Raw genomic sequence first — 243793 nt, forward strand, 5'->3', positions numbered from 1 at the left:
CTAAGAGATGACACTTGGGACACTGATGCAGCAGTTAAATACACCTTGGCCTAATTGCAATAGGAGTCCATAGGAGGCTGGGGGTGAGGGGACTCAGGGACAGGGATGCCTCAGGGAGGAAGTACAGTTCACCTTACAGAAAAGATTTGTTTTCCCAGAGTTCTCCGGTGCTAGGGTTCTTCAGGTAAGTGTGCAGTCAACACTAGGGGTCCGAGCAGGTGCGTGGTTCAGACTTGAACATGAGTCGAGGCTGAAATGGGAAGTCTCTTGCAGGACTACATCGAGCTTAGATACTATCCTAATCAGTTATCAATTGCTATAGATTACTCAAAACCAGATGATTCATAAGGAAAGAAATTTTATTTATCATGCATTTCTGGATATTGGGAGTCTAAGATGATGCCTTGGGCAGCATTATAACATTATAACTGAAAAAGCAAGAGGGCAAACAGGTGTGGTGTGTGTGAAAGAGACAAAACCCGACGGGCAGCCTCACTTTCATGCACACACAATCTACTGAGTCTTAGTGGTTTTTATTTTTTCTGTGTAGATGTGTTTAGGGCTGACCACTTGGAATTTGATAGCTTGTCAGGGAGCTTGTCCTTGAAGAAAAGCAATTCTCACTTTTCTCTGTCTATCCCCTGCTCCCTGTAGCTATTGATTGCCTGGAGCCCTTCATCTAGAGGGTAAGACCATGCTGGCATGTTGACTGGTCAGGTCTTGTTTATGCAACACTATGGTTGAGCATTCATGGCTGCAGTATCCCTGTCATGACTAGAAGGCACTATCTGGTCTTGCATCAGGCATCCTGGTCCTCTAGTTCCTATAGTTTTTCTTTGCCCTTTCTTTAATTTCCCCTAAACTTTAGGTGTAGGGGTTGCAATGTAGATGTATCATTTGGGCCTGGGCACCCTGTGATCACATATTCTCTGCACTTTGAGCAGTTACAGTTGTCTGAAACAGCTTGTCTGCTCCAAAAGCTGCTCTTGCCTCTTGTCAAAGAAGCCTCTTTTTGCAACAGATGAAGACTGTATGCTGTTTATTGTTAGGCTTTTATTCTTAGCAAAATATTTGCAAGATTCACCCATGCTTCACTAATACACTTGATACAGTCAATTTCACTTCATTGCTACATACTATTTAATGACGTGAATGTACCACAACTCACTGATGGACGTCCATTTCAATTGTTCCTAATTTGGGACAAACATAAATAACAGTTGCATAATCTTTCTCATTCTCAGTATAGTTTAAAAATCAGTCTACACTGAGAGGTCTCAGATTAGGGCTATTGCCTTCCCAAAGTAGAAAGCAGCATTCAGTTATCCACATCCTCAGTGGCACTGGTGTGTGGTTGAGACCCTTCCTTTCCATGTCTGCTGATGATGTCACACTGAGGGAAACCTCACAGGAAGCAGTTGAGAAGAATGGTAGAGAGTGGCCAGGGGACCCGTGCTTCCAGGGGCAGAATGGCAATGGTAGTATCCAGATGCCATTTCCAATCTGTCCTGGAAGTCCCACCACACTACTTCTGACTCCATGCTCAGACTTCAAAACGGATTCTCTTACCTTCACCATGGTTCTTGCAGAGTACTTATTCGGTTTCTAGTCTGCTTGAAGACCCTGGAATGGGGCTGTTACTCCTGAAGAGAAGGAACCATGAGAATAAGTCTAGACAAGCCTGATTTGGTGGTATGGAAACAGCAGATGCGGTGCCTCCGTTGGAAGTGTGGGCAGTTATTACTATTCACACTGTGTTTGAGAGCATGGCTTCTAGAGCCAGGCTGCCTGGGTTCAGATTCTGGCCCCATGGCTTGGGAATGTTGGCGAACCACTCATCCTTCTGTGCTCTGTCTCTTCAGTGTACAGTAGTCGTGGTGAGAGGCCATGCCTAGTTAATCTACGAAAAAGGTGCAGTCCAGCATCTGGCTCACAGGAGGCAGGTGTGGTGTGTGTTGCTGCTCTTGTCATGGTTTCATTGGTGACACTTTCAGGGCCTGGACTTCTTCAAATGAAAGCAGTCAGCAAGACCTGTCAGCCAGACCTCAGGGACTGGGCCGGGTAGCCCAAAGCTTTTGCAGAACAAGCATCTTCAGTGTGTTTAGAGGGAATGAAAAGGGAGAACAGGTGTCCTTGGTACCTGCCTGGCCCTCACCCAAAGCTGAAGGTTCACCCTGGTCCTCACTGCTTCTCTTTCCTCCAGGCCTTCTCCAATGCTAGTACCTGTCTTCTGTATCTGAAATCAAGGGTGGGTCCAGTGTGACCGACAGGCTCAGAGCTTTGCATTACAACCTAGGATTGGATACTTTTCATTGAGGACTCTAGTTTTTGGTGATTTCTAAACACCAGGACCCAACAGAGCCAGGAGTCCTGGCTCTTTTGTGAGGCAGAGATGCCATTTATTTTGAGGCTGGCAGCCCGAGAAGCCAGAGAACCATCAGAGAGTGTTTGTTGCTGCTGCTCTGCTTCTCTTGAAAAGAGGAGAAACCAAAACCGATGAAAGCCACTCCCACAAAGATGCACGTTTCTGTGGGGAGCTACATGCATTTTATAAATGCCCAGGGATTGCCAGGTGGAGGTGGCACACATCTTTAATCTCAGCACTCCAGAGGCAGAGGCAGGCAGATCTCTGTGAGTTCGAGGCCAGCTTGGGCTACAGAGTGAGTTCCGGGAAAGGCACCAAAGATACACAGAGAAACCTTGTCTCAAAAAAAAAAAAAAAAAAAAAAAAAAGAAGGCCCAGGGACCATAGCACTGATGCGAGTGACCCTTGCTGGTGGCAGAGTCACTTTCTCAGTGTGCTTCTCAGGCCTGTGCTGCCCTCACTTCCTGCCCTTCCTATTTCTATTCTCTGTGAAGAATGAACCTTGCACATGCTAGACTAGTGCTCCACCAGTGAGCCACACACCCTGTCCCTGCCACGCCCAGATTTTTTTAAAATTGAAAATAAATTGTTTTCATACAACGTATTCTAACCATGGTTCCCCTCCCCCAACACCTCCCAGGTTCTCCCCAACTAAACATCTCCATCCCTTCCTTGTTTTTTTCTCTTTAGAAATAAAATAGATAACACAAGAGCAAACAAGCCAGAAAAAAAGAAGAAATAGAAAAAGCACACACACACACACACACACACACACACACACACACACACACACACACAACCATAAAAACACAAAATTGGAAACCATGATATACAAGTAAACAGTGCCCACACAAAACAACATGAGACAAAACAATCTACAGAAATACCACTGAGTTCATTTTATTGGCCATCTACTGCCGGGCATGGGGCCTGCCCTTAAGTGTGATTTGTATACCCAGTGAGATTCTATCAGAGAAAACTAATTTTTTCTTTGCAAGTGGTTGTCAGTTGGAGATAGCTTCTTGGCTAGGGGTAGAAACTCCTGTCCACTTCCCTGTCTAGACTGGGATCCTGTATGGCTTGATCTTGCGGATGCTGCCACAGTCTCTGTGAGTTCATATATTTGTCCTGTTGTGTTTCCTTGGTATCTTCCATCTCTTCTGGCTCTCATAATCCTTCTGCCTCCTCTTCCATATGGCTCCCTTAACCCTGAGAGGAGAGGTTTGATGAAGACATCCCATTTAGGACGGAGTTCCCAAAAGTCTCGAACTCTTGGCACATACTCCCAGACTTAGTGTGGGGCAGTGGACACTGCTCTGTGCCACCGCTGGCTCACCTCAGTGTGTTCTGGTCTAGATTTCTATCCTTGGCTCCAGATGGGCTTGATGGTGGGGTGTGGATGGAGCACCGAGCACTGGATAATCAAGTCAGGGACTTAGTTATGTTTCTGTTGATGTGAAGAGACACAGTGACCAAGGCAACTTATAGAAGAAAGAATTTATTGGAGGCCTATAGTTCCAGAGGGTGAGCCCATGGCCATCATGGCAAGGAACATGGCAGCAGGCAGGCATGGCGCTGGAGCAGTAGCTGAGAACTTACATCTTATCCACAAGCAGGAGGCAGAGAGAGCTAACTGGGAATGATGTGGGCTTTTGAAACCTCTAAGCTCATTCCCAGTAATCCCTCCTCAAAGGCCACACCATTTAATCTTTCCCAAGTAGTTTTACTAACTGTGGGCCACGTATTCAAATAAAACATATGAGCCCATGGGAGCTGTCCTCATTCACACTACAAAGATACATGATTTTTTTTCAACTATAAAATGCACATATGGGCCTGGAGCAATGGCTCAGTGGTAAAAAGTACTGGCTGCTCTTCCAGAGGACCTGGGTTCAATCCCCAGCACCCACATGGCAGCTCCCAACTGTAACTCCAGTCTCAGGAGATCTGACACCCTCTTATGGCCTCCAGGGGTACCACATGCATATGGTACATAGACATATATACAGCCACCCAGCCACTCATAAAATGAAATAAAAAATTAAAAGCACACACACATATTATACCTAATTCCCTCTCTGTCTCTGTCTCTCTCCCTCCCTTCCCCCCACCCCTACATTTTAATGGTATCTTCTAACACTGCTTGAGAACTAACACAATGATAGGATCTCATTATTTGCCACAGGCAAACATATGCTACTGCGTGTATGTGTGCAACTCTGACATATTTACTGTCTCAGAGCGTGAGAAGTTTACTACCTAAAATAAACTATGACAATTTAAAGGCATACGATTGGGTAATAAGCTCAGAGTGGTAGATCTCAGGGCATCGGGGAACCTGATGGCTCTGGCCGGGAGTAGTCACCTCTCCAGTGTGCTGGAAAACAGCTCTTAGGAACCTAGAAGCTGTGCGTGGACACCCAGGGTGCGGCACTCTGCCATCACATTTGTTGACGAGCAAGAGGGTGTCAGATATCCAGCTAAAGTGGGGAACGCCCTGGCTGCCTGGTACAAGGTGGTCACTGTATGAAGACCAGCTGGCAAAGTGGACAAATTCTACTCTCATGGATCAGGCACGGCTTCACCAGGTTGCCATCTAGGAGGAAAGCAGCTCTCCCACTCACTGGCTGTGCACTTTTGACACCCAGAGGAAAGCGGATCTCTGAATGACCATTATGGTTGGCACCAGAATCAAATATCTAAACTTAGACCAATCACCTCTGCCATGGAGGCAGGACCTATAAAAAGATGGTGGCCCTCCTGTGTATCAGATCATCTGAAGGGAAGAGACATGGCCCGGGGGGGAATAATGTAGACAGCAACACCAAGTCGTGATACGTTGACACTCAGAAACCCGCAGTGCCGTACTAGCTACTCAGTTTAGCTATCGTGGGCCAATTGATTCAATTGACGTCCATGACACCTTTGTTTCTCACCACGGACCCCCACCACACTTCATTCTCTCCTCCCACAGGAAAATGCACTCTCCCTGCCCAGTGGGCCCTGTAGTCTTCTGTTCCTGATCATCTGCTCCCACTGTTTCCACCACTCAAGATTCTCTTTGCCATCTTTGCCCATTTACCACTTAAACTGCCATTCTTCGGGATTTAGGACACACACTCTTTTGTTTGGGGAAGATGCCTCCCTGCATTAGAAAGTCACACCCTTGTCTGTGGCTGGACCCCACCAGAGTTCCTCAAAGATACCTGTAGCTGAAGTTTTCCTGTGTCCCACCTGGCCCATGATCAGGACAAATCTCTCTCACCTACCAGTCCTGCAGCCGTTTGGACTCAAGTAAACACACAGAGGCTTATATTAATTAAAACTGCTCAGCCATTAGCTCAGGCCTACCACTGACTAGCTTTTACATTTAAACTAAGCCATAATTTGTATCTATGTTTGGCCATGTGGTTTGGTACCTTTTCTCAGTTTTGCCTTCACATCTTGCTTCCTCTGTGTCTGGCTAGCGACTCCTGACTCAGCCTTCCTCTTCCCAGAATTCTCCTCTCTGCTTATCCTGCCTATACTATACTTCTTGCCTGGCTATTGGCCAATTAGCATTTTATTTATCAACCAAATCAGAGCAACACACATTCACAGCATACAGAAAGACATCCCCAGCAGATACCTGAGACAGAATGAGAGCAACCTCATCCATGTGGACCAGTCATTAGTGCAGGTGAGGGCATTGGGATGCTCATGGGATGTCTCTGTTCAGCTGAGGGTCCTTTCCACAGAGGACTGACTGTAGGTAGGACTTCCAACAGTAAAGCTTAGGATGTTGGGGGAGGAGGAGGTAGGGAGAAAGAATAAGATGATCTGCCTGAAAGGAAGACTTAGCACTTCAAAGGTCTCCGTTACGCTCTGGAGTCATGGCAAATCTGATGAAACTTCTCAGTCCCTCCAGAGGTTAACTTGGGGTGAGTAGAAATGGCAAAGTTCAATGAGGAACAGGGATAGAAGAAAGCCATGGAGTGGGAGAGCGTAAGAGCCAGTCTCAGAAGGAACTGCCTGAGAGAAAATGCTTGAGGTAGGAGAGAAACTTCTGCAATGGACAGGAAGTGAGTACCATTCATTCCCGATGCCGAGTCAACAGTTAACCATGGACTCTTACCATGAGTCAGGGTGTTCTAGATGCTGTGAGAGAAGTGAGGGTGAGGCTGGGCAGCAAGGGAGGGAACATTCACTTCAGGTCAGCTGGTTCTTGAAGTGACACTGTAATGAGATCTGAAAGAAGTGACTGGTCGCCAAGAAGTGGGGAGAGACTCCAGCTTGGGGAAGGGCCAGTGCACAGGCCTGGCCTTAGGTGCAGGCAGGTGAAGGAGGCAAGGGGCGGAGCTTGTGCAGCTGTGGGGTGATTAGGAAGCTGTTGAAAGGGGGTACCCAGAGCGGAGGCAGAAGAACAGCTGGTGTTTTAAGGTTGCTGACGGGCTGTGGAACGGAGAACAGACGGCAAAAGACTAAGAAGGTTAGTCACGGGATGGAACGGGCTTGATGAGAGAGGGGGTAGCAGTGAGGGCTGGAAGACGCCGTCACCGGACGCAGGATAGTCCTCAAAAGTGGAGTCCGCTTGCTGGTGAGAGGGTGAATGGACTCCAAGTCGTGGTTTCGGAAGAGGAGGCATGGAGTTGCCTGAGAGAAGAAAGCCATCTGAGTAATAGTGGACTGTTGCAGGAGTGTTTTGACTGTGCTGAGCCCGAGATACTGCTGGAGAAAGGAGAAGAGATGTTGAGTGGGCGGACACAAAAAGGATTTGGAGAGACTCATCTAGAGCTATGGAGCCCGGCCGGGGTGAAGAGGTAGAACACTTGCCTTACACGTGCAGGTCCCCAGCACTACAAGCAAACAAACAAGGGATTGCAATAGATTTTTCTAAATGCAGATAAAAAGCAAACAGTCCAGAAGGCTGGAGGGCATACTACTGTTTGAAGGTCAGGAAGGGAAGGAGGGCAGCTAGGAAGGGGAGGGGGATGGCGACTTTGGAGTGTGCAGAAGCTGAGAGGGAGGGTATTGGAGGAGATAGAAAGGGCCAGCTACTCTATCATGTGCTATTTTGACGTCAGGTCAGGTAGAGCTGGCCTCGGAGCCTTGCGCTGTGGGGTTGTGGGTGACTGTGGTTTCTGTGGGTATGAGAAGTTGGAACGGAGTACTTCAGGGAAAGATGGGGAGGAAGTCCAGCCAGTGCACAGAAGCAGTTTTCTCTCATGGAATTTGAGTATAAAGGAAAGGGGGGCTTTTGCTCAAGTCACTGAATCACAAGCATTAACTGAGTCTGTAGGAGGTCACGGTACATCACCACTCACTTTTCCATTCCCGTTACTGATGGCTAGGGTGTTTCGACTTTTTTCTATTATTATTACTACCGTCGAATTGAACGTTATGGTGTTAGAAAGCTGTGATGCTTTTCCTTACCTACCACAAATGCAAAATAACTTCTCAGATTTGCAAACTCATGCTTGTACTTTACAAGTTTGCTTTTTGTTTGCTGTTTTTTGTTTTGTTTTGTTTTGTTTTTACTTTGAGACAGAGTCTCTCTATGTAGCTCTCTGGTTGTCCTAGAACTCACTCTGTAGACCAGGCTGTCCTTGAAGTCACAGAGAACTGCCTGCCTCTGCCTCCTGCGTGCTGGGATTAAAGGTGTGTGCCACTACCACCGGATTGGTTTTGTTTTGTTTTTTAAAGTATAAAATCTAATCTCCATGTTTCTCTGAGATCAGTGTTGGTTTGTGGCACTAATACAGACATTCAGGAAGTGCACTGTCTACACGGCCCTTCAAAGGGAAGTGTACAGTGTGGGACACCAAGTTCAGTTGTTTAAGTTGCTCACTGCATAGAGTCGTAGTCATTTACAGAAAGGCATGCATCTTATTCAAACAAAGGTGCTATCTTCTTACCGGTTCTCAAGGCTGTATGCAATAAAGGGGGCCTTTTCTTAATCTAATCTCCAAGAGGGCAGGGTTTGTTTTAGCTTGCATGAAAGAGTAGAGGAGAATGAGAGCTCTGATTGAACTCCTAGAACAGGATCTTTTTTTTTTTTTTGGTTTTTCAAGACAGGGTTTCTCTGTGTAGCTTTGCTCCTTTCCTGGAACTCACTTGGCAGTCCAGGCTGGCCTCGAACTCACAGAGATCCACCTGCCTCTGCCTCCCAAGTGCTGGGATTAAAGGCGTGAGCCACCACCGCCCGGCTAGAACAGGATCTTAAATGACACTTCCTACATGACTTGGTCCTGGAAACCCGAAAATGGAGAAACAACAGATACACACACACACACAAGCTGGGATTGGGTGGACCGTGCTCATTCTAATGGAGGGCACCAACTCTGTGACACAGAGACTAGGCACAGGCACAAGGAGGATGGCTTAGCTCATCTCCCTGGGAGGTTTCCATAGTGAGCAGTCTTGGGTTGCAGTCTTTGGTGAGGAGGGAGCTGAAGTTGCTAGCCTTACACACTGGTCAGTCATTTGTTAACACTCTAGTTGGACCAGAGGAAGGCTTCGTCATGTTCATGGGTTTGAAGCATTGGGGTCCTTAACATTGCTGTGTGCATGTCAATACCATACATTCTCTCAGGACTTCATCTACTCCTCACACTTAAATAATCAAGAATATGCAAAATCATCAACATGTTTCAGTGCAGGTGCATAATGTATTTATGTTTAGTGTTTGAAGGACATTTGTTATTGGGAACACTAAGTTAGGCAAAACATCAGAAAGAAATTATTTTTATCTCCTCTAAATAACATAGTTTGGTATTCTGTACCCTCTCCCCAAATTTGATAAATAAGGAACGCTGTTCGACCAAAAGATCATTGGGGGTCAGGGAAGGATAACCCCTTTAAGCTTTGTGTAGAGCTTTATTGAGCATCAGGAGGGAAGCTAGAAGTGCTTCTGTGCAGGAGATGGGCACCCTGTACCCTTCAGCATCAGCACTCATTCTTACTGAATCTCTACTAGTTTCCATATCTACAAGCCAGCAAAATGACAATTCCCAAAATAATCTTCTGTAGGGCCAAGAAAAGGATCTTGGCAATGATCTGCTTTGTTTGACAATGCTGGAACTCACAGAGTGACATCTCCCCGAATATGGCATTTTCCCCCTGCTGCAGAATTTGATCAAAAGGAAATGAAAATGCCTTAAGAGCAAGCTCAGCCTTGCGGGGCTCTTCCTGGAATTTCCTCATCTGCAGTGACTGAGTAGATTGAAAAGGAACACAAGTGTTTCCCTCTCCATCCTGAGCCTCCCTGTCTATCTGGATCCAGTCAGTTGGAGAGTTTCCCCACTCCCAGACAGACTTTCCTAATAAGATACTGTTTGTTCTTTGGGCTCCCTCAAATTCCAGTGACTGTCTCTAGGACCAGTTGTTTGGCTGGTCATCATGCAGGCCCCTTAAACTTGTCTACAACTCTCCTTTCCCTCTCTACTACAGAAAAGGGCCAATGAAGTTTCTGGATCACTTTGGACTTGTGGGTAATTACACTGTGTGACTGTTTTCTCCAATTTGTTTGTCTTGCCACTTCAGTCCAGTTGACCTTCAGAGAGTGACGGAAGCGTTTCTTTACCCCTACAGCAAGGCATGCCCCCAAGCCCCCAGTGCTGAGCCATTTCTAAATGACAGGAATCACAGGGGAAGGTCACTTATAGAAACTTAAGGAGTCCATTCAGATTTCCACAGACAACAGCATTTAGGGAAAGGTGTAATGAATGAAAACCCCCTTCTGTGCCCAAGAGATAAGACCTGAGTTTGGGATCCCGAAATCCTGAAGCTCAGGCTGAATTCTTCCCACTAACCAACTAAAGCATTCTGGACAGCTCAGATAAAATTTCTCCTTCCTCTTTTCCCCTCTCTCTCTCTCCCTCTCTCCTTCCCTCACTCTTTCCCTTCCCCTTCCCTCCCCTCCCCCTCTCTCTCCCCTCCCCCTCTCTTCTTATCTTCTCTGACCCTCTGGCCTCCTCATCCTTCTCTCCTCCTTCCTCATGATTTTTGTGAACTTAACCTAAATTGTACCTCTTCCTGGGAATAGTAATCAGAGTTTCTAGATATGGCAGCTCAATGCTGGGGTTTTTTTTCCCCTTAATTTGTCTGGAAATGGGCAAATAGAATGTTCTCAGAATTATCAGTGAGAAACACTTTTTGATCTCAAAGAACCACCATGAGTTGACCCTCTCAGGAAAAAAATTCCTGAAATGCAAGAAGGAAAGCATGGATGAGCCTGTCCCCATCTACATGGAGCAGAACCCCTTGCTAAATCTGTGAGATCTTTTGGAAAGCACCCTCAACTCCGTAACTCCCTGGCCCTTTCAGGAAGACACAGTCCAGGGATGCAGTTTCCAGTGGATGGAGGACCTGAGGGCCCACAGAGGTTGATGCACACTACTGGCTATGGCTTCCTAGTCATTTTCACCCCTTACAGTCTTGCAGAAAGATCTAAATTTGAGATGTTGGTGTTGTCTCTAACAATTCAATAACCCGTGGATAAATTAATCTAGAAATATTTATGGATCACTTAGTCGCTTACTGCATATAAACTCTCCCTGTAGACACTGTATTTATTAAGGAGCTAGCTTTGTTACTCAGAACCATGGTTCCTAACCATGAAACCCTCCTCTGGATTGAGCATATTGATAGCATGAGGCACACCATTCCATACCACTCCAGAATAGTACTGAGGACATAAACTTCTGGCCAATAACTGTTGCAGTGAATTTCCATAATCAAAATCCACTATAGGGACTGGAGAGATGGCTCTGTAGAGCAAAACACTTACCATGCACGTGTGAAGACATGAATTAGGGTCTCTAGAACCCACATAAAAGCCAGACAAGGTATTGTGCATCTGCAATCGCCACTCTGCTCTGGTGAAATGGAAGGTAGAAATTGGCGTATGTGGTGGGGAAGAAAAAGAGAACCTGACTCAGACAAGGTTGAGGACCAACAACTAAGGTTGTCTTAACCTCTACATGTATACCCACACCCACATACAGGCATGCATAACACATTCACTTGCATACACTCAGGCACACACACACACACACACACACACACACACACACACACACACACACACAATGTATTTGCATTTTACTGTCAGGGAAAACTTCACTATTGAGGTCCATGTAACAAGGAAATTGCCCTTTTGAAATGACTGTGGGACAACAGTCGCCATCCTTTTACATACCTTCGTGTAGCTGAAGGGCAGTGTCCTGTTGAGCTGGGTTTAGCCCAGCTGAGAGCTTGCACTGTTATTTAGATTTGGGGCCTCTGTGGACCCTCAGCTCTTACATCCACTGGAAACTGCATCCCTGGACTGTGTCTTCCTGAAGGGGCCAGGGAGTTATGGAGTTCGGGGATCTTTTCCACCAGATCTCACAGGTTAGATGAGAGATATATGAGAACTATAACAATAACTATGTTACAGTCATCAACCAAAACATGGAGGAAAACAGAGCTTTTCTTCTTTCATTTTCCCAGGCAAATGAGGCCCACAGCACTTCACAGAGTAGAAGGTGAGATCAGTCAAGGGTTAAAATGAATACTCCTAGCACTTTGCTTCTTCCTATTCTCATGTGGTCTTCATTTACCATGGTCTCCTATTCCTTGTTCTCCCTCTCTGTTGTTGATCCAGCTGGGATCTCCCGCTCCCCTAAGCTCTCTTTCCCTCGACCCTTGCCCTTCATTACCCCACTCATGTCCAGGCTGTTCATGTAGATCTCATTCCATTTCTCCGTCATTGGGCGATCCCCGTGTCTTTCTTGGGGTCCTGTTTTCCAGGTAGCCTCCCTGGTGATGTGAGTAGCAGTCCAGTCATCCCTGTTCCACATCTAGTATCCTCCTATGAGTGAGTACATACCAGGCAGTGGGACCGGGTCCTGTGCTCAGTGCATGAGTTGGCTGTTTGAAACCTGGGGCCTATGCAGGATTGCTTGGCTCGGTCTGGGAGGAGGCGACTGGACCTACCTGAACTGAGTCTACCAGGTTGATCTCAGTCTGCAGGAGAGGCTTTGCCCTGGAGGAGGTGGGAATGGGGGGTGGGCTGGGGGGAAGGTGAGGGGGGTGGGAGGGGAGAGAACAAGGGAATCTGTGGCTGATATGTAGAACTGAATTGTATTGCAAAATAAAAATAAAAATTAAAAAAAAATGAATACTCCTGGGGCTCAAGTAAGGACATTTCTATAGACAGAGGAGACATTGGAGAATAGTTGGATGTCAGAGACAGCACTTACTGAAGAAAGGAGTCATTCACATCTGAGGGAACACAAGAGGTCAGCAGGTACGAACACTCAGGACAGAAATTGTCGTATTTTGTTCTGATGTGAGACCCGTTCTGGCCTCTGCTTGAAGCTGGAGTGTTCTGACTGCTCCGTTATCCTCTGGTTTCCTCTTCTGAGAGCTGCATGCAGCTGGAAGGAAGGCCCCAGAGGTGCTCATCCTCTCCCTGCTTCTAGAACTGGGTGGACTGCAACCTAACTGTTTTTCTCTAAATAACAGTGCAAGCTCTCAGCTGGGCTGAGCCCAGCTCCACAGGACACTGCCCTTCAGCTACATGCAGGTATGCAAAAGGATGGCTACTGTTGTCCCACAGTCATTTCAAAAGCGCAATTTCCCTGTTACATGGACGTCAATAGTGAAGCTTCCCCTGGCAGTAAAATGCAAACCACTCAGCTGTTTGAGGCAGAGTTAAAATATTCCGCGAAGATAGCCCTTTCAGAGCAGGCAGGACCCTGCGGAGATCAATTTGTGAGCACATAACCACAGGACAAGACAGGTGTATTACCACCAATTCACCGCCCTGAAAGGAGTATTTTACTATTCTGTTTCCTTCCACAATACTCTTTTGGCCACTCATTTTAATACATGGCTGTGGGGAATAAAAGAATGTGAGGCAGAATCCAAGAGGGCACTGTGGGATTTCACCAGTTTTCTATCGAAGCATCTGGAACATCACTTCTTTTGCGCTTGTATTTTGCTTGAGCAGAATATCTTGGTTTTCCAGCGGTAGCTGTAAGGTTTGTTAATCAAATGAATCCCAGTCTTAGCAGGGGACTCTGCTCAGCCTGTGACAGCTTGGCCTCTGGGGACAGTTTCTGCCCCTGCTAGCAAAGTCTCCCTCGTAGTGTTATCCCCCCACCCCCTTATTTAAAACTCCATACGTAACATTTGGTTTCTTTAGTCTTAATCCCGTGAACTAACAGGTGTTCAAAACGAATTGACACATCTGCTTTCTGGGAACACTGGACTTCTCCTATCAACATCCACTGCTGGTTTTAAACTCGACAGTTCGGGAACAAGCTGGAAAGCCAGCATTGTGGTTTATGCAAAGCCGCCTTGTGACTCCACCTGCTGCTACTGAACCTATTTGTGAGTGTGAGTGCATGCTCACTCATGGGGTGGGCTGCAAAAATGTGTGGCTCTAAGTGCCTACATATCTGTCCATTTTCTGTCTGTAAGAGCTTGTATCTGATGAGTGGGTTTAGGAGGGCATGTATTTATTTGCATATGTTTATGATTCTTTGTGTGTGTGTGTGTGTGTGATGTTTCTGTGAATGTGCATATGATTATAAGTGTATATACATACACTGGGTACAATAACTATGAATGTGTTTGAGATAGCACCAAGGTATGCACATATATGTAGCGGCCTGTGTAAGTACAAATTCATGGGTTTGGATTTTGGAGAAGCACATACAGTGAGTGTATTTTTGTAGTTGTGAATGTGTATCTGTGTGCATCGGGGTGTGTTATTCGAGACTGTATGTTATACTTGTATGTGTATGACCGTGAACATTGGGTAAAAGGGTATTTGCTAATTTATGTTGTGAGTGCACACTCGCTTGTGCGCGTGTGCCTATTGTATTTGTGTGCATGTGTGCTTTCGTGTATGAATATGAACGTTGTGTGTTTGTGTGCGGGTCTGGTCTCTTCAGTATGCGTTTGCCTGTGTGTATGTGGGGACACATTTGCGCGAGTTTCTGCTGTGAGCGGCTGGGTGTCACCACGCTCCTGCCCCTCCTGGGCGATCTGCCCCATCGGGGGTTGGCCTGGGCAGAGGCGGAGGCCAGGGTCCTGGCAGGCGAGTGAAGGATGCGCGCTGGGGAGAGCAGGCAGCGCCTCCGCGGCCGCCACCGCGCCGACTTTACCCTTTAAATCGGTCTCCAAGCCGATTACAGCTGATCTCCCACGTGACGTTTTACCTTCTGTCTCCCGGAGCGCGTTGCCCGAGGACAGTCCTCCGGCTGCCGCGCGCCTCACTGCGCAGCCCGCCGCTGGGGGCTCGGCTCCCGCAACTTCGGGTGGAGCGGCGCGGGTGCGGGTGCCCTCGGAGGGCCGCTCGGTACCGGGCTTCCGGGGATCGGGGAGCGTCGGGGGCCCGAGAGGGCGCGGTCGGGGAGGAGACGATGCCCCAGCCTGGATCAGCGGCGCACTAGGTCTGGGCGGCGGGCCGGGTGCCCTGTGGCAGGCGGGCTGGGGTGCGTCCTCCCGGGAGAGCACTCCGTGATGGCCCCGCCGCGGGGCTGAGGCTGCGACCCCAACACCCCCTCGCGCCCTCGCCATGCAGAAAAGCGTGCGCTACAACGAGGGGCACGCCCTGTACCTGGCCTTCCTGGCGCGCAAGGAGGGCACCAAGCGCGGCTTCCTGAGCAAGAAGGCGGCCGAGGCGAGCCGCTGGCACGAGAAGTGGTTCGCTCTCTACCAGAATGTGCTCTTTTACTTCGAGGGCGAGCAGAGCGGCCGCCCGGCGGGCATGTACCTCCTGGAGGGCTGCAGCTGCGAGCGGACGCCCGCACCACCCAGGACCAGCGCGGGACCTGCAGGCGCCCGGGACGCGCTGGACAAGCAGGTACCGCGCACCCTCCTTTCCCTGGCTCCCAGCCCCAGGCGACTCTGTCCGCTTTACTGTGGTGCTGCGTGGACAGCGCAGGGGCAGTGCCCTGAGCCCCTAGGGCAACGCATGTCCTCGGTGAGCGAGCAGATTCCCCCATCTCCACTCCTTGACCCCGCCGCCGCCTAGGGATCAGCTGGGTTAGGGACCAGGCTGGTTTTGTTTTTGTTTTTCAAATCCTCTTAGAGGTCGGATTCTTTCAGTTTCTTCGCTAACCGCTCCATGCTGCTCTAGATCACATTCAGAAAGATGTGTGGCTGTGACGACGTGTGTTGACACCTGTTGCATGTAGATTGGCGAGACCGAACTAGCTTATTTGGAAAGTTTGGTTTCTTTTTTTTTTTTTTTAAAAAAAAAAAAAAAAAAAAAACTCGTTTGAGACGGACAGAGTTCTTGACCTACAGGTGATGGCTCACTGGTGGTGCTGGGAACCAATCAGGCCACCAAGAAAGGCGCTTCTGTTGGTCCTTGTCAATCATGCTTTACAGTTTAGGTCACTTTACCTTGTAAACATTTGACCACTGAGGTCAGTCAAAAGACACAAGTGTACCTGTTTCCTGAGGATTAGTATTTGTCCCTGAGTTCTTGCTATGTTTAAAAAACGTGGGCATTTTAAAAAAGAACACTCTGTACTTTAAAGTAAATGCGACCTTTTAGTAGCAGGTCGTAATTTTAATGGGTTTTGTTGTATGCTCAAGGCGTGAGGGAGGCACTAGGTTAACCTCTGAATCCTCATTCCTGCAAATAAGAAACATATTGATTCCAAATGCCATTCATTTATTAAGGATTTTACTCAGCCAGAATGTTCTCGATTTGCTTCTATATCCCCTACCTTGGAAGAAGGAGAAGCTGTGTGTGGGGTGGGGGATGGGGGGGGCTGATTGCTTTTGTAGTTGCAGAAAATTTTTCTAGGCTGAATTTTCCGTGCAAGTTAGACCAGATTGAATCTACTGCAAAGCCCCGAGGCTGCGGCAGACATCAGAGTGGTGCCTCGGATGGCCGCCCAATTTTTCTGCTCTCTTAAAACCAAACTTAGAACTCAGAGCTCTGAGTTGAAACGACACCAGGCACAAGATTGGTTTTTATTTTCACTGTAAATCATTAACTTCGGTAAATGATAAGTGATTAAACACATTAGAAGAGCTAGGAATTCGAAATGAAAAGGATGCCCTTGACTTTTGAAGGCGCGTTCAGTCATTTGGGAAACTAGTTTCTAAGTTGGCAGATACAGGTATTAGAAATGGGGAAAATCCAAGTTGGGCAGTCTGGAATCTAAGAAGAGTTTTGAGGAAACCGATTTTTTTTTAAAGTGTGTGTGTGTGTGTGTGTGTGTGTGTGTGTGTGTGTGTGTGTGTGTGTTTGAATAGTAAGTGTTAGAAGACCCACAAGAATCTCCCCAAACGGATTTTAAGTGCTATTATGTCTGAAATCAAAGAGGGTCTTTTAAAATAGTTTGAACACACATCACTGACTTGACTCCAAACCATTTTTTCCCTTTGTATTTATTCTTAAGTTCACAAGTCACCCACCACTTCTTGGTTACTCAGGAGCAGAGTTCAGAGAACTCTTAAAGCGTTTGTAGCTCAATCCCGCTAACATTGTATGTAAAGCGTTGTTTCTGTGCTGGAGAAGGTCTGAAGGTCATCTTCAGGACAGTTGTCTTTAAGCCGGACTCTAACAGAGAATTGAAAGGCCTGAGTAGCTGGAGTTCTAGACAGGTCGTCATATGCAAGATTTTTCTCTTTACCATCACATGAGTTATAGGTGCTCGTCATCTTATGCAAATCTGGGAGGCTGGGAATTGGGACCTTCGGGGTTTGTAGATAAAACTGAGATGTGATGACGCAAGCATTCCAGAAAGGATTTGAAGATGGTCTTGGAGAATTTTGAAATTTTGCTGTATGCTAGGAACACTGTTTGACTCTGGTTAGCCTAAGTGAGCAATGCTTTTCTGGAACACTGCTACCTAGAGGTGACTGAAGAATTAAGAAGAGACACTATGGGATAAGAGAAAAGGAGAAACCTCCCATCTGAGTGCCTAGTATGTGCAACTGGGAATAAGAAACAAGGAGAAACATCCCATTTAAGGGTATAGTATGTGCAGCTGACCTCCCTCCAGCTAATTCTATCCCTTCCCAATGCTGTTGATCATCTGTTTCTAAGGCTATAAAAACAGTGCAACATTTTTGCCACGTAGAGAACGTGAACCGCAAATACACAGTAATAAACATTGCATTTGAAAAGCTAAGGACGAAGATGATGGAAATGGGCATTCTGAGACTCAGGTCAGCAGCCGCACAAACCTCTCAGGAACGCTCTCGGCTGAGCCAGCGGCATGGCGGTTCTCACTCACAGAGGTGGAATCCGGTGTCTTTGGTTGATACAGCAGTGATCCTATTCTTGCTGTTAAACCACCTCTAATTGTTGAGTTCTCTTTCTTATTCAAATCACTTTAAACTTCTAGCTAAGTGTCTTTATAGCTAAGCCATAAGAAGAAATGCCCTTGGTTTTCGTTATCCAAATAATATTTCAAATTAAGTGCATTGACAGAAAAAAAAAAAGAGAGAGAAAAGAAAAAATTCAGAAAATGGACCAAAACATAAACCTTGAATTTTTCTTTTATTTTTGTCAATAAGCTTATTTTCCAAATATGCCCAGGCTGAAGGAATATTTGTGCTGCTCCGTTGAGTTCATGGTGTTCTAGGATTTTTCTCTGGTATGTTCCTGGGATATTGCTAGACTGTCTTACCAACATTCCCACGGTGGCTATTTCTTTAGAACAGTAAAGATGATATAATCAAATGAATTTGTTTAAAAATGCTTAAAGTGATTCATTGCCTTCAAAAGAATGTTTCTTTTTTCAAATATGTATCTGGTTGTACTTCGTCCTCAGTAAGCCCCATTTAGGGCAAGTGAGAAACTTCCCTCTTTAGCGAGCGCGTTCTGTGCGCTCTGCTCTGACATGGGACCGTCCACCATCTTGTCTAACTCGGCATTCTCTTTAGCTCCTGGAGACGTCCTCCTCTTTGTTGGTCTCTTTACTTTCATTTTAACCTGTGCTAACTCAGGCTTCTAGAGAGCCAAAGTCCACCTCGAGAAATGAAGACTAACCATGCTGAAGAGTGCTTTGCTGGGGAGGCTGTATTTAAATCCACTGAGCTCAAATTAAAAAACAAACAAACCAAGACAAAAATCTGCATGAGCTAGGAGTTGGGGGTATAATGTGTGAATCACTAGTTCATTCTTATTTAAAAACTAGTCAAATGATTATTGCTGAGTCTTGAGAAACACAACCACAGGCCATCAAACACTCATAGAAAAGTGACATTTTATGTGACATTTTTATGTGACATTCCTTCACTTCAGTGGAGAGAGCTTTGTGAGTGTTTGCACTTAGGGTCAGAGTACACAGCCCAGCTACTCTGGTCTACTTAAGTAGCCATATTCATCTTGCCTGAAGCAGGAGAGATGTATAGTAATGAGACTGTCTTTCTTCTTCGTCATCTGCCCTTGTATTCAGCCTAGATTCCCTTTCTTGGAGCAGCCTTAGAGGCATAAAGAATTATACATGCTTGTCATATTTGTGCTGATTTAATCTTAAAGGGATTACAGGTTCTGGGATAGCACTGTCACCTCATTACTAGACAGACATTTTAACCTTCCTAACTTGACCACAAGGCAGGGATTTCTCAGCATTTTATTGAATTAGGTAGAAGTGTGTGCAAACTCTGAACTATTTGTAGAGTGCAGAGACTGTGGAGGGGATTTTCATTCTAGATCATGCTATTGAACAGAGGTATAACAGTCAACTCCATAGTTTCTTTTCCATTTTTGCTTACTGAACACAAACAAAGGGAAAATGCAAAAAAGGCATTTGCTAACTCATAAAATGTTCAAAAATACAATCAGGGGGACAGAGATGATTTCTTACCTGAACTTTCAAAATATTGTTTTCCATTAAAGTTAAATAAAGAAAAGGAACTTGTAGATTCGCAGAAGTTAGTTATTTAATTCTGGCTACTTTAGTATTTAGATTATTGTGATTAGTGTTGAAGATACAACACAGGAAAACTCATCTTTGGGGTGTTAGCTGTGTGTAAAAGGCCTTTGTCCTGGAGCTGCATTGGCCTGTGGGTTTTAGTCAGTGATGTATTCACACCATGGGAAGGTGGAAAGGAAGCATTTGTAGTGTGACAGTGTTTTCTCTTTATATTTGGTTCCAAGGGATGAAGTTAACAACGACTGTCTTGCCTGTCTAACACAGACTACATTTTCCAGTTGATTTTTGTCCCTCTTGACCAAAACTGCTTAAATATTCATACCATAGTAAATGTAATTTTAAATATTATAGAATAGAAAAAGTTAGTTTTTAAAAGACATTTTGTGATGAAATAAATCGGATTATCAAGTTGTATTTACTCAGATCTTAAATCCTAATTTTCACAGTTTTATGCCTGTTTATTTCTCCTTTAAGAAAGGGATGTATACACGTTTATATTTGTTTCTGTTGACCATTGAATATTAATTGTTTGTTATACATATATATGTATATTTTCATTTGTAACAGTGACACTTACAGATGTGAATTAGAGAGCCAGCCTATAATCCCAGCACTTGGGAGACTGAGGCAGGAGGACTGCGGTGAGCTCAAAGCCAGTCTTGATTATAGAGCAAGCCTCTGTTTCAAAAAGTTAAAAATATGAGAGTTACAGATCCACTCTGCCTGAGTGTGGGAAGCGTTATTTTCTATGTGGTAAGTGAAAATCACAGAAGAAACTCTTCTCTGAAACCAAGTTACCTAAACTCAAGCCTGTAAATAGCAGTGCATTGCATTATGACCTTTCCATCAGCGACCGGCTGCCTCTGTGGCAGGACTATGTCCAGAGCCTTGGTGTGTGGTGGACCACACCGTCTCAGTTCCAGTGAGCACACTGGGCAGTGTTCACACAATGACAAAAATCTCCTCATGATTCATTTCTCAGAATGTACCCCTGGCTTGATGTGGTGTGGGATGGGAGAGTGAAATCACAGCCAGTATTTAAGTGAAAGCCGAGACGGTGTAAATATGAACATGGCACTGTGTGGAATGTTTGCCTGTTAGAACACTTGGCTCCTGATTAAACATGGCATTCTTTCAGATCAGTTGTTACATTTTTCACTGGTGTAAGTTATGAATTTTAGCTGATTGAGAAGTTAAAAGTACATCAGTTGGTTTCACCATTTTCCCCAGGAATTAAAATACGATTGCATGCATATTTAGGAACAATGTAGTATGTAGTGTGTTCTCCCTTGTTCCACAGAGAACATTGGTGCCACAGGTGGGTCAGAGATGCAGACAGATCTTGATCATATGATTTTCCTTTTTCTAGAAAACACATGAGCCAATGAAAAATAAAGACTCAAACCATTTTCCTTAAACCTCACAATGGCTTCAAAATGCTCCAGATACACTTTTAGGGAAAAGACAGAAAAAAAATTTATCACATTTGAGTTGATTGTCTCTCTGCAACTTGTTTCTTCTTGAACTCTGGTGGGAGACAGGATGCAGAAGTTTGGGAGATCCACCGAGAACAGTTACAGCATCAGGGCAGGCCAATGAGAGGCAGACTTCTTGATGACTTGGGAAGACACAACTAAAATGATGCAAGACAAGCTATCTTTAAAAATGAATGTGTGGAGCCCCACATCATGCTTTTACTTACGAACGTGGGCCAGGCTTACAAAAAGGCCTTGCCAAGACTGAGGATCAGTACGGAGGGAGGGACTCTGGGTACTGGTACTTTGTATGGCTGCTGGGTTCCAGCAATGCTTTATTTTGTTTGGGGTGATTAGTTTAGACAATGCCTGATTCACTTCCTGAACTGTATCTGAGACGGTGCCGTTTGTGTGACTAATGTAAACAATGGGGCTAGTCTCCCCACTCCTATCAGAGCAGCTATTTAAAAGCCACAAGCTCTCTTTTGGCTAGCAATGTGGGAACTGAAAGGTATAGCTTGATCTAAGGCTCATTTTATGGTGTTATAACTCAATACAGAAGTTAGATGAGACCATGTCAGTGATGCACAGGAGTCAAGAGGGTACTTGTAAAACAAAACTTGTAAGAATTTCAGGAAGAATGTCACCAGGTGAGGGGGAGGAATTGGGTATGGTTCACTTCAAGGGTAAAACAGTGTGGGTTTAGATCTTGGCTCTGCTGCATACAACACCTATGATCTTGAGTCATCTCTCTGAGCTTAGAATGCCAAGATGGGCTGGGAAAGTGCCTAGGAGAAGGGGTTCATGAGTACCCCCATCATGGGCTTCATGGGTAGTCAAGTCCACCCAAGCTTTTAACATAGAGCCAAACAGCAAATTTGTCAGCTGCTACTACATCCCTTCCTTCGACTTTTTGTTTTTCTTTTTGTTTTCATTACTAGAGTCATTTGGGAGAGGTTTTCCTCCTTTCTTAAGGAAAAACAAATTGACATGCATAGAATACAAGAATTCATGGAATACCATCATTTAGTTTAGACAATCTTTCATATGTTTTTTGTTGTGCTTCTCTCCGTGTGTGTGTGTGTGTGTGTGTGTGTGTGTGTGTGTGTGTGTGTGTGTGTGTGTGTGTGTTTGTGGCAGGGTAGGGGCTAGGGGAGCTTATTTTAAAGCCAGTCTCATTGCATTGTTTCACTTGCACATAGAAAAGTGTTTCCTCTTTGGTTTAGTTCTTGTTTGCCACTGGAGACTGCAGTAGATGTAGTTCTAAAAAGACCTGTCTTGGAAGTAGCTGATGATTCACTCTGTGACAATGTGTATCGTTTTAATGGCAGGCATCTTTCTGTTTCTTTGATGCTATAATAAAGGAAAAACTGAAGACAGTTGTTATGAAGATGTGAAAGTTATGGAAATAGCTTTTAGATGAACTCCAACCAATTTCACATGGAGAATAGAAAGTTTGCACTCAGTCGTTTACCTGTGATCGGGGCATGAAGGGATGGCCACGACTGGCCCCTATACAAGGGAACATTTAAGTTACCAACTGCTCTTTCATTGGAGGATTTTCCCTCGACTGAGGTGCATTTACCAAGTGCCTCTGGTTTTGCACCCATCTTACTTAGAATCAAGCACAAACGTTGCCCCCAATGCATCTCCACATCCACGTCTTTGTAGTTTTACAACACCAAGGGCACCATCCATCAGCCAGTGTTTCCTCCATCTTTCAAAATCATCACCCAAGAGTTGATACTATTTTAAGGCAGCTGTTAAGACCTCATTAATCACATGTGAGAACTGCCGGTCTTTTCTAGGGTTAATAGGGTTCTGTCCCATGGCTGATTGTTTTATGCCTTTTTGATTGCAAGGGAGAATTGTGAACTCAAGTTGTCCTAAATAATGGTCATAGATGAGTGCTAGGAACAGTGCAAATACCATAAGGCCATACAAGACAGAGGACCTCTCTGTCTGTATTAGGACCTAGCTATTCTGTGAATAATGTTTTTAGCCAATCACTTTACAGTGTGTTGCCATTAACTTCTAGTTACCATACCCATAAGTTTTACCAACTTATTTGGTTTTCTAAAACAAACTCTCATATAATAGTTCAGGCTGGCCTGAAATTTACTAAAAAGCCCAGGCAAGTCTTGGACTCCAAGAAATCCCTGTGCTTTAGGCTCCCACACCTGTACTGGGATTACCAGTGTGAGTGAGCATGCCTAGCATTGTCGTCTTTTTGCAATGCTTGAATTTTCACTGTGGCATCTCTCATCCACTCCTGAATTCAGGCTTTGATTCTGTTGCAAACGAATCTGATCGTCTCACTTCATATTTGGTTTTAAACAAAAATCACAGGTTTCTCACTGGTCTGTGAGTTAATTGTAAAACAGCAAGGCGATACCCCAGGGAAGTTCATAGAAAATTTAGTGGGTGTGACGTACATCATTATTGATGTATAGGGTGCATTCATCGAGCTAGTTAATACTATGTTGCGAATGCTAATATTATGCAGCATGAAAAGCCACAGTGTCTCCCTTCAGTAGCAATTTTGCATCCTCACGTTATCACCAAGATCTCTGTAAAAATACAATTTGCTTTCTCTTCTCTTGTTCTGCTCCCTGAACTGCTTGGGTGCATGTTCATAATTACTCATTACTTTCTAATATTTTAAGAATTATTTAAATGTTCTTTAACTAATAAATTTAAACCAAACCCAGTTTTCAAAATCTAGCTGACACGGAGAAAATGCATAAGCTTAAGTGAGCTACTTTTTGAATTTTCAAAAGATAGACGAATTTTTGCGACTAAAACACAGGCCAAGTGACTGACATGATCAGCCCTCCAGAAACCAGCTTCATGCCAGCGCATCTTTATTGCCCACCACGGAAGCTACCACGGAAGCCACCATCCTTCCTCATCACAGTATTGATTGCTGTGGCTTGCTTTTGAGTTTCACATTCTCACACTCATGCCGCAGGGTTCTGTGGCAGGCTTCTTTCCCCAAGCGTCTTACTGGACAGATCCCACCATGTTTCTGGATGCATGAATTTTCTCCCTACTCTGCACGCCACTGGGTGTGTGACCAACAGCTTCTTTATCCATCCTACTGTAAATGAGCATGGGGGATATGCTCCCGAGTTGGAGCTATTATGAGTAATGCTATGCAAATCCATATGCAGGTTTTTGAAACATACACATGTATGTGTGCATTTCTGTTGGGTAGACATGCACAGGAATAAAAGTGTTGGCTTATAGAGCATATGAATGTTTAGCTTTAGTATTACTGTTCAACTTCCAGTACAGCTGTTTGTATTGCTATGCTCCAACCAGCTGTACATAGGTTTATATACATTCCGTGGCCTTTGGTCTCCATCTGTCAATGGGTAAACATATAGTAATGCCTTATTTTCATTAAATTTACCTGATAAATAATGAGGCTGAAGCTGGCACAGTGGCTTGTGCTTGTAATCTCAACACACTGAGGCAGGATCCCCATGTTTGAGGCCAGTGTGGGTTACGTGGAGAGGCATTGTCCCAAAAAACAACAAGGTTGAGAATCCTTTGGGTAATTACTGCCTGCTCAGTCTTTACTCAATTTTTATTGAGTTGATTTGTAAGCATCTAACTATCTGTTAAGCATCCAATCTGCCATTTCTATACACGACAATGTTGACTATCAGAAATACACATTGTTTATCCTATCATCTATGAAGATATGAATTCACTGTCAGCTATGTGTATGAAAACAGTGTCTCCTTCTATGTCTTAACTTTCTATTCTCTCAATGGTATCTTTAGGTGAACAAAAGTTATAAACTTCAACGTAGTCCAAGTTCGGTGTATTTTTTTAGTGGCAGTTTGTCTGTCCATGATCTAAATTTAAGTGTAAGACCATATCTGGACTTGCCTTGAATAGAAGTTGCAAGACTGGACCCTTCTCTGCTGCTGTATTGTGTCAAATTGTGGCAAAGGCATCAGGTAAATCTCAGAAGCCACAATAATAAGTGGCGTGTGCCTGTGGTGGTTGGAAGTTGCCATGATAGGATGTTCCCCATTTGTAGGAAGGGCCTGAGTGTGATTCTGCAAAATGAGACAATTCTAATGTTCTCTCCTTCACCCTCCTGGGGTCGAAGGTATTGCCTCCCTGGAAGCTGGGTTGGTGCTCTTTCTCCATCTACACAAAACCAGGTCGTTCATCCCACCAACTCTGACTTCACCCTCTGCTCAGCCATCCTCTGTCTATGCCCACCTTTCATGTGGAAGGGCCCACACAGGATGTACAAGGGCAGTTTATGAAAGGGAACCAGAATTAAGCTTTACAGCCTAAGACCCCCCTTCACGATGCAGCCAGTCAGACTGATGCTGCTGCAGAAAGGTAAAGCATGGGGTCTGACCATGTGGAGGCAGAATCCTTGGTTTTCAACCTGGGTCTATGCTGTGCTCTGTAGCATCCTAAAATCATTTTCTCCACCTCACTTGTTTTGATTGTTACCTAGCAAGTGGCCAAGAAGGATGATTCCTTTCTATACTAAATCTGGTGGTCAAGCTGCTTTCCAATGGATGAGGAGAGGGGAATAAAAATACCCATCAGTCTGTTGTTGGGCACATAGCTTAGTTCACGGACCACAGTAGTAAGGTTGGAAACAGCTGACCCAAGGAACTATTGGTGGTGATGAGAGCACCATTAGTCCCAAGAGAAGTTTAAAGGTTCAGTGTCACACACCTATCACAAGCAGGAGAGACCATGCTTCTTACGATGGGGCCCATCCCTTTGAGAAACAGATGGGTCAGTGTTTGTTGGGAGTCCCAAGTGTACATGAATTGTTAGCCTTGGTTTCATAAATGGTGAGACTTGACCTGCAGGTTGGGGCCAGGTGGTCCCCCTGGAGAACCAGTCTTGACGGGGGTGGAGGGGGTGGGGGGGTGGGGGGGCATCTACGTCCGTGCTCTAGGTAGTTCGGTTAGCAGCGTGATGTGTTTCCAGGTTTATATTGCCAAGATGGGATCTCTATGGTGTGCCAGTCTGTCATTTTGCACGTGGAAGGCTGAGCCATGATGCCACTGGCATAGTCTGGAAATGTGAGTGCCACCTCTAGCCTGCAGTAACCACAAAAATGTTGGCTGCTGACAGCTGACGTACCCCAGCAGGTCATACTGCTCTCAGCTAACCTGGACTACCAGACTTTGGGGGAGTCAGACTCTGTGTCACGAGTCTCACTGAGCTTTGGGTAGTAGAGTGAGAGGTTCAAGTCTCTACAGGCCACTTGTTGCTCTTGTTTTGTTTGTGTTTTGCATCTGGGCCTTGCTACAGTTTTAGGCTGGCTTTAGACTTGTGATCTTCCTGCCTCAGCCTCCCAATAGTTGGGGTTATAGACACTTGACCATGACCAGTCTCAGCCTCCCAATAGTTGGGGTTACAGACACTTGTTACCGTGCCCAGCTTACTACTTCAGACCAGGCACATCCCTGGATATATACTGTCCATCCTCCCGTCCTCTTCCCTGAGCCTTCCGGTGGCTGTCCTAAAACAGCAGTCTCAGCTCAGAGAGGCACAGGGTCCCTGTGGTCAGTTTTAAGAAGACACAGGGGCAAAGTTGCCTGTATGCCTGGTAATGTCGGTTGAATGCTGGACATTGGGGATGAGAAACAGAAGTCATTTGAGGCCCCCGATGGTGTTATTTTCTTTCTGAGGGGATTTACTTTTGCTTCCTTGCAGGAATTAGTGTCAGGGCATTGTATTAATCCATTCTGGGACTGAGCTGGCCAGCCGGGTTTCAGGCTTTGTGAGGGCTTTACTCCCAGTTTGCCCCAGTTTCTGAAGTACAGCACCTGCATCGTCCTCTTCAGAATCCAAGGGCGTTTATACAACTCTTCCTCCTTAGCCTCCTCTGCCCCCAAAGAGGGCCGCGATGTCTGCTTCCGGCTCTGCTTCTCAACCTCTTGGCTCACTGTGTTTGAGTCCTGGAGAATACTGGGAGGGGAGAAACTTCCCAGACCCCAGACTCACTACTCCCCTACTTTGGGGCATCTGTTCCTTACGCGTAGGCTGTCTTGTTAGCTCAGTGATACTTCCAAACACATGCTTCACTTGTATTGTTTTCAGTTTGTAAACTATTATCAGTGTGCGAGCAGGGGAGGGCTGTCTGCAATAAGCTATTGGACACTATCTCTGAGCAATCATTTTTTTTCTTTTCTAAATTATTATTTAAAAACTTTTTATATAGTGTACTTTTGATCATTTTATTTCCCCTTCCCAACTCCTCCTAGAAGCTGGACACCTCTCTCCCCACCGAATTTTATGCTTTTTCTCTCTCTCAACACCACTCCCACAAAACCCAATCAAAACAAACAAAACAAAAAACACCAAACCAAAACATAAAGCGTACAAAATACATGGGATCTGTTTTTGTGCTGGTCAGCTCCTCCTGGGCATGGGGCTTGACCTGGAGTTTGGTAGCTGTGCCCAGTACCACTCACTCCACTGGAGGAAGCTCATTTTCCCTTTCTCAGCAGATATCAATTCCAAATGGAGGTGAGACTTTGTGTCCGCTTCACCCTCTCTGTGCAGGGCTTTTGTGTGGTTTGGACCTGTGGAGGTCCTGTGTATGCGTCACAGGCTCTCTAAGTGCCTGTGTCCACAACTCTTGTGTCTGGAAGACACTGTTTCCTTCATGTCACCCAGCACTTGTCTGACTCTGACAAGTCCTCGGTTTATGGTGGTCCAAACATGTGTGGAACTCCTTGTCGAAGGGTGGAGAAGTTATCTTATTTTTTTCTCCTTCTCAAAACAAACCTGTTTATTACTTACAGCTCAATAATTATAAACAAGTAAGAAGCCAAATTAAAACTGATCTTTATCATTCTGACTCTGAGTATCTTTGAACCTTATATATTTGCACAAAATAAAATAGAAAGATCATTCTGCAGTTACAATATCATCTTTTATAGGTATTTACCTTTACAATTTTCATGGGCCATGAGGTATATATTTTGAAGGTCCATGGTATGACCCTTATCTATTCCCCCCATAATGAATTTATACTTTAAAAAAAGTTTTCTTATATCTGGATATCTGGAGAGCTGTCTATTTGCCATCTACATTAGTCAATGAGCATTTAATTTAAAACATTTATCTTTCTGTAGGTCTAAGTCAATCCTTTTCTTCTTAGGAAGTAAAATAAAGCAATAATTTGATTTAGAATACTAACTTCTCAGTTTTCACGTGAACATTGTTTTGCATTACACTATATTCTAAGAATTAGTTAATTGGTTAATTAATTATGGGTATGTGTTCATGTGCATGTATATGAGGGTACATGTACATATGCCAACACCAGAGATTGATGTCAGGTAGTGTCTTGGTCAGGGTTCCTATTGCTGTGATGAAACACCACGACCAAAGCAACTTGGGGAGGAAAGGGTTTACTTGGATTACACTTCCATAGCGCTGTTTATCATTGAAGGAAGTCAGGGCAGGAACTCAAACAAGGCAGGAACCTGGAGGCAGAAGCTGATGCAGAGGCCATGGAGGGGTGCGGCTTACTGGCTTGCTCCTCATGGCTTCCTCAGCCTGCTCTCTTATAGAACCAGGACCACTAGCCCAGGAATGGCACCATCCACAATGGGCTGGGCCCTTCCCTATCAATCACTAATAAAGAAAATACCCTACAGGTTTGCCTATAGCTCGATCTTATGGAGGTTTCCTCTTCTCCAATGACCCTAGCTTGTATCAAGTTGGCATAAAACCAGCCAGCACAGGTATCTTCCTCAATTGCTCTCCACCTTATTTTCTGAGACAGGTTCTCTTACTGAACCTGGAGCTGGACAATATGGCTAGCTTGGGTGGCCAGTGAGCTCCAGGGATCCACCAGTCTCTGCCCTTCCACTACTGGGATGATGGGTGCCCAGCGTTTTGCCTGGGTGCTGGGAATCTAAACTCAGGTCCTCTTGCTTGCACAGCACGTGCTGTATCTGCTGAGCTACCTCCCTAGTCCAACTACTGTTAACTTCATGCTAATGCAGGTTAACAATGATCCAAGCACTGTAAATATTACCTCCTTCAGTCTTTAGAGCTTTGAGATGATTGTCCCATTTACTTTGCAGATTAGGATGCTGAGCTCAGAGATCAGTTCAGTGATTCACCCAGGACAGACTTTTACTAAATAGCAAGCCTGGTGTCTAGGACCCAGGCTTCTGCCAGTATTTGCTGAGCTTGAAAAAATCTATGGTGCGGAGGAAAAGTTTTTGTCTCCAGTCTTATTCTTCGTAGTCTGAAACAGGGCATGTTTGCAGTAAGAATAGAACATTGCTTAGTCTGTCCTGGCCCCTTTCATTAAACCCATTGTATAGGCTGCTGTTTCTGCCCTAGATTCCTAAAAGCACACCAGTCAAGCAAAGCTGTCTGTGGTCTTCTATTCAGCCTTAAGCTACTTCACAGACATCTACAATCTTTGTGCTGGGACAAGGCCCTGAGAGCTAGGGCACTGAGGGAATGGGGGCTGGCTGCCAGTCTCAGGGGAACCCCACTGTCTAGACTTGTAGTTCAGGCTTCCTGCATGGTGCTTGCCCAGCACCCTGAGGTGCTTGCCACCAAAGATGCAGAAATCAGCACCCTCTGTCATCTCAGAAGACTCTGAACAGAAGATTTCCTGTCTGTCTGTCTATCTATCTATCTATCTATCTATCTATCTATCTATCTATCTATCTATCTAATCTTATCTATCATATAACTATTTGTCTCTACCATCTATTATCTATGTATCATCTTTCTGTCCATCATCTATCTATCTATCTATCTATCTATCTATCTATCTATCTATCTATCATATAACTATTTGTCTCTACCATTTATTTATTATCTATCTATGTATCATCTATCTGTACATTTATCTATCTATCTATCAATCAATTATCTATCTATCTATCTATCTATCTATCTATCTATCTATCTATCCATCACTCATCTATCTATGTATCATCTATCTATTTTCTGGACATCTTTGAAGCTTTGTTGGGAATGTGTAATTGACAGTGAACTTCTCAATAAGATGTTGAAAGAAGAGGACTTATTCTTTCTATTCTTCTCTCATAGATTACAGGGAAGAGTACTTTTATGAACTGCAGGATCATTTACCTTAAAGCCAGGCCAGCAAGGAGTTGATCTTGGTTGTATGAATTCTTTCTGGTGTATAGACATTCCTGACTGTGATGAACATATTATATGTACTAAAGTAAGACTTAACATTTTATTTAAACAAGTAGATAAATTTGTATTTGTGTTTCAAAAGTAGAATTTATTTTTCCTGAGAATGTCAACACTGTACACGGACAGAGAAAATGATGTGCATCCACACAACGTCTATACTTTTCTTTCATTTGGGATGGAATACCGTCCTAGCAGAACATTTTAAAAACCAATTTTCCATTTATAAAGCAGCATTTATTTGGGAAAACTTGAAAATCACAGAGAGTTATGGAGGAAATAGTTAAATCTCCTGAAATTCCATTCTTTGGAAAAAACTATGTATTGAGTTATAGGAGTTTCCCTCAGAGGTGTTATTCTGCATGTGTATAAAATACATAGAAATTTGAAAAGGGGTCATAATTTGAATTGCATTTTGTGCAGAAATTGTCTACTGCTTTTTTTCTCATATACTGATTTTATCCTGAACATTATATTGTGAGCATACAGTAACTATCTCTTGAATACAGTTTGTGATGACGTTATAGCATAATTTCTACCATGCAGATATATAATAAGCACTCGTCCATAGACAGACATATAGTTTGCTTTCATACTGTAATATTTTGCCTTATTGTGCACAATACTTCAAGGAGCATTCGGAGGATATTTGTGAGTAATTGGTGAGTTTGGTAGAGCCATGTAAACAAATGAACAAGGGAAACCGTGAGAAGTGAGAGTCTCCTGTTTATTCGTGGGTTCTGGGAATGAAACCCAAGGCTGTCACTGCTGAGCATGCACTCCTTTTAGGAGCCCTGTCCCAGCTAGTCTCCTCTTTCACCATCTTCTTGAAGCTTAAGAGCTGTTGTTTTATTTAATATTTGCTTTCCTTGAATTCCATGATAGTTTCTATTTTGTTTGGTGGTTCAAACTCACAGCTTTGCCTGAGCAAATGCCACATCCCCATAGTCTAACAAAGGCAGTTTTGGCCATTGGTTGAATACCCAACGTAAAACACATTTTTTTTTTTTCAAAGTTAGCATACAGGAATAGATATGACCAAATATAACCATCTAATTCCTTCTGTTGATGTTTGTTAAGATTTGGATGCACAGGGTAGAAATGTCCAAAGTTACCATACTGCCAACAACACCTGTGTTTTAATATTTCAAGTTCTGTTTTAACCACTGTGTTTTATTGAAAAAATAATCAAAAAAAAATTTGATTGTTTTAGTATTACCCTAAACGTTTCTACTAACTTTGGATGCACATCATTGTATCATCCTAGAAACAAATGTGCAGCTCTAAGACAAGAGTTAGTTGGCATTTATTTGTTTTCAAGTAACTTTTCTACTTATGTGTTTGGCAGGACACACAGTAGAAGTATGCCTGTGTTGTGGCCTAGGCTACAAACTTTGACCTTTTCCCAAGTAAATCTAAAGACAAGGAATATCACAGTCACATGAAAAAGAAGAAAATCCAATGCTTGGCGCTGCTGTGCTCTCTCTAAGAGCTGACGTGGAAAGATGGCAGACTTTCCTACCAGCCCACCCTGACCCACGGTTGCCTTTATCCCTTTCTGTAGCTCTTCTGGGCACAGATCTGCTCAGCGGAACTCAGGCACTGTGGCTGGTTCTTTACGTAACGCCATTGTTTACTCTCTTGGGGGTGCATTTTCCTTTTCTCAGATTTTCCCACTGTGGTTAAAGAGTGATAAACTTGACAGGTGGGTTTTCTAGTTAGCCCATCCTTAAATTCGATTATACCACCTTTGCGATTCTAGAAGAGCAGAACAATGGAAGTTGCCTGGGTCGGAAGGCTCAGACTTTCTTTCCTCTCATGCTGGAAACAGCTGCCCTGCCCCTTAGATTTGTGATCCTTTCCACCCAGGTCGGGGAACCCAGCCCCATCTGTGGTCCCCTTCACAGCTTTCCATGTGGCTGGTGATGAAGGCAATCTTAGTCACAGGCAGGACTCTTAAAGGAATACCACCGAATTTCCTCCGTTGCCCTTGCCCATCTCTATTTTAAAACTTACGCACCACTGTGAATTAGAATAAAGGTGCTTTCTAAAGATGATGCTCAGACAAACTGTTTTGTCTGGCAGTGGTTCAGGGGCTTGTGTGGAGTGGAGGTGCGGGCTGTCTTCTCTACCTTTCTGCAGAGAAGTGGGATTTTCCAGAGCTTCCCACCACTCTACCTGGGAGCCCATCTCCAAACTCCTTAGGGTCCAGGGAACTGAGGACGTCACAGTAAAGTTCAGGCAAGTGTTTTCTAGACACCTTGTGATTGCCTTGCCACACTTATCTAACAGTCCTTTAGTTTTGAAGCTGTGTATATGCTGACCCTGTTACCGTAGCCCAAATAAGTCAATACGAGTTACTTTCATGGTTGCTGTAGAGAAGTGAAAAACCTTCCATTTTAGAGTTTAGACTTTTGTAGTTATTATTGTTAATCGTATTGGGTGTTTTCTTGCTTAATGGATAGCACAACATGAATTCTATTTTTAGGAGAGTGTTGCTTGAAACATTGACTCCTGTAGTCCTGTGAAAATGCTTTGGAATTCTCATGGTATGCTTTGACATTTATAGTACCTACATCCCCTCATAGCTTTAGGAACACATGCGGATGCATCCTTAGAATCTCGAATGGTGTTCTCAGCTGAACATCCGGCACCACTGACAGGAAAAGAGGCTCTCTTATGACAAGGGCTGTTGATTGTTGCTGCTGCTGCTGCTGCTGTGTGTCCATGTGCATGCATGTGCTTGCATTTGCATGTGTGCCCAAACACAGCAGCGTTTTGGTAACCAAAGCTGAGGTATTCCAGACATTTCCTTTTGCATATAAAAAGTGATTTTTTTAAAAAAAAGCAAAGAGTCTATGTAGCTTCAGTGGGAAAAAATAAAAGACACTACATTTTCATTTAAAGAAAGTGTAAAGGATAAAGTATATCATAAAAGGAAGTAGAACTTTGGCCATAGATTTCATCTCTTGCAGTGGAGTGCTACAGAGATGTGGCTCTTGCCCTAAAATGATAAAGGAGGATAAGTATTGATGGGGTTTATCTGTCTTTGTAGGGTTAAAAGTGTATTTTCACCTCTGGCAGCTTTTAGGAAGTCTACTGTGCTCACAAACTGGGCCTACCTTCATGAGAACCTGGATCCATCATTCCATTTTTTTCACTTAGCAGATTCTGAGCATTTCTGAATATTATTGAGGTTTGTGCAAGAATTTCAAGGTCTTATCCCTGGTGTCTGGTTGCCCCTGACGACAGAGGAGATAGATAATGTATTATAAGACATCCTCCAATGGTCCAGGAGCCTGAGTAAGGACTGTCCACATTCTAGGAGGGAAAGGCTTTTCTGCTTTGTGCTCACTGAGGGCTCCAGGAGTACCTGCAGTAATCCTTGATAGAGGAACCAAGTTCAACTCACAAGAGAAAGACAAGGCGAGGCTCAGTTTGCCTCACATGGGGCCACTTAAGTTCAACTTGAAAAATAATGTTTGGGTGAGATACAGGTGGGGTAGAGCATGGCTCCATCATTAGTAAGGATTGTTGTAGGGAACATTTCCTGATATCAAACCAGGTGCTACCAAGTTTGCGGGGTCTTAGAGTAACGCCTCTGAAAGTGTGTCATATATTAAGGAATATCTACCTCTGTACTTGGGTGCTACTGGCTAGATGACTGCTAAAAATATGAGGGAGGGAAGAGAGCTGGGATACACAAGCGAGTGGGTTTTTTTAACCACGATATTCATCAGAGTCTTGACTATTAAAATGTATTTTTTAACTGTCCCTTTCTTGGTGGTCCATTTCCAGAGCTGGGTCTGCCCTTTGGTGACAGGTGATCAGCAGTCACTGGGAACAACAGACACCAAGCCGGCATGGAGACATTTTGCTCCTGTTCCCCATGCTCCCTGGGCCCAACTCTTCATCCAGTGGTCTTGATTTGCTTCTGTCCTCAGTGGGTCTGTGGAGGTTTTTGCTATGGCATCTGCAGGGTGCTAGGTTGTGCGGTCTCCAGCAGAGTTACACTTTCTGGCCGCTCTCCTAAGTTGCGATGACTTGGGCTTCCAAGGAAAGAGACGAGGACATTGGGATCCAGGTACAAGTGAGGACATCAGTCCTGCCTGTCCTTAAGACAGTCACTCTTCATCCTAGGTCTGTCTCTAGCTGGAAACCTGGGTACAAAGCAGTCCCTGGTGCAAAGTTACTCAGCGCCTCATCCACCCCATAAAAACAGTTCATTTAATTACTTAATAACATCCTCAAGTTTTCTTTAGGGGCTATAGTCTAGAATATTTTTCATTTTCCCCTTTACATAAAAAATTGCCAACCTCTGCCTTGTAAACGCCCTGCTCTTTGTAGTACCCATCAGCCAGCTATGAGCTTGTGCACTTAAAATGTGATTGGTCCAAAATGAGATGTGTCTATATATACTTGAGCATGCTGGGGTGAAGGTTGGTACAAGAAATAAATAAATAAGGACACAAATATGTAAGTAAGTAAGTAAATAAGATCCTGTGAGATCTTAGCAATTGTCAAGTTTGATTTCATGTTGGAAGAGAATTTGGACACATTAGTGGAAATAAGATACATTATTAAAGTTTATTTCACCTGTCTCTCTTTTCTACCTGTGATTACATGTAAATTTAAAATTACATGTGTAGCTTGCCTTTGTGGTGTATATTCTATTTCTCTTGTCCAGTGCTGAACTATAAGGCAGAATTCTAGTTCATTGCCCATTGAGTTTTCTTTTTCTAAGGAGCCTCCTGAATAAGTCTGGGTGTTTCTCTGGAGGTACAAGCTTGGCAATCATCACAGAATCTTAAGCATATTTTAGTGGGGAGTTGGTGTTTTGTTGATGGCTAGGTTACAATTTAATAGTTGTAAACTTTTATCTTTAAATAACGATAATGCTTTCCTTCGTGTTTGTTGTCTCAAGTGTGAATATATTTGTTATCTATCTCATGTGTTATTTTATTTAGGTGTGCAGTGCTGGATCTTGCACAGTGTCTCACACACAGTAAGCGTGTGCTGAGCCACCAAGTTGATACTATTAATCTGCTTTGTCTCAAACTAGCCATTCCTTTATTATTCTGCTGACAGGTATGTTTGAAAGAAATCATGAGCTACACATTTCCCGTAATGTAAAAGCCATGACTTCGATACACTGTGTTTAACCAGTAGCTCTAATTCTAGGATTCTACCCTAGGGAAACAATGGGATGAGTGTACCCAGAAGTACCTATGAGGATGCAGTATTGTACCAGTGCCATTTGGAACGAACACTGGATACAACCTCAATGCCTGCTATAGTTTGGATGTCTACCCCTCCCCACCTTTTAAAGGCTTGGCTGCCTTCTCTTCCTCCTTCTCCTTCTTCTCCTCCTCCTCCTCCTCTTTCTTATTCTTCCTCTTCTCCTTCTCCTCCTTCTTCTGGCTTGTGATATGAACAGATTTGACTTCCATATAGGTTCCCTGTCATTGTTACTCAGTGCCCGACCAGGGACACAACTACATCACATCCAGCCAACCCTTGGCTGGAATGCTAGCGCTATAAACTTTTACCTCTATACATGAACTATCTCAAATGTTTGTGGTAATAAACTAACACAATGCCCAGTGCTAAAGGTTGGTTACTTCAAACATGAGATCTTTATCTAGTTATAGTGAAAATATAGATGGCAACAGATGGTCACCAAAGGATATTTGTATATCCATATTTAAGGAGAGATATATGCATTTTTGTTTTTAGAAATTCCCTTAGAAACTACTTCTGATTGTTCATATTGACTATCTCTATTGAGTGGGAAGGTTTTTTTTCTACTTTAATTGTCCATGCTTATTTCTACATCTAAGTTTCTATAATAGAATATATTTACATAACCAATTGAATGATTACTTAGCCGACCACTCACCTACTCATGAAGCAGCTGCAAAAAATTTCACAATTCAAATGAGGATAATTTTGTGGCATGTAGATGCATAAAAAATAAATTTTATTGTGACCTAATTTGGGGCCATTAGGTAAAGAGTATTTTCTACCAAATAAGTCACACACTGCACAGATCTCTTTTGGTGACTCAGAAGTCACAGCTAAGAAGTGAAGGTTTAGTAGTTAAAAGGCACAGCTTTAATTTAAAAGTTGTGTGAACCCTACCCTGGGTTCTCCGTCTCAGTACATCTGTGATGGCCAATGATTCTTCCATTAAGATAATTTCCTGAATTTTTGGAGTTATTTTTAAGTGACCCAGTACAGGAAGGATGTGGAGGGGTGGGGTACTGTGGGAACTTTGGCCGGTTGATGGAAAAATTGTTTGAAAGTGACCTAAGGCCACAGAAAGTAGTGTGACGTGTGGTCAGCTCAAAGCGGAGGTCCTTGTGGTGGTGGGTAAACAGAGTCACATGCTGACTCCAGCAGGTCTTGGGTTTTATTTTTTTTGCCATTTTATTTATTCCATGCAAAGGATTTGCTTAACAGTTGAATGTTGAGAAGGTAAGACAATTACTGTCATCCTAGCAGCTGGCAGATGAGCACCAACCCGCAGGCTGAGGTCCACGACGAGCTTTACCTTTAATATGCACATCATCACTCGGGATTTCATCCCAGGCTCTAGAATTGAAATGATAGGTGATAATCCATGTAAGTTCCACCCAAATGAATGAAAAGGTCACATATAAGTGTGTGTGCGTGCACATGCAGGCACACAGGTGATAGGTCTTTTAGATTAATAACACTTTCAGATTTCAATGTGGCCATTGCAGCCACCCAGCCTGGCACTCACTCACCTCTGTGTACCCACTTCTGCACCCGCACCTTCTGCAACACGGAACTGTGGTGCGCTCGGCATCTGAGCTTCTGTTTGTCTTCTCCTGTTTTCCACCCCTCCCCCTTCCCTGATGATCATAATGTTGCCGCCGTGCTTGTGTGTTAGTATCTTTATAACAAGCCGCACTGGAAGAAGGCAAGTAGGAAAGGCATGTTCAAACGCGCCTGGTGCTTTGGGAGACACATGGAAACCCAGTATCACCAACCTGGGGGAATTCAAACCTTGGTGTCTAAGAGAAATCTGCTGGGGGCTGAGCATCCCTGATCTGAACATCCAAAGCTGAAACGTGAGCCCCACTTGACACCATAGACAGAAAACACCACACAAGATGAAACGTAGCTTTACTGACAAAACAGTTTGAAACATTTTAGGAAATTCTCTGCAGGCTGTGTGCACAATGAATCTCAGGTTTTCACTTGGGTTTCATCTGTGAAATGACTCTTCATGCATACACTGATATTTCAAGACCCCCAAAGTTCTGAAATCTGGAGCAGTTCCGGTTTGACACTTGACTGGTCTTGGGACTTGATAAAGCCTGCCCTTGTCTCTCACTCTCCACTCCTGAGTGCAAATCCGCTTTGAATGAAAAAAAGAAAGAAAGAAAGAAAAAAAAAAGAAAGACTTGACTGCTTCTAGTTCTGGTGGAGGTGAAGTTTTATCGTAGCTATGAGGGAGAGAATTACCAGAGGCATCTGGAAGGGTCCAGAGTGAACATGACCCTGAGCCGGGCTGTGTGAGGAGAGGAGAGAAAGGACAGGGGAAAGCCAGGAGAGTAAAGGGTAGACAAAAGGGTGGGTAACCAAAATGGCTGGGTTTTATAGGGAAGGGCATCCCAGCCTCTGGGCTGGAGAAGCTTGGGGTAGGGGGCAGGGTATGCCAGCCAAAAGGACCCTGTAAAGGTAGGGACCTAGGAATGCTGGGAGAACCAAGTGGCCAGGTCTGCTTTGATATGTTAAACAGGCACCTCAGTTAGCCATTTGTCCTGGGTTTTAGACCTAACACTCTTCTTATTGCTTGAACTTCTAAGTGGCCTCTGCGCCTCCCTCCTGCCCTTCCTCCATATCGCCATCACACTGCTTCCACGTTGGTTCCCTCACAATCGTTTCCTGCTCAGTGCCTACTGTTGGCTCCCGGCAATGGCCATGTCCTTTGCTCTGTTTGCAGGACATTGGCACTTTCAATGGTCAGGCCCATTTGCTACACCGTTCCCACGTCTGGGCCCCAGTAACACCATGCAGAACGGGTCATCATTCTCTACAAAATGCTTGACTGTTTTCTCTGATTAAAGTGATGCCCAGTTTCCCACAGCTGCTAAAATTTCCTTTTCTATATGACAGTGGCCTCTGGTCTCCAGAGCGTGCCATGTCCTTCCAGTGGTCCATGCCCAGTGCTTTCCAACCAGCTCTTCGATTTACAGTGACCTCATCATTGTCCTTTGCCTTAAGCTTATGCATTGTCCAGTCCCCTCATTGCTCAGCTACAAGAAATGGAAGCTCACAAATGACGAATACTGGTCACGTGCTGTGCCCTGGTGGTAGGTTTGACTCTCATTGGTATAAGAAGTCTTTGTAGGCAGAAACCATGGCTCACCCTGGGCTGAACATCAGATTTGGTGAGGCCTCTCAATAAAACAAGTGAGTGGAGTGGAGATCTTTACAATGTTGATTTAAAATTGTAAAGTGGACTAAGTCATTTGAATTTGAAACTCATAGACTCATTTTGTTATCAGGAAAAGACAGATTTTGGTAGCAAGTGGTGGTTGGTTTGTGATGACGTCATACACTTACTCTTCTAGCTCTGTTTGTTTTTTGTTTTTGTTTTTTTTTTTTTGTTTTTTGTTATTGCAAGCTAGGGGAGGGCAGGTCAGGCAGGGAGGAGAATCCTTCCCCGAGCTCTGAGAAGGCTGTACAAGAACAGAGACAAAAGGGAGCCAAGGAGACAGAAGAATGCAAAAGAGATTCTTGGTTAAAAGACAACCTCTGCAAAACAACCCATCACAGCTTCATAGGAACTGAAATGTTTTGTGAAATGCATTATATTTTCCAATTTCCAGCACCTCTGAGAGAGACTTTCACCTCTCTTTCTGTTTAAAAAATCACGATGAGCCGGGCGGTGGTGGCGCACGCCTTTAATCCCAGCACTCGGGAGGCAGAGCCAGGCGGATCTCTGTGAGTTCGAGGCCAGCCTGGGCTACCACGTGAGTCCCAGGAAAGGCGCAAAGCTACACAGAGAAACCCTGTCTCAAAAAACCAAAAAAAAAAAAAAAAAAAAAAAAAAAAATCACGATGAAGTTTCACAGTGAAATTCTTTCTTCTCATTATTCTGCCGATCAGATTGGAGAGACGGCTCTGAGGTTAAAAGTACCAACTGCTCTTCCAAAGGATCCGGGTTCAATTCCCAGCACCCACATGGCTCCTCACAACTATCTGTACCTCAAGTTCCAGGGGACCTGACACCCTCACACATACATGCAGGCAAAGCACTAATGTTTATAAATTAAAAATGAATAAAATTAAAAGAATAAAAAAAGAAACTACCTTAGGGACCACCTCTATGACACTTCCTAGATTCCTGTCATCCATCTCTTTATTTCAGTTATGTGACATTATATTTTTTTCTTATACGTGTCTTCAAGAATCAATGTTTTATGTATGTGTTTTGTTTATGTATTTTATGCTTGTTTATTCAATTAGCCTGTGAAGTCTTTGTAGCCAGAGACGATGTCTTAGCTCTTCTTCTAGTTCCTGTTGTGTTCTCAGAAGCAGCCCGTACAGATTGGTAGGAAATATTGGAGCCTTCCTGAATTAAGTCATTGCTAATTGTTGAGGTATATAGTCCGAGCTATGATGGCTTTTTGCACTGTTTAGTAGCAACGGAAAGAGAAACAGATGGCAAGGCCTCAGGGCTGACTTTGGTACATATTAGCATTCAATCCTTTAGCGACAGTTATTCTGGGGTGGATACGGAGATAACAAGTGTATTAGTTTGCTTTCCTGATTCTGTGTTAAAAAAGCATGGGCAGAAATAGCTCAAGGGAGGGAAGGGTTTCCTTGGCTTACGGGTTTCAGGCCAGTAACTCAGGGGTGCAAAGGCAGGGACCTGGAGGCAGGAACTGAAGCAGAGACTACAGAGGAACAGGCTTTCTTTTTTCATCTTGCTTCCTTATACAACCCAGACCTACTTACCCAGGGATGGCACTGTCCACAGTGGGCTGGGCTCTCTTGCATCAATTAGCAGTTAAGAAAACGCCCACAGGCCAATCTGATGGAGGAAATTCCACAACTGAAGTTTCCCTCTTCCCAGGTGATTCTACTTCATGTGATGTTGACAAAAACTGACCAGCACACTATGATCAAGAAAAAGCACATGCAAAATGAGCAATGTTTAGTGCTAACACATGCTTGGTAAAAGACACGTGGTTTGTGCATAAAAATATAGAAAAGGAAAATAAAGCAAAATATGCATAGTTTCCATGTATATGACTTACTCTAATGAATTTAAAATTTACTTACTAGATTGAAGCGAGTAAAAATGAAGGTGACGGTGATTGTGAATGAGGAAGTTGAGCATTATGACCTTGTGAGAAGAGGAACAGGGTGCTGGGAATTGAATCCAGCTCCACCCTCAGCTTGACTGTTAGTTTTATGGTCTGTTTTCGGGTGTGAGGTATGATCTCACGGTCCAGACTGACCTAGAACTTACCATGTATGTAAGGGTGACTTCAAATGTACGACCCTCCTGCTTCCACATTCTAATTGCTGTGACTACAGGTGTGTGTCACCGTGCCCTGTTCATGCAGTGTCAGGGATGGTACCTGATCCTTGGGCACGCAAGGCAAGCACTCTACCAGCTGATCTCTACCCCCACCCCAGAGGAGGCCTTTTTGTTTTTATGAGACGAAGCCTTGCTGTGTAGCCCAGGCTGGCTTCAAACTCGTGGTCCCGCTGCCAAGGTGTGCATTGTGTCTCCCTCTCACTGTTTTCTCTTCCAGTAAAGAACTCCTTCATTGTGTATTTGATATTTTAAATCATATCATGTCTGCTGTATGAATGCTACCCAAAAGATACTGGGTGCCAAAAGAATTGAGCAAAAACATTCTTATGGAAATGTTGCTCGTGATTGTGGCAATATCTGTACAGCCATTTTTAGTGTAGATATTGCCCTGTAATGGGAGTTGCTTAAAGACTCCTCTGTGGGAAATTCTGCATCCAAGCAACCTTTATCACAGAACAGCTAATAATGTTGTTGCAGCCTTTGGCATGGTGCTGTAGGGTGGTGGAAAAATGTTTTCATAAAGTGCCACATCCTGTTAGCAAGTGCGATCAGGAAGGTGGAAATAGACCTTAAGCGGGCGTTTTCCTCCTCTCTTTCACATGCTAAAGTAAACAGTCCCCTCTCTGGAGCACGGCCAGTGCAACACAGCATGGCTATACTGTCGTTAATCAGACCATCTGTCAATTTATAATGTAATACAATCATTTTGTGGCACAATACCATTAGAGTGAATTATAATGAGGTGCAAAGGACAGGTGAGCCTTTGTGGAGTCGTTGCCTCCCCCTAGCATATTGTTCTATCTGGGATTCCGATGCTTTGTGCCCCCCCCCTTCCTCTCCTCTCCCACCTACCTCAGAGGCTGCCCAGTGGGAGAGCTGTTGGCTTTGTGCATGTTTGCACTAGGTGACCACTGGAAACCATGTTCCCTGGAGAATGTAGGAAGATTTCTAGCCCACAGGAGCCTTCTGTTTGGTTGGCTCAGCCTCTGTCACCCCAACAGAAAAGCTTGCTATCAATTTGACTGCTGGTTGGATTTTTTTCAGTCAAGAGGGAACTTCTCCCCAATTCTCCCCAAAATCTGAACCTAAACAAATAAAACATTTAGCATTATTTTCTAAATTGCACCAAAGCTCAGTGTAATAGAATACATTGCCTGTTACCAGCTGGGCCTCCAGGTTCTGCAGGAAGTAGGTGAGCTCCCTCAAGGAGACAGCTTCATGACATACCAAGAGAGGGTCCTCGGAGCTCTGAGAACCCTCCAAGCACATTTGAAAGGAGTCAAGAGGGATGAGCTCCAGGCAAAAGTCCTTTCCCTGTTGCTGGTCCAAAGAAGTTCTGGAGAGGATGTTTCTCGTCTGAGGTGGCATTTTTGTTTCTTTGGCTGGGTGGCACCAGGACCGCTTAGGGCAATAGCCTTCTTTCATTGAGTAGATCTGTCAGGCCACACCTTTGCTGTGGACACCTGTCGTGCCCCACAGTCCAAGCCCTGCGCTGGATGCTCTGGCTCCTGTTTGGAACCATCCCTCCATCCTTCCCAGGTGGACTTCTTCCTTCCACGGTTAGAATCTGTGGGAATTCCTTAGTGTGAATCTGAGAAAGAAGAAAGAGAAGAAGACTGAATCCAGATTTTCCCATGTTAGAGGTGGAAACTTAATCCATGAAGGCTCACAAGCCACGAGCCCAGTGGGCCTGGTTAGTCGTTGTGCTTTTTCAAACCGTTGGAGTTTGTGGATCTGTGAAGCATGGGGGTTTGTAAAGTAGACCAGAGCGGGGTGCTTATTAGTATTAAGAAACTGGGGAAACCTCCATTCTCACTGTCTAGGGTCCTTCTTTCTATTATCCTCCACTAATATATGGACACTGACAGATGACCTGAACTTCAAGTATGTTAGAGTGAGACCTTTTGAACATTACCTAGGTCTACTGTCACCTGAACCCTTTGAAATGCAGATGTGGCTACGACCTGGGATTCTGTATCCTACCAAGGCTCTTTGTTAGCTGGTTCTTCTTGTTCTTAAATAAGATCTTGACTTTAAAAAAAATCTTTATCCAAATTTACTTTAGTGTCCCTCCCATAATACTCATCTTTATCTTGTTTTATTTTCTTCTGTTTACCAATAAGTCTATTTTTGGGGTAGCTCACTGATACCAGAAAAGTGTACATTGACAGCAGCAATCTTTTTTTTTTTTTTTTTTTAACAAACTTATAAACTACTGATTGTGTTTACAGGATGATATCTACCCCTCTCCCCGCTCCCTCTCCCTGGAACTAGTTCCTTTTATTTTTAAAATGTTTTCCCTCTATAAGTTGTATAAACACATTCAAAATCTATGGAAACATTTTGAGCACCTGCAGTTGGTGTAGGTCTCTTGCCTGGAAAAATGACTTTGAAAAAAGATAAAACAATGAACGTGCACTGTGTGAGGCATACGGCTCTTAGACAAATGGGTGCTGCTGTGGCAGGCAACCCAAGGAATAGCATTGTCTGTGAGATATCCTGGGCAAACATTCCCAGGGTAGTCATAATGTGCCTGGTTTCCCAAATCAGCACCTGCTCTCACTGTTCCCGGCTTTCACTGTGCCCCGCTCTCACTGTGCCCTGCTCTCACTGTGCCCCGCTCTCACTGTGTCCCGCTCTCCCTGTGCCCTGCTCTCCCTGTGCCCTGCTCTCACTGTGCCCTGCTCTCCCTGTGCCCCGCTCTCCCTGTGCCCCGCTCTCCCTGTGCCCCGCTCTCCCTGTGCCCCGCTCTCACTGTGCCCCGCTCTCCCTGTGCCCCGCTCTTATTGTGCCCCGCTCTCCCTGTGCCCCCTCTCCCTGTGCCCCACTCTTACTGTGCCCCGCTCTTACTGTGCCCTGCTCTCCCTGTGCCCCGCTCTTACTGTGCCCCGCTCTCACTGTGCCCCGCTCTTACTGTGCCCCACTCTCACTGTGCCCCGCTCTCCCTGTGCCCCCTCTCCCTGTGCCCTGCTCTCCCTGTGCCCCGCTCTCCCTGTGCCCCGCTCTCCCTGTGCCCCCTCTCCCTGTGCCCCCTCTCCCTGTGCCCCACTCTTACTGTGCCCCGCTCTCCCTGTGCCCTGCTCTCCCTGTGCCCTGCTCTCCCTGTGCCCCGCTCTCCCTGTGCCCCGCTCTCCCTGTGCCCCCTCTCCCTGTGCCCCCTCTCCCTGTGCCCCCTCTCCCTGTGCCCCGCTCCCTGTGCCCCGCTCTCCCTGTGCCCCGCTCTCACTGTGCCCCGCTCTCCCTGTGCCCCGCTCTTATTGTGCCCCGCTCTCCCTGTGCCCCCTCTCCCTGTGCCCCACTCTTACTGTGCCCCGCTCTTACTGTGCCCTGCTCTCCCTGTGCCCCGCTCTTACTGTGCCCCGCTCTCACTGTGCCCCGCTCTTACTGTGCCCCACTCTCACTGTGCCCCGCTCTCCCTGTGCCCCCTCTCCCTGTGCCCTGCTCTCCCTGTGCCCCGCTCTCCCTGTGCCCCGCTCTCCCTGTGCCCCCTCTCCCTGTGCCCCCTCTCCCTGTGCCCCACTCTTACTGTGCCCCGCTCTCCCTGTGCCCTGCTCTCCCTGTGCCCTGCTCTCCCTGTGCCCCGCTCTCCCTGTGCCCCGCTCTCCCTGTGCCCCCTCTCCCTGTGCCCCCTCTCCCTGTGCCCCCTCTCCCTGTGCCCCGCTCCCTGTGCCCCGCTCTCCCTGTGCCCCCTCTCCCTGTGCCCCGCTCCCTGTGCCCCGCTCTCCCTGTGCCCCCTCTCCCTGTGCCCCGCTCTCCCTGTGCCCTGCTCTCCCTGTGCCCCGCTCTCCCTGTGCCCTGCTCTCCCTGTGCCCCGCTCTCCCTGTGCCTTGCTCTCCCTGTGCCCTGCTCTTACTGTGCCTGCTCTCCCTGTGCCCCGCTCTCCCTGTGCCCCGCTCTCCCTGTGCCCCGCTCTCCCTGTGCCCCGCTCTCCCTGTGCCCCGCTCTTACTGTGCCCCGCTCTCCCTGTGCCCCGCTCTCCCTGTGCCCTGCTCTCCCTGTGCCCCGCTCTCCCTGTGCCCCGCTCTCCCTGTGCCCCGCTTTCCCTGTTCCCCACTTTCCCTGGCCGCACCGTTATTCCACCTCCACTCACTGCCCCCAACTTGGCAGAGAAATCCCCATGCCTCAGCCAAATTCCTGTTGACAGATAGAGTGTCACTTTAGGATAGAAGGGAGAGGAGGAGAAGGAGGGGACAACAGGGAGGAGGAGGAGACAGGAGACAGAGAAGAGGGGAGAAGAGGGGAGGACATCAAGAGACACAGATTTAAAGCATCGTCCTTGGAAGATGCTGCCCCGTAGGCTCTGAGCATCCCCGTTCAGGTTGGGGATGAAGGACAGAATTCTCTCTCCCGTTCACGCAACAACAGCATTCAATTCCGTTCACCTGAAGGGCGTTTGCTCCTTAGAGTGTTTCTGAAAGTTAACACAATGGAATGTAGATTGGTTCCACTTCTTCCTTCTGGCTAGTGAAGTGAAAAATGAAGATTCTAATTTGCAGGAAAAGGGGTGGCGGGTGGCGGGTGGCATATAACTAGAGTTTACTTGAGAAAGAGAGGGAGACTCCAACAGGCAGGAAAGGGTCCAGGATGAGCTTCAGGGGAAGTGCTAAGGCCCATCATTTTGCTTTGGACGTGCTTACGGTTTTGGTTGTGAGCCTAGCCTTTAATGGCTGAGCCATCTCTCCAGCCCAGCTTACAGTTTTAATGATGTTTAAAATACAGATTAAGCTTCACGAGAATGACACCCATCACTGCTTTTAGCCTTTCTTGAAAGTTCTATCTACATTATATTTATCTGTACCTCAGTTCAAAAGGATTTGATGTGCCCATAAAAGTTGAGAAACAAACAAGCAAACCAAACCTCCAGCAGCTCAGGAGTTAGGGGTGAGGAAAAGCAGCTGTGGGCCTTAGGCAGCACACTAGACATTTCCCAGGACATGCTGTTCCCCTGCTAGAAATGAGTGACAGATTCGGCCGAGAGGTTTCAGGCTTTCTGAGCCAGTGGTAGGATTCATGATGTCCAAAAGATTAAGGCGGAGTCATTTTTCCTGTGCTGAGGCCTGAAAGAAGTACGTGGCAGAGGGTGCAAGTGTGGGGTGTCAAATAAGTCTGCTGGGAGATCCATAGCAGAGGGTACTAGGAGGCCATTTGTCAAAAGACCCTCGACAGTTTCAAACAACTTAATGTCTGTGCGTGATTTAGTGAAGACCTTTCTCCAAGGCCCCCAAATGATGAAGCTAAAATAGACTGCTCTCTGGTGCCGTGTCTGTGGGAACGGACAGTCTACTGCTTTTGCAATCTTCCACGAGTGTTGTTTTGTTCATCTAAGCTATGATTTGGAATATGTTAAGTTCAATTGCTCAAATAAGGAAATACTTTCAACTGCTCATTGGAAAATGTGCTACTAAAGCTTTCTGTACCCCAAGGTCATCAACTTTAATTTCAGAAAAAGTATTCTATGCAAGGTAGATTAAACCCAATGACTGTAACTCATCGCTTAGTATCTAACTAACCTGTATCATGATGGGTTTAAATAGAGAAGCCCGAAGTCCTTCTCCTTGTTAGAATGTTCTGTAGTGGTCAGGATCTGGGCAAGTGAAGTCTACCATAACTAAAGGTAACGGTAGAAGGGAGGGGGCGATAGTTCAGTGGGTAGAGCTCTTGTAGCAATATGAGGGCTGGAACTTGGACCTCTGGCACCCGTGTAAATGTTGGGTGGTGTGGCCGCCTGCCTGCAACCCCTGCATGAGTGAGGCAGAGACAGGGGGTTCCAGAAGCAAGCTGACTAGCTGGAATAGCTGAACTGCTGAGCTCTGGCTTCAAATGAGAGCCCCTGCCTCAGTGTGTAAGGTGCAGAGCTATCAAGGACGACGTTTGGCCTCCATGCACATAGACAGGTGTGCCTTTACAGACATGGAAGCGCATATGTATGCATGTATATATATATATGTATGTACATACACACACATACATATATATATGCATATGCACACACAAACACACACATATATATGAAAAGAAAAAGACAGTTAAGTGTAGACCTCTGGGGCTTTGGTAACTGATGGGGCACAGCACAGGGTCCACAGCAAGCTAGGACAGGTATCATCACTACTGAAGTGAGAGCAAGTCTGGTTATACAAACTAGAGATTTAACTTTAGGGAATGGTGACGAAAGCTGTGGAGATCCCCTGACCCTCCTAAGAGGGGCATCTGGAAGGATGGCTTGTTGCACCTTGCATCCCTTTCTCCCTCATCTCCTGACGGTGGCCCTCATGGGTCATATGCAGTAACCTATGTGTGGACTGCTTAGGAAGACTTTTACTTCAGGGCGATCACCTAATGAGCTCTCCACCCCACCCTGCGTACAATTCCATAGCCTTTCCCCAAAGCCAAGGCGGCACCAGTTTTCCTTCTGAGGTACCCACATATGCTCACCAGCTGGTTCTCCTCAGCCAGTGTCTTTCCCAGGGCTCCTGCTATGTTTGTAGTTTGATTTGTTTTTAATGAGCCTCTGGTCACCTGCAGAAGCTCCTGCGTCTTGCTGGAGAAAACAGAAAGGGGCCGGTGTGTACAAACTGACCAAGCCTTCCCCATAAGTAAGTCTCAGCACTAAAGACGGATGGTTTATTCTGCTCACAGATGCGCTGAGGTGGGAATTCCAGAAAGGGCAGTCTAGGGATGGTTCTTCTCTGTCTTGTGGTGTCTGGGAGGGCAGCAGTTGAGTCTGGAGGAACTGTGTCCTAGCGGGCTTCCTGACCCTACCTGGGCTGAGGTGGATGCAGGAATGGCCTGCTTTTGGAGCTCCGAGCTGCTGTGTAAGAGCAACCCTCCTCCTGCAGATGCCATGGGAGAGACGCCATGCTCATATTTTGTTTGGAGTTCCCAGCTCAGCCATGACTTCAGTGTACACTCTCTCTCCCCTTCTGGGAAAGGCAGAATCTAGCGTTTCCAACAACTTATTTAAAAACAATGTGAGCGAACAAGGCTCTCACACCAGGGTGCTTATGACGGTTTGAGGTTTTTTTTTGTCTGTTTGTTTTGTTCATTTCGGTAATAAAGGTCGAAGCGTCGGGAGCATATCTGATAGTAGGCAACACCGCTGTGCATCACAGCGTGCAGGCTGCTCTGACAGAGTGCTCAGGTGTAGAGCACAATGTAGCATGTGTGGGTTGCTTTGGTTGTAGACTGGGCGCCTCTAAGTGCATGGGCTTTGTAGCAAAGGGAAGCTCTTTTCAGTTTGGGATTTGTGAGTGGCCATGCCTGCTCATCCCTGCACCTGGTCTCCGTAACTGGAGCTACCTCTGCAGAAAGGAGAACCCTTGAGTCACGAGGGTGAATTTTGCGCAACCTAAGCTACACACCTGAGAATGCTATGGCAGTTCGTGTTAAATATTTTCCCATTTACTGTGTAAGTAGACAGCGCCTATCTCCCAGAAGCAGGGTGCGCACAGGCTTCGTTAGGAGTGTTGAAGGCATGCTGATCTAAAGCTATTCAAATGAAATTTGTGTCCTGCGTTCCCTCCTCTGTTGTTAGTATATATTTCCTCCCAGGAAGCTCAATTGCTTTCCAGACAATAGCCTTCTGGCAGCAATCTTTTTATTAGATTTACAGTCTTAATTATGTGCCTGTGCTCAAGGATGATTTTGATCAAAGACAGCATATTATCCAGGTAAGGGTGGATTTGAGCAGTGAGCTCCCTGCTGAGGCTGGGCTCCTTTCCTAGATAGCGTGGTTTGGGTTCTTGACCAGGCTTGTGTTTCTGAAGGACCCACACTCTTAGAATAGACCGCTTGCTCTGTCTGTGAAACATACCTTTGCAGCCTCGTGCCTCATCATTTTTACCCACAAGTCCTGCAGTTTTCACTGTCATTTCAAGTTTCTTAGACCTTGTTATGTTCCCCTTAGGATCATTATAAGGGTTCTCAACACTCAACAGCTGCATTCTGTCCCCTTGGGCATCCTTTGACCACTGGAAAGGTGTGGCATGGATGCTTGGTGCCCAAAGCGCTCACTCCCTGGGCATATACACACAGAGGTTGCCTCTTTTGGAAACCTGGACCAACTTCTCATGGAAGCTGAGTCCTGCTTTGGCTTACATGTCTTTCCTTCACGCATTGTTGACGGATTATAAACTCATTGAAGGATGAGAGGGAGTGTTTCTCATCTGGATAGATGAATGCATCCGGCATAGTTCCTACAAGATGGCAGACACTTGGAAATCTCTGTTGCATACAAGGGAATTCAGTGCTTCTCCTTCTCCACTGATTTAAACACAGGTGGCTTTTGGAGTAATAGGAAGAAACTTCTCACGCATATCAATTGTAAATGTATTCCTCGAATTAGTGTATCTATAAAGACAGTCAGCTATTGGCAGCATCATTTTGCTTGTAGTGATTTTTTTCAGCTAATGGCTTTGAATTAGCAGTCAAGTTGGTAAAATGCTATACACTATACACATTCAGTGGAAAATCATGTGCAAGGCTAGCTCAGACTTCATGCAAATTCAACAGCGGCCTACACTTTATAGTGAGTACCTACTTTCAAAATTAATTTTTAAAACTATTTTTAAACAGATGTCAAACACCCAAACTGTATATCTTAGTGTGATACCATATACTACTTTGATACATGTATAAATGATACGACATTTGAATCAGGTTAAATATGTTTGTGACCTTAACATATTTCTTTGTGGTAAAAATGTCAAAATCTGTTCCAGTTTTTTGCAAATGTACAGTCTATTACTGCTGTCTCAGTTACCCTCCTGTAGCATACCTCTTGTTTTTAACTAGTAATTAAGAGCTTATCTAGCAATTAACTAAGTAGTGCTGTGGTTCACCCGCCCCCCCCCAACCCCCAGGAAATCCATTCTTTGAAATCAAGACCAACTTTTTCTATTCGCTTCACTCTGGGGGAGGAAGCAGCGGAGGCGCTGTTGGTATTTACCATCGATCCCCATGGATAGGGAGAGGAGCCTTATGTCCAGGCCTCCTCTTCTTCCCTCTGATCCTCTATCAGGAAAAGTTAATTTACTTTTCCCTCCTGCATTTGCGTTCTAGGCTTTAGACTTGGTGCTGTTCTGACCAGAGTATTTGTCAGAGTAGCTGGATGCTGTTGAAGACGCCACTCAGCTGCTCCTTGCTTTAAATATCAGTGATGAGGGAAAGGGAGGGATTCTAAGTGGGGGTTAGACGTGGGACATCTGGACAGTAGCTAAGCAACACTGATCCACTCTTAGGATTTCCTGTGACTGTGAAGATGTGATTCTGTGGCTGCAAACAAATGACCGTGCATGCTAAAGAGAAAGGCTTTTGATTACTAATGGGTAAGATGGTCATCTTTGGAAGAACTTTTAAAAATCTTCATTGCATCTAGATATGCACATGAATTTGTGTTTGCTGGACATCTACACCCTGTAAGTAAAAGTGTACGTTGTGCAGCTCTGGGAATCTTGTAACTATCTGTCACTTTGCTGACTATTGCAAGATATTATTTCACTAGCCAGAATGGAATAGAATATTAATAATAGGATTACTATTCTCTGACAATAAGTTGGCAGCTTTGTATTGCAGTGATTAAGACAGATTTGGCCAGTAGAATGACAGAACTAGCTGCTGGTCACAGGCTGCTTACAGGAAAAAAGCCTTAGGGGGTGTCTTCAAGCCAGATGGAAACTGCCAATCAGGGTCCCTTGAGCTTGCATGCTCCACTGACAGGAATTTGGTTGAAGTGAGTGATTACGTGGTATGAGAGTATCTATGACATTTCAAGGTTTTAGAAACACAAAGACAACTCCTTTTTTTTTTTTTTTTTGGTTTTTCGAGACAAGGTTTCTCTGTGCAGCTTTGCGTCTTTCCTGGAACTCACTTTGGAGACCAGGCTGGCCTCGAACTCACAGAGATCTGCCTGCCTCTGCCTCTCAAGTGCTGGGATTAAAGGCGTGCGCCACCACCGCCTGGCGACAACTCCTTTTTCATCAAAGTAAGTTGATTGGGACTTTAAGGTCTATTTATAAAACAAAAAGTTTCAGGAATTAAAATAAAACTCTAAGGCTGAGAGTAGATTCAGAGCCAACATGAGATACATAACGTGTCTAAGGCTAGCCCAGACTCCATACAAGTTCAATAGCTATCTAATATTTGTAGAAGAACCTGTTTCGAATGTTAATAAATATCTACACAAATTATGATATATGATACAGGCCCAGGCTGAAACTAAAGTACAGACATCAAAGAACAGAATGACCACTTTTCCTACATTATTTTACAACAAAGAAGTCTGGCTATCTTCTGCAAAACTGGTGGATTTAGCTTTCTAAAATTTGTACCTTGTGTCCATCATTGACTAGAACCCTGTAGGCCACCCTTTGGCCTTTGCCTGGAGAGGTGATCATTTTGCTTGTCTGTGTTGCTAACAGGGGCATTTGGCATTGTACACACTTCCGGTCTCCTGTTTTGAGAATCCCTGTCTGAAAGCAGGGTGTGTGCGATCTGGAGCTGTTGGCCAAGGGTGAGCTGGGAGTTGACTTATGTTCCTTGCATTTGCGCTCCTGTTGGCAGAGTATCTGACCTCAGCCCAAGAGCAGTTAAGGCTTTCTGGAATGATTTCAGGCCCATCTTCAGAGTAAAACTCTCATTTGCTGCTGAACTTTAAACACAATGAGCTGTTTCCTGTCAGTCAATGGTGCGGAGGGGGTATGGTGGACAGATGGACTGTCCCCACCTGCTGCTCTTCTTGTTTCTGGGCAGGGGCTGACCACCTCGTGCAGAGCACCGTGTGTTGACCTGTGACCTTCTGAGGCTTCTTGCAGGTTCTGGTGTTAGGTCAGTGGCTGCACATGCAATAGCAACATCCCTGCAACTCAGTCTATGAACATCTATCACTAGGCACCTAATTACCTAATTAATTGCTCAAACCTGTCAAAACAGATTAATTTCTTTTTCTTTATTTCATTTTTTTTCTTTTTTCTTTTTTCTTTTTTTGGTTTTTCGAGACAGGGTTTCTCAGTGCAGTTTTGGTGCCTGTCCTGGATCTCACTCTGTAGACCAGGCTGGCCTCGAACTCACAGAGATCCGCCTGGCTTTGTCTCCTGAGTGCTGAGATTAAAAGTGTGTGCTGCCCAGGGACAAATAGCCAAACTAGTGGAAACACATGAACCGTGAACCGATAGCTGAGGAGCCCCCATGGAACTGGACCAGGCCCTCTGGATAAGTGAGACAGTTGAATAGCTTGAACTGTTTAGGAGGCTCCCAGGCAGTGGGACCGGGACCTGTCCTTAGTGCATGAGCTGGCTTTTTGGAACCCAGGGCCTATGCTGAGACACTTTGCTCAACCTTGGTGCAGGGAGGACGGGACTGGACCTGCCTCAACTGAATCTACCAGGCTGGACTGACTCCCCAGGGGAGTCCTTGCCTTGGAGGAGGTGGGAATGGGGCGTGGGTTGGGGGGAAGGCTGGGGTGGGAGGAGGGAGGACAGGGGAATCCGTAGCTGATATGTAAAATTAAATTAATTATAAAATAAAAATATATATTTTTAAGAAAGGCGTGTGCTGCCACCACCACCTGGCACAGATTTATTTCTTACATCAGGACCACACATTTGTTTGTTGAAACTCGAGACAATCTCCGTCAAGCAGGCCTGGCTCATCTCGTGAGATGGAACACAGCCGTTAAGCTATTTCATCAGTGGAAGTAGCTCTGGTGAATTTACCATCGTGAGGGAGAGTAAGTAGAGCCCCTGAGCCTGGGTACCATAACTGAACACAGTACGGCAGGATCAACAACAGAGCCGATGCCCTGTGTGGAGCTGTGAGCTAAACCACTGATTGCCTTCGCCCAGTAGGCTGCTCTGCTCAGAGCGGAAGTACACTGCCTGCCGATGGATTTCTTTCCAGCAGCTTCCATCATGGCAGTAAATAGAATATTTTCACTATCCTGAAGAAGGAACCCTTCACCCTCGCCCCCTTTTCCCCAAATCTTCCCTCAGCCCTAGCAACCACAAAGCTACTTTCGTCTCTACAGATTTTCCTAGTTCATACAAATGTACTCGTGCAGAGTGTGGTTCTTTGTGAGCGACCTCATTCACTCTGCACAGTGTTTTAAAGATGCAGTCATATAATCACACGCATCATCACTTTGTTCTTTTTTATGGCCAGATAATATTCCACTGTATGGATATACCGAACTTTGTCGATACATCCCTTAGTTGAGGATGTTTGGGTTGTTTCCATTTTCTAGCCACCACCCATAATGCTTCTCTGAACACTCATGGACTTACCTTCTCATAGACATGTATTGTATTCCCCCAACTCAGCAGGGAGGAGACTTTGTATTTCGCAGCAGGTTTTATTTTTCTGTGGTAACACGGGCTTTCTTCTGAAGGAGTGATCTTTTTGGAGGCAGCAATCATGGCAGGAGGGCGGGTCCGCTTGGTTAAATGAGGAGGAAATTTACTTTGCTTTCTCAGCTGTAGATCGAAACAGCTTTTATCGGACCATCTTGCCAGTCCTTTTCAAATGACAAGTTTCCTGAGTGGTAACCAAAGTCTTTAAAGATATGAAAGGAAACATTTCCAGAAAGGCCTCATAACAGAGCCTGCCCAGCCCAAGTCCCTGCTTCTGGGGTTCTTTACCAGTTAGAAAACAACTTGAACTTTAATATTTACTTATTTTTGTTAAATTTCATATGTTTTTAAACCGAGAAAAAATTGGATGAATAAACACCCCGAATCACTGTTGGTGCTACGTGAACACAGCTACTTTAACGTCTTGGCATGTCCTACCCCATTGTCCTACTTTTGGCTGCTTCGTAGTTTACTGAGCCCGGTCACACCCATACCCAGCTTCCTGCTGCTGCCCTGTTCTGATCACCCCTCAGCCTTGTGTTGACTGCGTCTATGTGCTTCTAATGGTGAAAGGAGAGGAAAGTCTTTGGGGTTAAATGTGTTTGGGAAGGCCTCACAGTTTTGAAGGTGTTTCTAGACGTCACAGTGGAGAGCAGTCGGTGGGGAGATTTGTACACAGTAGACATGAGGATGCAGCTGAGTTAAAAATCCAGTGGTTTCCAACCCAAAAGTGATGGATCCTTGGAGTTGGCTAACTTAATGACCACCAGAAAGAATGCCTACTTCCTTCACATTGCTTGAAAAGTTTCTGACATGGTTTCAAAATGACCACACCTTTCCAGCCCCCCACCCCCACCCTAGGCTTCTCTCCTGCGTCTGAAGGAAGGATACCTTGAGTACCTTTTGCCTACTCGGTGGCTTTCAAGTTCAGCAGCTTCGGGGTTACATCAGTCTTTTTGGTTTTCCAAGAGACCCTCTGTGTACAGTGAAGCGATCCCTCAGCCCTAGCAAAGCGCTCTGCTTTCTTAAAGGGACAGGTCCCCAAGAAACCTTGAGCCTCCAACTTCTGAGGCTGTAGCAAGCTTTATTGTCAGACTGTCTTTGGATCACCATCCTCAACCAATGACACGGAGACTTATTAATTATGAAAGCTTGGCCTTAGCTTAGGCTTGTCCCACTAGTTCATATAACGTAAATTAACCTGCTTTTATTAATCTACATTCTGCCACGTGGCGTGGCTACCTCTGCTCTGCACCATATGTCCGACCTCTTCAGTGTCTCCCTTGCATCTCTCCACCTCTCTTCTTCCCAGAGTTCCCTCTCGCTCCAGAAATCCCGCCCATTTTCTCCTGCCGAGCTATTGGCCATCAACTCTTTATTAAACCAATCACAGTGACACATCTTCACATAGTGTGAACAAATATTCTGCACATATCACATTAACCCTCATACAATGCAGCTTTTATTAGCCCATGGTTCCAGCTCAGGGAGTGTAATAAATCATGTTGTCTACAGAGTACATTTATTTTATATTGAGTTTAATTTTTATTGCATGCAGCTATTTGTGTGATGTGTGCACATGTGTATGCAGGTTCCCTTGTATGTACAGGTATGCATGTGTATGCTCATGAGTGTGAATGTAGAAGCTAGAGATCAAAATTGAGTGTCTTTCTCAACCACCCTCTACTTTATCTTTTGAGACATGTGTCCTCCCTGACCTGCTGGGCTAGCCAGGCTGTCCAGGGAGCCCAAGGATGCCGCTGTGTCTACCTGCTCAGGCCTGGGTTGACAGTTGCTGGAGACCTGAACCCAGATGTGACAGAGCTATCCCCCACCAGTTCCTAGTCTACTTTGTTTTCTGGTAATTTCTGCAGCTCTGTGATAAGTAAATTGAGGCAAAATTATATTCTTTTTTTTAGGGGGGGGTGGTTCTGGTTTTGGTACTTGCTTTCCTTCAGCACCCTAGGCAATGGACCAGCTAAATGGCAAACAAATGGCAAGTTCTGTACCCCAAATATCTGATCCTGCAATTATGTGGAACAACATGGGCTGAATTTGACATTGAGAGTGAAATTTTGTCTTAGTTACTTTTCAATTGTTGGGACAAAGCACTGTGACTCAGGCAACTCCTGAAAGAAGGCGTTTAACTGGTGGCTTGCTTACAGTTTTAGAGGGTGAGTCCGTGGCCCTCATGGTGGAGATCACGGCAGTAGGCACGGCGCTGGAGCAGTATCTGAAAGCTTACATGTTTAGACAATAACTGTGAGGCAGAAAGAGAGAGAGAGAGAGAGAGAGAGAGAGAGAGAGAGAGAGAGAGAGAGAGAGAGAGAACACACAAAAGGGGGGAGTTAATTGAGAATCATCCCCACTGTGTGTGGGATTACTGCCTTCCAGAAAACTTGTGATCAACCTTGTCGTGATTACACCCCAGTTAGGTGAGCAAGGTAAGATGTCATCATGGAGGGGCAGCTGGTCCTCACGGTTAACTTATGTGTTCCTAACATCAGTCCCCCCATTATCGGCCCGTCTTAGTTTACACATCCTTGATGCTTAATTTCCCAGTGCTTCATTTTTCTTATCTGAAAATACAGTCGCTGTCGCACCCGCCTCGCAGAGCTACTGTTTGGGCTCAATGGTTCCTCACATGTGACAGTTTATGTTCACGGAGCTGTTGTTACGAGTCTACTGCTTTATTTACAGGGGCTAGTCCAGGGGTTAGACAGATTCACGATAAATGGGAAGTGTGGGGTAGTTTGAAAGAGAACGGTCCTCTTAGCTCACATGTTAAAATGCTTGGTCCCCAGTTAGTGGAATTACTTAGGAAGGATTAGGAGGTGTGGCCTTGTTAGAGGATGTATGCCACTGGGAGCTGGGTTTGTCGTCCAAACTGGATTGGCTGTAATGCGCAGCTGTGTTGTCACAGAGAGGGGTAAAGTTGTGATCCGTGTGTTTTCCAACAGTTAATTATCTTGGTGATCAGACGAAACCTTGTATCACTTGTGACAAGCACAAGGCGTACAAATCTCTAAAGAAGATCTAAAAAAACAACCCAAGAAATAACAAATTACTTGTGTTCACTGGTGAAGTAGTCAAAAATCCAGATAAAAAGTTTAATGTGCCAAGATGTTACCAGGAGTAATTGTGTGCGCCAGGCACATACACAGCATGATACTTGATAAACATTCAATGGATTTCTCTTTTACTTTTTATCTGCTTCATTTTCTCCCTCCTTTTTCTTTTAGTATCATCCACCTCTTACCTTACTATAGTGACATAGCTCACCACTTTCTATGCTAGAGGTCAAACCTAGGGCCTTGCATATGCCAGACAAGTGGTCTATCACTGAGGGACATTGGCCATCCCTTGGCACATGGTTTAAAATAAGTCACAACTTGAGAAATGCTGGAATGATGATGCCTATGTAATATGAGCACCACCTCAAGTGGTTCTGGAAAAGCTACTGGGATGATACATCTCAAAATTTAACAGTGGTTTTCTGCTGTTTGTGGCAGCACAGACCTGTAACCTCAGGTCTTGTGAGGCAGAGGCAGGAGGCTCAGCCTGGGTTACATCATAATGAGAGAGAGAGAGAGAGAGAGAGAGAGAGAGAGAGAGAGGATCTTTGAATTGTGGTGTGACTATGAGTGAGTTTTCCCTTTGCTCTGGTGTCTCTATGTTTTCTGTATTTATATAAGTATGCATTGTTTTTATCATGAACAGAAAACCCAGCAGTAACAAACTTTTCCAGAAGAGGTAACTTAGCTCTCATTAGGTCAAACTTAAGAGTCATGGTATCCAGCTTGTGCTTTACAGGGGGAGAAATCAAGTTCATGACACAGAACTGAACTGTGTGTTGTCTATTCTCCAAGGATAACTGAGAGTGTGGGTTAAGCAAAATTAAAGGTGCATTGTGTTGGAGAGCTTGAGAGAGGTTTGGGTTATGAACATTTTTGGAGAAGACAATACACATACATCCCTGATGTTTTATGTATGGTCTTAGTCATTCTCATTGCTGGGATTTGAGACTGTCACTTTCTTTTAAATGTCTGGCAGCCATAAGCTTTTGCTACCAGCAAATGAGAGAAAGTGTGGCTTTTGTACTGAACATCTTCTTAGAGAAAGGGGCCCTGGAAGCACATTAGTAGTTCGTGAGCTGCATTGAAGGCCCCTTGCGAATCCTGCTCCTATGGTATCTAGGTATCTGGTTCACCCACCAGATATCTTCCATGCCAGTTTATTTGTGTAGATGTGTCTGTCAGTGTATTGCATATTTTTCTACTTATAAATAAGTGCATACCAACAACTTGTTTTTCAAATTGCTATGCCATGGCCTCATATTTGTTTGTTCTGAAGAGGAAACTGTCTAGAAGGCTCTGAGTGTTTCAAACAACTCTATTACACATAAATCTGTCTGTATTTGTGTCTTTAAAGTATACGTATCTGTTATGACTACCTTGAAAATTACATAAAACACACAAATAAGGAGACAAAATTCCCAAGAAGTAACTACTGTTAATATTTTGGAACATTTTCCCCCACATTTTCCCATATTTTTTTTAAAATTTGGGATCTTTCTTGTTTTTATACACATGACAAGATTTTACATCAATAATCAGTCAAATAGCACAAATTTACATTCATGAGGAATGTTTAAAAAAAACTCAACTAAAAACCCTACCTCTTTTTGTGACCCATAATCCCAACATTTTACAGTGCTGGGGAGAAGGAAGCTGGGGGAGAGGTGCGGAGAGCATCCAAAACAAGTCATTCTTAAAGGAAATGAGTTTAGAATTTCACATTCCCTCTCCACACAGAATCCGTGGTGGGAGTATAATTTACAATTCACCTTTTTCTGCTGCGGACTCCTTTGCTGTTTCCTGTTCTTCTTCTGGGCCGGCATCCACGTCTTCCGCTTTGTCTTGCCCTGTGTCTTCTGCTCACCTGTGCTTCAGGGTCAATGTTTAAACTGAGGTGGAGCATTCTTTCTATTCTATCTCCACTCGCCTGGGTGTCTGGAAGAAGACACCCTGACCAAAGTGTTGTTGGTTGTTTTTTCTTTTTGCTCTTTTGGGGGGCCCTCCACCCAGCTCCAAAGTAAATCACACATGGAGGCTTATTGTTACTTACAAATATCCAGACTTAGCTTGGCTTGTTTCTTGCCAGCTTTCCCTAACTTAACTTATCCTGTCTACCTTTTGCCTCTGGGCTTTTCTCATTCTCTTACTTCTGTAAATCTTACTCTTACTCCATGGCTGGCTGTGTAGCTGGGTGACTGGTTCCTGGAGTCCTCCTCCTCCTCTGGCTGCGGCTCCTTTTCTCTCATTCCTTCTACTTATTCTCTCTGCCTGCCTGCCCCACCTACCTCTCTCTCTCCTGCCTTGCTATTGGTCATTCAGCTCTTTATTAGATCATCAGGTGTTTTAGACAGACACAGTAACACAGCTTCACAGAGTTAAACAAATGCAACATAAGCAAAAGTAACACACCTTAAAATAATATTCCACAACACTGAAGTGTTGCTGTTTCAAACAAAACTACAGCGAGATCCAAGACATTTTTGTCCTCTTCATCTTCCTTAACCCGCCGAAGCATGTCTCGATCATCGGATGTCTGGGATTCATTTCAAACATTTTCTTCTGATCAGCATAGTAATTTGTACAGATGTCCTTGCCCACTTGGTATGCTTGAGTCTTCATAATTATCTCCATATTGCCTGACCATCGTACTGGCCACAAGAGCACAGGGAGACTCTGTGAGACCCTGAGACACCACAGCCTTTTCAATCTTGTCCTTAAGGACTTTATCTTTCATCCAGTTTAGCAGAGGCTCAGAAGACAGCTTCTGAAAGCTTCTGTTGGTGCCTAAGGTCTGCTGCAGTGACTGGGAGGGCCTTGCCTGGGGGTAGTACACTTTCTGAAGTGGCCCACACCTGATAACTATGGACTATCATGCCTGAAGACTCATCACTGCAGCCTGAAGTAGGACCATGTAGATACAGTTTTACTCCTCACCTCCAGGGCATGCAGGGTTGTACAAGCACCCCTTTTTCTCCTGACCCTGTGTATGAGATCTTGTGGACTCAGATGAGGAGGAAGGAAGAACCCAAGCTTGGGTTAGATGCAGCAGCTCAGCACGGCTTAGCAAGATTGTGACTTGGAAAGCCCTCCCACTACTCAGGCCATGAGGTTGTGCACCTGGCCGTCCACTTCGTGTAAAAAGAGAAGTGGCCCAAGGTTCAAGCAGATACAGACTCATGCACTGTAGTGAATGGTACCATGATCCGGAAGGAAAAAGATTAGGTTTGGAACAGCAAGGGGAAGCAGAAGTACAGGGATGGATAAACGAAGTCCCATAAGTGACTGTCTACAGCACCCACTAGAACTTTGAGTGGCTGACTGTTATTTTTCCTTGAAGTACTTATTTTGTGTTATAGCAGGCAGTTTCCTAGGCATAGCATAACCAAGGCAAACTGACCTTGTAGTCAGTGATGGCTGACGAAAATAGGAATGGAAACAAGGACCGCGGTGGCAGAGGTGGAGGCCACATGTTGACAGTATAGGTTTCTTCTTGCCAGCAATTGTCTGGCTGGTAGCACTGTGCAGTGTCAAGACGAACACCCACAGATGTTAGTCCATGGAGAGCCTTCCTGTGGAGTGAGCCTTCTAATGAGCTAGTTCCCTGTACAAGGGTTGCTACGTCTACTCTTTCACTTGGAAAGGCCTTCTGGGATTGCATTTCAGGTAGATTTCCACCTCCTAAGTTCTGTTTTCTAATTTTTAAACTTTCATTTGGAGATGGGTATGGTGGCATACACACCTGTAATCCCAAGCACTTAGGAGACGGAGCAGGGGTTGGGGAATTCCAGGCTAGCTTAGATGACTGCATAGAGAGACTTTATCTCAGGAATACCCCCAACAGTGCCAAAACCAAAACAAGGAACAAATAAAAAACAAGAAAAACTTTCCATTGATCTTATAAAATAATTTCCATTTTCCTGTCTATGAATTAGTTATGACTGTTTCTCTTTTCTTTGCATGTCTTTTTGAAAGGTGGATGCCTTATCTACTAATTCTAACATCTGGGTCTTATTTTTTCATGGTCATAGTTTCTGATTTGCTTTTTTAAAAATTGTTGACTGCATGGCCAATAACTTGTTAGTGTGTATTGAACATATTAGAGATCATAGATAGACTCTGAATTCTGTTGTTTTCATTTAAAGACAGTGTCTTTCGGTCCCGTACTTGGCCAGTGAAATCTCCAATCTGTTTTTTCTCTTGTGGACAGCTGCAGTCTTATGAGTTCTTCAGTCCTCCAGGGGTTGTTTTCTGTGGTGATCCTTGGTGTTTGCACACATAGTTCAAGGCCTAGTGGAAGATGTGAGCCCAAGGTTGTATGCAGAACTTGGTACATCCTCTCTGTGCCTTCCATCTTTCATCGTTTTCTCCTGTAATTTCTATTCTGGTAATACTTCTTAAATATGTCCTTAGCTACTCCTCAAACCAGTAAAACTGTGACTTTGTGCTAGATTTATTTCTGTGCCACCGGCCAAACTGGGGCATATCCTCATGCAAAGAGTATATGGACGTTAATCTCATTTACAGTTAAATTCTTGCAAAAGTCAAATCTCCTTTTAATTTTTGTTGTCAGTTGCATATATCACCCCAACTATGCACATTTTATGCATGTTATGTTATATAAGCACTGTATTTACTCAAATTTATAATTGTCCTATACAAGATTAGTATGATAATACCTACATAACCATTACTGGGAACAGGAACTCATGAAAAAGAAGTCAATGTGCTATGTTACCCTTCTCAGTTGGTTTTATCAATGTTCTCTCACCAGTAGGTGTTTCTATCCCGTCATATGTTTCCCTGTAATGCTGTAAAGCTGTTTTCGTGGTACTCAATACAATAGGTAAAAATGTCAGTGTTCTGACCAGCAACTGCCTGCGTTCTAGTGAGGTCGAGAACACTTTCACCCATGGAAAGTCCTGTGTTCTAAGTCATAACTTGCGATTTCGTTTTGTGCACGTTGTCTGCTCCCATTTTCTTATTGATATGATGGCTGCAGGTTGTGCTTGGCTGTCAGTCACTCGTGCCTTGACTACCCCTCACTGAGTTCTCACCCTTGCTTATGAAGCCGTTTATCCTTCAAATGCCTAAAACAGTGTGGAAAATGGATCTGTCTGTGGTGGGCAAGAAGTGAAGTGTGCAAACGCTCTCTCTTATAAATGGGTTTAAAGCTTGTTTAGAATAGGTAACATTCTTAGGAAAATTCCCAGAGATCTTAGGAAGGATGAGATGATGGTGTGTGGCTTTAGTACCGGCTGCTTGGGAGGCTGAGGCATAAAGGTCTCTTGAGCCCAAGTATGGCTTAAGAAACATCAAGCCCCATCATAAAAGAAAACTAGGGTCACATTTACTAATCTAATTGCTCAGAGTATTTGGGCTTAAATGCCTCACAGTTTCCTCTACTTGTCCCTATTACTGAACATTTTTATGTTAGTGATAGTGGCGTGATTGTGTATGTAGGTCTTACTATTCGTTTCCAGCTATTTCAATGGTATTGATCCCTGAATGAAAAACAAGGGTATTTTACAGTCTGTGCTGCAAATTGGCACCATTTCATAAAGATTACACAACTTTTATTTCAACCAGCTTAGGACATTGTTCAACTACAGGGTTTAGTTTGTAAAAGTTGTAATTTGGTGAAATTGTCTTAACTTACAAATGCGTTCTTTTCTATCTCTCCCTCCCTCCCTCTGTCCCTTCTATTCTTCCTCCATCTCTTCCTCTTCCTCCTTTTCTTCCTCTTTATGTCCCCTTCCACTTTTGGCTAAAGATCAAACTCAGGACCATACACATCTTACACATATTTAATTAATTATCTTACATTGTCTATTAGTTTTAAAGGAGCTTTTCTGTCATTTTTATAATTGAACAAATTGAAATTCTGGTAAAAAGTCTCAGTGCTATGATGTTTCCCAATTAATTAGGTAAGTTTAATCTGATGATTTACAACTTAAACCAGGCAAATTATAAAGTACTTTGCCTCTTAAAAGGCACTACCCTGCCGGGCGGTGGTGGCACACGCCTTTAATCCCAGCACTCGGGAGGCAGAGCCAGGTGGATCTCTGTGAGTTTGAGGCCAGCCTGGGCTACAGCGCGAGATCCAGGAAAGGTGCAAAGCTACACAGAGAAACCCTGTCTCGAAAAACCAAAAAAAAAAAAAAAAAAAAAAAAAGGCGCTACCCATGGGGTTTGAGAGCTGATGACTCAGTGCTTAAGAGAACTTGTTGGTCTTGCAGAGGACCCAAGTTCTCTTCCCAGCACACACATTAGGCAGTTTACAACCACCTATAAGTCAAGTTATAGGGCATCCAATGCCCTTTTCTGGGCTCTGTATGTACAAACACATACCTGTGATACACATAAAGCACCCAGGCACACACACACACACACATTAAAAGAAAACAAACAAACAGAGACTACTTCTTTATTAGGCTTGCATTTTTTTATTTACATTTGGGAAGACATTATATAGTAAAAACAAAGTATTAAAAAACAAAGACAGAACTATGGTCTAGCCATTATTTTATATATTATTTTTGCATTTTAATGTATCCACTATTGCATACCTTAAGGATATAGTTCTAAATTATGTTTGGGGCACTGAAGGATTTTTGTAATACAGGATCATAGAGAACAACTGGTTTTGTTTTCCAAGTTCAAGGATCCCTTTCTAAATACCAGTGCTTAGAAATGGAGGGATAGCCAATTCAGTTAGATAGCTCGATGGATAAGGGTACTTGCCACCAGCCCCAATGACCTGGGTTTGATTCCTGGGGCTCACATGATGGAAGTAGAGACCAACTCCTGAAAGTTGCCCTCTGACTTCTACATCCATATGATGGTACATATAGCCCCCTCCCCTCAACTAAATAAATACAGAGAATAGCCAACTGCTTAAGACATTCTGTTTTTTAGAAAGGTCTTTCAGATCTCCAACTTTAAGTCACACAGTTAGAGAATAAACCTGGAGCCTGTCTCACAATCTATATTTAACTTGCCCAGTTTTTGGCACTATCCTAGTCCTTATTTGATACAGCACCTCATATTTGTTTTCAGCAACACTTGCTTAGTTGTCCCTCTGCTAAGTGGTACTAACTACCACAGGTGTTAACAGCATATGTTCTTGCACTTGGTTTATCCCCCACAACGGAGAGTATGGTTGCCAAATTTAAAAAAAAAATGAAGCCAAAAGTTGAAATAAGAATACAAAGAGGTGAAAGCATTTGGTGATTTCCCCCTTTAGACCTGTGAAGTTAGAGGTTCCAGACCAACACAGGAGAATCCAGGCTCATCTGGACCTTGGACTAATGACAGTTCAGTTATTTCAGTGCAGGAGAAAAGTGACCATGGTGACTGAATTCACAAGTCTGTTCCATCAGTGGCTCTGAGGTTGACCAGATGTCTCTTTCTAAATAACTCAATGAAAGTGGTAGGGATGAGTGAAATTCATCACACTGATCAACTGTTATTTATCTTTAACATTTGTCCCTGTCTGGAGTGGTAATAGAAGAGAAAGACAGGAGCTTGTATGAGAATTTAACAATGTATGGAAATCCAAGGTGATGACCTAAGCCATTGAACATTGCACTTTTCTCTCTATACATTTCAGTAGCCTGGGAGCTCAGATCCCTCAGTCAATGAAAGTTTCTCTGTTCTAATATTTATATGATAGTCTTTCAAAGAGTGGAAGAACAACTGAATATATCAAAAGCTATTAGCCATTCTTAAAGTGACAGGTTTTCTGACCTCTTATTATCCTGTTCACTGTCCAGTGAACACAGTTTAATTTGATTCAGTTGTCTGAAAGTTAGAAGCTAGATTGGATGGATTTTTCCACTTGAGGCAGAAACCACCACAGGAGGCAATTAAATGCTTTCTTAAACTGGGTGCTAAGTTGATGTTCTAGCCACTAAAATATGTTTTCTAAACGATCATATTTAAGGCAGTTTGTAAAAGCTGACACTGCTGCCTGATGTGGATTTTATGCACGATAATGCTTTGCTTGAACCATAGTTTCCAATTTCTATTCTATATGCTGTTTTCTGTTGGAAGAAATCATTCCATAAACTCTTGTGTGTCATTGATACTTCAGAATACAAATGTTCTCTAGGGTTTTGGTAGAATTAGAAATAGTTTCATCATGAACATTGAACATATACCAAAAGTTTACAAAACAGTCCATAAGCCATTGGCACTATAGAAACAGTGTGACTCCTCTCTAGTTACCAAGAACCATATATGCCCATTTGTGGTTGAACGGAATGCCTGCATTTTTTTTCCTTCATGCCCTGGTTCTTTTATCTCAAGAAGGCAGGAATGCTGCAGTTTCTCTTTTGAAGATCTAGAAGGAGTCTAGGATCCTAGGCACCAGCGGATGAGAGTATGGGGGTGTGTTCAAGCAGCTGTATCTCCATGGGGATATGAGACCCACCTGATCATCAAGGCACTTTAATGTGTGTTACCATATTTCATCCACACTTTTGGTGTGTGGCCTCCATTTGGCCCACAATCGAGTTTAGCACAAAGGAAAGTATGCTGGAGTTCATACTGTACTCTCAGGTCAGGACAAGAGTTCTGAGAGTCCCACATTCCAATCTGCAGCCCCTGAAATTGAACCACTGTCTTCTCAGAGGCTGGGATGAATGTATAGAGGTGACCTGTACTGAGTGATGGTGTCCATGACAAAGCTGACTTTGAGAAGGAAAAATCACATTTCACTAAAGGGATGCTTTCATAGACCAAGGTCACTTTATTTCTGAATTGAGGCACCAAAAGGAGTGAACCAATCAGGATGGAGAGAGCCTTTCAGCAGCTTAGAGATATTTCCAAAGAAGCCTTACACAAGGCATATTTTCTGTTACTATAATTGAGTGCCACAGATTGGGTAACTTATAAGGAATAAGGGTTTTATTCAGCTTGCTGTATGAAGACCAGAAGGTCCCAAGTTGGGAGCAAAGTACAAGAACTGAATCTGGTCAGGATCTTGCTAGACTGAGTCCCACTATGGCTTAGGTCACCACATGACAAGGGGGCCAAGTCCAGAGACAGATCCAAGGTTCCATTTTTTTTTGTCACAGATCTACTGTTGAGCTAACTTAATTAACCCATCAGTCCATTCACCTGCGAATGGATCTATTCAGTTTTGAGAGCTAATCACTTCTAAAGGTCCTATCTGCTTCCTAGTATCTCACAACAGGTTAAGAGTCACTATGATTTCGAGTGGGCCATTCAAGATATGGGGAACAGTTGAACAACTTGAAATCTCCTTTAACAACACAAAAAAAGAGCTACATAAGAAAAAGTAGTATGAAAAAGATAGTGGTTATAAATCAGGTGGAAAATTTGTTTTTGATCCATTCAGACTTTTCTTTGGTGCTAAAAGTATCCATGGGCTACAACTATGGTAAAGAGAGAAAATGATTCTGGAAGAATACACTGAAGCAAAGAGTGATGTTTTTTTTTTCTCCTGGATGTCAGTGGAGTTGATTCAAGGGTAAAACCCCAAGCTCTTCTTCTTCTATTACAGGCTGTACAATTGTCACTCCATGTGACAGACAGAGAAGACCCTTGAAACACCATGCTAGGCTGTATGAGAGTGAGACAGAGATTTCTTCCTCTAAAAGGGGCCTCCTCGGCTCATCTTCTTTCATCTTGCTTACATTCCATCTTTTGTGGTAGCAGCTGATCAGATGTTGAGTAAGACATCTGTGATTCTAGGAACCAGGACAGGACACTAGGAGGGGTCAGATATGCCAGAAAAACATTTGAAGTTCCAGTTCATGTGAAAGAAGCTGCCAGTTGGGGTGTGTTTTGAGATATGTGAGGGTTAATGTCATCAGAGTCAACATAAGTTAAGGGGAAATGGCTTACCTTCATCAGCATAGCAAACCTTTAAGACAGATTCCATTTCATTTTACAAATAGCTGTAGGAAGAAGGGAAAAATGAGAATGGAGAAGAGGTCTTATATCCAAAGAAGATCAACCTAACACTTCATTACTGCTTCCGAACTTAGACTAGAGAATAACTGCCCACCTGCCTCTGTACATCTCAACATTCTCAACTCTGAGACTCTCCTCCAATTGGGTGGATGGTCATGACAACTTATAGAACTTCTGGGGCGAAATGCATGGCCTTGGCTAGAAAGGTCCACTGAACAGGGTTGGTCAAATTCCGGAGCAACAAATAGAAAGCCAGACTCCAGTGTCTGAGAGGGTCAAGGGCTCCACCGTACTTGTGTGGTGCTGTTATGGCAAAAACTGGGAAGCTGCATTTGCTGAACTGGCTCCTCATTTGGGTTCACAAAGTGATTAAAATTGTGATGCATGCTGGCCCTGTCTGCCTTCATTGTTATCTAGCTTGTTTACTTTGGGTCAGACTCCTGCTCAGCTCTGCACATAAGCATGCTAATATTGAATAACCACCTTTTAAGACTGGATGGTGCCTAGCCTATCTCACCCCCTTTTAGAGTTGAAGAGACAAAGGTAACAGTAATAGAAGCAACTTACTGCCAGCTTTTCAATGTCCTATTCTCAGCCCTCGAAAGTACACATATGGGAGGCTGTGCCTGAGCAAAAGCGTGACTCATGTCCTGGTAGTACAATGAGACCACGTGAGATGTCATCACAATGCTCGGAATGGCAAGTAGTTTAACACAAGTACATCACTTATTTCTAGATTTTTTCCACTTAGTACCTGGAACCTCAGAAAGCAAAGCTGTGGACCAGTGGGGCAATGCTGTAGCAATGTGTGTGAGGAAGCTTGAGTTTTAAAGAAGTCTGCTATCTGCCATACATTTTACAGAAATCTTAACTTGAACATCACTATTTTCATCAGAATCACTCATTTCCTATGGATAAGCAGTATTAGGTAGGCTTATGTATAGTTCTAAAAGGAGATTTAATAGCCAGGCATGGTGACTCATACTTTTTTTTTTTTTTTTTTTTTTTTTTTTTTGGTTTTTCGAGACAGGGTTTCTCTGTGTAGCTTTGCGCCTTTTCTGGAACTCACTTGGTAGCCCAGGCTGGCCTCGAACTCACAGAGATCTGCCTGCCTCTGCCTCCCGAGTGCTGGGATTAAAGGCGTGCACCACCACCGCCCGGCATGACTCATACTTTTAATCCCAGCACTTGGGAGGCAGGAGCAGGATGATCTCTTGAGTTTAAGGCAAGGCTGGCCAGAACTCTTGACACAGAAAGTTCTAGGTTATCCAGGACAAGATAGAGAGACTCTGTCTCAAAAAAGAACAAAAACAAAACAAAACAAAAATGAAAGACAAAAACAAAAAATAAAACTAACAAAAATGGATTAATGGCTGTTAACACGGATTATAATGTCATGCATGTCTATTTTAAATGATTCAAATGTTATAAAATGGAAATGCATATATTTGTGTTGTGTACACATAAGCTACATATGCGTATTATCAATGATTCAAATCTACAGATATGGAGAAGGTCGAGGAGCCCAGTGACAATACTGTTCTGTGGAAGTTGCCATTAGTCACAGAACCTTTTGCCTGCAAATCTGAAGGGTGGGAGTTGTAAGGGAACCTCGCACATTGGCTGGATTTGTTCTTTGTCACAGGCACAGCACACACACACAGTCACAAACAACTTACAACAAAGGCCAGGAAGCTGAAAGTGATTGTTCAGATCAAAGCTGCAACACTTACCAGGATTTCATCCTGCAGTCCATTTATGTTTTTAAGGGTCATTCTATTCTAGGTAAGCTATAAGGATATATTTTTTTAGTAAAAATAAATTTTAAATAAAAATCCTTATTTGACAAGTGAATGAGCGTGTGTGTGTGTGTGTGTGTGTGTGTGTGTGTGTGTGTGTGTGTGTGTTTGGTGCAATGTGACACTTTGAAACATGTTTGCAGCGTAGAATGATCAGGTCAGGTTAACTAACATACACATTAAATGCTCACATCCTTTTACTTGTGATGATAACAGTTACAAACTTGAAATATAGAACACACATGGCGGTTTAGTAGTGGAATCCTCTTGAATTAGATAATACATTATCATTTGTTATAGTTGCCATTCTGTGCAATAGATCACTTAATTTTGATGGCACACCATTTTCTGTATCTGTCACCCTCCTCCAGCCTCTGCAAATTGCCAATCTACTCATTGTTTCTGAGTTCAACTTCAGATCCATAAACTAGTGAGATCATGTGGTGTCTTTCTTTCTGTATCTGGCTCATTTCACATAGAATAATGTTCTCTAGGATCCTCCACATGATGGGATTCCCCATTTTTAAGGCTGGATAATAGTCTATTATCTATACGGTAACATTTAGAATTCACTGATCTGATGGTGGAAGCCTTAGGTTGACGTGGTATTTTCACTGCTGTGGCCAGTGCCGAGATACACACAGGGATCAGCTATGAGACAATATGTGGTGAGCTTGGCGACTTATAGCTGCTCCTCTTATTGTCCCACTGGGGGTTTGTGTGGTAAGACTGTGTTCATAGATTCTTATAAAAAGACAAGTTTGATAACTTACAGTGTCTTTTCCCTTGAGTATTAGGTTTTTTATTTTATTTTGTTTTGTTTTGTTTTGTTTTGGTGTGTGTGTGTGTGTGTGTGTGTGTGGTATGTGTGTGTGTGGTGTGTGTGTGTGGTATGTGTATGTGTGTGGTGTATTTGTGTGTGCGTGTGTGTGTGTGTGTGTGTGTGTGTGTGTGTGTGTGTGTGTGTGATGTGCCTGGCACAGTGGTAACTTTAATGTACAACAGATCAAGGGGGCAAGGATGAGACGCATCAGTGGACAACTCTCTGGCCCTATGAGAGAAGGTTCCCAGAGCTACCCACACCTAGAGGAGGGAGTGAATCTTCTGGGGGTCAGAGGCATCAGGGATGGATTCTATTAGGGGAGCTGACATGTCAGTTACACATGTCAGGACAGTTCAGTGAGAATTTGCAGGTCCCGAAGGAGCAGAGGGGAAGGGAGAAACAACCATGCTAAGACAGAGACACTTGGAGAGAAGAGACGTGTCATGTCTAAGTGTAGACGATGTACCGTGGACTGGATGTCCACTAATCCAGCCCATAGGTCACAAACACCACTGAAGAGCAGAGGGAAGAAAGCCTGTCTTTGGTGGAGGGTAATGAACACTGCTCGTTAGTGACGCCCACCAGGGGGAAGGGGATCTTTGGGTAATTTGTTCTTTCCTCTGTGTCTCATGTGGTCTGTGTAACATGTGGTCTGAGTGAAAGGCCACTTCAGTGTCCTGAAGGTGTATGTCTACACACAACACACACCCCGTCACAGGTTAGGGTCCTGACGGGTGCAGATTGGGTTTGTGCCATTCTGGCTCTGTCTTGGGTATTCTCTTGGAGTGCACAGCCACTGTAGTCTACGGTCCATTTGTTTTCTTCTCTGCTCCCAGCTCTCAGTAGGCTGCACAGCCTTGTGGCCTCATAGGCTTCATTCCTCACTACAGTCCTTTAAAGCAGTCTGGGACACAGCCATATCTCAAAGGAGCTAGCAGTCTGGACAGCAAAACTCAGGCCTTTCCTTGGTGCTGGATGCTATGCTTTCTGACATATTATTTTGCTGATGCTGTCATTCTAGAGGGTCATCACCCTTGTTGTTGTGTAGTTGAGATGAGAACTTTCTGTGAGAGAACTTCTCTAGAGCCCCAGAGAGAACCTCTTGACTTTGAGACAGTGTCTTGCTATGTAGCTCAGTCTGGCTTCAAACTAGCAATCTTCTTGCCCCGGCTTCCCGAGTTCTTGGATCATAGGTGTATGCGAGCATGTCGTGTTTATCATCAATATTTTAACTCGTCGGCTTCCTTTGGGTTTCAGTTTGAGTGGGCAAAGAAGCTGCACTGGATTTATCCCTGCTTGACCCTGTCTTCTGTACCCACTTCCAACCTCTTCTCTCCACACCTCCCAGCCTCCACCTCATGGGACTTCTTCGAGGCCACCCAGTGCCACCAAGGCCATTGGCCTCCTGTCATGAGAGGCCCCCACCCTGGGCTGTGGGAGCTTAAGAATGTGGAGAGTAGCTGTAGGTGGGGCAGCACAGGTGAGGAATGTTTCACAGCGCAGCTGCATGTGTGTTAGACCTGGAACAGGTTACAGTAGCTCCGTGGTGGTGACACACAGCAGGACAGGTCCCATGATCGGACCCTGTGAAGCCAAACGGTTGCTCTGATAATGAGGGCAAGGGTTAGTTCTTCACTTTTCTCTGTTGCTGCTGTTGGAAACAGATGTTCAACACAGAGAGATGAGAGGGGAGAGTTTGAGAGATAGTCCGGAGAAGGGACAAGTTCAGGTTTAAAGATGACTGGAATGCCGTTTAATAAGAGAAATGTGGGCTGCCATCAGTCTACAGGGTTATCTGCAGAATGAAAACAAACAAAACCTGCCGAGAAAGAAAACTTCCTGACTGTGGTAGATGCTGGGTTCCAAGACCATCACTCTGCTTTGATTTGTCCTGTCCCCTTTCCATCACCCCAGACTTGGAATGTCTCTTCTAAACTATAGCAGAAGGACAAGTCAGAGGTCACAGTGTCACACTAGGGAGGCTGCTGCTAATTTTGACACCCAAGGGACCTGTGGTGCACCAGGTCTGAGATATAGCTCCATAGTGTTTGCATCCCAGGGAGACCAGATGGTGTGAAGAATATAATCTCTGTCTCTCTCTCTCTGTCTCTGTCTCTCTGTCTCTCTGTCTCTCTCTCTCTGTCTCTCTGTCTCTCTGTCTCTCTCTCTCTCTCTCTCTCTCTCTCTCTCTCAACAAGACCTCATCATGTAACCCAGGCTGGCCTTGAACTCATTACACAGCCTAGATTAACCTCAAACTTGAGATCTTCCCATCTCAGCCCTTAAGAGCCGTTGATTACAGGTTTGTACCATCATTCCCAAGGCTACAGAGGAGACTTTCAGTGAGTGGCTGAAAATAAGTGACTTGCAGGCTCATGCAGAGGCAGTGGTCAGTCTAATCCAACTTTGGAAAATGGAGGCTGCTCTTCCTGCTCTTCCCATCACTTCTGTGCCCGAACCACGGTTTAACCTTTGCGTGTACTCTGCTAACAGGATTGCCTAGCTGTCTTTAAAAGTGCCTTTTAGTTGGGCTCCCAAGTAGCAATTGCTGTGGACACATCATGCAGCCCTTTGTGAGTCCAGACCTGCTTCTCCTGGCTTGGGCATCGAGTTTGGACAGAAGCCAATCACTGCTAAATCGCCACCCCTTTAGAAAACTGCCCTATGAACCACCGACTTGTTATTTTACAGAGTTTCTACCCCCTTTTCTCTTAAATCGAAATGGAGTTTCATTAGATCTAATGTCAAATCCAATGTTGCTCATGCTTAGAGGCTCTTTCGTCAGGTTGACTCTCCAGAGTTTATGACATCGCATCCTTTGCCTGCGCCAGAGTTTACGGACAAACAAGGCACAGCTGTCCTGTGCAGGCTATGGGACTGTCCATGAGGAAGTGCAGTGGGGGTTGTCCCAGGCATGGCCCATAATCCTCAGTCCTCAATGGCATGCCCAGAGAACCTGAGAAGTCTATTTAGTCAATTTTTAATTTTTCTTTTAGATAAAATTAGACAAGTCCACCTCCAGGATTGGAGGTTAACCAGATCTTTGAACTGATGGTTTTAGTTTGAAAAAAGAGAAAGAATGACGTTGGATCACATCGGATGAGCAGATCTGGCAGGAGGGGAGGAGGGGTAGTAGAGAGCTGTTTTTATTTTTAGGTCTTTCTTTTAGAGCAGCTTTGCTGGGCCCCAAGATAAAGTCTTGCATATGCCCAGCACATTTTCCGACTATTCTAATATCACACAAAGTTCTCCAGTCACATTTTCCTCCCAGACAGTCTCTGCTGGTAATTAGTGCTGCTGTGGCCTCAGAAGGCCCAGTGTCAAAGGAAAGCTTTACACCAGGAGCTCATGGAAGGGAGGCAGGCACCTGCTGGGCCTCAGTCCCTCCTGGTCCTGTCTTACTCTCTCCCACCCCTACTGGGAATTCCTAAGTGGGGCACTTGGTGGTGGCTTCCTCTGCATGTGGCCAGGTGTTAAAGCACAGTCTTTAGCGAGTGACCCTCCTTGGGTCCCACAGCAGTGGATGCCTGTCCAGGAGCAGGAAATGCATCTGGACTCCCCCAGGGGAACTGGAACCTGGGATCCCCTTGACAGGACTCAGAGCTCTTTGTGCTACTAAGCTGCTGGTACGTCTGGCCTGAGCTGTCCGGGAACCAACACCAGCACATGAATCTGTGGCCGGTTTCTGGGCTAAAGCAGGCCCCATCCTTTTCTTTGCCTTTGGTTGGGAGTTCACTCCCCAAATGAGTGTTCTGTTTTCAACCTCCTGGCTTGCAGCTCCCTCACAACAGTGTTAAGAGAGCCTAAGCTGGCCAAGCACCAAGCTGGGAAAGAAAACATAGGAACTTGTGTGAATAAGTTGCTGGGAGCCCCTCATAAGCCTGAGGCCAGGAGAATGCTCCACTCCCAGTCCCAAGGAGATGATGCTGGGGAGGGGGGCGGGGGGGGGACCTCAGCACATAAAATGCGATGGGGGAAAATCTCAGACTGTCCATAATCTGGCTGCTTCCTGTGTAACCCCTCTATGACCTTAAGTGAACAAGGGTCACGGCTGACTCTTGGTTGCCTCCTTTCTGAGTAGGACAGATGGTTCCAAGCCTCACTTGGTCACGTGGGCTTTGGTTTCTGCTTGTTGTCTTGAGGCAGCAGCTGAACCTAAAATAAAGACACCACATCATCGCACCCAGGAATATTGGGAAGCCATTGTTACATAACTCACGTTCAAAATATGGACGGCAACCTTCGCTTGCGGCCATGGTGCTGCCGCGGGAAGGCTTTGGAAGCATTTCGCAGTCTCGCCTTAGTTGGAATTGGAGGTCTCTGCCCCTCCAAGCTGGTTTCCCTATCTGGTTAAACAGCCTTCCTCTCTCCCTCCCTGCCCCCTTCCCCTTCTCCCACCTCTGCCCCTTCCATCCTTCTGTTCTTTCTTATGCTTAGACTGATATTCTGTCTCCTGGTCATTGAAGAGATAAATTATTTTCTTCTTAAGTTTTCCTGGTGGTCTCATAAGGGCTTCAAACTGCTCTCCAATGTGCCTGCACAGAGGACTTTCTTTTTTAATATTTACTTTCATGTTTTAGTTATTTCTGTGTATGTGTGTGCATGTGAGTACAGTTGCCCACAGAGATCAGAAGCATCATAGCCCCTGGAGCTACCCAATGTGCTTCCTGAGAACTTAACTCAGGACCTCTGCAAGAGGAGTAGGTAGTCATAACCACTGAACCATTCCTCCAGCTTCCTCACCCACAGTGGTCTTTTGGTCTCCTTCTTCAAACCCTGGCAAAGGTCCCAGCTTGGCTTTCTTTCTACATATACCCATATTAGAGGGTTCGATGTCTACCTTGGAACTCATGGCCCCAAGTATGCCCATTCCTCTCTCAATACCCCAGATGTGCATGCAAATACAAGAGAAACAAGTAGCGGGAAGCACATGGGGTGAAGGGGAGAGAGAAGGTTTGCCAAGAATGGCAGACACATGCCCACAGCGGCTGCCACGGCAGGCAGGATTGGCAGTAGGGCCGGTGTGAGCAGGAGTCCAGGTCAGGGAGGAGAACAGTCTGAGAGGTGGGGTTTGTTCAAGGGCTTGAAGACCAGTTTTAAGAGGGCAGACTGACGTAGCTTCTCTGTCCTTCAAGGTCTTATCACTGACAATCAATAATTGTCAGTAAAGGGCCGACCAAAAAGCAAACCAGCTCATTCAAGCTGGACCATATTGGGAAACGATGTTGTGGATTGATGAGAGTAACTAGAAACTGGTGAAGCAGAGCAGCCGTACCTGGGTGTGAGCATCCTTTGTTCTTGCTGTTACTTTTCACACTTAAAAACAAAGTGAGACAGAAATCCTACCCCGACCAAGGCGGTTTTACAGGGCACGACTCAGTTGTTTGGAATTGATTCACAGGCTGTGAAACCATCAGCCCTATCTACTACCAGATCATTTTCATTGCTCAAAAGAAAGCCCACAGAGATCAGAAGCATCATAGCCCCTGGAGCTACCCAATGAGCTTCCTGAGTGACTGGGCAGTAGGATGCATTTGTCAAAACCCAGTCCACAGCCCAGAGAGCGAACCCTCCTGTGAACTGGCTAATAATAACACACAACATAATGAATATTCCCCATATGTCCAAGATGGGAGCCTTCTCTGCCTTGTGATGATAGAGTTCTTAGCCAGCTCCAAGCTGTTCTAGTTTAAATAAACAAACAAGAAACTGTCTATGCACATTGGCAGTCCTCTCCTCAACCCCTTCCCTCCTCCCCTGTAACCATCCATTTACTTCCCCTCTCTCACGTGGGCCCTGTTTAGAAGCATGGATGTAGTTTGTTTTGGGAGTTACCCTTAGGAGAGTGCAGAATGTTCATACATTTGAAATCACAGCTGTATAATTTGTCTGCTTCTTCTGTAAACACCAGTGAACTATAAGTTAAGATGGTGTAGGTAGCGACAAAAAACGTTGATGGTTAAAAAGAATAAAAAATACTTTCGGCTGTGCAAAATCCAAAGCACCAGCCCTGTAAACTCCACCACAGGCCGGGCAGCCAGGACTTGGACAATGGAGGGCAGATCCCTGGGCAGCATTTGAAGAAGGGGCTGAGATAAGATTCAGGCTAGAGCCGGGCGGTGGTGGCACACGCCTTTAATCCCAGCACTTGGGAGGCAGAGCCAGGCGGATCTCTGTGAGTTCGAGGCCAGCCTGGGCTACCAAGTGAGTCCCAGGAAAGGCGCAAAGCTACACAGAGAAACCCTGTCTCGAAAAACCAAAAAAAAAAAAAAAAAAGATTCAGGCTAGAGCCTGGAACACGGACTGGGGTGGTGGTGGTGGTGTAGAGACACAGGGCGGTATGTGTGTGTGTGTCCCAGGGCAACATACATTGTTTCTGATCTGCAGTAGTTGAGATTGCAGAGAAAGTTAGGGGGAAGAGCTCTGTGGGAGGGGCTTACAACCTACTTCAGCAGCATTGGTGGCATCACCACAGGAAGGGAAATTTGACCAGCTCACTATAAAGCACCAGCTCGGGGCTGGGATTTATTTATTTATTTTTAATTTAGAAAACTAAACAAAAACCTTTTTGTACAACAGATATTGATCATGTTCTTCCCATCTTCCAACTCCTCCCAAATACTCTTCACCTCTCTACCCACCAAACTTCATGTTCGCTATCTCAAACAAACAGACCCCTAAAATGAAAATCAAAACAAACAACCCCCCCCAATAAGACAAAACATGCTAAACCAAATCAAAATGAAACAAAAATGCTACCCCCCCCCCCCCAAAAAAAAAAAACCAGCCCACAGAGTTAGTTTTGTGTTGGTCAACTACTCCTGGGCATGAGGCCTGCCCTGGAATGTGGTTGATGTACCAGTGACATCCTATTAGAGAAAACTGATTCTCTCTTTTCCAGGAGTATTGATTGCAAATGGCATCTTGGCTAGGGGTGAGACTGTGTTCCCTTTCCCTTCTCAGTGCTGGGACCCTTTAACCCATGCAGCTCCTATGCATACTTCCACAGTCTCTGGAAATTCTTACGTCATCAATTCTGTAGTATCTGGAAGACACAATTGCCAAGGCTATTGATTGCCCTCCACAAGTTGATGGTAAGGCTCTATTGCTGAATGTATATCTTAGTGAGGTTTTCTATAGCTTTGATGAAACACCGTGACCAAAAAGCAAGTTGGAGACGAAAGGGTTTATTCTGCTTACACTTCTACATCTCTCTTTATCATCAGAGGGAGTCAGGAAAGGAACTCAAACAGGGCAGGAACCTGGAGGCAGGAACTGATGCAGAGGCCATGGAGGGGAGCTGCTTACTGGCTTGCTCCTCATGTCTTTCTTAGCCTGATTTCTTATAGAACCCAGGACCACCAGCGCAGGGATGTCACCACCTACAATGGGCTGGGCCCTCCCCCATCAATCACCAATAAAGAAAATGTCCTACAGGCTTGCCTACAGCTGGATCTTATAGAGACATTTTCTCAATTGAATTTCCCCCCTCTCTGATGACTCTAGCCTGTGTCAAACTGACATAAAATTAGCCAGTACAATACATTTACTTATGTTATTGAACATCGAGAAGTAGAGCTGGTGCTCTGCTAGAGGCTTTATCCCTACTGACTAGCATTCATGGTGCTGGAAGGTACTACACCTGCTACTGGAGAAAATGGTAATCATGAATAACACCCATCTACAAATCCTGCAACATACAACACTGACCTGTCTGCAAGGTTTACTTGTGTAATAGTGGCACAAATGTCAGGAGAGTAACCAACCACTTTCTGATTGGATGTAAGGACAACTCCATGAGATGAAACCCGTACCTGATACTGCTGAAGTAGCCAAGAACCTGAGATTACATAGATCATAGGCCTAGGGGAAAACCTATACTGTTATTCTGATAAAGGAACATAGCAATAAAATGATTTCTTATGACATACTGATCTGGGGGTTTTGAGAGGCTATAGAGGATGAAGGGGAGGACCCTTCAAAAGCCCTTGTGTTGTTCCTTTATAGGCACACACTTCCAAAAAACAACTGATTTGTTTTCTGCTACTTTTCAATTGTATCACATAAAGGAAATTATAGTGTATGAAAATTTTACAAATATTTCATTTTAAATGTGTGTGCATTTGTGCACATTGCGGGTGACCCCAGAGGCCAGAAGAGGGAGGTGTATTCACTGGAACTGGAGTTACAGGCAGTTTAGAGCAGCTTGGCATGGGTGCTGGGAAGAGAATCAGATTCTCTGGAAGAACAGTGAAGGATCTTAACCACTGGGTTGGCTCTCAAGCCCTCTAGAATGTAGCCTTTTGAGGTGGACTTTTTAACTTTGCTTGGTACTTTTGAGAGGCAGTCCAATTCCTGACTTTCTCAAGAATTGTTCCTTTTTACTGATGAGTAGTATTCCGTCAGGAAAATGTACCAGAATTTGACTGTCTACTCACTTACTAGAGGATATTTGCATTGTTTCCAGTTTGGGGTGATTATATATAAAGTTCAGATGGGATAAATAATTTTACTCCTGATAAATCATTTCTTTCTTTTGTCTTCTATCCAACAAGAAATTAGATTACACTCATCAAAAAGGAATTCCGATTATGACTTACCTCCAAGATGGCAATTATGTTTCCTTTCCATGATAAATATAATTTGTCTGTCACACAGGGGCTTAAGCCACTGATGGCGCTTGCTAAGGCTGCAGAAGCGGCAATAGCAGCAATTAGATGCAATTATAGTCATAGCACTTCCCAGAATGGAGCCCGGATATAGAAGAGGTTAGGTATCAGAATCAGCGGGTCCAGCGGCGTAGACTCCCGTTCTCTACTCCTGTATCACACCCTGCATAAAGAAAACTTCTGGAACCATTTCTATGTTAGCTTTCACTTTTTATCTTCATCGGCAAATTGGTACAATGTTCTTTTTGTTCTTATATAAAAGTATGCAGTGCAGTAGGGCTGTGGGCTGAGTGCCACTCAGGGGTGTTAAGATGCTCTCTGTATTACCGCCAAGGTGCAAAGACATTTCTGGCTGGATCAGGCATGATATTATATTTTGAAATATGATTTACATCGTGCTGGTAGATTTTGTAAGTTTATACATCTCGTAGGTAAGTACTGTGTTGTTACATTTTTATTCTTGAAAAATAAACCCATAAACCTTTTGTGTTTCTTTTTCTTTTCAGTATTACTTCACTGTTCTTTTTGGGCACGAAGGCCAGAAACCTCTGGAGCTGCGCTGTGAGGAGGAGCAGGCCGGGAAAGAGTGGATGGAAGCCATCCACCAAGCCAGGTGCGGGTCATGTCTCGTTTTGGATGGGGCTCATCATGGCTGCCAGTACTTTTGGAAGATTTTGTCATAGTAAGATGGTATCACGTTGGTCCCTTCCTGTGCCATGTGTGAGGTGGTTGTTTGCACTTTGCGTGGCTGTGTTTCAGTTAAAGACATAAACAGTAACAATTACCGGTAGTAGACATGGATTTCTTCCTACACACTATGTACTTACTAAGTGCGTCTCAATGAGGGAATTTATTAAATGTATGACCACCCCTCCCTACCATCTGCTACATGGGGATTTACACTTACTTCCTCTTCTGCATGTAAGGAAAGAGAGCCTTGGAAGGTTAGTTCATTTGCTTAAGGTCACACAGCTGGGGGTGGCAGAGCCAGGAAGTCACCCAGTGGAGCCCACTTTTGCAACACCTGGCCCCCCGTCTCCCGCCCCACACAGTCCCATTATTGAGTGGCAGTAATAAACTCAAACTGGGTCAAACAGGAAAATGTGGTTTATTGTCCCCTAAGTAGTACCAGGACTATAAAACCCTCCTCTATGCCTATTAAATAGGAATGAGAAATCTGAAAAGGGTGTGTGTGTGCATGTGTGTGTGTGTGTGTGTGTGTGTGTGTGTGTGTGTGTGTGTGTGTGAGAGAGAGAGAGAGAGAGAGACAGACAGACAGACAGACAGACAGACAGACAGACAACCTTTCTGTTTTCTCAATTCAAGTCCAGCTCCTTTGCTCCTATGTGTGCTTGTTGTTTTTGCCCATCTTCCCAGCCAGGGATGCTATCTTGTTACAGTTTGTATTTCTGTGATAAACACCATGACCAAAATGACTTGGGGAGGAAAGGGTTATGTATTTCGTCTCATAGTTCAAGTCCATCATCCAGGAAAGTCAGAGCAGGAACTCCAGGCAGGAACTTGGAGGCAGGAGCTGATGCAGAAGCCATGAAGGGCACTGCTTACTGACTTGCTCTCTGTGGCTTGCTCAGCCTGCTTACTCACCATGCCTAGGGTTGCCAATGCTGAAGCAGCACTGTCCACAGTGACTTGGGCCCTCACATATCAATCATCAATGAAGGAAACGCATTGCAGACTTTACCTACGGGCCAAGCTCATGGGGGCATTTTCTCAGCTGAGGTCTCCTCTTTCCACATGACTCTACCTTGTGACAAGTTGACATAAAACTAGCCAGCACAGGTGCCATCCTTTCACCTCCATTCAGCTCCTTTTCTCATCTTTCTGATATTTCAAGGAAAGACTCAGCCATGGAGCATTTTCTTTCTGTGCATCTGACAATGCCACTTTCAATCCCACATCAATCCGTACTCCAAATTGCTGCTACACCTGCATTGTGTACTGCATGCAGATACGTAGCCATGTAAGTTATTTTCTGTGTGATTTCTACTTCCTGAGCAGGCTTGTGTGTACCTTGAGACTCAAGAGAAGGAAGGATGTTAAATGAAATGCATTTGCTAATTGTGCAACAGGCAACCAGGAACAACTTCCAGGTTGGTTAATAGAAAAAAGAAAGTACCAGTCCCCAATGATTTCTCTCTTCTCTTTGAATCCTAGACATGTTCATTCTGAAAACCTCCTTGGCCTCCCTACTTTTTAAGGACAACTCTGTGATGCTAAGCACTTGGCACATCTATCTTTTATATTATTTGTAGCAGCTCAAGCAGGTATCACCAGCCCCATTTGACAAATGAGCAAACAGAAATTCAAACAGATTGGGCAAGATCTACCACCAGGTTGTTAAGCTGCAGAACCACACGGGTCTGCCAGACTTCACAAGGTTTAACCAGGGCTCCGTATTGCCCTTCTCTTCCTTACCTTCTTTCTCTGTTCATTTTTTTTCTATTTCTTTTTCTCTTTCTTTCTTCTAAGAAGAAAGCAGAATAATGTGAGGCTAGGGTTGAACGTAAAAGGTACCAATTGCAAAATATTTCACTTTTTCTCTCTCTTCTTCTAAGTAGTTATCTGAGATGCAGTTGGCAACAAACGCCGGTTCCCAGGGGCAGCTCTGTGAGGTGAGGGACAGGCACACTGCTCAGCGCTCTGGTGCCCACTGCCTGTACCTCAGAGTTGGGGCTGATGCAGAATGACTTAATAAGGTCAGGGCTTCCAAGACGAAAGACGCACGAAGGTGGCAAGGGAGAGTCCTGGGGCCATTCGCAGTCACAACCTTTGTAGCTGCGTCTGTTCTCTTCTACCTGAGCATTAGAATGAAGGATGTGATTTCAAACGTGTGTATTTGACCATACTTCACATCCTAGAAGAGCAAGAACCACTGAATGCCTCAAATGGCTTTACCGTTGAGAAGGGAAGATTTTGGTGACCTGGATGCAGTGTGAATTACTTTAAAGATGTACGGATTTCAGAAGAGAGAGGTTTTGTTTGTTTCACTATGTCATGATAAGATTGTGTCATCTGTGTGGGTGTAAGCAGTAATTGCTTGTCCTTGAGATATGGTGAAATCTAAGGCAGTCTTGAGAAACCACTTAAGTGGTCTAGACAGCAGAATGGTAAATAACCTTGTTTTTCCTCTTAGATTTGAAGGTCTGCTTAGTGGTCTTTTTTTCCTTGATGCTTTGGTTTTTTATTTTTTTTCTGTTATGCTTGCTTTACTTTGATTTAATACCTGGGACTTAGTCCTTTGATGACTCCTTTGAATTGGACTGCTTTAGACTTGTGTCCTTTTTGAATTGAAATAATTCTGAAATATTTACTTTCTAAATCAAGGAGTAATAACATGGACTCTCCAAAATTTGCCCTGACTTTGTTCGTCTATAAACAATGCCATAAAGTTAATGAAGCTGCTCCCCACAGAGACCATTAGCCATTTTTTTCCTTGACATTGTGCATGAAACACAACTAATGAGCTGGGCTTGGTTGGCTAAACACTTGACTTTTAAGGGGCAATCTGGTGACATTAATCTGGCATTGCTAGCTTCCAATGGAAAACTTTAAATTGGTCAATAGTTAAATCTTTATTGATTCCTCTTTTCAAAAGTCAGAGATTTTGGTTAATCAGTAACTATTTTAGCACAAGGCTTATTCTTTTCTGTTATAAATCCTCCAACAGACACTACACAAGACTACTGTTTCTCCATCTCCTGCTTTCTAGAATGGCTTCTCCATGAAGCCTGGTAGCCCTGTCTTTATGCACCATGGAAGACATGCTATTGTGTTGGCTCTTGTGTCAGGGGGGCCTCTGTACCACAGTTTGCTTTAGAAGCTCTTTGGATCATTTTCTGAGATGTCCAATTGCATATTTCTTCCTATAGGTCGGATCCAGAAAATAATATCATCAGAATTGGCATTTTCAATCTGAAACTTTGACTCAGACCAGCAACATTGGTGTTAGAGTTTTGCACACAATTGCTCAACATGATAAATCTAGAGCAGACACATTTCAGATTTCATTCCACACATGTTATGGCATGTGGGAAGCTGCTACCAAAACTCAGCTCTCTTATTGTTTGTGTAAGTTGAAGCCTGAGCATTTAATAACACTTAAGTCTATGGTTATTTTATACAGGATTTGCCACTTGGGCAGGAACTTAAGCAGCACCAATAACTGGTATTCTTTCTCCACTTTTCATAGGCATATATATCAGACTCAGTTGAAGTAGTTGAGTACTTAAAAACATTCAGAAACACTGACCTAGGTAATTGTGGATCCTGAAGACTTCTTGGCTCACATGACATCCATTCAGTGTTCTATCTGCTGGGATATTGAGTCTGCAGGACCTCAGGAGTAAGATGTCCTTCGTCTGGAAGAGGACATGGTGCCTTCGTTCTGAGTTCATTTCATCCTGGCTTCAGCATGGGATCCACAGAATCTGGAATACAGCAATCAGGAACTGAGGGATAAGGCAGTTCAGAGGTGTATGGCAATCTACCAGAGGACTTTGTGGCCATCTGAAGGTGAACAATATTAGGTCAAGATGGCATCTAAGTCAGCTTTTGCCCTCTAGCTTAGATGGTACCACCCACTAGAAGAAGAAATGGCGAGTTAGTGCAAGCTTGTGAAGCAAATGTTGATTTTTGGTCAGGAAGGGGAATTGGAAAGGTGAGGTGGGTTAATCCATAAGGAAAGTGGATTAGGAGGTCACAGGATGGTCCTGTGACCTTCCTGCTCTGTGGCATGTAAGACATGAGAGAATGAGTAGTCAGGGAAAATTAGAGGAGTAAGGCCTGTCCTGAGAAGAGATTTGGGTTTGGGTTGAGGTCAGGAGACAGTTGGTGAGACCTGGAGGTGTTGAGACTATAATTTTTGCTGTAGTGCTGATCTGTGGCTTATGTGTTTGATGTTGGAGACCATTCCACTGCCTTTGGCTGGTTTTGCAATTTCTTCAAACGAAGATCTGCTCAAATCCACATTCCAGTTCTCTTTCCTCTTCTCCATGTGTGTCTGATGTGGGGATCTCAGGCTTGCCTTGAGGAGAGAGTGTTGAATGGGGAAAGGAATTGGCAGATGCGTCCATTCCTGGACGCTAGCAGACGGAGCATGGCAAGGCCTTGACCTGACCCTTTCTTTGACCTTGTCATTGCTAGCATAAGTAAGAGGTCTTTCAATTGAGCCTTATCCTATTTTTTCAGGGGCAAGAAAGCTTTATTCCACTCCTGAGTTTGTTCTTTGTAACCTTTTGATGACACGTGGCATCATACTTGCTCCTCTTTGGCATCTACCCCAGGACACACCAAGTGGCTAAGGCCACCCTTTCTCTGCTTGCTCCAGGCCATGGTCCATGCACTTCTTTTGGTTTAACCACCATGGCATACATGGTGCTGTCTCCATTGCCTCAGTCTTAGATGAGAAGCCCTTGGGAAGGCCACCAACCTAGCACATGGCAGAACTAGATTTAAGGACAGGTCGGAGCAAGATGCAGTGCCTCAGTTATATGTAGAAATTCACAAATGTGCATTATTCTACATTGAATTAGCATCTCCTGGGTGCTCAGTGCTGCCATGAATTTGACTGGTGGATTGTCACAGGTCTCTACTGCTGTCCGTGTCTGGGCAGTTTTCCCAGGTCAAGGTATGAATGCTGACTGCTGAGCCACCTCACCCGCCCTTTTCCCACTTTCCCCGATCTCTATCCTCTGCATGGTTACCAAAGTGTTCTTCCTAAGAACATCTGATCAGCTGAAAGGGCCTCAATATTCTCTACTGACTTGTTATTTTATTCAACTAACTTCTTATTATCAGAAATTTAAAAATATAAAAATTTTAATATGCAAGCGAGGAAGGGTTTATACCATAGTTCTCTGTGTTGCTTGGAGGAAAGAAAAGGTGCGTTATTGTACCTGATATACATGACTCCTTGATCAAATGCTCTGAGTTCAGGGCTACAGTGAGCCAGTCAGCACACTGCTCTTTCCAAGCTGAAATTTTCAAACGTCTCATGTCTTAGGTTCCAGGTAAAACAGTGCTGGAATTGTGATGTGCTGGCTGGTTCTTTCCAGTCTGACCTACAGAAATTTGTCTCTCAGATTGGAGATCTCAGTGACCTGCACCGTCTTCACCAGCCCCTGCCCTGTCCTGCCAGGAAGGACTGACTGACCCTTACCTTGTCTGAGCCTCGGGCACAGCCTCCTGTCTCTCTCAAAGCCACTAAGACATCATCGCTTTGGCGGCGTGCTTAGATGTCTGTTTCTCTCTGTCGGCCTGATTTTCTTCAAAGAAAACTGCTCTGTTCCTCCCTTGTTCCCTGCTCCTGGCATTGTGCCCAATTGTTTTTTAGAAATGTGTGTGCCAATTTAATCTCTCTCACCAAGGCAGGAGAAAGCTGGAATCATTTTTTAAAAGTTCTTATTATATTGATGTGTAAAAATGGTATCTTAGTGTAATGAGCATTTCCTTGGACATTTATAGGATTGACTATTATTTTTTACTACCATTAATCTTGATCTGTGTTTCTATAGGAAGTGTCATTTCAAGCCCTTCTCTCATTTTGTTCTATTAATGTTTTTCCATGTTCTATCTGATTTTATGAGTTCTTTCCATGATGAATTTGTTATCTGATGGTTATATTCATTGTTAATCAGCTACATCATTTTTCTGTCTTATATCTGTGAATTTTTTTTACAAAGCTTTTGAATTGCAATCTAATCAAAATATATTACCTCAGAGGGAAATGAATTCAAAACATTATTTTTTATTTAATTGGCTTATATTTCATATACTACAAAATCTTTCATCTGAAGTTACACAATTAAGAATATTCACAAGGCTACACAATCTTTACTCTAATTCCAGAATACTTTCAACATATAAAAATGAACAGTTAGTCTTTTACCCTCTACCCTTACCCATAGCCAACCAGTAATTTACTTTATTAATGGTTTTTTTCATCTGGACATTTCATATAAAGGGAACTAGACAGACCTGGTTCTGGCTTCCTTCTTACTATGAGGTTTTCAAGACCCCCCATGTTGTACCAGTAGATCACACTTGAGGTACCTTATTCCTTTTTATATCTGGGTTGTCCATTCCGTGGTTATACTACATTTTGTTTATGTGTAAGTGATGGATATATGGGTTGTTTTTTTCCATTGTGAATACTGCTGCTATGAATATCCGTATCCAAGATACATTTTCAGTTCTCTTGGATATATACCCATAAGAATCCTGCACCATATGGTAACTATGACCAACATTTTGAGGAACTACCAAAGTCTCTTCCACAGGGACAGTACCCTTTCTCACCATAAATGATGAAGGTTTTGAGTTTTTCAGATCCTCACCAATACTTGCTTCTGTCATCTTGTTTTGCAATGACTTCATCTAGTAGAGGTTAAGCTACACAGTCCATTCACTTTAGAACTATGCCCTAAAACGTCTTCACCCTGGAGTAATTAACTTTAGCATAATTGTCTTTCTGCTGTGTTTCCTTGCATCACTACCAGGTCTGTTTTTGTGTCGAATTGTGTTTTAGAAAGACTTATTGACAAAACCTTCCCTCAGCTCCAAGTGAGACACTTCAGTAATGAACAGTGACTGTGCACTGGATTGGAGCACTGTTTGTTAGGAGAGGGAGGAGGGTTCATCTTTTACTCTTGTACTGGATTGGAGCACTGTTTGTTAAGAGAGGGAGGAGGGTTCATCTTTTACCGTTGTACTGGATTGGAGAACTGTTTGTTAAGAGAGGGAGGAGGGTTCATCTTTTACCGTTGTACTGGATTGGAGCACTGTTTGTTAGGAGAGGGAGGAGGGTTCATCTTTTACCATTGTTCCTCTTGTTATTTTCTTAACATCTGAGCTGCCACTGACTGGAAAGAGGATAACTGGGGAGCAAGGAACCTGTCGGGGAGAGACCGGTGGGGTAATGGTGCCAGGACCTCAGGCTAAGGTGGTACCTAAGAGGTACTGATGCCAGTGGAGTGGAGATACAGATGTGAGAGAATCTGAGGACCAGAGAGTGTAGAAGACAGTCTAGTGATGCTGAGGGACCGTGAGGAAAGTTCAGGTGCTGTTAAACTGCTTCAGGTCACTGTGACAAATCTCCAGCAGTTCAGGTACAAAGAAAGAAGCTGTATTTTGGCTCACTGTCTCGGATGTTTTTACATAAGATCACTTGTCCCTGCCCCCTGGGGCCCATGGTGAGGCAGCAAGCCACTGTGAAGTTATGTGATGGTGCAAAATGGTTCACCTTGTGGACATGAGGTGAAACAGAGTGGGGAGAAGATTAGTCTCCATCAAAAGTCTGTTCCCAATAATGTGTTAAGGGTTCCCACCACCTCACAGTGACAGCACTCTGGGGACCGGCCTTCTGTACAGGAGCCATCAGGGGACAGGCAAGATCCATTCTGTAGCAGAGGCCTGACCTTGCCCCCAGTAGTCAAGAGTTGCTCCACTGCTGCTGTCTGGGCCTGGATTCTCCCCATTCCTGAAGATGTCAAGACTCTTGGGATGATGGGTGCTAATTCCGAACAACCTTCTCTCTAAACCCGAGCATTCCCCTGGAGTTTGGAGTTGGATCTTTTCTTTAGGAACTCTCCCTGAAACCAAAACCATCTTAGGTTTTGCTACAGTTCACTCCATACACTTGTCTTGAACCAAAACGAATAGGATGAGCATCTCACCTACCTAGTAACCTGTCACTAAGGTAACATACAGTTTGCCCTCTATACATAATGAAAGACTGCAATTCCAGGCTGAGTCTCTTCTCTGGGCTTATCAGGATTTCGTTTGAACGTTCCCTTTTCTCCTGTGAGGAGCAGTGGTGGTTTGGTTTGGATTATAAGTACTACACACCAATATTTTGTGCCACTGTATGTCCTACGCATGACGTATGTTGGTACTCCACAGATGGGTTTTTAGTTTGGCTTTTATCGTGTTGACTTACACAGCTTCGCTTTCTTTCCCTTGGCAGCATGAAATGACCTTCGCTTCCTTTCCACCTCCTTTTTCTCCTTGTTCCTTTAGTAGGGATTGAATTGAAAAAGAAAAATGAAGGGAATAATGTGTTTGGCATTTTTTAAAAAGCTTGGACAGTATCGAGGAAGTGGAAAATTTAACCAAGTAAAGTGTGTGTTGGAAATACATTAGAAGAGAAACACCAAGTAACACTCAGAAAATCCTGGAGAAGCCAGACATGCAGTGTTGATCTGGTTGGGAATGGACATCCCTTTTCTAGTGGGCTTCATACAGAAGGTTGTAGACACCATGGAAGGGTCACCCCAGTAAGAGCAGAGAGGAGCAAGGAGGCGCCCCAGTGGCATGAGTTGCATGATTCGAGAATTACTGCATACGATGTGTAAAGCTGTGCAAAATCCATCGTGTTGGCCGACCCTTTCAGGGCATGCTGACTCTTCTGAAGCTGACCTAGGGCTCACACTAGAAGCTTGACTAGTGGGGAACATTTTCCCCGGATCACTGCAGGGTAACCTCCAGCTGTTCTCACCTCTGCCAGCACAAGCCACTCGCTACCCCTGTCTTTCCCATTCCAACAGCCAAGATGATCTTGCTAAGAAGACACATATCGACACATTTTAAAACCCAAGCTCAAATCCCACACGAGAAGGAAAACCCGAGATTCTAGATCAGCCTGCACGTTTTACTACTTCTCCCCTCCTGTGCCTGCCTCCTGGAGACCAGTGACCTCGTCATCTCTTCAGCCAGGCCAGGCCCACACCACCCCATCACCAGGCTTTGGGACTTGGGCTTGCCTTTACCTGGTGTACACTTCCGCCAGCGAGGACTCTCTCCTTCAGGTAGTTCTGCTAGAACCAGCTTCCTGGTGAGAACGTCCTAGGCCTGGCTTGGAACTGTAATTCCTCTCTTCCTGTTTCTGATCTGCCTTCTTCCTCTTCTCCTCTTCAGTACTAATTACCAGGTTTTCTTATTACATATATCTTTTATTCTTACTGCTGTGGAAGCTCCATGAGGGCACGGAACCCCTTACCCCCACTTTATTTATTCCTGTGCCCAGAGCTTCCATCTGTCTCTGAACGCATACCACTCAATGATAGATTTTAGTTATAGGATCAACTTGGACTCACAGAAACATGCAAAAGAACATTACTCCAGACACTAGTATTATTACTTATATTATTAATACCTAGTGCATGGGGTAAATATCTAACATTAGAATTCCTCCCCTCACTTGGTATTGTACGGGTGTTAGAAATGTAGACAAGCATACATATGATATCTTACAAAGTGGATAAACGCCATTTATAACATCTCCAGCCAGAGACAACAACTCTTTATGCTTTGATCTATGTCCTTAACCTGGCATGCTTATTTGTCTCTCTTCTTCCCCTACATATCTATATACATTATAAACCATATGTTTCTTCTACATATGAACACATACATACATATCTAAATATGTGCTGTATACACCCTATTTGTCTTGATTTCTTCTTTCCTTTTCATGGATCAGTAGGCCTTTGGTATACTCATTATTATTATTAATTTTTTTTTTGTTTTTTTGAGAGACAGGGTTTCTCTGTGTAGTTTTGGTGCCTGTCCTGGATCTTGCTCTGTAGACCATGCTGGCCTCGAACTCACAGAGATCCGCCTGGCTCTGCCTCTTGAGTGCTGGGATTAAAGGCATGCGCCGCCACCGCCCGGCTGGTATACTCATTATTTTACACCTATTTTTGGCAGTACTGGAGGGAAAACCCAGGCTGTCATGTGTGTGAGGCAGTGCTCTATCACTGAGCTACAGTCGTGGTCCTCTTTATGGCTGTTTTTAAAATATGATTTTTAAATACTTTGCAATAATCCTGATATGCTGTGCTTGATTAACCACTTATATTTTACAAATGCGTATAGTAGATTGTCTCAGTATCTTTTGCATTAGTGAATGAACATCTTGTTTCTTTGTACATCCTGGCAAAAATTTGATTATATTTTTGGCTTTTGTTGTAGAAATGAAAACACTAATGCAAAAGACATAATCTTTCACACCTGCTTTGATATGTTTGCAATACTGTCTTCTAGAATGGCCGCTCTGGAACACTGTGTGACATTACCCAATCCACTCTACTTCTGTTCATGCTAAATGTTAATGCCGTTTGAAGGTCTTAACCAGTTTTTGATTAAGAAGTATACGTGTTTTATACACTTGTTGGCTTATTATATTCTATGAAGCCCCTTTTCTAATTTTATCTAATATTATCCATTTGTTCTAAATATGAAACGTTTAACTCAATTTACTTCTTACGTTTTGTCTTTTGCTCCGTCTGTATCTGTTGCTTTTTGTAGTTCTTAAGTTAGTTGACTTTGTCCTAAAACACTGCAGTTACATCTCTTGTTGACTTACCAGCTCACCACAGTTTGTATTGATCTCTCCAAGGCAGGCTGAACGGACACAGACATTTCATGTGTTCTCATTGTGTTTTCTCTCTCTGGATGCTGAGCTTTTATTGAGTCTGTTATTATTTATTATCACTTTATAAAGTTTTCCACATTTATTTTCTGTTCCCTAAATTCAGTCAGGCCTTTGAATTTGGCCACAGGTGGATTCTGAAAATTAAAAGTCAGTGGGAAGGGTGTGATGGCACAGATAGAGTAAGACCTGCCTTTGGACAGCCCACTGGGGCGATGGTAGCTCCCAGTATTTCCTGAAGCTCTGGAAGGGAGGAGAGCAAGGGCTCCTGAGGAGGAGAAACCCTGCAAGTCCCTGGCTTGACTCCTGCTGCTTCACGTTTTGAAAGAGCAACTGTGTCCCACCACTGTGTACCAGTAACTCACTCCATTTGTTTGTAAGAAAAAGCAATGAGGATGTGTGCACAGTGGACCGAGCAGAAGTATATATCCAAGCACTGAAGCTGGTGATTGGTCCCACCGCACGCGAATGATTACACGGAGTTGAAGGTTTGCTCCCTGACTCTCACATCCTACAGCAGCCTGTTATATTACTCTTGGTCTCTGGCCGCTCAGCTTGGTTATCAGCTGGGTCTGACTCACGGGTTCCGACATTCATTGACCTGTAGAGTTTCAGCAACTAGGCTTTGTTTCCCTGCCTTCTTTTTCTATCCGATTGCTTCATTTCCATGGCAGCCTGCTTGCTTCGTGGCTCTTAATCTGAAGACAGTGAATCTCAGCCGCCAGAATGACCCTTGCTTCTTGTGGCAGCTTTTCTGTTTGTTCATTTGGGGCTGTGTTTGCTCTCTGTTGCAGTCTAACGGTTGACGCCACAGTGATTGCCACAATAAGGAACTCACTATACCCCACAGCTCCTGCAGGCCAGGTGTCTTAGCAAGGATTAGCTTGGTTGCCTCTGCTTAGGAGTTGCTCACAAGCTGCTGAGCAGGTCTGTGGGCTTCTCTGAATGCATGGGTTGGGAAGGGTATGCTGCTATGTCTACAGATGCATTGTTGAGCTGAGCCCCTAGAGGACTGTAGGTGAGAGACCCTCCTCGGTTTCTAGTCATCATGAGCCTCTGGACAGAGCAGTTCACAGCCAGGCAGTTGCCTGCCCTCTGAGTAAACCAGCAAGAGAAGGCAGGCTGAGATGGAAGCCAGAGTCTGCTGTGACGTCACCTTGGAAGTACCATCCACCTCCTTGCTACACTTCATAATAAATGTGTTGTTTCCAGCCACTGAGTTTGTGGTAAGCTGATCACAATAGGGAGCTGGTCCCGCGTGGTTCCCTGCCAGGTACTCGCATCGTTTTCCTTGTTTGGGCCTTCCTTACGTTGACAGTGAGTGTCAGGACTGACCTAAGCTCTGTTCCCTCTCTGAGCACAGCCTCCTTGAGGAAGGTGGCCGACTTTTCTACAGAGAGCAGATCACAGGCTGTGATCTGGGGATGTGGATGAAGAGCCCAACTTCGCGACCTTTTGCAGGCTCTCTTCCCAATCCATCCCATGCTAGCTTTTGTTCTTAGCATTATTTGCCTCTGTGTTTGGTGCTTCTCTGGGACAACCCTGGTGAGAACCATCTCATTTTCTCATGTAGGACTCTACACCTTCGATTTCCTCTCCTCCAGTCTCCCCACCAAATGAATTCTGCTCAGTCTTTTTTTTTTTTTTTTTTTTTTTTGACTGAAGTTCATAAAATACAATACTTGGTCTGTTAACAGTATCTTTTTCAATATTGTCATAGTTTCATTCACTAAGAACAAACAAGTCGATGTTTTCTAACATTGCATTGGAACCTTGGAGAAGGAGGACAGGCAGTGTCAGCCGAGGAGTCCACAGAGCTCAGCCCCACATGTCAGCCTGGACTTTATTTTCCCTTCTCATTCTTTCTGTTTTGTTTTTTTTTAAAGATAAAACAAAAATGCTTCTCTGCTACCTAATGCTGATCTAATACATTTATAGACATTTCCACGAGTCTCTGGTAAAGCTGACAACGAAGGACAGAATTTTTATGGTTCTGCTTCTTATGCTCTGTTGCTGCCCCCTCCCCTTAGAGCAGGAGTTCTCAACCCACATGAAGCTGTGACCCTTTAATACAGCTCCTCATGTTGTGGTGACCATAAGATTATTTTCGTTGCTACTTCAGAACAGTTGTTTTGCTACTATTATGAATTGTAAATATCTGATATGCAGGATATATGATATATGACACCCCCCCCCCCAAAAAAAAAGGGTCACAACCCGCAGGTTGAGGACCTCTGCTTTGGAGGAAGGAAGACTTAGAAAAAGTCTACCCCGTCTTTTTTCTTTCCACTCGTATAGGTGCATGGTCCTTCTTTCTAAGCTCAAGGGGCAGATTTCTTAGAGCAGGTGACTTGAGACCTCTACTAACTCTGGATCCTCATCAACACTTGTGATGCCGGTGCTGAGTGTGTTGGGTGACTCAGCTACCGTGTGACCTTAGTGTGGTCCCAAGACTTCTTAGTTTTCAGTGATACAATGCTATTTCAAAGTGGTTAGAAAAAGAATTTACTAGAAGGAAACCACACGACTCTCTGAACTCCAGGGTGTAATTCTACTCAGATGTTGTGAAAGCAGAACCCAGGTAGCTACTGCCTCTCTCTCTCAGACATTCTGCTCATTGTGTGTTTGCTTTTCTGAACGCCTGTTTATGCTTTTCTTCCTCAGCAGACTTCCTGTGACTGCTTTGGGAAGGGGCGGCTAACCAAGGCTGCCCAACAATGGCAACCTGAGTTCCCAGGCCCCTTTCATCTCACTTAAAGCACACAGAGCAGGATTCCATGGAGAAAAATTCTATTTGGTACAGCTTGCACCAGGCCTCTCCTCCTATGTTTGTTCACCATGATCTTGAGGGAGGTTTTGAGATACAAACATTCAGTGGGTCAAAGTCCCAGAGCAAAGACAAGCAGCCTGGAGGTTTGGCAGAAGCCTCCAAGGGGTCTGGTGCTGTTTCTCCCCTGAGAGCAATTTGGCTTGTGGTTATATCATAGACTCAGGTCAGACAAACTTTGATTTGATCCTAACCCTGGGGTCAATATGTATTCTGAGAACCAATTCTTCCCCTACAGATTGCGATCATAAACCCTGCCTCTTGTATTACAGGGAGTACGCAATGAGAAAATGTATGATCTGTCCTATACACTCAACAAGTAGTGTCCGTTATTAATTACAACTGTTATCAGGCCATTTGGAAAAGGTTTTATGAAGAGAGGAACATGTACCTTACCACCCTAAACAGTGCAAAAGGATCTGATGTGAAATTCCAGGCGACTTGACATTGTATTATATGCCAGGCACCTCGACGTTACATCATATTCCAAGTGCCTTGACATTACATCGTATTCCATGCACCTCAATATTGCATTATTAGTAAAAATTAAGAGCAGGTTTTCTCTATCGTGCTTAGCTGAAGAAATGGACATAGGTGAGGTGCTGAAGTCATGGACCAAAGAGTTTAACTTTCTCTGTCATGTGTGTGGCTTCTGCTCATTTTCAGAACAGAGTAGTGGATGATCTGTACCCCACAGAATGGGTGGTCTCCATGAGAGCCAAAACAGTTCTTCCTGAACAGACCTTGTTCTCAGGGTTGCCGTCTTCATTCTGGCCAATAGAAGGTCAATTTCACTGGTTGATGATATGCTTTTAATCCCATCCTTGAAGACTAATGGCATCAATTCAAAATACTCAATCTCTTCCTTAAAGAAGTCATACACTTTCATATTAAAATCTGTCAGAGTTCCTTGGCTTTTTTTCTCATAGTCATGTTAAAATTGTGGGTAGCAGCCAGCATTAAATGGATTCTTAGATGGAGAATATGTAATATGATGAATACTGAAATTCTATATTATGGAGACGCCAACTGTATGAGGCAGGTTAGCGTGTAAGGTAGAACTAGTCAAACAACATGCGTGGGTCCCTTTTTAAATGCGTGAGCACTGCTATGTGAAATTGTGGTGGAGCAACATGCCAGTGACTAACTATGTAATTTTCTCTTAAGTTATGCGGACATTTTGATTGAAAGGGAAGTGCTAATGCAGAAGTACATTCATCTAGTTCAGATCGTGGAGACAGAAAAAATTGCTGCTAACCAACTTCGACACCAGCTGGAAGATCAAGACACCGAAATCGAAAGGCTTAAATCAGAGGTATTTCCTGCCTTCTGTCACTTCCTCATGAATACCTGTCCAATATTCAGGAGAAAAAGATAATCTCAAGAAAAAAGTAATGCCTAGCTCTGCTATCAACAGATATATGGCTGGCTGCTGATCTAGACATGAACCCATTGTCGGCTTCAGGGTCACGTAGATGTGTTGCTAGAACATACCACCATGATAAACATGGAATCTTCTGTTGTTATGTGTGCCCCTAATGTCCTTTGTTAGATAAGAAGCACTCTCTCTCTCTCTCTCTCTCTCTCTCTCTCTCTCTATATATATATATATATATATATATATATATATATATATATATATATATATATACACACATATGTATAATAGTCATCAGACAGACTCTTGGAGTAACAGCTGTGAGTCTGCCATGGAATAACTTAAAGTCCAAAATGATATCCAAGGAAGGACCAGATACTAATTACAAAACACTTTACTTCTAGCTTGCCCCCTGCAGAATTCTGAGAAGCACAATTGGGCTAAACAAGAAGACACTGATTGACTGTGGGGCATTTCTGTCTCTCCCTTGGCCCCCATTCCTTCAATGTGAACTTCTGGTGAACCTCAGGGTGGTGTTACTGTTACATGATGGAGTAGGTAGTCTTGGAGTCTATAGCCGAGGTGCTATGCCTGGGTCCTCCTTCTGTCCCAGGTCTCAATCTATGCAGAGACCTTTCCAGGCTCTCTTGTGGGTGCTCACAGAAAGTGAGCCGTAACTGAAGAACGGAGGAGGGATGTAGAGACTAGATTGTCCTCTCTGTTCTAGCCAGAGGTACACTGGTCTCTTAGATCTAAAGGATAGGGTTCCGAAGGTAGTAGTCATGGATCCTTGCTGACAGGCTTCTCAGCTTTGACAACTTTCTTGCCATTTTTACTGTGCAAACATTTCCTTTTCATTCTCTTACACCTCCCTGAGGCTCACTGGGACTCCTGCGTGGGTTTCACCTCCTGCTCCCAGGTATCCTGAGAGTGGGACGCTTGGCATATCTGGCTCGAGCATGGAGACGAGAACTCCTTTAGGGACGATGAGTTGCCAAGTGTGTTCACCGTATCATTAGACTCGCCAGCCTCCTCTGTGCAGCCCCGAGAGTTGATACAGTGAGAACAGCAACAGAAACCTTAACAAACCTGCATTTTAAAAGGATATATCAGGCATGTAATTTAAAACAAAATTATTGTGTTCTTTCTTTGCCCTGGGTACACCAGAGCAGATGCCTGTTTATTGAGTGAAGCAGGTTGGTATTTACACCATGACAGGAACTCAACACCAAGCGGTGCTCCCCAACATTTGCTTGTGTGTGTTTATCTGTCTCCATTATGCTCTGCTTTAGTCAGAATATAAATTGCAGTGAAAAGCTGTCAGAGGCAGGGTTTGGTTTTTTTTTTTTTTTTTGTAGTCTTTTGTAGCTGCTTGACAGGAATTATTTCTTATCCCATTATCTTCCCATTTTCTCCTAGAAAATGGAAGTAGAGTATATTTGATTTTGGGGATAAGATCCAAAGACAGAGACAGGTCACTGGTGTGTGTGTGTGGGGGGGGGCAATTTTCTTACCTTTTCAGTCTTGGCTTCTCAATGATTCTATTTAAATTCTTAGGCTTGTGTGAACCACAATTGAGGCTACACTAGAAAACTGTACTGCTGTGAAGGCAAGAAGTCACTAGGTCTTAAATTCCCCCTTACAGGTCACACGGGGGCAGTTTATTCCAGTCCTCTTTACTTCTTTGAACTAGCCCTTTTCATCAACCCCAGGACACCGAGGTTGCCATAGTAGCCACAATGTCTCAAAGACTGCACAAGGACTGTGGGATACACACTTCAAAAGCCACTGGTTGATTACAAGAGCTTTAAGTTGAGTGTCTCTGTCTTCATGGCATCTACCTTCAGGCAGGGTCATGAGGAGACACTGGCCTGGTCTGTCAGGGCTAAGTTCTGGACTACTATTTCTCTTAAGGCAAACCTCAGGTCACACTTTGTGGATCACTGCCTGTCAGGACTTGAAATTCCAGGCTTGGAGTAAGACTCATGTTCCCTGCATCAGAGCACCAAATAAGGAGAGGGCGTACACAATGACAGTTTCTGGATGTCTTCATGGGTAGAACTTCTTTAGTATGGCTGTATACCACCATTTCCCAAATCCTGAACTGGACCTCTTTTGTGTTACAGATTGTTGCTCTTAATAAAACCAAGGAACGGATGCGCCCTTACCACAGCCATCAGGAGGATGAGGATCCAGACATCAAGAAGATTAAAAAGGTAAGAAGTGGGAGGCTTCTGGGAGCATGGTGACCAGTTGCCTGTTCTGTGATGGCGACTTTGTTATTGTGTCCTCAAGCTGGTAACAGCTTTGGTGTTTCTACAAATGGCTTCTAGACTGTCCCTTCATTGGGATCCACACCGGTCTGGAAAATTTCAGCCTGAGATTTCTTTCCAGAACTAGAACTTCCCTTTTGGATTCTGGGAAGAACGCTAAAAACACACATTTAGACAGCAGTGTACTCTATTGGGTGAATGCAGTGCTGTTGAAACTCCTGATTTTATCGCATTCATAGTTGGGAAGAAATTATATTTCTATATTAAATAATTATTCCCTACTAGATATAAACATTTTTTAACCAAATGTTCAGAATTTGGAACAGATTCTTTGGACTGAGTTGAACATTTTCAACTTTCAAGAAATAATAAAGTAAAATAAAACTATTATTTTCTTAGCATTATAATCTTTTATTGGAATCTGGTTTATGATACTGTGTTCCAAAACTAATGCTATTGCCTTTCTTTTAATAGTACGCAGTTTCATGTAAACAAGGATATTAATAATATCCAATTTTCAGCCATATTGTGGGAGCTGATCTGTTAGTAAATAAATGAGGCAGCTATTGTTCATCAGGGAACATCTGCCAAAGTGAATAGAAAGATTTTATTTAACACAAATTTTAATTGAGCTGAATTTTCTAAACCTATTTCTATTAAATAAGAGAATAACAAAAATAAAAACATAGTTTTGAACCTTTGTGATTCTCCAAAGAAGCAATTTTAATCCTATTTTTTAACTTGTTAATAGATTTCAAAATTAACTATTATTTTTTAATGTCCAAAATCAAATAAATGTCTGTGGAAAGGTTGTTTACAAATGAACCACATAACTTCTCTAATCTTGGCAAATTGTAGCTAAAAGGCTAAAAGACTTCAAAAGATTGCAACTCAAAATTGCTTATAATTCACAAAAAAGTCCTTTAGAATTCTCAAAATAGTATGCATAGAACTTCTTCATACAATTCTATTGAAATGTGCTTAATTTCTATTGTTTGAGTGTAGCAGTTTTAACGGCCATATTGGAACTGATGCGGGGTGTCAAAATTAGAAGGCATGTGGCAACATCTTAAGTGTTGCAAAATTAAATGCATGACAATTTATATCACAATGGTGAAAGAGATATTAAAAAGGAATGTGTGGTTGGTATATTGTGCACCCCAATAAACTTATCTGGGGGTCAGAGAACAGAACAGCCACTATATTAAACATAGGTTTAGGCAGTGGTAGCACACGCCTTTAATCCTAGCATTCCGGAGCAGAGATCCAGACGTCTGGATCTCTGTGAGTTCAAAGCCACACTGGGAACAACCAGGCATGGTGACACACACCCTAGTCCCAGGAAGTGATGGCAGGAAGCAGAAAGGTATATAAGGTGTGAGGACCAGGAACTAGAGTCTTGTTAAGCTTTTAGGCTTTTAGCAGCAGTGATCCATTTGGATGAGGACTCAGAGGCTTCCAATTTGAGGAAACAAGATCAGCTGAGGAATTGGCGAGGCGAGGTTAGCTGTGGCTTGTTCTGTTTCTCTGATCTTTCAGCATTCACCCCAATACCTGGCTCTGGGTTTATTTTTATTAATAAGACCTTTTAAGATTCATGCTACAGGAATGTTGAATAGATGATGGTCATATTAAGGGGATCAGGTAGGGAATTAAAACTTTAATGAATTGTGAACCTGAAATATGCCTTCTTGCTGAATCTGTCATCTCTAAAGTGCCACATCCTAATTACTTATCTGGTAATCTTTATAGTTAGTGAGGACCTTTTATTTTAGGGTCCATTCTGAGGAAACAGGATCGGAGTTCAAAGCACCCTGCCTTTGAGCGAAGGATTTGATACATAGCTGTTTTCTCAGGGTTTCGGTTACCTGGTCAATTAACAGATATTCAGCAAGTGTTTGTTGACTGGTCAAACCACACAGATTAGTGCACTTTCCCTATTGTGCCAAGGAAATTCAGATCCATTTTAAAGGATATATGATGTTTCTACAAAAGAGATTTTATATTAAATTATTCCTTTAAAAGTTATTCATCATTGCAAAGAACAATGTATGTCCTGTCCACACGGTTGATAAGAGCTCAAGGAAGGACGTGTTAAAGGACGTTGGCTTGGTCTGCAGCTTTCCCAGCTTGCAGCTTATCTGAAACCTCGGATTGCTCATTTGTAGGAGGGATTGGATGAGCCAGTTCCAACACTTATTTTTTAGGTTAAATAAGCAAAGCAAAACAAAATGCAACATCAATAAAAAGAATCAAATCAGCTGGTTTAAAATGGGCAAAGTACTTGAATAGACCACTATTTAGACGTTTCACCAATGATCCGCAAGCGCATGGAAAGATCACCAATCATTGGAGAAGGTACAAATCAAAACCGTAAGAAGACAGAACCTCACACCCACTGGGACAGCTACTGTAGAAAAAACAGGAAGAAAATGACACATTTCAATGAGGATGTGGAGAAATTGGGATAACTGTGTGATATGGATTGTAAAATGCTAAATAAACCTCAATGAAATTCTATAACACATTTTCCCAGCAATTAATTCCATTTCTGGGTAGATTTCAAAAGACATGACAGCAAGATCTGGATCTTGAGGAGATATTGGCATAGCCATGTTCATAGCAATACTATTCAGAATGGCTAAGGGATGGAAGCAGCCATAATGCCCAGCAGAGATGAGTAGGATAAATGGGTAATGGTATATCATTTATCCTTAAAAAGTACAGAAACCCTGGCACATGCTTCAATATGGGTGAACCTTGAAGACATTTTAGTAAATGAAATTGGTCAGTTCCTGCAGAGAACAAGGATGGGTCCCAGCACCCACATGGTGGCTTACAACCATCTGTAACTCCAGTTCCAGGGGACCTGATGTCCTCTCTTGGCTTCCATGGGCTCCTGCACATACATGATACATGTACATAAACTCAAATACACACACACCTATACACACAAACAATAAATAAATCATTTTCTAAAATGTGGTCTGGAGCTCAACTGTGGAGCACTTGCCTAGTATGCATAAGACCCTGGGTTCAATCTTTGGCACTTAAAAATTATTAAGATGGTAATTTTTTTTACCACAAAAATATATAGGATTATTTCTTATTAAAAACAAACCTTTAACTATTATTTAAATATATTCTCTAAGTCTTAAAGTATTATTAGCCAAGTAGTAGTATATTCTAGTATCTATATAAATAAGTCAATGCTTTTAAGCTATGACAGAAATTTGTGAACCTCAGAAAACCTGTTTAAAATCATTTTCCCCTGCTATTTGGTGAAGGCTTGCCATTGTACTGAAGAAAGCATCAGTGCGCCATTCAAAGGGTGGCATTTATCCACGTACTGTCTCATCTCCCAGACTCCTTCACTTCCTCGTCCTGTAGGTTCAGAGCTTCATGCGAGGATGGCTGTGCAGGAGGAAGTGGAAGACCATCGTGCAGGACTACATTTGTTCTCCCCATGCTGAGAGCATGAGGAAGAGAAACCAGATCGTGTTCACCATGGTGGAAGCCGAGACAGAGTACGTGCACCAGCTCTACATCCTGGTGAATGGTTTCCTCCGGCCCCTGCGGATGGCGGCCAGCTCCAAGAAGCCCCCCATTAGCCATGATGATGTCAGCAGCATTTTTCTCAACAGGTTTGTCTTTGCATAAATGGATAGTTTGGGAATAGCTCACTGGCATTTCTTGAAAACGTCCCTATTTTAGTCAGAAAAGATGAGGTCTCGCCGATTCAACTTTTCGGCTCTCAGGTTAAGAACAAGGATGCAATCCTTGAATGGCATTGTTAGCCTGTATTTGCATTTCACTTGAATCTTGACATCTCATTTTCTCGGTTTGTGTCTCAGTTTGACATTTGCGTTCTTGTTACTGTGTGGGGGTATGTATGTGTGGAAGATCCTCTCTTCCACAAGCTGAAGGAGATGGAGTGATTGATGGGTCTCTCTGTGCAATTTACACAGAAGCATTTTAGGAAGCATACAAACTAAGATGGCTGGAGAATCCTTGTTGGATTTATTTCTGCAGTAAGCATTTGCAGTGCCCTTTTATGCTGAAGATCAATTAATGGACAGAGGAGAAACCCCCTGCCTTCATGACATTTATATTTTAATGTGAGAACAGAAATGGACAGCGAATAAATGAAAATATGTAGTATATGATCCAGTGATCAACGCTGTGGAGAAAAATAAGACAAAGGAAGAAATGGAGGGAGGAAGTCTTGGGTGTTTTACTGAAATACTAATTATTTATCTGTTTTTGAGTAGGTAATACACTGATATGATTCGAAAGTCAAAACAATGAGAGGGGGCACTTTGAATGTGCACCCTCACGTCGTCTTCCTGAGGCGGTGCTGTTAGCATTTTGGAAACAGTTATCCAAGCATGTGTGGATGACGGCATGCATAGTACTGTGAACTGCTCTCTCCGACAGTGGCCATCCAAGCGCGTGGCCCTGGGTTTTAGGCTGCCCTGATGATTTACTTCCACAGGACTACTTGATCTAGATGAGGAAAGGCTAGGAGAACACTGTTTACATTCAGAATGTGAATGCTAGGCCTCTTGATTGGAAGCTAAGACTTTGAGCTCTTCATACAGCCCAGCTACTGTTTGCGCACCGAGTCCCAGACGGAGAACGGAAGAGGTGCATTTTAAATGGGTGGCCACACAGGGCATGTGTGGTCATGGTTGCTGTTCAACTAGATTCCCTTGTCTTTGAAATGAAGCCCAGGCGGGCCAATTATCTTGAATTGCAGCAGAGCTTATACCTAAGGAAATGTGGTTTTCCCAATTATGTACAACATTGGTTTCACTTGTTTCCTAATTCAGGTATCAAAATACAAAGGGGGATGCAGCAGACAGGTTTCAGTGTAGGAAAGGGCAGTCCCTCTCTCACCAGAGGAAATCCTTTGCTTAGAATTTGTCAGAAGAGCTGGGGGAGTAAAGCTCTTCTTGGAATGTTGAATTTAAGAGCAGAAGACCGTAAATGTGAAACAGAAGCAGATTCTGGGAGCTTCCTGTCCTCTTGACTTTGGGGTTCATCTTGGTTTCTGAGGCTAAAAGAGGAATTGATGTATGGAGGCAGGTAAAAGGTCCGAGCTATTAGTTTGAAGGCCCCATGAGACTGCTATATCATGTACATGGATAGTAATACTTTAATATTTTGTTGAGCTTCTTGCAGGACAGATGCTTTATGTTACTGAGTGGTATTGTTTATCTATGTTTTTATAGTGAAACAATCATGTTCCTTCATGAAATATTCCATCAAGGACTAAAGGCGAGGCTGGCCAATTGGCCTACTTTGGTTTTAGGTAAGTAATTATTTCTGGATCTAGATTTTTGTTGAATGGCCAGTGCTAGGGTATAGTATGTGTTATTCAGCATTGAATGTCTGTCTAGACTTCATTGTTAACTGACGAGTTTCCTTAGGCACTGGGACTCTGTCTTGCTGTACTGGGCCATGTCTCAGTAGCTACCTGTTGATGCTTTCTTCCCCTCGGTCTATATAAGTCATGTGGAACTAGAGTCACATTATGCTGCAAACTCTACCCAATCTGTCCTGCAGGCCGGGTAACTAGGGCCTGAGCTGTGTGGTGCTGGGAGGTGCTTTTTGTGGTAAACTCGCCAAGCACCAAGGGAAATAGCCATGCTTTCTTCTCTCTTCCAGCTGATCTGTTTGATATTTTGCTGCCCATGCTGAACATTTATCAAGAATTTGTGCGTAATCACCAGTACAGCCTCCAAGTACTTGCCAACTGTAAACAAAACAGAGATTTTGACAAGCTCTTAAAACAGTATGAAGCCAATCCTGCCTGTGAGGGGAGGATGCTGGAGACGTTCTTGACCTACCCAATGTTTCAGGTAAACCACTTGAGATGTAGCTTCCAAGTCCTTGATTCTAACTCACCACTTGGGATGTAGCTTCCAAGTCCTTGATTCTAACTCACCACTTGGGATGTAGCTTCCAAGTCCTTGATTCTAACTCACCACTTGGGATGTAGCATCTAAGTCCTTGATTCTAATTCAGTGCTACCAACTACAGGTCATCGAGGATATCTTGGCATTTTTCTAGTGCTGGAGACTGAACTCAGGGCATTGTGCATGCTAGGCAAGAACTCTACCAATGAGCTACATCTCCAGCCCAGAAAGCAAGCACTTTTTGAGGCAAATAATTGAGGAATGATTTTTGTTTTTAGCAGTAATTTGTCTTTATAGAATGATCCCACACAGACCTCTTCCGTGGAGTCTCCACCTCCAGCATGTTTAAAAATATTATTAGGCTCCCAGAAATAGGATTCTTTGCAGATGCACTGGTTTATGCTGGTTGCATAAAAGGTTCTCGGGGACTGGAGCGGCTGCTGGGAAGTCTCCGTTTTCAACCCCTCTCCTGCTGCAGCAGGATTACTGTGAAGTTTCTCTTGGCTGGAACTTTGGAGAACCAAACAAGGCCTTCTTAATCCCACAGCCTAGAAGGCACTGGCTAGACCTGGGTATTGTGGGGACCTGGCCATGTGGCTCTTCTTAAGGAAGGCTATACCCTGATGTTCATTCTTGGCAACTAGGGAGACCCACAGGATGAAGCACACACGTAGCCCTGCCTTCAGGGCTTTCCCTTGAAGTACCCTAACATGAGGGAGTCCCACAGAACTCAAAATGGGCATGGAGTCTCCTGTTCTTTTGGAAACTTCGGATTCTGTTCTTTTGGAAAGGCATTGAGTGTTCCTGTTGTGGAATTTATGGGGCTTTTGGCGAGGCCTCCAAATTGTCATGTGGTAAAATGATTCTTCTCATCATGTGTGTTATAGTTACTGTGGAGCATTTTGTCCTCTGAGCAGGCAGCAGTGGCCCCGGGTAACCCTTTTGGAGACTCAGGGGGAAATGTCTGTGGTCCATAATTGTTTGTCTTAGGGTTTGTCGGTACTGCTTGGAACCTTGGAAGTGGCCATGGTAGTTCAGTAAGAGTTTTAAAAACCAAAAGGCTGCATTTGAAAACACTTAAGAGTAGTGAAACTTCATAACGATCTATCTATCTATATGTATGTATGTATGTATATCATGTAACTATTTTGCTTGAACTCTTTGCCTCTCTGAGGAAGTATTTCCTAGGAAAGATGACACACTTTTGTTTTGCTCTATATACAGACGGAAGTTCAGGTTTGAGTGACAGTGAAGAGCCTCACGAATACATTGCTCTTCTGTGATGCTATTTACATTTTCAGCAGTGACCTCTAGGTTAGGATTCAGCACCCCAAACCACATCTGTCAGCAGCCCCAGGTCAGGTGGCTCCAAAGACAGAATTGTTTAAGGTGCATGAAGCTCCCTACGCGCAATGTTTCTTCCACATGCTTTTTAATTCCTCAAGGTGTGATCTTTTCAGAGTTTTAAACTGGCAGAACTTTACCTGCACTGTGGACAGGGCCCCTCAATGCAGTTGAATGCTGAGCCTTGGAGGGGCCTTCCTCCATCTTCCCTTCCTTCCCCCTGCAGAGTTTAAGTCCAGCAGCCACGGCTAAGCATGTTGATTCACTTGGAGGCATTCCCATCAGGTCAGAGAAGAGTGTGGAGCTGGGGGTCTTGATGAGACCTGATGACATACTTAGCCTTCCCTCTCATTGATACTGGCACAGTCTCTGATGGGGGCAGCTGAGCCCTGGTTATCTCCAAGTGCTTCAGATCTTGACCGTGATCACCGGTGGATGTCACTGGTTTGGACAGTTTAGGTTGGGTAACCATGCCATATTGCAAGGCTGCCTAGATCCACCTCCTCCAGCCCTGACTGTGGTAGCTCTAAACCCTAAAACTGAGGTGAGGGACCAGATAGTAATGCTCTCTGACTTCTTCCATGGTGAATTAACTCGAAGCTTTCAAAGCCCATTTGCTGCCCATTGGCCTTGGGTTTCTTGGGGTCTGTCCTTTGGCTTCTTCTTACTTGGGGTCTCCCCAAGGAGAAACCATTTGAAACAACTAGAGGGAGGTACTCTTTCTGGAAACTTGAAGGTTTTTCTTCCTGGGCTCATTCAGTTCTCATCCTCCTTCTCTTCATAGTCCCTCACTAACGGGTGAAGACATCGTGAGGGTGTTTGCACCCTCAGAAGATCTGGGATGTCGCTTCTTTCCTGACATACATTGAGCTGAAGTAATCCTTTCATGCCTTGACCTTGCTCCTGGGTAGTGCTAGACACACACCCCCACCCTGCAACAGTGGGAGATGTGACACCCCTTTACACTGCCAGAGGACCTCTGGTCCATATTTAAGCATTGACTTAAATATGGAGGCAGAGGTTGGTGTCTGGCCAGAGGGAGGGGGAGGAGAGATTAGAATTGGAGGCTTTTAGCCTGTAGCTTGTGCATGATGGAAGAGAGAAGTTGACAGAGTAATGCCCCCCATTCCACCCCCTGCTTTTTGTAATGGGAATTTAACTCAAGACCTCACACAAGGCAAGACCTCTGCTCCTGGTCTCCATGCTGTTTTCCTGGGGCATTTGTTAAGTCAGTTGCTGCCTTGAACTGTGAAAACAGGTAGGAATTATGGAATTGGGATGATTAGTCAGAACTAGTAAGTCCTATTGTTACCAAGCAACTTGTTATAGAAATAATAGAGTCATTAAATTTTTTTATTTAGCAAACGCAGTGCCTTGGTTGGTACTGTCCGAGGAGTCTCCAGGTGCTCATCTGTTTATTTGGATGTGTATGTGTTGAAAGTCCACAGCTAAGCCAGTCATGACATCTGCTCCCTCCGAGAACGATGCTGTGAGATGTGTAGTCTCTCGCTGCTCTAGCTAGCTATTAACAGAGAGAGGAGAGCAAGCTAATTAAAGTCTATAAAGTGACAAGTATTTGTTCCTTTATTGAAAGTAGAAGTATGATTCATTTTGATAGCTGCTGTGATTGCTAGACGTTTTGGAGGAAACTCTGCAGTGAGTTCTTGACTCCAGAGACAAGCTCTTTGCCGTCACCCACTCCTCAGCAGAACCTCTTCTGCCTGCCTTCAGCCAGAGCGAGCATTTCTTCATCCCTGTACCAGAAAGTGGAAGGGGCCAGTTACTGAATCCAGCTCCATCCTCTTGAACCTTAGCCAGAGAAGTCTTTAAAATAGATTTAACTAATGGAGGAGGAGCATGAAGCCATCTACTAAACATAGTTTAGTGGGGTTTCAGGGCATAGTAAGTAGTGAGGCCCCCCTACTCTGGACTCATTAGGAAAAACTGAGTATATTAGCTGGTGATGGCTCGATTTTCTGTGGAAGTACTAACTTTTAGCATCGTTTTTGCCATCATGGGATTGTGTCATCCAAAGAGTTATTTGTAAGCATCTTTGTCCCGGGAGGCTTTTCCATGTGAGATGGTATTAAAGGATGCTTTGGTGAGAAGTTTGTAGAAAGAGGCAGGAATCTTCCTTCATCTGTCCTGCAGTGAGGGCTCTCATTTCCTACCCTTCTCTGACCAAGGGATCTTGGCCTGTGTTTCCTAAGACCTTGATTCCACCGTTCAGCTGCTGTGCACGTCTGCACTGATGCCGACTGTTGTCCACGTGAATGCATCAAGTAGGCACTCAAGAGTGAACAGCAAATAGCCCCATGATGGTCACAAGTGAACAGCAAAGGCACAGCCACAGACAGGGCCACCAACCCTAAGGACAGGAGGGATGAGCTACGCACAGAGCTCTGGAAGGCTGCTTTTCTGTCCTAAGATCTACCTTAGATAGGTTACTGGACCTGAAGTTTATTTCCTTACTTGCCAAGTGGAGAACTAATCCTTATGTTGCTGGAGGAGTGGACATGTCCACAAGGCTCAGAGTTCTCCTGGGCCCGCAGAAAGCGGTGTGTTGGAGTGGTTGCTCACACTTTTCTGAAGTCTAGTTTCTTACTTTCTAAGAGACTGTTTTAGGAGCGCAAGAGAGAGGGAAAAGGATGTTGAGTCTGTAACTTGAGTTAAATCTCTTCTCCGGTTTACTAAAAGTCTCATACAGCTGGTGGAGTTCTGCTTTTTACAGAATTCAGAAACTGTTTATACCATAAGCACAGATAAAGAACCTAGTTAAACAACACTCGCAGTGCTGGAGGGTGAAGTGAGATGAAGTCGGATTGGAATGTCAATACGGGTGAACATATCCTTCCTGATTTCAATTGTTAAGAGAGCACTGGCAGGACTGTCGGTTTTTAAATAAGTATATAAACAGACAGCACACCTCTACAAATAGACTCAAGAGGCTTGATAAACAGCAGTATCTGTATTCCCATGACCCAGTCTGCAAAAACCCTAATTCAAACACGCACAGTTATGTACAAACTTAAACAATGGCTCCTTTATACTAGGTTTCTTCATTTATGACCAACTTTTCTTGCATTTTTGGCATAGACTTTCTTGGTGTATGAGGTTTGAAGCTTGGTTCAGTCTATACGTATTCCTTTAAAGACTGTAAAACCTTCAGAATTATAAGGATAGGGGTGAGCTCTCCGAAGGTGCTGGCCCCTGTAGAGAGCATCCTCAGGTTATCCACCTGGCCCTCTTGTTCACACTCACCTAGGTGTGTATTTAGATCCCCAGGTATATCATCACGCTGCATGAACTCCTGGCTCATACCCCCCATGAACATGTGGAGAGGAAAAGTCTGGAGTTTGCTAAGTCAAAGCTGGAAGAACTGTCCAGGTATGCAGGGAACTTGCGGGAGTTGCAGGGAACTTGCAGAGTGGGAAAGAAACAGCGTGGTAGCCTCCTGTAGAAACCTGGCGCGTGGATTTCAAGGGAGAGGAAGCCAATGGTAGATCCAACATTTTAGTTTCATCTTAGAGTGAAAGATGGCGCTGAATTATCATTCACATCCATTTTAATCAAGAAAAACATCTTTGAAAAGTTCTCATAGCATGTGAATTCATATAGTTGAGAGCAGGTATATTTTGGTCAAGTTTGCAAATTTTCTCTCATTTTTTCCATCAAAATAGAAAAATGACTTTCTGTTGCATTTTTGTGTTCAGATTTTTACAAGAAGCTGGAGAACGGGCAGATTGTCACCAATATGATTCAGATGAAATGGGACAAGTAGTGTAGCAGTCTCTAACTTAGTGCCTTTGAGGGATGACACTTCAATGTTAACGAAGGGAGCCATCTGTAAAATGTTGGGTCTCTTTCGTGTTGCATTCAAAGCGAGCACTGCCACTTTGGGGGCTGGTCCCCTTACCATTTTCAATCTGCTCACACGGTGTGGCCTTGCTTTAGGCTGTGGCTGGCTGAAGCCTGGAGGTCAGTCTTCTCTCACGGTCTAGGTGCATTCCGTTCACATTCAGGCCCGAGCATGTCAGGGGGCACTGTCTCTCCCTAGCTGCCGGAGCCATAGCTCATGTCTCTCACCGCCGTCCTCTCTGCGTGTATCTGACAGAGTGATGCATGACGAAGTGAGCGACACTGAAAACATAAGGAAAAACCTCGCCATCGAAAGGATGATAGTGGAGGGGTGTGACATTCTGCTGGACACTAGCCAGACTTTCATCCGCCAAGGTAAGACCTGTCAACAGACCAGGCCCTCTGCTTATGTGATCTGTGTGTCTGTCACGGTATCTCTGGCAGATCCAGGGACACGTTCTGGAGCAGGCCTATGTGTTTGGTGCAGTTCATGCAGGACACCCCTGTGGCCTTGACCAAGGCTGTGGTTGAGGCCCACCTCTGTGCTGTTTCTTTTCAGGGGCCATGAGAAACAGCAACACAATAATAGTAAAGCAGGAGAGGGCAGTAAATTACACTCTGGCTGGACTCTCCTCCTCAGTGGACCGGACATGCTCTACAGCTCCGAGGAGGACAGGTTGGTCTGGCCAATCGGAATGGCAGTACCAAGTGGTGATGATATCCAGGCAGAGGCTCAGGAGACACTGGCATTCCTCAAAGCTCTTGCACAGAAGAGTGGGGACAATGTCCGGAGTGAAAACAGCTGTCTGTCCTTCCCCTCCCTCACCTGGAACTTCCGACTCAGTGCCACATGATATAATTTAATTCAATCCATAACTCCGGTTACCAGGTGGAAAGGTCCCTACCAGGCTTTGGAGATGGTGAAGCTATCCTGGGTGTGGCATGTGCTTTGTGAGGGGCAACGCCTGATTAATTAAGCTTCGGAAGAGATGAAGCTGTGTCACAAACACTGGACAAGGACCAGCCTGATGATGCATATCCCTCCTCAACTCTTCTTTCATAGTACAAGAAGTCAGCCACATTCCCAAGACACTTTCAAGGGCTTAGGTGTCTTGGGGGATGAGGGCATGCTCCATATGCTGGATCCGAGCAAACAGCATGCTCTGCTGCACATCTTTATAGTTTTGGAATTGGTGTGTACTGAAACATAAACTTGGAACTTGAATTAATCATTAATGCCGCTTCTGGCCATGGTGTGCCAATATCATTTGAAGCTATTACTATTTCCTTCCATAATATTCTGCTTAAAATATGTTTTACCTCATGAAATAAGACATTATGCAGTCCACATTATTTTTTGCCTAGAATACTTAAAAAGATTAACCCATGCCATTGTATTGTCTGTTATTTATTTACAAGGAGAGACACTACGCATACGCTAAATTTGGGGAGTATATTTTAGGAATTAATTCCTTTTCCCATTTTCAAGACTACATACTAACTTTTCTTAAGGTAATAGTAAAGTACAATGCTAACAACACCAGGCTTTTCAATTCCTGTCCTATTCCTCTGTGTGGACCGTGTCCCTATGGTGGCTGGCTTTCTGCCTCAAGGTACATTGCCTGCCTGTGCCTTCACCTCGGTCTTCCCCTACCTGGGGGTGGGAAAGACCTACTCTACCTCTTTTGTGCCTATGAAAGGTCCACTTGACCTAACTAGTCCAGGCCAGATAAGAAGTCTTTGGAAGTTTGTTCATCTTCCCATCCACTTGGCCTCAAGTTACAGTGACTTGACTGTCCTCTCCATTTGCATTTGCCAATGGAGCATGGATTCTGTCCTTTTTGTGTAAAGGAATCTCTGCATGCCTCCTTCTCCCAGTAACTGCAAGCTCTGAAAGGCAGCATCCCTGGATTCTCTTTGCCTCCCCTTGTCTATTAAAGCTACTGGGAAAGTGGGAATTGAAGTACCGGATAGTTTACTGATTGAAGTTGTAAGATATTTATATTTTTCTTGTATTTAGAGTTCTCTAAAAATGTCTCCTAATTGATCTATACTTTATATCTAAGAATGGACAGGGGACTTTCTGTAACTTACATACAATTTCTGAACGTACTTTTGATTGAACAGAGTTAGTATCTACATTCACTCAATGTATTTATAAAACTTAGTTCCTTATGACTCTGAAACAGAAACCCAGAATTAAAGAAATGTGTTTGAGGGTCAAATGCATTGAGCAAGTCATATGTTTTGTTACACTTTAAGAGATAAAAATCATATACTGCTTCACCCTTAAGCCACATCCGCATGTTATTTATTCTGCTATATGCTACATCTAAGGCAAGGTCAGCCATGAGTGTTACTGATACAGCAATGTCAGTTGCTTTACAGCAGTCTTGCTGATCTTGTTGTGTGTTTGACCTGGTTAGTTTATTTAAGAGTTATTCAATAAAGGTTGTTCCTACACATCAGAACTTGATCTGAAACTAGAAAGTAATCAATTATAATTGGGAAAGTTTGAGCTCTTTTCCTTGAATCTCTCCTATTAGCACTTTCACGAAATAGTCTTAACAGGCTTTTACACCCACAAAACACATTTTAGAAGTACTATTCACTAAACTCTCAAGGGCTCTTATTCCCTACTAAACTGACTACAAGTTATTTTTAGTGGTATTCTAGTATTTTTAATTAATCACTCTGATGGGTGATATACGATCTATTTCAATGTATGTGTGCTTGCATCTGCACATGTGTGCTCTCAACTTTATATGATTTCCAAGAGAAATAAACCACCCCGATCCTCAGTAAGGTCTCCTCAGAGTAAGAAAGCACAGCACAGAGCACAGTGACTCTTCCACCTCAGATACCAAGCTCAACGGCCTGAAAATTGCTGTTCACATTTTCACTACTGAGTAGAATTCAGAATATAGCCATTGGCCAGTCTTGGAGGCCACTCTGTGGGAATTAGAGATGGAAGAATCAGAAGTCTTCCACAGGTTGACCTCAGTTGTTAGCTACCCAGTAAGGACAGAGCCACAGCAGTGGTCTGATAAAGAGGATGCGATAATCATTTCCCTAATACTAATCGTTTGTCTAACTTGCATTAACTGGAGAGGAATCTTTTCTGAAAGTCACAAGACTATGTTGAAATATGTCAAATAAAGGGTGAAATGTGAAGACTTAAAGACAACTTAAAACACAGTTTTGAAGCATTTTATTTTATAAAATAGTTTATTTTATAAACTTCTGAAATAGTCTTGAGATTTCTCACTTTTAGTTTAGTTGAGTAGATGTCTGTCCACATCCAGTGTAGATAGTCTCCTATTTGGTGAACAGTTATAGTCTAACATTTTAGCATATGGTTGCCAAGGAAACGTCTTTAAACCTCAAAGCTGAAATTCACAATAATTGCTAATAGATGTGCTAACCATAAATTTTGTAATTTCTGATTTAGAAAATTGCTTTAAATTGCTAGAAGTATTTGCCAATGAACACATGATTATAGATTTGGTTACAGCTTCTCTGAAAATGGCCCCGTGACCCATGTGTCCACCCAGACGTTTACCCGAGTGCCCCTTTCCACCCAGCCCTGACTAACCTGACTTCATAGTATGACTACCTGGGGTGTGACTAACACCATCATTGTCTTAGTCCCTCTCTTTGCTTCCAAGTTCCAGTTTTTACACTGTTCAATCTCCCGCCATTATCTGACTATGCCCTGCACCTATGTGTGTGGCCTTACGAGAGTCACTTAAACTCAGGCCTCAGTTTCCCCATTTGTAAAATGCAGAAGGGGTTTAATTCCCACCCCTCCCAAGTCTCATGAGTGCCAACTCTTTGCTGCAATTCCTTGCTCACAAGTTTCCTAAGCCTCCTGCCTTCTGCTTTCTCCACACCTCCTCGACATCTCGATTTAATTCTTTGCTACTTGAGCTGTCTGTCTGTCAGTTTGCTCCCACCCATCTCCCTTCCTTCAGTTATTCTCCTCTTGTCCAACCCCGTCCCTGGTTCAAGCCTTCGCTCGGCCCTTTGTTCCCCACTCCCACACCCTCCCCCAGGACTGCTTCCCTGCTATTCTTTGAGCCCAGAGAAGCTGCCTACTTTCTGTCTGTCAAGCATCCCACCTAATCACGTACCTAAATAGATGATGTGAGATCAGGGCATGGAAACCTGGGTCCTGGATGTCTGTCTTACCAGCTCTGTTAATGGGAAGATGCAATTTGGAGCATTCATCGGTTAATGTTAATCTGGTGCTTTTGTGACTCGCATAGTTTTATTGCCTTAGGTATATATTTTTTTATATAAAAAACTTGAGGATTTTTCTCACTTTTCATTATAGAACTAATCTGTGCTCAATTTAAAAAACCCAGAAAACATGAAGAAAAATAAGGTTGTTTCTCTGGGAGATGCCTCTGGTAATATTTAAGGATTGATTATGCATTTTGTGGTTCTTATGGGCTCATGAGAGCCTGTGTAAGGCTGCACAGGGTGGTGGGTTACACAGATTATTACTGGCTCCAGTGATTTCAGAAGTTAGAGTCAAGGTGTCTGCAAGAATCTTGATACTTTGTGGTTGGTATTTAATAGACTGGAGTTTTCTTTTTAGGACTGGGCAAGTTTCTACTGGAGCATAGTCTGCAAGTGATTGGAGGCATTCCCAGATATCATACAAATATTACAGAAGTCTATGTATCACTTCTCATACTGAACAGACCACAGCTTTGCTCTGGATGTGGTTTGCTTTCCATTCGGGTGTCACAAATACATTTCAATCACACTTTTTTTGCATTTTTATTAGCATATATTAGTTGTACAGAATGGTGTTCATTGTATAGCACATAATTTAAATATAGTTTAAAATAGCTTCCTTTAAGATAGCCCTTAATTAGCCAGGCAGTGGTGGCACATGCCTTTGATCCCAGCACCCAGGAGGCAGAACCAGGCAGATCTCTGTGAATTCGAGGCCAGCCTGGTCTACAGAGCAAGATCCAGGACAGGCACCAAAACTGCACAGAGAAACCCTGTCTCGAAGAAAACAAAACAAACAAACAAAAAAGATAGCTCTTAATTGCACTGAATTATATAATTTATATATTTTTACAGGATACATGTATTACCCCATCTACTTTTAAAATGCAAAGTAAACTATTAATATGCTTTTTATTTTATTTGCTCCAGGAAGGATAAATTCCACTTACTTTGATCAAACTATCTATCATGTTAGTATCTATAATTATACGATTTATAAATTTTCTCAGTCAGATCATAGATGGCATCAGCATCTCAGTGCTTTGATTTGAAGCTGGCCTTCTTTCAAACTGAGATTCCAGTTTGTAGATGAAGAATCAAGTTGAAATTGTTTCACAACAATGCTAGGAACAGCTTGTCCCTTCAAATACAACACAATTGTTTGCTCGGCTAGAATCGGGGAGATTCATTTGTTCCTATGGCACAGCAAATGCATCCTTGGTATTTTGGGAAACAGATCCTCCTGTTTACTGCCAAGGGCATGGTCCTCTCCAGATTTTAACTGTGTCTGTTCTTCACTCTTGTAATCACCAGGTTCTCTCATTCAAGTACCTTCCGTCGAGAGGGGGAAGCTTAGTAAAGTCCGCCTGGGCTCACTGTCTTTGAAAAAGGAAGGCGAGAGACAGTGCTTCTTGTTTACAAAACACTTTCTGATTTGTACAAGGAGTTCGGGAGGAAAGCTGCATCTGCTCAAGGTACGGCTTCTCCGTGGCTCTTTTCATTGTCTCCCCAGCTCTGAAGAGGTATTGAGGGTAATTTGATTCTGATTCTCCAGTGCCTGTTATTGTCATGAAACAGATTGCTACGATTGTACAGGGAGGGGCAGGATGTGCCTAACAGCTCCGGCATTTTGGATTGGAGGCAATAGAAATTTATTTTAAGTGTACATTATCATAAAGAAGTATTATTAAAATCAAAATCTAGGCAAAATTATTATCACTTGACAACTACTGAGTCAGGGATAGCGTGTCCGTCCACCATAGTGCACTCACTGATGAAATATTTGGCAACTGCTTTTTTAATCTCACTGTGTATCAGGAGTCATCAAACTACAGCCTAAAGCTTACTACCTGTTCTTAGTGATAACATTCTATTTGCACATAACCTCTCACGCCCGTGGCTGCTCTCCCACTAAAATCACATATCTGAGGAGTCAGGATAGAAATGATGTGACCCAAAGAACCCAAAATGTTTCCTATCTGACCTTTTGTCAGCAAAGTTTGCCAACTTGTTATTTATCGTCTGTTGTAGCTTAAAAACATTATTCACGGGGCCAGCGAGATGGCTCAGCAGATAAAGGCTCCTGCCACCAAGCCCTGTGGTTTGAGTTCAGTTCCTGGGACTCCCATGGTAGAAAGAGGACGATTCCCCCCAGCTGTCTTCTGACTTCCTCACATGTGCCATAGCATTACCTCATGCATATACACATGCATACATACAATAGAACAAATTTTAAAAATGTTACTCACACCATGACATTGGCCTTCTATTTCCTAAGACACTTCCTGGCTGGCCAATTCCCAGTGCTGGGCTGTGGCACTCTCTGAAGTCATTGTGGTGCCATCTAATCTCTCATAGATGGCTTTCATAAATTTTATAAATGGTGGGGGCAAGAGCGAGAGAGAGTGGGAGGAATTCAGTTAAAGTTAAATGATTTTCATTTGCTTGTTCTGTGTAGTTTTGAACTCTGGAAAATTATTTATGATGTAGAATTGCTGTCTCGGGGGCAACCTGAATATTAAGTTTACAAAGTGGAACTTCCCAAACTTCACAAGACTGCCCACCTCTTAATCACCAATCCGTTTGTTTCCAGACAGGTGGAGTCCTCTCCCTCATACAATGCACATTGATTGAGGAGCCCGACGCAAGTGATGATGACCGTAAGTGGCATCCCATTTCCTGGAATAGTGGTAGAACGAAACAGTCAATTCTGTAGATCTTCATCTTACATGGCTAAGAAGCGCTGCCCTTGGAGCCAGAAGTGATTGGAGGGCAAATTCTCTAAAATCACTTACCTGTTTAACCCGTGACCTTGATAAACCATCTCTGAGAACTGACATTCTGAAGAGCTTGCCTTAGGAGGGTGTCTTTCCAGGGCAGACAAAGAGGAAATGGGGTTTGAGTTAAACCAGGACTTCTATGCATGATAGAAATTAAAATTAAAAAGCATAAACCAGGAAGGTTGGTTTGGAGTTACCTCCTGTCCTCAGTTTCTCCTCCAGCTCATGCGCTAGGCCTTCTGCATGCTCCGGAAGCACATCACTGAAATGAGAGTCTGGACTTGAATGCACGTGGGTCCCAGTAAGAAGGCTAGATGGGAGGAGCTATTGTTCATATCTCTTGCATTCACGTTAATCGTTTGCTTTATGTGTACTGAAGCCAAAGGTTCTGGCCACATGTTTGGACATCTGGATTTTAAAATCGTAGTGGAGCCTCCTGATGCTGCCCCTTTCACTGTGGTCTTGTTAGCACCTTCACGCCAGGAGAAAGCTGCATGGATGAGCGACATCAGTCAGGTAACTGAGTGGCTCCCCCTCTCCCCGCTGTGATTTGTAAAATTTTTCAGTGTAAACATTTAGTGAGGATTTCTAGAATAACCGTGTGCTCTAAGTTGCTTACTGCCATGTTGCTGTACACTTGGATGGGCTGTTAGTGTTTCATTGATGTTCTTTCTTCGTCATTTAAAATATGGTAAATATGATCAGTTTATTTTGTTTATTTAAAATGTGGTAAATATGATCAATGCCTTGCTTAGCCATCATCAGAGAAGCTTCCTCCTGCAGCAGATGGGAACAAATACAGAGACCCACAGCCAGACATTATGCAGAGAATGAGAGGCCTTGGAACACTCCCCCTAAATGGGATGTCTCCTCCAAATCCCTTCCCTCAGGGCTCAGGGAACCCTATGGCAGAAGAGCCAGAGAGAGGGGATCGAGGACACCAGGAGAATAAGGCCTCTAAATCAACATGAGCCAGGCTCATATGAGCTCACAGAGACTGCAGCACGCACAGGGCCTGAACTGGTCTGCGCCTGAACATTATGGCTTCCAGTTCAGTGTTTTTATGAGATTCTTAAGTGTGTGAATGAGTGGGTCTCTATTTCTTGTGCCTTCTCATGGGCTCTTTTCCTTCTGTTCATTTGTGTTGTTTAATCTGATGCATTAGTTTTTATTCTATATTATTGCATTTTATTTTATTATTTAAAAATGTAAATGTTTTGTAGTTCCCAAGCTTTCTGCACCAGATGCAATGGTATTGAACAGTGCTGAAATTGTCCTGTTAGTCATTTCTTTTCCAGAAGTGACTCCAATGGCATTTTTTTTTTTGCTTGTCTTTATCTGAAGTGGGAAAATGATGAGAGAGAAAGAGGAAAAACAAAAAACAGCTATCAAGGGTTGTGGTGAAAATTTGCAAAGTAAAGAACCAAAGGAAACAGCCTCATTAGGATGAAATCTGGAAATGACTTCCTGCAGTTTGTGTAGAAAAAAATTAGGGAGCTGAGTGGCTCTTCTGGGATCTGCAAGGCTTAAGCAGGAAATCGATGCATTTATTTAGGCAATGACATCACTTGGGAATATGTCAAACTAGGTACAGCTGGACTTGATTCCTGCTCTGCATGGATTCTGGCTCCATTTACCAATGTTGGGGGGAAAGGAATTGAGTATAAGGAGGATAATTGAGTGAAATGCGGTGATTTGTACCTGTAATCTCAGTTCCGCAGGAAGCGGAGGCAGGAGGATTGCTTGGATCTAAGAGTCCCAGACCAACGTAGGCAATTAAGCAAGAACTCATCTCTAAACTAATTAGTTAATTAATTGATAAGATCTTTAATTAACACCCAGCATTTGCTTCCAACGTTGTCATTTGAAGAGGATTAGGGCAAACAGCAAAGGCATTCATCGTCGCGTGTGTTGCCTTCTTTTTTTCCCTGAGAAGCTCATAGTAGCTTTCTCATAAGCTGTGAGGTATATAGAAGCATATACTAAGGTCACAGTTCTTCAGCACCCTGAACTTTTTGAGTGACTTAATACTGAGAGAGCAGTAGACAATACATGACCATAAAGCTGGATTTTCTTGGTTAAAACAGCGCTCTAGTTCCAGTCTTATTCTACCCATATAACAGTATTTTAAAAAGAAAACAGAAGGAAAGACCGCCAGCTCCATTGTGCAGGTCCGAGTGGGGTTTGGAAATCCGTCTCTGATGCATGGAGTTGGTCCTCAAACCTCAGCCAGGACTTCTCGTTGGCACTGAACACACTGTGTGGGTTGCATGTCTACCCCTCAGACTGCTTTGATGGGGGGTAAACAGAAGAGAAGCTGTGTCCTTTCTGGCTTCTAAATGGATGAAAATATGAGATCTCCCCCTCCTTTTTTTTTTTTTAAACAAAATTACATTCTTTTTTTTTTTTTTTGGTTTTTCGAGACAGGGTTTCTCTGTGTAGCTTTGCGCCTTTCCTGGAACTCACTTGGTAGTCCAGGCTGGCCTCGAACTCACAGAGATCCGCCTGGCTCTGCCTCCTGAGTGCTGGGATTAAAGGCGTGCGCCACCACCGCCCGGCACAAAATTACATTCTTAAGATGGTTAATTAATACTTTTATTACCTCCAACCTGCATTAATACTTCAGGAAGCCTCTCTTATTTGTAAAGAAGCTCTGAGCTTACTAAACTCTAGGTCATTCCTTAATTATTCAAAGGTTTACTAAGGAATCACCATACGTAGCCAGGTGTTGTTCAGATGTGGGGATATGGTATTGAGACTGATGAGTAGGGCTGAAAAGGAAGTAACTCACTGAGTAAAGACAGTTTGATAGTGTTGTGAAGCCAAGAAGTATACACAGATGGAGAAGAGGAGGAATAGTCAGATGTTTTTCTAGCACTTCAATCTTTCAATGATGTAACCAGGGTATGAGTTGATTATTGTCCTCTGACCTTCCCTATGGTGTCTAGTCGGCATGTGGGAAAGACCCCTGGAGTTCAGGAGTGATTCCAAGCCTGGTCTTTTAAAGGGTGGGACCTAAACTTTTGCCTGCTACAAGCATTCAAGTGAGACCTTCTTTCTGCTTAGACTATGGTTTGAGGCAGAAGTGTTCAATTTCCTCCCTAGTTCCTCCAGGTGCTATGGTGGGGGTATTTCTTAGTACAAAATGATACTGATTTTATCTGCATCTGAAGAGCATTAATAGAAAGTTATATCTCTTCAAGTGCCAGTGAAATCAATGCATTAAATTACTATCTTCAATGATGCCTTGTCATCACGTAACCTCATGGTTTCATTCATGCAATATTACTATGCCAAGTGCTATTCTAGGCCATTGTGACATAAAATGAGAAAAAGAAGAGACAGCAACCAGAAGTTCCCTTATATTGATTACATTCTTTGGTAAGAAAACACACACAGACACACACACACACACACACACACACACACACACACACACACACACACACAGTGCAGTAAATGGGGATACCATGTGCACATGTGATGAAATGAAAATTGTTGCAGAAAGAGGAAGTTGTGATTTTGAAGACTCTACAATGAGAGAACGCTGTGTTTTAAGGAGTTCCATGAAAGCAAGTATGACTGAGCTGGAAGAAATGGGAATAGTAAGAGGTCATGGGTCAGGGAATCAGTTCATGGCAAGGGTAGGGCTTTGGTTTGTACTTCAAGTCAGACGAAAGCTATTAAGGGACTTGAGCACATGGATTCCACAACTGAATTTAGGCCTTGGAAGGTCACTTCAGGTACTGTGGAGAGAGCAGATTGAGGTGGAGAGCCAGTTGGCACAGAGGGAGGGAAGGAAGAACGCTCCAACAGTCACCACAAAGAGGTGCAGAGAACCCACACAGCCTGGCAGCAGTGGAGCCGGGCACAAGGGTTCTGCTCCATGTTCACTTTGAAGGAAGGACCAGTGAGGTTTTATCACGGAGGAGAGAGAAAATGTTAAGTCAGGTAATTGTCAACAGCTGAGATGGGCTTACTTTTGGGTACATTGAGTCTGTGAAGACCAATAGGGATTTGAGAGGAGTCAAATGAGTATGGCATATGGGAGCTTGGGCTTTAGGAGAGATGCCCATGTAGAAGAATCTACATCATTCAGGTGCTAGTTCATGCTGTGAGGCTCTTGAAATCACTAGGAGAGATTGTTGATAGATGTGATGTAAGAGAGGTCCTGTGATGTAAGAGAGGTCCTGTGATGTAAGAGAGGCCATAAGGAATAGCAAAAAGGACCAAGAAGGAGCCACAGGGATACTTGAAGGATGGCCAAAGCTAAGGATGACATCCTGGAAGCCAGCTAAAGAAAGCATGCACGTAGGAGGGTCCTGTGTGAAGTTCTGCTGGAGCTGGATAGGGCAGTGAGGGTTCTGAGGTGCCTTTTGATCTTGGGCTGGAGTTTGAATGGCAAGTGGTAGGTACTGAATACTCTGTTGATTTAGCCTAACCTGCAGCCTGCACTCCCATATCTCAACTTGATTCATGCTGTGCCTAAAGCATTTTCATTTTATAGGAGAAATCATACACATTCTTGGAATTTGTCAGCACCACAAGTATAGCTGAATATATTTATTATTTGCAGTAAGAGCCTACTGAGAGCTTGAAAATGTCCTCTTTAATATTTTATTGTGCATGTGGAAAAATCTGACCACAAAGATGAACTAGAAATATTCCCAGCATGCAGCACCATGCTGTTTTACCAAAGTGTTTCCTACACACAGCCTATGTTAGCATTACTGAAGGAGTTTTGTTCAAATGCAGCATTGAGAATCTAAATCCCAAATGACATTTGAAATGCCCTAGACTTAACAAGCTCTGTAGACCACTTCTGCCCAAGTACATAACAGAACCTCTGCCCTGAAGAATGACTTCTTTTCATCTCTGAAGACCCTAAAATCCACTCAAAAGTGATTTCACAGTTTGGCTTCAGTGGGTATTTATTATTATTATTTTTGCCTCATTTACTTCTTTCTATATTCATAGAAATTCTCCACATCCATTCTTCTGATAACTGTATGTGTGTGCATGCATAATACATATATATTCTATCACATTAGTTTACCATTTTTATAGATTTTTCCAAATAATTGAGCATTGAGTATGTGTGCGGTTTCCCAGTCTTAGGACTAATATGTAATGTGGTGCTAACTTTGTAAGAAAATCTTTTCCCATTTCTAGGTCTCTCACTGATACATTCCCCCAGAGAGTGTAAGGCTGGCATAGAGGGCATGATCATTTTAATGATTTCATTTAGCGACTCATGTCTGGCCACATTTCCTTCAGGAAATATGAAAGTCAGCTGCAGCAGGGGATATAAGTAGAGTACCCACCTCCTGTGTGTGGTGTCCTAGGTTCGATCCCCAATATCACTACCACCACCCCAAAAGCAAGTATTCTTCTTGCCATCAATACAGTATCTAAGTCACTAAGTCCTGCCAAATGCTAGGCATGGCATATCACCACATCTTCCAGTTTAATGGAAAATTGGGTTTTACCTTCCAGTGGTTTTAATTTACATCTTTGTAATCCCCCAAGAGATTAGCATTCCTTGCTATTTCTACTTCCTGCCTGTTTATACCAGTTGAACACTAATTCACTGAAATTATCTTTACAGATGAGAGAGACTGACATTTTCTTTCAATTCAAATATTGAATACGGTCTCTGTTCTTTTATATTTTACATCTTTGCATCTTAGTTTTCTGTGGCTTGATTTGAAGCCCCAGGGCTAAGCTCTTGCATGGCACTAACTATGTGTGGGTCTTCAGACAGCCATGCAGCTCCTGAGAAGGGAGACGGTCCCACTTTCACAGAAGGGACTCTACAAAACCTCAGACTTTCAGCTTTGCCAGGTCTCTGTCCCCAAGGTTGTAATTTGAAGGAGGAACAATTACTTGACTGATTAATTACACCTTTAGTTGTGTCAGTAGGGCCATAATTAACTGTCGGCGCCTTCAACAAAACATGCAAATAGCTAATGGTCTCAACCAATAATTCTTCCCTTTTTCATCTATTTATAGGGAAGGACTTGAGGCAAAGATTTGACCATCCTTTTCAGTGAAGAACACTCTCTGGTGCTTGTCTCACTCACATGCATAATGGTGCATTTAACAGATTTTGAACTAATTATGAACATTGACTAAAATTATTAAAATTCTCCAAACTTCTTGGCTTGGGCAGAAATTCTACATTTTGTGTTTCAAAGTTTAGACCTCTGTGGAAAATTTGTAGCACACTGGTCATGCTTTCCTTCTTAAAATAGCTTCCCTGAAATCAATTTTGGACTTTAACATAAAACTGATGAATTCAAAGAAAAGTGGACTCAAATACTTCTTCCTACTACCTGTAAGCATTGAGATGCTAAAGCAGTGTGATGACGCAGTACACCACAGTAGAGCAGAGACGTGTGGACAGAACCTGCAGACCCCAAAGCAAAAACAAGGAGCACTTCTCCAAACCAAATGTATCATAGATCCTGTGTGTGTGTGTGTATGTGTGTGTGTGTGTGTGTGTGTGTGTGTGTGTGTGTGTGCATACAGGCCTATTATCACACAGACCTTAGTCAAGAGCTGATGTCTCAATGGGTAAAGGCACTAACTGCCAAGCCTAGTGACCTGATTTTGATGCAAGAGACCCACATAATGGAGCTGACCTCCACATTTGGGTGGGCAGGGCATCTGCACATTGTCTCTGTCTCTCTCTGTCTCTGTCTCTGTCTCTCTCTCATACACACATGTAAATGGAAGACATTTTTAATGAGTTACACTATAGGGGATCACTTTTACTATCCTATTAATTTCAAGGTTTATTGTAATCCCACAAATTCAGTATGACATTAAAGCCATCTGACACCTTGCTTATTGTTTGTGCATTTCTTCTAAACTATAAAATTGTACTCATTTTCCTCATGCACAGTTACTTCTCCTCAAAACCTAAGATATGTGCTTCATACTAATGAATTCCCTTCCCCCTCAGAATCTGTGCGGGATTGATTAACTCTAGGTTCCATGAGATGCCAACATCTAGGGATGCTCAGGTCCTTTGTATAAAATGGAATATTTGTGCATAACCTGCACACAGCCTCCTGCATCCTTTGAATCATCTCTAGACCACTGACAACACCTGAACCAACACTTAGGGCAACACTGTCAGTTGCTATGTCATTGCCACACTATACAGTTTAGGGAATAAAAGGCAAGAAAAAAACTGTGCATGTATAGAGATGGAGTTTCCCTTCAGTGCTTCTCATCCACAGTTTACTGAAGAATGGATGCTGAGTCCAGAGATACAGAGGGTCTGTTGTTTATACCACACCTTCCACTTGTATATATACTTACATGTGCAAATTCTATTATAATTAGATTTTATCTAAAATGATACCTTTTTTCTGTGTTGCATTATTCAAATCCCTAAATAGAAGTGAGGTAGAAGTTGAAAGCTGCTGAGGTAGAGGTGGAGAAAACCACTCCTCTGTTATGACATGATCCATCCATCATCTACCTACCTACCTACCTATCATCTATCTATCTATCTATCTATCTATCTATCTATCTATCTATCTATCAAATTTGTCTACCTGTCATCTGCCTATCATTTGTCTACATAGCATCTATCTATCTGTCTTCTAATTATCCCTCCATTTGTCTATCCCATAGATGATTTGATATTGTATAGCATTTGTCAAAGACCTTTTGTATAAGTGAAATATCACTATTTATTTACACACTTTTGGGCTATGTTTCCAACTACCTGTATATTATTTTTTTGAAACTTGGATGTAAGTGAAAATTTCTTTTCATTCCTGTTGAAAATAACTTTAACGCTCCACACAGCAAACTGGAAAGATTTATAAGTGGTACCTGACCTTGGATGAGATGTCTAAAAATTGTCACATAAATTTCTTCTCTTGGATATAAACACTTATCTCAAGTTGCAGCCATATAGTAGTAGTTTCTCATCAGGACTGCCAGTCCACAATTAATGACACAGACACTTATTGTCAATTATGAAAGCTCGGCCTTTAGCTTAGGCTTGTCTCAACTAGCTCTTATAACAAATTAACCCATTTATATTATTCTATGTTCTATCACGTGGCATTACTTCTCTTCCATTTTGCACCTCCTGTTTCCTCTCCACGTCCCCTGGGGTCTCATTGGCATAATCTGCATGCCTAGATTCCTCCTCTTCTTCCTCTCCCTCCCCAGGAATCCCACCCAATCAGCTCTTTGCTAAATCATTCAGAAGAAGCCTTAGGCAGAGACATATCTTTACAGTGTCCATAAATATTCCACAACACAGCCCTGGCAATGTGGAGAATCAGACTGATTTAGGACTAGCTATGGAACAGAAACATTTAATACATAGATTCAGTAACATAAACAAATGCAACACACAGCTGACATGTACAGGTAGGAAGAGAAATCTCTAATCACAAAAAACAAAAGCTCTGAAAACTTGTCGTCCAAAGACCTAGAGATGGGGAAATGGCTGTAGATGGAGGTTGGTCCTTGTCCCCAGGAGAATTAACAGTATTAGGGTACAAGAGAAACCCTTAGACCCACGAAAATAATCAGGATCTCTATTCAAAGCCTGGACACTGGAAGGTGTCCCTCCTGTGAGACAAGAACTTAAAAAATTTCACCCTTTGGCATAGAAAGACATAAGGCATTTGTCCTTCTGACGGGGTTCTGATGAAGGTATCTCCTGGCTTATGGAATTGGAACTAAATGGCACAAAAATCCCAAGCTGAGAAATCATTATTATTTTATTATTTTATTATTATTATTATTGATTGCTGAAAACCCCAGAGGGTTCTGGAAGCAAATCTAGATGTATGCTCTCAGCAGCACTTGGTTTGTGACATGAGCTAAATTTAAAAAAAATTGCAAACCAGTGGGTAACTATCTCTTGTGAGCAAGGGAAAGCAGACACAGGGGCGCTTTAAAGGAACTTCACATAACAGTGTGACCATCAGGACTGTAAACCAAAGAGTGATTAAAACACAATCAAATAATGAAAGAAAGGAACCAGGAAGGAAGGACACCAGAGGAAGGATCTCAACACTGTGTTAAGGTGACCGTGACTGAATTGCCAAGGAACTGAATAATCTTTTTAATGATTTCTCTATTTTTTTTTTATGTGCATTGGTGATTTGCCTGTATGTGTGTCTGTGTGGAGGTATTAGAGCCCCTGGAACTGGAGTTACAGACAGTTATGAACTGCCATGTGGGTGCTGGAAATTGAACCTGGGTCCTGTGGAAGTACTCCCAACCACTGAGCTATCTCTCTTCCCCTCTGCCCCCACCATATTGATAGTCTTAAAGTGGAAATTAAAAACCTCAAAATTACAAGTCTTTGGAAGTTCATTAAAGACAGTAGATTGATCACAGCTCTGGTAACACATTTATAAGGAAGTTATCTGAGTACAGCCAAGGCAGCTGAAGGAGACTCAGCAACAGAGACCAGCATTGGAAGGTTTGAGAGAAGCTTTGAGAGACGGCAGAAAAAGGGAGTTGCAATCATCAAAGTGAACGTGAGTAGGGATTATTATAAACACAAAAGGTACGAGTCATCAGATTAAAGAAATGTGCTGAATCTCCAGTTTCTTATACTCGAAGTCTTATCTGGACAATGAGCAGAACTGAAGAACAAATACCAAAAGAAAAAATTCTTAAAACTACTTTGGGTAGCTAAAAGATAGAATGGTAGAAACATTTTCACAAGGAGAAACATGCAAGTTTAGTCATTGTATTTTTGTTATAGCAGAACATGGAAACCTCTTACATATAGAAATATGTCTGTTTAGACAGTAGGATACATAGCCGTTAAAATGAATCAGTGAATACAGATACACTGAAATAAACCTGAAAGCAATGTTGGATGAAAAATGCAAACATCTGTATGAATTTAAAAAACACAAATAATATTATATATTCCAATGTACAAATACACTCAAGTATAGCTAATATGACAAGGAGATAAGAAAAAGTGAGTGTCCTGCTTGTTTTTTTTTTTTTTTCCAACTTGACACGAGCTAGAGGAACCTCAATTGAGAAAATGTCTCCATATAGAATGCCTGACGGCAAGTCTGCAGGACATTTTACTGATTAATGGTTGATATGGGCAGGGCGATGAGCCCCGGGGCAAGTGGTTCTGAGTTGTATAGGAAAGAATGCTAAGTAAGTCATGTTGTAAAAGCCAGTAAGCAGTGTTCTTCCATGGCCTCTGCATCAGCTCCTGCCTCTAGGTTCCTGCCTTGAGTTCCTGTCCTGACTTCCTCTGATGACGGAATGTGATACGGAAGTGTAATCAAAATAAACCCTTCCCTCCCCAAGTTGCTTTTGGTCGTGTTGTTTTATCACAGTGGTGGGAACCCTGACCAAGACAGAGAAGGTACCATTAGCTCAGCACGTGCTCACGTCTGAGCGGGAGGAGCCTAGAGAAATGGAAGACTAATGGGATTTTGCTGCGTTAATGATGTTTTCTATCCTAAAAAAAAAAAAAAAAAGAACGACCTATACAAATGCACAAATGTGCTGGTAGCAGTTAAGTTTGGGTGGCTGGCATATGACTGTCTCATTCTTTTCTGGATAGTTGAAATACATCATAAATAAAAATAAAAAATACAAGGCTGGAGAGATGGCTCAAAAGTTAAGAGGACCTGTTGCCCTGGCAAAGGACCAGGATTTGATTCTCATCACTCACATGGTGGCTCACAACTCCCTCACTTCAGTTCTAGGGGATCTGGTGCCCTCTTCTGGCCTCAGCAGGCACCAGGCAGGCATGGAGTGCACTTAGGAACATGCACACAAAACACTCCTACACATAAATAAAAATAAATAAATCTTCAAAAAAAATTAAATAAAGCTAAAAAAACACTAAATGACAAAGATCTGTATTCTCTTTTTGCTTACATCTCTTAATTTCCAAAAATGTGAATTCCTACTTTTGCAAAGAGAGAGAGTTGAGAAAAGAAGAGTCTTGTGTTCTGTTTCCAGGATGAATAGCAATTTAACTAAATAGTTAAAAACTTACATCTTCTTGTTTCCATTTAACCTCCTTTATAGAATTACATGTTTCTTAAGAAATTAAGTTTACTACAGCCAAAGAAGTGTCCCAGTGCACATTATCAGAGATGAGAAAGAAAGAAATACTTCCCATTTCACAGACCCTCCCTCCCTGCCTCCCCACAGGGTTTCTCTGTGGAACAGCCCTGGCTGTCCTGGATCTCGCTCTGTCGACCAGGCTGGCCTTGAACTCTCAGAGGTCCACCTGGCTCTGCCTCCCAGGTACTGGGATTAAAGGCATGTGCCACCACCGCCCGGCTAGTTTCACAGATTTTTGTAGCATTCTGAGTGGTGCTAGGTTTGGTCAAGAGTCTCTCCTTGTGCCTCCTGCTTCAGTCTGCAAAGCCTTCCCAGGTCCCGAGTAACTCCCTGTTCCTGGACCAGCGATGCAGCAGATGAAGATGGGGTGGGGGCAGTGCTTGTTCCTTATGCCCAGGATGGAAAAGAACCCTATGTTGGCTCCTTGGAGTGGTCTCATCTTCCGCTTCTGTCATGGGGACCACACATGACAGCTGCTTTGGTTTCTATAGAAAGAGATCTGTTTCCTAGGCAAGGGAGCTGGGAGGACTGGTCTCAAGACCCCTTTCCTATTGGTTCCTTATTTCAAGAAGGGAGAGGAAAACTTTTCTTCTGGTTTCCAGGAAAAGAGGGAGCAGAGTCAGCCTGTAGGACCCTAAGATGCCCTGGTTTCTCTTACAGCTACCATTGGGTGCAGGAACGCTCTGCCCATCTTGTATTCTCTGACTTGGTCCTCCACATGTGAGATGCCCTTTGAGCTCTTCTCCAGGGGTGGATAGTGTATACCTACAGAGGTGTAGCTGTTTCTGTGTAATCCCTGTGTCTGTGACTTTGGCCACCTCTTTTGACTGAGTTCCCCTTGAGCAGGATGCTTGTCTTGGCAAGGCTGTGGGGAACTCAAGGCTGGCTGTGTGGGATGTCCACAGGTTGTGGCCCCAGGTCTGTTCTTGCTTGTACAATCATCATGAGGATTGGTGGCTACGTAACTGTGCCATTTGCTTAGAATATTAAAAGAAAATGAGCGAATATTGCTCATTGCTATACAGGTCACCAACACCACCTCTCCACTTTCTCACTTCCTGTGCTGACTACTCAAGTGGCATCCTCATTGTATGTCAGGGACACTGGGAGAGGAAGGAAATTGAAAGAGTAGCTGGAGAGGTCTTTGGAAGGAAAGATCCCTTCCAGCCTCTTACTGTAAGACTCGTGATTACCCCATGCCTCGGCACACAGCTTGATGAGATAGTAAACACCCCCTCCCCATTTTCTATTGAGAAAGTGAATTTGAAACAGTGTGCTGTGACGGTACTAATTGTCAACCTGACAGCTGTTAGAACCACTGGGGCAATGGACCTCTGCTCATGCCTGTGGGGATTATCTTGATTGAGTGATGAGGGGAGACTGTTTTAATCATGAGCAGGACAGTTCCCTGGGCAGAGGATCCTGGACGACATTGCAATGGAGGAAGGAGGTGCTCTGAGCACTGGTTCCCATTCATCCACTGTCTGCCCCTTCACTGTGGATGCAGCAGCAGGACCCACTGCTTCAAGCCTTGTGGTCTTGACTTCCCCTCCTATCATGGACTGTACCTTGAGCTGTGGTCCAGAATAAACCCTTCTCTAGAGAATTGCCTTTCTCAGAGTGTTTTAACTCTTATCTCAGTACCTCTCTCATAATAAGTACTTAATATGTGCAATCATGAAGCACCTATTTTGTAAATACCCAAGGATTTATACTGAATGAACTTCTTGGTGTTCTTGACAATTCAAAAGATAGAATGGTTTGGATTAAACTCTGTTTTAAACAAAGGACATTGACTGTACATCATTATCATCACCATCACCATCATCACCATCACCACCACCATCATCATCATCATCACCATCATCATCATCACCACCACCACCACCACCACCACCACCACCACCATCATCATCATCACCATCTTCATCACTATTGGCATCAGAAAATTTTTGAATTATCTTATAGGAAGGTCATCTTTGACTTACTTTTACCATTGATTTTTCTTGGTTTTAGGCTATACTAATCATGTTTTCTTCCACTTTCTTCCAAGTATCTCACTTTCCTTTTCATTTCCACAACCTGTCTCCTGGGAAGCACAAATCATTTCATTGATCAACTCAGAATGCTGTTCTAATGACCCCACGGGGCTCCATTCTTCTTCCCCTTTACAGCGAGGATCTCCACGAGTCTGGTTTAGATGACCCAATTTAAAGGAACTGCTGAGAAGTCCTCAGTGGCTTCCCACCTGCCTTCAGGATAAAAGTTCAAATACAAGATTCTCTTCCACATCACCTGACTCCAGCTGACCCTTACCATTCCCTTACTTGTCTTCCTTATAAACTGTGCAGTGGGGTCCATGCTGTCAGGCCCTGAGAACTCTCCTATAAAAGCCATGTCATCATGTTTTAGGTCAGAAAGGATACCAGCCTATGGTAGCTTGGCTCACTGGTGGGTATACTCCAAAACTGGGTATAACACGAATCTTAAAAGGTCTTCTTAATAAAAACAAACTGGGAGCCAGGTACTGAGGTGAAACGCTGGAAGATCAGAGAAGCAGAACAAGCTACAGCTACCTCACCTTGCCAATTCCTCAGCTGATTTCTTCAGACTGGAAGCCTCTGAGTCCTTATCCAAATGGATCTCAGCTGAACTGCTGCTAAGAGCCTAAAAGCTTAACTGACTCTAGTTCCTGGTCCTCAGCCTTATATACCTTTCTGCTTCCTGCCATCACTTCCTGGGATTAAAGGCGTGGGTCACCATGCCTGGCTGTTTTCAGTGTGGCTTTGAACTCACAGAGATCTGGATGGATCTCTGCCTCCTGAATGTTAGGATTAAAGGCGTGTGTGCCACCATGTTCTGGCCTCTATGTCTATGTAGTGGCTGTTCTGTTCTCTGACCCCAGATAAGTTTATTAGGGTGCACAATATATTGGGGAACACAATACCACTACAACTGGGCATCTACAGTGCTGCTGTTTCAGGACTGGGGGGAGAATATTTTCACTTTCCAATGACCTAAGACTTACATGAACTAGTATGCTCCTCTTCCAACCCTGAAGAGGAGCAGCCTTCAGCTTTCTGGAGAGTATGAGGCCTGTGCTTGGAATCAGCTCAGCCGGGGAAGCCACCTCTGGACCATATTCTCTGGAGTCCAGCACATGGGTACTCACTTGGACTTCAAGGTGTTTCTACAGCTATACTTGTACTTAAAGATGTTGAGAGCATTGTATAATGTATTGTTTAGTATTTTCTTCATGAGTACCTACAAAACATGTTTTCCTCTTATCTTGGACTAGGAATCATTGGGATTCTGGCAAACTGTGAATTCTGTATCTTCCTGTGTGTTCACCTTTGAGTTGGTGCCCATCACCCAGTTATTCTGAGAGTTACTTAGAGCAGATGTTTCGACATGCAGTGGTGTGGTGGTTTCATTCTGGGCTTTAGCTCACTGTTTTCTGCCTTTTATCCAAATCTGCTCTGATCCAGCCTGTTCTGACTTTTGTCCTGTATTTTTAGCATCAACCTGGTAGGGGTTAGGTGGAGCCTAAATTCACCTTTAAGCACATATAAGTAAATTGATAGCTAAGAAACCAAGTATTTGTGTGAAGAAACATAACTCAAAGTTATTTTCCAATGTTGTAGTTTAAGGAACTGCACAGAGGAAAGCTTCATTTTCCTAGGTTGGCGCTTTTCTTCCCGGTAGCTTAAATAATGACAGAAGATTGGAGGGAAACACCTTGTGTAAGAAACACAAATATGAAAACGGCTTATAGACCGGGTTGACCAAACAATCAGTGATCTGATCTCTTATGCACATTGTCACTCTTTCATTTGGCATTGGAGATCAGGTTAGGCCTTAAAATTAAGGCCTATGTGAGGTCATGTTGTAATGACATTCTCTGCACCATTTAATTATAAATTATAGTCACTAGCTCTGTGTGGTTTCATTGCGGCTAGAAGCAAGTTTTTATTTTAATATTTGCGTACTTCTTATTTTTTATTTATTTTATCCAAAAGGAATATTTATAATTTAGATGAATTCTTCTTCAACCCAAAGTAATTGCAGAAGAAAATCTTAAATCAACAAGGCATACACACACCTGAAATGGGGGAGTGAACCAAAATTTCTGAGTTCTCTTAGAAAACAGAGAAAGTTGTTACAGAGTTAAGTGTGCCAGAAACACAAGAAATTACACTCTGCCCCCTCACCAACCCCACATGGTGCCAACAGAAACTGCTAGACAAACTAGTGAAATGTGGGAATTTATTGGCAAAAAGACACCTGAGATGTGGGCACAGAGCTTGCTAGTGAGAGAGATGATTTCCATCCAAATGCCATTCACAGTCTGACTACTCCATATCGCCCTTGGTGGCAGAAAAGGAACATAGCGGGGCCGGAGGTACAAACCTCCCGCTTAGTGTTTTGATTGGCACAGAACTGTGACACAGCGACACTGTGGTAAGCATTCTAAGAAATGGGTACTGAAGAGCCGGGGGAGGAGTGCTTACCTAGTGTGGGCAAGGTCCCATGTTCGATTGCCCAGTTCCATAAAAATAATGAGAAGAAACATACTCTGGGAAAGTATAGCACTTATATCTAGCTACTGGTATTTTGTTGTGCCTTTGGCTGATATAATTTGATTACATGCCTAGTACTGAATTAACTATTTCATTAACTAATTCAATTGAATTAACAATTTATACTATGAGTTGATTTTATCAATGTGTAACATCTATCTGCACTGTGTGTGTGTGTGTGTGTGTGTGTGTGTGTGTGTGTGTGTGTGTGTGAAACATAAGCAGATGAGGAATTATCTATGACCTGCATGAGGTTTTATGTGGGTTTTAATTGTCTTTTTTTTTTTTCCCCACAGTGTGTGGACAATATACGATGTAACGGTTTAATGACTATAGTCTTCGAAGAGAATTCCAAAGTTACTGTGCCACATATGATTAAGTAAGTACAGTGACCCTCCTCCTTCCTTTTCAATCAAGGTCAGATTGACAGAGAATGAGAAACCTTGAGTAGAATATTGTCAGTAGGATCCTGCCTCTTCTGGAGAAGGGCCATCTTGTCAGTCGTGGAGTAATTCATGTTAAATCATAGTAACAATAACTGATATCAAAATGCTTTTTCAGATTCACAGCCTATTGGCAGATAGCATTGAGATTTGTTTTCATATGATTAACATATACCCTTACCCAGGACAAAAATCCTGTCAAGATGTTCAAGTTCAATATTAAAAACTGCTTAAGGTCAGGGGGTGGATGAAGGTGTGGCTGACTTATTTGGCATCATACCAGTGAGTATGAATCCTCTCCCTTGGCTTTGGCTGTAGAGCCAGGTTTAGGCATTAAACACACCTGACGGGCATCAGCTGGCATGAATGTGGCACTACCTGCTCACTGCATGTGTCTGGCTTTGCTCAGAGGCCATTGGCTCAGGCTGCTATCTTGTCCATATTTCAACAAAGCAAATCGTGCAGCTTAAGTGGATCACTAGGAGGCTGTAGTCTAGAATGAGGAGCTCTATCAAGAGCTACCAGTTATGCATGCTAGAGCTCGCTGTATCAATGGTCTGTGTACTATTTCATCTTCAAATGCAGAAACTAGGGAAGAAATTGTTCTTTGTCCTTGTTTTATTTTTGGTTATTTGTGTTCCACATCGTTTTCATGTTTTAATTGTATGTGAATGGGTGTCTGTCTGCATGTATGTCTGTGCACCATGTGCATGCAGTGCACTTGGAGGCCAGGAGAGGGCGTCAGCTCCCCTGGGACTGGAGTTACAGATGGTTGTGAGCCACCATGTGGATGTTGGAAATGAACCCAGGTCAGTGCTCTTAACCACTGAGTAATCTCTCCAGTCCCTTGCATTCCACATTTTAAGAGTAGAATGTCTTCTTTAAAAAACAACTTGGTTATATATTTTTAAGTTATTTGGAAATAAGAACATTTCTTTCATGCTTTCTGTATGGATATTTTCAGGTCTGAGCTGCCATACTGAGACAAATTACAATGTTGTCTATAGAAGGATGATCTTGCCCTTCAGAGACGTGTTAGCATGGCCCGTGTACAAGAACAGTTGCAGAACTTGTTATCACATTACATGAAGGCAGAGAATGAAATACTAGAAAAAAACATTTAAATAAAATAAAATTTGCAAATAGCATCATAAATTTTAGTAATTTTAAAAGTATTTTGGGGAGGGCTGTTTTTAGGCAAAGATTCTGTTTACATTGAATTTCTTAGGTTTTTTACTCAGAAATTTCTTTTTGAATTAATGAAAATATCTGAATATTCAGAACAAGTATAGATAGACTATTAAGTCAGGTTTAAATTCTGTCTTATTTTTTGAATAGAATTTTCTTATTAATTTTTATGATAGGACTCTGATTTCACAAATAATATCTATTTGAAAGTCCATGTTGCTTTAGAGTCATAATGGTAAGTCAGACATTTTTGGTAAGTTCAAAGCCCGTGGAGCCCAAGGCAACTGCATATCTACCCCTGTACACATTGTGTTGACTTCCAAAGTTATTGGAAACCTCAGGTGTGTATCTGTCCCTCATGGCTGATGATGCATGCATTTACTGTCCGCTACCATGACAGTGACCCTGTCCATTCTCATTAGCATAACCACTTTCATACAGACCAAACCTTTCTGCTTTGAATTCACAGAAGTGACACTTAAGGGAGCAGCAGGGCCTGCTGACCTGCCAGGGCTTCCACGCCACACTTGGTACAGTCCTAAGGCAGAGAAAGGGTCCTACCTTTGTTTATCCCTTCAAGTTTGCCCAGCCTCATTGGTTCTTTAAAACTAGAGGAAAACATACCTTAAGGCCTGTATTTCTGCTTCCCTGTGCATCTGTCTCCATGGCTACATGCCGTTGGAGAGGCAGGGGGAAATCAACATTTTTCCAGAGTTAAAAGGTAAAACATTCTAACGTAATCACATCTTGTTACTGGCATGACATCACTTCATAAACACTCACTTCCTTTTAAAACTCATCGATTATGATGGGTGATTTGGCTTTGATCTCTCAAGACTGCTTTTTATGTGTTTACCAAAAAGGAATTGCTAATGCCATTGGAGGCTTAAGTAACACATTGTGGCTTTCTTGAGAGTCCCTCGGGAAATCATGGAAGAGCCTACCCTGTGTAATAAAAGAAAATTAAGTAATTTCATAATATTTAATTTCTTTTCTTAAAATGAAAATATAATCACAAATTTGAAGGACAGTGGTGTAATTAGTTTAACTTAATCTCATGCTGGCTGCAACACATTTTTCCCTCCTAGTGTTTTGAACAAACTAATTATAGTGAAAAAGATGCAAAGCTCAAAACTAGTTAGAATGCAAAATTGTGACAGCCATTACATGAAACATTCCTTTAAGTGGTATATAGACTTAGGCTTTCTTTTAATAATATTTGACCTTGACTTTCTTAGATGATGGAGATTTTGATGGGGAAAAAAGTGAGAGGAAAAAAATGACTTTTATTCAACCATTTCAGGACAGACTGATTAATTCATAAAAGTCACCCAGGTCTTTTGACAAATGAGAACTCAAGAGCCAGAAAACTACTGCTAGCTGAGGATCATGCAGTACATGGATAAAGAGTAGTGCTGTTTTTTTTTTTTTTTTTTTTTTTTTTTTTTTACAAAAAAGAAACCTTCAAAGACCCACTAGTATATTTTCAAAATCGATAACGTGAATAACATCAACAGGCTGCCCTTGGCCAGGTCCTCTGCGGAGGTAGGCAGCCATTTAAAACGCTCTTAAAGGCTGCTGCGGACGAAGTGCTTTTGCCTGCACCATGCATACTTTGTGCCAGAGCGAGCTAAGAAAGCTATTGATTCTTGCTTATCTCAAAGAAAATAAATATATAATTTAAAAGTCTTCAAAGTGTTAAAAGGCCTAAGTAGGAACTCTTATAACAAAGCCAGCTGGTTCTTAGCAAGAGAAGTTAGCGCTCACAAAGTCACAGGCCCTGCACATGTCCTTTCACAAAATAGTGAAAGCCAGGAGTGACAGTTGTCTGTTCTGATGCTGTCCTGAGGAACAGAGTTGGTAGGGATGCAAAGGCTAAAGGCAGCCCAGTGGCCCTCGGAGAGAGGCTGCCAGTGAATGGCCTCCTGCCGAAGTCAAGGGCAGCAGATGGAAGAAGGTTTTGTCAAAACACAGTCAGTACTAGATACTGTCCAGGGGAATATTACCAAGTATTACTATTTTTTTTTTTAGGGATTCATTTCCTATAGTGCAGAATATTGAAAACAATGCAAATTAAGCATCCCAATTTGTAAGTTAAATTGTGTTAAAATTTTAAGCCTTTTAATAAGCCAGAAAGAATAAAATAAATCAATTATGCATTCATTTCAAGAAGTTAGGAAGAGAGGGCCCAGCAGGATGGCATTGGCATCTGTAGCCCAATGACCTGAGTTTGACCTCTGAGGACCCACATGATGGAAGGAGAGAACTGATTCCTACAGCTGTCCTCTGATCTCCACATGCATCTCCCCACATAAATAAATACAAAAGGTAAATAAACAAGAGGAAAAATTAAAAAGAAAGTAAAACAAAAGGAAAATTGTGAAAGAAAAAGGATGAGAAATTACACGTAGGAAAATATTGGAAGGGCATAATAAGTTAATATGGAAGGCAACATAATTGATGAATCCAAGAGCTGGTTCTAAAAGATGAAATAGTAAATTATATCTTGTATACTGGTATTACATATTTATAATACAACATCTCCTAGTTACACATCACAGATAGCCATGCCCTGGGGCTCGTTAACACTGTTTTAAACATACATTTGGCCTTTTGCTTTAAGCACATGAGAAATGTTTTCTCTTTCTACTAAAAGAGACTTTGGTATCGTCTTTCTACTAAAGCATGTTGAACTAGAGCAAGAAGGAATCCAAGCAGTAAAATCACATGTCATTACAACCTCCATAATTCGTTCTAGCCTCCCTAAATTAGAATGTCATGGTGGCACATAATGTTCCCAAACACATCTGTGGCATGTCATACTGCCTGCACATTGCTCTGTTGTCTGTGGAAAACACTGGGAGCCTCACACGAGTGTGCGCGGACGGACGGACGGACGCCGCAGCGCTCAGTGGCTGAGGCGGAAGCTCCGGCAGCTTTGCTCACGTGTTCCTGCTTTGCATGTAGGTCTGATGCCCGTCTTCATAAAGACGACACTGACATCTGTTTCAGTAAAACGCTCAATTCCTGCAAAGTGCCCCAGATCCGCTACGCCAGCGTGGAGCGCCTCCTGGAGCGGTTGACCGACCTGCGGTTTTTGAGCATTGACTTCCTCAACACCTTCCTGCACACCTACCGCATTTTCACCACGGCCACCGTGGTGCTGGCCAAGCTCTCGGACATCTACAAGAGGCCTTTCACCTCCATCCCGGTCAGGTACTCCAGCCTTGCCAATGGCAGTCCTACTCTTGATGAGGCCCCTAAGCTATTGGCTCACCTTTGACCTTCTTCCATCAGCGGAAGTGATAAGTGAAAGTCTCAGAGTTCCCCAGGAAAGAAGACATGGGAAAGCCTGAGGTCTCCAAGTGACATTTAATTACTCTATGATTATTTGGAAGCTGGCTCATTATTTTAGCATCATCATCATTATTATTGTTGTTGCTATTTATGATGATGATGATGATGATGACGATGATGATACTCTTAAGTGTTAATGTACCTCTGGGTCATTAGATGTTTTGTTGACTTAGTAATTATGGACCAGACCTAAGTTTGGCATACTTAACAAGACCCACAAAGATGGAGTGCTACTGGTCTTTAAAGACTTTACCACACCTTAGTGGCAAGGGATCAGAGGACCTGGACAGTGTCTGCGTTCTCCTGGCAAGGGCATGTGCACCTGGAGCATTTAGATTAAGGAAAATCCAGCAGTGGACATGAAATGCCCTCAAGGCCTTCCAATGCAGATGAGCTGAGAGTGTGTTCTTGTGTGATATCCGAGACATGTCTTCCTTTGGCTACAATCTGTTAACAAGCCTTTGCTCTTCATTTTAGGTCATTAGAGTTGTTTTTTGCCACGAGCCCCAACAACAGAGGCGAACATATGGTGGATGGGAAATCCCCACGTCTCTGTCGAAAGTTCTCCTCCCCACCTCCCCTGGCTGTGTCCAGAACATCCTCTCCAGTGAGGGCCAGGAAGCTGTCCTTGACGTCTTCCTTGAACGCAAGGATCGGAGCCTTGGACCTGACCACATCTTCGTGTTCTAGCAGCCCCACCACCCACAGTCCTACAGCATCCCCACCACCTCACACTGGTAAGGTACCACTGGATCTTAGCAAGGGGCCTCTCTGTTCGAGAGCCAAGTGCAGAGGCTGTAGGAGGGAACACAGCTAGACCCCATGGGGATCTCTGTAGCTGGCCCAAAGGAAGTATGCCGAGTGTCTTCTCTAGGACATTGACACGATCACATTCCACACGTGCAGCTGCCTGATTTCCCACCATTGCTTCTGGAACTCTCAGTTTTGTTTTTGACAGTTTTCCTACTTCTGCATAGAAAGTAGAATGGATACAGTGTCAGTTGAATAAAGAGCCTCCCTGCAGATTCTTGCCTGGGAGCAGCAGGGAGCAGCAAGTTTTCCCCATTCTCTATGGTCAGAGGCTAGTTGCAGCTGGTCATCCACAGAAGGCTGGTACTTGAAGATCATGTTACCGGAAAGCTCTTGGATTTGGGGAAAGGCTGGTTATCTAAAGAGTCTGCCATGATACTTTGTATAAAAGATAAGCCTTGGGTATAAAGATAACCCTTATCTAAGCACGTGGGCTCAGGGTTTCCTCCTTCTCCATTGTCTGTACGAAGGACCTGTCCCTCCCAACCTTTTCCTCCTGAGTGTGGCCTAGCCCGGAAGCGCTAAGAGAGTTGAAGAGCTTGGTCATGGCGGAGGGGCCATTTCAGGTCACACTGAAGGTACAGTGAGACAGAGCAAAGCAGAAACAGTGTTGATTTTCTATGATGCCACCAGATTTTGTTGATTTTAAGCTACGGTTTTACTTTGTATCCCAGGCTGTTCTTCTCAAATTCATAGTAATCCTTCTGCCTTAAACTTTCTAAGAGCTGGGATTATGGGCATGAACTCACCATGTATGGCTGCAAAATGGTTTTTTGAGTGTGAAGTAATGTCATATGAATCCAGCATACCTTCTGCAGTAGCTTCCCGTTGTATGTAGAATTAAGTACATTTCTCCTTTTAAGGTCTGCAGATCCTACAAGACTTGCTGCTGATTCACAACCCATGTTCTTCACATTCCCTCATCTACTAGGCCATCATCACAATGATTTCCTCTTGGTGTCTTTGAAATCCCTTGGTTGGTCCTAGGAGAGGACCTTTGTAATGTCTTTTTTTTTTTTTTATGCCAAATGCTGTTTATTGAAGGAGGGAAGAGGTCTTAAATACAGGCTTACAGCACAATGGGAGAACCCCGGAGGGCATGAGTTCGCTACCAATGTTTTACAATCTTGCATCTAAGCTGTTAATGCCCATTAGGCAGGATACACAGACAAGGAACTTCCTTAAGCATTCAGGAGGGTGGAACCCGGCAGGGAATTAGCCTAGGGAGGATATCAAGGTCAAGGTCAGCAAGCAAGGCAACAGTTACCCAAAATGGGGGCCAGGACCCTACAGGTCCCCCTTTTACTAAAAAATGAGCTTCTGACTTAGGTTTCGTGGGACATCAGCAGGTCACCTTACCCATCATGGAGACGCCTGCCCAGGCCACACAGGTGCTCTGTCTTAGGTTGGTGAGCGCCCCCCCAGGCATTACTCGTCTCTGAATACTCATTATCATACAGGCTCAATCATGTGTGAGCTGCAGAGTTAACTGCTGCCAAAGATCTCAAAGTGGCACTGGGCTTGCAATCTGTGTGTTCAACACAGAAAAGACCAACAGAAGTCCTAGCCCACCCACAGTCAGTAGGCTAAAGGCAACTGAGCCATTCCCTTCCTTAACGAGCCTTACTGCAAATTGGAGTCCTTGTAAGATGGTATCCCAAAAGCAAATGGAACTTGAGTTTATAAATTTATAATTTTCAAAGCCAATTGAAATGTATATAACTATTGAATTAAATTTATCATGCCCAATAGAATGAAAGATTAACTAACTGTGGTAGCTACTTTTGCTGTCAGGGTCTCCACTGTGCTAGCTGTAGTAAGCAATTATGAAATGGTAATCCCAGAAACAGTAGCAGCAGTGGCTGCCATTGCTATAACAGCAACAACAACAGCAACAATGTCAAATTCTCTTCTGGAGCATGTGGACATCCACTGGCATGGATACAACTCCAGTAACACGAACTGCCAAGGCCCATTTTTCTTGATCCCAGCATGACTTAAGCTGGCAGCTCTTCTGGAGAATCCAACCTCATGGCTACAGTTCCTAGGCTTACATTAATGCTTGCCAAAGCTGGCCATGTTGGGCTCTCAATCCCCATTGGCATCAGAAGGGTAGAGTTTTTCATGAAGACCCAATAGGTCTCTGTTATGTTGGGCTTCAGCAGCCTTTGTAATGTCTTTACCTGTGCAAAATCCATGAGATCGACGGCGTTGTCTAGCTTGTTCTCCTCAGTATCTTCCATGCCTTGGCCAGGAAGTAAAGGTTGCTGAAGTGAAGGGATGGAGAGAATTACTCAGGGAACTGTGTCCTCCGGTATAATAGCTGATATTGACTATCAACTTGATGGGATCTAAACTCACCTCTGGAGATGCCTTTGAGCAGTTTATAGACTGGGCTAAATGAGATGGGAACACCACCCTAACTGTGGGGAGCACCACCCCAAGGGGTGGGGTCCCAGACTGAATAAAAAGGAGAAGTGAGCTGAGGACCAGCATTCTTCCTCTGTTTCCTGACTGTGGATACACAGCGAGGGGCTACGTCACGTCTCCTTCCTCCTGTCACAACTTCCCTTCCTCCATGGACTGTAGCCTAGAACGGTGAGCTGAAATAAACTTTCCCTTCCTTGGGTTGCTTCTGTCAGGCATTTCGTCACAGCAATAGGAGGAGCAGCTGATACAACCCATGCACTGCCCCGTCTTCCTTGGGGCTGCACACTGCAGGGCTCCAAACACAGCCTCTTATTATTTTAAAAATCCAGTGTTATCATGAAGAATATAAGCAGGTCTCACAGCTGCATTAGCAACGAGCTTCTCTCCTTGTATGTAACTGACTTATTTATTGAAGATAACATAAAAATCAGGCAATAAATCAGGCGGTGCCCAGATTTCAAAGAGGGTCACCCAGATGGAGGCCCAAACCCTTGCTTTACTGTTTGCTGGAAGCATCTATGTGCTCCCTCAGATCATTTGAATGAGCTTGCCAGGTGAAGTACTTAATGGAATTTTAACTGGAGTGCTTGTCATCATCCAAAGTGGTATCTTTTTTTTTTTTTTTTAAAAAAAGAAATTCTTTAAATTGACAAGTGAGCAATTAAGAAGGAAAAAAGGGAGAAGATAATTAAAAAGTCATTAAAACAACAAGCTTGGCAAAATCATGATGAGTTCTTGGAAATAATGAGGCAATAACTAGCTGACGTACGTAACCGGGGCTCTACCCGGTGCCACTGTCTGCTCACCTCCATGGAGGGAGTGACGTGGGCTTATCTTAACCCTCCCTGGGGCCACAGTGGCCTGGGTGGTCAGGAGATTCCCCGGGCATGGTGGGTTCTTTCCCCTCCGTTACCAGACTACAGTGAATAGGAGGAGAAGTCTGTATGCTCATGTTCTTTGGAATCAGGAGCACTTTAGGAGCAAGGCTTTCAGTGTCAGCTCCTCATGGCTCCCAGAGCATCCTTTGGTGGATCGCAGAGCTGGATTGAGGTCTGCTGCCCTATGTGTGGTCAGGCCTGCTCTGGAGACTGAGCAGATACCATGTGTGCTCCCATGGCTGGAACAGTTGTAGGGGGGAAATAGCATGGCCCCCTACGCTGCCTATGTGGGTAAAAGACACCATAAGGGCAGGTGGCATAAGGGAGGTTGTGCCTTGCTGAGCATAATCAGGGGGTACCTTCCATATGAGCCAAGAGAGCCCGGTGACTTGAGGGAGGAGGCAGGCCACGTTCTGGGAAATGAGACTGTCACACAGGTGTGGGTGAGCGCACCTTGGAATGACTGTCCTTCCTGAGGGCACAGCTGCTTATGAATAGCCTTCCCCTGCTTTGATACGTAAGTCCTGTAAGCAGAACTTCTGGGTTTTCCTAGGACATCCAAACACTGAGACAAATGAAAGCAAAAGTCCTCCTGATGTTCTTTTTCCTCCTTTCTTCCTTTCCTTTTTACTATTCCAGTGCTTTTAAGTTAAGAAAGCTGAGCAAATCAAAAGCATTCACAACAGATCACTAGAACCTTTTCATCTTGGACAGGGAACTCCAGCTGTTGACCAACACCTCATCCCCATCCTCTCCCCCATCCCCAGCTTCTGGAAAGCACCATTCTAGTTTCTGTTTCTGGGAGTCTGTTGGAAGTGAAATTACATCGCTTTTGGCTTTTTGTGACTGACTTACTTCATCGTAATGGCCTTAAGCTTCTACCATGTCACACGTAATAGGATTTCTTTAATTTTTAAGGAAAATAATATTCCACTGTGTGTGCTTTTGACATTTTTCTTTGCCATTTATCCCTCAGTTGATGTCTGAGGTACTTCTACATCTTGGCTACTGTGTACGTGAGCACACATGGACATGAGTGCAAATATCCTGATCTCAGTTCTCCTGGGAAGCACACGCAAACACCTTTTCCCATAAGTACACACACCCACATGTGCACACACACACACACACACACACACACACACACACACACACACACACTTGAACACACACATGCATATACAATCACACACATAGGCACACACATGAGCACACATGTACCACAAGTGAGCTTTCTGGGACACATGCTAATTCCGTTTTTAATTTTTGGAGGAATGTGCATGGTGAGTGCACACTTCACATTCCTAGGAGTACAAAAGAGTTCCACTAGTACTTGCTAGTTTTTTATTTTATTTTGAAATAGGTTTCATTTTAGTGGGTGCCATGTAAGAAACCTTCTTTTCTTTTTCAAAAGAATTTTCAGAAACATTTTAATTTCACTATCACCTATCAGTATGGATGTGAATGCTTCTTTGGTATCAGAACAGGACCTCTTTGTGTCTTCATGATGGTCTAAATACAGTCCTTCATTCCAGTGGCTCCCACGCAGTGCACCCCACTTCCTGTGATTGGATGATCATATCACACTGCACCCCACTCCCTGTGACTGGATGATCATATCACACTGCAGCCACCCCCTATGATTGGGTGATCATATCACACTGCACCCCACTCCCTGTGATTGAATGATCATATCACACTGCACCCCACTCCCTGTGACTGGATGATCATATCACACTGCACCCCACTCCCTGTGACTGGATGATCATATCACACTGCAGCCCACCCCCTATGATTGGATAATCATATCACGCTGCACCCCACTCCCTGTGATTGGATGATCATATCACACTGCACCCCACTCCCTGTGATTGGATGATGTATATCACACTGTACCCCACTCCCTGTGATTGGATGATCATATCACACTGCACCCCACTCCCTGTGATTGGATGACCTATATCAGCCTGTTGTAGTGAGAACACAACACTTTGGTAACTGTGTTCTTTAGTTCTGATCTTCAGACTCAAGCCTGGAGTGCACAGCATTGGTCTAGGATGCTTGGGACACTGTTTATGATGAATATCTTTTTCCCTTGGAGCAATAAGCTAGAAGACAGTTAGATTTTAGGGCCTAATCTGTTTTTCTTGCTGTGTAGAGTAGTAGAGGGGTAGAAGGCCTCTCATGAGCAAGAGATAGGGTCAGAGGAAGGAAGCTGAATTCATCCTTCTATAAGGAACCTGCTCTCTCCAAATAGCATAAGATTTTTATGAGGGCAGAACTTTTGTGATCTGATCATCCTTGGAGGTCCCATTTCTCAGCATCCTTGGAGGTCCCATTTCTCAGCATCCTTGGAAATCCCACTTCTCAGCACAGTTGGGCTATGGATTAATCTTCCAGCATGGGTTGGAAGATTCAAATAGAGTGAAGAGATTCTGAAAAAATGAGAAAAAGTAGTTCAAGCTCCCAAGTGAAGTTCCTTGGCTGCTTCAAAGCCTTCCCATGTGACAGCCTTGACTGTTCACATCCTGAGGCTGCCAGGTGGAGAGGACCGGGGTCAAGAGGTGCTCATTCCCACAGTACAGAATTAGCAAAAGTGAAGGCACAATGCCCCTTCTCTCCTGGGTTTGCCTCAAACAAATGATTTAGAGTGTATTTTAGGAGTTGGTTTCTCTGGATGGTAAGAATTTAGCAGAACTATTTTGCAGTTTCAGCTCATGGTGTGCTGCTGTTCCTCTCCCATGCTGGGTGCTGCAGAAAGTCCAAGTTCTGTGGTTGATGAGCTTCCAGAGGCAAGGCTCTACTCCAGAAAGGCCAGTTCTCCTGCTTCAGGGCTTCCCAGGCACAGCTGCCTGCTAACATGGCCCCCTTAGCTCTTCACACCCTGAATCCCCTGCCTTCATCCTTCCGTTAAGCATGTCTTTACTTTTGCATTTCCTTCCCCTTTCCATTGCTGCTTCTAATTCCTTTTCATATGTTTATTTCTCACTCCATCCCTAAAAGCATTTAAGATAGTACTCAAACAGACTCAAGGCCAGACACATCAGATTCAAGACAAAATAAGTAAAGAAATCAGGTGTGAGGATCGGGGTTACATGGTCTACTGTGTGATCCGCTGAGTCCTGGAGTCCCCTGATTTTACTTCTGAGTTTCTTGCCTGACAGAATGGAGGCAGACATTAATGCAATGATGTGATTCCCATTAAAAGCTGAGAACATCTTGTCTGTACAGGTTCCTCTTTCCTGGTCACTGGAACTTGATCAGTGGACCCTCACAGTAAGAGGCTTAGAATTAAAACTGGTATCATGGTAGTTCTGTGGCATTTTTTCTGAATAGATAAGACTAATCAATTATAGACTTGGGTTTTTTAAAAGTTTGCATTGGTAGATGAGCGATGTTGGTCATGAATAGCTTTATAGAAAACATGATTGAACACTGAGACATCAGCCTGACAACTCAGAGTGTGTATGGAGATACATGCTTGTGCATGAGTGTGCACAGATGCATGTGATGTCTGTGTAGGTCAGGATGCTGCTCTGTTCCCCTTGTGCGGTCTTGAAAAATTCCAAATGGCAGGGAAGTGGAAGATGGGATCTCTCTTTAATTTGAAAGATGTTTGCATGTGCTTTGCATAACATTAAGAGTCAGAACAGCTGGCAAACTCCAGTGCCAAGAGTTGCTGCATATTTTTGCTTTGCACTTCAGAATCCAGCCCCGCACCATCTCACGGTGTAACATCTGCTTTACCCACGGTGTCCAGAGGGAACATAGGTCTCTCTTACTGACACCCACAGTTTTAGGGTAAACTCGTTGAAATCTGCTGGTGACCATTGCTAATCTCATTGTCACTACAATGATAATGCCAGTTTTGTAATCTTTCAAGAAAACTTCAAGTGGCATGAAGAAAAAGAAGAGAAATCAAAAATATCCCTCGAAATAAACAGAGTAGCAATTTTTTTAAGAGATAAACAACTGAATCTTCCCACAACCTGGTCCGCAAATCTGTTCGAGGCTCATCTAATAGCCGCTGGTGTCTTCCTGTCCTTCTACTAGGCCATTCCGACTTTCTACCCCCAGATGTTTCTAAAAAACACCTAGAAATTTCTCAATGATGGGTTCTCTATGAAAATCAAGCCCAAGGCAGACAAGGCAGGAATGAAGAGCCAAATGGCTGCCAGCACAATTGCCGTCCCTTACCTAATCCGGTTCCCTCAGACCACGATTGCCCAGTTTAGCCACCCAAGCGAGCTTGCACAGCCCACAACACCAGTGTCTGTTTCTGTCTCCATAGTTTGAAAATTGCCTCTCTGTAGGCCGAAAGCGCCTGATTTTAGCATTTGTTTTGAGCCCACATCTGCCCACGTGTCCTGTAGGCAAAGCTGTTTGCACAGCACTTGGTTGAAAGTGAGCAAGCCAGGAGAAAGTACTTCCCCAATCCGCCGGGACGGTGTGGCCTTCTGTAGGTGTGTGCTAGCTTGCACTGTTATTTGTGTTCCTGCCCTTTCAGGACATTGAGGTCCTATCCAGTTCTCTCAGTTGGATTTGTTTTTTAATAAAAATTAAATGCATTGCTGATTAAAGTTTTCCTCCTAGCCTCCAATGAATGAATGCGTGCTTGAATTGAACCAGGGATATGCATTTGATATTCTGCTCTGCCTTCCACAACAGATGCTTCCCATTACCGAACTTTGAAGGAGCTATTTAGAAAATAATAAAACTAACAGCTAAGCACTGGGTTGGTTTTTTTTTTTATGCATCTTGCCAGCTTTACTGTAATTATGTCATTCCAGAAAAGATTCTAACCACTTCCTTTCTCCAGCCCTATTGCATTCCAGAAGATCAAAATTGTGGCCGTTTTTGTAAGGGAGTAAATAATTTGCAAGTTTAAAAATAGCTTTCCATGAAATCATTACGAGTTTTGGAATGTTTGTCCAGTAAAACCGTGAATGAAAAGGGAAGCAGCTTAGCTGACCAAGATAATACACAATTAGTGGAAATGGCACTGAAATTTAATCAATGGGAGTCAATTAAGGACCTGATTAAAAAGCAAAGGAGGATCTGATGGACATAAATTAATTTTTGGTCTACCTTCCTTTGGAATAATACATGTTATTATTGTTTTGCCTGCATAAGAAATTGGTGGAAGGCATTTAGAAGCATCATCCCCATAGCCCCATCCATGGCCCCAGAAAGACAAATGTCATTCTTCGGATATCAACTGTCACTCAGAGACTCTGATCATTTTAAACTCTCTACAGTTCATTGAAGAAATTTTCATCTAGGCTTTAGTTTAGAGGCAAGGCTTTCACAAAACCTGTCCAAAAAAGAAATTTCACTTGCTTACTAGTGATGCACAGCTCCACCCCAGAGCTAGTCAACACACCTTTCCAGGACGGGAGAGGATTGCCCTATAGCTGTGTTGTCCAAAACTATAGTTACTAGCCATTGGTGGCTACTAAGTCTTGACATGACTATGTTAGTGGGGAGTTAAAATATGATTTCAATTTTAGTTCATATAAATGTGTTATCCAGACATGCTGGGTTAGTGCTACCATGTTGGGGAGTGCAACTCTAGATCTAAAGAACCCCTCCCCCTTGAGCTTCCTTAAGGGGTAGCCTAGGCAAAGAGGAAATCCTACAGTTGCTTCCAATTTATTTCTAATCTGAAAAGGTTGGTTTTTCTGTTCCAAGACAAACGCCATTATAGAAGGCAGGAGATCCATTGAGCATCTCCTGTTCTCTTTAACCTACCATTGCACTGGACAGAGAGGCTGGCCAAGGTCAGCCCACAGGTTCACAAGATCAGCAGATCTCAAACCTTGTTGTAGAATATTATTTTAAGGTGTGTTACTTTTGTTCATGTTGCATTTGTTTAACTCTGTGAAGCTGTGTTACTTTGTCTGTCTAAAACGCCTGATGGTCTAATAAAGAACTGAATGGCCAGTGGAGAGGCAGGAGAAAGGATAGGCAGGACTGGCAGGCAGAGAGAATAAATAAAAGGAGAAATCTGGGAAGAGGGAAGAAAAAGAAGTAGCCAGAGAAGGAGGAGGACTCCATGGACTAGCCACCCAGCTACACAGGCAGCCACAGAGAGAGAAAGAAAGAGAGAGAGAGAGAGAGAGAGAGAGAGAGAGAGAGAGAGAGAGAGAGAGAGAGAAAGGAAGGAAGAAAGAAAGAAACAAAGAAACAAAGAAAGAAAGAAAGAAAGAAAAGAAAAGAAAGAAAGAAAAAGATTTACAGAAATAAGAGAACAGGAAAAGCCCAGAGGCAAAAGGTAAATGGGATAAGTTAAGGAAAGTTGGCAAAAAAGCCAAGCTAAGGCCAGGCATTTATAATTAATAATAAGACTCCATGGGTGATTTATTTGGGAGCTTAGTGGCGGTCCCCCCTCCCCCACAAAAGAACAAAGAGTAAAGAGAAAAAACAACCAACAACAAAACCTGGCAAATTTAAATTTACATTCTTAATGTTCTGCTGAGAAGAATGACTTGATTTCTCGGGAAAGCACTTTAAATGTGTAAGCCAGTATGAAATACCTAGTATCATTAAAGACATTTGCATTTCCATGGATGATATTGTCAAGGTGCTCTTGAAATCACAGGCTGGGTGACATCCTGTGTTTTCCAGCAGCTGTCCTGGAGTCTTCGCCAGCCCACCCAGCAGGGGACTCCACAGAACCGTCACCTTGCAGGTCCCCCTCAACTCCCCGGCACCGCCGATATCGCCAGCCTGGAGGTAAGAGCTCAGATAGAGATTCAGAAATACAGAAGTCATCTTGGGCTTTTAGATCGGTGTATTGCTTGGTCTTAGTTACAAAGACTGACGAGAAGCAGGTAATGTTGCATAGGTCCAAGGAGGGGAAATTTCAAAGATTAGGAAGGCTGTTTTCAGTCTGGCTAATGAAGCTTAGCCCCTCATTGTGACGTGTACTGTGCAGAAAACAGGATGAAATGTATGTCCTGGAGATGGCTAGTTGTGGGATCAGCTTCTTGACCCCGAGTCCCAGTGTGAGCTGAATGAGCAAGCTTGGGGAAACCTTATTAGAAATTCTTATTTCATATAAAATAAGGCTCAGTTGACTGGGACCCCATCATTATTAGTGGTAGAACCCGATATATTTTTTTCAGTATACAGTTATAAAAATTATGACATATGATTCCATAGTTTGTTGAAAACACAGCAAATATCAGCTAATTGGAAGAGAAACTGCTCAAAAAGCAGAAATATTTTATCTACTTACTGCTCAAATAAATATATTGAAATCAGGGTCACTTTGAAATGTCTCAATCCCCCTACCCCTTTCAAAGCTGATTATTTCAAGCCAGAAGAGAAAATTATGGAACCAGATTCACTCCAAGTAAACCAAGCAAAACAGAGGTCTGTCACTCCTCCATATGGGTCCTTGGGGATTGAACTCAGGTTAACAGGCTCAGTAGCAAGCAGCTTTGAGAAAGTGTGTGTGTGTGTGTGTGTGTGTGTGTGTGTGTGTGTGTGTGTGTGTGTATGTGTGTGTGTGTGTGTGTGTGTGTGTGTGTGTGTGTGTGTATGACGTGTGTGTATGTGTATATGGTGTGTATGTGATGTGTGTGTATGGTATGTGTATGATGTGTGTGTGTATGATGTGTGTGTATATGGTGTGGTGTGTGTGTGTATGGTGTGTGTGTATGATGTATGTGTATATGGTGTGGTGTGTGTGTATGTGTGTCTATATGATGTGCGTGTATATGGTGGTGTGTGTGTGTGTGTATGGTGTGTGTGTGTGTATGGTATGTGTGTATGGGATGAGTATATGAAGTGTGTGTGTGTGTGTGTGTGTGTGTGTGTGTGTGTGTGTGTGTAGTATGTGTGTGGTGTGTGGCCTCTCCCTGAGCCTGAAGCTCACAATTTGCTAGATTGGGTGGCCGTGTAGTTCTGAGACACTGTCTACCCTCACCTCCCAGCGCTGGGATTACAGGTGTGTCTGCCAGGCTGGCTTCTGTGAGTGGGTGCAGGAGATCTTAACTGGTTCATCATGTTTATGCAGTGAGCACTTTATCTACTGAGATAGCCCCAGCCCTCCATCCTTTCAGTTATAAATGGCTACACTCAACTCATCCTTCCTGTAGGATGGGACTAAACCAAAGGCCTCACACATGCTTAACAAGCATTCAGCCGTTAACTGATAAAGAAATTGTACTGAAAGCATGACGTAGAGTCTTCTTAAAATAGTTTTATGTTGAAATATAATTTGTACACCACAAAATTTTTCCTTCTTTTTAAAGTATGTAATTCATTGGATTTTACACACTCAAAAGGCCAGGCAGCCATAACCACGGTTTAATTTTAGAACATTTTCAATACCCTAGAAGAAATCCTATAGTCATAAACAAACTCTCCCATTTCTGCCTCCCCCTGGTAACCACCATCTCTGATCACTATGCTTTGATTCACCCATTACAGACATTTACAAAAGGGAATCATTCAGTGGGGACCTTTATAATGGGCCTTTTCACTGAGCATAGGGCTTTTTGGACTCATCCATTTTATAGTATGTGTCAAAACTTCATTCCTTTCTATTATGGAATAATATTATCTTTTTAAAATCTATTTTTTTTCAACTTATGGATGTTTGATTGTTTCTAGGTTTGGGCTACAGTGAAGCTGCTTCTGTGAATATTCATTTGCAAATTTTTGCGTGGACATATGCTTTTGTTTGTTGTCTGCCTAGAATGGAATTGCTGGTGTATATAATCTCATTATTTGCCTATAAACAGGGATTTCATGGGACCTTTGGTCCAGTCCTTCTTCCAGGACAGGTATTAAAATAAGAATAGTCACTACAGAATATTATCTGTGGGCCTCACCATTCCATTTCCTTTGTCTTTAAATAACCAGGACAGGCAGCTGACAGTAGCCACTGCTCTGTGTCACCTGCTTCTGCTTTCGCAATTGCCACGGCTGCAGCAGGACACGGGAGTCCACCAGGTGAGTCCACCGGCTGAAGCATGCGGCAAATACACTGATCCAGTGGCCCTGACTGCCAGGGCCTTGGTGACTGTGAGTTGGAAATCCTGTCCTTTGCAATACTGGAGAATGAACCTGGAGGACATTATATTAAATACAATAAGCCAGGTACGAAAAGATAAACACTGCATGATGTCAAATACGTTTGGAATGTAAAACAGTTGAACTCATGGAGTCAGAAAACAGAGTGGAAGGCACTGGGGGCAAAGGTCAAGCATGAGGAGAATAAGGAGACACTAGTTACAAAGTTCAGCTACATAGGAAGACAAGTTCTGGAACAACTGTGCAGTCTGGTGACAATAATTAATAATAGTAATAATAATAATAATTATATTACTATTTGACAATCTTGAGAGCATATTTTAAATGTTGTTATCTCAAAAAGTGAATGACATATAATAATGAGCTTGGTTTAATCACTCCATTATATACATACATACATACACACACACACACATACACAGACACGCACATTTATATGCATCACATCATGCCTAAAGACATCAATAAAAATAAGTAGCCAAGCAACCACCATCAGAGGTGAGTCTCACCCGGGGGATCTTTGGGTCAAGCTTCTGGAAAATTCTGTCTGAGAAGGCTGTGTTACTCCCCCAGGGTTGTTTCATGGCTATGACATGTTTCCTCTTCCCCCTGAGTCTGAAGCATGTGCTAGACATAGGGAGGCTTGAAAAGTGGGGATCCTCCAGCTGCCTGTATTTGCTCCAGGATCCCTGCGGAATGACTACCAGGCAGTCTTCAGGGCAAAGAAAATACAATAAACATAACAAAAATAAAGTGCTTTAATACGTGAAAATTATGTTTGTTCTCTATGTCTTTCCTTCACAGGCAGGGGCCAAGACGTTAAATAAATCTGTAATTGATTGAAGTAGGCCCATTGTTGGGTCTTGGTGTAATTTTTTGTCATATTTTTTTTCAGTATTTTTTATTCTTCTCTCATGTATTACATCCAGACCACAGTTTCCCTCTCCCCCCTCTCCCCTCCCCTCTCTCTCTCCTTCCTACCTCTCCACTCTCCCTCTTCCCCAGGCCCACCACCTCTTGCCTCCCCCTCAGAGATGGCATAAGAAGCTATAATAAGACCAGGTACATACGATCACATCAAGGCTGGACAAGGCAACCCTGTAGGAGGAGAAGGATCCCACAAGCAAGTCAGAGACAGTGCCCTACTGTTAAGAATCACACAAGCACACCAAGCTACTCAGCCATATTGTATATGCAGGGGACCTAGGTCAGACCCTACAGGCTCCCTGATTTCTGTGAGCCCCATGAGTCCTGGTCAACTGCTTCTGTGGGCCATGACCTCATGGTGTCCCTGATCCCTCTAGTTTCTCCGATTCTTCCCCCCCCTCTTGCATAGGACTCCCCGATTTCTGCCAAATGTTTGGCTATGGGATTCCGCATTTGTTCCCATTAGTTGCTGGATGAAGTCTCTCTGGTCTCTTTCATAAGGACTCTGCTAGGCTCTGGTGCCAGAACACTCTGCAGGCAGGACGAACTGTAGGCTGAAGGTTTTGTGGCTGGATTGGTGTCCCAATCCCTCCATTTGAGGCCTGGCCTGATTGCAGAAGATGGCCAGTTCAGGCTCCAAGTCCCCCATTACTAGGAGTCTTTGCTAGGGTTATTCTCATAAATTCCATGGAGTTTTCATTGCATCCCCAAATGCCCCCCAATTCCAGTCATTTTTCCCAGTATTTTCTCCCTCCTTTCCCCCACCTGATCCTTCCTGTTCCTACCCCTACCCGCTTCCAGTCCACCTGAGAAATCTTTTCTGTCTCCCCTTCCCAGGGAGATCCTTGCATTCCCCCCTTAAGACCTCCTTGCTACTTGTCCTACGTGGGTCCTTGGGTCTTAGTATGATTCGATTTAGATTTAGATCTGTACCCCATTTTTAAATTGGATTATTTAGTTTGCTGGTGTCTAGTTTCTTGAGTTCTTTACATATTTTGGATATTAGCCCTCTGTCAGATGTGGAGTTGGTGAAAATCTGTGTGTGGCCATTTTGTTCTATTGATGATGCCCTTTGCCTTACAGAAGCTCTTCAGTTTCATGAGGTCCCATTTATTGTCAATTAGTGCCTGCACTTTTGGTGTTCTGTTCAGGAAGTTGTCTCCTGTGCCAATGCATTCAAGACTATTTCCCACTTTCTCTTCTATCAGGTTCAGTGTATCTGGATTTATGCTGAGGTCTTTGATCTACTTGGACTTGAGTTTTGGGCAGGGTGATAGATAAGGATTTATTTGCAATCTTCTACATGTTGACATCCAGTTATGTCAGCACCATTTGTTGAAGATGTTTTCTTTTTTCCATTTACATTTCTGGCTTCTTTATCAAAAATCAGGTGTTCATTAGGTGTGTGGATTTATTTCTTAGTCTTTGATTTGATTCTGTTAATCCACATGTCTGTATTTATGCCAATATCAAGCTGGATTTATTACTACAGCTCTGTAGTACAGCTTGGAATCAATGATGGTGATACCTCTGGAACTTTTTGTATTGTTCAGGATTGTTTTAGCTATCCTGGGTTTTTTTGAAGTTGAGTATTGTTCTTTCAAAGTCTGTAAAGGATTGTGTTGGAATTTTGATGGGAATTCCATTGAATCTGTAGATTGCTTTTGGTAGGATGGCCATTTTTACTATGTTAATCATACTGATCCATGAGCATGGGAGATCTTTCCATCTTCTGATATTTTTTTAAATTTCTTTCTTCAAAGACTTGAAGTTTTTATCTTGCAGGTCTTTTATTCGCTTGGTTAGGGTTACATCAAAATATTTTATATTCTTTGTGGCTATTGTGAAGGGTGTTGTTTCCCTGATTTCTTTCTTAGCTTGTTTGTCATTTGTATATAGGAGGGCTGCTGTTTTTCTTAAAGCTAGTCTTGTATCCAGACACTTTGCTGAAGGTGTTTATTATCTACAGGAGTTCCTTGGTAGAATTTTTGGGGCCACTTATGTATACTATCATATCATCTGCAAATAGTGAAAGTTTGACTTCTTCCTTTCCAATCTACATCCCCTTTAGTTGTCTTATTGTTCTAGCTAGAACTTCAAGTATTATGTTGAACAGATATGGTGAGAGTGGACAGTCTTGTCTTGTTCCTGATTTTAGTGGAATTGCTTTGAATTTCTCTCCATTTAATTTGATGTTGGCTATAGGCTTGCTGTAAATTGCCTTTATTGTGTTTAGGTATGTCCCTTGTATCCCTGATCTCTCTAAGACTTTTATCATGAAGGGGTGTTGGATTATGTCAAAGGCTTTTCAGCATTTAATGAGATGATCATGTAGGTTTTTTCCCCCAGTTTGTTCAATAGATTTTTATTTACTAGTTTTTTGTTTGTTTGTTTGTTTTTTCTGGAGCTGAGGACCGAACCCAGGGCCTTGCACTTACTAGGCAAGAGCTCTACCACTGAGCTAAATCCCCAACCCCACAATAGATTTTTATATGTTGAACCATCCCTGCACTCTGGGATGAAACCCATGGTGGATGATCTTGTTGATGTGTTCTTGGATTTGGTTTGTGAGTATTTTTGCATCAATGTTTGTGAGGGAAATTGGTCTGTAATTCTTCTTTGTTAAATCTTTGTGTGGTTTGGATATCAGGGTGACTGTGGACCCATAAAATGAATTTGTCAATGTTCCTTCTGTTTCTATTTTTGTGAATAATTTAGAAGTATTGGCATTAGCTTTTCTTTGAAAGTCTGGTAGAATTCTATGCTAAAACCATCTATCCCTGAGCTTTTTTTAGGTTGAGAGGTTTTAATGACTTCTATTATTTTCTTGGGAGTTATAGGTCTATTTAAATTGTTTATCTGTTTTGATTAAATTTGGTAAGTGATATCCATTGAGAAAACTGTCCATTTCTTTTAGGTTTTCCAATTTTAGGGAGTACAGGTTTTTGAAGTCTGACCTAATGATTCTCTGGATTTTCTTTTTGTCTATTGTTATGTCTCCCTTTTCATTTCTGATTTTGTTAATTTGGATGCTCTCTCTCTCTCTCTGCATTTTGGTTAGTTTGGATAAGGGCTTGTCTAACTTGTTGATTTTCTCAAAGAGCCAACTCTTTCTTTCATTGATTCTTTGTATTGTTCTCTTTGTTTTATTGATTTCAGTCCTCAGTTTGATTATTTCCTTCCATCTACTCCTCTTGGTATATTCTTTTGTGTTCTGGTGAAATGTTCTGTAGATATTTGTTAGATCCATTTGATTCATAATGTCTGTTAGCCCCACTATTTCTTTCTTTATTTTTTGTCTAGATGACTGGTCTATTGGTGACAGGGGGTGTTGAAGTCTCCCACTATTAATGTGTGATATTTGATGTGTGATTAAAGATTTGGTAATGTTTCTTTTACAAATGTGGGTGCCCTGGCATTTGGGGCATAGATGTTTAGAACTGAGAGGTCATCTTGGTGGATTTTTTCCTTTGATGCATATGAAATGTCCTTCTCCATCTCTTTTGATTAATTTTGGTTGGAAGTCTATTTTGTTAGATATTAGAATACCTACACTATCTTGTTTCTTGCATCCATTTGCTTAGAAAATCTTTTTCCAATCCTTTACTCTGAGGTAGTATCTATCTTGATGTTGAGGTGTGTTTCTTGTATACAGCTGAAGGATAGATCCTCTTTTTGTATCCAACCTGTTGTTAGTCTGTGTTTTTTATTGGGGAATTGAGTCCACTTATATTGAGAGATACTAATGGTCAATAATTGTTCATTCTTTTTATTTTGTTGGTGGTGGTGATGGTAGTATGTGTGTATTTTCCTTCTTTGGGTTTTGTTGGTTTGAGATTATTTATTGCCTGTGTTTTCTTGAGTGTAAGTAACCTCGTTGGGTGGAGTTTTCTTACTAGTACCTTCTGTAGGGCTGGATTTGTGGATAGATATTGTTTAAATTTGACTTTGTCATGAAATATCTTTTCTCCATCTACAGTGATTGAGAATTTTGCCAGATATAGTAATCTGGTCTGGCATCTGTGGTCTCTTAGAGTCTGCAAGACATCTGTCCAGGCCCTTTTGGCCTTTAGGGACTCCATTGAGAAGTCAAGTGTATTTCTAATAGGTCTGCCTTTATATGTTACTGACCTTTCTCCATTGCAGCTCTTAATATCTTTTTTATTGTTGTTGTTCTGTGTGTTTAGTGTTTTGATTATTATGTGGCACAGGGACTTTCTTTTCTGGTCCAGTCTGTTTGGTGTTCCATAGCTTCTTGTAGCTTTATAGGTATGTCCTTCTTTTGATAAGGAAAATTTTCTTCTATGGTTTTGTTAAATATAGTCTCTGGGTTTTTGAACTGGGATTCTTCTCCTTTATTTATTCCTATTATTCTTAGGTTTGGCCTTTTCATAGGGCCCAGATTTCCTGGGTGTTTTATGTTAGGAGTTTTTAGATTTAACTTTTTCTTTGACTGATGAATCTATTTCTTGTACCTTATCTTCAATAATTCTCTCTTCTATCTCTTGTAGTCTTTTGGTGATGCTTGCACCTATAGTTACTATTCAATTACCTATATTTTCCATTTCCAGAATTTCATCAGTTTGTGTTTTCTTTATTGCTTCTATTTCTATTTTCATGTCTTGAACACTTTCCTTCACCTGTTTTTTTTCTTGACTTCCTTGCTATTTTTTAAGGGATTTATTGATTTCCTCCAATTTTTTTGTTTGTCTTTTCCTCAAATTTTTTAAGGGATTTTTTCCCCCATTTCCTCTTTAAGGACCTCTATCATCTTCATGAAGTTGATTTTAAGGTCATTTTCTTGTGCTTCAGCTGTGTTGGAATATTTGGGTCTTGCTGTTGTAGGATAGCTGGGCTCTGGTGGTGCCATGTTGCCATAGCTATTGTTAATTGTGTTCTTACACTGGCCTCTAGGCATCTGGGTTTGGGATGAGTATAAGTCTAGGTACTGATTTCTGAGTTTGTCTTTGTTGGATGGATGTTTTGTTTCTTGGTTTCTGTTTCCTTTTTGGTCTTCTGGTCTGTGTAGCCTGGATTTCTGAAGGCTAGCATGATCTCTATCTCTAATCCAGTAGAAAGTCTCTGTCCATGTTGGGGAACTAGACTTCTGGCAACTAGTTTGGCCTTTGGTGCAGCATGGTCTCTGTCTATTCTTTTGGCTGGTGTGGCCTGAACCTGAGCAGTGGAAGTTGCAGGACTTAAGGGCTCAAGGCTGGCAGCAGAGTAGGGGATGAGGTGGGAGGAGGGGGTGGTGTAACAGGTCTTTGGGAACCAGGTCTACGGAGTGGGGCAGTTCAGCTGGCAGGTGGGTCACTCACCTGTTCTTCTGACTGGTATGGCCTGCACCTGGGCAGTGGAACATGTCTTCATGTAATCTTAACCAGTGGTTCTAGTGATGATTTGTAGAGTATGGAGAACAGATCCACTTTATTAACCACTGTCACTGGCCACTAAGGGGCCTTTTCCCATGGCCCATGAACCTAGCTTTGCAATAGTAACTAGCAGGAAATATCTGTGTGAATTCGTTCTTCATTGATAAACAATTGATAAACATGTTCATTATACAATATATGTGGAGGGTGGAGACATTATTTTGTGTATTTCTTCTAAATGGAAATCCTGAAGACTTACCACCTTCGGTGTTTCATCAGACATGTCACTGGATGTGAGTGCCAAGGGGTGCTCTTTGTCTCAAATACTCTTTAAACTTTTCTCAAAGGTTCCACCAAGATCGTGACACTCCGGCTGACTTTTAATATTGACATTTTATACTAATGAACTTCTTTGGATCAAAAATATAAGAAAGATTTTTTTCCAGCAGAATTAGTTGTCAGTTGTGGTTTTCAAAAAGGAAGCAGAACAAAAAGCAAAGACAACCTTTCCCTTCTACTCTCACAAACTGGTCATTATGGGTTAACTAATTCAAACATACCTTATGAGGGGAAGTGGTTTTGATTCAGTTCAGGATGAGTCCATTTTCCCACTGTGGAACCCCAGTTGGGAAGGTTCTACTTCTCTCAAAAAAAAAAAAAAAAAAAAAAAAAAGGCAGCAAAGATGGACTGTTCCAGTGATTCCTAAAGAAGGGATTTCTGACTTTAGCTTCTTAGGTGTGTTTCTCCAAGTCAGGGAAAGAGCCCAGCTGTCCTCACATGCTGATGCTTCCATTGCCTGAGAGCCTTCTCCTCTCCACCTGGAGGAGCCTGGTGGGCACTCTTCAGTAGACTGCCAGGGTCTCCGAGGAGGGCACCTGGACTTGCTAAGTGACCTCAGTGGCATGGCTGATGTAGGGCAGCCTGGAGCCTGTGTGAGTGGGCTACTGTGTCATTACAGTGCTGATGTGTTGCCTACCTGCAGACTAGAGTCATATAGTTGGATCTAGAACCAAAGGCAACGCGATTGAATTTGATGGTGTGGTAGCCCTGCTGTGAGGACAGGGAGCTGCCCTGGGGTCATTCTCTTACTGCGAAGATGGTGAGAAAGCGGGTCTCTCTGTGCAGTACTGTGGTTCTCCTTCTTCCTCGGGATGCTTGGCTCCCGGTCCATGAGGGTGGAGGGAACAGAGGTGGAAACAGGGTTCAGACGGCTGTGGATACGACGGAGATAACTCTCTGGGAGATGACTTCAGGGAGACAACTCCACTTCGTTCCAGGGTATATGGAATATATAGGTTTGGAGACGGTCGCTGGGGAAATCACCTAATTTGCATTAAGCAGCCGCTCCTATCATAAGGCTTCGTGTGCAGCAGCAGGGTCCTGTAGCAGAGCTCCTAGTACAAGACTTTGTTGCTCTATGTGCAGCAGGGGGAACGCTTCTAGCAGGAATCATGCCAAAGGTCACACTAGAGATAAATCAGGCATTCAGGCTTAGAGACAGCTTTCAGATAAGGTCAGTCCTCCAGACCTAGAGATATCCAGATTAGGGCAAGTAGAGAGCGGGAAGTCTTACTGAAGAGGGAATCCTACATGTTGCTGAACTTGGAAAGAGCTGCCAGACCATGATAGACTACAACCTCTGACCAACAAGGCCTCCCAACCCAGTACATTTCTGGTGATTGGCTACTCTGTGACATTAAGTCCTTGTGATTTCCATCTGCCCGAGAGAAATGGGCTGAAGGGCTGCCTCAGTGGTTGCTGAGGAAAGAACTCAATGAAAATAGGGAAGATCCAGGAAGACACCAGGGTCTTTCTGAATGACCAGAGCGAGCATAGCATTGTCCTGGGAAAAGCTGACCCCAGATGTTCAAACAAGTGTCCAAGGAAGGGAGTTTCCAGGAAATGGTGAATTCCACACATGGACTTTGTGTCTGTTCCCTCAATCAGGAATTGCTCAGCCCAGCACACCTTCAAACGCAGATTACAGAGGCAAGCCGGAGAGATGGCTGTGTGATGTGGACTTCCTGTTTTCCTCAGCCTCTGTGGTCTCCCTGTCTGCTGACCCAGCATATCTGGTTGCTCCACTATGCTGTATCCTGGCTCACTGCAGGAAACACAGCACTTCTGGACCAACCTGGAGCAAGGAGAGTGGGTTTCCATGTTTTAGCCTCCTCTGAAGACTCCCTCTGCTTTCTTATTCTCTAGCCTGACCCTGCATCTCACCTCTATCCAAACATACAGGAATATGGCAATGTCCAGTTGAAAGCGACAAGACCCAACTTTGCTTTGAAATCCTGTAGACATTTGTGTGTTGAGTCATTTCTCTTCACTCATTGAGTAGAAGGAAGCCTTTGTACTACCTGGTCTTGGAGTCAAGGAGAACTGATTTTATTTGTGGACAGCATTTGTAGCTAGAGTTTTCCTTCCTGGCCCACAGTCAGGACAAATCTCTGTCACCTGCCAGTCCCACAGCTTCTCAGACCCGACCAAGTAAACATAGAGACTTATATATTGTTTACAAACTGTATGGCTATGGCAGGCTTTTTGTTAACTGTTTTTATATCTTAAATTAATCCATTTCTATAAATCTATACCTTGTCACATGGCTCGTGGCTTACCGGCATCTTCACATGCTGCTTGTCATGGCGGCAGCTGGCAGTGTCTCCCTCCGCCTTCCCGTTCTCTCAGTTCTCCTCTCTGTTAGTCCCACCTATACTTCCTGCCTGGCCACTGGCCAATTAGTGTTTTATTTATTGACCAATCAGAGCAATTTGACATACAGACCATCCCACAGCAGAGAGCAGCTCCATTTACATGGGAATCAGTTTGGGATTGCTTGTTCTGCTGATGGCAGCCGAGCCTGCACAATTTCCACGTGCACTGAAAAAGCCTATTTTGGTTTTACATTTTTATTTTCAGTGTCACTAATTAACGTTTTTAGAACATGGAGCCTGCCATCTCCTTAAACGAGAAGGTCTTTTCCTTCTGTACCATGCTCCCTCAGCTTGCCTGAGTTGATCCCTCTCATCCAGAGAACACAGACCTTGCCTCCCCAGGCTGGGAATTGATATCAACCGCTCTTGGTGAATGTGGCAACCTTTCAGATGTTTATAGGCGTCTGTGGAGATGAATGCCACATCGGGAGTGCAGCGCTTGGCTTCTGACCCGACTCCTCGCATGTTTATCATGCACACTGACAAAGCCCCACATCTCAGGAACGAATGATCTGCAGCAGAAGTGTTAGCAGTCTGAACTTCCTCCCTAAACTCCCAACACACGCTTTCTGCCTTTGCTCTGTTTTCCCATTGACACTTACCACTATTTGACATGCTATATATTTGACCAATTTCTCTTGCTTATTATTTGTTTCTCCAATGAACATAAAATCACAGTGCTATGGATTTTTGTCTCTATGCTGCAATATCCTCCATATCTTGAATAGCACTGCATGTATAGTAAATGATCAATGAATGTTCATTAGCTCCATGAATCCACCCCAATGAATGGATCCTCCTATGTACAATAATGTAGACTCAGTGTACAACCAGGAGAACCTGTGGTTGCCTATATATTCCTGGTGCTGTGCTGTTTTAAGGTGTAGGGTGTTACTTTTGCTGTCTTTTCCAGGATGAAAGAGTTTATCTATTTCTCCAGATATCTGGGGAAATCATATCCATCGCTACAGGGCAGCACAGTGAGCGGCTCCCCTCAAGGGTCAGCTGTGCTCCCTTTCAGTGCTCTGGATACCCACAGCTCTGAGCTGAGCATGTGGTGGGTTCCCAACGATGTTGTCTAACTTGGTACTGATGTGGCTTGTCCTCTCGACTCATAAATTCTTGAGACATAACTGAGCCTGAGACTTAGGGTCATGGAACGAGTGCTGCACATCCAAAGGCAAGTGCTAACTAACTAACCTGCTACAGCTCGTGTTGTGTAATGGGCAAGAATCAATGTCATGTTGCAAACATCCACCAAACCTGCCACGCTGTCCTCCCCAATAGGGCTACCAGCTTGGATCTGCAGCTTATGTTAGACCCAGTCAGAGATGGGTCCAGATTTTGTGGGCAGGCCTGAAGCTTATGTAACTTGAGAAGATCCACTCAGGGAAAATAATACAAATGTCCAGATCATAACCTTTAAGTCTAGACATGGTGGCATATGCCTTTGATCCCAGCATTTGGGATACAGAGGTAAATGAATCTCTGTGAGTTTCGGGCTAGCCTGGAGTACATAGAGAAGTTCAGGCCAGTCAGGACTATATAGTGAGATCCTGTTTCAAAATCAATAACAACAACAAAAACCTAAGAAAGCAAGCATTTGAGGCACCTTCCAGGGCTTTGAAAATGAAGAAGCCTGAAGCAGGTGGTATTCCTGATGAGTTTGCTTTTCAGCCAGCTACGGTTTGAATAAGGGTGAAGTCTCCTAAAACATGCCAAAGGCTTGATCCTCATAGTAGTGCTATTCGAAAGTGGGAGCCTTATAAAAGGCCCTTAACTAATTAGGGGTGTCCCATCAAAAGAGATTGTAGAACCCCGCCTTTCTCTCTCCTATCTCATGATAAAAACTGTTTGCTTTTCCAGGTACTACCTACCACTGGAATGACAGTCACAGGAAATCTGTACTTTGGGCTGGAGGTTGGAGTACTGATGACCTGCAGTCAGTCATTACCCATGTGTCTTCTAAGTTAATCCAAAGTTAGGTATAATGACAAACAGCTATAAGCTCAGAACAGTTGACCCAGCAGTAATACTCAGACTCTTGTGGAAATTAGTTGAATTAGCTGGTCGTGGTGTCTAGAGAGAACAGTGTGTGTAATCACTTTGATTTTCATCTGCAATGTCAGATTATGCAGATGTCTTGTCTGGCGCCCACAGTGCTTGGCTCTGTGATACACTTTAACTATATGTAAGGTTGAGGCACTTGATGGGGCCCTTGTGGGCTGTTGCATTGACTAGAGTGTTATTTGAAGGCACATGCCCATATTTTAGAGTTCTGAATGAAGCAGAAGTTAAGATGCACACATTTCCAATGGTTACTGATACAGGGGACCTGCAGGTGAGGTTGGAATATAGTTAGGACCCAAATAGAAGTCAAACACAGTGAGCAAACATATCAAGCAAGGCACCTTGTGTTGCTTACGACAAACCCAAATCTGGAGCCTTAAACACAGGTCATCAAATGACCTAAAATGAAGTATGGGAAGTGTGAGGTGGATTAGATTTCTGGGAGTAGCAATAATGGCCGTGGAGGTACTACACAGCGTTCTTGATTATCTGTGGGCAGGTTATATGTTTCACAGTTCTACGCAAAGCAAAGTAAATTAGCACAGTGGAGGAATGGCTGAATGGATTTGTAGGAACATTAGTGGCATACACAGTTGCTTTGGAAATAGAGGCCCTTTATTGGTGATTACCTGGTACTTGTAATGCAGATGGTTCACATTCTGTTTCCTTACCTATTGTACCATTTATGCAACAGAGCTGAGCTTGTGTAATTGGGTTTGGAGATGTTTTTAAAAATACTGATACCCGGTCCCATACCAAGAGATTCTGACTTGTTTAGTCAGAGAAATGTCCTGAATCTTAATGTTTAGAACTTCTTCAAATTATATATTGGTCTAGCTGGAACAAATATATGTGTGAGTACATGTATATGTGTGTGAGTGTGTGAACATATATGTGAATATTTTTACTGAGATAGTCACTTAAAATTGAAATATGAGTGCTTTTAAATTCCATGTCAGATTTTGATGTAGACAGATTTTGTAATTGTTTGAGTAGCTTATATGAAATACAGATCTGAAATGGTTGGTAATTCTAACACACTTCTCTGGGTAGTTTGGAAGCTGTGCCCTGATTTCATTCTGCAGATGTCTTAGCTACATGGGAAGTCTGGTGGACTGGATATGAGGAGAGAGAGGCTGAGTCCTATGTGAGCCAAAGCAGACAATGGACTTAACTGCTGTGGGCACAGAGTTTCTCATGGTTGAAGCTGGAGAGTGCATCTGTGCATTCATGGGTTCTTCTCAAGATGTGAGCCCTGCATTGCAGTATCAGCATCACCTGGGGACTGGTTAGGAATGCAAGTTTCTGGGCCAAAGAGGTGGCTCAGTGGGTAAAGGCCCTAGCTGCCACGGCTGACAAACTGGGTTCTACCCCTGAAACCCACATGGCAGAAGAAGAGAACCAGCCATAGTTGTCTTCTGATCCACACAGGATGCCATGGCATGTATGCCATAGCAATCACACATACACAAAAACATAGATACACATAATTTTTTAAAAGTCACACAAGTTCATAGACCACACATCAGTCCTACTGGGCAGACACACTGAGAGTGCATTCTAACACCTGCATTTTCAAAGATTCAACAGCAGCTTTCTACATGTAGTAAAGTTTGAGACACCTGAACTAGTGGAGTGTCTAATCCCCTTCCCCACTTAACGTTCTGTGATCACATTATCTGCAGTGGAGAATAGACAGAAATCCAGCTTTGTGTCTTTCCCAAGCCTTGGCTACAATTCTACCTTTTTTCTGTTTGTTATTTTACATAGTACACTTACTTGATTATGGTGATGTCCAAGTTACAAATATCAATTCTCACATTTCTTAATTTAAAGTATGGTAGGTTGCCTAAAGTTCTGTACCAGAAGAAACTAGTCTCAATCTGAAAGTAATAGAAATTGTTGTGTATTTTTATTACAGACTTACTGAGCTGCAACTCATAAATGTACAACTCACTTACTTAAAATATACAATTCAAGGGGACGGGATGGCTCAGTGGGTAAAGGCCGTCACCACCAAGCCTGGCGACCTGAGTATGACTCCTGGAACACACATGGTGGAAGGAGAGAACTGACTTCTGAAAGTTGTTCTCTGGCTTTCACAAGCATGCTGTGACACTTTTCTACTTACACACTCATGTTCACTACTATGTGTACACATACACACACACAAATAAATGTAATAAAATAAATGTACAGTTCAATTAACTTTAATATATTCTCAGAGTAGTGTTGTTGGTTGTTTTTGCTCTTTGTTTTTTGACTCTTTTGGTCTTTTTCAGGGCCTGCCACCCAGCTCCCAAATAAGTCACACACATGGAGGCTTATTTTTTTTTATAAATGCCCGGCCTTAGCTTGGCTTGTTGCTAGCCAGAATATCTTAATTTATTCCGTCTACCTTTTGCATCTGGGCTTTTACCTTTCTCTTACTTCTGTATATCTTACTTTCACTCTTACCCCATGGCTGGCTGAGTGGCTGTGTGGCTGTGTGGCTGTGTGGCTGTGTGGCTGTGTGGCTGGGTGGCTGGGTGGCTGTGTGGCTGTGTGGCTGAGTGGCTGTGTGACTGGGTGGCTGGCCCCTAGCATTCTCCTCTCCTCGTTCTCTTGCTCCTCATTCTTTCTCTCTTCTTCCTCACCTCCCAGATTCTTCCTTCTATTTATTCTCTCTGCCTGGCTCTTTATTAGACTATCAGGTGTTTTAGGCAGGCAAAGTAACACAGCTTCACAGAGTTGAACAAATGCTACATTCAAAGAATGCAACACATCTTTGCATAATTAAACAAATGTTCCACAGCATAAACAAATGTATCACATCTTAAAATAATATTCTACAACAGAGTGGTGTAAAAGTCACCACAAATGATATCAGAACATTTCCACCAATCCACCTAGAAGCCTTGCAGCTGTTGGCAGTTCCTTCCCACCTGAAGAAACAAGTTTCTCTGAATTGCTAATATCTTTCCTGTCTCTATAAATTAATCCATTCTGGACATTTCATATAAATGAAACTCTGTACGATGTGACCTTGGGTCTTGCTTCTTTCACTTAACATAGTGTTTTTGGAGGCTTTTCCATTTATTTGTAGCATGTACCAGCCACTTGGTGCTTGTTATTGAAGAATAATAGTCTGTTGTGTGGATATACCATATTCCATTTATTCATCCATCTGGTTTTGGATTATTGCTACTCTTTGGCTATGATGAACAATACTGCCACCAACATTTGCACGCAAGTTTTTGTGTGGATGTTTGTTTTCATTTCATTTTGAGTACATGTCTAAAGACTGAATGGTTGGGTTGTTTAATGGGGGTTTCATGAGTGCCATTGAATTCAGAAAAGTCTTGTCATTCTTACTCCCAGTGTTTCTTCTAGTCCATTCTCTGAGATTCCATGTGTATGTTGCACTTTTTGAAATTGTCCCACAGTTCTTGTATGTTGTATGCTTTGCTTTTTGTTTTGCTTGGGGTTATTTCTTCATTTCTGTCCCTTTTCCCTCTTGCATGTCAGTTTGGAGATTTCTGTTGACCATCACTGGGCTCACTACTTCTCTCTCAGTTGTGCTGAGTTGACTGTTAATTCCGTGAAGGCATCCTCCATCTCTGTCTGCTTTGGATGCCTAGGGTTTCTTCTTGATTCATTGCTTGGCCTATCTGCTTACAGTACCTACCTGATTGTGCATGTGCCTACTTCTCCCATTAGAGCTCCTAGTACACTCTTCATAGTTTAAATTTCCCATGTAGTAATTGTCATAGCCGAGTCTGATTCTGAGGCTTACTTTGTCTGTTACGTATTATGTACTAAATTGTGTTCCAAATTCACAAATGTAAGTCCTAGCCCAACTACCTCCAAATATCACTGCATTGGGGTATAGGGTCTTCAAAGAGTTAATAAAGGTTAAATAGGATTATGTTGTGGATCTAATCCAGTGTGACTGGTGACCTTAAAAGATAGGACCTAGACACACACAGAGAGTTGACAGCATAGTGCCAAAGCAAGCTGGTGGCCCCTTGTAGTCAAGGGAAGAGGCCTCAGATGCAATCAAACCTAGCAATAAGTTGGCCTTTGACATCTCTTCCCCAGAACTATAAGAAAGTAATTTCCTTTTGTTTACATTGCAGCCTTTGGCATTTCATTTCAGCAGCCTGAACAAACTAATGCAACCCCTCACACTGTGTTCTTGTCTTTTGATAAACCTTGTAATAGTTTGTTGACTGAGATAATAGATGTAAAGGTACCTAACTAGGCCTCTAAGTGTAAAGATGTGTACTAATGTGGTTGGAATTCAGATTGTGTTTGGGGTGCACTGTACTTACAGGAAACATGGGCCTCAGTTTCCCCTCTTGGCCCTGGTCTTCCCTAGCTACTCTTTGCAGAAATCCTGTGCCTTGCAGCCCTTCCTGCTATGACCACAACCACTGACTAGATCTCTGATTAAATGTGGTGTGGTGGTTGGAGAGGAGGGCCTGTGTCTTCCAATAGAAGGTAGTGTTTTAAGGACTCCATTTCAGAGCTATGACCCTCACAAATGTTTCTCCAGAAACAGCTTCTTTTCCTGCCTGCCCCAAACTTCCTTGGTTGTAGCCTTTGGTTTTCTTGAATTCCTGGTCCCTGTGGACTATTTCACTTTCCCTGGAGTCACTTGTAAAACAGGTAGCTGACTGGGAAAGCACCAATACAAGAGGGATGCCTTTTTGGAAGCTGGTGAATATCTGGTCTGTCTTTTTCCTTTAAAAGAATGTCAAGCAAAGATGCTGGGCATATTCCAAGTCCCTCCTCTTCTCTCCTTACAAGAACCATAAAGCGATCTCTCGACTGTCTCTACTGTGAGGACACAAGTGGTCCCTGGAAGTAAATCTCACAGAAGTATGGGGCCCTCCTAAGAATGTAGACCTTCAGAGCTCATCAAGTTCATTTCTAAGCCACTCACATACTTCAGTCAGTAAGCAAAAGATCATTCAATGCTACCACTAAATGGTTCCAGTGACCTGTTCCATCTAGGCACACCTGGCCTCATCTCTCTGGATATGCCATCTCTTCAGACTTGGGGCAGCCATTTGTCCTACATCTTGGTTTTCTAGTATATCTGAGTAACATTACTTAGTTTTAGTCTGCCCAGCTTTTTCTTGTGGTAAGCACAATGTGATAAATTCCAAGTTGATTACATGTTGGGGCTGGAACTTAAGTTTTCATGAGGTAGGATGTTTATAATGATTCTGTTGATTCCATGAATCAATCTTAGGAAACAATATTCAGTCTTTCAGGCCACAAACTTGCAATAACTCTTCACTTTTTAGATCTTCTTTCATTTGTTGGTTTAAGTTACACTAGTATTTTTATACTCTTTAGAATTCTCCACATATTATTTCATCCATGAATAAAAGCACTTTTATTTCTTCAGTGTAGTCTGCATGGCTTCTATTTATTTCTTGCTTTATTGCATTTGCTGGAACCAACATTAACTTTTTGACTGCTTTGGTTTGTTTCTGTGACTGATTTCTAAACTGGCATAACTAGCATTAACCATCAACTTGAGAGGACCCAGAAAAAGAATATAAATTGAGTAATTGTCTTTGTCAGGTTGGTCTGTGGGCACATCAGTGAGGGATTGTCTGGATTGTTGATGTTGGAGGACCCAGATCACTGTGGACAGTGTCATTCCCTGGGTAGAGTCCTGAGCAATATGGAAACTAGCCTAGCATTCATGAATGAGCCAGAGAGCAAACCAACAAGGAGTCTTCCTCTGTGGTTTCTACCTCGAGTCCATGCCCTGATTACTTTCAATGATGGGTAGTTTATATGCTGAAATAATAAACCCACCTCTCACTTAAGTTGCTTTTTGGTCAGAGTGTTTTCATGACAGGAACAGAAAGGAAATCAGAACATGGAGCTTCCTGTATTGTCTGGACTTGAACACCTGGGCTCAAGTGATTTTCCTTCCTTAGCCGTCCAAGTAACTGGGACTAACATGCAAGCAAGCACACCTGGTTTCGGCCTCTATGTGCACTGAACAGGCTCCTTCAGGTCCTTGTTGGATGCAGGAGCTGAACACTGGTGATGATATAGGTGGTGCTTATGTTTTTACAGTGATTTTATAAACATATGACTGGCCCATGAAATCCACCCAACAGAACAATAGCACAAAGAGCTATTTATGTACACAGCCCATTATCATGCAGACTTTGAAACCAGATCACTCACATCTGCACAGGTCTGTTAGTCATTGCATAAGTTTGAACTGAAAGCATCTAGAATGACTTACGTTTTCATTTATGCTCTTTCATGCACTCATGATGGGTTCAGACTGTCTCTTTGTTTTCTGCGAAAGTATTCTTGTTGGGGACATATTTTCTATTTTCTTTTCAAAATGTCTTAAAACTCTTTATTTCACCCAAGACAATTAGTTGAAATTTAGGGGAAAAGAGATTAGATTCTTTAATACATAATTTTAAATAAAAGTGTTATCATTTCTCCTAATGGAAAACACAGCATCAGCAAACCAAGCTTAACTTGATCAAGATCTCAAGTCTTATTTTTATATAAACATGTACACACACACACACACACACACACACACACACACACACACACACACATACACACACTCCTGGAATTAGAATTGTCGAGTTGAAAAGCTGCATTGTTCACTGGTGTGATGGCAACCCTGAGACTGAACACCAGCCAAGGGCCACGAGAGCTGGTGACCCTTCTTGGAAAGGGGCCACAGAACAAGCTTGACCATATGCGGTACCTACTGTTGCTGATCATGTGTCTTCTCGGCACCTCCCAAGCAGACCCACGGCCTTGCTGCAGAAACCTGGGCTGATCTACATTGCCAAGTCCTCCTTCTGTATTCAGACCTTTCCCGTGCTTAACACAGATGATTTTCTTACTGATGCTGCTCCAAAAAGCTACACAGCAATTGATTGTGCCTCATGGTGCTTAATCACTGTTTGATTACCTCACCATTCCATCTGTTCAGGGCCAGGAAGGTAGTTTTAGCAGGGGATAGGAAGCTGGCACACATCTACAGGGCCAGCTACAGCTCAGCTCCTGGTGTGCATTGCTCGAAAAGGAATGAAACATTACAAGTGTCAGATTTTCTTTCTCTTTTTTTTTGTTTTTTTGTTTTGTTTTGTTTTGTTTTTTCGAGACAGGGTTTCTCTGTGTAGCTTTGCGCCTTTCCTGGGACTCACTTGGTAGTCCAGGCTGGCCTCGAACTCACAGAGATCCGCCTGGCTCTGCCTCCCGAGTGCTGGGATTAAAGGCGTGTGCCACCACCGCCCGGCTTCTTTTTCTTTTTGTTTTTGGGTCTTTTTTTTTTTTTTAAAGAAATGCTGGAAATGTAGATATTTTTGAGAGATATTGTGTTATTTAGACATTGAAAGTGAATACATATTCTTTATAAACACAGTTCTAGAGAAACAAAATCCTTCTGTGGGCCACACTTAGCTGTAGGCCATTGGTGGTTTGACCTTGGATGTACTGTAATCACTGACAGTTGGAGTTGAGGATCGTTGGCGCTTAGATTTGCTGAGCTACCCCGCAGATGGCACTAAGAGATTCCGACACTCTTCACTGCACCCCTTCCCCAGCCTTTTAATGCCTTTTGCTGGCCTCTTTTAGTGAGTTATCTCCAGTTTTCTACTGCGTTTGGCCACTTTTGTTTTCAGAGGGCAGTAACCCACACTCCCAGATTTGGGAGACGTCTCACTGTGACTGTGTCAGGGGCACCAGCTCTGCTTCACAGATGATGCTGAAGTGTGAAAAGAGAAGTGTCGAAGGCTCTCGGTTGCTGAGATGGAGACTCAGTCATGTGACCTAATTGCTGCCTCCTTGCCTTGATATTGTCATTAATTCCATATTAACTGCAAAAGAGCTCAGGGGACCTAGACTGTGTAATTTGTATCCACTCTCTCATCTGATCTGTGTCTGTGCACAACATACTCGTCTCCTGTCTTCTCATCTCTGCAGGTACCAGCAGCATCCCCTAAGTGGCAGATACGGCAGTGTGGGGAGTAGAGAGAGGTGGGCTCAGGAGAGATTAGTAATCAAGGGGTTGATCTTTAGTTGGTCAGAAGTTGGCCTTGAAGGATCGGTGATTTCTTTTGCAGGAAGAAACCAGGGCCTTGTTGCCATGATAGAATCTCATCAGAGGATGCATTTATGTCTGTATTGAGAATAGGATTACATTTACAGTAAGATATTGATTTCTGTCAATTAAGTTAATGCCATGTGTACCCTGACATGCTTTCAGGATCTGTGAGAACATTCAGCCCTTTTTATATGGCTTATCTGCACCGATAAAGCTGCAGGAAAGGCAAAGAAACTGATCTTTTGCCAATGTTTATATTACAAGCTAAAATGGAAACTGCTGGCGAGAGCCGCATGTTGATTTTCTGTTTCAGCATCAGAAGCTGAACATCATGTAGACATTTTACTGTAGCACATCCCCGTGGAGCATGACTAGAGTGGGAAAAGAACAGCCAGGGGACTCCTAAATACACCTGCCTCCTGGGGCTCGGAGGAAGAGGCGGGGGCGGGGGGGGGGGATGCTGATGGAATGTGATGGTGAGAAACCAGAGAGAGGCTAAGAGGCATGGCTCCGATGCCCGCAGAGGCTAGTCTTCTCTCTCCACCCGAGTCTCGTTCTACTGGCTGGTTAGGGCCCAGCAGAACATGAGCTGACCATCTCACCTGTTTTCCTGCTGCTGTTAAGAGCTGTGCAGACAGTCGCTGGCTGACTACAGTGTTTTATACAGAGCGGCTCTCTCCAGCTTTCCATTTCCTAACAGAAACCCACCTTTGTCCTGTTTCACATACAGCCCCCCTTTCGCTTTTTCCCTCTGTACATTTGGACGCTGTAGAATTCTGCACCCAGGTACTGTGGTGTGTCTTCTTGTTAGAACGGGCTGTTTTCCCCTATTTAAAACCTATGAAGAATTTCTTTTTTCTCATTTTTACTAGCTTTTATGATATTTCACAGAATGTATTTTGCATGGTTTCCCTTTTACCCTACTTCTCCCAGATTCAGCCCCTCCTTACCCACCTACTTCATGTCCTCTTTTATTTTTTTAAGGATCTATCGAGTACAGTTGATGCTGCCCATGTACTTTCGGACGTGTAGCCTTCTACTGGCACATGGTCAACCCACCAGGGGACTTCACTCTTAAGCAGAACTGACTCCCTCTTCCAACAACTGTCAGTTGCCAATAGCTCCTCAGCAAGGAGCAGGACTTCATGCGCACCTCCCCTCTCCATGCCGGGGTTTTATCTGTCTTGACCAGTTCTTTTGTATGCTATACCAACTGCTATGTATTCCTATGTACAGCTGTCTGCCATGTCTAAATGGTAGTCATCCACTGCCTCTGGCTCTTAGGTTTTTCCCCCCTCATTTCCACAAGGATCTCTAAGCCTCAGGAGGAGGGGATATGACACAGATGTCCCATTTAGGACCAAGCAGGCCACACTATCTTATTCTCTGCACCTTGACTGGTTGTGGGTCTCTGTGTTAAATCACATCCACTACAAACAGAAGCTTCTCTGATGAGGGTTGAGAAAGGCACGATCTATGTATATAATGACAGGTCTAGGAGCTGAACAATATGTCCTTCTGTCAGAGTGGTCCTAATAGGGTAGTAATAGGTCTCTCCTAGGGCTTATGATCTGTCTAGCCCAAGGTTCTTGGCCTTGATAATTGTGCCAGGGATAGGCTTCAATTTATGAAGTGGGCCTTAAATCCAATTAGAAAGTTATTGGTTATTCCTATGACAACTGTGCCACTTTGTGCCAGTGGGCATGTCTTGCCAGAAAGGCCATTATCGTAGCTCACAGGACTCGCAGCTGGGAAGGTTGATGGTTACTTTTCCCTCTGGTAGTATGTGGAGCACCTTCCAGCACTATGAAAGCTCTCTAGGAGGGATAAAACTTCCAAGTCATTACCAGTTTAATTCCTCCACATTCTGTGACTCAAGTGTGTGGTATCTTTAGCCATAAGGTCTTACTGTCATATTCTGGAGGGTAGTCAAGAGCTTGGGAAATAGTTATAATATTTGGAGATCCATAGGACCTCACTAGCCAAAAACTCAAAAAAAAAATTGACCCATTCCTGGCATGTTTTTTTAAATTTGTTACTTAAACTGAGCTTGTGTCCTTCTGGGTATGGGGTTTCTGATGACACCAGTTGCACCTCCTAATGCTGGTCCTGCCTCTTGTGGTTTGATCAGGACCTTGTAGTTCCCTGGTGCACTTTTCTGGATCCACTAAAGGTACAGGTCTTAGTTGTGCTCTTCAGTGGCTTTTTTAATATCAACAGATGATAAGCCCATTATTTTAATGACATGGAAAGTTTAGTCTGAACAATATCAGTCAGAAATATAAAACAACATGTAAACATTGGAATTCATGTTCATGAAGAGGGTATGAATTTTTAGAAATTAACATACAACATAGTGTCTCACCAAAGACATGATGTTGAGTACAACCTCCAGTGAGTCAGAGAGGCTCTCACTATCTAATGGTGATTCAGCAGAAGTCTAAACAAAAGTTATTAACTTATGAGATGTAGAAACTTCTGTTTTCCTGGGGGTTTGAACTCTAATAAATATGCTAAATCAAATAATAAATTCAATACCACCCCAAACTGAATATTGTTATTCTGGAAAGTCAGCGGTTATAAACGGCTTCTATAATGTATAGTAAAAAGTGAATTCTCATTTGGAGATGTAATCAATGATAATGTTGGAATTTTATAGCATTTCATTAGCCCCATTTATTAAACCAATGGGATAAGCTTCTAGTCATGAAACCTTTAAAAGTGAGCACACGGGGGTTAAAGGTGGCAGCTGAAATGACAAAAACCTGTTCCTTTTACCTGACAGAAGACAGCCCAGGGCAACTGAGCCTTGATCCTTCTGTAGCCACGTCACAGAGCACCAGGCTTTCATCTGCCAGGAAGCATCCCCTTAGCCTGGGTCCTATGCCAGTTGTGTACTTACAGGCACAGCTTGTGCACTCTTGGCTTCCCACGTGCTGGCAAACCCCAGAAGGCAGCTTGGTAACATGAATTAGCTTCTTCTATTGAGTATTTTAGAAATACACCCACAGTCAGGAGGTGGTGGCACATGCCGTTAGTACCAGCACTCAAGAGGCAAAGGCAGGTATATATGGGGTGTGTGTGTGTGTGTGTGTGTGTGTGTGTGTGTGTGTGTGTGTATGTGTGTATGTGTGTATGTGTGTGTATTCACAATTTCACACCTCTTCCTTTCAGATATAATGATTTTACCTTTCTGTAGAACAGTAGTTCTCAACCTTCCTGATGCTGTGACTCTTTAATACAATTCTTTATATTGTGGTGACCCCAACCATAAAAATATTTCATTGCTACCTCATAACTATAATTTTGCCACTGTTGTGAATCATTAGGTAAATATCTATGCTTCCTGATGGTCTTAGGCGACCCCTGTGGAAGGGTCCTTTGACCCCAAGGAGTCGCGACCCACAGGTTGAGAACCACTTCTATAGGAGGCATTTAGGAACTTGTTTCCCATGTATAAAATGAAGCAGAAGCGACCAGTGGAAACGTGCAACCTCTAGGCCATTGTTATGGTCTGCATTTAACAATATCATTCCTTTACAATAGCCACAAATAACATAAAATACCTTGGGATAACACTAAACAAGTGAAGGACCTTTTTGCTAAGAACTTTAAATCTCTAAAGAAAGAAATTGAAGAAGATATCAGAAAATGGAAGGATCTCTCATGCTCATGGATAGGTAGGATTAACATAGTAAAAATAGCAATCTTACTAAAAGCGATCTACAGATTCAATGCAATCCCCATCAAAATCCCAACACAATTCTTCACAGACCTGGAAAGAACAATACTCAACTTCATATGGAAAAACAAAAAACCCAGGATAGCTAAAAGAATCCTGTATGATAAAGCAACCTCTGGAGGCATCACCATCCCTAACATCAAGCTCTACTATAGAGCTATAATAATAAAAACAGCTTGGTACTGGTATAAAAACCGACATACAGACCAATGGAATTGAATTGAAGACCCTGACATTATTCCACGCACATATGAACACCTGATTTTTGACAAAGAAGCCAAAACTATACAATGGAAAAAATAAAGTATCTTCAACAAATGGTGCTGGCCTAACTGGATGTCAATATGTAAAAGATTACAAATAGATCCATATCTGTCACCATGCACAAAACTCAAGTCCAAGTGGATCAAAGACTTCAACATAAATCCAGTTACACTAAACTTAATAGAAGAGAAAGTAGGAAGTACTCTTGAACGCATTGGCACAGGATATCACTTCCTAAATATAACACCAGCAGCACAGACACTGAGAGAAACAATTAATCAATGGGACCTCTTGAAACTGAGAAGCTTTTGTAGGGCAAAAGACATGGTCAATAAGACAAAAAGACAGCCTACAGAATGGGAAAAGACCTTCACCAACCCCACATCTGACAGAGGACTGATCTCCAAAGTTTATAAAGAACTCAAGAAACTAGACATCAAAATACTGAACAATCCAATTAAAAAAATGGGCTAAAGAGCTAAACAGAGAATTCTCAAAAGAAGAATCATAAATGGCTGAAAGACATTTAAGGAATTGCTCAACATCATTAATCATCAGAGAAATCCAAATCAAAACAACTCTGAGATACCACCTTACACCTGTCAGAATGGCTATGATCAAAAATACTAATGACAGTCTATGTTGGAGAGGATGTGGAGCAAAGGGAATACTCCTCCACTGTTGGTGAGAATGCAAACTTGTACAACCACTGTGGAAATCAGCATGGCGGTTTCTCAGAAAATTGACAATCGATCTACCTCAAGACCCAGCCATACCACTCAAGACCCAGCCATACCACTCTTGGGCATATACCCAAAGAATACTCAATCATACCACAAAGATACATGCTCAACTATGTTCATAGCAGCACTATTTGTAATAGCCAGAACCTGGAAACAACCTAGATGCCCGTCAACTGAAGAATGGATTAAGAAAATGTGATACATCTACACAATGAAGTACTACTCAGCAGAGAAAAACAAGGACAGCATGAAATTTGCAGGCAAATGGATGGAACTGGGAAATATCATCCTGAGTGAGGTAACCCAAACCCAGAAGGACAAACATGGTATGTACTCACTCATAAGTGGATTCTAGATATAAAGCAAAGAACAATCAGACTGCAACCCACAGGAGGCTATATAGCAGGGGGGGACCCTAGGATGACTGTAGCTTATAATAAGTTTTGGTTTTACTCAATTACTGGGCAAGCCTCAATAGAACATTTCACTATTAGGATAAGAATTTATACTGTATCAAGCTGATAATAGATAGATAGATAAATAAATAAATAAATAAATAGATAGATAAATAAATAAATAGATAAATAAATAAATAAAAACAACAGCACTCGAAGGCCCATGTGCTAAAGGCTCCTTTACCAGCTGCTGCATTTTAAGGGCAGATTAGATCCTGAGGTTTATAACTTTATCTGTGGATTAATCAACCTTCAAATTCATAGATGAATAGACTATTGGGAGGTGAAAGCTGGATGAAGAAAGTTGGTCACTGTGTTAGATACTTGTCTCACTGTTGCGACAAAATGGCTGGCAAGGAGCAAATTTGAGGGAGGAAGTCAGCACAGCGGGAGCTCCAGGCGGCTGGTCACAGTGCATCTGCTGCCAAGAGGCGGGAAAGTGACTATCTGCATTCAGCTGTAATCTTCATCCAGCCCAGGCCCCCAGCCCATGGTATGACGCCACCCTCGGTGAGCTCAGAATCCTGCCTCCTGGGTGACTCCAGGTCCTCTCAAGGGGACAGGCTCAACCGTCACAGTCTCCAAGGGTGGAACTTGGACGGCTGTATCATTCTCTGGGAGTTTCCTCTGCCTCTGTATGCTTCCTGGCTGCCGTAGGACGAGCAGCTTTGCTGTGCTTTGATGGTCTGTCCCAACACAAGCCTACAGCGGTGAGTCCACATGACCAGAGACCAAAACTTTTAAAATCATGAAGCCAAACTAAATCCTTCCTCTTGTAAGTTGTTTCCTCAGACGTTTGTCACAGAGATAGAGAACTGACGGACCCAGTCATCAAAGGTACAGCGTGTTCTCACTTGGTCCATTGCTCTCTTGGCCTGCTAGCTAAGAATGGAACCAGTCTCCTGTCATAAGGAGAGGACAATGAAGCCACAGAGTGAACATATCTGCCTACCAGCTGCATATGTAAATGAGCTTGAGTATGCATTCTCCAGCCCCAGTACAGCCCCAGGTGACGACAGGCCCGCCAAACAGCTAGGCTTAAGAATTCATTTGAAACCAGAGCCAAGTCCCTAGTACTGTACCCTGAAGAAACTGTGAGATAACAGATACTTTCTGCTTTGCCTTGAGGTCTTAGGGTAATTTATAATACAGTGCTGAGTAACTAAAACAGATGGTATGATACATTCCCACAGACTTAGTTCAGATTATTCTTAATTGAATTCAATTTAATGAATGTATTTTCGTTTTGGAAAGAGAAGCATGTTCGGGTTCTCCACCGTGGAACGTGGTAGCCTCTGATTGTGTTCTAGCGAATACTTTGAAGTTGAAATGGTATGTGTGACATCACTATGTACTGTGCATCCGCCTCATATCCCAAGTCTCTGCTCAGGCCGGCTTCCCTCCCATCACCTGTACTGCTCCGGATTGAATCAACTCCTCTCTGTGCTGTTTGGGAGCGGAGAGCAGCTGGATCTTAGCTCCGCTGTTGCTTAGCAATCGGGAGGCACTTAGGGCTCCACTCTCCTCTGCAGACGGCGAGGCCCTCCCTGTGTAGCCATTGTCTGGCTGTGATGCCGAGTCTGGAGCTGTAATTATCATTTTAAGACAAAATTGAAGTTGGCCTCTGTGTTACACTTGGCCTGGCATCTTGGCTTCCCAGGAGCTTTCTTTGGTCCAGTTTGAAGCCCCTTTGTGAAAAAGCTGGACTGTCGGAATTATAAGATATTTAAAAGTCTTAAGACAAAGAAAATCTTTTTCTGAGAGGGGGGAAAAATGACTAATGGATTTCTCATTACTAGGAAAACGGTCTTTTGTATTCACCATATAGTTCCCTGAGATCCTGAGCCTCGAACCCTGGCTCCTGTAATATAACTGACTAGAAACCGAGCTGATGAAGTCAGAGGAAAGGCTGTGGAGAAGGGATCAAAGGAGGAAAGGGGAATGGAGGAGGGGCAGGGTAGAGGGCTGACTATCCGAGCGTGCTGCTGACCTCTGGATTCTTCTTTACTGGGAAAGCTCCCAGAAAGGACAGCTGCTGTGGATTCTGCTTTTCTTCTTGTAGTGCTGTGTTTGAAGTCAGGGGTACATACACCAGGCAAGTGTTTACTGGGCTGCCTCCCTAGTTCTTGGGGGGTTTGAGATGTAGTCTCACTATGTAGCTCAGGCTGGTCTTGAAGTGGCTGTGTACCCCACACAAGTCTCAGAATCCTCCTGCGTCCTCCTCCCAAGTGCTAGAGTTATGGTTATGGGAGTACATCAGCATATCCAGACTGAGGGAAGTCTTTAACACACGGTCTAAATCAGAGAGGTTCATCACAGGCTGTCAGGAAGATTCAGATTTCTGCATGACTAAATGACGTACGTTTTCTTGGTTTTGTTTCCTCTTCGCTCTGTTGTCTAAATCTTTTGTCTGCTGCCAGCATCATTCTAGGGACTATGGAAAGAAAGCATTGAAATATGAGGGGCGTATGTGAGGGTACCGTTCTAAGGCAGACTGCTTTCCTAACACACAAGGGCTCCGTTACATCATTACCTCCCCTCCCCCCAAAACATGGCTTCTACTCTCTAAAATCGGACATCCCAGTGAGGAGCTTAGACAGACAGGCATAAAGTAAACACTGTTTACAATGTGAACTCCAGCAGGCTGGTTATAATCTGTGCCATTATTGGCCATGTTGTTAAACTCTGGGCTAGAAAATCAAAAGAAAATGTCATATTAGCAAAATAATAAAGCTGCAGTGCGTAACCTTGAAGGAGAAGGTTAATATGGTTTCAGAGCATTTCAGACACGCTTCCAATTAGTCAGCTTTCTCTGGCAGCAGAGTTTTTTTTTTTTTTTTTAAAACTTTGAAATACTTTTATCCTCTGGATCTTTCAGTTGCTCTTTGCAGAAGGAAACATCCTAACTCCAGCAACAGTGTGAGGAATTTAGCTGGGCTAGGTTAAAGGGAGGTGCTGTCTGCCATACCGGACTAAATCAGTGTTGCTCAGATTTTGGCACATGCGCCATAATGAGAAGTTATGAAAGACACTGAAGCGGATTGTATTTCATTGGCTTAGAAAATCAGGAGTAATGAACCCACAGAAACCCAAAATAGACCAGTTGAAATAGAGTAAAATTATAGTGTTGCGAGTGTTTAGTAAGTGCAGCAAGCTGCCACAGGGAAACCAAGTTCTTATTTTTCAAATGTTATTAGATCATGCACTGTACAGACTAGATCCTTAATTACATGCAGCCATCAAGTGGCCTCGGCACAGATGTACCCTGCTTATGATCAGCCCCCTCTTTAGAATTTGCTTTGTGCTTGCCTCTAATTTTCAATATCCAATACACAATTCAGAATTAATTAAACACAGTAGAACATCTGAGTCAGGATGAACTTCAACTGGCAGGCAGTGGCACATTGCCAAATTCAGTCGCCTCAATTCCAACGACTGGTGTACAGAACACATCAGTCTCCTTTAGGGAAGGCAGCGAAGGCAGCAGCCACAGCAGAAGCTCCTGCAGGGACCTCCTCCCACTTCCTCGCTCCAGCGGTAAAGGTTTGCCCGTGATGTTCTCATTCCCTTTCCTGTGCCGGCACTGTGGACATAGAGAGATGTGGTCCCTACTTCACTTTTGTAAACTACCTTACAATTTTGAAGGTCACTCGTAAGTGGTGGCACAGATGTCCATCATCACAATACCAGGAAGTGGGAAGTAGACGCCATCTTCCTCTTCCGGGAGCATCAGGCTAGTGAGGTAAGGACCCTGACTATGTGGATCTTAGAAGTCGAAGACTGATCTAGTCTTGAGGTTTTGGTTACTTTGTTAAGTGTGTTTCAAAACACAGTCCATCGGGCAGTTCATCCCCTGAACCACCACCAAAAGCTGGATGTTTAATTGATGTGCACTTCCTAGACAGTGGTGTTTATGACTGATACATTTCAGAGGTGAATATCAACTCCCTTCTCTCTCACCTTCAGGTACTTCCTGATGGGAAGTCTCAAGGACTTCCTTTTATTTCTATTTCTTTTGTGTGTGCGCCATAATTTGGATTTAATTTCCAGCAAGTCCCAGTGCTCACTTCCCAAGTCTTTGGAGGAGGGTTCAGTTATAAACACTTCTTCAGATAAACGAACAGATGAATTACTCCAGCAAGTAGAACTCACCAATCAGTTTTATTCACTTACTTTGTCGTTGTGAAGTGTACCCACCATCAATTCTGTGGAATATATCCTGTCCACTTTGACTAGTGGCCCCAGAGACAGAAGGTTCTCATTTTCAGCGTTCAAGGTCTTGTCATATTTTCATTTTCTTTTTTCTTTTTTTTTCTTTTTTTTTTTTTTTTTTTTTGGTTTTTCGAGACAGGGTTTCTCTGTGTAGCTTTGCGCCTCTCCTGGAACTCCCTTGGTAGCCCAGGCTGGCCTCGAACTCACAGAGATCCGCCTGGCTCGGCCTCCCGAGTGCTGGGATTAAAGGCGTGCGCCACCACCGCCTGGCATATTTTCATTTTCAAAACCAATTTTTGCTGTTGAAGGAGACTGAACCCAGGACCTTGGGCATGCCAGGCAGGCACGCTGCCACTGAGCCACATCTTAAGCTGTGTTTTCAAACAGAATCATGAGGATAGATTTCACATACCATGTGATTCCCCAGTTGAAAGTGTGCTGCTAATGGTGCTGCCTTATTTTCGTGAGCTTCCAACCTTGAGTCTTGAAAATCTCCTTGTGAAAACCAATGCAGTTGGGTCCTGTGATGCACTCAGAGCCTGTGCTCTAACTCTCAGCACCGGAGGACAGACAGAGACATGGTTAGGATTTCTCTTCCCCTTAGGGCTTCCCATTCTCAGTCTGAAGATTCGTGTGTCTGTTCTCATTGCATTTGGAAAAGAGGCCATGTGCCTCTTCTTGGGGACATTTCTGCTGGAGGAGTGGCTGCTGTTTGGTGACTTGTCTTGCTGCTGTGATCAAACACCTGCTCAGGTTCATGGGCACAGTACATGATGGCAAGTCAGTTGTCTTCACAGGAACCCGAGGTGACAGGTCACACTGCTTCTGGGCTGATGCTCAGCTCACTCCCTCCTTTTCCTTCAGTCCAAGACCCCAGGGGTCCATTCAGTCCACAGAATGGCGTGGGCCACACCACATGGGTCTTCTCTCCTTTATTAATCTGGTCTAGATAATTTCTCACAGGTATAGCCAGAGGCTCATCTTCTCGGTGATTCTAGATCCTGTCAAGTTCATAATCACTGTTAACTCTGTCATTTTTGGTGGCCTGTGATCTGGGAAGGGCAAAGGTTCTTAGGGGATATGGACTAGGAGATCCTTAGAGAGAGTAGGGTATTTGCCAGCAGAGTTAAGAATCAAGGAGTCAGGATTAAAGAGTGAATTTTGTTGTCAAATGAATATGTATAGAAGTTCTGCCACTTTGCTAGTCATGTGACCCACCGAAAGCCTTGCTAAGTCTCTTGTTCTAGCTTTGAGGCAAAAGTGATTACACTTACCTCATGGGTTTTCATAAGGATGAAGAGATGACACACACGTCTTTCTTTGTTCAGTGTATAATACCATCTAAATGTTGAGTGAATATATCCTACAATTATTGTTGGTTTCTTTTCTCCTCTCGGGTTATAAATTTCTTGAGAATGGAGACTGCTATGTTCTCTGTGGACCTCTAGACCCCATCTTCCTGGCAGAACCAAGTGCTGGAAAAAAAAATCAATGGTTGTCCATGACTCATTTACTCTTTGTCTATCCCGTGACTCACTGATGGGCGTGCATGAGTGTACAAGCATGTGTGCACATATGCATACTACACGCTGACTGGCTTTTACTCAGGCAATTAATTACTAGTAGTTTAACTTCAAAAAGTGGGGATGATTATCTAAGTTGTTATCCCAATAATGACCCAAGGAAAGCAGTGTAAGTTCTGAGCATATTCGGGACATCCAGAAATCACCTTGTTGAATGAATCTGTTATACAATGACACTCACCACAACTGACTCTGTGTTTACAACAGATAACTGGAGATCGATGAGCCACGAGGCATATCAGTAAGTGTATGTGTAATAATGGTGGAAGATACTAGAACTATTCAGAAAGAAAGGGAGTTTGAGAAGTGTTGGTATAGGCCTTTTGGTGGACTGTCTAAATAGTACAGCATCAAGAACAGTGACAGAGTCCAAAGCCAGAAGGAGGAGGTTAATAATAAGCCAATGATCTCAGCACACAATGAGCTAGGTGCTAAGTGTTAGCAGGAAGTGGGAAGAAACAAAATCAAGGAGCTGCATGTTCTTCGAAGATGAGCTGGTGTAATCCTCTCACCTCTGGTGAAGCGTCCCCAAGTGTGTTTGTGCCTCCCATCATTTTGGAAAGGGTTTAGGCCAGATCCCTGGCTGAACTGTGAGTCAGAAGATGTTGTCTGGGCTCTGTTCTGTACAGAGACAAAAGGAAAATAAGGAATCTTTAGTTCATGAAGGCCAGTTCATGAACCAACATCTTAATAATTTAAAAAATACGTTTCCACCTTCTGTCTTGAAAATGTCACACATCTTGGCGAATCTATCTTGTACATTTTTGTCACATTGCCAAAGACCGTCTGCAACGGTTTGGCTTAGAGGCACTAGTTTGGATTTTCAGTGGATCCAGGGACCAGTCTGGGTGTCTCCTGGGTTCAGCATCAAATTTGAGGCTATGATAGTTGCTAGGTTTTTTGGACACCACTTTTTCTCAACCCCACCCCAGCACCGCCCCCCAAACACACACAAAAGAATAGTCTATCACAGATCTTAAGAATCCTCCTTTGCAGCGTAGTAACAATCACGATAGGCAGTTTTAGCCTGGGTTTCAGGATGTCAATGGACTATACTTCAATTCTTGATGGCTAAGACTTACTTATTCATGGCTGCTTCACACCCAGCAGCACTTTCTTACAGCCTGGCTGGCCTGTACCAGCCTTTTCTGTTGGGGATCTGGAAATGCAAAGGCTGGGAGGTGTGGACCCTGAGGAAAGCATCTCCAGGCTGCCCCGGTAGCTCCCAGCAGCTTAATGTCACTGACTGTGGTCATTTCTAGTACTTTCTTACCTGAGGATGCCTTGAGACTTCCTTGGAGATTGTTCCAGGCTTGCCAGGGTGTCATGGGTCAGCTGCGTTGACTGTCATTCTTGGGGTTGATCTTTTTGAACTCACCTTGGAGGGTACCTAGGGCGGGACTCAGTTGTGTTGTTCTTATGGTCATGCATGTGTTTCTGGATTATTTCCGATGTGGTTCTCTTCAGCTGGTGATATTTTAGTTCTGGTTCTTTTTGTGTACAATGATTGTATGTATTCATTTATGTTGCACTTTGAAACACAATGCGTTTTTCATGGTCAGGAGTCTGTAGAACCATTGCCAAAGCAGGTAAGCCCAATACACTCACAAGGACTCTTGCCACAGATGGTTGAGTGTCAGGGTCACTCAATGAAACAAGATCTAACCAGCCACAGATGGATTTGAAGGGGCTTGGAGCCAAGGAATGAGAGTAGTACTCAGAAACAATAAAATCCACCAAAGTGGGTTATCCCTTATGGTTTACAAAAAGCAGTGCAACCTTGCCAGCATCTTGCTTTCAACCCAATGAGGCCTGTAGCAAACTTGTGTCCTCTAGTACTTGTTGGATAATTTTAAGCTTCTAAATTTGCTGAAAGGACAGGCATATTTTTGCCAGTGCTGATTGTTCATTAATGAAACTTTATTCATTTTTTGAAAAAAATTAATGCATGTATAAAATGTATTTTGATTATTGTCTTAGGTTTCTATCACTGTGATAAACACTATGACCAAAAGCAACATGGGAGGAAAGGATTTATTTACTTTACAAGTCACTGTCCATCATCAGGGAAAGTCAAGGCAGGAACCTGAAGGCAGGAACTGAATCAGAGACCTTGGAGGAACACTTATTACTGGCTTGCTCCTCATGGTTTTCACAGCTTGCTTCATGACACAACCCATAACAACCTGCTCAGTGGTGGTACCACCCATAGTGGATGGCCCTCCTACATAAATCATTCATTAATAAAATGTCTCACAGATTTGCCCCTGGGCAAATCCAATGGAGGAATTTTCTCATTTGAACTTCCCTCTTCCCAGATGACTCCAGATTGTATCAAGCTGCCAAAACACTAATACTAATACTAATGGCACAATTATATCCATTCCACACTGCCTGTCTCCCACTCCCTCTCATCTCCCCTTCCAACTTTGTATCCTCTTATTTTTTTTTTTGTTTGGTTTTGCTTTTTAATAATCTACTGAGTCCCATTAGTACTTCCCAAATGAACATGAGTATAGGGCCATCCACTTTAACATGGAAAATCTACAAGGAACCACTCCCCTGAAGAAAAAAAATGACTCTCTCTCCTGCTGTAGCTATCAACAGCTCCTCAGCTCAGGCCTCATGAGCCCCTCATGATAGAACATTGTCTGACCGATCTGGAGCTGGTCTTGTGCAAGAAAACACAGCTGATGTAGGTTCGTGTTGCAATGACCCCATCATGTCCAGAAGACAATATTTTACAGCAGTCCTCTCCCTCTTCTGGCTCTTAGAGGCTTTCCTGCCCTCATACTGCAGTGTTCCCTGAGCCTTAGGGAAAGGGGGAAAGAGAGAATGTAATATCGATGTCCCATTTAGAGCTGAACACACCAGTCACTTATTCTCAGCAGTCTGACCAGTTGTGGGTCTCTGTATTAGCCTCTGTCAACTGCCAAAGGAACAACCACAGTACTAACCTGTGTATTAGGGTGAATGTTCAAAAGATAGTTTGATATTATGTCCATTTGGCAAAATATCAGTCGTAGATTCTCTCCTAGAGTGTATGGCCTCCCCAGCCACAGGTTCTTGTCCAACAGTAGCAACCATGAGTTCCTTCCTGTAGAAAGAGCCTCAAGTCTGATCAGGAAGCTGTTGGTTACTCTTAGGACCTTTATGTCACGATTGTGTCAATGGTTATATCTTTCTGGACTAGTTAATGTTGTAACTATAAGGTTCCTGGCTGGGTAAAAATTGATGACTCTTCTCCCCTATCTCCTAGTCAACATATCTGGGACAGGAAATAGTTCAGCTTTTCCAGACTGGGGAATATTTGCATATATTTTTCAGTGGCAACAGAAAAATGGAAACCAAAGCAGAGAAAACAGTGATTCAATACAAACCCAATTATCCTAAATTCCAGTAACTATTAAATGGTGAAACATGAAAACAAAAAGGTAGAAATTGTTAAAGCATTAAAAATATGCAAGCTGACTACATTGCTGTATATGAAACAGTTTCAATGAAAAGAAATACATTGAAAGTAAAATAATGGGAAAGATATTTTATGCAAACATTAATTATAACAGACTGAAATGGCTCTACTATGACAGAGTTTAAATCCCTCTCAAAGTTACTAAAGGCAAAGAGGGGTGTCTTATGAAACATATGAAAATCCCCAGGAGGATACATTTGTTATAACTGCATCTAACAACAAGAGAACCTAAAACTGACCATTGAAAGGACAAATAGTTATTTTGGCAATAATGATTGTTAATTTTAATACATGTTGAGTGACTCTTATCCAATATCTTTGGGGACAGAGATACTTCCGATATTTCAGAGTTGGGGATATTTACATAGATTTACCCACCTGACTGTCTACACCTAAAAAAAAAAAATCACCATATGAAGTAGTAAAACAGTGGAAACTCTTTAAATATGCTGACACTCAATTTTTTCAGAGACTAGATTTTTGGATTAGGGATGTGCAACTTGTACCATAGTCTAATAATGGATAAAATATTCAACTAACAGAAAAACAGAATATGAGAGTCTTAAACAACACTATCAACTCAACCTACTAGAAATTTAGAAAGTTTTCCACCCAAAGAAAGAATGCCTTTATGGAAGAGTTTTGCTTTTAATGGGTTTCACTGAAATCACAGTGCCAGTAAGATGGGTCCGAGGGTGAAGGCACCTGCCACCAAGCCTGACGATGCCTAGGGCCTACATAAAGAGAGAACTGACTCCTGAAAATTGTTCTCAGACTTCCCTGTGCTTATCATCCCCATCATACACACCAAATAAACATGTAAAATGTGAAGAAAGGCTAAAAATTATAAATGTTATGTCTTGAGAACACTATGGTATTATTTTAGAAATCAACAATGGGAATAAATATGGTGAAATGTCCAGAAAGAATAACTTTTTTTTTTTTTCGAGATAGGGTTTCTCTATGTAGCTTTGCGCCTTTCCTGGAACTCACTTGGTAGCCCAGGCTGGCCTCGAACTCACAGAGATCCACCTGCCTCTGCCTCCTGAGTGCTGGGATTAAAGGCTTGCGCCCCCACCGTCCGGCAAGAATAACTCTTTAAAGACACAAAACCAATAACTGGTTGCCTTGGTTGGGGGTTAGGAGTGGAGGTGGACCAAAAGTTGGCACTAAGAATACTTTGGGGGTAGTCAACATGGTCTATGATTGGCTTGTGATTACTATTGCAGTGAGTTTATTCATCATGAATGAATTACATACTGATGGTGAGTAAATATCATTACATGTAAATGATGCCGCAGTAAACCCATATTTCACTTGTTCTTATCCCTATGTATTGCCTTACAGGCTAGAGAACACTAATATTATTACCCTCATTACTTTTATCTTCATTTGAAAACTTATTTTCGGTTGCTGTTGTGTCTGAGTTGAGAGTGATGTTTAGAACATTATAAATGCTCAGAATGTTGATCTTCTCTTCAGAGCAAAAGTTGAAACAAGTTAGGTGAGTTCCTTCAGTTCTTTCTCGGGGATGTCACTGGAAGGAAAACCTGACTAGAACTCTGAAAGACACTTTAGCTACTTAATGTTGCAGTGGCAAGGCTTGTGTTTGGGGTAGTGGATAAGAAAGAACTTGTAATTGTGTGCATCTTCTTTCTGACATCAATTGGAGGTCTTGTTATGTACAACCTAGATGAGGCTAATTTATCCACTACTTAAGAAACTGTCCATGCGTTTGGAGAATCATTTTGTGCTGAGGAGGGCATTGATGTATGCCAGTTGTCAGCATTCATACAAGTGATCTGAGCCTTAGATGGGTCAAGGACTCAACCCAGCTTCATCTTGGGATCATTCCATAATTGTCCAGTGCACTTTACTGAGGGAATCAATTAGGGAAGCATAGAACTATTGGCATTTCTGATACCAAGGCAAGCTCTCATAGAGCTGAAAATTTCCTTGCTGGTGACAGAATTGATCACATTGAGTAAATGGGCTCTTGCCATTGCTGGTGAATAGATCTGTAGATTTGATTTGATTTCCTCATCAGAGAGAAATCAGAAGAGAACCCTTTTCATCATCTTGACTGATGGTGGAGAGTAGGCTCAGGTGAGTAACCTTGATGTGTGATATGGTTAATCCATGTCCTCAGGTCCACAGACAAGAGCCATTTCTTGTAATTTCTGTATGGAAGCATTGATGATGGCCCCCTCAGGAGGACATGCTATTGACCAGTCTTAGAGTTTGTTTGCTAAGTTTCCTGAGCACTTCCTAGCTGGAGGGGACCTCTTAGACAACCTACACAAATTGTTCTGTCCCACTACAGCCTCATTCCACCTTGTAGCAGGATGCCCAGGTGTGAGTGTCAGCATGCGAGTGACTTGATGCTGATTGAGACTGTCACATTAATATGTCCCTATGAACAGTGCAAGCGCCCACGAACCCACTCCTAGCTTCTCACTTCACTGTCCTTTGCTACTTAAATCCTTTTCAGTGGCCAACCAGTCCTTTTAGCTTAATCTATAGAATTATTTTTGCTGTGGTTGTTTCTCATTTAAATGGGAAGTTAGATCCTGCCATATACAAGCAAATAAAGGAGGCTTTTTAAAGCTCTTATGCTGTCTTCCTCTAGAGATGGGCTTGTGAATGTTTAATTCACCAAGGACTATCCTCAGGTCAAGAGAGAAGCTTATGCAACAACTCTTCTACTGGGCTTTCTTTGTTTTCTTAGGAATTGGGTTGGCTGGCTTTGTGTCAACTTGACACAAGCTATAGTCATGAGAAGAGAGAACTTAATTGAGAAGAAGATGCCTCCATAATATTGAGCTGTAGGCAAGCCTGTAGGACATTTTCTTAATTAGTGATTGATGTGGGAGGGCCCAGCCCATGGTGGGTGGTGCCATCCCCGGGCTGGTGGTCGTGAGTTCCATAAGAAAGCAGACTGAACAAGCTATAGGGAGCAAGTTAGTAAGCAGCATTCCTCCGTGGTCTCCGCATCAGCTCCTGCCTCCAGGTTCCTGCCCTGTTTGAGTTCCTGTCCTGGTTTCCTTTAATAATGGACTACAATGTACAAGTGTAAGTCATATAAATTCTTTCTTCCCCAACTTACCTTGGTCAAAGGTATTTTATCACAGCAATAGTAACCCTAGCTAAAACAGAAATGGGTCGTGATGAGAAATTATAAATCTGAATAATTAAATGAAAATTATACAGCTGTTTTATAAGGCAGGCTTCCTTCTATACAACACAGTTGAAGAACCTTCTAGGGCAATACATCTGGATGGAATGTGTCATTATAATGAAGTGCCAAGACTTGCTATGCCCTGTCTTCCTCATCTGCCTCTGGCATCTGACAGAAACAGTACCTCTAGGTTTTGAAGTTCAAATATTGTGTCATAGACTGGTTACTAGGTATTTGACACTGGATAGTTGCTTACTGTTACCCAAAACACTTGGTTTCAGGGAAGAAAGTAGCTAATTCCTAGGAAAGAAAGTTTGGCTGGAGGAAGAGACTCCCCCTGCCCACCCCCCACCCCCAGATCTCAGGAATAACTTTTGGTCACCCTGAGTTAAGTTCTCACTAGAAACCTTTGTGCGTCTCTACACTGACCTGATCCTCCCTGACTTGACTTTCTGTAAGGATACTTATTACTTACCACAAGTTCTCTCTAAGTGCCTGGGGCACCTGTAAAGGTGCTTTATCCACTTTGACATGGCATGAGGTGGGTTACAGTTTCTCATCAGAGCTAGCCACCTCTACTCAAGACAGGGAGGGGTGGGTTGAGGGAAGGGGGCCACTAGGAATCTGGGCATCACTGCATGAAGAGAACTGTTGACATCATGATGGCATTGACTCAGTCACTACCACTGCCCTGTGACTCCTACAACAGGTGCTGCAGGAGGGTCCTGCCCTCTGTGACCATGCCTGCCGGTCACCATGGCTGCTGGGAAGGACAATAGCCCCATCATACTAATTTGCTATTTCATTCAGAACCCGAGTTGTAGGAAGGCCTGAGAAACACAAATTTTAGCTTTGAGTCCCCAAGGCCCAGAGTACACATCATCAGTTGTGCGTGTGAAAGAAAGCGTCTACATCTTAAAGCTACCTTAGTTCTAACGCAGACCTGAGTAGAATGGGCTAACATGCCAAGGTCAAATCCATTCCTTCACAGGTTTAATGCAGCTTTGTTCACCACTGAACTCATGAACTTAGAATATCTTCAGGCAAAATAAATAAATAAGTGCCTTGTGCAATACGTGGCATGTCTACAAAAGAACACTGTGAATAGAGGGTTCTCACCCTGTGTTTAGACTAAATGACCTGGGGAAAGTACAGCCATGAGGTGAGTCCTCGCATGAGAGGCCGTATGTCAGAGCTCTAGCCTGGCTGGCCACACACCACACAAGGAGGTGTTTGCTCACTTGAGAACATGTGTAGGAGGGGAGGTTAGAACTTGTGGCTGCAGCAATCCTATCTACAGTTGGTTTGAACGGTGTCTGACGACACTGTAGCCCAAACTCTACAATCCCATGAGGCTATCGTGGGGCTGAAATAACTGGAAATGTAGAACGTGCTTAGGAAACAGAACCTAGTGTGTGATGAACACTAATCACATGGTATTGCCATCAGTGCTGTGCAACTAAGCTCTGGAAAGGGGGTCACCTGGGAGGCACAGGGTCGCTGTCAATCATGCATCAGCTGAGTTCCTGGCAGAAGTAAGCTTCAGATGATGCAAGCTATAAGATAATCATACTCGCGATGTTTGAACTCTCAGGAGTGGTGCCTTTAGTGTGGTGTCTGCCCAAGGCCTTTTCACCCGCAGGCCTCCTGCTCTCCAAAACAAAGACAACATTCCAGACTTGAATTTGAGAGAAGAGCATAAAAAGCCATTTTCATGTTCTCAGGGCCGAGCTTCTCTCAGCAACATCTCATCCCCTCCCCGGGTGACTCAGTATTTTACAGACCTCCAATCCTTCAGGGCTACTGTGGTATTTTACAGACTTTTCAGAGGTCCTCTGGTCCAAGAGGCTAGTTTGTCATTGGAAAGTTATTTTACTAACCAAATGACACCTATTCACTGTAATAGGTAAAGTCTCTGCCCTTAAAACTGATTTAAAATTAGGAATCAGCATGTTTTAGGACTGATGAAGTTTTAAAATGTAGTTTATTAATTCATATTTATATAAATCAAAGGCTTTGATTTGGTAGAAAAAATTGTAAAAATATTTGGTAGACTGTCAAATCATTTTTAGACAGTTGAATCATTTCTTGGGAAGTTAAATAGAAAATACTTGCAGAATTTGTGGTTTATAAAAAGGGCTCTCTGGTCTAATGGATAGTGACAGCAGCACAGACTTAGTGAGTAGAATTCTTGGGGTACTGCGGGAGCCTCTTGGCATTGCACAGCAGTTCATAAGTGTTGGGTGGATGCACAGGGCGTATGTTCTGGGAGGGAGGATGATGAGATCCCTTTGCAGAAAATACAGTATTCTATAAATAAGGTAAAGGCATCCAGTAAGCACAAAAGAGGGGTGTGACGTTCTCAGCTAACTGTGTTTAAGAATTTCTAGCAATCTATGTTGCGGGGTTTCAGCACTGAGCAGTGAACTGCCATTTGTCATTGAAACAATACAGGTCAACTGTGGGTAGCATTCTGTGGATACAGGGGAGATGGCCACAGCCAATCCCCAGCTAAGCAGGGTGGGGAGCAGCCCAAGGATGACACTGGCCTGCGTGGAGGGTGCTTTTCTGGGGTTGCCGGCTTCTCAGCTATGTACAAGCATCTCTTCAGAGTTCTCAGCTGTTAACCTGAAATTGCTTCACAGTGTCCTGTGGTTACAGAGCCTGGGGAAGAGAGGGTGGGAGGAGAAGAAGTGTGGTGAATTCCAAAGCAGGGAGGTTCAGGGACCTCCTGACTCAGGAGATGCCAAGGTCTTCCAATAAATAGAACAAGCCAAGTGAATAAAAAAGACAAAAATCTTAAGGTTCAAAGTAATAAAAACAATTGAATAGATTGACCGAGTCTCTACTGTGTGTAGGCCATCTGTGTGAAAGGAGATATGTCACCCAGTGTCCCAAGTCAATGTCTAGAGATGTGCTTTATGAAGCTCACTCTCTTCACATGGGTAGAGTGGATGTCTGTTACCTTGTTTGGGCCCTATGGAAAACCACTTCCCCCTCTCTGCGTCTTATCCAGAAAGCCAGTTCAGATTCCTCCTTGTCTCTTGTCTTGACCCTCAGGAGTCCCATTATCCTACCTTATACAGGACCTGATACTGTACTACAAATCTCATGGTCTTTGAACTTTCCACACAAGAGATGTGGTTTGGGTCTATTTCCACTCAGGGATGCTATATAATTCCACGGATGCAGTTGGATATTTGGCATTAGTATTGCTTGGCTATCTAAGACGTAACCACCACCTAAGAGCACAATTGATCCGTTTGCTTTTCCTGCACAAACTCCTTGTCTGCCTACAGATTCCTTAGGAAGAACTAGGGCCAGCAAGAAATACACAAGTGCCACCGTCACCCACAAGGGAGTCACAAGGGAGTCACAGCAAATGGAGGCCTCTGTAAGCAGAGGCAAAGGATCTGTGGAGACTGGGGTGCTTCAAGAAGAACAGGACTAGCTGCAAAGGAAAGGGGAGCAGCCTCATGGTGGGGGGCTGGCTCTAGTTGAGGAGACGTGAAGGAAAAAGAGCTATCTGGATAGCTCTTCTTAGGATCAAAGAGAAACTGAGATGCTGGGAGAAAAAAAAGACTTTTCTCAGTGAGATGCAGGCACTCAGAGGTCCCTTCTAAGTTGTCCTTCCTGTCTGTGTTTCTGCAATGCCCAGAGGTGAGGGGCAAGAGCGAGGATGAGATATGCAGACATTAAAGAAGAGAGAACTACAGCTGGGTGGTGGTGGCGCACACCTTTAGCCCCAGCTCTTGGCAGGCCGAGGCAGGTGGATCTCTGAAGTTGGGGCTAGTCTGGTCTACAGAGAGAGTTCTGGGACAGCTGGGGCTACGCAGAGAAACCCTGTCTCAAAAAAAGAAAGAGAGGAAGGAAGGAAGGGAGGGAGGGAGGGAGGGAGGAAGGAAGGAAGGAAGGGGGAAAGAAGGAGAATTAGGGTGTTCCCTGCTCTCCTGCTATAGATGGTGTCAGTCTTCTGGCCACAGTGGTGACGTCTGCTGAGCATTACAATATGGACCTTAGAGTGAGGAGGCACAATACCTCCACATTGATGCCAGCATCACGAGGGTTCTCTCCATTGTCCTTGGGGATAAGTGGAGGGCCCAAAGCTGTTGGCTTCATTGGATTTAAGCACTCTGAAGTGTCCAAGGCTTGTCTTCCCGGTAGAGATTCCTATTTCTCCAGTGACAGCACTGGTTTGTCGTGTGGACTCCCAGTAGCCATGTAGCCAGGGCCTGCCTTGTGACAAGGGACCTGGGAGCTCAGTGCCAACTAACGTACGTGTTCCTGTGCATGGCATCGTATGTGTTCCTATGTACAGCATTGTACGTGTTCCTATGCACAGCATTGTATGTGTTCCTGTGCACAGCATTGTATGTGTTCCTGTGTACAGCAGCTTCAGGTAAAGGAGACCCGAACTGCAAGTGGGGACACAAACAAGAAAAAGTACAAAACCAAAAAAGTCTTAAAATTCTGAACCATTGTTAAGCCGTGGGTTGTTGCTAAACCAGTTCCCTCCAGTAGAATCACATGGTAAGCTGAGCAGAAGCTGAAATCCCAGGTAGGTTTCATGCACACTTTAGCAGTCAGGTGATGCTGAGTGCCCTCCCCCCACCTCCAGTCTCCACCCCTGCTTTCTATAAGTTTCAAAGTAAGGCACAGAGTTTAAAATGAAAGGCAGACATGAATATCTTCAATCAGGCCTTCAGCCTGTCCATGGCTGCTTCCAGGCCACATCAAGAGAAGTGGAAGCCTTATAAAACAAGTTCAACTTCTAGAGAGAAGACCGTAGGCATATAAGGCGGATATGGGACAGGACAGGCTACCACTGAACTTGACAGCCTTGGATGGTCTTGGAATTCATCCATAGTGGAGCTGGCCTCCGGAGAAACTTTGGGAGTTCTTTGTAGATTAACTTTATGACTAAAGTCCAGTGACTATGTCAGACAAGCCTCATAAAGTTTCCCTACCCCAGGATGACCACTTCCCATCAGCTCTTCTTCCCAGGATGACCACTTCCCTTTGGGTGCTCTTTCCAGGACAACCATTTACCATTGGCTCCTCTTCCCAGGATGACCACTTCCCAAAACAACTACTTCCCATTGGCTCCTCTCCCTAGGACAACCATTTCCCATTGGCTCCTCTTCCCAGGATGACCATTTCTCATTGGCTCCTCTCCCTAGGACAACCATTTCCCATTGGCTCCTCTCCCTAGGACAACCATTTCCCATTGGCTCCTCTCCCTAGGACAACCACTTCTCATTGGCTCCTCTTCCCAGAACAACTACTTCCCATTGGCTCCTCTCCCTAGGACAACCATTTCCCATTGGCTCCTCTCCCAGGATGACCAGTCCCCATCGGTTCTCTTCCCAGATCCCCACCTCCCTCTCCAGGCTCTGCTGATGAGCTTGTCCCATATTTGTCAGGTAAAACAGAAGTTGGTGGCCAGGAATGTCCTCTGCCGTCCACTGAGGTGGCCAGGCCCTGCACGTGATCCACCCTCTACTTCTCCAAGGAATCTGGAAGGGTCCTCCCTTAGTGAAGGGAGAAGTTGACCCTACTCCAGAGTCAACTCTTACACTTCACCCCTTTCTACCTCCTCAAGAGCTGATCTGCAGTTTCTATATTGTCTCTGCAAACCCCTTTTCTCTTTGTTCAGCCACTCAGGTCAGCACGCAGACATGCCCTAGTACTGCCCTTCAGCAAATCTTACCCTGCTGCCCCCAGCATTTCATACCATGTCCTGCCACAACCTCTCTCAAACCCACTGACCAGATCCTCAATGGGTACTTCTCTCAGGTCACACCTCACTCTACTTTTGCCCTCTCCAAGCCACACTACCTGTGACAGGGTAACATTTCCAAAGTGTAAGTCAGATTCTCTAACTCTCCCAGTCAAGCCTTCAGGTAGCTTCTCAATGCCAGCAAACAGACCCCAGATCTTTAACTCAGCTGATGGTATACCCTGAGGTCTGCTGGCTTAGCAACTCCATCTCCCTTCTTCTGACTCTGTGTTCAACAAGTTTCCACCACCTGAGGCTTGAAACTTTGGTTGACCTTCACATGACTACCTCTTTTCTGTCACTCGTGTCCCAACTCATGAGCCCCTCCCTCTTAGGAAGACATTCACCAGCCCCATCTAACTGATTACCCCCTTGCTCAGGTTAGCCCACTGACCCTTTTTGTCCTTTCTCTGAGTTTCACTAGATCCTTTCGGTGGGTCTTCCCAGCATCTCAGTTTACTTTCCTCATTTGTTTCCACATAGATAATACTATCACTGGCACCATTTACTATTTTTATCCCCCTGTAGTAGAACACAGATTCTTATGAACAGCTTGCTAACTGTCCTTGTTCAGTGATGTACCCTAGCGCCTCCAAAGAGTCACTGGCACAAGCATGCCTAATAAACACTCTGTGTCTGACTAAAACAGGCGGCCAACTTTGTGCTTTGTGGCTGCCACTTTCCCTTCCAAGTGTGTGTTTCATTTTCTAATGTTATTAGCCCCACTGCTTTGGGACATTAAAATCTTTTTGCTTAAATTCTTACGTGTTAACAGTTGCAGAAGAAAGAAAAGAGCCCATTTTCACTATCCTCCTCCACATCTCTAAAATTCCTTTCTTTGGTGTCTTCAGAATATCTCAACTATTTATGCCCATCCACTCCTTGGATACACAAGGGCATGCTCATTCATAATTCTATGTACCCATTTTGTTCAAACACTTGTAGTTGAGTTTCTTTTTCACTTTTACTCTTTGGGGGCCCACCACTCAGCTCCCAAATAAATACATGGAGGCTTTTTCTTACTTATAAATGCTCGGTCTTAGCTTGACTTATTCCTAGCCAGCTTTTCTTAAGTTATCCCAACTACTCTTTGCTCTGGGCTTTTACCTTTCTTTATATCTCATTTTTTACTTCTTACTCCATGTCTGGCTGTGTTTCTGGGTGGCTGGCCCCTGCCATCCGCCTCTCCTTCCCCTTTTCTGGCTCCTCTTTCTTCTCTTTTTCTCCTCCTATTTATTCTCTCTGCCTGCCAGCCCCGCCTATCCTTTCTCCTGCCTAGCTATTGGCCATTCAGCTCTTTAATAGATCAATCAGGTGTTTTAGGCAGGCAAAGTAACACAGCTTCACAGAGTTAAACAAATGCAACATTAAAGAGTGCAACACATCTTTGCATCATTAAACAAATGTTCCACGGCATAAAAGAATGTAACACATCTTCAGCTAATACTCTACAACAACCATTTTTACTATTCATTTTCAAGTGCTTCTCATAGAAGTTCTGCTCCCGTTAGGGCTAGGCAATGCTTCCCCTTTCTTCCTCTCTTCACCTCCTGGATTAACTCGTACCTACTTTCTGCCTCTTTGAGTTTGCCTATTCTAAATACTTCATGGAAGTGGAGTTGCACAGTATTGTCCACGTCTGACTAATTTTCTAGCTTAGTGTTTTCAAGATCCACCCCTATTGTAGCAGTGTGTCAGAGCCTCACTCACTCATTGTATGGCTGAAAACGCCTTTGAATGACTCCTGAAAGCTTTCCTTATGTCTGTCTGGGTTTTTTGTTGTTGTTTTTGTTTAGTTTTTGGCCACAGTCAACACTGGTGTATAGGTTCGGCTTGAGTTCCTGTTATCACTTCTCTTGGTTGTACATCTTGGTGTGGTATTGTTGGATCACATAGAAATCCAGTTTTTACCTTTTTGTGAAACAAAGTGTTTTCTACAGTGACTGTACCATCTCACAGCCCTACCTACAGACACTTTTAACCTCCATCCCCTGAGCAGAACCGTCACTCACACCTCCTGTCCCATTCCCAGGGAAAGCAACATTTCTACATGTATAGGAAGGGTTTTGTAGGGAGGTTTTATGAATCACTATTATTTTGGATTGTGGGTAAAGATTACCCAGTGCCAAGGGTGTGAACATTTTTCCACAACTGGCAGCTAGTAGCCATCCAGGAATTTAAACAATTGTACAGAAAAGCCTCCTCTCTTCCTTTCTTTACTTTATAATTTTATAATTACTTCATGACAACCATCGTGGGTTCTAAAGTGGAGCAGGAAACTGAAATGGCGATGAATGATAGAGTCTGCTCCTTTCATGGTATTCTGCATGTTAACGGTTTCTGGAAACATTACTGGGTTTCAGAACGGCTCTCTGGGTTGTGTTGACTTTGTTCTTAAAAAATTCCTAACAAAATTCATTTAATTAAAAAAAAAAAAAAAGGTTGCTGACCTTCAGTTTTCCAGATGGTTCTTGCTATTGTTTCCCACAGATCTGTGTCCCCTTGTACTCTCTAGTCCACCTTTTATCTTGCTTGCCCGGACAGGCTCCTTGAAGTCAGTTGAACTGGCTCACGTTGTGAGTTCCTGTCTCGGCATCCCCTCACATGGGCTCATCCTGCTTTGGAAGAGCTGCCCACACCCTCCACACTGTGGTGTGCTTTGTGTCCACACCAGCGCAGCAGCGACCGCAGAGGCCTGGAAATGGCACGTGCCCAGCAGAGGCCGCTGTAGCTGTTCCTTACAAACAGGCGCTGAGGTGGGACGTGTCTACGGGGAGAGCCCGTGCCACAGAGCAGGTCACCTGGACATAAACCTTGGTCCTCATTCAGCCGTCTGTCACCTTAGGTGGCCAATGGACTCCAGTAAGTCCCAGTTACCTTCTCTATAAAGAGTGAGGAACACGTTTGTGGAATCGTGAGAAGTAAAATATGTAATACTAAAAGATTTTTAATCCATTTTAAACTCCATGTATAGTCACTCCTTTGGGGATCTTAAACCATGTATTTTTCAAAAAAAAAAATCTATAAAAGCAATTCAGTTGACAGTTTTTTGTTACTGATTTTCTTGAGAGATGAAAGCAGTGATACATTGATTTCCACATTCTCCGTGTGTTTTTAATTACAAATAATGGCAGGTCTGCTAAGCCTCTTTGCCCCAGTTTGCAAGGATGTGCTCTGAGCTCTTGCTGTGTCTACTGCTGTAGAGGCAGTGGACCTGGGAGAGCAGAGCCCATAACCGAGGCAAACTAAAGCCACTAGCCAACTTTCTCCAGAGCACCAGACAATTTACACTCTGAGGGGTAAGAAGAGTCACCTGAGTAAAGTGTCCAATGACAAGGGCAAGCTGCACGTGGCAGGCGAGCCACGTGTGGTGAAAACATGTTTTTCTATAGAGGCAAATAAATAAATAACAGTAGCCAATTGTAATGAGTAATTGGAAGTCAACTCACTCCCGTCTGCTACACCTGGGAGGGGCACAAAAACATATTCTAAGAACGAGTCTGTGTTTGAAGAAACGGAGGTCACAGACTCTTGTCTTGTTTTCTTGGAGTTTTCTCACGAATTCTCTCATAACTTCATTCTTGAACCGTGTTCTGACATTGCTACAGTTAATGGCACCTAGGGAAAATTACCTCAGATTAGCCCAAATAAGAATTTTAAAACTGAAGGATAAGAGCACACTTATGCAAGGGGGAAAAAAGGACATTAAAAACCTTACTCTGCTATATCTGTTTACCGTCCCATTAGTCTGATCTTAGCAGACATCTAGAAACTTCCCCTCCATGTTCTGAACTCATGAGCTGACTGGCTCCTTCCCTCTCCGAGGCCTGCATTATACGATGAGCTCATTGAGATGGACAGTGTGGTTTTTAGCAAACTATAAGGATATGTTTGAGGGTTTCTAATACACTAGCACCCCCTCTCTTCAGCAGAAGCTTCCAGAAACCACGCACTTACCCTCTGCATGGCGGGAGCTGGGCTTGTAAGGCTAGCAGGGTCTTCCTCGTTTTGTTACCTGGAAGGAAGAGCAGACTTGGAGTTGAAAAGAAGTAGACAGCGATGTCATTATCCGCCTTGAGTAAGTTAGATGGGATCTGAACTGAGAACTACTCCATGTATATAAAACGGTAATTCACTTTCTCCTGCTACCTGCTTGAGTAGGGTTTTGAGTCCCTGGCCAACCAGTGACTGCTGACAGGGCATTAACTGGATGCACCAGTGGTTTCCACAGCAAGTGCCCATCCTCTCACAATCGCCATCCCCGAGGACTGTCACTCACAGACTCACTGTTACCCTAATGTTCGGCATGGCGTGCGTGCTCATCTCCTGCTGTCTGTGCTGACCTGTTTTCTTCAGTTTTATGAGGTGGTGCTGTAACACACATTACTTCTTCATGCTTAGGAAAGCACTCCAGCCATGGTCCATAGCAAACGGACATCAATTAGAAGGTCTTGCAGTGCAGGAGTGACAAGGTAGTGGGGTGTTTAAGAAGCTACCCAGATGTTTAGACATTCAGAACCCACCTCCATTGGCTGGAGGTTTTGTTCCCCATATTTAACAGGTTGGAGGGTGATTCCCCATCCCTACTAGAGAAAGAAACAGCGTGAGAGCGAAGAATATGTCTCCTCTGCTCACCTAGTGCTGTGCACTTTGTGGAAAACAGTGGGGTCCCTGAATATAATGATGGAACCATGAAATTATGGCAGGAAGAAGACACAGAGGACAGAGTGATGTAGCTGTGGTTATATACAGCAGCTGTGGCTGTGGTGCACAGAAGCTATATTTGTGGTGTACAGGAACTATAGCTGTGGTGGATAGGAACTACAGCTGTGTGAACAGGAGCTGTGGTGCGCAGGAGCTGTGGTGCACAGGAGCTGTGCTGCGCAGGAGCTGTGCTGCACAGGAGCTGTGCTGCGCAGGAGCTGTGGTTATGTTACATAGCACCTATAGCTGTAGTACATAGCAACTATAGCTACAATACACTTGTGCTGTGCTCAGTCTTAGAATGGTGACAGGTGACTTAAGGGCAATCTAACAAGTGCCACTAAGTCTTAAAGGTCGTGACCACTGAATGAGGAGACCAAGGACAACAGTAGTCGAGTCTCTTTCTGAAGGGATCAAGCCATGGCTGTCGTTAAGTTAATGGGAGAGTAAGTGAGGACGGTTAGAGAGACAGAAGTGTAAACCTGAGCATCGGATCTGTTTCTCAGGAGGAAGAACATGTTGTTAAGAAGGAATTATTTCCCATTGTCTTGAAGGAATACTTTGGGGGGATTTTGGAGATGTGGGCATGCGTAGAAAACCCACAAGAGATGGCTATCACCTAGACGTTACCACCTCAACAACACGAGAACTGAATAGAGTCCACTCGAGAAGAGAGGGGACATGAATGAGCCAGAGAGGCCACATGAGCATCGGCTGGAGGATGAAGAGACAGCAATGGAACAAGACGCCAAGAGAAGATGGTCCGGGTCCAGGGTCTGGCGTGGCCCCTGCCTCCCAGGGGTTCTGAAATCAACGTAGATTATTTAAGCATAGACCTACTGATCAGCCAGTCCTATAACCTGCTTTCAAATCTCATTTCATTCACTCTAGGAGATATATGTTATGACTCATCACACACACACATGCATGAACACACAAACACACATGTAAACACATACACACACGTATACACATCTACATACATGCATCTATATACACATACACACACATACACATACATACACATATACTCACACACCCATACACATGGACACATATACATACATACAAACTTACACATACATGCACACAGATACACTCACACCTATGTACACACACAAACACACATGCACACATACATATATGCACACATACACTTACATACACACATACACTCACATACATACACACATATACTTACATATACACTCACACATATACAATTACATACACATGCACACATACACACACATATACACACATGCACATGGTCTCTAAAGAATGCTCACCCTCACTATGGACAGCACACGCAGATGGCCCTCATCTACTTCATTTCTGTAATGCTGGTCACAATGCATTAAACTGATTCCAGTCCCCACTAACAGGTCATATGAAGTCCAAAAAATATTAAAGAAATAAATAAAAGACAAAACACTGTATATAACTGTCATGTAGGGAAATGGGAATGAATTGGGAAAAGAGCACATGGTGTTTCCTTCTTATTTTTCTTGTGTATTGTTCACAGTACTGAGTTACAGGACTTTTTCATACATGTATGTACAATCTGTTGAACTTATTCCTCCCCATAACCCGCTACTGAACACTTCCATCCCCGCCCAGCCCTTCCCTGGGGTCACTGCGGTATTTTACTGACTTTTCCAAGGACCTCCAGTTCAAGAGGCTGGTTTGCCTCTTGAAATGACACCTATTCACTGTAATAGGTAAAGTCTCTGCCCTCAAAACCCGGCCAAGCGTGATCTTAAAATCTTAGTCATCGGGGTTTGGGGAATGATGAAGGAGGAAGAGACAGTCCATCTTTCTTAATGGTGTGGCTTCTGGTCGGTCAGCCACACCCAGGAATGTGTAGACAGTGCAAACTAAGAGAGAAAGAGAGAGAGAGAGAGAGAGAGAGAGAGAGAGAGAGAGAGAGAGAGAGAGGTCAGATTGGTCTGGATCTTGAAAGTTAGGAGAGGAATGGAGAATGAATATGATCAAACACCCTATATGAAATTTTCAAATAACTAATAAGAATATAGTTTGTAAAGAGCTGGTCTGCAGATTTGTGGAAAAAAAAAACGCTTAAGACTAAAACTGGCTCTGGGCAGTGGAAATGATTGAGAGTGGTCTGGATAGGTCTAAGCTCAAAGCCTGGTTCTGGCCCTTTTGGCTTGCCGATTTGTGATGTCTCTGTTCCTGTTACTCGTCCTTAAATGGAGATAATATCTCCTCTGTGCAGTGGCTCTTACTGAAAAGAAGCGAAAAGAAGCCACATGACTTAGGATACTACGCTTGGAGCTCGGTCACGTGATCGACAATTGCTATGCCCTTGGGTGTTAGGGTTAAATCTCAGGCCCTGTGTGAAGCTCATGGAACAATGCCTGACTTAAAGCAGCTGTCCATGGCAGCAGCCCAGAGACATGCTTGTAATACCTGTGCATACCAGAGTCCAAGCCATTATAGATTTTGTTCAACATACACATTTTAGAGGATTCTGAGTTAAAAAAAAAAGTCACACTGATACCATGGATGCTAAAGAAAGATTATGTCCATTTGTGTCAAGTGGAAAATGACACCGTCACTGAACTGATGTTTTTCTTGCTTCATTAAGAATTGTTCCCATGGTTGGGATCATTGAAGTGATCCTAGCTCTCCCATTCACCACGCTGCAACTGTTTATCAAAAACAATTCCACAAGAAGAGCAGAAGTAACTAAGACTTTTCACTAACTTACCTCCCAGGTGCCCACCACGTGGGTCACAGACAGCAAGATCATTGGCTCAGGACGACACTAACAGGACTCACCGTAGCCTACCTATGTGCGTATTTTATTTCCATATTGCCAGTCTTCTTTCTGCTTGCCTCTTACAAAATGAGGTGTGAAGCTGGCTGCGTATCACACCATTCAAAGAGAAGATGTACATTTCCCTTTCTTCCTAGCCTCCCTTCCCCTTTGCTGTGTTTGTGACAGTTTTGATAACTAGCCATTATGGCAATGTAATGAAAAGATGGATTGAAAGGGGTCTCAGAGTCCACACAGAATGCACCCGGACACCAAATTCCTGTCACAATGGAGGTTTTACTTCTCTGGAGGGGACAAGCAAGGGTGGGGGGACTTCCTCTGGACCAGGCAAAGAAGATGGAGAAAAAAAACGGAGACAAGTGGTGTCTCTACCGGAGTGGTTTTTAAGGAGAAAAAGGAGAAGTCTGTGTTAGGATGAGTTGGTAAGTCCTGATTGGACATGTTAGTTGGTGTAGTCAAATAATGAGTTTTGATAGCTGGACCTTGGTGTTCACCCTCAAGAATGAGTTAGGCTTAAGGAAGTGGCCAAATGAGGGAATAGAACTTGGTGAATAGTTACAAATGTAATCTAATAGTTTAGTAAGGAAGAAGGAAGTGGGAGGGTAAGACAGCCAGTACCATGTTTGCAGTGTTTGGGCCTGTCAGAGAGCCCTTCATGGACTTCATTCTCATAGGTGGAATCTGCAGAAACATTTGGATGGATTGTTTTTAATGATGCAATTTTTCATAAGAGAAGACTACAATTGTGTGTCTACTGTGTATGGAGCCGAAAGGCTTAAAGGGGTTGGAACTAAAAAGGCTTCACAAAAGAATGAATGATCTAAAATTGCATGCTGGCTACAAGGCTTGACATGATCTACAATGTGTCTGGGGAAAGGTCTATACAGTTAAATCTTAATCTTCAATTCATGTGCGTGTCAATCATTTTTAATTGTCAATGTGTCACACTCTAGAATCCTCTGGTGTGTGAGTCTCAATGAGGGATTGTCTAGGTTGGACTCCGGGTATGTCTGTGGGGGTTATCTTCATTATGTCCATTAAAGTGGGAAGACACTGACTGTAGGTGGCGCTGTCCCCTGGACTTGGGTGCTGAACTGTATGAGAAAGGAAATAATGGATTTATTCAAGCATCCATGCGAATGTTCATTTCTGTCTGCTCTGACTGTGGGTGTGATGTGACGAGCTGCTTTGGCTTCTCTGCAACCTTGACATCCCTGCAACAATGTCCTGTGACCCAGAATTGTGACCTAAAATAGACCCTTTCTCCCCTAAGTCCCTCTGGTTGGGGGGTTTTGCCACAGCAGCAGGAAAGAAAACTGAGACAAGTAGTAGCTTGGTTCTTAGTGCCTGGCCCTGATTTGCTGCTCAGCCAATCCTTAAAACTGAAGGTTTCCATAATTTGGCAGGGGTAGAAGCGTGGAGTGTGGCATGGTGGGTTCCTGACCTGTGTGTCTATTGATCTGTGATTTGGGGTGGTGAGTTTTTCTTCAGGGGTGGTGACTCTACATAAGCTGGGATGAGTGTGTGCTCCTCCACCAAGGCCTTGAGCACTGTTGTTGGAGTCCACAGGGTTCTCAAGGGCCTCGGCCACCCCTACTTTAACTTCTCATCAAGGAAGACACACAGTTTGAGCATCAGGTCCTGGGCCTGTGGTTAGCCATTTCCAGAGACTTTCTGCAGACTCTGCTGGAATCCACGCTGAGGAAGCAAGTTTCTTTCTTTTGGGTCAAAGGTCCCAGAAGTCTCTGCACTGAGCGATAGCCCCAGCTTCAGGCAAGTGTCTACTCTGATCATAGATCATGTCCTGGTCTACCCTCTCACAGGGGACAGACCTCTGAGAACTCCAGCTTTATGTGGGAGTATCAGTTCCCACCTTGCCCTCGCTCTTCATGTAGGCTCTGGTGCTTCTTGCCTCGAACAACTTAGATACTGTGATTCCAATCCCACGAGGCCAGAATGGGAAAGCTCTCCCCTCCTCTCAGGACAGCCCCCTCCACCAGGGACTTGGCTCTGATTTTCACAAATAATCTTGTGTATTTGAATCTGGAGAATCTCTTACTGTCTTGTAAACTCAGATGGAGTAATATTTGTTATGCTTTACTCAGAATGTGTTCTCTCTCTCTCTCTCTCTCTCTCTCTCTCTCTCTCTCTCTCTCTCTCTCTCTCTCTCTCTCTCCCCCTCACTCTCCCCCACCTCTCTCTTTCAAAAAGCTTTCTCTGTGCAGCCTTGGCTGTCCTGGAACTCATTTTGTTGATCAGGCTGGCCTCAAACTCAAAAGCTTCACCTACCTCTACCTCCCAAGTACTGGGATTAAAGGCTTTCTGGTATATCTAGGCTGCCAAGAGCTAGCTCATCATCACCTTCCCCTGAAAGAATTGTAAATGTCTGCCCACAGGTGGAAGGTTCCTATCCATATTTAAAAAAGAGAGAGGAAGAAGAGTCTTCAGCTTCACGCACACACACACACACACACACACACACACACACACACACACACTCCAGTCATAAAAAGTAAATAATGCATATAATGTACAGTCTATGACATACACTGGAGAAATGCTTGGGCTCAGCAAAAATATACTAAATCCTCCTCTTCATGAAGAACCAAAATATTTATCAGAAAATCACACAGATGAGTCTTCCATTGTGTGGTAGGTGCTGTAAAGTGAATGTTTGTGTTATTATGAGATGTAATGAGAACTTTCCCCTGCTCCAGTCAGAAGGCCTCATTTGGGAAGGAGGGGGTGGCTTGCACTGGTTGAAAAGGGGTGCACCACTTGTTTCAGTATGGAGCAGTCTGTGCAAAGGCCTAGGGATGGAGAGATGGGAACAAAATAAAAACGTGTGGTTCCAGAAAAGGTTAAACCCTGAGAACCCCTGAGTCTGTGTTGGGGAAGGCCTCTTTCTTTTTGAGCTTATTGTGCTCGTGGTGTGCTTGAGAGGTCAAAAGACCAAACCCTGAGAACCCCTCTAGTCTGTGTTGAGGACTTCTGAATTTATTGTGAGAACTCTTGAAAGGTCTTCAACATTCGTTTGACACATCCATTTTGTCCTTAAAAAGGTCTTTTTGGCTCCTGGGATTCCAGACTTAAGGAGACAAAAGAGAACTAAACCAAGGAGGGTTGCTGGTATCATCTAGGGAGAGACAGACAAGTTCTAGGCTTACCTACCATGATGAATGGTGGTTTTTCTTTCCTGAGATGATGACACCAGCCAGGGCAGAGTCTGGGGGAAAGGCCTCTTTCTTTTTGAGCTTATTGTGCTCGTGGTGTGCTTGAGATATCTAAGAGGGAAGTGTGAAGAGGAGTTGGAAACCTGGATCTGGAACTCAGAGATGAGATCAGGAACTGTAAATATGTGAGTAGTGAGTTATAGGGAGTCACTTAAAAGATACATTTCTGAGGGAGTGATTGCAGAGCGCCCCTTGGATACATAGATATGAAGGCTGTTGGTGACCTCACAGAGACTGTCTTGCTGGTGGGTGAGAGGGTGTGAGAAGCTTGGAGTGAGACATGGAGACAGTCAGAGGTGAGGAAATGGAATCAGCAAGTGTAGACAGTTCTTTGAAGAGGAGTTATTGTTGTTGTGTTCTGAGACTTGGCCCCTGGGTATTAAACATATTCGGCAAGTGGTTCACCATGGAGCTGCAGCCAACCCAAGATGTATTCATTTTTAAAGGAAATAGATTGCTTAATTATTATTGGTTCACAGAATATTTTTTTAAAAGGGAGTCAGTGTGTAGTACTGTTTTATTGACAATGAAAAGGTAACTAAGGCAGTGACATGGCTGTACAGAGGGACTCCGGACACTGGACTAGAGCTTGGTGGTGGGAAACCTGCCTCATATGTATGAAGCCCAAGATCACTACACCTGCTCACCCACCCAAAGATCCCAGATAAATGTCGAATTATAGTAACGGCTGGCATGTGAGCTCTTGCCATTGTGCAGGTACTGTGGTAAATGTTTAACACTTTTTAGTTAACAAGAGTAATTCCACAACAACTCTATGAGACAGACACGTAAGAGACATCAGAGACTGATATAATTTACCAGAACTCAAGGACAGAAGCTTCAATTCTGCCAGTCTTTCTGTTTTGAATTATTTTATTTGTAATTGACAAGCACCAACTACATAACTATTATCTACTCATGGAGTAGAAAAGAGATGTGTTGGTATGTTTATATTGTGTAGTGATTCAAACTTATCAACAAATCTTTCATGTTCTTACAAGTTTTCTGAGGTGAAAACATTTGGAATCCATACTTTTAGCAACTTTCAAATACTTCTTTTCAAACACTGGCTATACTGATTGTCTGCAGACAGACAATAGAGTATTTTACCTTACCTGCAAGCTCAGATATCTAGTACTATTGGTTACACAACCACTTTGTGGCACAGGTATAAATAGATCCACACTGGCTCCACTTCTTTTGTTAAAGTTCCCACTTGGCTTTGTGTTGTAGCTCATGAGAGGCATAAATAGAAATGTCATTAGTGGGTCGCTAGCTTTCCTCAGTGGCCTTTAATAAATACATGTGCATTATTCATGTAATTGCACCTGTAACGACGGTGGGCCGACTGGGAGATGTAATAAGCAAGCAGAATCCACACATCTAAAGCCACTTCCCTCCCTGCCACCATGCAGCATTTGTGAGTTTCATTAACAGGAGTCCTAAAATAAGTGACCTTTTCTAGTCCCCGGGGACTGGCCCTAACTACAATGTGTGTGTGTTTTTTTTTCCTCCAAAGGGTTTAACAATACTGAGAGAACATGTGACAAGGAGTTTATCATACGGAGAACAGCCACCAATCGAGTCCTGAATGTCCTCCGTCACTGGGTCTCCAAGCATGCACAGGTATGTAGAGACTACTTTCAAGGAGTTTTTTTTGTTTAAGTTAGCTTTTGAAGTCATTACATGTGTAAACAATCTCCTGACACACTGTGGTCAGAAGCCTTGGGACTTGGAGGCTAAGAGGGGAAGATGTAAAGAAAAGGCACACGTATTTCCAACATTGCCATTTTACATCTGTTGATAATCCGAAGTGCATTGGTAAACGGGGCGGGGGGAGGGAGGGCTCCCCTCTTCCTCATGTGCGAACAGCAGCACCTCCCACACTACAGCCATGGTCTCAACTGCACTAGAGTACCCTGGGGCTACATTTCTCAGGGTCCCCTCTGAAAGTGGAGCGGCGCTGCAGAGGCCTCCATCTTCAGTGGCGCCCAGAGTCCCTGGAGGCAAACATCACAGTACCCCATAAAGGCCAAAATTTTATATGACTGGGGAGGGCTTTCTTAGACCAATTCACAAAATTTACAAAATTCACAAAATCTTACCTCGTGTCTTTTTACATATTGGTTCCTACGACTTTGTTTTTTAAGATGAAAGAAATCTCACGGTTTTCTATTCAAAACATTTGTAGAATTTATTCCCCTTGTGCAAAATAAAGCCAAGCCCCTCTTTACCTCATCGGTTCTGAGTCTGCGCAGTCCTTTGCTGACTCCCCATCAGGCCTTCCTGGATCCGATGTTGGCTAATAGTCTGTACAAGTGTTAGCTAGAAAGACCAGGGCCCTGACTGGCTCAGGTCAAAGATGGGACAAAGTTTAGACTACTTTGCATTAAGCATAAAGGGCGGCATGGATATTTATGATTCAGACCCCTCCTGCTGAGGATGGAAGAGATGCTCTTTTTGCCTCTCTGCAGACAGCCGTGAAACACGCTTTGCAGACATGCTTGCCCCCTGCAGGTGTGCATCTGTCTTTATTCTACTAGCTCTGTGGTGCTGGGCTCCTGGCAGACAGCCACTTGGTTGCTGCTGGACTGAGTTTACATTTTAATGCCGCTACTGTTCACTTTCTCCACGAGGTCGTTTTCTGCCCTTTAGTTTCCAAAGGGAGTCAAAACACGGGCTGTGTCCGCCAGTGGACCCACAAGCTGGGCTCTACACTACAGTGTATGTGTTGGCATTGCTGTGGAAAGGAAGCGTTTTTATGAAGCGCGCACACACACATGTGCCCACACACCTCCTGCTGCAAAGCCTTGTGTATCATTTACACAATTCCCAGGTCTCTGAAGATATCCAGGCTTCGCTGCTCTTGGCTCCTGTGGTCATTGTGATCTTCTGAGGGACTTTCCAGGCTGGCAAGTCCACTAAGACCTGTTGCTTACCTGAGTGGCTGTCACAGACTTGAAACATTCTAGGGCAATTCTGTTTGTTTGTTTGTTTTTCTGAGTTGTCTATTGATCGGTCATTCTGAAGAGACTCGGTCCACTTGAGAAATGTCACAGACATGGAATGACGTTGAAAAGGAGCTGCGGCTGTGATTTGGGCTTGCAGCTTTCTTCCTCCAACTCAGGTGAATGTCTGAATGGCTAGTGAAGGACCCATTCAGATTTTCCTCACTATGCGCTCAGGAAAAGCCTCTAAAAGCATGAGATCAGACAAATGACCTAGTCACGTGACACAACCTCCGCCCCCCTCAAAGAATTTATGCATTGAGCATCACTATTACTCTTTTTCTGTCTTCTCTATTTATCCACTAATAAGACCTGTGCAAGAGTGTGAGAGCTGGGTGTGAGAGCGACTAAGATCTACGTGGTCTCTGACTTCAAGGAGTTTGCAGTCATGGGAAGAGGAGGCCACTGTCAGCCAGTGTGCCGAGTGTAATTCCTGCACTACAGCCTCACCCTCTGGTTCCTCTGTCTGCCTTAGACATTCAGGCCGAGGACCAAAGCCTCAGGCCAAGGAAGCAAAGACTGGACACCTCAAGGGGAGGGGCCAGGCCACCTAAGGAGGACAAGATAGAGCTCCTGAAAGCAACCCAGCCACAGTTGTGTTCATTCACCAGTGGGAAGTCAAGATAGGGCGTGTCAGAGAGGGTGGCAGGGTTGGCTCCCTGCCACAGCGGGGAGGAGCAGAGCTGCTTCTCAGTCAGCCCTAGAAGACACGGTTTAAGGAAGCTACCAGCCACATGCCCTAGGCAGAGGTACAAAATATTTGCCGGGGCCAAGCAGGGAGCTGTGTATGCATACAAGGGGGGCCTTCTCTACATTGTGAGCCAGTAGACCTTCAGGGAAGCTGGTCTGGCCCTGTCCCCTGCCCAACAGACTGCCTGGAGGGTTTCTATGATCCCACTGGGAGAGTCTGGATGAAGTGGAGTATTGGAAACCCAGGACAGAAGGATGTTGGAAATGACTCACAGGAGACCAGGCATGACCTGGGTCAGGTGAGCTGTCCTGAAGTAACTAACCATGGGCAAGCTAATCACTGTTCTTCTGCTATGCCCAGAAGGTGCCAACACCAGGTTCCACTTGCATATCACACCAGACTCTGTACTTTGCCATGAGCATCTGCAGCCACAGCACACATGTGGGATCAAGGTGGAGGGAGCATACGGAGTCTTTAGTGTCGTCTTCCGGCCTTAGAACAGGCCGGGTGTGGACAGGGCCACACAGGTCACTAGTGTGGACTGCAATTCTGACTGCTCCAATGAGACTGTTGTTGTAACTGAAAGGTCCTGACGTCACACGGGACAGTGGAGGATGGTGAGAACAGTAATGCTGCCTGATGATGTCATCTGAAGTATGGCTTCTCTTGGGAGCCCATTTCACAGGCTGTAGTCAAACAATCCAGCCTTGACATTTCCAAACCACCTCAGTCTGCTTGCATGGATTTTATGGCAAACTCAGAAAGAGGTATTTATCTGATAACGAAGCACTTTTGAGTTTGTATTGCAGTTATATAGTTTCTTCCTTTTTTAATTGGGCTGTGATAGACTTCATATAAATGGCACTGAGCATAAGTGTGTAATTCGGTGACCAACTCCCTGAAATGCCGCGCTGGTCAAGACATAGGTCATGTCTGTCCCCAAAGAGGGCCCTCCCTGTCAACTATCTCTTCCAGAGCATTGCTCAGCTCCTGTTAGCTTTACTTGTGTCGTTATTAATATAATGTCCATTTTAATATACTCAGGATAAGCCCTTAATCTGCCCAGTTGTATTAATTTCCTCTGGTTTATTCTTGCTTTGAACATTGTTTCTAATGAAATATATATATTTCTAATATATATAATATACATATTATATATATATATACCACAAACACATACCCTCTTCCCGTTGTAAGAGGACTTTTGCGGTGGCTAATTCTGACTAAACAGTTAAGTCTGATTAATTCTGATAAACTTAGTTGGACTAATAGACACATGGGTGTGCATGAGGCATATCGTTGGGCGTGACTGTGGGGGAACGTCCAGAGAGGTTTAACTCAGTAGGGCGGAGCCACACTGATGTGGGCAGCACCATCCCCTGGACTCCAGCCCTGACGTGAATGCAAAGGGAAAAGTGAACAGAAGAAAGGCTTTCTCTTCACTTTTTCCTACTTCCCGACGGCCAGCCAGATGGGACATGTTGCCTCTCACTCTCCTCCATCATGGAGCTGCATCCCACAATGCCATCATCCCCTGGTCCGTGAGCCAGAGTCAACCCCTCCCTCCATACGTGGTTTCTGCCAAGTATTCTGTGACCCCAGTGAGAAAAGTAACTGGTACAGCTCTGTGTAACTTAATCCTATAAACAGAGGAGAGGGACAGGGGGACAGAAAGAGAAAGAGGGAGGAAGAGACAGACAGACAGACAACAGAGACAGAGGGACAAAGACTTCAGGGGAGCGGAGTGCTCAGTCCCTAACAGCTGAGGTGATACCCCAATGGGAGGCATGACGCGCCTGTGTTAACAAGGATCTCATCACCGAGGGGTGTGGGTGGGTATCCCAGAGACGGGGTGGGGTATGGAGAATGAAACCCCTGTTCTCGCATTTACCGGCTACGTGGCTCAGAAAACCCCTTTGCCCCAGGTCCTAGATTTCTTCCTCTAGAAACATTGGACTAATGCCACTTCTTCCTGTGAGCCACGGGGATGATTGCATGAGGTGACAGGTGGTGAGGTTGTTACGGATGTCGGCTCTTGGTGGAGATAGCCTTGTGCTGGCACTGTCTAGTCCAACCCCTGACCTCGGGTAGGCACAGTGTTGTCCCTGCACTTGACACACTGAGTTCTGAGAGGGCGGCTGTGAAGCTCTTGAATGTCACAAGACAGGGACAAGTGCAGCACTTTACCTGGAGGCCCTGCCCAGTGGCTTCTAGGCACATGTGGCTGATTGATCTCCAGGGTGGCTAGCATGGTGGACGGACACATTGAGGCGTTATCACTTAACTAAAGTGAAATCACTACTAGTATACACCAGAGATCTGGCAGGAAACTGGACCCAGCACTGAGACCCGAGTTCTTGCAGTCCTGACATGTGGTCTCCACCACTGCCATGGAAGGAAGCTGAGGAGGAGGAGGACCCATCCCTGTGCAGGGAAAAATACAACCTTTACATAATGCCATTGTCGTACTGAATCACCCGAGAAGATGGCGGCTCCTCCCTCCCCAGGAAGCGAAGGGCCAGAGTGTCTCCCTGTGCCTCACCACTGGAAGTAAGAATGTGCCTGAGTGACTCAGGGAGATCAGGAAAGTGGGTGCTGGTGTGATAGCCCGGAGGAAGCTTGCTCAAGGATGTCTGGGATCAGAGGGGCCCAAGATGCAAGCGCACTCACTTCCTCTCAACTGGTGGTTATTTTGACAGTTGGAGAAGCCTCTTTTTAATTTTTGTTTCTTGGCATCGCTCTGCAAAACACAGAACTCAGTGTCCCATGAGAGCTCGGAGAGTTCAGATGTATCCTTTGTTCTCGATCTGAAGGGGAGGTTGAGCCAGAACAGGCGCAGCACAGTTTCTGGTGTGGGTGGGAGAAAGCAGTTTGTAAGAAACAACTCGCTACTGAACAGGCAGCTGCTGTCACCTCTCCTGACGGCTCTTGGCCGACTGACAGCGCTGTCCTATCCCGGGGCTCAGCCCCTCCTGTCTATGCCCATTCCTGCGTCTGTCCACTTGCCCACAGTACTTTTCCATCCACATGCCCAATCTGCCCTCAGCTCCCTAGCAGTGGCTTTGTTTTTCCTCTCCTCTGGTCTCCCAGGTTTCTAGACCATAGTCTGATGACAACCTTGATTCCGACAGCATTTGACCCTGTGGTGGCACTCTTTTTTTTTTTTTTTTTTTTTCGAGACAGGGTTTCTCTGTGTAGCTTTGTGCCTTTCCTGGATCTCGCTCAGTAGACCAGGCTGGCCTCGAACTCACAGAGATCCGCCTGGCTCTGCCTCCCGAGTGCTGCGAGTAAAGGCGTGCGCCACCACCGCCCGCTTTGGCACTCTTCTGACCTCTCTCGTCCCTCTGAGTGGGTACCAGGGACATCACGCTTCCTCTTAGGTCTTAAAGATCCTGGGTCAGAAGGACTCTGAAGGGAGAACTCTGGCCATTAAGCAGGGGTGTGTTCCGGTGTGAGCATATCTGCTTTCTCACTTGTGACATGGGTGAATGATCTGCAGGAGTTTTCTTGGTTTGGGGGTTTTTAGTTTTTCAAGACAGGGTTTCTCTGTATAGCCTTGGCTATCCTAGAACTCACTCTGTTAGACCAGGCTGGCCTCGAACTCAGAGTCCTGCCTGCCTCTGCCTCTGCCTCCCGAGTGCTGGGACTAAAGGCATGTACCACACTACCACCCGGCTCTGCATGAGGTTCTTATGCATAACTGAATTGCCTGTCAGATTCAAAATATTAAGTGAAAACTATTATGTGAGAAGTCCGTGTTTACTTTTGTGTGTGTGAAACCTGGGGGTTCTCTGGGATTTGTTGTCGTGTGTTCTGTTTGTTTGGGTTTTGGTTAGTCTAGTTGTTGGTTTTGTTCTTTGTTTTTTTGCTTTCCTTGGTCCAGACAAACAAGCAGTAAAGTTCTTTTTATTTGTTTTTGTTTTTAATCCTAGTTTATTAACTGCTAACTAAGTTCCCCTTGTCTCTTATCCACTTCTACATTTGTCTTTTGAAGAACCCTTAAGTTCTCCAGGCTTTTCTTAGTATTGGTGAGGCATTCACAATAGGGTTTACTAGCCAGTGTGAACTAGGTTAAGCAGTTAAAATGCCAGTGTCCTTGGAAGACTTTTTCTTTAGTGACTTTAGTGGAAGACTTTAGTGGCTACAACTACTACTTAAAGTGTTAAAAAAAATATTTAAGGTCCCTTCACCTTTTGACAGTGGCTTTTGTTGACTAAGAAATCACTAAGAACTAGCACATGGCCTCTGACTGCTTCCATAGATTCTCATCTTATTTCCTGATGAGGTGTCATGGCAGCAGGGTTACTATTCCTCATTGTTATCCCCCTGCTCTTACAATCACTCTGGAACCTGGGAAGCATGGCTGGAGACTGTGGGTTACAACCACATCCTCACCAGGGGAATGATGGCCAGACATGCACTAGGATGTCATCAGTCCTTGTTTCGTGGTCCAAGTCTGGACGAAGGCTCTCACCACTGATGCTCTCACAGAGCATCCTGAGGACACCAGAAGCCAGTTTACACTCAGGCATCCCCTGGCTTGTCCCACCTCTCTCCTTCCTTCTTTTCTTCTCCCACCTCTGCTCCCAAATGTCCAAGATGAGCTACTAGTCTGTGCTCCAAGTCTTCCCTTGGATTACCATCAACAACGCTTCACATGCCACATTTCTACGCACTGAGCATCTCCTCTATGAGGAAGGAAAGATGGGCATTTGTTTCCAGCTCTTTGAGCAACCTTTTACATGGACAGACCACATCCTCTCCTAACGCTTTCCCAAGGTTTATATTGGAAGTAGCTCATAGATCATCGCAATGACAGTGGATGTTATTCAACTACAAAATTACAAATATTGAAGTTAAAAGCAAGCCCTTCTAGACTTGTCTTTCTCCTCCAGTCTGCGTTATTGTCTTGAAAGCTCTGATCCATTTACATTACTCACCTAACTAGAACCCTAATACAAAACATTCACTCCAGAAAAATTCTCTCTGGGCTTCTCTCCCTGATACATGTTTTTATCCAGGCTAAATATTTGTTTGCGAGGGGAAGGGAGAACTTAAAAGGGTAAGCTTGGGAACTACCTAATTTCAGTGTCATGGAGCAGTATTTCCAAGTTCTTCATTCAACCATTGAAGACTAGAGGCTAGCTTTTAGAAACTCAGAGCTGTGCATCAGAAAATAGTTGAATGATGCCTGTTCTGGGCGGTGCTTGCCTTTCTGGTGAATTGGTGGCAGCGTTATCATTTGCCTCTAGCCAGTGGTTTTGTTTTATTCTGTCTATCTTTGTACTCTGCCTTCTCCCAGCACTTCCCAGTTCACATCTGCTAAACTGGTTTCCCAAATCATCACTTTAAGACTTAGGCAGTTCATCTCCATCTGTCCTCAGCGGACTTGTATTCATTTAGTCAAGAAATATGTGTGGGCCAGCCAGGAGCCAGGCACCGTGCTTAGCAAGTCTGAGGTTAATTGTCTAGGGTCTAGCACCTGGGCTGCAGGCTCTAGGGGATAGCCAAGGGCAGGTTCCCTACATGCTGATCCTCTTCCTAGTTTCAAGAACTTCGTTGAGTGACTAGTAAGTACTGAACATATATTGGGACGTGTAGAAGTACTGGTGCTAAGTGTAGAAGTCCTGTTGAAGAAGTGCTCTTGCTTTGCAGGATCTTTCAAACTTCTGTCCTTCCTTGTATTTCTCCATCAGTACTTCCTACCCATTATGCAAATGAAGAGGCTGAGACATTCCTCTGTAGTTGGGTAATGGGAAACACTGGAATTCCCCCTGCTTGACAGTGAGGGTTTCTAAAGGGAGAAGTTGATCCAGAGTCAGTGCTGCCCAGAGATGTGAACACAGGCAAGCCAGAGGGGGTTACAGGAGTGGAGCAAGATGAGGAGGTGCCCTTCAAGGGTTCCCATCCCTCCCCACCAGGGCTGGCTTTCAATTTTAAAGTTCTACCCGGAGTGCCTACCTGTAGCACAAATCTTAAACAGGTCTTATTAATAAAATCAAACCTGATGCCAGTTATTGGGGTGAACACTGAATGATCAGAGAAATAGAACAAGTCACAGCCACCTCACTTTGCCAATTCCTCAGCTGATCATGTTTCCTCAGACTGGAAGCCTCTGAGTCCTCATCCAGAATGGATCTTAGCTGAACTGCTGCTCAAAAGCCTAAAAGCTTAACCAGGCCAAAAGCTTCTTGTTTCTGGTCCTCATGCCTTATATACCTTTCTGCTTCCTGCCATCACTTCCTGGGATAAAAGGCTCTTGTTACCATGCCTGGCTGTTTCCAGTGTGGCTTTGAACTCACAGAGATCCAGATGGAACTCTGCCTTAGGAATGCTACGATTAAAGGTGTGTGTGCCACCATTTTCTGGCCTCTGTATCTAGTGGCTGTTCTGTTCTCTGACCCCAGATAAGTTTATTAGGGTTCACAATATTTTGGGGAACACATATCACCACACCTACGTTTTGACATTGTGACACATTGCCGTCATCTGCAAAACTCACGCCCAAGAGCTATAGTCAAGTCTCAAACAACAACAGCAATAATGACAATGGCCCTCAGTATTTGAAGTGAGTTTGTGCTGCTGGCTAGGGTCCCATTCACAGCGTGCAGCCCAGAGGCCATGAGGTGGACACAGAGCGAAAAACACACTTGGCTTAAAGGTGTGTTACCTTCAGTTCATCGTGATGAGGACTGTATCCCAAGCCTGTATCCTGACATGATCACACAGCATCTTTCCTTGTTTCTCTACTCACAAAGTAGCCGAATCTAATGCCTCTGTAACACAATTTAAATGCTCCATCTTGTGTAACTCAGGAAGGCAGACAGCAAGGAATACTTTCCATTTTCTTGAATGTCAACCTGAGCCCCAGTCTCTGAGTTCAGGACCCGCCACATCCTAAGAATCTGACTTATGGGCCTTTGTTCGGGGTTTTCAACTTGTTTGTGCAGATCTGCTCCACTCTGAACTGTTAGAATGCACCGTGCTGACCACAGAGAAAATCACTCTCATAATTCTCCTTCTCCCTGAACTGTGCTTACTGATTACGAGTCCGCCAGTCCCCAGAGTCCCCTTGGCCACATGTAGCATGTACTTAATTGTTACCCTGCTCTCAGGAAAGAATGAATGTGGTTTTCACAATGCTCAAGCTATCAACATGGTTAGTTTTACATGGGATGAAGAATTTAAATTGTATGTTGTGAGTAGGGAAACAGGGAAAGATATACGGAGTGGTCAGCTCAGGATGCAGGCTTGGGATGCACTGCTATCACTCGTGACGGTGAACTAAAGGTAACACACTTTTAAGTCAACCGTGCTCTTCACGACGGGGAACATGACTTGTTTGGCTGTAGTGGGAAGTATTGATTCACAGATTTCACTTCTTCTCCTCCTTTCTCCAGCCCTGGGGCTTGAACTGAGGGCCTTGCGACATCCTAGGCGAACACGCTTCCACTGAGCTCCATCCCAGCCCTATTGTTCCTTTCTGTTTTGAAGTAGGGTCTAAGTTGCTAGGTTGGCCTTGAATTCACTCCATAGCTGAGTCTGACCTTGAATTTGCAATCCTACTGCCTCAGCTCCGGGAGTAGCTGGGATTACAGCCTTAGGTGATTGAATCTTATTAATGCAAACTACTGTGTTCAGACTGGAACTGACATCTGAAGATTCCTGGGTACAAGTGAAACACAGTTCCAGATTCAGCCAGCATTTGATTATAGCCTGCTGTCCCCTAGGCCAGCCACACTCTAGTAGGGACATAGCCGATTTGTTCTGAAGGACTGTGTGGTACAGCAGTTGAAGATTCAGGCTTTGGCCAGGACTACTGGAGTCCAGATCTGGGTCTGCTTCTTATCAACTGCCCCACTTTGAATGGGAGGTTTAGGCTCTGTGCATCTGGACTTTCCTCACTTGAGGTGAGAATAACCACGTAATATGCTCCAAGACCGCTTTTGAAGGGTGGAGCAGAAACTAGAGCCTAGCCCTGGGCCGTCACAAAGTGGAGTCACAGTCACTGTTAGCCTTCCTCTCTCTGGTTCCTCTCCTCCGAGGGTCACAAGATCATCAGTTGACCATCTCTGTGAGTGGGTGTCCACTGTGTGCCACAGTCCTGCCTATGACCTGTTCCTTCCAGCTGCTGGTTCTTAGACCGTGTCTCCAACCCCCTCTGCTCTCCCGTCCGCCTTCTCAAGCCTGTGCTCTAGGTGTCCTTGGCTAGTACTGCCTCCATCTGTCTGCTAATTCACCTGGACTTGTCCTCTGCCCTGCCCAGCACCTGTAATACTGACTTGCTCAACGGTTATCGGGAGAATAAGAGGCAGGCCTTCACCCCACCCCACCCCCGACACACACACACACACACACACACACACACACACACACACACACACACACACACCGATTCTCTGTCTCCGTGCCTCTGATTCATTAATTTGGAGCGGAGGGCATGGGAATCATGTGGAAGCAATTACTGCCAGGATAGCCTCAGTCAGTGACTTCCACTGGCCCTGCTGTCTTGCGGTTCACCAGACACCTGACTGCTACCTCCCAAGAGCGCAGCGGCCCAGCAGCGCCATCTTGTGGACAATGAATGCCACTGATCCTGAGACCGGGCTCGGGAAAAGCAGCCAAAATCACATTCTAGGATAAAACTCAAGTCAGCCAGACTTACAAATATCCTCTCTCTGGATTTAAATAGGGGGGAAATGTTTTTTTCTTCCTGGCTTATATTTCTTTTTAATTGAAACTAATATTCTGTACTTTAAAATGAAACTGTTTAATGACCAATTGTGTGCTTTTATAATTCATTGGTGAATAACTTAGTGTCCTGTGAGTACATCAGAGACTTCAGCTTTCAAAGTGGAACAAAAGTAGTGCATAATCCTACTGCTAAAAGGTGGTCACTGCAGAGTTTGCTACAAGCGGGATCTTGGAGCTGGAGAGACGGTTCAGTGGTTAAGAGCACCCGCTACTCTTTGCAGAAGACCTGGGTTTAGTTCCCAACACCCACATTGGTGGCTCACAACCGTGTGTGACTCCAGTTCCAGGGGATCCAGTGAGTACTAGACGTAAGCATGGTGCCCATACACACATGCAGGCAAAACACTCATACACATAAAACAACACCCCCAGAATCCCAGGGCCTCTCCAAATGGCTGAACCAGACCTTCGGGGTTGGCCACAGCCCTGGTGACTCCTGCCTGCATCAGAGTTTGAGCAGGACAGGTGACAGGGGTTGGATGGAGATCCTGTGATCATGTGATCACACTTTCTTAGCCTCGGTGGCCCATGTGTTAGGAGGGATGTTGAGAACTTGGCCCCTGTCTCCTGTTTCCTCCGTAGCCCAGCTGGAGAGGAAGGACTGAATTTATAGGGTGCTTCATCGTGAGAAGCCTGTGCAAATATAAGCAGACTCAAGAGGGAAACTCAAGAGGTGTCAGAGAATCTCTTTATATCAACCACGGTGCATCAGAATAAATATTCAAACACAGCCCTGCATCATGCTTTATTCAGTCATCAGGAGATTGTTCACCCCACCTTTTAAAGGGCTGCTTGGGCCGTTTCCCCAAAGTTCAGAAGAGTAAAATTACATTTTAAGACATTTTATTAAAAAATGTTTATTTTACTGCTTTCCAGTAGCTCAATAATAAATGTTTATAGAATGATCTTTGCACTAATTATTAAAATTTTAAAATTAGTTTTCCTTGTACAAGCCATGTGTGAGGAGCCTGTTTATTAATTCAGTTTGTTCTTTGACAGTTTCATGCACGTATGTAATGTGTTTGGACTGCTCTCCCCCCCATGCTCTCATCACCCTCCCTTGCTTATCCACGTCCCGTTCCCTCCCAATCTCTTTCCCATTTTCATGTTCCTTTGTGTGTGTGTACCTCTGGGCTTGACTAGGGCCTTCTCTGTGACCTAGGTATTGGAACTACCCGTTGGCGTCTGGTGGGCTCACAGAGGGTACATCACTAAAGAAAGCAGTCCCTCCTCCTGTCCCCCGGCCCACCCTTAGCCTATCGCTCAGCAGTAAGGGCATAGGGTCCCAGAAGCCATCCAGGGGCCCTGCCCATCCACGACTGACTGTTGAAATAGCCTGTCTTGTGAAGGACCAGGGCAGATACTTGCCTCTGCTGTAAGTTCGTGATTAAACAGGCTGCGCTGTGTCTAGAGGATGGGACTTCACTGCCTTCTCCCTGTCCTCCAGCCTCTACATTCCTCCCATCCCCTCTTCCACAGGCTGCCAGGAGCTGCATAAATGACTTATTTAGAACTGCTCCTTCACCATCACTTCTTTTCAGCATCTTGTGCAACATGAGTCTAGGAGACCTTCCACACTGGCCGTTCTGGAGCCGCAGAACAACCCCGGTTGAGCCCAGGATGGAGCCCAGCAGCTGCTCAAGGACGCTAGCTGAGCACTAATTGGCTCTCAGCAAGGCCTAAACAGGAGGCTGGTGTCCTTCACACCAATCGTGCTGTTTATGGTAATCAGATTATTTGCACCATTAGCGTCTCCACATAGCTACACGAAGACTCACTAATATATATCAAATATTCATTAAGGAAAGAGACTCCTGATGGGTGCAAGCTCCTGTGGTAGCTCGTAGACACTGAAGTAGACAAGGTCGTTAACTGTTTAAAAATACAAATACCTGGAGACGGAGGTCAGGTGGATTGAAGAAGCAGCAGCAGCAGCAAGATATAACTAGCTTATCCCTGCCCGCAGTTTAGAAGGAAAACGCATGATGAGATGCTGTTGGAGAAGAAGTAGGGGACATTTTATGGAACCATGATTTAATATTGATAAGAGAGACCATCTTAGGGTTACCATTGCTGTGATGAAACACCATGGCCAAAGCAAGTTGGTTTTATTCCAAGAGCAAGGAAAAATTTGATTTCACTTACTCTTCAACATCACTGTTCCTCATCAAAGGAAGTCAGGACAGGAACTCAAGCAGAGCAGGAACCTGGAGGCAGGAGGTGATTGATGCAGAGGCCATGGAGAGTGCTGATTGCTGACTTATTCCTCATGGCTTGCTCAGCCTGTTTTCTCAAAAGCACCCGGGACCACCAGCCCAGGGATGGCACCACCCTTAGTTTACTGGCCTCTTCCTGTCCCCCAGCCCACCCTTAGCCTATAGTTCAGCAGTAAGGGCATAGGGTCCCAGGAGCCATCCAGGGTCCCTGCCCATCCACAACTGACTATTGAATCACTAATTTTAAAAATGCACTGCATACTTGCCTACAGCCTGATTTTATGGAGGCATTTTCTGTTGAGGTTCCCTCCTCTCAGATGACTCTAGCTTCTGTCAGGTTGACACAAACTAGGCAGGACATTTATGAACATCTGCACTGCCCTCAGGCCCGGGGACTCTTGTTTGCAAAGAGAGAACACTGTTAGCAAACAGTGAAAATGAAGTTCTGGGAATAGCTGACTGTTCCTTTTGCCATGGAACCGAGATGCACAAACTCTCAATTCAAATTAGGTTAGATTTTTAAACTGTCTACAATTCGTAAAATCATGGAGAGTTTGCCCCTAATTTACTATATATAGTAAAAATTTTACTGTTTTCTTTTTATCTAACTAATTGCCACTAGTGATGTTAGTCTCCAACCATTAAGAATGATTCAGAAGGTTAATTCCTCTAAATCATTTTCTTTAATGTTAAACTGTAATTATAATAATGGATGATACAGCTAATAATATAATAATACAAGTATTAGAATAGAATGCACTGTAATGACTGGAACAGATTCAGGTGGGTAACAACCACTCCTGTCTGTACACACAGACCAGAAGTCTATGAGAGTGAGGCCCTCCTGTGTAGAGCTGGAAACCCTAGTTGATTTTGAATACCAACATTCCCAGCACACTGCCAGGGGATGGTGCATCACAACCACAGCTTCACGTCTTTATTCTCTCTCTCTCTCTCTCTCTCTCTCTCTCTCTCTCTCTCTCTCTCTCTCCTCTCTCTCTCTTTCGAGACAGGGAGGGTTTCTCTGTGTAGTTTTGGTGCCTGTCCTGGATCTCGCTCTGTAGACCAGGCTGGCCTCGAACTCACAGAGATCCACCTGGCTCTGCCTTCTGAGTGCTGGGATTAAAGGCATGCACCACCGCTGACCAGCTGTCTCCTAATATTTTACCTTAAAATTTTCCAAATTAATGGAAAAATTACTAGAGTTAAAAAAAAAAAACTATGTAGTGATACACATCTGGAGTCGTGTTTGTCAATGTATTTACATTTGTTCTCTCTTACCTCCTCCCACCCCTTACAGCCCAGGAACAGGTCAACAGTAAAACGATCAAATCTAGGGAAAAACTTTATTGTGTGTGCGCACACATGTGTGGAAGTCAGAGGACAACTTGCCTCTCTTCCTACTGTGTAGGGCCTAGGGATGAAACTCAGATCACTAGCCTTGCCAGTAGTGACCTCTACCCTGAGCTGCTTTGCTGTCCGTTCAGGACAGTTTATCATTGGTACAGTGCTCCATCCAGTGTGTATTCCTGCAGTCGACAAGGCTTCCAGTCAGTGGTCACAGTAAGGCCATCCACCTTGCCCAGGTTCTAGTCCATCCATCCACCCACCCATCCATCCACCCATACATCTATCTACCACATCCATCCATCCATCCATCCATCCATCCATCCATCCATCCATCCTACCACCCATCCACCCATGCACCCATCTGTCCACCACATCTATCCATCCACCTACCCATCAATCTACCACATCATCCACCATATCCATCCATCCATCCATCCATCCATTCATCCATCCACCCGCCACATCCATCTACCACATCCATCCATCTATCCATTTATCCACCTACCACATCCATCTATCCATTCATTTATCTATCCACCACATCTACCCATCCATCCATTCACCCATCTACCCATGCACCCATCTATCCACCACATCTGTCCATTCACTCACCCATCCACCCACCTATCTATTTACCACATCATCCACCACATCCATCCATCCATCTACCACATCCATCCACCACAACCATCCATCCACCACATCCATCTATCCCTCCCTCCCTCCCTCCCTTTTTGCAACAGTAATGGCTCATAAGTTCTTGCTATTGATTCTTATTCATTATTCTCATTATTCGGTTCTATGCTCCAGTCTTCCTAACTCTGTCATAATCTGTCCCATCAATGTCACTCTTGTCTCTGGCAAGGCCAAATCTGTTTCTGAGTATCAGTCACTCTTTATCCCTTAGCAAATCTATATAGAGTCAAGCATAAATATACTGATATTAATACCCTTAGCACATCTTCATTCAAGTTAACACCCAAATAACATGTTTTATTCTTACAACAAATGTTTTTTAAGTTACTCCTGTCCCTGTTTCTGATATTACTCATGGTCCTGCAGGAAACCAGGCAACTGCTTTGGTCTTTAAAATATGCCACACTAAATTATGATAATAGCGAGTTATGTGCTCCATGGAGCACAAGACAAAAGCTCTCAACCCCACTGTGTCAATTAAGGACTCCGAGGAGAGTGAGTGTTACCAACTCCTAGGCCTGAGAGATAAATGAGAATCTACCTGGGGAAGAAGCACGGTGTTCCAGGACAAGGAAAGACATGTCCCCTCTAGGGAACTGAACAAGTTTGTTAAACCCAGGCAGTGTGACCAAGCATGTATTGGAGGTAGGATGTGATGGGGGAGGGAGGTTTAGATACAAGAGACTGGGGGTGGGTGTTGCTAGAGCTTTGTAATGGTTGCTAGAGACCAGGCCGGACTGGTGTTCATGAGCAATAGTATTGAACCTTGGCTACATGCTCTCATCTCCTGGGAGGCCTATCAGAAGTATAACAGCACAGCCTCAGCCCAGACTACTCAAGTCAGGACCACTAGGAGCATGCAGTGAGGGCCTGTGGGACCACACATTTCAGTTTCATACCTGGCTTCTGTGAAAACCATCAGGAAAAAAGGATGTCACAGGACACAGAGCTAACCCTTGAAATGAAGATCTTAAAAGATTCATTTTATTTTATAGGATTTTGAACTCAACAATGAACTTAAAATGAACGTTCTAAACTTGCTAGAAGAAGTTCTACGAGACCCAGACCTTCTTCCTCAAGAAAAGAAAGCCACGGCAAACATCCTGAGGTAAAGGCCAGTTCAGCTGCTGATGGAGTTACTTTAGACCAGAAGGATACATTCAGACTTTTCTGGGCAGCAGAGGATGCATGTTCAGCAGCAAGACATTGTCTATCATCTTCTGCTTTGTGGAGACGATTTGGGGTTTGCCGTACAAGGGAGACTCTGGACTGTAGGCATAACTTGTATGGAGATGGTTTCTGAAGAGCCACGTGGTAAAAGGGAGAGCCTTGGGGATTCCTTCTGTGAATCCAGTCAGTAGCATGGAGAGGGTTTTTGTTCTGCTTCTGAGTACTAATTATGGATTTGTGGCAGGATGGTGGTGTTTCTGTGAGAGTGGCCGCATACCTGGAAAGTAGTTCTACATGACCCTCGGTTTTTTGTACTGGTCCTATCCAGGTTTTTCATTAATTTCTTATCTTAAGCTGTCCATGTCAGGTACTCATATGGGGTTTGGTAAAACATGAACCTGACATGTCTATGTGATGAAGGCTTGGACTTGGCAGACCCTACTAGAAAGTTGTGTTTGTCCATAGTTGTGATGTCCAGCATTCACATAAATAACACACTCTCTTCTGGTTTCTTGAACTGATGGGGGGATTTTTTTTTCTACTTCACTCTACATGAAGAGTGCATCATCAATGGTTTTATGTGGATGTGTCAGTTATGGCTTCTCAGCTCACCTATGGGTACATCTTCTGCCCCTACTCGAGGGTGGCAAGTCTGGCATCTATCTGCTAAAGCCTATTACTGCCTCACCATTCTGGTTTTCAATTCTTCCTTCACTTACAGCCTGGAAGTGACCTTTGTTTCTTCCAAGCTTGTTTGCATTGTGTCTTGGTTTAATAGATTATGCAGAAGGCATGTGTGGAGAAGAATCCATTCAGCTCAGTCTACCATGCTGTTGGAAGTCCCTCCCTAACGCAACAAGGCCAAACTTGAGATGGTGGTAATTAGCAATTCTACAACAAATCATTCTTATTCCCCATTAAGTTCCCAAAGCCAGACCATGTGATCTAAACGCTGCTGGAAGTTTGATTGTATTCTCCATTGGAAAACTGACACGTTCAAGTCCCAACATCTCCTACCTCAAAATATGATTCTATTTGTGAATAGCATTCCTGTAGATAGATATAGTCAGCTAAGTTGGGGACATCCTGGAAGGTGAGGCTCTAATCTAAGGTGACTGGTGTCATTATAAGAAGATAGCCATGGAAGACAAAGATATGGAGAATATCGTATGGGGATGGGGATGAAAATCGCAATTAAGTAGCCACAAGACAAGGAACACCAAGGAATGCTGACAAGTGCCTACAGCTAGAAAAATGCAAGGAAGTGTTTCCTTAGAGGCATTTGAGATACACACCCCTGCTGACATTTTGACCACAGACTTCTGTTCCAGAATTCTGTACATCTCTGTTGTTCTCGGTTACCTATTTTGTGGTACTTTGCCAGGGCAGCCTAGAGAACTCTTAGGGGCCTTCCTTATATTTCCTATTCTATAAAAAATCCAAGTAAGCTGAGGTATCCCATTACCTAATCTATTTCCTGATTTCAGAATTATAACTATGTGTTCAGGTAAAGCCCAGTTTCACTGGATGAGCGCCTATGCCCAGTAGTGATTGTTACTCATTTTCTCATTTTGTAAATGCTCTTTGTATTTAAAACCATTGACATTTCAAAACTGTATTCTGAAAGTTTATGTCTCTAGGGACATTTGACAAAATAACCACCAGGAAATGCTCATGTTCACCTTAGGAAATACTGTCCGGCTTGGCCAATAGGAGGCCTTTCAGCTGAGAATTCCTCAAGACTGTCTGCCAGCAGAGGTTTCTGCCTACTCCAAGAGGTGACCTGAAAAACCAGTTAACTGGAGTTAGTATTTAGTGAATCATATTTACCATTCCAGGTCTTTATTACTTACCAGGACTCTTATGTCGATTCTCTTTGCTGAGTAACAATCCAACCCGTAAAAGCGTAAAGCTGGTGAGGAATAGACGTGTTGGTAAACAGCCTGGGAGAATGCCACTGAACAGAGACCCATTCTAGCCTTTCAGGTTGCCCCAGGATCCAGGCTTTTCTTTAGCCGCTTAGAACTTCCATGTTTCTTAACCAATCTGAACTTGAGTTTCCTCATTTATGGCTCAGGCTGTTGTGAGGACTTCATGATTTAATATGGTGGAAAGAGGTTAGCAGAATGCCTGTGCTATAAAACCTGCACCATAGGTACCCATATTACAGCAACTACTGTTCTTATTAGATGAACTGAGAACTCTTGGGAAAAACAGTCCTCACTATCAGAGTGATATGGCTTGAATGAGATGTGCTGGACTTGTGACATTCTCCACTTTCTTGGGACTTTCTTATCACCTCTTCTACAGAGAAAGTGGGGACCAATGTCAGAGCAGAAAACAATGGCTCCTAGCACTGTGTTAGACTATTTTTTATTTCTATACTTGAAGTAAGAGTTTTCCATTCATAGAATGTAACCTCATTCTTTCCTTCTAAGTTTATTGGTGTTTCATATTAAATGCACAATCATCCAATTAGTTATACTGCTGATTGATGTGGTGGGGAGGATCCTTGTGTGTTTGTCAAAACCAGAAGTCAGGAGTTAGGAGGTGAAAAGCAAGTCTTGTTTCAGTGGGGACTGGACCAGAGGCCAGAGACCTCCACATCTGATGAGGAATGGGTAATATTGTGGGGGATAAAAACTTACCTTATTTTGGTTATGCATAGCCCAGACATTAGAAATTTATACATATTCCAGTAAAATATAAACACAAACATATGCTTAAGCCTATATTGCACTAATATATTAGAGCAAAAAGTTATAGCTGAAGAGATGGCTCAGCAGTTAAGACCCAAGCTTGATGTCCAGCACCTACTCCAGGTGATTCACAACCACCTGGAACTCCAGATCCAACACACTCCTCTATTTTTGATGGTTTGAAGTGGGTGAATCTACTTCTAATCTGACCTTTGAGAGAGGAAGATGCACACTTTTGATCTGGATCTTGAGGCAGGAAGACACACCTTTAATCTGGGCCATACCTTCTACTGGAAGCCTATACAAGGATACGGAAGAAGGAAGCTTTTGCTCTTTGCCTGCTTGCCCTTGCCTTTGCTAGCACATCCATTTCTTCACTGGCATTGGATCCCACTTCTTTGGGATTCTAGCATATACTGAAGACCAGTCAAGACATCCAGCATTGTAGACTGAGCAACTACCGGATTTTTAGACTTTCTGTTCACAGCCAGTCATTGTTGGATTAGCTGGACTGCCGCCTGTAAGTCATTCTAATAAATCCCCTTTACACACACACACACACACACACACACACACACACACACACACACACACACAGAGACAGAGACAGAGACAGAGACAGAGACAGAGACAGAGACAGAGATTGATTCATTTTATAAATTGCTACTCTGGAGAACCCTGACTAATACACCCCTCAAAACAAACATAGACATCATTAAAAATAAAAAGAAAATATTTTTTAGTAAAACAAAAGTTTTCTATGATGAGGCATCCTCAATGTTACTGCCCTGTTCATGATGAAAACCTTTGCCTAAGACTTTCTTACATTTCTAAAACTGGGCATGATGGCTCATCCCTATTATCTCAGCACTTGGGAGACTAAGACAAGATTGCTCTGAGTTCAAGGCCAGCCTGGGCTACATTGTGAGTTCCATGCTAGCCTGGGTCATAATTGAGACCCCGTCCTTCAGAGAATAAAAAGACATTTCCCAGTAACTATCCATTCAATGTAGAGATTTTTGAAGACACCTAAAATGCCACAGGAAAAAAAATGTAAGTAAATTTCTAGAGGATGAATTGATGGACTCAGACCACAAAAAGGTGACCCTTCACCCTCAAAGTCCACACTAAGCTTCAACAAGAAGTCACAAATGTTGATAATGAAGCAAGAGTACATCTTGGAATGGTAGAGTCAGACCACTGCAAAGAGCATTGGATTGAAGCTAACCCACTTGCTGAGCATTTCTATCCAAGAGAAACAGTACCCAGGCTCATAGAATAGTCTTTGCTACTATCTCCACAGGAACCCAAACTCTAGTGGAAAGAGTGATCCACACATCAAAAGATACATTTAATTGTGACTGAACTGTCTTTGGAGAATTCATTCCTCTTCTATTGCTGTGACAAAACACCATGCCCAAGGCACCTTCTGGAAGAAAGCGTATTCCTGGGCTTAACAGTTCCAGAGGGTTAGAGTCCAAGCTGGCAGAACAGAGGCAGCAGGAACAGCTGAGAGTTCACATCTTGATCTGCAAGCAGGAGGCAGAGAGGACACACTAGGAAGTCTTTTGAAACCTTGAAGCCAATAATACACCCAATAATACACCTCTTCCACAAAGGCCACACCCCCTAATCCTTCCCAAACAGTCACCCACTGGGGACCAGGCATTCAGACACATGAGACTGTGGGGTGGGTCATTCTCATTCCAACCACCACAGAGAAAGGCATCTTTAATTATATTTTGCTCATCTTAGGCTGCCCACCATACAGTGCCTCCTTCATTCTGCTCCCAGGTATGGGGATCACTGATTACAGGAGGGTTGTCAGTGGTGTACGCTACAAGGACCCTTGTGTGAACTTTGGAAGGAGGGAGGAAAGTAAAGAGAAGAGGGTTGGGAATTCCTGATTAAGCTTTATGGGGAACCTTGAAGAACAGCCTTCTAGCCTGTGTAGAAGATCCCCCTGGTGCCATGGGGAGAGGACAGCTGGTCTGTAACCTCAAGTTTGTTTCTCTGACTTTCCTTCCCTCATCTGTATAATGGGAAAAATAATGGCTAGCTAGAAGGAACTGATTTTAGTATAGGCGTCAATTGCTTTAGCTCATGCTTGGCCTGTGGTAAGTACACAGTGAACCATTCTGGTTGATTTGGTATTTTTAATGATTGTGATCATTGTTGCCATCAATTCTGGAAATAGCGTAACTGCACAACATTATTTCTCTTAAAACTGCCTTTCTTCAAAAAGGCAACAAGCCAAGGAATGTAGGCAGCTTCAGGAAGCTGGAGAAGACAAGCACTTAGAATCTTCCCAAGGACCTCTAGACTCAGGAGTGAAGCCCAGCTGATCTCTCTTAGACTTCTGGCATACAGAACTATTAAATCATTTTTCCTTTTTTTAAAAATATTTTTCTCATTTTGTATCCTGATTATGGTCTCCCCTCCCTCTACTACCAGTTCCTCCCACTCCTCTCCCATCCAGATCCACCTCCTGTCTGTCTCTCATTAGTGAATGAACAGGTTTCTAAGGGATAATAATAAAACAAAATGAAAACAAATACATCGGAAGGAAAAGAGCCCAAGAGAAGGCACAAGAATCAGAGACTCACTCATTCATACACTCAGGAATCCCATGAAAACACTAAACTGGAAGACATAATATACACACAAAGGACCTGTAGTGTAAAAAAAAAGAGAAGAAAAATACACAAATAAAAATTAAAAAATGGGAAAGCTCTGATGCAACATTATGAGACAAGGAGTCCCCAAGATCCCCTTGAGTTCATTTTCTGTCGGCCATCTCCTGCTGGGATGCAGCCTACCCTTAAGACTAGTTTGTTTCCCCAGTGAGACTTCCTTGGAGGAAATCAAATTTTCGTTTGCAAGTGGTTATCCATTGGAGATAACGTCTGAGTTAGGGATGGAGCACGTGTCTACTTCTTCTTTAAGCTCTAGGACCTCAGCTGGTGCAGACGCATGCGGGCCCTGTGCATGCTGTCTCAGTCTCTGCGAGTTCATCTGTGTGCCGATCCTGTCGACTTAGCAGGCCTTGTTTTCCTGGTGTCCTCCATTCCTTCCAGCTCTTACACTCTTCTGCCTCCTCTGGTTTAGGGTTCCCTGATCTCTGAGGGAGGGGGGGAATGATGGAGACATCCAATTTAGGACTGAGTGTTTCAAGGTCTCTCACCCTCTTCATAATGTCTGGCGGTGGGTCTCTATATTTGTTCCTGTGTGCATGCATCGGGAGGAAGCTTCTCCAGTGATGGCTGAACAAGGCCTATGATTATAGCTCAGATCCACACAGGGTCTGTGTTTGCCACTTTAGTCTCTGGGAGCCCCTATGAGCCCTGCTTGGTTGATTCTGTGGCCTATGTTCTCATGGTTTCTCAATCCCCCCCCCCCCGCCCCGGCTCTTAGAATCCTTCCTCCTCCTCTTCTGCAGGGGTTCCCCTGGCTCTACTTAATGGTTGGCTGCGGGTCTCTGCGTCTGCTCCCATTGGTTGCTGGATGACGCTCCTCGATGACAGTTGGGCTAGGTACTGGTCTTCATAGATTTCTTGAAGGGATTTATTAATTTCCTCTTTAAGGACCTCTATCATACTCATAAAGGCTGTTCTAAGGTCCTTGTCTTGTGCTTCTGCTGTGTTTCAGCACTCATGGCTTACTGTGGTGGGTTTGTTGGACTCCAGTGAAGACATATTGGACTGGCTATTATTGACTGTGTTTTTACACTGGAATCTAGGCATCTGGGTATGGGAAGATTGCAATTCTAAGTGCTGATATCTGGCCTTGTTTTTGTTGGTTGGGTGTTTTGTTCCTTGTCTTCTGTTTCCTCTCTGGTTCTTAGGAGAATGTGGTGGCTGTGTGTTGCCTGATAGGAAATCCTTTGGGGATTCTGATAGGTGTGGCCACTGGGGTAAGATTTGATTCTAGGTATTGGGAGCTGATACTTAGGAAAGGGATGGGCTAGGTGAGAGGCCTGGGGGGTTCCACAAGATGGAAGGAAACAGGGTGTTCCACCAGGATCTGCTTAGTCCCTGGGAATGAGGGCAAAGAGTGAGGAAAGATTGCAATAAGTCATCTGCTACAGAGCTGGGCTGGACTGGGGGAATGGATATGGAGGAGAGGAGGGAGAGTGAAGATCTGAAGCCTACCTGCTTTGCTGTCTACCTGCTTCTCCGGCAGGCTTGGCAGGTGGGTTCCCAGGGCATACCTGCTGGATTTGGGGGTTGGGGTAACAGGATGAGTGAGCAGAAGGTTATAGGGGAAGATCTGTGAGATCCACTGGGCATGGGGGCAGAGGGAAGAGTAACCTACATCAGGTGGTCTGCTATAGAGCTGGGACTAAGACTTGGGGATTGGATTTGAAGAGAGGAGGGGGTCTGCAGTTAGCCTACCTGCTTCCCTGACAGAGTCATTAACGATTTCTGTGGATTTAATTCCCCTGCCCAACAAAAAACAAAGGGAGTCAACCTTAGCTCTCCCCTGAGACAAGCCATAGGGCTTGGAACTTCTTAAATATTTCAATGCTCAGTGTGTGTGTGTGCTAAGACTTAGAATGCTTGGCCCAGATAGCAAGATGTAAAATGGAATTCCCACTCGCTGTAATTCTCCTAGACTTGGAATTTCTGTAGGATATATACAACATCTTCCTATTTTGAAAATGATATATTGGGTATTATGTAGATGTAATTCTAAATGGTCTTACTAAATAAGAAACACAGAGCCAAATAAAGAGTTAAAAGCCCAGAGATCGAGCAGTAGCCAAGAGCTAAGACCACCTTATCTTTTCGTGGCTGTCCTTCCCCTGAGAGAGAGAGACCTTCCTGTGTCCTGTCTTTTTATTGCCTTTCTATTCTGCCTTCTCATTGGCTGTAAACCCAACCACAAGACTTCCTCATCACTTCCTGTCTATACAGATCTCCAGGTCTCTATGGTTGGTACTGAGATTAAAGGCGTGTGTCACCATGCTGGCTGTGTCCTTGAACACAGAGATTCTGCCTGCCATGTGATCGGATTAAGGGCGTGTGCTACCACTACCAGACTTCTGCTTAATGGCTTGCTCTTAGCTCTGATCCCCAGGCAACTTTATTAACATACAAATAAAATCACAAATAAATCAGCACAAATAAAATATCACCATAGTATTAATTAACTCTTTGTATCATTCATTCATCTAAAGACTGAAAGATAACCCTTTGAAAGGTGGATAACACTGGGTTTGGGATGCACACTCAAAAAGCAAGATGATTATCTACTTGCTCCTGCTCTATGTTCTTCCAAGTTTTGACCACAAGCTGAGAAGAGGGTTCATTGTGTCTCTTCTGCTTCAGTGGACAATTTGGGGGGGAGCTAAAGGAGCATGAGTGGGAGGGGCTAGAGGAGCATAAAGGGGAGGGGCTAGAGGAGCATGAGTGGGAGGGGCTAGAGGGGCACGAGTGGGAGGGCCTAGAGGAGCATGAATGGGTGCCAGGTCTATAGATGAGACTTTACTGGAGAAATCCAGAGCCCTGCCCTTAATGGATCTCCTGGGAGCAGCACCCTAGCAACTCTCAAGTTCACTGTGACAGTGGCTGTCTTAGTCACACCCTTGGATCGCATGTAATGAGCTAGCCGCTTCCTTCTAAACCATCACTCCTGCACGTCACGTCACGTGTGATTTTCTGTTGTGCGTGTGTGTGGCACAGCAGGCTGTTGGACCTCACAGCCTCACACACCTGAACTCTCACACTTCCCAACCAAGGAAAAAAGAACCTCGCGTTGGAGCTTCCTGGCATGGCCGTTTTCTCTTATTCATGGAGAACGTTTTACACATTTCCTTACAGGGCTCTTTCACAAGATGATCAAGATGACATTCACCTGAAACTAGAGGATATCATTCAAATGGTAAGCTCAGCCACAGACTCCTTGAGGTGAGCAAACTCATGTGACCGACTCCGTGGTTGACCACGTGTCTGCCTGTGGAGCTGGATGAGAAGGGCCTCACTCAGTACAGGATCCCGCAGCTGGTTGGTGATGGTAACACGGGCTTTCATAGTTTTGAGTTTGCTGCGTTTTCTTTCAGAGCTAGATGCTAGTGAAGGACTTTATGCTCCACAGGTGCCCTGTTTCATTCCTTCATCATCTCTTGTAGACAGACTGCCCAAAGGCCGAGTGCTTTGAGACGTTGTCAGCCATGGAGCTGGCTGAGCAGATCACTCTCCTGGACCACGTTGTCTTCAGAAGCATCCCCTACGAGTGAGTGCGCTGTCCCCTCGCAGGAAGTAGCTGGCCTAGAAGCTGCCATTATCTCTAAGGCAGACAGGTGTGCATATGCACTCACCCATGCTCAGGGATGTTGAGTCTCCATCTCAAGGTCTTTATTTAGCATGCATGAATGTTTCTTGGTCCCAGTTCATGTTGGGCACATTGACTTGGAGATCCTTGAGATGGTCTTGGTTTATGTTTCTTCTGTATGTAATAAGGTTACCAAGAATGTGAATTTCTCTGTGTTTTCCCATCTTTGAAATACAGAATCCTCACCACAGCTACAAAGGTGGTTCTTAACCCTGAGTCTGTCTAAAGCTTTATGGGAAGCTTGTAGAAGATGTACTCTCAGAGATAATACTCCTATGAAATTCCAATGTTAGTAGGTTTGGTTGAGGTCCAGAAGATTGTCTTTTCATGAGAACCCCGTAGTTTGGAGGGACCCAAAGTTTCATTCTGAGAAGTGACCCACAGTTAATGCTATAATGTCTGCTACAGGTGTTGACCCCCTTCTGTGAGTTAGCACGTTCTGTTCTGCTGAGCTCAGTGGCCGTGGGCCTGCCTGTCCTGCCTCTGCATTTTCTCCTGTATGCACGGGAGGCTCTTTAAGCCTCCTGCAATCACACCGACTTGAAAGATCCTTAAGCAGATCTTTGTTTAGACAAATGGCCACTATTAGCACACATTATCCATGAACTGGTAACCACACCGAAGGTAATGGAGGGGCTGGGCAAGACCCGGGAATGGGATCCTTGTCATACATAGGAATCCCTGGTGATGGAGGAGTAAGGTCAGAGCAGATGGGTGAGACAGCTCTAAACCTGTAGTGATGTCAGAGAAGCATAAGGGGATGAGCCCAAGAACACTCAAGTAGACTGTTCTTCTATGCATTTCGTCTTCTCTTCCTGGCTTCCCTGAATTTGTAGACCTACCCATGCACATGGAACAGAGTTGAAATAGGAATCTGACTCATTGGCCATTCAAATGAACCCAGTGACATTCTGGAGTCTTAGGTTAGGAAAAACAATATCCCTTCCACCACCACCCCCTTACCCTTTCACTACCACCCAGAATTTTGAAGGTGGTCCCTTGCCTTCTCTACAAGAGGAGAATGTACCACGAGAGAACTTGGTGGTGGCTCTTGCTGTGGAACGGCGTCCACACTTCTACGTCTAGCTGTGGAATAGGGGCCAAGAGCAGTACCAGCAGCAGTGAGGGACAATAAACCATGCAGAGGACCCAGCCAACATTTCTGCTTTAAGAATGTGTTAGATTGGTTTTATTTCATGTTGCTTTCTAAATGTCCACACAAAATAATTCCCATGCACTCTATCTCAACTGCCCCATGACTATTGAGGTCTAGTGACCTGCTCATGAATGAAATGACTGCACAGAGAGGGCCTCAGAAGACCATCCTCCCACTGGGGAGGACCTCAGAAGACCATCCTCCCACCAGGGAGGACCTTAGAAGACCATCCTGTCACCAGGGAGGACCTCAGAAGACCATCCTGTCACCAGGGAGGACCTCAGAAGATCACCCTCCCACCAGGGAGGACCTCAGAAGATCATCCTCCCGCCAGGGAGGACCTCAGAAGACCACCCTCCTACCAGGCTCAGCTCCTGACCTTGGAAACTTCCATTCTCCAGAGAAAATAAAGCAGGGTGGAAGGAAGAATCCAGTTCGAATGAGCAGGTTTTGGTCAGAATAGATCATCTGGAATGTTGCATTTAGAGATTAACCCAGAGGAAATCACCGCCTGGACTGCTGCGTTATTAGTTACTTCGTTTCTCTTATGTTGGCAGCGTTTTCTAATTTCAGAGAAGCCTTTATTGAGACAAAATTCCCAACACTAGAGACTGAAAAATCATTTTCATTTTGGCAGTAAATGGTGTAATGCTAGGTTTGAGCTGCAGTTCCTTAGAGATGATCAATGAAAATGGGTGATGGGGAGGATAATATTCCATGAATGTTAAGTTAAATGTACCCATCTAATCTGTATAACTATGCAGGATCTCGCCACCACTGCTTACAAACTTCACTGGTTTCATGTTTTATTCTCAACTTTCAGAGAGTTTCTCGGGCAGGGCTGGATGAAGCTGGATAAAAACGAAAGGACACCTTACATCATGAAAACCAGCCAGCACTTCAATGAAGTGAGTAACTGAGGCACAGCCGTGGGTGTGGTTCAGGAGGGCGAGTGCTGTGGTTTTAGGCTTCTCTCGAATAAATCAACTTTGAGTCTGTGGATGTAAGTCAGTGGAGGAGGACTTGGAGCTCTTGTCTAAGCGTGCACAAAACCCTGGATTTGATCCCCAGAAACAGAAATAAATAAACTCTGCCACCACTGTGTAAACAGAGCTGATTGAATAGTAAGGGCACACTTAGGTCTCCTCACATTCTTAAAGGGATGTGATCATTTCCAGACATAAGAAGTCCCATTTTGATGGTTCCCGGGTCCTGTGAGTACTCAATTATGTGTAAAATATTATTTTTATCCTAATCACTCCAAGCTCATACACAGACTAACTTCAAGAGTCGCGTGTGTACTGACCCCTGGTGGTGACAATTAAGATTGCAGCAGTGTGACTTCCTAAGTTACAGGCTGACCTTGGAAGCAACTTCTTACAGCACAAACTCATTGATGCCGTGGTTACCACTGTCAGTCTCCAGCAGTAAGAGGAGGAGTCGATTTTATACCCAGTTCTTCATTGGTGCTGTTGTAACAGACTTAGTCTTGTGAGAGAATAAATAACAGCCATGGAGGTGGCTTCGGGGCTAGCCAGGCAAAGGGAAGTTTCCTTTCCAGTTTCAGTGCTATATAATACAAGGAACAGTGATGATATTTATATGAGCAAAGGGACTGCATTGGCAAGTTAGCAGGTCGTCTAAAGCCAGGGTACCAAAACAGCAGTACGGAGTCCCAAGACAGAGCTCTGCACAGGGTCCACTCAGAATACACAGATGCTACGTGAAGGTATGACGTAAGGAATGTGCTCCATCACCTGGGCTACCCACAGGGCGCTCCAACTGAAGAGTCAACCCCAGGCTCCAGACCCACACATCTCCCACACTAGGCTAGCTTGTGCTTTAAACAACCCAGTAGCAAGGCTGAGCCTGCTTCTGTACCTTCTAAGGCAGGTAGTGACATCACCCTGTCTTCAGCCAGGCATGGAATCTACTAGTCCCCTGTGCTTCCTTCCTGTCCCCTACTCACTACTTCCTGCCTGTCTCAGCAGAAGAGCACAGGTGTGAAGTTGGAAGTCGTGGTGGAACAGAGGACCTGCTATCCTGATGAGGAGACAGGGACCTCCGGAGACAAGGATGAGAGATCTCCAGGGCCGCTACATGCTGGGTTGAACAGCTGAACAGCTGGGCTGGACCCTAAAGACGAAGGGGGACCACAGACCGATTTTTGTCAGGGAGTGCCATAATCAGACTGACACTTTATGCAGCATGGGGTCAAGGCAGTGAGATGGCTACACTGGCTGGCCGGTGAGCTCCCGAATCTGCCCATCTCCTTCCTCCAGCACTGGAGTTACAGGTGCATCCTGTTAGGCCCCACTGAGTGCTGAGGACGCAAACTTGGGACCTCATAGGCATGAGCTTCTCCACTGAATCGTCTCCCCAGCTTCAGAACAGACATAGCTTAGCTGTTTACTATTTACTGTTACTGTTTAGCTTATGCTGTTTACTTGTTTACATACTTCCCTCTGCTCCTCATCCCTCATAGCCAGGTTCAGAACACCTTAAGGCCAGCATATTAGTTAGTTTTATGTTACTATAATGATATACCTAAGACAATTAACTTATGTAGAGAAAAGGTTTACGGGCAGAGAAAACTGCTCAGCTCACAGACAAGAACCAAAAGAGTGGAAGAGGAAAGGGCATAGTTGCCACAGTCCCCTTCAACGCACACCTCTTTGAGCTAAGGACCAACACAGTACCTTCTAATACTCTAGGGACCAGGCCATTGACTCATAGTCTGTGGGGAACATCCAACATCCAAACTGTACCCGTCAGTGACATGGATTTCTTTCTCCTTCTGTTCATAGCACCTAAGACAAATGTGTCCTAGCCCACTTCATCAATAATTATTGGAAATAATGTCCTTATCAAAATTATTGATTAACCGAATCACCTCCTCCCACCAAACTGGAGTCTATGTCATTCTCTACACTAAAGCTAAGGGAATGATTAGCCCTAGTATGTGTTTTAGTGAGTTTCTATGTGACACGAAAAGGTACTGTGAGAGCTTATGTGTCTTACAAGAGTGGGGGTGCCCATCAGATTTAATGTGTGGATACAAAATCACATCCCTGCACCCCGCTGCTGCTGATTGTATTCCGTCCTCTCCTTTCATATTTTGAAAGCTGAGCTGCTTCGGCTGGCTTTCGGTTAGTAGAATTACAGTCCTTAGCTTTAAAGTTTGTTTGTTTTGCCAGTGAAATTTTACAAGAAGAAAGTGTGCTTCTCTTTTTCTATGCTAAGTGATTTTCTGGTTTGAGAGATGACCAGTTTAGAGTTCAGATTAATGGCTGGCTGGAGAGATGGCTCAGCCATTAAAAGGCCAGGCTCACAACCAAAAATATAAGAATTCAGATTAATAGGAACCCACGGTTTTTCTTTCTCTGTGAAAACTGAGGTTTCCCAGAGTATGTTACCTATACATAGTTGGGGGTAAAGAAATATGTGTCCCCAAGGTCTCCAAGGAGTGATACCCTGGTCTGGAATATGTCCTTTGCTTGGTTGTTAGGTCATTCCATTTCTTGGCAAGGATTCCTTCATCAAAGCTACTGATGTAAAAAGATCCATTTTTCCTCCAGCAAGCTGGGTTCCAGAGAGTCCCTGTCTCCACTCTCAGGACGAGCAGGTGTGGGTGGTTTTGTCGCTGCTGTTATCATTCCAAATTCTAGTCTCTTTGGAAGCTGGTGTCTAAAGATGGACCGAGGGCTTTGTGCTACTTAATAGCCGGTTCTCCTTAGGTGCTCATGGGCCACTCAGCTATTTGCCGGAATGCATTGTTTTGGCTCTTAGCTTGCCGGTCTCTTTGGCTGTCTTAGATGAGTAACCTGGTGGCCTCCCAGATAATGAATTACGCTGATATCAGCTCCCGTGCCAACGCCATTGAGAAGTGGGTTGCAGTAGCGGACATTTGCCGGTGTCTACACAACTACAATGGTGTGCTGGAGATCACCGCGGCCTTAAACAGAAGTGCCATCTACAGGCTGAAGAAAACCTGGGCCAAGGTGTCCAAGCAGGTGAGCATCGGTGTGCGACACACCTTGCTACTGAGAGCGGGGGAGGTGTGGAGAGAGAGGGCCCAGATGAATCCTGCTAATTAGGAAATCATTAGCTGAAATGAGCAGTACAGTTGCCAAAGGAAGGTGCCAATGGATAATTACCCTGCTCTTACCACTTAATTAATTTCCCTCCTGTGTGTCTCCAAAACACTCATTAGAATGTTTAGGGGGGCACAATCTCAAACAATGTAGCTGTCAGTCATGACTTGTTTCCTGAATTCTTTCTGGAGGGCAAGTGAGCCCACAACCGCCCAGCGGATTCTTCCCCATCCCCCTTCTCCTCCAAAGCCTTTGTCCCCAGAGGCCTCAATGTACAACGTTTCCTCGGTCCTTCTGGGAGCTGCTTTCGAGTTTTGAACTGGTGACTTAGACATGCAGATGTGTGACCATTGATTTTCTTCCATTAGGTTTAGATTTCCTCTCTTATTTCCACTCAGATAATTTTAATAGTCAAATCAAATCATACTGCTCACTGCCCTTCTAGCCTTCTCCTTGGGTATTGGTGAGTTTGGGAGGGGCCTTTTAAAAGCCTGTCTGGGAGACTTTCTCTAGACCTCTAAAAGGCTGGCTCTGGCTCTGGTTCTAGTCCTTCGCTGGTTGGTTATCAGGTGCAGGATGTTTGTGGTGTGCAGGTGGTTTATCCAACCTGCCCAGGAGCAACAGTCGATGATTGTTCCAAGGGAGTTGGGCTAGCCTTGTCTTGTCCAGCCGTTGGCTCTGCTAATGTTCTGAGCCTAGGGTGTGTGTCACCCTCTACCACAGGCTGTTCTGCCCTTGGTGGCCCCGCAGGGCATGTGAACTCTTCATTATTGGATTACTACCTTGGTCCTCACAAAGGGTCTTGGAGGAATCTCCCAGGCTCCTCCATACTGTTTTAATGCCTGTTGGGAGGAGAGCTGTGCCACGCATGCTCAGCCTAACCATTCAGTGCACTTCGCTATGCACCTTGATGTACCCACTGGAATTGGAGAGGGCTATCCCACACGGCTTGTCTCTCAGGGCAAGACCAAAAGAGCATACATGTATCCTGCTGCCAATTCTTCAAGGTGTTGGTACTATTGCCCACCCCCCCAGAGCTTAAGCGCCCTAAGATGAGCTCATCATTTCTTCTGCCTTCACTTATCTCTCTGAGCCCTTCTCTCTAGAGCAGGAGTTGCCTTGAGTTCTCTCTGTAGCCAGGAAGTAGGCCCTCACAGCTCCCCTCCCACTTTATTCCTTTGTAAAAGGGCAGTTCTGAGGACCTGAACTAGGATCCTTAGAAGCCTGTGACCAACAAAGCCTGGAATGACTAGTAAAAACCATACATTTTTTTAAAAATGGTGTTATTTTGTAAATAAGAATAAAAACTCCATTTAAGTCAACCATAGATTCACAGACAGCCATAAAAATGATATAAAGACTCCTTTCCCCTTATACAGACCCCTTCTCTATCAAAGTCAGTAAAATAAGTGAGCGATTGTTTTGTTTCATTGGTTAAAACTGGTGCACTGTGCCAAGGCCTCCTGCAAGCTTTAAGGAAGTTCCAGGCCTTGTCTGTAACTGACTTCAGTGGTATTCTTGACTTTGAGAGCATAGATACAGCATGATAACTATGGAAGAGAGATTCTCAGCTCATGTTAAAATTTCTGTCTCAAGTTTTGTGGTACAAGCTGTAATGACGTCAGATAGACTATACTGTTTCAGTCAATGTATGAGTCACTGGCAGTGGCCACAGAGTGGGTTATCTGATTGTTCACTAGAGTGATGGTATCTATAGCAAGTACCTCACTCCAGTCACAGTCAGGGCCTGGTCACTGAGGTGCCAAATTTGGCAATACTGTCTTCCCTATAGCAGGTCTGAGATCAGTCTGGAAGATGCCCAAAAGGCCTGTGGAACTCTAGATCTGTGACTGTCAGGGAGATTGTACTTATGAAGTTTCTTTGGACTGTGGCCAGTCCTGGGTAAAGAAAAAGGCCCTTCTGAGACCTCAGAAATATGGATGGGGATGTCGGCATCTTGGATTGTTGTGGAAACTGATAGGAAACTATATAGCTCCTCTCTAGCCCAAGTCAGGGTCATGTGATCTCCAACCTAGGCTTTGCCAAGTGCTTCTCACAGTTGGCCCTGGAGCATCAGGACCCACCAAGATGCCTGTGTGTGTAGCCCACCAGGAATGAGTCCTCATCCCATCCCCCAGGGTCACACTGCTGTTCTTCCATGACTATGGAAGAAACTCTAGACCAATGTCAACATCTATAGTAGGTCTTTGTAAAGTCTAAAATTAAACTTCTCTAGCAAATTGATGAGCATGATCACTAAAGCAAGGATTTGGAGTGGAGGATACTGTGTAGATATGTGTTGATGGTTTGGACATACTGAAAAAGATTCACCATGAGCTGGGCATGGAGCTCAGAGGTGGAGTGCTTGTCCAGCATCTACTAGGTCCTGGGTCAGCTTCCCAGCACTTCAATAGAAGAATGAGGTTGGTCTGAAATCCCTTTTAGGAGACCCCCTGCCCCCTTTCAGATGCTCATTCAACACATGCGGAAGTCCTAAGTCTTCTTTGCCTCGCAGTTTTTCTTTTCTTTCCATTTTTCCTCAGCCTGTGGCAAAAGCCTGGATATAGGCACTTCTTTTGCATGTCTCTTCCCTTCTTCTTTTAAACATTAAATGACATCAGCACCTGCCACTGAAGAAAAGAACTTAGTTCCTTACCACTGCTCACTCTCATCAAATTACAGTGTTTTCTTGACAAACTAAGTTGTCTTTTTTCTTTTTAGACAAAAGCTCTGATGGACAAACTTCAGAAGACTGTTTCATCTGAAGGAAGATTTAAAAACCTCAGAGAAACTCTTAAAAAGTATGTCTATTTTAATCATTAAATGATTCACACTTCAAGAATATGATCAAATAATTTGCATGGCATGCGAATAGTAATCTACCCCCTTCATTGCTGATGAAGAAGAAATAGGAAGGAGCTACTATTGTAGATTTTCACTTTTCACTTGGAATTCTGTGCATATAGTGAGCATCTTATGGATAGACCATGGTGTGTACAGATACTGTGCATATAGTGAGCATCTTATGGATAGACCATGATGTATACTGATGCTGTGCATATAGTGAGCATCTTATGGATAGACCATGGTGTATACTGATGCTGTGCATATAGTGAGCATCTTGTGGATAGACCATGGTGTGTATGGATACTGTGCATATAGTGAGCATCTTATGGATAGATAATGGTGTGTACAGATACTGTGCATATAGTGAGCATTTTATGGGCACTGTACATATAGTAAGTATATTAGAGATGTATGTAGTATATTCCACCTAGTAAAATATCAACATAAGTCAAATATCTCTTAGTATAATTTTATTAATTTAGTATTTCTTAATCTAAACATAGTGATTGATTGTGACTTTTTGGGTAAATATTCCAGAAGCAGTTGATTACTGTTGTTACTGTATTTACTTTTGGCCTTTTATACCTACATTGTTCTTTCTATACACACACACACACACACACACACACACACACACACACACACACACACACGCACGCACAGGGCAGGGAGGCAGAGAATAAGAGTTCTATTTTCTTGCAACTGGTTTTCTTGTGATTTAACACATGAACTTGGCTCACCCTAGGAGAAAATTTGTCTTATGTCACACTGGTAAAAAATGAGTGATAATCATCTATATGTTGCTATTACACCAGTAAAAACAGTAATAGTATAGCAAGTACTTGCTAAATATTTATACACTGCATGTTGGGTGCTTTACATGTCTTTCTTAAGCCTCACAATAAACTTCAGAGATTAGCTTTTCCGTCCTCATTACTGGTGAGGAAAGTGTAGACCAGAGAGCACCCTGCTCAGTATTCCTGAGCAACTGGTCAAGCTGGGATTCAAACTCTGTTCCCTCTGCACCAGAAGCCATATCCTTAGCTGCAGGCCTCACCAGGAAGACCAAGTAGACCCAGTTTGCCTGAACAAGTACCTGTTATGGTTGTGATTTCCCATCAGGACCACCAGCCCACAAATAATGGCACGGAGACTTAATATTAATTATGAAAGCTTGGCCTTTAGCTTAGGTTTGTCCCCAACTAGCTCTTATAACTCAATTAACCCATAATTTTAACTACAAACTGCCATGTGGCTCAGTTACCTCTCCTCAGTATGGCCCATCCCACTTGCTCCAAGTCTTCTGTTAAAATACGAGCACCTAGATTCCTCCTCCTCTTCCTCCCTCTCCCTGGAAATCCTGCCTGTCTTCTCCTGCCTAGCTATTGGCCATTCAGCTCTCTATTTCACAAATCACAGCAATATGTCTTCACACAGTGTACAAATATCTCAAAACAGTCTCTTTACACATGGCTTTAGTGTTAGCTGTAAATGGCTGTTAAATCCATGTCTTCTAATGCATTTCCAAACTAGCTAAATGAAAAATGCATTTCCTGTGGTGCAAGTTCTAACTGTGTGTGTGCAGGAATAAGAACCACTCTTCCTGGCCTTGCAGCTGTAATCCCCCTGCTGTCCCTTACCTCGGGATGTACTTGACAGACCTGGCCTTCATTGAAGAAGGAACCCCGAACTTTACAGAAGAAGGCCTTGTCAATTTCTCCAAAATGCGAATGGTAGGTGGCCATTTTGTGATTAACCTGTGTTGGTGACTTGGCAGCCTAGTGAGAAGAGGGTGGTGTCGGCTTCTAAATCTTGAGGTGGAAAAGAGGGTGAAGACACCTGCTGTCGTCCAGTTGAAGAGATTTTTGGTAGTGACTTCTTAAAGTCTGGGTCCAGGCTGTGGGGAATATAACTCCAAAGATGATTTTCTAAAACTGACCAGTAGGCAGATGCATGAGTCTCCTTGCTAGACAGCCATATTCTGAACACCAAGTTAGCGGCTAGAAACCCACAAGAAGCAGCACCCAGAGCTTCTTCCTATTGCCAGCCTGTGGCCACCCTGAGGCCACCCAGAGTCAGCTGACCCAGTGATTATGAGTTCAGGGCCTTCTTGTTGGCTTTACCCTTGGCTTCTTGAAGGTATAAGAAGTGATCAGGCAAGGTTCCTCCTACCCCATGGAGGACAGGACTCAGGGATGTCACCCTGGGAAGATGCACTGTGATGCAGAAGGATGTTTCTGAATTGCTCTTGTTTTTTCCTGTTAGATATCACACATTATTCGAGAGATACGTCAGTTCCAGCAGACGGCTTACCGCATAGACCAGCAGCCAAAGGTAACACTGTGTGCTAGTGAGAACTTACAATGACGGATGTAGAAGTTAGTGTTCTATAAGACCACACAGCTGAGCGATAATACCAAAGGCTGACTTATGGTAAGGACCTGAACTAGAAATGATCAGCAAGTTTAACTGAGAAAAGGGAAGCTTGAAAAGTTAATTCATCAAATTTTATTCATTGTTGAGCATGTTTCCTGGGATCTTCTGACCCTGTACCTTCTGTTTCCAGTACTTTGATCCCATTCCAACCTCAAGATCACAAAATACATTCTACAACTGGACAGACTTTTCTTTCTTTTAAAAGAAAAAGTAGGTTGCTTCAGTTTCTTCCTTGAGTTCCTACCTTGGCTCCTTTCAATGACGGACTATAAAGTGTAAGATGAAATAAACCCTTTCCTCCCAAAGTTGCTTTTGGTCATAGTGTTTATGATAGCAACAGAAATGAGCCTAGAACAGTGAGTGTATGTATTTGTCAGAACTATACTCACATGAGTCATCAACATTATACTTCAATAAGAAGGAAATATTTCCCAGAAATACCTCACGCCCTTACACCTTCATTTCTAGTGCCATTTCCTTTCCTTATTCCTGGTATCTGTCCTTCAGAGCGTGCACACGTAAACACCAGGAAACAAGCCAGCAAGGATTCCACCCTCACCATGGGTTGTAAAATACTGACTGCAATTCTACATGTATGGCAATTATTAAAGCCACTGATAGGCTGCACGCTCAAGGCTGTAAGCAGTGAGAGCTCCATGTGCCTGTGTTGCAAAGAGGAAAGTAAACCTCAATGGAGGATATGGTTCTGTTTATCACTATAAGGTTAAATGTAATACTATGAGTATGTGTAATGCATATAAACACATAGTAACTCATCTGTGATCACGTACACCAAATGACAACAGAGTGCAGACTGGAACCAGAGGTTGGGAGAGGACTGCTTTTACAACAATAATATCTTCATTTGTTTCTGTTTTACGAAAATTCCAAATGTCTCAGGAAAGATGTTTAGTTGTGTCAGATTCACTCAGAAAACGTACAGTTGATCTTCTGAGAGAAGCATCAACTGATGTCTCTCTCTCCCTCCCTCCCTCCCTCCCTCGCTCCCTCCCTCCCTCTCTCTGTCTGTCTCTCTTCCTCCCTCTCTCTCTCTCCAGGTCATACAATACCTGCTTGACAAAGCCCTCATCATAGATGAAGATACACTCTATGAGCTGTCGCTCAAAATTGAACCTCGACTCCCTGCTTGAAGATCTGGCCTTGTCCCTGAGAACATGGGAATTTCGTGTAAAGTGTGTCACACAGGGCACGGTGGGAACCCAGAGGGACAATGCCTGCCTCCGTTCACCACTAAAGATGGAACCAGACTGCAATTCTGTCTCCAGCCAGAGTGAAACCCAGCTGCATGGGTCAAGGACAGATGCTCCAGCCCTGGGTGGGAAGGTGTAAAACTCGAAGCTTAGGGAAGCTGATGGTACAATTTGCATAAGGGATAATAATGTAGGAGATGCTGGTAACCATTATAATGAAGTGGAAGGAAGGTAAACGTCCCCTGTCCCATGTTCTGCTAGAACTTGGGAACAAGGTCCCACAGAGAAGACCTATAATGTTTTATGGCATTCTACTAGCCTGGGCACGCCTCCACCAGTCTTCAACGACTTAATTGCTTCTATTACATTTCCTTTATGCCAAGCGTCACAGCCAGGATGACGCTTCCTTTCTAGGCCCGACACATAAGCAGTTTCAGTATGCAGCATGTGCATGGTTCTCTGTGCATTCTCCATGCATGGGAGGAGTGGCGTGCTCTGAAAATAGCCTTGCAGCCTTTAGGCAATGGAACAGGAATTAAAAGATTAAAAAAAAAAACAAGTGGATTTGTTGGTAGCGTTTCCTTAATTCCAAGTAAGCAGCATCCCACAGGCTTGAGTGGGGACTTCACTGAGAGATTGGTCCCAAGAAGCGGCCCCTTTAGAGAGCCACCTGTGAAGGCTGCAGTAAAGTACATGTCCATGTCAGTTAACCGACAAAACTGTGGAATGTGATAAGAAGGCCACCAAGTGCTATGGAGAGTAAGGACTTACCCTAAGCAAAAATGGAGGCCTAAAAATCACCTCTGTACCTGATTGCATTTGTTTTCTTTTCCGTATATGACTCTAGAAACCTTTTCTGATGTATACCAACTTACTTGGGGTTCATATGAACATTGGCTGTACTTTAAAAACAAACGTTTTGTGGGGTTCTTCTTTTGAAAGCCCACGCTTCCGTCTGCTATTGGTAGACAGTCCTTCTCCTCTCTCCCAGCCATCTTTGTTTAAAAAGGGTTTTGAAGATCCATTCTGAGTAAGACTATTCCAAGTGCATGGGAAATGGCTGATCACTCCACAGCTCTTAGAGCAGAAAACCAAACGCAGGGGTTTGCCCTGCACCCCAAGGCTGGGGACGTGACCTCGTGCTCCACACAATGGTCAGTTGTTCAAGGAATAGGGCTCTCCTTGATTACCTCCCTCTCCTATTCTCAGGGAGACCGCTGCTTTAAAGGGAGGAAGAGATGACAGTGATGGATTATTATATCTTGGGCCTGGCATGCCTGGCATTTTCTCTTAGGGGCATGATGCTTATTGACGCTGACCACGAAGATTGATCTGCCTGGCCATTGCCCTTCTTCCTTTGCATTCTAATTATGTGATAGAGCTAATAGCTAGCTAATGCATTCCACTCACCAGTTCCAGGGGCCCAACGGAAGAGCTAGCATTGGTTATGTACCATAGAACTAGAGAAGGTACATTTTCTGCACAGTAAGGGTTATCCCTGTACATAACTGCATAGAGAAATACAAGCTAAGTAAAAAGAAAATACTTATATTATATGAACCTCCCTCCAAAAATCTTTCCACTGGTCCATTTTAGGCAACAGTGTAGCACTAAGCCCCGCAAGGGCCACTTAGGGATGCTTTTCCCTCTTTATTTATTTATTTTCTGAGTTACTTGTTTGTTCTCTTCAGTTTCAAATAAGAGGCTGATGCATTATGACGCATGACGAAAGCATGAGCTGTCGGATCCTAACTGTGCACACCTTGTGACTTACTTCTCGGTGTTCAGAAGCTGAACGTTCAAATAATTTGTCACTAACACCAAACACCACACGATCTTACAGAGGAAAAGAAAAGGTTAGCATTCCTGAGAGGGCCACAGCATACTAGTTTCATGCCACTCACTACTGGGGAAGGAGTACCCACTCCGCCTTCAGCCCCACCCCCTTCCCCACAGCACTCCATCCCTGCCCTTTAGAGGATGGCTCTGTGTGCACTTTCCTTGGGAGTTTGGGCTCCTGCTTCTCCAATGTTATATTGCAGAGGCCAGTGCAGTCATTCTTATTAAAATAAGAGGAATTTCTAATGCCCCTCTGCTGTTGAAATGCAGCTTTTCCTCAGCAAGTGATGACGCTTTTGAGCCTGTTTTCAGTAGACAGTTGGAAGCGCCCCCGCTGGTCATTTGTGGGAACTGCCATTGCTTTGCTCAGATTGTCTGGCTTGTTAGAGCTTTAAAGAGACTCTGATCGTTCATCGGTCAGCCAAGGCAGGGATGCACATTTAAAAACAAAACGCCTCAGCTTGGTCCTGTTTAAGATTCACCAGAGCAATCTGTGATTCCTCTTCTGATTGTTGAAGCCCCGGTCCTTTGAAGCTTTATATGTATTTGTGGGGTACAACACATGCACTCTGTCTGTGTCTGCCAACTCTATGAGATGTTCCTAAGAGCACATGGGAGGCCACCTTCAAAAGGTCAAGTAGTGAACATGTGTACTGCAAAGTTAACAGGAAATCAAACCGATTTCATGCTTTCAAATGAGCACAACATTTTGTCCTGCGGGTGGAATTACCTTGAGGGCTTCGGGGGATGCCTAACGAAGACATCCACTCTTTCTACAGAAACAAATCTCTTACCGAAGCCAGCACATGTGACAGGTTCAGCATGAAGTATAATGCTGTTGCTTTTCTTCTGCAGTTCCCCCGAGGAGTTTAAAGAGGGATTTTAAAGTGCTGTGGTAATCTTTCAGAGTGGCTCTAACAGCCTTCTTTACTGTGTGTTTATTGGTGCATCTCAAAGTCCCACATGTAAACAAATGAAACTCATGAGAGAGAAAAGCCACTGTAAACCATGTGATGTGACCATGGGCCTTCCCCTCTTCTCTCATGTTAGGAGAGACAAGACTGTAGGCCACCAGTGACTGCATCTGGCCTGAAGAGGAATGCAATAAAGGGGTCACTCCTAAAATGCTCAGCTTTCACATTTTAAAAAGGGATTTTACTTAGCTTTTCTTTTCAATAGTTAATGTTATTCCCCCATGAAAAGATCTCTTGTTTTAAATATGTTTCTTTTAAATCTCAACTTGCACAATTTATCATTTTTACTACTGTTGAGATGGCATAAAAGATAATATCCTATTTTTAGCCAGGCTGATGTCCACAGCTGGAGGAAATTAATGAACGGAACTCCTTTTCATTTCTGTGAGAAATAGGATTGTAAGTTTAGTGACCTGTTTAAAGACATCACTACGTGATTCCTGGAATAAGGCTGTGGTCGGTGGTCTGTAGCCAGCATCCTTGCAGAGGCCGCTGTTAGCTTACACTGGGTCAGAGCAGTAGACAGGGACCTTTTGTTATAGGGACAGACACAGGAGTGACCTAGCCGTTTCCATCTCAGCCGCCTCGGGCCATGATGTTAAGATTAGGATTGACCGTTCTGGATCGGACCTGCTCAAATAACCCCCTTCCTTCACAAGGTCGAACCACTGTCTTTCCACAACCCATTTCAGTCTTCACCAAAAAGCTGGTTCTGAAGGCACACTGGACCAGACCTGAGACTCAGCCTAGCTCTGCATCGTCCAGCCGAAGAAACTTAGGCCAGTGTTTACACCTCTGCGTCTCAGTTTCCTCATCTATACAATGGGATTAATCATAATTCCTGTGCTGTCTACCTCACTGGGCTGTCCTGAGGACCAAAGGGGTCAGAATGTAAACTTTAAAGTGCTGTACAATTGTGAGGCAACTGATTAGCAGTCTCAGCTCTATTTTACAGAGGAATTAAATGTACTTATTATTTGTATGTATGTGCGTGTTTGTGTGTACAAACACATGTGTTAGTCAGAGAAACACACTGTGTCTGGTTACTTTGTACATCTGCTGTCATTTGTAACTCTAATGAGGGATTTGTGCTGTGGCCTGGCACTTGCCAAGTGAGGCGTAGGTTATGCCGACATGCAAATTAAACTTCGCCTTTCTTCAGTACTCGAAAGTCTCATGATTTCTTCATTTATCTCCTTTCCTGTTTTGACACTGTCCTTCACCTCAATTGGCCCCTTTATATGTTCTTTTACTTCTACAGTTCACATACAAAGAACACTTAGGAGAATTTGTTGTTGTTGTGGCTTTTTGGGATTTTTGTTCGTTTGTTTTCAAGACAGGGTTTCTCTGTGTTGTTTTGGTACCTGTCCTGGAACTCGCCCTGTAGACCAGGCTGGCCTCGAACTCACAGAGATCCGCCTGGCTCTGCCTCCCGAATGCTGGGATTAAAGGCGTGTGCCAACCACCGCCCAACTTACTTAGAAGAAGTTAATTTGCAGACCACATTACTAAGCAGAGAACTGGAGGGTAAGGTCCTCCAAAAAGATGTCAAGGATCATCATCAAACCCACTTCGTTTCTAGTTCTTAAGTCTGTTCCAGTGACACCCGCAGCCCATGTCTGGCTACTTCCAGGCATGGAGAACCCGCCCTGTCCAAGCAGCTCATGTCACGCAGGAGTGGATCCTCACCCAGTCACTGCTAGCTCTGAACTTCAGGAGCTTCTGAGCCCTCTCAGGTTGTATCTTCTTAAAAATGAAGGCTGGTGTCCATTCCCAGAATGACTATAGTGCTTACGTGAGCTGATATATATGAAAAGACTTAGAAGACATTGTCCCGACATCTAAAGTTGAGTCAGGATCCAGAGCACAAGGGCAAACTGCAAAGAGAAGCCCCTTAGCTTCCTTCTCCAGTTGTGATGGGAACCAC

At 43.9% G+C, this 243793-nt stretch overlaps 1 protein-coding gene across 7 annotated transcripts; it reads left to right on the forward strand.

Moving 5' to 3' along the window:
• The first annotated feature begins 14593 nt into the window (after nucleotides 1-14593).
• Rasgrf2 (Ras protein specific guanine nucleotide releasing factor 2) lies at nucleotides 14594-243030 on the forward strand. Of its 7 annotated transcripts, none has more exons than XM_052743597.1 (28): nucleotides 14596-15203; nucleotides 77655-77761; nucleotides 92592-92739; nucleotides 94929-95018; nucleotides 98466-98719; nucleotides 100310-100389; nucleotides 100746-100939; nucleotides 105618-105727; nucleotides 106455-106573; nucleotides 106758-106874; nucleotides 111758-111918; nucleotides 113037-113103; nucleotides 113603-113739; nucleotides 129197-129279; nucleotides 133499-133747; nucleotides 134366-134625; nucleotides 144634-144741; nucleotides 146881-146970; nucleotides 201912-202018; nucleotides 218103-218215; nucleotides 226799-226859; nucleotides 227107-227210; nucleotides 229289-229373; nucleotides 232281-232478; nucleotides 235281-235360; nucleotides 236992-237139; nucleotides 237672-237740; nucleotides 238901-243030. In XM_052743597.1, the coding sequence occupies exons 1-28, from the start codon at nucleotides 14916-14918 to the stop codon at nucleotides 238991-238993; spliced, it is 3720 nt and encodes a 1239-aa protein (XP_052599557.1). In that variant the 5' UTR covers nucleotides 14596-14915; the 3' UTR covers nucleotides 238994-243030. The 7 variants fall into 7 exon arrangements, with proteins under 7 accessions (XP_052599562.1, XP_052599557.1, XP_052599558.1 ...); XM_052743598.1 differs by having other exon boundaries at nucleotides 144637-144741; XM_052743600.1 differs by having other exon boundaries at nucleotides 133544-133747.
• Nucleotides 243031-243793: the final 763 nt, after the last annotated feature.

This window comes from Peromyscus californicus, unplaced genomic scaffold (genome assembly GCF_007827085.1).
Source record: "Peromyscus californicus insignis strain IS unplaced genomic scaffold, ASM782708v3 Scaffold_18__1_contigs__length_77618521, whole genome shotgun sequence".
Lineage (NCBI taxonomy): Eukaryota > Metazoa > Chordata > Mammalia > Rodentia > Cricetidae > Peromyscus > Peromyscus californicus.

Excerpts from the sequence above, each read along its gene's own strand:
- Rasgrf2 (XM_052743597.1), top strand. The coding sequence starts at position 14,916 with ATGCAGAAAAGCGTGCGCTACAACGAGGGGCACGCCCTGTACCTGGCC. Across the intron at positions 92,740-94,928 it reads TCGAAAGGCTTAAATCAGAG|ATTGTTGCTCTTAATAAAAC; the intron begins GTATTTCCTGCC and ends TTTGTGTTACAG. Across the intron at positions 113,104-113,602 it reads CGACGCAAGTGATGATGACC|CCAAAGGTTCTGGCCACATG; the intron begins GTAAGTGGCATC and ends TGTGTACTGAAG.